This window comes from Carassius gibelio, chromosome A8 (genome assembly GCF_023724105.1).
Source record: "Carassius gibelio isolate Cgi1373 ecotype wild population from Czech Republic chromosome A8, carGib1.2-hapl.c, whole genome shotgun sequence".
Taxonomy (NCBI): Eukaryota; Metazoa; Chordata; class Actinopteri; order Cypriniformes; family Cyprinidae; genus Carassius; species Carassius gibelio.
In genome coordinates this window covers 25,356,459-25,614,111 of record NC_068378.1, presented here as the reverse complement: position 1 = coordinate 25,614,111, position 257,653 = coordinate 25,356,459, and the positions used below count along the sequence as shown (strand labels likewise).

Here is a 257,653-nt window from a genome sequence, read left to right as displayed (position 1 = left end):
TGATTCTAAGGACAGAGACACACTAGCTGCGTGGCGTGAGCATGGCGTTTCTGCTGCGTGTCAGTTGAGTGACACCTACTTCACGTCTTCTGTGTCTTTACACACCAGAATCGTGCCTGACGCGGCGCTGGTGCGCTGCTGCTACTGTAGGTGACATAGAGGGAAGCCGCCGACAGACCAGGATCTTGTCTTCTCGACAACAATATCTATACTTAATGTTGAGCATAAACCGCGTACTAATAAAGGACACCGTCAACAGTATTGACGGCAAAATAGACAGGTGTTTGACAGGTGCAATATGCCAGTGTGTCACCGGCCTAAGGTTTTCAAAAGGTATCATGCGAGTGTGAACATTACTACAACTAGGAAAATAGCGATTGTAATTCAAACGCAGCTCCCGTCTGCATTTAAACAGACTGACTCAAATGTTTCCCGGACCCTCTACGAACTCCCAAATTGATTCAAATGATTCGCGATCCCTCTCCGAACTCCCGACATGATTCAAATGCTTCGCGATTCCCAAACTGACTCAAATGATTCGCGGACTCGCTTTGAACTCCCGAAATGACTCAAATGATTCGCGAACTCTCTACGAACTCCCGAACTGATTCAAATGATTCGAGATCCCCAAACTGACTCAAATGATTCGCGAACCCGCTTTGAACTCCCGAAATGACTCAAATGATTCGCGAACTCTCTACGAACTCCCGAACTGATTCAAATGATTCGAGATCCCCAAACTGACTCAAATGATTCGCGAACCCGCTTTGAACTCCCGAAATGACTCAAATGATTCGCGAACTCTCTACGAACTCCCAAATTGATTCAAATGATTCGCGATCCCGCTCCGAACTCCCGAACCGATTAAAATGATTTGCGATCCCCAAACTTACTCAAATGATTCGCGATCCCGCTTTGAACTCCCGATTTGACTCAAATGATTCGCGAACTCGCTACGAACTCCCAAATTGATTCAAATGATTTGCGATCCCACTCCGAAATCCCGAACTGACTCAAATGATTCGCGAACCCGCATATGTGCCAGTGTTTAAATATCTATACTTAATGTTGAGCATAAACCGTGTACTAATAAAGGACACCGTCAACAGTATTGACGGCAAAATAGACAGGTGTTTGACAGGTGCAATATGCCAGTGTGTCACCGGCCTAAGGTTTTCAAAAGGTATCACGCGAGTGTGAACATCACTACAACTAGGAAAATAGCGATTGTAATTCAAACGCAGCACCCGTCTGCATTTAAACAGACCTTTGCTCTTAATTTCGATCGGTCCAACGCAATAACGAATTCTGAGCAGGTCTAAAAACTGAAACTGTTCATGCTGCGCTTTACACTTTGGAAAAGTTACATATATTTTTAAAATATTAGCAGGCCTACAAGCTGGGATTGGTAATGCTGCAATGTAATCGTTATTTATTTATATTTTTCATTATATTTTATTATATGATATTGGTTTGAGACTGAGAGTATATTATTTAGTGGAGAACTTTGCCGCAGTATTTTATTTCTTATTCTTTCTTTATTTTATGTATATTTTATTAAAAAGTATTTTAAAAAAGTGTAAACAAATTGTTAAAGAAGTTTAAACAACCTGCAGTTTAATGTTTGCATTTCTTTCCCGTACTGTACCGAAAATGAACCGAACCGTGACTTTAAAGCCGAGGTACGTACCTAACCGTGATTTTTGTGTACTGTTACACCCCTAATATGTATATATATATATATATATATATATGTGTGTGTATACACAAACTGTAAATCATCAAGGAATCACTGTATATTTAATGATCCCTGATTCTGGATCTTGTTTTTTTTTCAATAGTACACTCTTAGAAAAAAGGGTTCATTGGGGTTCTATATAGAACCATAGGGTTCTTTACTCAACTCCAAAGAACCTTTTTTGCTAAAAAGGTTCTATAATGACAAGAAAGAACCCAGATTTTTGGAGAAAAACTGAAATAGCACTCTTCGTGTGATATTGATTAACTACATAAAATGATATAAATATATAAATTTTCTTACCCCCATATCTTGAATTTTGTGATCATTCACATGCATTCATAAATACATTTGAATACACCGAATAATTCAGTGAAAGAACGCACTCAAAATGCACACGCGCAGTAGTATCACTTCATCATGTAACTTCACATTAGCCTAGATGTGTGCACTTTTTAGGCACGATTTGTTTAGTTTTTGAATACACTTGATACTGTTAAAAGGCACATCATTAAAACCAAAAATACGAGTTCACATATCACACCTAAACACGCTTGGAAAATGTAATTAGAGCAAGCTACTAAATTAGTTAAAAATGCCTATCCATATACAGCTATGATTCGTGAACCCCAAACTGACTCAAATGTTTCCCGGACCCTCTATGAACTCCCAAATTGATTCAAATGATTCGCGATCCCTCTCCGAACTCCCGAAATGATTCAAATGCTTCGCGATTCCCAAACTGACTCAAATGATTCGCGGACTTGCTTTGAACTCCCGAAATGACTCAAATGATTCGCGATCCCGCTCCGAACTCCCGAACCGATTAAAATGATTCGCGATCCCCAAACTGACTCAAATGATTCGCGATCCCACTTTGAACTCCCGATTTGACTCAAATGATTCGCGAACTCGCTACGAACTCCCAAATTGATTCAAATGATTTGCGATCCCACTCCGAAATCCCGAACTGACTCAAATGATTCGCGAACCCGCATATGTGCCAGTGTTTAAATATCTATACTTAATGTTGAGCATAAACCGCGTACTAATAAAGGACACCGTCAACATTATTGACGGCAAAATAAACAGGTGTTTGACAGGTGCAATATGCCAGTGTGTCACCGGCCTAAGGTTTTCAAAAGGTATCACGCGAGTGTGAACATTACTACAACTAGGAAAATAGCGATTGTAATTCAAACGCAGCTCCCGTCTGCATTTAAACAGATCTTAATTTCGATCGGTCCAACGCAATAACAAATTCTGAGCAGGTCTAAAAACTGAAATTGATTCAAATGATTTGCGATCCCACTCCGAACTCCCGAACTGACTCAAATGTTTAAATGTCTGAAGAGAAACAGAACTCTACTGTAATATCAAAGTAGATGTTTTAATTACTTTTCTCACTCGTTTTAAACAACAGCGTTTAGTTTCATCCAACTTCAGTTTATTTCCAAGTTTAAATTATGGCTGAATCTCTTTTAAGAAATCTTTGACCAGACGGCTATTGCTTCATTTTGACTTCCCACCTTTAAAAGATTTGGTTATTTTTCATTCATAAATGCTGGCCTTCGCTTGTGGACTCAATTTTAATAAAACCAGCAGAGATAATATGACTGTAGACTAGATTTGTTCCTGTAGGATTATATAGATTTACATTTAAGATTTAAAATACAGCCACAATTTGTAATAATACATGTGAAGTGATTCAGGGATGTTACAGTTTTTATCAAATGCTTACACATTAAATCTTTACTTACAGATTACAGATTCTGAAAGCTGTCACTCAAACAGAATTAAAAATTTGGACAGGTGCAATATGCCAGTGTGTCACTGGCCTAAGGTTTTCAAAAGGTATCACGCAAGTGTGAACATCACTACAACTAGGAAAATAGCGATTGTAATTCAAACGCAGCTCCCGTCTGCCTCAAATGATTCGCGAACCCGCTTTGAACTCCCGATTTGACTCAAATGATTCGCGAACTTGCTACGAATTCCCAAATTGATTCAAATGATTTGCGATCCCACTCCGAACTCCCGAACTGACTCAAATGATTCGCGAACCCGCATATGTGCCAGTGTTTAAATGTCTGTAGAGAAACTCTACTGTAATATCAAAGTAGATGTTTTAATTACTTTTCTCACTCGTTTTAAACAACAGCGTTTAGTTTCATCCAACTTCAGTTTATTTCCAAGTTTAAATTATGGCTGAATCTCTTTTAAGAAATCTTTGACCAGACTGCTATTGCTTCATTTTGACTTCCCACCTTTAAAAGATTTGATAATTTTTCATTCATAAACGCTGGCCTTCGCTTGTGGACTCAATTTTAATAAAACCAGCAGAGATAATATGACTGTAGACTAGATTTGTTCCTGTAGGATTATATAGATTTACATTTAAGATTTAAAATACAGCCACAATTTGTAATAATACATGTGAAGTGATTCAGGGATGTTACAGTTTTTATCAAATGCTTACACATTAAATCTTTACTTACAGATTACAGATTCTGAAAGCTGTCACTCAAACAGAATTACACACCAAATCTGCAAAACCATGGACTTATTTATCAGCCTTCGACTCAGTTTTCATAATTTCATAAAACACTTTTTTTTTTGCAAAACACTACACAATTGTCAATGCAATGCACACAAATGTAACAGTAATTAACATTATGGCAAAGCTATTTTCAAATGCTTTCTTTTGAGACGTGTTTGTTATATTTTGAATGTGGTGCTTCATTTTGCCAGGGATGTGAGGCATTTTGCATTTTGTGTATGCAATTCTTGGATTTGTGTGAAAAGTTTTGAAGTAAAAGAGGCAAAGTTTTAATAAAAATGTCAATAAAATTGCATTTAAAATCTGAATTAAATGATGTTCATGCATTGTGTGTGTATATATTAGGGGTGTAACAGTACGTGTATTAGTACTTGACCATTTCGGTAAAGGGCTTTCGGTACGGTGCATGTGTGTGAAGTCTCCGCGATCAGCGAAAATCCCACCGTGCAGCTGATTCTAAGGACGGAGACACACTAGCTGCGTGGCGTGAGCATGGCGTTTCTGCTGCGTGTCAGTTGAGTGACACCTGCTTCGCGTCTTCTGTGTCTTTACACACCAGAATCGTGCCTGACGCGGCGCTGGTGCGCTGCTGCTACTGTAGGTGACATAGAAGGAGGCCGCCGACAGACCAGGATCTTGTCTTCTCAACAACAATATCTATACTTAATGTTGAGCATAAACCGCGTACTAATAAAGGACACCGTCAACATTATTGACGGCAAAATAAACAGGTGTTTGACAGGTGCAATATGCCAGTGTGTCACCGGCCTAAGGTTTTCAAAAGGTATCACGCGAGTGTGAACATCACTACAACTAGGAAAATAGCGATTGTAATTCAAACGCAGCTCCCGTCTGCATTTAAACAGACTGACTCAAAGGTTTCCCGGACCCTCTACGAACGAGTAACCCCAGAGTGCAGTCTGAACGATGGGGCGGGGCGACACTTTGAGACACGTGTCGCCCCGCCCATATTTGTTTTCCCCGCCTTTGACATTTTCCTCCGAGCCAGCAGGGGGCAGTTTGCGTTGAAACAAACAGAACGGTGGCAACTACAGCAGCAGAGTAATAACGCTATTCCGTTGATTGCTTGAGGTGAGTAAAAGTTGTTGTGTAAATATCTTATAATATGAAATGCGATGTTCGATCATTTATTTATCCATGGTACGTTCAATTTGAATAATTATTGTTAATAATTGTTATAAATTGCTAATTTTATTGTTCTTTGTGGATTGTAACAGTAGTACACTCTGTACATGGCTTTAGTTCATAGGTTCGATTTTACAGAGGTATGGCATCACATTTGTCAAGTTATTTGAACAGACATGCATGATTTTTGTGTGTATATTATTATTATTATTATTATTATTATTATTATTCAGGATGACATGATCAGGAGGTGGTGGTGTTCTGTTCTCCTGGACAGTTTCACTCCGCAAATGTATGTAGGTGTTTGAATGTTGCTACATGAAACATTACTCTGTACGATCTCTAGCAATATACCTACCTCTTGACATTTGTTCTTTTAGAGCTCAACCACTGAGGAGAACTTCACCATTCACCATGTCTTCAGGCAGAGTCCAGCAAAGCAGGTTATTTGTGCACATACATTCATTAAGAACTAATAATTACATGTGTGTACATGCAGAGGTATTTTAGTTATTACAGCTACATAGTTGTTCAGATGTGAAATTGGTATTATGTACAAGTACTATATTGGTCAGCACTGTGGATTATTTAATATATAGCTATCAGTTAACATCAGCATCAAAGACATTTAAAAACATTTCAGCTTAATTCATTTTCAGACAGCAGCGAGTGTTTTAAATAACTTCTGTTTGCGATCTAATGTGGATTTTGTTCACCATATAGGACAGAAATATTCACATTCAATGTAAAAGATCTTCATGTGGATCATGCATACAAATATATACAAATATATCACTGGATTATTACAATTAATGGCAAAATGAATGTGTGGAAATGTAAACCAATATATCCTACTGACACACAACAGCAAAAGATATAAATAATTGGCTTAAAACTGTTTTTTTTTTTCAATGTGAAAATACTAACATGCCTAATACTTCTGCACAGTACTGTATATATTAACATTTTATTAGTGTTATTATAAAAGAATGAGTATGCAGTTGTGACAACAATCTATAGTTTTTAATGAGAGTTTTAAAGCACGTTGTCTGTAGTCAGTGTTTATATAATGTTTAATAACTTTTATATACATGTATAAATAAACCTATGTATGTTTTTGATTCAACAGCTTCCCCTGGAAATCCTCAGGGAAGTTATTTTGTCGGCGAGTGACTCTGCATATTTGACACTTTCTCTGGTTTGCAGATGGTTTAGGGATGTGCTCCGAAGTTTTTCGGAAAGTGGCACAGTTTGCCTGGCTAGACAGTAAGATTTCCCCGTTTAATGCTCATTCTCCAATTGAATTTTGTAGTAGAAGGCTGTTAAACTTTTTTTGTATTATTATTATTATCTTTCATGTATTTTGTCTTAACACTATAAGTTGTGGCCAACTGGAAGAATTGTCCTCCTGTCTCCTGACAGGAACGAGTTCAGATGGATGTACAGCATCAGGGAATGCTTGCAGTGCAGAGCCCTTTTCAAGTTTAACCCCCCAGGGTACAGGGAAGAGACCGGCGTGGTGATCTTCTGATACAGATGGATCTCTCAAATCAGAAGGTTACAATGACCACAATAGCCAAGCGGGAAGTTATAGGTTAGTTCTCAAGGAGATTGTCTGTTCCTTTTACTGAATATTTTCGGGTCGAAGCATGATTTAAACAGTTACAGCACATTCACACGCAATCGCTTTCCCAATAATGCATTCAAACAAATGTAATCTTACAGTGTTACTTCATCTGTATCTGACTTTGAATGAGCAGAAATCTGTAAGAAATGCATTGATCTGTAGATTAAATAAAAATGTACTGTTATTTTCATCACAAACTAAATTTGCACAGCAGAATACAGTAATTATACCTTTTCAATTTCAATTTCAATTATACCAATTGAATTTTGTAGTAGAAGGCTGTTAAACTTTTTTTGTATTATTATTATTTTTCATGTATTTTGTCTTTACACTATAAGTTGTGGCCAACTGGAAGAATTGTCCTCCTGTCTCCTGACAGGAACGAGTTCAGATGGATGTACAGCATCAGGGAATGCTTGCAGTGCAGAGCCCTTTTCAAGTTTAACCCCCCAGGGTACAGGGAAGAGACTGGCGTGGTGATCTTCTGGGCTTTTGTTTACACAGGATTTTGTTCCAAGGACTGTTTTTTTTTTTTTTTTTCGGCATGAAACACATTTGTGTGTTAAGTTCATTGAAGGGAAATAGAGAATGGACTGAGATCAACTGGTTTTGATGTATTAATTGATTTCATTTAAAGTTAAACTTTGCAGTGTATAATGTTTTAATAAAAAAGCTATGGAAAACACGTGCATGACAACAGGTTTCAGTCATTTACATCAGTCTATCATTCTTTAAGGTTTCTCATATTTGATGATAACATCATTTGCTATGCATTGCTCATAATGGATTCTTAATTTAGTTGTGACAGGATTGTGAGGATTAATGAGGTTTTCAGTAGTGCAGTTCAGAAAACAAATAACAGAAAGTAACAAGTGTTTTTGGGCAAGTTCTTTAGAACCTGTATAGTTCCTTCCTTGCAAAAAGTAACCATGGATATATTGTAGTAAAAATATTTTTTGGCATATTAATTACTGTGAGCTGTAATTATAAAAACACCATAGTTTTACTATAGTTACTGTAGCAGAACCATGGTAAATTTTCGTAGGGGCCAAGGGAATGTTCAGAATATTATTGGTGACGTTCAGAGACTGGTGACAATTTGTTACACACACACACACACACACATACATACATACATATACATATATATATATATATATATATATACATATACATATATATATATATATATATATATATATATGTATATATAATTTGAATATATAAATCAAGGTACTCCATGACTATCTACATAACCATACTTCGCATAATATTGCCGTGTCATTTTCAAACCAGCGAGTAATGCCGAGGTAGCGTCTACAGCCGTTGAGGGAGTAGACCATTTATTTCTATTCTGTTCGTCGTAATCCAAAATTCTTTGTATTTATACGGGATGTTGTGGAAATGCAACAATAAATGCAAAAACACAACATTTATATTCACTTTTTAATTTATATTAAAAGTTAATTCATCTGAGTGTCTACTTCCGCATTCCAATCCTGCTAATAGCATCATAATTCTCTATACCAATAAACTGTAAAATCGTCACTCATCTGTACACCAATAAACTCATCTTAATCATAAACCAATAACCGCTGAGGTGGGCGGGGCGACACGTGTCGCCCCGCCCCATCGTCCAGACTGCACTCTGGGATACTTGCTACGAACTCCCAAATTGATTCAAATGATTCGCGATCCCGCTCCGAACTCCCGAAATGATTCAAATGCTTCGCGATTCCCAAACTGACTCAAAAGATTCGCGGACTCGCTTTGAACTCCCGAAATGACTCAAATGATTCGCGAACTCTCTACGAACTCCCGAACTGATTCAAATGATTCGCGATCCCCAAACTGACTCAAATTATTCGCGAACCCGCTTTGAACTCCCGAAATGACTCAAATGATTCGCGAACTCTATACGAACTCCCAAATTGATTCAAATGATTCGCGATCCCGCTCCGAACTCCCGAACTGATTCAAATGATTCGCGATCCCCAAACTGACTCAAATGATTCGCGAACCCGCTTTGAACTCCCGATTTGACTCAAATGATTCGCGAACTCGCTACGAACTCCCAAATTGATTCAAATGATTTGCGATCCCGCTCCGAACTCCCGAAATGATTCAAATGCTTCGCGATTCCCAAACTGACTCAAAAGATTCGCGGACTCGCTTTGAACTCCCGAAATGACTCAAATGATTCGCGAACTCTCTACGAACTCCCGAACTGATTCAAATGATTCGCGATCCCCAAACTGACTCAAATGATTCGCGAACCCGCTTTGAACTCCCGATTTGACTCAAATGATTCGCGAACTCGCTACGAACTCCCAAATTGATTCAAATGATTTGCGATCCCACTCCGAACTCCCGAACTGACTCAAATGTTTAAATGTCTGAAGAGAAACTCTACTGTAATATCAAAGTAGATGTTTTAGTTACTTTTCTCACTCATTTTAAACAACAGCGTTTAGTTTCATCCAACTTCAGTTTATTTCCAAGTTTAAATTATGGCTGAATCTCTTTTAAGAAATCTTTGACCAGACTGCTATTGCTTCATTTTGACTTCCCACCTTTAAAAGATTTGGTTATTTTTCATATATATACGCTGGCCTTCGCTTGTGGACTCAATTTTAATAAAACCAGCAGAGATAATATGACTGTAGACTAGATTTGTTCCTGTAGGATTATATAGATTTACATTTAAGATTTAAAATACAGCTACAATTTGTAATAATACATGTGAAGTGATTCAGGGATGTTACAGTTTTTATCAAATGCTTACACATTAAATCTTTACTTACAGATTACAGATTCTGAAAGCTGTCACTCAAACAGAATTACACACCAAATCTGCAAAACCATGGACTTATTTATCAGCCTTCGACTCAGTTTTCATAATTTCATAAAACACTTTTTTTTGCAAAACACTACACAATTGTCAATGCAATGCACACAAATGTAACAGTAATTAACATTATGGCAAAGCTATTTTCAAATGTTTTCTTTTGAGACGTGTTTGTTATATTTTGAATGTGGTGCTTCATTTTGCCAGGGATGTGAGGCATTTTGCTTTTTGTGTGTGCAATTCTTGGATTTGTGTGAAAAGTTTTGAAAAAAAAAAGGCAAAGTTTTAATAAAAATGTCAATAAAATTGCATTTAAAATCTGAATTAAATGATGTTCATGCATTGTGTGTGTATATATTAGGGGTGTAACAGTATGTGTATTAGTACTTGACCGTTTCGGTAAAGGGCTTTCGGTACGGTGCATGTGTGTGAAGTCTCCGCATTCAGCGCAAATCCCGCCGTGCAGCTGATTCTAAGGACGGTGACACACTAGCTGAATGGCGTGAGCATGGCGTTTCTGCTGCGTGTCAGTTGAGTGACACCTGCTTCGCGTTTTCTGTGTCTTTACACACCAGAATCGTGCCTGACGCGGCCCTGGTGCGCTGCTGCTACTGTAGGTGACATAGAGGGAAGCCGCCGACAGACCAGGATCTTGTCTTCTCGACAACAATATCTATACTTAATGTTGAGCATAAACCGCGTACTAATAAAGGACACCGTCAACAGTATTGACGGCAAAATAGACAGGTGTTTGACAGGTGCAATATGCCAGTGTGTCACCGGCCTAAGGTTTTCAAAAGGTATCACGCGAGAGTGAACATCCCTACAACTAGGAAAATAGAGATTGTAATTCAAACGCAGCTCCCGTCTGCATTTAAACAGACCTTTGCTCTTAATTTCGATCGGTCCAACGCAATAACGAATTCTGAGCAGGTCTAAAAACTGAAACTGTTCATGCTGCGCTTTACAATTTGGAAAAGTTACATATATTTTTAAAATATTAGCACGCCTACAAGCTGGAATTGGTAATGCTGCAATGTAATCGTTATTTATTTATATTTTTCATTATATTTTATTATATGATATTGGTTTGAGACTGAGAGTATATTATTTAGTGGAGAACTTTGCTGCAGTATTTTATTTCTTATTCTTTCTTTATTTTATGTATATTTTATTAAAAAGTATTTTAAAAAAGTGTAAACAAATTGTTAAAGAAAGTTTAAACAACCTGCAGTTTAATGTTTGCATTTCTTTCCCGTACTGTACCGAAAATGAACCGAACCGTGACTTTAAAACCAAGGTACGTACCTAACCATGATTTTTGTGTACGTATATATATATGTACACACAACATAATGATCCCTGATTCTGGATCTTGTATTTTTTCAATAGTACACTCTTAGAAAAAAGGGTTCATTGGGGTTCTATATAGAACCATAGGGATCTTTACTCAACTCCAAAGAACCTTTTTTGCTAAAAAGGTTCTATAATGACAAGAAAGAACCCAGATTTTTTGGAGAAAAACTGAAATAGCACTCTTCGTGTGATATTGATTAACTACATAAAATGATATAAATATATACATTTTCTTACCCCCATATCTTGAATTTTGTGATCATTCACATGCATTCATAAATACATTTGCATACACCTAATAATGCAGTGAAAGAACACACTCAAAATGCACACGCGCACTAGTATGACTTCATCATGTAGCTTCACATTAGCCTAGATGTGTGCACTTTTTAGGCACGATTTGTTTAGTTTTTGAATATACTTGATACTGTTAAAAGGCACATCATTAAAACCAAAAATACGAGTTCACATATCACACCTAAACACGCTTGGAAAACGTAATTAGAGCAAGCTACTAAATTAGTTAAAAATGCCTATCCATATACAGCTATTCGTGAACCCCAAACTGACTCAAATGTTTCCCGGACCCTCTACGAACTCCCAAATTGATTAAAATGATTGGCGATCCCGCTCCGAACTCCTGAAATGATTCAAATGCTTCGCGATTCCCAAACTGACTCAAATGATTCGCCGACTCGCTTTGAACTCCCGAACTGACTCAAATGATTCGCGAACCCGCTTTGAACTCCCTATTTGACTCAAATGATTCGCGAACTCGCTACGAACTCCCAAATTGATTCAAATGATTTGCGATCCCACTACGAACTCCCGAACTGACTCAAATGATTCGCGAACCCGCATATGTGCCAGTGTTTAAATGTCTGTAGAGAAACAGAACTCTACTGTAATATCAAAGTAGATGTTTTAATTACTTTTCTTACTCGTTTTAAACAACAGCGTTTAGTTTCATCCAACTTCAGTTTATTTCCAAGTTTAAATTATGGCTGAATCTCTTTTAAGAAATCTTTGACCAGACTGCTATTGCTTCATTTTGACTTCCCACCTTTAAAAGATTTGGTTATTTTTCATTCATAAACGCTGGCCTTCGCTTGTGGACTCAATTTTAATAAAACCAGCAGAGATAATATGACTGTAGACTAGATTTGTTCCTGTAGGATTATATAGATTTACATTTAAGATTTAAAATACAGCTACAATTTGTAATAATACATGTGAAGTGATTCAGGGATGTTACAGTTTTTATCAAATGCTTACACATTAAATCTTTACTTACAGATTACAGATTCTGAAAGCTGTCACTCAAACAGAATTACACACCAAATCTGCAAAACCATGGACTTATTTATCAGCCTTCGACTCAGTTTTCATAATTTCATAAAACACTTTTTTTGCAAAACACTACACAATTGTTAATGCAATGCACACAAATGTAACAGTAATTAACATTATGGCAAAGCTATTTTCAAATGTTTTCTTTTTAGACGTGTTTGTTATATTTTGAATGTGGTGCTTCATTTTGCCAGGGAAGTGAGGCATTTTGCACTTTGTGTATGCAATTCTTGGATTTGTGTGAAAAGTTTTGAAGTAAAAGAGGCAACGTTTTAATATTTAAAATCTGAATTAAATGATGTTCATGCATTGTGTGTGTATATATTAGGGGTGTAACAGTACGTGTATTAGTACTTGACCGTTTCGGTAAAGGGCTTTCGGTACGGTGCATGTGTGTGAAGTCTCCGCGTTCAGCGCAAATCCCGCCGTGCAGCTGATTCTAAGGACAGAGACACACTAGCTGCGTGGCGTGAGCATGGCGTTTCTGCTGCGTGTCAGTTGAGTGACACCTGCTTCGCGTTTTCTGTGTCTTTACACACCAGAATCGTGCCTGACGCGGCCCTGGTGCGCTGCTGCTACTGTAGGTGACATAGAAGGAGGCCGCCGACAGACCAGGATCTTGTCTTCTCGACAACAATATCTATACTTAATGTTGAGCATAAACCGCGTACTAATAAAGGACACCGTCAACAGTATTGACGGCAAAATAGACAGGTGTTTGACAGGTGCAATATGCCAGTGTGTCACCGGCCTAAGGTTTTCAAAAGGTATCACGCGAGTGTGAACATCACTACAACTAGGAAAATAGCGATTGTAATTCAAACGCAGCTCCCGTCTGCATTTAAACAGACCTTTGCTCTTAATTTCGATCGGTCCAACGCAATAACGAATTCTGAGCAGGTCTAAAAACTGAAACTGTTCATGCTGCGCTTTACACTTTGGAAAAGTTACATATATTTTTAAAATATTAGCAGGCCTACAAGCTGGGATTGGTAATGCGGCAATGTAATCGTTATTTATTTATATTTTTCATTATATTTTATTATATGATATTGGTTTGAGACTGAGAGTATATTATTTAGTGGAGAACTTTGCCGCAGTATTTTATTTCTTATTCTTTCTTTATTTTATGTATATTTTATTAAAAAGTATTTTAAAAAAGTGTAAACAAATTGTTAAAGAAAGTTTAAACAACCTGCAGTTTAATGTTTGCATTTCTTTCCCGTACTGTACCGAAAATGAACTGAACCGTGACTTTAAAACCGAGGTACGTACCTAACCGTGATTTTTGTGTACTGTTACACCCCTAATATGTATATGTATATATATATATGTATATATATATATATATATATATATATATATATATATATATATATATATATATATATATGTACACACAAACTGCAAATCATCAAGGAATCACTGTATTTTTAATGATCCCTGATTCTGGATCTTGTATTTTTTCAATAGTACACTCTTAGAAAAAAGGGTTCATTGGGGTTCTATATAGAACCATAGGGTTCTTTACTCAACTCCAAAAGAACCTTTTTTGCTAAAAAGGTTCTATAATGACAAGAAAGAACCCAGATTTTTGGAGAAAAACTGAAATAGCACTCTTCGTGTGATATTGATTAACTACATAAAATGATATAAACATATACATTTTCTTACCCCCATATCTTGAATTTTGTGATCATTCACATGCATTCATAAATACATTTGAATACACCGAATAATGCAGTGAAAGAATGCACTCAAAATGCACACGCGCACTAGTATGACTTCATCATGTAACTTCACATTAGCCTAGATGTGTGCACTTTTTAGGCACGATTTGTTTAGTTTTTGAATATACTTAATACTGTTAAAAGGCACATCATTAAAACCAAAAATACGAGTTCACATATCACACCAAACACGCTTGGAAAACGTAATTAGAGCAAGCTACTAAATTAGTTGAAAATGCCTATCCATATACAGCTATGATTCGTGAACCCCAAACTGACTCAAATGTTTCCCGGACCCTCTTCGAACTCCCAAATTGATTAAAATGATTCGCGATCCCGCTCCGAACTCCCGAAATGATTCAAATGCTTCGCGATTCCCAAACTGACTCAAATGATTCGCCGACTCGCTTTGAACTCCCGAAATGACTCAAATGATTCGCGAACTCTCTACGAACTCCCGAACTGATTCAAATGATTCGCGATCCCCAAACTGACTCAAATGATTCCCGAACCCGCTTTGAACTCCCGATTTGACTCTAATGATTCGCGAACTCCTTACGAACTCCCAAATTGATTCAAATGATTCGCGATCCCGCTCCGAACTCCCGAACTGATTAAAATGATTCGCGATCCCCAAACTGACTCAAATGCAGAGGTGGGTAGAGTACCCAAAAACTTTACTCAAGTAAAAGTAAAAGTAATTCTAGAAATATTTACTCAAGTAAAAGTAAAAGTACTAGTCTTGAATAGTTACTTGAGTAAGAGTAAAAGAGTATCGGATAAAAAATCTACTCAAGTAGTTAGTTACTAGTTACTTTGGGTCATATATACGGAGCCTATTTTTATTTAGATATATAGATTAAATGTATGTAATGTATGTGTGCGTGTATAAATTTATATATTTCATCAGCCTTTACTCCAATTTATCATAAAACCCTGTCTGTTTACTTAAGTAACAGATATAGGTTTCATGCCATAACATGTTTTTAATACGACTTACTTTATATTAAATGTGAATTTAATATTGAAAGGTAATGTGATATAAATTTTGCTACTAATCTTTCATTGTTCAGAAAGAGAGCAAATAACATTTACATTATTAAAGATCATTTTCACACAGTCAGTCTAGATTTCAATCACTCTCAGAAACTCCCATTAAAATCACTGAAACTGTTAACACTGTGAAATCAATATCTTAATTATTGATTCTTACACACATCTGCACTTTGTTGTTTCTGACGAGAGCATTCGCCAGAAAGAGGTATTCAGTCAGTGAGCGAGTGAAGGAAGCACCGGCATTTTAGCGATGACTCATCTGAGCGCCTCTGATTGGCCATTGCATTCAAAAGAATCGTGTGTGATTGGTTATAATGCGCAACTCTGTAAAAACGCATCTATCTCTGGCTCAGCGCCAGCTATCGATCACAGATCTGAATTTAACAGCTGATGATATGACTTGCTGAACGTACTCGCACCGGTGTGATTGTATTAAAATTAATAAAATCTTAATCGGCTATTTTTTTTTGTCTTTTGGAAGCTGCATTCAACTGACTCCCCTCTGTTATAAGCCACACACGTACAACAAACTACCATCACAGTGGTATCATGTACTGTAATCGAATATACTGTAGCCCAAGTTATTACCTGTTAAACAGTATACAGCACACACGGTGTTCATCTAATAAGGATCTCCATCACAAGCAAATACTAGCCTGCAGATTTGCTTTCAATTCAGTGCAGATCCACATCCATGTTTTCAACGCTGCTGATATTCTTAAACGTTACAACTGTGAACCGCTTCAGACGCTCAGCGCGTGGTGCAGGGAACTGAACGACTCATTCAAACTGATTCATGAACCAATTCACTCGTTTGCCAATTGGTTTGATCAAGCCTTTGAACAGAATTGACTCAAAAGAATGAATCATTAGCGGGCATCGCTCATTGACCAGAGAAAAGTAGATGGCGCGTTTGGAATAAACTGAAGCATTTATAACATTTATTGCATTAAGATAAAGTAAGGAGAGGGGCGTCGCCTACAGTAACGAAGTAAAGTACAGATTTTTCCCAAGAAATTTACTCAAGTAAGAGTATAAAGTACCCATCTTTAAATATACTCCGAAAAGTATTAGTTACCCCTAAAAATTACTCAAGTAAATGTAACGAAGTAAATGTAACTCGTTACTACCCACCTCTGCTCAAATGATTCGCGAACCCGCTTTGAACTCCCGATTTGACACAAATGATTCGCGAACTCGCTACGAACTCCCAAATTGATTCAAATGATTTGCGATCCCACTCCGAACTCCCGAACTGACTCAAATGATTCGCGAACCCGCATATGTGCCAGTGTTTAAATGTCTGTAGAGAAACAGAACTCTACTGTAATATCAAAGTAGATGTTTTAATTACTTTTCTCACTCGTTTAAACAACAGCGTTTAGTTTCATCCAACTTCAGTTTATTTCCAAGTTTAAATTATGGCTGAATCTCTTTTAAGAAATCTTTGACCAGACTGCTATTGCTTCATTTTGACTTCCCACCTTTAAAAGATTTGGTTATTTTTCATTCATAAACGCTGGCCTTCGCTTGTGGACTCAATTTTAATAAAACCAGCAGAGATAATATGACTGTAGACTAGATTTGTTCCTGTAGGATCAATGGCGCGGGAAGGGGGGTGCTGCTGGGGCTGCAGCCCCCCCCGCCCCGTGCATTACATCAGCCCCCCTGGTGGGGGGCTGTGGACTAACCTAATATTGTACTTAAAAACGTGAAAAAAAAATAAAAAATAAACAGACATAACAATGTGTTTAATGTGGGATTAAGATATAGTGTATAAGATATAAACTAATGATTAATTATTTTTAATATTTCGTTGATAAAAGACTAACCTAGCCTCCTCACGAATGCTTCCGTCATTTCACACTTGTTTGGTCATGGCTAGCAATAAGCAGCAGAAACGTATTTCGGACTTTTTTTTCGGGTAACACAGTTAAGAAAAGTAAAAATAGTGATGGGAATTCTTCTCAAACAAAGGATGTCATGACCATCCCCGTTCTCAGTGGCGTTTTCTCCCTGAAGCCAAAGCGAAGCCATCTCTTCCGACAATCACTATTATTGTAAATAAAAAAAAATATTTGACTTGTGACTTGGCCTCTCATTTCTATGGAGAAATAAAATATTGATCAAAATTAAGATACAATTTATACAAAACGAAAATCTTTTAAACAGAGTCTTTCTACAAAACAAAACTCAATAAAGTGGTCAAAATCATGTCTTACCCACTCCACATCTCATAGGCTACTGCGCATGATGTATCATATCTTTCTCATGCTGCATGCTCACTTTCATAATAAACATTGATTAAATAAATAAGAAAACTACATTAGCCTATAATATTTAAACATATGAAACCAAATGTGTTTTCTTTAATGGCTACAACACATAGCCTAAACAGTACAGAGATTTTTTTTTTTTTTTTTTTTTTTTTTTTTTTTTATTAAACATCAAATTACAAGTACAATTTTTGTGTATAAAACAGTAACAATCACGCCAGGGGTGAAGACTAGTAGAGAAATGTCATGTCGTCAGTCACAACATAATGACGTCACATATTTTCCAACCCAGCCCTCAGCCCCCCCCGGCATGAAACAGCTTCCAGCGCGCCTGGGCGTGAGCATGGCGTTTCTGCTGCGTGTCAGTTGAGTGACACCTGCTTCGCGTTTTCTGTGTCTTTACACACCAGAATCGTGCCTGACGCGGCGCTGGTGCGCTGCTGCTACTGTAGGTGACATAGAGGGAGGCCGCCGACAGACCAGGATCTTGTCTTCTCGACAACAATATCTATACTTAATGTTGAGCATAAACCGCGTACTAATAAAGGACACCGTCAACAGTATTGACGGCAAAATAGACAGGTGTTTGACAGGTGCAATATGCCAGTGTGTCACCGGCCTAAGGTTTTCAAAAGGTATCACGCGAGTGTGAACATCACTACAACTAGGAAAATAGCGATTGTAATTCAAACGCAGCTCCCGTCTGCATTTAAACAGACCTTTGCTCTTAATTTCGATCGGTCCAACGCAATAACGAATTCTGAGCAGGTCTAAAAACTGAAACTGTTCATGCTGCGCTTTACACTTTGGAAAAGTTACATATATTTTTAAAATATTAGCAGGCCTACAAGCTGGGATTGGTAATGCGGCAATGTAATCGTTATTTATTTATATTTTTCATTATATTTTATTATATGATATTGGTTTGAGACTGAGAGTATATTATTTAGTGGAGAACTTTGCCGCAGTATTTTATTTCTTATTCTTTCTTTATTTTATGTATATTTTATTAAAAAGTATTTTAAAAAAGTGTAAACAAATTGTTAAAGAAAGTTTAAACAACCTGCAGTTTAATGTTTGCATTTCTTTCCTGTACTGTACCGAAAATGAACCGAACCGTGACTTTAAAACCGAGGTACGTACCTAACCTTGATTTTTGTGTACTGTTACACCCCTAATATGTATATATATATATATATATATGTACACACAAACTGTAAATCATCAAGGAATCACTGTATATTTAATGATCCCTGATTCTGGATCTTGTATTTTTTCAATAGTACACTCTTAGAAAAAAGGGTTCATTGGGGTTCTATATAGAACCATAGGGTTCTTTACTCAACTCCAAAGAACCTTTTTTGCTAAAAAGGTTCTATAATGACAAGAAAGAACCCAGATTTTTGGAGAAAAACTGAAATAGCACTCTTCGTGTGATATTGATTAACTACATAAAATGATATAAATATATAAATTTTCTTACACCCATATCTTGAATTTTGTGATCATTCACATGCATTCATAAATACATTTGAATACACCGAATAATGCAGTGAAAGAACACACTCAAAATGCACACGCGCACTAGTATGACTTCATCATGTAACTTCACATTAGCCTAGATGTGTGCACTTTTTAGGCACGATTTGTTTAGTTTTTGAATACACTTGATACTGTTAAAAGGCACATCATTAAAACCAAAAATACGAGTTCACATATCACACCTAAACACGCTTGGAAAACGTAATTAGAGCAAGCTACTAAATTAGTTAAAAATGCCTATCCATATACAGCTATGATTCGTGAACCCCAAACTGACTCAAATGTTTCCCGGACCATCTACGAACTCCCAAATTGATTCAAATGATTCGCGATCCCTCTCCGAACTCCCGAAATGATTCAAATGCTTCGCGATTCCCAAACTGACTCAAATGATTCGCGGACTCGCTTTGAACTCCCGAAATGACTCAAATGATTCGCGAACTCTCTACGAACTCCCGAACTGATTCAAATGATTCGCGATCCCCAAACTGACTCAAATGATTCGCGAACCCGCTTTGAACTCCCGAAATGACTCAAATGATTCGCGAACTCTCTACGAACTCCTAAATTGATTCAAATGATTCGCGATCCCGCTCCGAACTCCCGAACCGATTAAAATGATTCGCGATCCCCAAACTGACTCAAATGATTCGCGATCCCGCTTTGAACTCCCGATTTGACTCAAATGATTCGCGAACTCGCTACGAACTCCCAAATTGATTCAAATGATTTGCGATCCCACTCCGAAATCCCGAACTGACTCAAATGATTCGCGAACCCGCATATGTGCCAGTGTTTAAATATCTATACTTAATGTTGAGCATAAACCAAGATGCTCAACATTAAGCTATTCAGACCAAGATGGCGGCGCGAACACATCGCGAGGCTCAGCGTCTCTCCAGTTTTTGCAATTTTGCAGTTTTATTCCTGCTCATCTCGGGCCTGTTCGTACTGAACAGCTTTGCTTTAACATCATACACCCGACAGGAGCTTTTGGATATCGGTGAGGACTTTACCAGCAGTTTTATCACCAATCTTCGACTCATCCCTGAGATCACTAGAACACCCGAGGCTTCGCACTCTACCCGGCCGGGCGGAAGTGCTCGCAGGCGGCGTCGAGATCGTAAACAAAGGCGGGGGAAGCGCGGAGGTCTAAGAGCTAAGCTAAAGCTAACACCGCTCCGGCTCTCTTTACCCAGCATTTTTCTCGCTAATGTACGGTCACTGGTGAACAAAATGGATGAGTTACGACTCCGCATCACCCACAGTAAGAAACTTCTGGACTGCAATGTCATGGTTTTCACAGAAACATGGCTACACAGCGACGTACCCAACAATGCCATTGAGCTAGCAGGACGCTACACGCTCCGGGCAGATAGAACGGCAGATGACTCAGGCAAGACAAGAGGTGGTGGATTGTGCATTTATGTCAACAAAGCTTGGTGTACGAACACTGTCATTGTTGGGAGACACTGCTCAGCTAACCTAGAGTTTCTCATGGTTAAATGTAGACCTTTTTATCTGCCACGGGAGTTCACTTCCACCATAATAACCGCAGTCTATATTCCACCGGATGCTAATGCCAAGCTTGCTTTGAACGAACTTCATGCAGCCATTAGTAAACAACAGACTGCTCACCCGGAGGCTGCTTTTATTGTCGCGGGTGATTTTAATCACTGCAAATTAAAAACAGTACTCCCCAAATTTCACCAGCATGTTTCCTGCCACACCAGAGGAGACAAAACTTTGGATCATGTTTATACAAACATTAATGGAGCTTACATCGCGAGCCCCCTCCCCCACCTCGGACAGTCTGATCACCTTTCTTTGTTTCTCACCCCTAAGTATTCACCCCTCATCAACCGTGTGAAGCCATCAGTGAGGACCATCAAAGTGTGGCCAACTGGAGCTGACTCTTTACTTCAAGACAGGTTTCAACACACTGACTGGAGTATGTTTGCTTCACAGGCTGCCTGTGGCTCTCACACGGACATTGACATCTACACCTCCTCTGTACTGGATCACATCAACTCCACCATTGACAGTGTAACAACAGAAAAACAGATAACAACATACCCTAATCAGAAGCCATGGATGAACAAGGAGGTGCGACTTCTGCTGAAAGCCCGCAACACCGCTTTCAGGTCAGACGACGCTCAGGCCTACAGTAAATCCAGGGCTAACCTGAAAAGGGGCGAAGTACTGCTACAAGTTGAAGGTAGAGGAACACTTTTCCAACTCTGACCCCCGACGCATGTGGCAGGGCATCCAGATTATCAGTGACTACAAGTCAAGCAACTCCACACCAACAGTCACGGACGTCTCCTTCCTTAACGAGCTAAATGACTTTTATGCTCGCTTCAACAGCGACAGCAAGGAGACGGCCACCAAAATCTCAGCCTCTTCAGACCACCAACCTCTCAAACTCACCTCCACAGATGTCCACACTGCACTGAGCCGGATCAACGCACGCAAGGCTGCTGGCCCGGATGGCATTCCTGGACGTGTGCTTAGGGCATGTGCAGAGCAGCTTGCAGGGGTCTTCACAGACATTTTCAACATGTCCCTCATCCAAGCAACTGTGCCTACATGTTTTAAGTCCACATCCATTGTGCCAGTACCAAAACACTCCTCCCCAACGTGCCTCAATGACTATCGCCCAGTAGCACTCACACCCATCATTATGAAGTGCTTCGAGTGACTGGTCCTAGCACACCTCAAAGACTGCCTCCCACCCACACTGGACCCACACCAATTTGCCTACAGCAGAAATAGGAGCACAGAGGATGTAGTATGCACAGTGCTGCACTCTGCACTCACACACCTGGACCATAACAACACGTATGTTAGGATGTTGTTTGTTGACTTCAGTTCAGCATTTAACACCGTCATTCCCTCCAAGCTGACCACAAAACTTGGAGACCTGGACATTAACAGCTCCCTCTGCAACTGGATTATGGACTTTCTGACCAACAGGCCTCAGCATGTTCGGTCAGGCCACAACCACTCCACCACCATCACACTTAACACTGGCGTACCACAGGGCTGTGTGCTGAGCCCATTCCTCTACTCCCTTTACACCCACGACTGCAAGCCTGTACATGGATCCAACTCCATCATTAAGTTTGCAGATGACACCACGGTGATTGGCCTCATCAGTGACAACGATGAGACTGCCTACAGGGAAGAGATACAGCACCTGGCCACATGGTGCGCTGACAATAACCTGCTCCTTAACACCAATAAGACCAAGGAGCTCATTGTGGACTTCAGGAAGAAGAAAGGAAGCACGCATGACCCCATCCACATTAACGGGATGGTTGTTGAACGTGTCTCCAGCTTCAAGTTCCTGGGAACCACCATCTCGGAGGACCTGTCCTGGACTACAAACACCTCCAGCCTCGTCAAAAAGGCTCACCAGCGCCTTTTCTTCCTCAGGACACTGAAGAAGAACCAGTTGTCTTCAACCATCCTGGTGAACTTTTACCGGTGTGCGATCGAGAGCATCCTGACCAGTTGAATCACAGTCTGGTATGGGAACTGCTCAGTGGCTGACCGCAAGGCACTGCAGAGGGTGGTGAAAACTGGCCAGCGCATCACAGGGACACCACTTCCTGCTCTTGAGGACATCCAGAGAAAACGCTGTCTACGTCGAGCTCGCAGCATTCTCAAGGACTCCTCTCACCCTGACCACGAACTGTTTAACCTCCTCCCCTCCGGAAGGCGTTTCAGGAGCCTCCGGACAAGGACCACAAGATTCAGGAACAGCTTTTTCCCTAAAGCTGTCTCCTTGCTGAACTCTGCCCTCTGACACCCCTCAACACCCCCCACACCACACATAGACTCCTCCCCCTCTTCAACACTCTGATTTATTTATTTACTCACAACAAGCAAAAAGTAACTTGTTATTACTTGCACTACTGCCTGTTCATCCAGGAACAATGTATAATCCATTTGCACATTGAAATATTTTTTTCTATGCACTTTACTGTCCATTGCAATACTGTAAATTATGTTCATAGTTCTGCCTATAGTGTACATACACTTTTACATAGCCCATCTGTATAGTATGTTCATAGTACACCTATCTGTATATCGTGCTTATAGTATTTAATATCTGTAAATTATGTCCATAATACTTACCTGTAAAGTTATTGTACATATTATAGACCTTTATTCTGTACTTACTGCTTATTGCACTTCTGGTTAGATGCTAACTGCATTTCGTTGCCTTGTACCTACATGTGCAGTGACAATAAAGTTGAATCTAATCTAATCTAATCTAAACCGCGTACTAATAAAGTACACCGTCAACAGTATTGACGGCAAAATAGACAGGTGTTTGACAGGTGCAATATGCCAGTGTGTCACCGGCCTAAGGTTTTCAAAAGGTATCATGCGAGTGTGAACATTACTACAACTAGGAAAATAGCGATTGTAATTCAAACGCAGCTCCCGTCTGCATTTAAACAGACTGACTCAAAGGTTTCCCGGACCCTCTACGAACTCCCAAATTGATTCAAATGATTCGCGATCCCGCTCCGAACTCCCGAAATGATTCAAATGCTTCGCGATTCCCAAACTGACTCAAATGATTCGCGGACTCACTTTGAACTCACGAAATGACTCAAATGATTCGCGAACTCTCTACGAACTCCCGAACTGATTCAAATGATTCGCGATCCCCAAACTGACTCAAATGATTCGCGAACCCGCTTTGAACTCCCGATTTGACTCAAATGATTCGCGAACTCGCTACGAACTCCCAAATTGATTCAAATGATTCGCGATCCCGCTCCGAAATCCCCGAACTGATTAAAATGATTCGCGATCCCCAAACTGACTCAAATGATTCGCGAACCCGCTTTGAACTCCCAAATTGATTCAAATGATTTGCGATCCCACTCCGAACTCCCGAACTGACTCAAATGAGTGGCGAACCCGCATATGTGCCAGTGTTTAAATGTCTGTAGAGAAACAAAACTCTACTGTAATATCAAAGTAGATGTTTTAATTACTTTTCTCACTCGTTTTAAACAACAGCGTTTAGTTTCATCCAACTTCAGTTTATTTCCAAGTTTAAATTATGGCTGAATCTCTTTTAAGAAATCTTTGACCAGACTGCTATTGCTTAATTTTGACTTCCCACCTTTAAAAGATTTGATAATTTTTCATTCATAAACGCTGGCCTTCGCTTGTGGACTCAATTTTAATAAAACCAGCAGAGATAATATGACTGTAGACTAGATTTGTTCCTGTAGGATTATATAGATTTACATTTAAGATTTAAAATACAGCTACAATTTGTAATAATACATGTGAAGTGATTCAGGGATGTTACAGTTTTTATCAAATGCTTACACATTAAATCTTTACTTACAGATTACAGATTCTGAAAGCTGTCACTCAAACAGAATTACACACCAAACCTGGAAAACCATGGACTTATTTATCAGCCTTCGACTCAGTTTTCATAATTTCATAAAACACTTTTTTTTTGCAAAACACTACACAATTGTCAATGCAATGCACACAAATGTAACAGTAATTAACATTATGGCAAAGCTATTTTCAAATGCTTTCTTTTGAGACGTGTTTGTTATATTTTGAATGTGGTGCTTCATTTTGCCAGGGATGTGAGGCATTTTGCATTTTGTGTATGCAATTCTTGGATTTGTGTGAAAAGTTTTGAAGTAAAAGAGGCAAAGTTTTAATAAAAATGTCAATAAAATTGCATTTAAAATCTGAATTAAATGATGTTCATGCATTGTGTGTGTATATATTAAGGGTGTAACAGTACGTGTATTAGTACTTGACCATTTCGGTAAAGGGCTTTCGGTACGGTGCATGTGTGTGAAGTCTCCGCGTTCAGCGCAAATCCCGCCGTGCAGCTGATTCTAAGGATGGTGACACGCTGCGCGGCGTGAGCATGGCGTTTCTGCTGCGTGTCAGTTGAGTGACACCTGCTTCGCGTTTTCTGTGTCTTTACACACCAGAATCGTGCCTGACGCGGCGCTGGTGCGCTGCTGCTACTGTAGGTGACATAGAGGGAGGCCGCCGACAGACAAGGATCTTGTCTTCTCAACAACAATATCTATACTTAATGTTGAGCATAAACCGCGTACTAATAAAGGACACCGTCAACAGTATTGACGGCAAAATAGACAGGTGTTTGACAGGTGCAATATGCCAGTGTGTCACCGGCCTAAGGTTTTCAAAAGGTATCACGCGAGTGTGAACATCACTACAACTAGGAAAATAGCGATTGTAATTCAAACGCAGCTCCCGTCTGCATTTAAACAGACCTTTGCTCTTAATTTCGATCGGTCCAACGCAATAACGAATTCTGAGCAGGTCTAAAAACTGAAACTGTTCATGCTGCGCTTTACACTTTGGAAAAGTTACATATATTTTAAAAATATTAGCAGGCCTACAAGCTCGGATTGGTAATGCTGCAATGTAATCGTTATTTATTTATATTTTTCATTATATTTTATTATATGATATTGGTTTGAGACTGAGAGTATATTATTTAGTGGAGAACTTTGCCGCAGTATTTTATTTCTTATTCTTTCTTTGTTTTATGTATATTTTATTAAAAAGTATTTTAAAAAAGTGTAAACAAATTGTTAAAGAAAGTTTAAACAACCTGCAGTTTAATGTTTGCATTTCTTTCCCGTACTGTACTACCGAAAATGAACCGAACCGTGACTTTAAAACCGAGGTCCGTACCTAACCGTGATTTTTGTGTACTGTTACACCCCTAATATGTATATATATGTATATATATATATATATATATATATATATATATATATATATATATATATATATATATATATATATATATATATATATATATTAGAGGTGCTCCGATCACGATCGGCCGATCGTTATGCGTATCTCCTCAGTAAAGCCGGTTTTCTAATCAGCGGTTAATTCCATCAGGTGCGTGATTTCACATAGAGCAGCTGTTACTACACAGAGCCGTTGTTAATAAAGAAGATGCGCAAATCACGTTAATTTTCAGCGTTTATTGGCCCATCTTCTCAGTTAACAACGGCTCTGTGTAGTAACAGCTGCTCTATGTGAAATCACGCACCTGATGGAATTAACCGCTGATTAGAAAACTGGCTTTACTGATGAGATGTGCATTAACGATCGGCCGATCGTGATCGGAGCACCCCTAATATATATATATATATATATATATATATATATATATATATATATATATGTACACACAAACTGTAAATCATCAAGGAATCACTGTATATTTAATGATCCCTGATTCTGGATCTTGTATTTTTTCAATAGTACACTCTTAGAAAAAAGGGTTCATTGGGGTTCTATATAGAACCATAGGGTTCTTTACTCAACTCCAAAGAACCTTTTTTGCTAAAAAGGTTCTATAATGACAAGAAAGAACCCAGATTTTTGGAGAAAAACTGAAATAGCACTCTTCGTGTGATATTGATTAACTACATAAAATGATATAAATATATACATTTTCTTACCCCCATATCTTGAATTTTGTGATCATTCACATGCATTCATAAATACATTTGAATACACCGAATAATGCAGTGAAAGAACGCACTCAAAATGCACACGCGCACTAGTATGACTTCATCATGTAACTTCACATTAGCCTAGATGTGTGCACTTTTTAGGCACGATTTGTTTAGTTTTTGAATATACTTGATACTGTTAAAAGGTACATAATTAAAACCAAAAATACTAGTTCACATATCACACCTAAACAGGCTTGGAAAACGTAATTAGAGCAAGCTACTAAATTAGTTAAAAATGCCTATCCATATACAGCTATGATTCGTGAACCCCAAACTGACTCAAATGTTTCCCGGACCCTCTACGAACTCCCAAATTGATTCAAATGATTCGCGATCCCGCTCCGAACTCCCGAAATGATTCAAATGCTTCGCGATTCCCAAACTGACTCAAATGATTGGCGGACTCGCTTTGAACTCCCGAAATGACTCAAATGATTCGCGAACTCTCTACGAACTCCCGAACTGATTCAAATGATTCGCGATCCCCAAACTGACTCAAATTATTCGCGAACCCGCTTTGAACTCCCGAAATGACTCAAATGATTCGCGAACTCTATACGAACTCCCAAATTGATTCAAATGATTTGCGATCCCACTCCGAACTCCCGAACTGACTCAAATGTTTAAATGTCTGAAGAGAAACAGAACTCTACTGTAATATCAAAGTAGATGTTTTAGTTACTTTTCTCACTCGTTTTAAACAACAGCGTAGTTTCATCCAACTTCAGTTTATTTCCAAGTTTAAATTATGGCTGAATCTCTTTTAAGAAATCTTTGACCAGACTGCTATTGCTTCATTTTGACTTCCCACCTTTAAAAGATTTGGTTATTTGTCATTCATAAACGCTGGCCTTCGCTTGTGGACTCAATTTTAATAAAACCAGCACAGATAATATGACTGTAGACTAGATTTGTTCCTGTAGGATTATATAGATTTACATTTAAGATTTAAAATACAGCTACAATTTGTAATAATACATGTGAAGTGATTCAGGGATGTTACAGTTTTTATCAAATGCTTACACATTAAATCTTTACTTACAGATTACAGATTCTGAAAGCTGTCACTCAAACAGAATTACACACCAAATCTGCAAAACCATGGACTTATTTATCAGCCTTCGACTCAGTTTTCATAATTTCATAAAACACTTTTTTTTTTGCAAAACACTACACAATTGTCAATGCAATGCAGACAAATGTAACAGTAATTAACATTATGGCAAAGCTATTTTCAAATGTTTTCTTTTGAGACGTGTTTGTTATATTTTGAATGTGGTGCTTCATTTTGCCAGGGATGTGAGGCATTTTGCATTTTGTGTAGGCAATTCTTGGATTTGTGTGAAAAGTTTTGAAGTAAAAGAGGCAAAGTTTTAATAAAAATGTCAATAAAATTGCATTTAAAATCTGAATTAAATGATGGTCATGCATTGTGTGTGTATATATAAGGGGTGTGTAACAGTACGTGTATTAGTACTTGACCGTTTCGGTAAAGGGCTTTCGGTACGGTGCATGTGTGTGAAGTCTCCACGTTCAGCGCAAATCCCGCCGTGCAGCTGATTCTAAGGATGGTGACACACTAGCTGCGCGGCGTGAGCATGGCGTTTCTGCTGCGTGTCAGTTGAGTGACACCTGCTTCGCGTTTTCTGTGTCTTTACACACCAGAATCGTGCCTGACGCGGCGCTGATGCGCTGCTGCTACTGTAGGTGACATAGAGGGAGGCCGCCGACAGACCAGGATCTTGTCTTCTTGACAACAATATCTATACTTAATGTTGAGCATAAACCGCATACTAATAAAGGACACCGTCAACAGTATTGACGGCAAAATAGACAGGTGTTTGACAGGTGCAATATGCCAGTGTGTCACTGGCCTAAGGTTTTCAAAAGGTATCACGCAAGTGTGAACATCACTACAACTAGGAAAATAGCGATTGTAATTCAAACGCAGCTCCCGTCTGCATTTAAACAGACTGACTCAAAGGTTTCCCGGACCCTCTACGAACTCCCAAATTGATTCAAATGATTCGCGATCCCGCTCCGAACTCCCGAAATGATTCAAATGCTTCGCGATTCCCAAACCGACTCAAATGATTCGCGGACTCGCTTTGAACTCCCGAAATGACTCAAATGATTCGCGAACTCTCTACGAACTCCCGAACTGATTCAAATGATTCGCGATCCCCAAACTGACTCAAATGATTCGCGAACCCGCTTTGAACTCCCGATTTGACTCAAATGATTCGCGAACTCGCTACGAACTCCCAAATTGATTCAAATGATTCGCGATTCCGCTCCGAACTCCCCGAACTGATTAAAATGATTCGCGATCCCCAAACTGACTCAAATGATTTGCGAACCCGCTTTGAACTCCCGATTTGACTCAAATGATTCGCGAACTTGCTACGAACTCCCAAATTGATTCAAATGATTTGCGATCCCACTACGAACTCCCGAACTGACTCAAATGATTCGCGAACCCGCATATGTGGCAGTGTTTAAATGTCTGTAGAGAAACAGAACTCTACTGTAATATCAAAGTAGATGTTTTAATTACTTTTCTCACTCGTTTTAAACAACAGCGTTTAGTTTCATCCAACTTCAGTTTATTTCCAAGTTCAAATTATGGCTGAATCTCTTTTAAGAAATCTTTGACCAGACTGCTATTGCTTAATTTTAACTTCCCACCTTTAAAAGATTTGATAATTTTTCATTCATAAACGCTGGCCTTCGCTTGTGGACTCAATTTTAATAAAACCAGCAGAGATAATATGACTGTAGACTAGATTTGTTCCTGTAGGATTATATAGATTTACATTTAAGATTTAAAATACAGCTACAATTTGTAATAATACATGTGAAGTGATTCAGGGATGTTACAGTTTTTATCAAATGCTTACACATTAAATCTTTACTTACAGATTCTGAAAGCTGTCACTCAAACAGAATTACACACCAAATCTGCAAAACCATGGACTTATTTATCAGCCTTCGACTCAGTTTTCATAATTTCATAAAACACTTTTTTTTTGCAAAACACAACCCAATTGTCAATGCAATGCACACAAATGTAACAGTAATTAACATTATGGCAAAGCTATTTTCAAATGTTTTCTTTTGAGACGTGTTTGTTATATTTTGAATGTGGTGCTTCATTTTGCCAGGGATGTGAGGCATTTTGCTTTTTGTGTGTGCAATTCTTGGATTTGTGTGAAAAGTTTTGAAAAAAAAAGGCAAAGTTTTAATAAAAATGTCAATAAAATTGCATTTAAAATCTGAATTAAATGATGTTCATGCATTGTGTGTGTATATATTAGGGGTGTAACAGTACGTGTATTAGTACTTGACCGTTTCGGTAAAGGGCTTTCGGTACGGTGCATGTGTGTGAAGTCTCCGCGTTCAGCGCAAATCCCGCCGTGCAGCTGATTCTAAGGACGGTGACACACTAGCTGAATGGCGTGAGCATGGCGTTTCTGCTGCGTGTCAGTTGAGTGACACCTGCTTCGCGTTTTCTGTGTCTTTACACACCAGAATCGTGCCTGACGCGGCCCTGGTGCGCTGCTGCTACTGTAGGTGACATAGAGGGAGGCCGCCGACAGACCAGGATCTTGTCTTCTCGACAACAATATCTATACTTAATGTTGAGCATAAACCGCGTACTAATAAAGGACACCGTCAACAGTATTGACGGCAAAATAGACAGGTGTTTGACAGGTGCAATATGCCAGTGTGTCACCGGCCTAAGGTTTTCAAAAGGTATCACGCGAGTGTGAACATCACTACAACTAGGAAAATAGCGATTGTAATTCAAACGCAGCTCCCGTCTGCATTTAAACAGACCTTTGCTCTTAATTTCGATCGGTCCAACGCAATAACGAATTCTGAGCAGGTCTAAAAACTGAAACTGTTCATGCTGCGCTTTACACTTTGGAAAAGTTACATATATTTTTAAAATATTAGCAGGCCTACAAGCTGGGATTGGTAATGCGGCAATGTAATCGTTATTTATTTATATTTTTCATTATATTTTATTATATGATATTGGTTTGAGACTGAGAGTGTATTATTTAGTGGAGAACTTTGCCGCAGTATTTTATTTCTTATTCTTTCTTTATTTTATGTATATTTTATTAAAAAGTATTTTAAAAAAGTGTAAACAAATTGTTAAAGAAAGTTTAAACAACCTGCAGTTTAATGTTTGCATTTCTTTCCCGTACTGTACCGAAAATGAACCGAACCGTGACTTTAAAACCGAGGTACGTACCTAACTGTGATTTTTGCGTACTGTTACACCCCTAATATGTATATATATATGTACACACAAACTGCAAATCATCAAGGAATCACTGTATTTTTAATGATCCCTGATTCTGGATCTTGTATTTTTTCAATAGTACACTCTTAGAAAAAAGGGTTCATTGGGGTTCTATATAGAACCATAGGGTTCTTTACTCAACTCCAAAATAACCTTTTTTGCTAAAAAGGTTCTATAATGACAAGAAAGAACCCAGATTTTTGGAGAAAAACTGAAATAACACTCTTCGTGTGATATTGATTAACTACATAAAATGATATAAATATATACATTTTCTTACCCCCATATCTTGAATTTTGTGATCATTCACATGCATTCATAAATACATTTGAATACACCGAATAATGCAGTGAAAGAACGCACTCAAAATGCACACGCGCACTAGTATGACTTCATCATGTAACTTCACATTAGCCTAGATGTGTGCACTTTTTAGGCACGATTTGTTTAGTTTTTGAATATACTTGATACTGTTAAAAGGCACATCATTAAAACCAAAAATACGAGTTCACATATCACACCTAAACACTCTTGGAAAACGTAATTAGAGCTACTAAATAAGCTACTAAATTAGTTAAAAATGCCTATCCATATACAGCTATGATTCGTGAACCCCAAACTGACTCAAATGTTTCCCGGACCCTCTACGAACTCCCAAATTGATTAAAATGATTCGCGATCCCGCTCCGAACTTCCGAAATGATTCAAATGCTTCGCGATTCCCAAACTGACTCAAATGATTCGCCGACTCGCTTTGAACTCCCGAAATGACTCAAATGATTCGCGAACTCTCTACGAACTCCCGAACTGATTCAAATGATTCGCGATCCCCAAACTGACTCAAATCATTCGCGAACCCGCTTTGAACTCCCGAATTGACTCTAATGATTTGCGAACTCGTTACGAACTCCCAAATTGATTCAAATGATTCGCGATCCCGCTCCGAACTCCCGAACTGATTAAAATGATTCGCGATCCCCAAACTGACTCAAATGATTCGCGAACCCGCTTTGAACTCCCGATTTGACTCTAATGATTCTCGAACTCGCTACGAACTCCCAAATTGATTCAAATGATTCGCGATCCCGCTCCGAACTCCCGAACTGATTAAAATGATTCGCGATCCCACTCCGAACTCCCGAACTGACTCAAATGATTCGTGAACCCGCATATGTGTCAGTGTTTAAATGTCTGTAGAGAAACAGAACTCTACTGTAATATCAAAGTAGATGTTTTAATTACTTTTCTCACTCGTTTTAAACAACAGCGTTTAGTTTCATCCAACTTCAGTTTATTTCCAAGTTTAAATTATGGCTGAATCTCTTTTAAGAAATCTTTGACCATTTTGACTTCCCACCTTTAAAAGATTTGATAATTTTTCATTCATAAACGCTGGCCTTCGCTTGTGGACTCAATTTTAATAAAACCAGCAGAGATAATATGACTGTAGACTAGATTTGTTCCTGTAGGATTATATTGATTTACATTTAAGATTTAAAATACAGCTACAATTTGTAATAATACATGTGAAGTGATTCAGGGATGTTACAGTTTTTATCAAATGCTTACACATTAAATCTTTACTTACAGATTACAGATTCTGAAAGCTGTCACTCAAACAGAATTACACACCAAATCTGCAAAACCATGGACTTATTTATCAGCCTTCGACTCAGTTTTCATAATTTCATAAAACACTTTTTTTTTTTGCAAAACACAACACAATTGTCAATGCAAAGTACACAAATGTAACAGTAATTAACATTATGGCAAAGCTATTTTCAAATGTTTTCTTTTGAGACGTGTTTGTTATATTTTGAATGTGGTGCTTCATTTTGCCAGGGATGTGAGGCATTTTGCATTTTGTGTATGCAATTCTTGGATTTGTGTGAAAAGTTTTGAAAAAAAAGAGGCAAAGTTTTAATAAAAATGTCAATAAAATTGCATTTAAAATCTTAATTAAATGATGTTCATGCATTGTGTAGTTCATGCACTGATATATATATATATGTACACACAAACTGTAAATCATCAAGGAATCACTGTGTATTTAATGATCCCTGATTCTGGATCGTGTATTTTTTCAATTGTATACTATTGAAATAGTTATTGTCATAACGTTCACCTTTGAGATTGAAAATATTTATTTTTTGAGATCCCAGGAGCCCAAATTCAGACCCAGATCAATAAAACCCACAGAAGAGGTGGGAGTTCAAATGAGGAATATTTATATTACCAAACTGCAGGGAGAGGAAGAGTAAATATAAGTCATGATCTACAAGATTAACCACAATGTGATGTGATCCGACCACCTCAGAGAAAACCAGTGTTGAGCTGTTGCAAGAGCTTTTGAAGCACAGCATCTGTGGTCAAAGAGTTCTCGTGTGTTCTGATTGGTGGATGATGATGATGAGTGGATAAAGACTAGAGCAATCAAATTGTGAGAGAGTGATCTGCTCACCTGTTTATCTTCGTGGATGTTTCAACGTGGAAAGCAGTTCGGAATGGAAATATTCATATTTTATTTGTTAACAACATACTTTTCGTACCTTAAAATCAGTAAATGTTATGAAATTAGAGAACTAAGCCAATAGTCACGGCCACATTAACGCGGATTGACCACTAGCCATCTGATTGCCAAAACCTTACCACGCCCCCCACAAATTAGCCCTGTTATTTACTGGCGCGTTGCCGCATATTCCATGCATTATCATGTAATCATTATCATTACTATTAAAGTGACTGTTCGCAAATACCCGCCTCGTTTAGTTACTTTGTGCAAAGCCAGGCCACTCTCACGAGTCACGCAAATCATGTTCTCACGCAGTGAAAAATACATTGTGGGGCAAAGACTATGTTATACTGAGTGATTACGCGCCGACATACAAGAGAGAGTTCAGAGCAGCCTACTGGGATGCCAACCGTTCCGTATAGAGCATCACAGTCCTTCCCACAGGCCGAGAGAGCTTTGGTGCCAGAAGTAAATTTCCCATTCATTTCTCCCATTGACTTTCGGAAAAATCTGTATCTAAAGAGTTTTAGAGCATGTCTAAGGATAACCAGCAACGGCTTAACTCATGAGCATATAACATATCATTTTGAGTGAAAAAATTAAGAGAAAATCCAAAAAAAGTCAAAGGTATAAGACTGTGTACATGAGCGAAGGAACTACTCATCCCATAAACCACCGCGCCTCACTGAAGTCGACTGAAGCCACAACCGTAAACCAGCCTTTTGAGCTTCTTCCTAATCTGACGATGACCATGCAAACATTTTCATCCAGTGAATTTTATTTTATATAGTGAATGTGCAGTAATCGCATTTCTTTCAGTATTTATCGTGTAAATAAATAGTGTTTTATTTTGAGTTTTATATTTATTGTGTATTGATTTTTATATTTATCATTGTGTATTTTATATATTGTGTGCATGTGTGAAGCGGTTAACGATAACGTCAGCAACATGGTGCAGTGCTTTCTACTCGACTGCAATCACCGCTCAGTCGTCAGTCGTTGCCATTACACAAATGTTCAGTAAATGCACAAAAAGCTATGACTAGACTAAATATCGTTTTGACAGTGGCATTATAAAATGCTTGATATGACTCATACCATATGAAGGCTACAGTAGCTTAGCTAAAGTGGACGATAATGCTAACTAACGTTACCAACCTCCCTGCAAAACTCACCAAAACTTTGTAGGTCTTGTCCCTCATGCTGGCCCTTACAAAACCCACAAGCTGACCCTCGGACACGCTACACTCAACTAATGCTATATGACCTGATCTGAAGTGGTTTTCACCCCTTTGAACACTTTTGTTTTCCTCCTTGAAAAAAGCCATCATGGCAGCCAAGGAGATCATGATTGCACTGATACGTCTACCCTGCAAAAACAACACAGCTTTTAATTTTATAAAAATTTTTTGTTAATGATCTTCGGTCTTCACGGACCTTTGCGGGTTTAACCAGACGGTTACACAAGTTCCACTAATCAGATGCATCACTGTGGGATTGTGGGATTGTTCAGGATTATGGGTAATGAAGTACTTATCCAAGACATCGCAAATGAAAGGCATTTATCTCAAAACAAGGTCAGTGCCCCATGAACCTTTGGCGTTTATATGAGCATATACTATCGCTTAGTACAGCCATAGCTGGTTTTAAGTCTATCATTTATGGTTAAGTTTTTATGGCTTATACCCCAACTTTCAATGCAGAAATTGTATTGAATTTTTACTTCCGGCACCGGCTGTGGGCAGGACTGTGATGCTCTATAATACGGAATCGTCCTGTATTTCACACATAAAAGTCTTGTTCCATATTGAACTAATACTGAGCGCACTTTGTTCAGTATTTTTGAGAATCAGTTCAGCGCGAATCATTTGAGTCAGTTTGGGAGTTCGGAACGGGATAGCGAATCATTTCAATCAGTTTGGCAGTTTGGAGCGGGTTCGCGAATCATTTGAGTCAGTTCGGGAGTTCAAAGCAGGTTCGCGAATCATTTGAGTCAGTTTGAGGATCACGAATCATTTGAATCAGTTCGGGATTTCGTAGCGGGTTGGCGAATCATTTGAATCAGTTTGGGGTTTTGCTAATCATAACTGTATATGGATAGGCATTTTTAACTGATTTTGTAGCTAGTTCTAATTACGTTTTCCAGCGTGTTTAGGTGTTATATGTGAACTAGTATTTTTTGTTTTTAATGATTTGCCTTTTAACAGTATCAAGTATATTAAAAAACTAAACAAATCGTGCCTAATAAGTGCATGTAAAGTTAAATGATGAAGTCATACTAGTGCCCGTGTGCATTTTGATTGCTTCTTTCACTGCATTATTCAGTGTATTTAAATGCATTTATGAATGCATGTGAATGATCACAAAATTCAAGATATGAATTAATTAATAATAGCCAGAGGTGGGTAGTAATGAGTTACATTTACTTTGTTACATTTACTTGAGTAAATTCTTTGGTAACTTATACTTTTTGGAGTAGATGGATACTTTTACTCTTACTTGAGTACTTTTTTTGGGGAAAATCCGTACTTTTACTTCATTACTGTGGGCCACGCTCTCTCGTTACTTTATCTTAATGCAATAAATGTTATAAATGCTTCAGTTTGATCCAAACGCGCCGTCTACTTTTCTCTGAGAAATGAGTGATGCCCATTCGCGAATGATTCATTCTTTTGAGTCAATTCTGTTCAAAGAATTGTTCAAACCATTTGGCTAACCAGTGAATTGGTTCATGAATCAGTTTGAATGATTCGTTCAGTATTCTGCCGCGTGCGCTGAGCGTTTGAAACTCAGTTGTAACGTTTAAGAACAGAAAGAGCGTTGAAGACATGGCTGGATCTGCACTGAATTGAAAGCAAATCTGCAAAGGCTATTATTTGCTTGCTGTATTGGATGAACTCCAAGTGCGCTGTCTACGGTTCAACAGGTATAACTTGGGCTACATTCGATTACAGTACACAATACCACTATGACATTAGTTTGCTGTACCTACGTGTAACTTAACAGAGGGGAACCAAGTTGAATGCAGCTTCCAAAAGACAAAAAATAGCCGATTAATATTTTCTATATTTGGTACAATCACAATGGCGTGAGAACTCAGCAAGTCATATCATTAGCTAAATTCAGATCGGGGGAAGTCGTGGCCTAATGGTTAGAGGGTTGGACTCCCAATTGAAGGGTTGTGGGTTCTAGTCTCGGGCCGGACGGAATTGTGGGTGGGGGTAGTGCATGTACAGTTCTCTCTCCACCTTCAATACCACGACTTAGGTGCCCTTGAGCATGGCATCGAACCCCCAACTGCTCCTCGGGCGCCGCAGCATAAATGGCTGCCCACTGCTCCGGGTGTGTGCTCACAGTGTGTGTGTGTGTGTGTGTGTGTGTGTGTTCACTGCTCTGTGTGTGTGCATTTCGGATGGGTTAAATGCAGAGCACAAATTCTGAGTATGGGTCACCATACTTGGCTGAATGTCACTTCACTTCACTTCACTTCACTTCATCTGCGCTCGCTCGCTGGCGGTGAGCCAGAGACAGACGCGTTTTTAGAGCAGTGCGCATTATAACCAATCACACAAGATTCTGTTGAGCTTATTAAAGCATTGGCCAATCAGAGGTGTTCCGATGAGTCATCGCTGAAATGCTCACTGACGGAATACCTCTTTCTGGCGAATTCTCTCTTCAGAAACAACAAAGTGCAGATGAGTCTGTACGAATCTATAATTAAGATATTGATTTCACAGTGTTAACAGGTTCAGTGATTTTAATGGGAGTTTCTGAGAGTGATTGATAGACTGTCAGTGAAAATGATCTTTTATAATGTAAATGTTATTTGCTCTCTTTCTGAACAATGAAAGATTAGTAGTTTTTATATCACATTAACTTTCAATGTTAAATTCACATTTAATATAAAATAAGTTGTATTAAAAATATGTTATGGCATGACAACTATAGTACTTAAGTAAACAGACAGGTTTTTATAATAAATCCACTTATTAATCCACAACAGTTCACGGCCCTTTGATAGGTTTGCTAGGTTATAGGTCAACAAGTTTCTATACAGCAAGTACACAGTAGAATGACCTTGATTTCTGGTGTTTCTTTCCTAAATGTATATCAAAACACTGGCACAGAAACAAGCTTTACATTACTGAGTCATACGAAATAATATTAGACTGCTTTTGCATTAGGAAGCAACTAAATTTGCATGACCAGTGAAAATACCAGTGCTTGCAAGTGCAAGATAATGTGAAGGTTTTGGCAAATAGCTGATATATTCAGTCACTATAAATGTATATTTTGATTTACTATTTTTGGTGAACAAAGTACAGTATTTAAAAACTATACAAGACATTTAAGATCAATGCAAAAACACATTCAGGTAACATTTTTAACTGATCAGTTATAGAAACGCGAGCTAAACTGCGAGGCTTCCGAGTCATTAGTCGCTATTAAATAACTAGAAGAATAAAGTACAATAAACAGTAAAACTATTTGCGCTACAAATAGTTTCTATGATTGTGGTAAAAATTTAAAATAAAATTATAAAGAGAATACCAGGTTGCTATTCAAGATAAGTTAATAATATTCGAATGAAGCTAATGAAACCTGTTTGTCTAAACTGTACTTCGCAAGAATGACCATTAGATGGCGACAAAGTCTTACACAATTCATAACGGGTTTCATAACACAATAACTGCATTTGAAATTGATAGAGTATTACAAACTACCAAACTTAATAGAGTTCAGGTTTCCTACAACATTTCCAACAGAACCAGATTATCACTCAGTACAGCTTTAATTCCTTCAAGAATTAAATGCAAGTGAATAATTAAAAAATCAACACATCAAAGCCAGTACTGATCTAGTTTATGCATTTATACAGTCTGTGGTTCAGCCAAGTTCAACTAACACATGCTGAGAACTTCAAACACTGGCCTTTAACCAGAGGTTTGTAAGTCCATGTTCTTGGCCTGTGTCCCGATGTGACTGAAACCACAAACAGTTTCAGTGTAAAGCTCTGGCCACATGCATTACACCTCCAAACTGACCATAACTCTTCAAATGTCCAATCCTGAATCACAAATATATATATATATATATATATATATATATATATATATATATATATATATATATATATATATATGATGGTTTATAACCAGAATCTGAATATTTCAAATTGAATATCTTTGTATTTTACCAAGGAAGGAGCTGCGATGTCAAGACAAGCACCTCAACAAACAGAACTAGACGTGGGCCAAACTATTTTTATCAAAAATACACCCACTTATTAATATTCAAGAGACAAAATATTTCATATCATATCTTTAACTCTTATGTACACTGACATGTGCAGGTCCAAGGATAGGTGAGTATTTTTACTCAGTGGTTAAATCCTTTCATTTTAATTAGTAAATCAAAATTGTATGCAAAAGTTTTCTCATTTAATTTATTAAAGTGTTACCAGGTTCAATATGTACATCTTATTTTATAAATTAACTCAACGGCCTGTGTCTGTCAACAAGTCTCTTTCATTGGTCTCCATGAACCCCTTTTTTGTGTGTGTGCATATACTCCATTAAAGTTTTTTTTATTAACATTATTATTTGTTAATTTAACATACATAAAGGTAAATACACACGTTCACAGCACAAAACAGATTACAACAATAAGCCCCCCCCCCAAAAAAAAAACATTAAGCCAGGGGTAATATATATATATTTTTTAAATAAATTAAGCTCAATAAGAAATAAAGTATAATATACTTTATAAAAAATATACTTGCACAACATATAGGATTTTACGAATTGCTGGAAGAAGATATATCCAAATAACATTTGAAGGAATTACCAAAATAATAAAAAGAGTTTAACAGACAAACATTTGCATTTATGTAAAACATTTAAAAAAAAAATAATAATAATTTAAAGCTAGAAGGCTAGCTCTTTAAAGGAGATCCATCTCAAGAAAGTGTTTTTATTTTTTATTAATAAGATTGACGGTAAAATCGGTGTTAGCAACTTGGAAGATATCTTGTTAATCTTATAAATGTTTAGATATTTCTTAGGTAAGGACCACACTTTTCTATGAGGGAATATATTTAAAAGAATGAATCCAATAAGATATTACAAGAGATACAGTAATTATATCTTTCTGAAAGAGTTGCCAGTTTTTTCTATTCTTGAGAGAGGGACTGGACAAAAAGTTCCTATCGTTTCACAGGGTTGTGTCCTTCTCCATTAAAGGTACACGGGTTGCGTAACGACGTGTGACGTCAAAGCAGTCACAAGACTTCAGTCGCGTCGCGGCCTTCGGCAGCAGTTCACGGACAGACACGAGCGCGCGCAGCGATGGGACTCAGCGCGAGAAGAAAGAGTTCTGCAAAACCCGGATCGACTTGGCTGTTCTGAATCCCATCGGATCGATCGCTATGGAGATCTGAATGTGACCGATCCTTAACAACAGCGAGAATTTGTAGGTTGGTGCTGGTGTAACGTCGTTGTTTGACCTCGTGGATGCGGTGCCTGTGACATCTCCAGACTTCATCTCGAGCCGTGGATCTGCTGCTAGTCCTCTAACTAACCCACCCACCCCTGCAGAGTCCGGGGGTGATGCTGTCCGTTCTCTCGTACGGTAGACTGGTGGCCCGAGCGGTCATCGGCGGACTCTCTCAAACCGACAGCCGCGATTACAGCCTGGTGTCCGCCAGCTTCGGCTTCGGGAAGGATTTTCGGAAGGGTATCTTGAAGAAAGGGATGTGTTATGGAGACGACGCGTGCTTTATAGCCCGACACAGGTCTGCTGATGTGTTAGGTATGTAATCATTCAATCGATTAAATGCCCTTTGTTTTACATGCAAAGACATTTGTTTGGGAGAGCTGGTTTAGTCAAGTAACCTATCTTCGTGGTTGAATCGCTTCTGACGTCACAAACTGGAGCATATCGGTGGTCTGTGAGCCAACAAAAGCCTTTACAGCCATCATTCTGTATATATTAGTAATTGGCAAAACCCTGTTTAATCTTACCTGGACGTTAATTTAGAATGCATTTAATTAAAACACCAAAAATACATACATTTACATAAAACATTACATAATAACAAAAGCTTCGGTTTTATAACTGCTATATATTTATCATATTCTATAAATAATGAAGCACATGAATATAAAAATCACTCTTGTAACATTTTGTTACACTGACATCAAACGGGCCGTTATGAACGTTCTGTGTGGAATTTTAATCCGACGTTGCTCGCAACAAAGTAACATTTCGTATTGTGACGTCAGTAGCGTTCCAGTAGAACGATGCGTCCCATAAGCCTACTGAAGGAAAGAAAAAGAATTATTATTATATTATATATATATATATATAATAATAATTATTATTATTAAAATGACCTCTTTTTTATTTTTTGTAATATTTATTGCTTGTTGTCTTGAAAGTGATTGTACATATACTCCTGCAAATGCAACACAAATGATTCCAGAATCGCTACTGCTGTCAACAAACACTAACAGAGTATAAGATGAGTGGGAGTCTGTCTAATGTTTAGTACTCCACGTGACTGGAGGGTATGAACTGTTTTAGTTACTAATTAAAAAGAGCACAAGTGCTTTCCGAACTGTCTGTGTTATGAGCACAAAGTGAGATGAGATATTTTAAAATTATCATGTGTTAGGCTTCACAAACTCATTTTGACAGCTTAAAGTGGCTTGTATTTTAAATTCAAATGTAAACATGGATAATAGTGGAAGTAGTTCCTTTGACAATGCTGCAAGAATTTACAGTGATACATTTATACTATTCCATACCTTAAATCAATCAAACTTTTATTACAGACTCAAGATCCAAATTTAGAAGAAAAAAAATTGTCCAAACTTATAGACCTGTTAACATTTAAAAAAAAAAATTAATAACCTGAGAATTTGAACTTTTTTTGGGTTATGGAGAGTGCACATGAGTTTTTATGTAACACAAAACCCACTATTTAGTTGCAAGGAAGTCCATCTGAAAGATTTGTGGGTGCAAAACAAAAGATGTACACTGAAGACCACAGACCAGGGTTTGAGTCTTCTTTTGTCTTGAGTAATTACAGTGCCTTACAATGCAGATCTTCAAAGAAAGCAGATCGTTAAGTTCATGCTTCATTTGAGAATGGTTAGTTATATTTTTAGAAATCTTTTTTTAGTAGTCTTCAAAGTTGAATAGTCCTTGTACCTATTTTGTCATTTAACCCACTCATAACAAGTATGCCTACAAATTCAAATGGAAACATGTTAGCAGGTCTCTTAACAGGTCTGCCAAGGCACAAAGCCCTTTTCACACTGTGATTCTGGAAAATAGACGGGTAATGTGTCCTGGCAATTGTTCCAGGAAAAGGGAACAATTTTGTAAAGTCATACGTAAAAAAAGACAAATTAACCCAGGATATAAACCCTCTTCTACAGCTCAAACACACGAGCAAGGGTCTGTCATGGTCTCTTGTCTTTAAGATGACAGTAAGAAACAAGAACAGAGCTGTAATCTAGCTGTGGAAATGCCATTATTGTTTTTAGAGGTGAGATGACGAGAGGATGCAGGGCGATGTGAGGGGACTTGCCTTGTATGGTCACAAACACGGGTTCCTGCTCATTGTCTGTCAGAAGGGAAGCTGGGAGCGCTTTGTAGGGAAAATTCCCAGTTTGGTAGAACGATTTGGATATGCACATGACGTCTGTGGGGGGTGTAGGCTGTAAATGTTTGCTTTCTCAATATTACAGACCATCGTCAAACAATCAGTACTTTAGTGGTTGATTATTGTGAATCTTTCAATAGCTGAATGCGTGTATTATGCCTATAAAAACACAATCGCATGATGGCAAATGAGCACAAAATTGCTATTTCAATTACACTGGAATTAAATTAAGTTTTAAGAACATTGCAACTCAAAATGTACTCCGTAAATGACATTTGATTACTTTAATGAATCTTTCCTGAATACATTAATTTCTCTTTCTATGAACAGACTTAGACTAAACTCTTAGCTTTCTAATCGTGTTTTTCGGTCACCTGTAGGAGTTGCTGATGGAGTAGGTGGCTGGCGTGACTACGGGGTCGATCCCTCTCAGTTCTCTGGGACGCTCATGAGGACGTGTGAACGGCTGGTCAAAGAAGGACGATTTGTGCCAAGCAGCCCAGTGGGAATCCTCACCACCAGCTATTATGAGCTACTTCAGAACAAAGTACCACTCTTAGGTGAGCACATTCGATTATGGATTATGTAGTGAATTCATTTCAAAGCTAGAATATGTAAGTCTGCAGTGTGTGTTTATTTTCAAATTTAAATGCAGCACAGAAAAAAAGCATTAGCGTTTTAGATTTCTCTCTCAAATGTATTTTCTGTTTTCTAATGAAAACTGTTGTGAGATTAGATCGTAATGTGTTTGAGGCTGCTGGGATTGCAGCATTATCCTCTGGCTTCAATTAAGGTGCGGTCGCACAATTTGGTGTTCCTTAAACTTCTATTAAAATGCTTGCGTAAACAGGAGGGTATGCGTCATGCTTTCACTTCGAAACAAAGTTCTATTGTTTATCAATACAAGTTCAACCAATTCTGCATGCTTAAAATCCCTCTCTCTTTAATAATTACATTTGCAGCACGTCCAGTCCAAGTATTCACAGACTGTGATACAATAACTTTAGCATCTGACATCAAACATTCCCACTTAAGGTGTCCGCGTGCAATCTCTGTGACCGTACACATGTAAACATATACACCATAAAACTGAGGAATGGGTGTTATGTTTTGGGAAAGTCAAGAGTAAAGTTTTATTTTTCCTGTCATAGGAGGGAAATGTTTTGAGGGAAGGGCCTTGGCTCATTTTTTTATTTTCAGGATGAGATCAAAGTCGTAAGTAAAATATAATGGACAGAAATGAGTCATTGTACAGTGTGCTGCTCTCAGAAACACGCTGTGGGCTGCATGAGTCACAGACAGAGTGTACTGGTCACAAGATTGGATTTTGGCAAATCTGCACACATTCAAAGCTAAAAGGCAGTTTTTGTGGTATGGTCTGTTTAAAGTAATATTCCAGGTTTGATACAAAACTTTGGATCTAAAACTAAAGGTTCTTGATTGGCATCAGAGGTTCAATGCAGAACCTTAAACATCCATAGAACCTTTACATTCCATTTATAGTGGAAAAAGTTTTTTTAGATTATTAAAAAGAAAAATGGTTACTAAAAGGTTATTTGGGGAACCCAAAATGGCATTGCTGTGGAAACCCCATCTGGAACCTTTAAGAGTAAACTTAGAGCTGAAATGTAGTATTTGTCTGTGTTTAAGCCTTACGTTGTGTTACAGTCGTTTAGAGAAGACATTCTTTTTCCTGAAAAATGTTAATGTTATCACATTGAACTACAGTTTCATAATTTTGTTCATACTGTGTATAACATCTTAGTGAATTTATATTTATTTTTTCCAACTTTTTACACTTCTGCTGTTCTTGCTAAAAAATGGAGAGCTTTTCAAAAAGTGCTTGTAAATCTCTCATTATGCTATATTATCACCAAATCTTGGATTGAATCTTTTTGTGAGCTTGTTTTCTTCCAGTTTGCACAGATTAGGTATTTCTTTTTGGAACTATTTGTCATAATCCACACTGATCAAACTAATTGCACTGCCAGAGTTATCTGCCAGAGTTATCTACAAATAACGCTTTTTTTGCACTTAAAAAAAGAGTTGCATAAGCTCAGATCTACGGAGCCCCGCACATGACATGCAGGAAAAAAAATAGTAGGCTAAATCGTGCGCACGATTTAGCAAATCGGGGGAACGCATTAGTAAACCGAGGAAACGTAATAGTAATCATGTGCACATTTTCGAACACTGAGGGAATGAATTAGTAAATCGTGCACACAATTAATTTTTTTCTGCTCTGTACAGATCAGTGAGGACTATGACGTACAAGTTCCACAAAGCCTGTTCTAACCAAATTAGGAAAATGATTTTCAGCACAGCACAATAAAATACTTGCAAAGACAACTGAAAGCAAGCAATTCGTGGGTTAATTTCCCTTTAAAAAAAGTGAACACTGTGGCTCTACAGGGTATTTTAGAAAGAAATGAGCATTATATTTTATAGTACCCATGATGTGACAGTCTTTCTTGTCTTCAGGAAGCAGTACAGCGTGTATCGTGGTATTAGACCGGCAGAGTCACCAGCTACACACGGCAAACCTGGGCGACTCTGGCTTTCTGGTGGTTCGAGGTGGAGAGGTGGTCCACAGGTCTGATGAACAGCAGCACTACTTCAACACCCCTTTCCAGCTCTCTATCGCCCCTCCTGAGGCAGAGGGCTCCATCCTCAGTGACAGGTGAGACTGTTTGCTTTTATATGAATTTCTCCCCTCACTTTCTCATTATGTGACAGCATCGTGTCCCCAAGCTAGACGCGAGCGAGACGTAATCCGCTGGCTGTCAGTACGAGAGCATGATTAGTTTCTCACTCTGGTTGTTAACTCGATTGGATTATCAGTCCATTAGTCTCTCGTGTGTTACGATCAGGATATGTAATGATCTCTCTGCTCTTATTTCAGATCAGAATGGCTTAAACTGTCAGAAGAAAAAAATTATAATTCTGCACTAAATTAATCCACCCGAAAAATTGATAGAATCTTAAGTTGCAACTAATTGGCTTAATCACATTTAGCCAATAACTACCTCAATATTATTTAAAACGTTAATTTTCTAGTGTTCTTTTATTTAATTGATCATTAATAGTATTTTAAAATCACAATTTAGGGGTTGTATCACGCTTTTGATTTGATTGCAATTGTTGACTGATTGCAATTTCCACGATTGCAAAGATTTTGTGACTAAATCCAGCCTGTGGTTAACACATTTTCTTCATCTTAACATCAACTGATCCTGTAATTTGTAATTTGTAATCCAAGCATCCCGTCTGATCAGTGTCTGGTAAACAGAACCCTAAATAAGGAAAATACAGTGACTTTATCACACTTAAGTGGACTTGTTAGGCTCTTTCTGCTCTGAGCTACATCCGGTCATGTTTAATCTTGCCAATGGAGCTAATGGAGACAACCTTAGCGAGACCTCTGTAAATCCTGACGTTAGCGGATTTCTCTTTGACAGACACATGAGCTAGTTGGAAGAAGTACTCTGAGGCCCGGTATTCTTCAGTTTGTGGGTCAATCTTAAACCGTTCCAATTTAGAACTGTTTCCACTTCTTAATTTCTCCGAGTTTGTATTCAAAGTAAGTATCAAGTTTAAACCGCGTGACCTGGGACTAGCCGGCCGGTCTGGCACAGACGGAGGGAAAGTCAGCCAGTGTATTCGTAGAGTCAGTGTACATAGCGTCTGCCACAGACTTCCTGGAACAGGAACATGACACTTCACAGCTGATCTGTACGTTTCCGCGTGCTTTATACTGTAATGAGGATCAAGCTATAAGCTTCTTAGACTGAAACTGCTTTTATTGCTCCCAACTTGTGCTCCTAAATATGGTCATCAAACAATACTACCTGATAACTTTTAAGAGCTCTAAACACATTTCAACTTTAAAATGTGCAGTTATGTAGCTGGTTCGATGGATCGTTGTGTACCTGAGATCGAGAGAGTCAGATGTTTTGTTTTCAAATACGTTAAACTGAAATATAACTTTACATAACTAAACTATCGAAAGTTGACTTGCATTTAGGTAACAACTTTGTTCTCTCGTTTCCCACAGCCCTGAGGCTGCCGATAGCTCTTCCTTCGATGTCCAGTTGGGTGACATCATACTCACAGCTACAGACGGGCTCTTTGACAACATGCCAGACTACATGATTTTACAAGAACTCAAAAAGCTCAAGGTAGCAGGACATCTGTTTGTAACCAGGCTTCCTTCTGTCCACTTTTGTGTCCTCCAGCGTCACTGATACGAATTGTGTCCTCTGCTTTCAGAATACCAACTATGAAAGCATCCAGCAAACAGCCAAGAGTATTGCAGAACAGGCCCATGTTCTAGCATACGACCCCAATTACATGTCTCCATTTGCACAGTTTGCCTGCGATAATGGCTTGAATGTCAGAGGTGAGAGATAAACTTTTGAACAAACATCAACTACTGCTTTACTTTTTCTTTACAGTTTTCTGGGAGATAATGGTCTTGCTTATAGTCATCTTTGGCACTAAAAGTGTACGCATTTGCATTGACAGCAGAATGATTGCAATTCTTTGCTAAATCATGCAGTGCATTTACATTTGACATGCATTTATATTGCATTGAAAGTATGCAATTTTGTTTTAATCAATGCACTTGAAAATTTGATCACAATTCTGTTTCGGTTTTAAATCAGGGTTAACTATGAAACTAAAACCATTAAAATATTGTTAATTTAAATAAAATAACCATTAACTGAGATCAAATAAATAAATAAATAAATAAAACATTTAAATCATAATTTTGCTAGTTGCCAAAGCAACAGCTCTCATTTTCAAAAATAAATAAAACTAATTCAAAATATATTAAGAAAAACTATAACAGTGTCTCTATGATACTGAAACGACACTGGTTCAGTACATTTTTTTTTGGTGTGATTCATAATTATTTTCAAAATTATAATTAAGACAAATGTTTTAAAAAAGACAATTGTCTAGAAAGACAATTTCTAGAAAATGCAAAAAAAAAAAAAAAAAGAAATGCATACTTTAAATGCACTGTAAGTGTCTTTGGTTTTTCCACTGGAAATAGGTCACAGATTATATTTTGCATGAGGATGGATGCATAGTTAATTGTGTAGCAATAGTCAAATAATTTTAATCCATAATCGGTGCATTCAGTTCATTATCTGACTGATGCATTTTTACACTCCTAACTGTCATGTATTCAATGGCATGGGATTGTAGATGTTGAGCATATCTGTAGTCTTGACAACATTCCCTCTTTTTTTTCTCCCCAAAGGAGGAAAACCAGATGACATCACTGTTCTGCTGTCAATTGTAGCTGAGTACACAGACTAACGCTCGCAAGGGCAGCAGAATGCTTCTCTTGTTGTCTTCCTCTCAGCGACTGGACTGGCGGCTGTTTCCTGCTGGCAGGATTGAGGGCTGTTTCAGCTTTCTGTTTCTGGCAGGGACATCTGTTCCTTGGGTTCTTCGGCCTTACTACTCCGTATTTCACATGATGTCATCTGCAGGCTCAAGACAAAGATCACCTTGAAACGGACTGCTAACTTCGAGTGGTGTTTGACAAGGGCTACAACAGGTGTTGAACACTTCTCCAGTACGTCTGTAAGAATCGCCAGTGTTCCTGTCGTCCAGTGATGAATGAGTAGTTAGTAGTGATGTGGCTTTGAGGCCAAAAATGGAGAAAGAATGAGCGAGTGAGGAATAACAATCTGATTAGGTCCCAAAAAAGAAAGTTTCCATATCAAGAAAAACATGGAGATGGAAGCGTCATCCAGTGGGAATGCCAGCTGAGATGAGATGTTATCAGGCACGAGTGACTACAACAGACTCTTCACTAGCTGATGAAGAGTTTGTATTTTGGGAAGTAAGCTGAGGTGTAACTTTACAGTACTAGACCGATTATGAAGCGTAACAACGTCAAAAAACTGTCAAAGTTAATGATCAACCATAGAAATGCCTTTCCTTTGAGATATTAATTCATGAATACGCTTTTGCAGAACAAGTGAAATCAGAGTCAGACGGGTGTTTTGTTTCAAGCGATTCAAAGTACAGGACAAATGAGTTTGCTTGGGGAGACAGTAACCTTTTCCTTTCATATTTATTAATTTAAAACTGTATTACTCTGGATTTTTTTGACGTAATTACAGCAGTACAACAGACTGCAAGAGATTGTGGGATGTGTTGAGAGGACAAGCAGTCCCACTCAAACCACTTTTAAGAAGTGCACATGCATGTGGTGTGTGTGTGTGTGTATGTGAGATAAGAACGTTTACGATGTGTAGATATTTGGAAAACTGGCTGTATATTTATCGATGACATGTATGCATTTGGAAAGTGTAGGCTATTACACATCAGATGTATATGAGAGTATATTTGATAATTGTGTGGATACTGTTGAAGTATTTTTCTTTTTTTTTATGTAAAACTTAATTTTAAAATATCCCTCGAGGTGTTTATGCACAAAGCTAATGTTAGCATCTGTGAATGCTTTGAGTGGGTATGTCATGGATCACATGATCTAATAAAGTTATATTTTTATAACTTCTGTAGCTCACTGTTTTTCTTAGTAAATTAGTGTGTCTCTGTTTTAGAGTAAATATTAAAGTGTCTAAATTATGCTCTGATAATGTAACAGATGCTGTCAATAGTTGTATTAAAGTGAAATATTAAGCAATATTTAATCATCTTAAACATATCAATAGTCCCTATATTAAATATTGTGGTTTCTCTCCAATTTTACAAATACTTTGTCCTTTAAAAATAGCTTTTGCAGTTTACTTAAAGGTTCTGCTGTTTGACAAATTACTTTTTAAAAGCACAAATGCTACATGTAATCTCTCGACTAATATGAATCATAAAAAAGGGGCATGCACAATAATTACACAAAGAATAGTCCTAGATGAAGTATAGCATGTCACACTACAGGAGACGAGTGATGTCTTCCAACACAAACACCTTTGCTTGTTTCAGCTACCTAGCTATTCTAATCACACAATCCATGTGGATCCCGATTAATTAACTGGATTACAGCATCGGATGAATCTTCATGGCCACCTGCAAAAGCAGCCATTGCTCTAGTACTATAGTGAATCCAGGCCATCCAAGATGTAGATGAGTTTCTTCATGGGAACATGGGATTGCATCACTTGTTCATCAATGGATCCTCTGCAGTGAATGGGTGCCAAACAGCCAATAAAAACATCACAGTAATCCACAGAACTCCAGTCCATCAGTTAATGTCTTGTGATGTGAAAAGCATCATGAAATAATAAGAAAAAAAATCCATCATTTAGATGTATTTAACTTCAAACTGTCACGTCCTGCTAAAATGCAAGTCCTCTATCCATAATATTGCTTTTTCCAATGAAAAAGTCTTCTAGTATAACTCAAGAGAGAAATCCGCACCGATCAAGCAGCGTTTACATGTCTGTGGATTTTAATGTGAGAAAACAAATGGAAATGTTTGTGTTTTTCACTCATGGATGCATTATGAATGGCAACAAGTAACAGTTTAAAGTTAAAATGCCTTAAAGATGGATTTGTTTCTTATAAACATGCAGCTATTTGTGTCACAAGACTTTTTTTTTACAGAGGGACTGGAGTGCTGTGGATTATTATGATGTTTTTATCAGATGTTTGGACTCTCATTCTGACGGCACCCATTCACTGCAGAGGATACATTGGTGAGCAGGTGATGTAATGCTAAAGTCTCCAAATCTGTTCTGATAAAGAGACAAACTCATCTACATCTTGGATGGCCTGAGGGTGAGAACATTTTCAACAAATCATTTTTTGATGAACTATTCCTCTATGAAACTATTAAAGCAGACGTGTCTTAGTCATCTTTATAAGAACCATTGGTAGACTGATCTCCTGAAGAGAAATAAGTGACAAAATGACACACTTGAGATTTAAGGCATCCATTTCTTTGGATTTTTATATACATCATGTCTGTATACATTGTATAGTGTAACTGCAACAGTTTGTGGTTTTCCTACATTTTTATACTCAACTAAGGTGTAAGTTGTTACAAATGCCACGAGAGTCTGAAATACTGAGCACATTACCATCAAGTGTAAGTGGCTGGAGACTAAATTTGTCTGTCAGCAGTGAGCAGTCAACAAAACCAGTATATCATGTGACCTCGATATCGTGAGCATCAACTAATACAATAGCAACTGACTGAAGATTTTTTGAAGACATTAAGAGCTCAAATGATAAAAAGGCCTTTAAAAAGGGAGTGAAATTAAGTTATTCTGTTTTGCACAGCTGTCCAGCTCAACTCTGACACAATCTGAATCGTCAAGCTTCTAACTACATATGTTTTCAATCCAACAGTCATGCAACACACAAGGCTTTCTCTGGATAATGCAGCAAGGTAGCAGTCGTTTCTCAGGCAGTGATTCAAAGCTTCCTCGGTGGACACACAGAAAACCGAGTCCTTCAATCCTCAAGAATATCTGTTTTGAAGTTTTGATTTATCTTCTCCACCGTGACCGAACTCATCTGAACTGTGTGTTTAGGTTGAAATTCCTCAGCTCTGCAACAAAACGTGATTGTGCGCCACTTTACTATTGTCCTCGAGTTTTCCTTTTATCTCTCCAGAATTACTATTTAGTCCAAAAAAAAAAAAAAAACTAAATCATCAACATGATTAAAAATTTGCTGACAAACCTGTTGTTCACAATCTACCACATTTCTGACTGATAGTAAACATAAGAATTACTTTTATACTTTTAATAATATTTCAAGATTATATATATTCTTTTTTTTCCCAGACTTATTGTTTCATGTCAGGCTTTCAGGGTTAAAGGTCAGTTGAGTTGGAGTGGCTTGTGAAGGAACTTTTTTTGGTCATTACTTTTATACTTCCGTTTATGTAACTTCACAGTTTTGAAGATTTTGCCATAATTTTCTTCTGCATTAGAATTTGGGCTACTGACCTGATATGCAGTTTATGGTTTGTCTGATGGAAGACACTAACCTTAAAAGTGTCTGGAGTTACCGGTGTAGTAAAGTTTGATGTTTCAGGCAGGTTCTCTCCAGGTGCATGAAGCTGAATCATCTTCCTCATATGAAGGGCTGGATTAAAAACCTCACTGCTATGATTGGAAGCCACCTGTTCCCCATCAGCGACACAAACCATTGGCCCTTCACACATGGAGCTTTCTGCAGTGGAGGTCTTGGGGATGTTGACATGGCAGTCATCCCTAAAAAACACAAAATGTTAATTGTTGAAGCTATGATTGAATAATTTAATAATGCCCAGAGAATTCATAGTTTTGGGATCTTTATTATTTATTATTATTATTATTATTATTATGCAAGGACTTATTGAAATATAGAATGTTAACAAACATAATTGGGCTGGTACTGTTTAACATTGAAAATATTTCTTAGCCAAACAACAGACAAGCACCATAAAACAAGACAAAGAAAATAAGGAATAGGAAATAAACTTTGCTGGGTGGAATAAAAAAGGTTTTTCTGCAAGTTAAAATTACATAAATTCAAGGCATTCTTCTTCATTGATTTCAATGATAAGAAATAATGACATAATTCCTTGTGATTATGTAGACATTTGGTAAAGTTTTCAGCAATCTATTCTTACCTCACATAAGAATTTTTTCAAGGATACTAATCATTATATTATATAGTACTTTATCAAATAGTATTATTGTTTATACATAGTATTATTTGTCATTTTTTGAATTATATAATTCAAAACATGACAATTAGAATACTTTTTTTTTTTATAATTAGTTAATTGCAAATCCTCCTAAAGCATGAATTTTACTGGGGTTTTAGGTAAATTTAACTAAAGTTTGTTCATTTTTATTACCTTTAAAAAATTATTTGTATACTAAATCACTGATATGACTGAAGTCTTCATATTATGTGAGTGTACAACATCTAAAACATGCTGTTTATTTTTAATAGGTCCAAAACCTTTTTACTTTACAGTATGTGTGCCTGTAAGCAGAGAGTTCATTGCTATGGGTAGGGAAATGCATGCAGGCGTGTGAGGGACAGTAAAGGCAACAGAAAGACGTGACGGATGAATCACAGGGCGACAGTGGGGGAGGGTGTGTGAAGGGAAGATGAATGCATGCGTCTGAATATGTGAATTGCACCCCAGGAGGACGGGGCTATACTATGTTCAGATTTGGCCTTGTAACAAATCCATGGGACAAATGCTCCTCTGCACGCAACAGCAAAGAACAAAAACAACTGTTTCGACTTACCCAGGGTCTGTTTATCTACTCTCGATCTCATTTACTCAAAATGAACATTCTGTCTTCATTTACTCACCCTCATGTTGTTCCAAAATTGCATGAATGTCGTTCTCTTTGTCTGCATCCGTTCAAATATTTATGCTATTTTTTAGGTCATTGGTTCCTCTTTTTATGTTAATCTATCTATCTATCTATCTATCTATCTATCTATCTATCTATCTATATATAAATTGTATTGTTTTTATAATTATAACTTTACAATTTTACTCATTATAATAATTATAATAACAATCTACAATATTTTACACATTTTATGTATTTATCATTTAAAATAAAAAATATTATATAATTATTATTTAAAAAAGAAAAAAAATCAATTAATTAATCATCATTTTCAGCCAAACAGCAATCAACATAAGAGGCCTTGTTGCTGGATGATAGACTTTGTCTTTTCACTAAACTGGTGTGCTGACATCTATGCAAATAAACCCTTTGCCCTTTTAAAAAGATAGATGAAAACAAAATCAAGACCTGTTATTTATTTTAGCTTGCGCTAGCATGAATTATTGCATGTAGGCTGTTTAAACAGTCAGCGGTGACGTAAGTTGCACGCAACAGGTGACCCAAATGTTTGTTTCTGCTGTAGAATAACACACAGAAACACTGATACAAGGGCAAACAGCAAGAGGAGGGGGGCTAACTTCAGTGACATCACTGCCTGGACTGGCTAGCATGTCATAGTTCTGTGTTACCCATGAAAGACTGAAAAACTCAACGCCCTCTTGAGGCCTATGAAAGTGGCTTTATATCACAGTGGTTTTGCATTGCACCTATAATTTGACATTATAGTTAAGAGACTATATGAAACAATGTAACAGGATGGAATATTGTATATTAGCTCAAACATTAAAAGGGATAAGCTTCCACTTTTCAAAAACATTTCCCCCCAAAAAACGGAAATTAACCTCATTCATCTTTCTTCTGTGAAATACAACAGCTATCACATAAAGCTATCACATAACTTCAAAATATAATACATACATGTTTTTATGGAAAAAAGCAGCTAGGCTTTTATTAAAAACAAATTAACAAACTGTTTCACAGATGAAAGGAAGGCATGTGTACAACAACACAAAACATTAGTATATTATAACAAAATTTTCATTTATGGGTCAACTGTTCCTCTAAAAATGTCTGTCTATTGTGAAAATATACACATGATTTGTTTATTTTATATCATTAGGTTGATGAGCAAAGCGGCTGGATTTAAAAGATCATGAAGATAGCCCTGCACTATAATGAAGAATTAAGACCTGTCAAAACAGATTTATACCGTGTTTTATACACAGGGGACACACTGATCCGTACAGATGTATTTGACCCCGTTTAAGACTGCAGAAGAAGGTCAGTCATGTGTGACCAGACCACAGTGTGCTGTCCAGTGCTGTAACTCATTGTGACAGGCCGTCTGGTTCAAACCCAAGCATCTGTCCCACTGCATCAATGACTGACACGAATACACTGTGGCCTGCCAAGAAGTTACGACACTGACACACAACCAAAGCCTGGGGTCGGTACTATCGGTGTGATAATCCAGTGCCACAAGATCACCCTGGAAATCAGGGTCAAAGGCTGAGCAAGAGGATACAAAAATTAATTTGTGTTTATGTTTATGGTTTATCTTGGATGCATTACAGTTTAAAAATCTAAGTTTTTTTTTTTTGCATGTTTTGCATAATCCAATTGTTTCAACTGATGATTTTTTATTAATGCAATATTGCTGATTAATGCAAAATAAACTTATGTTTATGGTTTATCTTGGATGCATTACAGTTTAAAAATCTAAGTTTTTTTTTTCATGTTTTGCATAATCCAATTGTTCAACTAATGCATTTTTTTAAATTAATGCAATATTGCTGATTTATGCAGAATACAACCAAATGAATAAAATACCACACATGGGTGTGAATTAAAATAAACATTGCAGTCTGTTCAGTTCACATGCATAACACACTTTCTCTGGACTCACTTGGGTGAATATGATAGGCACGACTAGTGAACATCCCAAGACGGAAATAAAAATGGATATGGCACACATCAAATAAAGCATACTTGCATGGGGACACAAACAACTTCCCCACTTATGCTGTGTATTTAAAGCATGCGGTGCTGGACACTCACTCTCAGTTCTTTGAGGCAGAAGGTCACGGCTGAATTCTCTCCAACCTGAAAATAGTCAAACTCATCTGAGTGCAGCATCAGCTCAGTGTTCATGTCTTTGATGAAGTCTGATAACAAACAAACAAGTTCTAATTCATTAATTCAAGACCATAATGTTCAGTATACAGGAGCTCTGGTATACAGTAAGTCTGAAAATGTAGGTCACATGTAGAAAGTAAAAAATAAAAAAAAAAACATTATTATTATTATTATTATTATTACTACTATTTTAAAAATAATAAATTAGCATAATAGCAATATGCATTATTTAATGAAAAAAATAAATAGATAGATAGATAGATAGATAGACACAGACAGACAGACAGACAGATCTTAAAGGTTACTTTAAAAGAGGAAATGGGTGACCTCATCTTGTGAAACCGGGAAATGCACCACAATGTCACCAAGAAACAAAAACCGCTTTACGTTAGTAAAATGTAATATATATTTATTTTTTTGAGAGAATTTCACGACACTAATTAATATTTATGCAATAATTATGAAGAAAAACATTATCTTTGAAAATTATAATAAAAAAATCCCTAATATTTTATATAACTTTTCAATTATGCAGTATTTCATAATAAAATAGAGAAGATGCATTTAAAATGCATTTTTTTTTATGCATATTAGTGCAATCTGGTGGGAGTAAAAAAAAAAAAAAAACATCTGCAATTCCATGATTTAGCGACTAGATTAGAGTTCTATACAAAAGGCTTGTAAAACACATTTTTATATATATATATATTTTTTTTTTTTTTTTTTTTTTTTTTTTTTTTTTGCAATGTTGATTTGAAATCTCAGTTTTAGCATTCATTTTGTACCATTCCAATTAAATGGCGATTTTTAAAATTTCAAAACATAATTTTTTTTCTGGTATAAAATCACTGAACAACACCTGAGGGTTAAGAATGTTTAAATATGTGTGTTGGAAAGCAAGATAAAAACACTGAGGAACATTTATAGTGTCCAATCCTTCAAAACTGTGTGGTTATAAATGTTTAGTACCTTTATACCTTCATGTTTAGTTTGCATTTTACCGCTTCACAGCCTTTCTGAATGTCTGGATCAGGAACATATACTGCTGGAAGAACAGAGGAGTGAAGCTGAAACATGCATAAGCTCACAGTCCTTACAGCCAACTACAGAGGAAGAGAGCATTAGAAATGACTGATAAATAAGATATACATGCATATACAGCACTGTGCAAAAGTCTCAGGCCAATAGTATTTTCCACCAACAAAAAAAATGTTTTAAGCCAGTTACGCAGCCTGTCTGTGATTACATGAACAAACAGACTAAATCCATAAGAACTGTGGCAACGTCTCCAAAACACCTGTGAATATTTTTAGGCAAATGCAGTAAAGTGAGGATGCTTTCAAACTAAATCAAATCAACACTTAGTGCGACCACCTTTTGTGTTTAAAAGCTTTTGTGATTGTTAAACCTGCGCACAGGTAGTTTTGCAGGTAAGATTCTTCAGGTGTTTTGGATTTGGTCTGTCTCAGTTTCTTCATGTAATCACAGACGGGCTGAATGATGGTGAGATCAGATCTTTGTGTGGAGCACTGGCTGCTCTCAGACTCCAAGGTCACTTTACTTCTTGTATATCTGCCGAAACCAGCTTGCACTTTTGTTACTGCTTCTAGAGACACTTCTGGTATATGCATTTCATTTGTGTGATTTCTATGATTTGTCCATTAAACAGAGATATTCTTCTTTTCCTCAGATTGCAGTGGGTGGTTGTTGTGTGTATGATCCTGTTTTCTGTGTCAGAGTGTGACATCCTCAAGGAGCTCCGCTTCACTGCGTTGGCTGAAAATGAGGTGCACACATCGCTCATCTACCGACATAAAAAGACACGTTTTTCTGTCAAGTTTTCAAGCTTTATGTTCCTCACAGGAGGGAAAACGAGTGGTTTGTCAACCCACCCTGTTTTAACTGATGCATTGTGGGATGCTCTGTAAAACAACCTGCAGTGGAGAAACTGGACGCTTCAGACGTTGCCAAAAATGATTATAATTGGCAACAGTTTTCATGGCATTCAACAGCAGTGGGAGTCTGGTGTTATAAAACACATTATTGATTAAAAAAATAAACATGTAAAAACAATTACACTTTTTATTTCAGCTAGTTAATGAAATTTTTTTTTTTTGAAAAGTTTAATTGTTTTCCTAGGATGCTTCAGAGAGAGTTTGATAGAGACTACAGCTTCCTTTCAAATGTATCCTTGAGTTTAATCTAACATTACACCTTTATAATTCATGTTTGTTTATAAAGAATTAAAAAACATATTTCATATAATCCTCAATTTATGCGTTAATAGTTATAAACTAGCAATGGCAAGGGGGAAAAAACAGAATTGTGACATTAAAAAGGCGCAATTACCATTTTTATTTTTAATTATGTGGCAGAAAGCAAAAAATAAAACAAAAATTTAGACGTAAACTCAGAATTCGAAGAAAAACTTAAACTCAGAATTGGGTAAAAAAAAAAAAAAGTCAGTTTATATCTAATGATTTTATATATAGATTTTATTTTAATGGAAAACTGCCAAAAAAAAAAAAGGTACAAAAGTATGAGGGTTGCATAACCAAGATTCACTCACAGAAATAACACTATTTTATTCAAACATTTGAATGACTTCAAAACTATGTCTTCAAGAGATTGTCATTTGGCTTCATCTTCTCTCTCGTGCTGTTAGTGAAGGCACTGATTTGATATGGTCGTACAGTCATGTGTCAAACACTGGATCTGTCTCACTCCGTCTCAACCTGTTTCTCAGATTCATCCTTCACAACACACTCTTTTCCATTCACCACTGCTGATTCTGACTCTGCTTCATTTACTGACATCAGAACATTACTTGATTTTGATTGGCTCTCAGTGGAGACACCATTAGTGCTGTTTGATGGTTGCTCCTCCTCCTCACTTTCGTTTTTTGTGGCACAGTTTCCGTTATGCAGATGGGACTCGATCTGACCATTCATGTTTGAGTGGTCTGATTTCTCACAAGCATTGGTTTTCGATGACTGACTTTCTGCATTTGTGTCCTCCTCAGTAACCTGACTGGTGGATTCAGAGTTCCCCAGTTTAGCCTTTTCAGCCTCTTCTGCAGCTTTCCTCTCTTTCAGCTTCTCTTTGAACTCCATCATTCTTGTGCTTAAGCAAAAACAAGTGATTTATTCATCTGTTTCCATAAATTGAAAATGCACAATATACAGAATCAGAACCTACAATTTTGCAAAAACTGAATGCAAATCATTCACAAAATTCACGGCTCCCCAGATGTTTTTTTTGTTGTTGTTTATTTTTGTTTAGCCTTATGAACGCTTTCAAAATGTAATAATAAATAATAATAGTAATAACACCCACTAACAGACAACAATTTTATTTGAATAAATGATTGAAAATGTTATATAAAAAATAATAATTACATTCCAAATTGTGATTACCATAATGCAGAAATAATATTTTTTAATATATTTATTATGTAAAAAATATGTGTATATATAAAAAATAAAAATGAAATGATAAATGTGTGTGTGTGTGTGTGTGTGTGTGTGTGTTATATATATTGCAATTGCATTTTTCAAACATTATGATATTTTTATAAATACTTGAGTTTATTTTTATATATATATATATATATATATATATATATATATATATATATATATATATATATATATATATATAATAAACAAACAATACATTGTTTCATATATATATATATAGGTAAAATACTTTTATTCAGAATATTTTTTATTATTATTTTGTGATGATGTTTGTGTGATGTTTCTCTCTTGATTGATTTTTTTTCTTCAGAATTTCAAAGAAGTACAATCCTGAAAGTCTCTTACCTGTATGAAGTCTTCAGTATGCCATTGAGCAGAGCGAGCTGCTCCAGCGTGGTGTCCTGAGAGGGAACCAAACCCTAAAACACATTCCATGTTCAACACAAACCTTCAAGTCTTCTCATCTGGGCTCTATTAAACAGCGGTTTCAAGCTGTGCTTACCTCAGGCAGTGCCTCACAAAGCTCCGCGCCTCCCTGACGAATGGATCGTTCCACACGCACGGCCTGCTGGGTAATGTTCCTCAGGAAATCAGAGCTGCATTTGGTTTGAGGATGATCTTCTCCGTACTGTTGCACCACAAAAACACCCTCAGAACACGATCATTTATTCAAGGCACAACTTCAACAGAAGAACACTAAATCTGACCTTGCTCTGGAAGATGCTGTGAGCTTCCTTTTCATGATTCATGCCTCCTCTGAAGTCTCCAGCCACACACAGTCTCTGAGCCAGCAGATGGTGCCTGCCGAACATCAGAAATTACCTCTAGCAACGTTAACAGACAGCTAACATAATTATATGTTTAAATGAGTTTGAATACTTTGGCTCTGATCCAAACCTTAATGAGCTGCCTCAGTGTCAAAATACTCCGTCACCTTTAAAGTCACCAAAACTGAACCTTAGAAGTGACTAAACTAATACCTTCTTCATGAATGGCGACTTGGACTGGTCTAGTAATTGATAAAATGTTTTTATCTTAAAATTAGAGAATATAATGTATAGTTTATGCAGTTATACTGTAATGTTGAAAGACTATAATTAATAGGTTAAACTGCGGTTTAAAGCACCAACGGGAAGATTTTAAAACATTGTAAATATGTTAAGTTATTGTAGAAGTAGTAATAACAGCATGTTTTTGCAAAAAGAGTTTCATGACCAGTAAAAAAAATTTGGGTGGTAAATTTGATCATGTCACCGAACTTTTTATTAATTTTCCATTGTTAGTAGTAGTATTTTTTTATTGTGTGCAATTGGTTGGTGTAATCATATTATGTCATGAAAAAAATTACACAATACACACACACACAAAAAAAAGACTACACAGTGCATGAATATTGCTTTAAAAAAGCAACTGTCAATTTCACAGTTGTTTTCTTCATTTAAGATGAGTGTTATTTTTTTACGGTGCTCATTGCAGTGCATTATGAGATTTTCTTATGCATGAAGTATATATGTGATCCTGCATTTTTTTGAGCAAAATATGCTATTTTAGAAGGTTGTATCATTTTGAAAGTGGATGTTGAGTGTGCTTCTATGACGATGAAAAGTCATAGTCATATAAGCAGCCTACTAGGGTTTGGAGCAGAGCCTTAGCGCTCGTGGCATCTGAGTAGGTTATTATATGACGACTATACAGCTCCCTCTATTTTCTTTCTATGATGAAAGCATCTTGGCTTACATCAGAGCTGTGGTCAGGTCTGAGTCTCCTCTGAAGGAGCTGTTGAGTTTCAGTGCGCTCTGTAGATACTGTAATGACTGCTCTCCCTGAAGAACCAAGCCCAGAGAAGCCTGAGGGAGAAAAAGAGATTCAAACTGATATTTCTATTTGTTATCAGTGATAACTTGATCATGTTTGATGATGTTTACATCAATGACTGCAGTGTAAGGATGATCTGCTCCGTGAACCGTCAGCAGGAGAACTTTGGCACGATACAGGCAGCGCTGAGCCAGAGCGGTTTCGCCTCCAGCCAACAGATACACTGCCAACAACACCTGGAACAAAAGAAGTAATTGCATCAGATAATGGAGATCGCTGTGCATTTTAAAAAGTAGGTCTGTTTGGTTTTGTGAGGGCGTGACTCACGTATTGCTGAATGGTGTTGGGGTGATCGAAACCTAGAACCCTTTCGCTGATGATCACGACCCTCAGCTGCACGCTACGAGCCTACAGCACACAAGAGAGACACTGAGCACATGACAAACTAACAGGGAACAGTCTTAGAACTTTAGCTAACATTCTGGAATGTTGAACAAATGTTCTTTCTAGTATCAGAACTCTTGGACCCTGGAGCACAAAAGCAGTCTTAAGTCTCTGGGGGATATTTGTAGCAATAGCCCAAAAGACATTGTATGGGTCAAAATTATAGATTTTTCTTTTATGCCAAAAATCATTAGGATATTATGTAAAGATCATGTTCCTATAAAGATATTTTGTAAATTTCCAACTGTAAATATATTAAAACTGGTAACACTTTAGAATAATGGTCCATTAGTTCATGTTAGTTAACATGATCTAAGAACAATCCTTCTACAGCATTTATTAATCTTAGTTGATGTTAATTTCAACATTTACTTATGCATTATTCAAATCAAAAGTTGTGCTTGTTAACATTAATTAATGCATTGTGAATTAGCATGAACTAACAATTAAACTTTATTTTCATTAACTAACATTAACAAAGATGAATAAATACAGTAATACATGCATTGTTCAATGTTTGTTCATGTTAATTAATGATTTAACTAACATTAACTAATGGACCATTATTCTTAAGTGTTACCTAAAAACTTAATATCCGATTAGGAATATGCATTGCTAAGAATTCAAACTTTAAAGGTGATTTTCTCAGTATTTAGATTTTTTCTCATACAGTTGCATCTTGGTAAATATTGTCAGATTCTAATAAACCATACATCAATGGAAAGCTTATTTACTCAGCTTTCAGATGCTGTATAAATCTCAATTTCGTTCAAAGAAAACATTTGTTCAAAGTCATTTTGATCTTTAATGACATCAAAAATGTTGACAATGACCTAAAAGGTCCTATTATACAAAAAGCTTTCTATTAATTCACACACAAACACACCTCAGCAGGATGGCCCTGTACATAGGCCACTCTGGCCAGCAGACTGAGACAACGGCAGGCTTCAGGGTGAAGGTCATCACACACGCGGCCGAAGATGTACGCCGCTTCCTTCAGCTGCTCGTACGCCTGCTCCAGTAACCCTACGGTGAAAACACGGTCAGGCGAGGCTGTCCACACGTGACTCAGTTACTGCACACTGGCTCGTCGTGAATACCTTTCTGAAGACTGTTCTGAGCTGCGCTGAACATCCGTGTGGCGTCGCTGGTTGTCATGCTTATGTGCTTGATGATGGGGAGGATGTTGAGCACGTCGTCAGGATTGATAGCCGCTTTGCTACGATTGTCAAGAATGTATTCTCTGAGGCGGAGCTGTGGGACATTCACAAACACACTGATGAGAAAGTTTCTCTACGACTATTACACAGCACCCTCAAACACCCTACAAGATATTAACAAAGATCCTCACAAACGCTGTCAAGGAAAGACTACCCTTCTTGCTCACCAAGGCTGAATTTATTTGATCAAAAATAGAGTAAATATTGCTAAATATTATTGGTATTTAAAATAACTATTCCATTTGAATACATTTTAAAATTGGTTTATTTCTATAATCAAAGCTGAATTTTCAGCATCCTTATGCTGTGTTCACACCAAACGCGAATAGAGCGTCTGGCGCGAATGATTTCAATGTTAAGTCAATGCAAAGGCGCGTTTACGCGCGTCTGGAGGTCTCGCGGCGCGAATGGGGCGTTAAGCGCGGCGCGGAAGACGCGAATTCGCCTCATTCGCGCGTCTAGTTCGCGCGAATGACGCGAATTGACGCGCGAATAGAGCGCGTTAAGCGCGAATGGTGCTTTTTGTGCATTTAGCGTTTGACGCGAATTCGCGTCTGCCGCCCGAGTTGAAAAATTTGAACTTTGGCGTCAATTCGCGCCGCGTTAACCAATCAGAAGCCTGCTAGGAGTCACTCATTCAACAGTATGTTCCTGCAGCCTCGGGTTGTGCAGGAATACCCTTCTCCACTCATTCAACAAGGAGGAACGACAGATGTTGTCAGTGAGGAGTCAACCGGAGCTATATGACAAAAGTTCATATTTCTATAGAGACCGGAATAAAAAGGACCTATGTATATATATAAAACATATTGATAGATAAATTGAATAAAGGCCAAAGATAAGAAACGTTTAATTTTACCCCAAACGAATTATATTTTATCTTGAACCACTAAAGACACTAGAGACATCAGAGCCAGCGGCAAATGTCAGAAGATCTAGCCGAGGAAAGGCTACTCTCGGCGGATACATGATGACGGAGCTCCCGCTGGTCGCATGGAGCTCATCTCCGAGATCGGCGAAACACATTTTTTAAATAGACGCTGTCATTATAAATAAACCGCATATTTGAGTTTAAAACAACTACATTCTCTCCTGAAATACTTTTAAAACTACATTTCATGACACAATAACAGTAATATTTTGAAAATTATCCGAATAAAAATGGCGGTTGAAAATGCTCCGTGGACTCAGCTGGCAGAAGCCCCCCCATGACGCGAATTCGCGTCTGTTGTGAAGTTAATTTCACGCGCGAATCAAGCGAATTACTCGCGCGAATGAAGCGAATGATCTCAAAATGGTCAAGCGGCAAACTAGGCGCGGTAGACGCGAATTTGACGCTCTATTCGCGTTTGGTGTGAACACAGCATTACTCCAGTCTTCAGTGTTACATTATCTTCAGAAATCACAATAATATACTGATTTTCCAATCAAGAAACATTTCTGATTATTTTCAGTGCTGAAAACAGTGCTTTTTTTTTGGAAACTATGATGCATTTAATTTTTTAGGATTCTTAGAGAAACAGAAAATTCTAAATTATTTATTAATGTCTCAACTGTCACTTTTGATCAATTTAATGAATCTTTGTTAAATAAAAGTATTCATTTATTAAAAATAAATCTGACTGACTCTGATCAAACATGCTTTTTCAATATATTTTGTGAAAGAATTCAATATATTTAGCAGATGTCATATTTTATTTAAATTATCGTTATTACTTATTTAATCTTTTTTTGTTTTAATTGGTGCCTTTTATTCCTAGTTATATGTAGGCCTACTAAAATAAGCCTGTACATTTGTTCTTTGTTGATAAATATTTTTTTTTCATGATGCCTTGGTAATAAAAAATAAATAAATGTAAATACCAAAACAAAACAGTCGTTAGTCAAAAGCTTTTTTACATATAAACCTAAGAGATTAACCTGCTAAAATAGCCTACCTTATATAAAGTTCCTTCAAGACAAACCAGATTGCAGAAATAGTAATATTCTAGTATGGTCTTTAAAGTTTGGCCATTGTTCGGTTCAACACAATACCTGAATGCCAGTCTTCAAGCACATCTCTCTCAACAGGGATATCTTCTGGAGTCCGTACTGCTCTACTAAATGATCCACGTTTGACCTGTAAAACATATCCCTTTATGAAGCCACAGGGTGTACTGGACACAAGTAAGGGTTAAAGTATTTGAAACGGATGATCTTGGCTCACCCTAGTCCTTCTTTAAGTCTGTATGTTTCTTCAGCATCCTGACAGATCAGACTCCACAGTTCATTCCCGCTGAGTGCGGTCCATGCGGTGCTGTCGGGAGCCCCGCCCCCTCCACGGCCACGCCTCCTGGAGCGCTTCTTAGACTCCTCCCCATTTGATGCAGAACTGAAGTTAGGAACTAATAAGCAGCAGAGGAAATGACTCGCTGCTGCTGACAGGTTAGATGTTTCCACTCCCTAAACGACACAGAAGACAATTTCATTTTTTTGAACGAATAATTCCTTCATAAATAACATTTTAACAGATTAACTACATGAAAAGAAATACCTGAATGTAGCCACTGAAGAACCGCTGTGCACAGCGCACTACAATCTCCGCAAACGCCAACCTCTGAAACAGTGAGATACTATTCGAATGCTTCTCAAACCTAAAATCTCCTCTGATTTAATGCATTTTAAAATCATGTTCCCACCGTGATGTGTCGCAGCTGGTGTTTGCGATCTGATTGGTTGATGGACGAGATCAGGTGACCTAGATAACGCAGGTTTATGCCTTTCTGATGGAGGGCTTGTCGTAAAGAAGCACAGTCCATTGGTATGTCAGCACCATGAATGCAGTCGTTCATCTGAAAGCACACATTTGTTTAATCAAAATAGTAAAAACATTAGCAATGTGAAATATTATTTCAAATAAGCATTTCCTATTTTGATGTTTTAAAATGTAATTTATTGCTGTGATCGAAGTCTTCAGTGTCACATGATCTTTCTGATATGCTGATTTGCTGCTCAAGAAACATTTCTTATTATTATTATTAATGCTGAAAACAGATTATTTGATGAATAGATATATTCTTAATTTAACAGTCACTTTTGATCAATTTAATGCATCCTTTCAAGTTTATGAAAAGTTTATGTTCTCCAGTAGACCAAACTTTTGAGCAGTAGTGGATAAAAACACAAAATACACTCACAAATTCTGGCATCCGGTCGTTTATGATAAAAGATGCAGCTTCCTTCAATAATTTCTTCTGCAACTCCACAGCGTCACTTTCTGAGCTGGGAAACTCCACACCTGCCCCAAGACACCCAAAACAATAAAAATAAACTCTCATGTATAGCTGTAAAGAAGCCAAACGTAATGTGTTCTGTTCAAGATGGATGTGATGATATTAGCTCTGCTTCAAAATCTAGTGATGGCTTGTGATGCATCAACCAGGAATATAACTTTGCCTTTTTAGCCTAATGCTAAATCTTAAATCAATATATGCTACACAGAAAAGTCAATCCCAGTATGCATTATGACAGATAGGTACAGGTATTTTCCTGACCTGGGGAGAAGACATTAGGGTTGAAACGCATCTCAAAGATGATGTCACTGAGGGATCCGACATCTTTGCAAGCTTTTCTTACTGCGTCTATGTTCCGAGAATCAGCTGACAACACACAAATAAACACATATGATTATTCCTGTTAAACAAATTCATCTCAGCATCCCAAGACAGAAAATGAACACTTCTCACCAGAGTTCATGCACTCTTCCAGCCCTCCGTTCTCCTCCATGTGAGCCTTCACTCGCTGTGAGAACTCGGCATGTCTGAAACATCAAGACACATCATGTTCATGTACAGGTAAGCAAACATAACATCTAAAATTAAAGTGTCTAAGTAAATTAAGTACCTTCTTGTATCCCAGTTTAATATGCAGAATTATACATATACATAATGAGACTGTGTGGGGAAAAAAGAAAAGACTTTCTGTGTGCTTGATTCATGCATTAATAATTGTTGCTTGCTCATGACATGCAACTCAATGCATTTTGCACTGCTGCAATTTACATTTTACTTTTTTTTGTAATACTATTTTGCTATAATATTTAGTTTGAACACCTAAACAAGGCAACAGTGGCTCTACCAATGGTGTGATTTTGGGGCGGGGCTATCAGTTTAATCGACCAATGGAAAGATTTGGGAAACCTGTCAAAACTCACCTGTGCTGAATGTGCAAGCAAATAATATACAAATAATTTTCCTAAGTATTGAATATTAGCAACATGAAAACTTATTCATTGTCAAAACAGAAAGCAGTGTTATTTTAGTATTATTTATATATTAGTATAGCTTTTATTTTTATTAGTGCTGTCAAATAATTAATCGCGATTAATCACATCCAAAATTAAAGTTCTTGTTTATATTATATATAATTTTTTTATATTATTGTTTATAATATATGTGTGTGTGTTCTGTGTATATTTATGATGTATACATAAATACACACATACAGTATATAATTAGAAAATATTTGCAGTTACATTTATATATTTATATTATATATATTATATTATATATAAATATATTTAATATGTGAACTTTTTTTCTGAAATATAAACATGCATGTGTTTATATTTAAAAATATACATAATAAATATACACAGTATAAACACAAATTATGTAAAAAAAAATATTTTATTTTGGATGCAATTATTCGTTTGACAGCACAATTTTTTTTTCAGTTAGTTTTTTTTTGTATTAAATTTTGTCTATTTTAAATATTATTATTCAGGTTTAGTTTCTTTTTATTTCAGTTTTAGTTCACTTTTTGTTGATTTTCTTGTAGCATTCCTACAAACAAACACCGTCTCAACCAATTATGTAAATTAGGGGGCGGGGCTATCTGTTTGAACAACCAATGAAAGTACTTGGAAAACCTGTCAATACTCACTTGTGTTGAATAAACGCCTTCACTAGCTCCGGCCGTAATCGACACAAAGCGTGAGGGTACCGTCTGGGAAAACTTCCTTCCGTTTCTGCTCCTTCTTCTCCATCCTCTACCAGGAAGTTAGTATCAGCAGGCATAGTACGATACACATCCAGCAGGTAATACCGACCATCAGCCCCCAGAATACCCTGGGCATCTATAGAGGTGAAGAGGGGCAACTGATGCCCAGTCGGCCCCACAACCGCATGTCTTTGCAGAGAAAGAGCCTTTGCGGAAAGAGCCAGCAGCTGTAGGAGTTTCCGTCTCGATGGATTTTCCGATGGCCCTGCGCTGTAGCCGTATAAAAGACCACTGGGAACCTCGGCCTGTTCAGAGCCCTGGATACCCGGAGCCAGGCCCTGCGCGGACAGCCGAACGCCGCGGTAGTCGGCCAGCGCGGTGGGGATGGTGTGCAGGTTTTGGAGGTCTCCATCCAGATCGCTGTAAGCCTGAACACATTGCAGCTCGAGGCGTTGAGCGGCTCTGTAACTCCGTTCTCCTCCCAGCAACTGGTCTCCGTTTGCCGCTTTACTCATGAACACACCGCCACACAAGAACACCGGGTCCCCGTTAGAACCGCTGATCGAGTCGACAAAGCCATCCATCACCTTCTCTGCTGCCTGAGCAGCAGCCCACACAAAAGCACTGTTCACCTACAGAAGGGTAAGGGTTTAGTTCAGTCTGTAGTTGTAATAATGAGCTTCATATGGAAACAGCAGAAGTGTGTGGATATCTCAGCCTCAGACCTGGAGTAACGCTCGGTCCCGCTGAAGTCTCTCCTCCAGACTCCTCTGAGGAAGATCTCTGGCTGTTTGAAGCTCCTTATTCCAGTCAGGAGCCTAAAACACAAAACAGAACATGTAGATGACACACACACACACACACACACACACACAGGTGGACAAAAGCACATGCAGAGGAGAACAGACAGGTCCAAAGACACAATCTGAGAGAAACTGAGAAACATCTTCACCGCTACAAATACCAAGACAAAAAATATTATTATTTTTTTTAGAAAACCATTTCACCGTTATCAAATACTTCTCTATCAAAAATAGAACAATTACAAATTGTTGCATTTCAAGTTATGTGATTATTAGTATATCAAATATCTTGCTGGTGTTAATATAACTTATTTAATTTTTGCAAATGTTAATATTAATTTATAATATTTAATATTAAGTTATTTATCAGTTACTATGTTATTTTACAGTAAGTTACTATCATTTTCATTAATTACATCTCATGAAAACAATCCAATACTTCTCTCCTCCTCAAACCTTAAGATTTGTTTTCTTTGCATTGTGACATTATGCATATTTTCCCACAAAAATCCTCATTACCGTAGTGCATTCATAGGTTTTACTCTTGAGGGTTTTTTTCTTAATAGTGATTTTGACTGTAATACAGTAAAATTGTTGATGTTAATATAATTTACTTATTTTATGTATTTTTTTTTAAATATTAACATTGATATAAATATATAGATATGAGTGAATCTCATAAAAACACACCAATAATCAAATTTGTTAATACAATTTGAAACCTATTTTAGCACAATTAAGTTTTTGTTTCTTTAGTTATGACATTTGGTTATGGCTGAATGTAATATAATTTACAAAAAATTTACATTTTTAATTATTTTTATAATATACTTAATTATTTAACTTATTTAAAAATATATATTATTGATATATATTTTTTTTAATGAATACTTACATTAAACAGTCAATCATTTATTTTAGATTATTTTTATTACTACAGTTTTTTTATACTGCTGATATTAATGCATTTATATGCTTCATTGCAATAATATATGTCACCCAGTCATGTCAACAAAGATCTTTGAGTTAGAGCACTGAAACAGGTGTGTGTGGGACAGGTGTGTGTACCTGCGCATTGAGGTCCTGGTCCAGACCCAGCCGGCTGCTGAAGCTGGGCTTGTGTGAGTGGAGTGAGGAGATGCCCAGCCAGCTGACTGTGCGGTACGGAGTGGACAGTGTCTCCTCAGCCGGCAGAGATGGCCTGAGTGGACAGAGACACACTCAATCAACTATCCTGAGAGAGAGTGTGTGTGTGTGTGTGTGTGTGTGTGTGTGTGTGTGTGTGTGAGGGTCACCTGTGCCGCAGTGTGCTCAGGTTGTGTTTGAACTGTGGGCTGATGTGAGACAGCAAGTCGGTCAGACAGTGGCACACTGGAGTCGACTGAGCAGGACGAGGGTCAAACATTTCGAGAGTCGACCTGAAACACAAAAATACATCTATCATTCTGTGAATCTAACACTGCAAAAACAGTCCGTTAGTCAAAAAAATAAATAAATAAATAAAATACAAATTATCGGGTGAATCTCATGACAACAACCCAATATGTGAAAAAAATGAAAAGAAAAATTACATATACAATTATTTTGCACAAATAATATGCAACAAAAAAAATTCATTACTTTAATGTATCCAGATGTTTTTCTTTTTTTCTTTTCTTTTTTCATTCTCACAACTGCAATACAGTACATTAAAAAACAAACTAACAAAAAAACTGCAATACAGTTTTTGAAATATATTTAAATATATTTTTTAATTAATCACCACAAACGAAATACATCATTTGAATATATTATTAGATTTTTGCATAAAGAAAATTAAATCTAATTTAAACACACACACACATGTATATTATTTATATATATACATATACATATATATACACATATATATACATACACACACACACACACACAGATATATATATATATATATATATAAATAAATAATATACATGTGTGTGTGTGTTTAAATTAGATTTAATTTTCTTTATGCAAAAATCTAGTATATATTGTGTAATGCCTAGTATATTTAAGAAATAATATGTGAAACTGTATGCAAAATGAAATTTTCAACATCTTAGAAATTAGTTAGCTACATTTTTGTCGCATGACCTTAATTGATCTTAAAAATGAATAGTTATTTACTTTTTTATTCCAGTGTTGTGTACATTGTTAGTTTTGGTGCAATTAAATAGTGAGTCAAGTTAAATAGGGAGTAAGTGCTTCTGAATTCAGTAATACAGAGAGTCTTACCTGTTCAGGTAAAATCCACGTGGGCAGGAAGTGATGTCATAATGCTTGCCCTCCAGAGTGTGGAGACTGATGTACATGAAGTCACCTTGCAGCTTCCGGAAACCAGGGGGAGGGTTCCAACAGCTGAGTGACAGGTCGAGCAGGTAACTGGGAGCCTATAGGAGCAGCAGTTTGAGAATGAAAAACAAAGGTAACTGTCAGATGGTTTATTTGTGTGTATTTGACATACTTCACTGTGTGTGATGGTGGGCAGCAGGGTCGTCAACGGAGGAAGTTCAGAAGCTCCAGGCAGAATGTAGGCAGGAGGGGGCGGGGCTTCACCAGACTGCTCTGTCTTACTATTGGCTCGTTTGTTTTTTGATGTGTGCAGAGTGGGAGGGGCTTCTAGTACACACATAAACAGAATTAGAGAGTCTCATTGCCATGAGCTTAAAAAAAGAATTAATGCAATACTGAGTAAAAGCACTTTTATGTATTTAACGACAACATTTGTACACAAAGACAGAAAATTATCAAGATACTGGAACAGTGATGTTACCAATAACTAACCTAACCTAAACTATTATAAATATTTTTCTGTAATTTAAATAAAGCTGAAATAATATACAATATTAGATGAAAAACTTAAAAAGCCTAAATGAAAATGAGAAGTGTTGCCTTTGCTAAGTGACAAAACTACAATTACTAAAACTAACAATTACATTAAAGTTAAATAGAAATATGCCAGATGACAAAAGCACATAAAGTTATTAAAACTAAATAAAATTAAAATGAAAACTGAAAATATAAAAAATAAAGTTGTTAAAATATTCAGAGTTTTTACTGTTAACAGAGTAAAACTACTATTTTTTCTGTAATTAAAATTAAAAATAAATATTTGAAAATATTAAAAGAAAAACTTAAATAGAAATGTTGCATTGGCCTCTAAATTTAGTACTAAAATTACTAAAATTGAAAGTTAAAATAGAAATATGACAAATGACAAAAGCAAGTCACAATAGGATTATTAAAACAAACTAAAATAAAGATGAAAACTGAAAATGTAAAAAAATTAAAAATATGTAAAAAAAAATAAAAAATAAAAAGAATAATAATTAATAAATATTTATAATATTCCTATGCAAAGCATGCTGGGAACTAGAAATGGACTGGTCAGGTTTCAAAGTTATCAAGACAATTTCATTAAGTTACTACTATAAAAAAAATAAAAATAATAATAAATATTGAAATTTGAGGTACACAATATTAAGTTGACATAATGATCAACAGAATTATATCAACAGAGCTATCAACTAAATGTACTGGAGTGTATTTCTTACCTGATGTTTGTGTGAGTGTGTTCAGTACAGCGGGGGATCGGCCCTCCAGCAAGGCGTCTTGGGGCCCGACAGCTTTCAGCATCTCCTGCACACGTGCCAGATGAGCCTGTGCCAATCGAGGCGAGTACGGCTCTAGAACACACACACGAACACTTGATCTGCTGAACTTTAAGGCGTCTCATCTTGTAAAACTATGATTTATCTAGTGAGCAATAACATCTTCTATTCTATCATTTATTTTCCCACACTGCTTATAATGAGTGCCATGTGACTCACTTAACAGAGAGACAAGATTCATCCACTGGCTTGCAATGAAATCAAAAAGTTGCAAAACCAGTAGAGCGAAAACCCCCCACTGATCCCTGTGGAAATGATCACTAATGTTGCTGCATTTCGGAGCATGATGGTTGGTTTCTAGCTGATGCGAGTTGGTTGACCTGCCCAACCTGGCTAGGTTGGTAAACCACCTTGGACTCGAAACAAACCAGATACCAGTGGGTCATTCTCGCTTAAGGTGGTCAGACTGGTTTTGGATCAGAGGAACTGGTGAAGATGGACTGTCAGCCGAATGGTCAGGATGATCAGCCTGGACCAGCAAAAACCACAAGGTTCCCACACTTTCTAAGCAAGTGAATTTCCATGAATTTTCCAGTGGTTTATGATCATTGAATAAAGGTACTGAAGTATTGGATCAGAGTTGTTATGGTTATTCAGTGCCGACCCTAGACTTCTGGAGGCTCTACACAAAACGGGGCATATGAGGGTATAAGTGATTATGAACGAATTAATGAAACGCATTTGTCCATATTTCGCTCCGTCTCGAATCGCGCTCGCAGAAAGTGCGCAAGAAACAGTATCTCTTTACGCTTTTTACACATTTTTTAGTCTCGTGCAAGAACATTAACATTACATGATTTGACAGATTTTTACGTAGAAATTGCACGTCTTGCGTATAGAGAAGATCAGCTCCATAAAAGTAAAGCTATTAAAAAAAAACGTTTTCATTTAATTTCATAAAATAAAATAAAAAGAACTTCAACTTAAATCCTTAAACAAAAGTTAGACACGTTGACTTAGGCGGTTAACGGAAACACATTACTAAACAAGTAACGAAAATTGAAAAAAAATAAATAAATAAATAAAGCGAAAAAAATAAAAATAAAATAAAATGACAAAAGTACACACTAAAACATTTTAAAATCTTAAAAAAAAAAAATCCTAAAGATTAAAGGGGGGAAAATTTAAAATATATGAAAGTTAAAAAAAGCTAATTTAAAATATGACTTAAATACTATGTATATAGTATATTATAGTATAATTATAGTATTACATTTTTTTTTTTGAATAAATAACATTGTGGTATAAAATACCACTGTTATTGGATACATAAAAATGCAGACAGATTCAAGAATGAGTCTGTGACTCCATTCAACTGATTCATTAAATCTCAAATAGATTCACACACAAAACAGACATTTTATAGAATATATGACTTGTGAACAAGTTGATCTGTAAGTCTGCGCAATATCTAGCCAATAAATTGTTTTAGAATATATATTTACCATAGAAACTTTGATGATTCAAACTATTTTATTCATTTTAATGACTTCTTCAGACTAATAAAAAAAAAACACACACACAATTTCCATTTCCAGTTTTTACTGTGGCTGTCCAAACCATAAAACGGTCTCTAATTGGTCAAGCTGGATTCTAGAACATGGTAGATGGTCCATGATAGTTTTCCAACTTAGCCAGGTTGGAAAACCAGCTAAAAACCAACAGCCACAGTCCAAACACATATAGTTTTATCTGGACTTCCCACCAAATATCCTCATACTCATGTATAAAACAGGTTTAATATGATGCAGTCTTTTAGAAATGCAGTTGTCTGCAGTGTACCTTCCACTAGACGGAGAGTGACTCCAGCTTTGAAGCCCTTGATGTCCTGGAGCTCCATCATGGGGTCAAGGGTCACCCCTGAAAGGGCCAGAGCGATAGACGTGCGTGGTGCCACCTCCTCTCGGCCCAAAACAGTCATGATGGCATCCTGGACCAGCCAGAATCCATGAACCTGCAGAGAATACATTATCAGCAAAGACAACAGTGTTAAAATTAAAGGATGACACGTGCTTTGCATGTTTTGATGTTCTGTTGACAGATATATTTGAAAACATTTGCATTGCTGATCAAGACAAACCGGACTAGTATAAGTGAGGTTAGACCATGCCAAGACTGTGATGGAAGCTCACCTGCAGCTCAAAGGGTTCGACACCAGCACCCTGAATCTTCACTGGAAATGACCCATCATCATCTTTTTTGCTTCCAGACGTTTCTTTCCCATTCGCTGAACATGAGACATCTGCAGAGTGAAAGGGAGTAAAATATGAGTGGATTCTTCAGTTTGAGCTCAAATATGTGCTTCAAGCCAAACCAGGAGTTACATAAGAGAGTTGAGAAATCGGTCAAAATGTCACGAAAGCAATTGAAAAAGAGGATTTTGCATATAAGAACTACTACACAACAGCACCATGGTATTACCATTTTTTTAGGCATGCTGCCAAAGCATTACAATGTACCTTAAAATGACATGATTATGGTGATCATGTACTACCATTGTAATCAGTGTCAGTCAATTCTAGGTATAAATACTCTTTTTTTTTTTTTTTTAGTTATTATTTGTATAAAATAACTTTCGTCACAGTGAGAGAAAAAATTTAAATAAAAACTTCTGAAGAATTTGTTTTATCTTACATTATAAATATCTTAACTTCTTTAAAACAAGACAATTGCTTGGGAAACAAAATTGTTAATTAAAACAAAATAATGTTTGATTATTAAAAAAAGAGGTCAGAGATTTGTTTGTTTGTTTATCTTGTTTTTTTATGTTTTCTTTTTGATTTAAGTACTGTAAAAGAATTCCAGTAAGGTAAGAAAAATGTAAAACTTTAGTTTTAAACTAAACTAGTTTTTGTGACAGTGGGAAATAAAAAACACATTTTGAAGAATTTGTTTCATCTTCCTGTATAAATATCTTAACATCCATAAAACAAGACACAATTACTTGGGAAACAAAATTGTTAATTAAAACTAAATAAAATAAAATAAATGATTATAGAAAAAGAGGCCAGAGATCTTTTTATCTTGTGTTTTTATCTTTTCTTTTTGATTTAAGTATTGTAAACAATTTTGGGTGGAAATGCCAGTAAGTTAAAAATAAAATAAAATAAAAAGTTTTGTAAAGATATTCAAACATCACAATTTATATTACTCTATAAAATTAATTTTAAGCATTTGGCATTAGATTTGATGGGATCATGAGAACCTAAGACATTCACGTGTCCAAACGTTTGACTGAGTACCACAGTATTACCATCTGATATAGTGAGTCAGATGAATGGGAGTGAAATTATATAAAACTTCACACACATTTTCATCCAAAAGCTTTGAGTCTCTCTCGTTGGATTTGTAGGCAAGTCTTAGATCTCTAATAACAGCAAGACTCGGCTTGATACGGCATGAGCTTGTCCAGACAACTTCCAAACTTCCCCCGGGCTAATGAGAGCGGATAACAGGCGCTGGATGAGAGGCTGTCACAAGCACTAATACACCACACTCCCTCACTCTTTCTGTTTCTGAGACCTGTACGGACTTCAGGAGGAAAAAACAACAACTCAAGATCTCAAACAATCTCAAACAGCTCTTGATTGTGACGCGGCGGCTTTCAGGATGAGATGCATCATCGTACTTCAGTCTATTGTTCTAGCTATGAGTCAGACGTACTTTATATAGGTCACAGTAAATATAAAGCTGAACCTTTTGAAAACCAACATTTCATCCGCGGTCAAATTTGATTATAGTATTAACAGACCCATATGCATTTATCAAAAAAAAAAAAAAATGGTATTGTTGGGGCATGTGCAGAATTTTATAAATCACGGGCATCTCGATTCTGTAAAAATCTGATCTTTCTGTGAACACAAAGTCTGTGTGGACCTGTCACTCGATTTCAAGATAACTGGCTTCTAGTAACTAGTCAGATGTTGGATAATACTCTTGGAACAGCATCTTGATCGAGCTTATGAAAGATCTGCAGATTTCCAGGGAACTTGCAAAATAAAGTTAGATTTAAAAAAATCTGATGGTGCCTGAAAGAACACAGAAGTGAATCAGCAGACAGGCAGGAGTGGGAGGACAAATATCTCAGGAGGTCAAAGGTGAAGTTTGGTATTTGTTTTGCAGAGAGAGAGTGAAAGTTCCGTTCTGAAGTCAATCAGCTTCAGAAGCCGAGCGTGTTTTAATGCACGTAACAAGTTCAGCTTCTCACTGTAGGCATGAAACTTTTCACACAAACACCAAAAGAGAGCTTGATCCAAAGCAATGAGAAAGCATTAGGAAGAAGCGGAGAGAGGGAGCAGACTGGAATGAATCAGAGCAGTACAACTCTTACCCATAGTTCTCTTCTCTCCATTTCCTTTCTTGGCTGTGTCCTTCATTTCTCCTCTGGTTTTCTCTCTCTGTAGCTGCTGGATTTCGGGACACTCTTCTCGCTTTGTGCAGTGTGTCAGGTGTGACTGACCCAGCACGCCTTTTTAGTTTGTGATTCCCTCGTCCGGCCACTCCCTCCAGCGCTGGCAGGGCTTCCTCTCCTCCCACTTGCTCTCTCTTTCTCTCTCGCTCAGCCCACAGAAGGCATGTTTGTTTGGGCGTGACGCTTCACTCCATTTTGTGAGAGATCAGGGAGCGTTACCCTCCCCCTCTGACTTCCTTCAGGGCAGGGAGGGATCCGGCACACACACACACACACACACACACACGAGTGAAACTCAACAACTATATCAAATGCATACAGCACTCAATGAACATATACATGCATTAAATAACATCATATACAAAATACAAAGAAAAAATAAGCCAGAATGAGTTATTGTGGTGTAAAGTTATTTTCATTGCAATTTAGTGCATTTTACCTCCAAATGTTCATTCAAAGGATATAAATCAGGGTTATTCATGGACCACAAATTATTTTAAACATTTTTGATTCCTGAAATAAAGCTGAAATATAATAAAATATAAATAATACATGAAAAGTAAATAAATAAAAACAATTACATTTTTGCATGAAGCTAGTTGAAATAAGTTTATGTTAAAGCACTAAAATTATTAATTGGAAATAAAAAATAAAATGGACCTAAAAATAAATAAATAAATAAATAATAAAATGGTTAAACCACTCAAATTACCTGAAAAAAAAACTATAATGGACCTAGAAATAGGCATAAAAATGACTTTCAAAAAAATGAAAACTTGTAAAAATGAAAATTAAATAGAATTAAAATTTAGAAACATTTTACTGGAACTAAATTATAAACAAAATGGACCAAATATAAACCTAAAATACACACACACACACATATTCTTTTTTTTATGTGGAATCCAATTATAGATTCATTAAGAACCATTTTATATATATATATATATATATATATATATATATATATATATATATATATATATATATATATATAATGCTTCTTAATGATCCAAAAATTGGATTCCATATAAAAAAAGGAAAGCAAAAACATAATTTGGAGGGGTTTGTGCAATATGATTCACTTCTTCTCAAAATTACCAGGTAGTAAAAAAATCAATTAAGTACTTAAAGAGAAGTGCATGTACTTGTGTGGGTGTGTGTGTGTGTGTGTGAGAGAGAGAGAGAGAGAGAGAGAGAGAGAGAAACTGATGTACTGATTTCTCAATCCTTTACACACCTATCCAGCTCTTTTACTTGATTTCAGGGTCTTTCAGTATTCAGTCCTGCAGTAACGCTCATTGCTGGACTTTTCTGTGCTGAAATGTGACAGAATCAGAGTAAGCCCAGCAGTGATTCAGCGCTGGCCGGTTTGATGCACACCTCAGTTATATAACACATCCCAGCAGCTGCTGCCGTTTCACTGGTTTCTTGATCCTCCAGCAGCTTGAACAGTGTTGTGAAAGAAGTCACAGCTTGGAAGATCAAAGCTGAGTGGACAGCTTTAACAAGGCCTCACATAACAAAGCTGTGAAGTGACTGAAACAATCCTCTCTTTCTGTGTGGAAATCTGTTTGCGGGAGGAGCCCGTGTTACAAACTCACTTGACAAGTCGGGAAATATTTAAGAGATCTCGTCTTACTCCTTAAATTGATCTCTTAAGTAACACATTTAAACCACAAATGCAGACAAACTACGTGCGTTTCCTGAAGATTTGTGGAAATGTCTGCAGATAGTAAAACAGAATTAAATAAAGCCCAGAAAAGCCTTGATTGCCATTCATAAATCTACATTTACATTCACGCATTTGACAGATGCTTTAATCAAACATAGAAATAATTTGCTTCTATCATTTTGGTGATAAGGATTTTTCCCTTTACATAAAGCCTATTTTAGAATTACTTATATATTTTATGACAATTATATGTATAATTTGTCATTTAAAAAAAATCCTCATCACCAAAATGAAAGAAATTTTTTAAATATTTAAATATTTTAAAGGCCAATTATCAATATGATTGCAGATATTATCAAATGTATTCATTTAATTATTAATGTGTGCATGTGCAGTAAACCAGAGTAGGAAAATCTGACGGGTAGGATAAATTGTCTATGGCTCTGCTTTTTCCTTTTAAGTAATAGTTTAACCAAAAATAAATATTATGTTCTCATTTAATCACCTTGCAATTGTATGAGTTTGAACACAAAAGAAGATATTTTGAAGAATGTTGGTAACCAGTTGACGGTAGCCATTGACTTCCATAATACTTTTTCCATACTCTTGTCCAACTACTGTGTTATGGTCAAGAAGGTAAAAATAGTACATCTGATTACTTAGTAAAGTACCAGCACACCTCAACAAGACAAAGAATCATTAATATCTGGAGTAAATCACTGCATTAATGCGGTTTGATTACATCACTAACACTATTCAGAATAACAATAGTGATGCTCACTGCTGTTAGCAAACGTTCTGTAGTGTGTTAAAGACCAGAACAGACAGTATGTAGTCAGAGGAATTTATTTGTTTTTGTGCTCTGATCTGAAGATTTTTACAAAAAGCAGTCTGCGTGAGATCTTGACATCATTTTACACTTGAAGTCTTCATCTGTCCACAGGCTTTCAGAGGAATCCATCCGTGTGATGTCAGAGAATGAGGCACAAGCAGGAAGATCCTGTTCGTTATAAATGTCTTACGGCACGCTTGTACTGCGTTTGATTAAAAAGCCCAGTGCTGGTCCGTGAGTCAGATCGGTGGCCAGCTTTTACTGACCTCTGCATGAAGAGACTCAGGGAGCCACTGACAAAACGCTGACAGCAGATCTATAGTGGGAAAATAAAGACATTTTTGTCTCTTTCAACTCATTATAGATTATATTAAATTACATTCAATACATACACTGGCTTTCAAAAGTTAGGGGTTGGTATTTTATTTTTTAAGAAACTCAAATGGCTGCATTTATTTGATGAAAAACACCGCAAAAACAATAATATTGTGAAATATAATAATAATAAAAATGATTTCCTATGTAATTGTGACTTTTTATCTCACAATTTCTACATCTTTTCTTGCAATTCTGGGTTTATGTCTCAAAATTCAGACTTCGTTTTCTGCAATTCTGAGAACAGAAGTCAGAATTGTGAGATTTAGATTCAAATGACCTTTCTTTTTTTTTTCTGTGGTGTGAACAAAACTAATAGAATTCTTTGAAGTCAAAAAAAAAAAAAAATTCAGACACAAAATGTCAAAATTCTGAGAAAAAAAACTAAGTATTTGTATCTTGCAATTGTGAGTTTACATTTTGCAATTCTGAAAAAAAATGCAGAATTGCGAAAAACAATTACCTTTTTTTTTTAAACAGGAAACAAAAATCTTGTGTTATAGTATAAATGTAAATTTTTGATCAATACAATGTGATACTGATTCTAAACTTTTGAATAGTAGTTTATAGGGATGGGTATCGTTAAGGTTTTAACGGTATTACTACTCTTACCGATACTGCTTAACGGTCCGGTACTTTAACGGTATTCTTTAAGAACAAGTTGAGAACAGAATTAACATTTCCTTTTTTTATGTAAAATTAATAAAACAATTATTTGTAGCGCAAGAAACAGCCATGTTTGAACAAATAGCTATTATACAAAAAAACGAATGAATGTAAAACATATGAAATAAACTATATTTTTATAAACAGAACTTCTACTTAAGGTTAGGGAGATTTTACATTTATTTTAAATGACGTGAACAATGTTGATTCAACATGATTTTAGCATACATAACGTACCTGGCGTAGATGGGGCAACAACCAGAGACGATCTAGGCAGTCGAAAACTTTGCATTTCTCTGTCTGCACATAATGCACTTTTGAAAGATGCTTTGACATATTGCTTGTGTTTCCGCCCTTACATGCAAAAATGTTGTTGCACTTACGACAACGAGCATTGTCTGCATCAACTCTAGTGAAGTATAACCACACTTTGGAACGTTTTGCTCTCTCCGCCATCGTCACTCTTTGTATTAAGCGGGAGTTTTCGTACTGTTATGCGTGTACCGCGCTCGTTCTTGTGTGTGTGTGTGTGTGTGTGTGTGTGACTGACAGCATCCACAGCGCGCATGAGAGATCTCGCAGATCTCTCAGACAAACGTCTCAATATGATCGCAAATTAGAAATATTTGGGGAGATAAAATGTGCACGATAACATTAAGCAAAGATACAGTACCGTACCTCCAGTACCGAAAGATACCGTCAGATCTTACTGATACTACGGTCTTTCATAATTTAGTCTCGCTGCCAGTTTAATACTGGGTCTCAGTACCCATCCCTAGTAGTTTATCATGATATGTATGCACTGCATGGTCTGGAATCCAGTAAAATCAATGTCCACTAAATGACCACAAGAAAGCAACACATTTTCATATGCATAGCAACTTACATCTTTCATCTTTCTTCCACGCAGCTTCTAAAGACGTTCTGTTGTTGACGTTCTCTGACACCAGCGCAGTCAGAAGAGCTTCAGTCCGCGGCTGCAGCCTGAGATCAACAGCAGGAGATTATTCCACAACAACTCTATTTACACTTCATACAAACCTTTAAGTGTGCATCAGATCTTACTTGGCCCATGTCTTCAGCATGGTGGAGGGTGACGACAGTAAACACCTGCTGAACTGCTCAATCTTGGGACAAACCTGCAGAAATCCAGGCAGGAGTAAGTTCACACATCACTTTCTACAGAAACACCGTGGTTTATGAATATGCTACCATGAATCACCAATATGGTAGATTTCAATTTATGTATTTACAATGCTGTTTAAAGTTTTGGTCAGTAAGATTTGTATTTTATTTTTAGGAATGAATACTTTTATTCAGCAAGGATGCATTATATTGATCAAATGTGACAGTAAAGATATTTATAATGTTACAAAAGATTTCTATTTCAAATAAATGTTGTTCTTTTGAACTTTATATTAAAAAAAAAAAAAAAAAAAAAAATCAGTTTCCACAAAAAATACGAAGCAGCACAATTGTTAATAATAAAAAAAAAATACAATTTGAGCAGCAAATCAGCATATTAGAATGATTTCTGAAGATCATGTGACACTGAAGACTGGAGGAATGATGCTGAAAATACAGCTGCGCATTACAGAAATAAATTACATTGTATAATATATTAACATAGAAAAGGGTTATTTAAAATTACAATAATATTTCATAATATTTTTGTTTTTACCATATTTTTGATCAAATAACTGCAACCTTGGTGAGCAGAAGAGACTTATCAAACAACAATGTATTTAATATTTAATATCTTAAAGGGTGGGTGAAATGCTATTTCATGCATACTGAGTTTTTTACACTGTTAAAGAGTTGGATTCCCATGCTAAACATGGACAAAGTTTCAAAAATTAAGTTGTACGTTTGAAGGAGTATTTTTGTTCCAAAAATACCTCTTCCGGTTTGTCACAAGTTTCGGAAAGTTTTTTTCGAGTATGGCTCTGTGTGACGTTAGATGGAGCGGAATTTCCTTATATGGGTCCTGAGGCACTTCTCCCGGAAGAGCGCGCGCTCCTGTACAGCAGAGCACTGAGAGCACAACAGACTTCACTGATCAGAGCGAGAGCGTCACGAAAAGTCACAAAAGAAGTGTGTTTTTGGTTGCCAGGGCAAGACAACCCTGCATAGATTACCAAAAGAGAAACAGCATTAAGGGACCAGTGGATGGAGTTTATTTTTACAGAGCATCAACGGAGTTGTGAAAGTGTTTGTGTTTGTTCCCTGCATTTCGAAGATGCTTGTTTTACAAACAAGGCCCAGTTTGACGACGGATTTGCGTATCGTTTATTTCTTAAGGATGATGCAATCCCAACGAAAAACGGTCACAATCGTGTGTTGGAACCGCAGGCGGTGAGTAAAACTGCTTAAAATATCTCTGCCTCCTTGTTAGTGCGTCCCCTCCCATGCCGGAGACCCGGGTTCGAGCCCCGCTCGGAGCGAGTCGTTGCTGCTGCTGCTCTCGTTCAGTTTCAGCCTCGGGATCTGATTCTGGATCATAAATATACGCTGAATCTGACTGTAAGCCATGGTTTGTTTTGGTTGGTTTTGTCCTCACGGTGTCACAGCTTCCAAACGCTCTCAACGCAAAAGCCTACTCGCGCTCGTGATTCTTTAGCTCCGCCCACACGTCACACCTCCAGCCGGTCGTGTTTTTCCGGGAAAAATCGGTACAGACTATCTTTCTCTTATGAATATAATAAAACTAAAGACTTTTTGGAGTTATGAAGGATGCAGTACTACTCTATAGATACTCAAGATTAACAGGAGATTGAGTGAAAAAGAGCATTTCACCCCCCCCTTTAATTACCAACATGCCGCGGTTTTAAACTGGTTTACTATTTATCTGTAGTTTATTGCAGAATGATTAACTGTCAATTCCATGTTATTTTGGTTTGACACCCACATTTACAGACACACACACACTCATAAATTTCACCTGGCCCTCCAGGAAAAACTTTGCAAACAGTTTGTAATGTTCAAGGCCCTCTGGGTAATCCATCTCAATGGCAGGAAGCTTCCAACTGACTCTGTCTGTGGAGAGAGACACACCCATGTTCATACAAACACCCACATCATGTGACACACACACACACACACAGACACACACACACACACTGAACTCTGGCTGAGGACAGGGGCACAGACAGCAGCTCTTACAGAAGGTGCTCTGCTGATGACACTTCACTCGGCCGCTCAGTGGGCAGAGCCAGGGGGCGGGGCTTTCCTCCGGAGCACTGAAGTGACAGTATTGTGGGAGGAGCTTCGGAATCCATTCGGCCTGAATGGCACAAACACCTGCAAGAAACAAAACGGATATTTTATATAATAAAATATTATATTAAATATTCCTACAAGTGTGATTGCATATAATAATTGCTGTTAAATGTTCATCATCTGGTTGACTACGTCTTGTAAAAATTTTCTGAAAATGTCTGTCATATGCACATAAACAGAGTCACCACTGATAAGCTACTACTTAAGATTGTAAAAAACTAAATGTTCGTTAAAGTTGCTTTGCAATGATTTGTATCATAAAAAGTGCTATACAAATAAACTTGAACTGAGTCAGAGACACAAAACATTATTTATAAAAAATATAAAGAAATGCATTGAAAGGGCAATGCATTACACAGTCTATAAACACACACACACACCTCTCATGTACATTTTGGTGGTCTCCATGATTTCCTGATAAACAACAAACTCTGGAAGCGTCTTATGAAGGGCAGATGATGGGTGAATGAACACTGGATCATCCAACAGAGGAGTCTGAAACACACAAACACATATACATTTTCTTATTCATTTCATAACTGTAAAATTCAACAGCAAAATCAGAAGCAATCTTTCAGGCACCTTGTAGCCGTTCCTCCATTTGGGGTCGAGCAGCTCCTCGGCCTGCACTCGTCTGGCGATGTGATCTCCTAAACCTGCCAGTACGATCTGTCGTAAACACAGCACCTGAGACTCTGTCGGAGGAGCCATCTTATTATCCACGAATACACCAGCGTCAGAGCACACGGCGTTCACTGAGACAGAGACACGGATCAATGCACAGACACAAATAATAATCACACGTGTGTGTGTGTGTGTGTGTGCGTGTGTGTGTACCAGCATTGGTCAGCTGTCCTCGTAGTCTTCGGATTTCTAGCATGGCTTTGTACCGAAGGCCGTTTTCCTCACAGAACTGACGAGTACAGCCCGCAAATTCACAAGCACCAACCGCCCCTAAATAACCATCAACATCACACCCGCTAGAATTAATGACAGACACATGCATGCATATATATATAGCAGTTTGTCTCTATTTGGCTATTAACAGTCAGAAGCACTTTTATTTTGCCTTCTCCCATTTATCATCTGTCTATGTTCAAATGACTTGAAATTTTTGAACATTCAACCTCCAAATCCAAATCGAACTCATACCCAGCAGAACCATCAGATCTCCGAGCTGAACCGACGGTCCTTGCCCAGCCCATAACCTCCTCATCTGGACACATCTGGCTTTCTTCCCTGCCATCTGAGTGCTCTCCTCCTCGCTGGCCGCAGGCCTGAGAAACCCAGAGAGAGACGGGTCTGAGCTCTGGCGTTTCCTAATGTTGCATCTGAACTATATCAACAGAAGTAAAGGTGTATGTGTGATGAGAAGCACCTGTCGTAGTCCTCAAAGATCTCTCTGACGGTCATGGCTGCCACTATAGTGATGATATACGGCATACAGCCCTGCTGACGGCCCAGCGCTAGCATCTTAGCGTACCGCGGTGCTACGGGAAACGCTGCCATCGCTCGACCCAGAGGGGTTATGGGACACGACAGACGCGCTCTCTCCATCTCACTCAAACTACAACAGAGAGAGAGAGGAACGGGTTAAGAATGAACGAAGAAATGAAAGAGAAAAGTCTAAAGGGCACAACTGATGGTCTGGAGGATTTAACAACTTCGTGAAATAATTTACAACTATCACAATTTTTAATACGTACAAAGCTTTAAATTTAATCAATATTACAGGTGACTGTCAGGGTTTTGTGGAAAATCATTTTATCGAACCTTTCATTTACATGCATGTGGTTATGAAGTATTTTGAACACATTACAATAAATACAGTATCTGTTTAAATTATACAGTATTTAGTTAAATAGACATGATATTAATGATATGTAATAATATGAAAATATGTGCAATATTTATCCTACATATTTTACATTTTATATCTTGTATTTACAGCTACACTTAAATGCAACAAATTTAAATTTCAGGACTTTTATTGTCTAAATAGTAGCTCAAACTACAAATAAAACTTAACCACTAAAAAAAAAAAGATATATATATATATATATATATATATATATATACTTAAAATAAATATTAACTGAAATTAGAAATCAACTTAAGTAAACATTAAACTTATTTTTCACCTAGCTGCCAAAGCTACATTTATCGTTATTGTTTAGTTTAATTAAAATAACTAAAATTGACAATTTATATTGTAATAATTATTGTAATATATTTATAATTTATATGAACTACAAAGACAAATTTAAGCTAAATAACTAATACCTAAAATTTTAACTAAAAATGTAAAAATAAAAATTAATTCCAAGTATTAATAAAAACTATAGCAGTATACTCAAATTCTAAAAACAACAACAACAAAAAAAACTGGTCTAACTAACTACAACATTTTTTTATAGGACCTGTAGTTCATATTCAAGTGTTTATTAACCATTTTCTTACATGAACATTACAATACATATATAAATATTTGATACATTAAATAAATTAATAACCATAAGAGTGATCAAGTAATAGATTATATTACTTATTTTGTAATACTTAGTAAGGCATAATCTTAATATTTTACACTTCATACCGTTACACAGAAAGGCTGTGAAATTTCTGAGTTTATCCCTCATATGCAAATCTATACAATTTGATTACATTTTAATTGGGTGTTTTTCATAAGCCAGTGTATATCTGTAATAAAAGCAAACATCTAAGTCTAACTGCTTGCTGATATTCCTTTCTGCACATGAAATGGATCAGTGAGAGGAAATAATGAAGGATGAGTAAAAGAGAGGAGAACTGGTCGGTACCGTCCGTGTCGAGGCGGTTCCTCCAGCGCTCCCAGAGAGATCAGGAGCTGTTCGGCAGAGATCAGCGCCTCGGGAGAGGGAGGAGTCGGGAACGGGAAATTCACAACCTAAAAACATGCAACATATATCAATAACAGCAAACCCATAACCAGTCATGTTTGCAGGTAATGAAAGGAAACCTTTTCAATGTTGAGGTCTTTCATCTGAAGGACGAGGTCATCGACGGGACGCCGTGTGATTTCAGCCTCCGAAAACAAAGTGAAATCTCCAAACACAGCGGATGAGTAGAGCCTACACACACATACACAAATATTAAGTCACTTTAATATCACTCGCTTCCTCTCCTTCAGATGCCTCTTTAATACAACACTGTCAGATTCTGACCTATAGCAGTGGCCCGGCTCCGTTCTGCCCGCCCTTCCTGCCCTCTGATTGGCTGAAGCCTGTGAGATCCAGGTGACCTTAAAGGAGGAGACGCCTGTGACTCTGTCATAAAACCTCTTCTTCACTCGACCGCAGTCCACGACATACTTGATGCCGGGGATCGTCAGAGACGTCTCGGCTACATTAGTCGCGACGACACACAGACGCGCTCCGGCCGGAGGAGGACGGAAAACCTGAACACACACACACACACACACAACACATCTGAATACTACAATAACTGTAACTAATGTTTTCATTTTTATTTCATTTGAGGGTTATGGTACACTTAAGGCAGCATTTTACCATTATTCATCAATGGACATTTATATCATCATCATCCATATTGATTATTTTTATTAATCTTTATAAATGTTGAACTTGGTTCTGTGCAGCATTCAGCCACTGTTGCATATCTGTGCTTTATAAAGAAATTATTTCATTTATTTTAAAGCTAAATAATCAAAAATACTTTACAATTTTTGTTTACAAAATGACATTTTACACGTTCAGAATTTGTAATTTTGCAAAATGTCAGAAAACAGAAAGTAGTTCAAAAGTTCCTGTTGATTATTTGTAGAAACATAATCAGACTAAATCCTTGGATAAAATGTAAAAAGTAATTTAAAAATAAAATACATTTATATTATATTAAATATATTAAATATAATATATGAATATATATTTAATGCATTTAGTTCTAATATAAATTATCTAAAAATATAATTATAGACATGTAAATATGTTCTTAAATATATACTGTGCGTGTGTGTATTTATGTATACATAATAAATATACACATAACACACACATATTATGCAAACAAAAATTTTGGAATGCAATTAATTCTTTGACAGCACTAATTATATTATATTATATTATATTATATTATATTATATTATATTATATTATATTATATTATATTATATTATACAAGCTTTTCTGTTATTATGGCCTAAAAAAATCTTATAAAAAAAAAAAAAGTTAAAATTCGTCATTGTACTCCAGAAGTTTCTCCAAACCTGATTTATATTATTACAAAAAAATTCATTTATGTTATAGTATTATGTAATTTATATTGCTTAAAGTTAAAGTAAATCAATATATATTTATTAAATAGTCAATGTACTCCATTTTCTCTTGAAACACTGACATTAAAAGCTTTAAAATATTACAAATTATGTTATTAATTACAGGAAATTATATTTATTTATACTATAATATTAAATCAATAAATGTATAAATAAAAAAATTATGTTCAGTGGTGAAATGTGGTAAAACACTATTTTATTGGACAATAATGTCACTCCAGTGTTATTCCAGGACACTGAAGTAAGGCACATACCTTTGCCTGCTGCTCAGGAGCCAACAGAGAGTAGAGAGGAAGCACATACAGCGGGATGGACGGATCGGCCTTCTCCTCTGAACACAGCAAAAACACACATTAACACAAATAAAGTCAAGCACAGAGGAAACACACCTGCATATGTAAGAGTAGGGCTGTGCGATTAATTGAAATCGCGATTTGAGACGTTGCGATTTGCTAATAATAATAATGTGGACGCATTAGTATGTTCCAGACATATGCATGCCTTGAGTGACAGACTTATTAACCTTATTAACCTAGAGTGAGCGTTCTCCCCAATCAGCACTGCTCTAGCCAACTGTGCAAACGCCCACCATTAAAAAAAAAAAAATAAATAAAAAAAAAAGAAAAAAATACGGAAAGCAGAAGAGACAGACAGAGTGGTATTATGGCGTCTACATGGTCAGATCTATAGAGCATCACAGTCCCGCCCACAGCCGGTGCCGGAAGTAAGAATTCAATACAATTTCTGCATTAACAGTTGGGGTATAAGCCATAAAAATGTAACCACACATGGTAGACTTAAAACCAGCTACGGCTGTACTAGGCGACAGTATATGCTCATATAAACGGCAAAAGTTCATGGGGCACTAAACCTTGTTTTGAGATAAATGCCTTTCATTTGCGATGTCTTGGATAAGTACTTCATTACCCACAATCCTGAAAAATCCCACAGTGATGCATCTGATTGGTGGAACTCGTGTAACCATCTGGTTAAAACCCGCAGAGGTCCATGAAGACCGAAGATCATTAATAAAAAAATAAAATAAAATAAAAACCTGTGTTGCGTTTTTGTACAGTAGACTTATCAGTGCAATCATGATCTCCTTGGCTGCCATGATGGCTTTTTTCAAGGAGGAACACAAAAGTGTTCAAAGGGGTGAAAACCACTTTAAATCAGGTCATGTAACATTAGTTGAGTGTAGCGTGTCCGAGGGTCAGCTTATGGGTTTTGTAAGGGCCAGACAAGACCTTCAAACTTTTGGCGAGTTTTGCAGGGATGTTGGTAACGTTAGTTAGCATTATCGTCCACTTTAGCTAAGCTACTGTAGCCTTCATATGGTATGAGTCATATCAAGCATTTTATGATGCCACTGTCAAAACAATATTTAGACTAAGCATAACTCTTCCTGCATTTACTGAACATTTGTGTAATAATTCATGTCAACGACATGTGTTGACTGAGCCGTACAAAGCTCTGCACCATGTTGCAGACGTTATCGTTAACCACTTTCACACACGCACACAATATAAAATACACGATGATAAATATAAAATTCAATACACAATACCTATATAAAACACTATTTATTTACACGATTAATACTTAAAGAACAGCTATTACTGCAAATTCACTATATAAAATAAAATTCACTGGATGAAAAAGTTTGCATGGTCGTCATCAGATTTGGAAGTAGCTCAAAAGGCTGGTTTACGGTTGTGGCTTCAGTCGACTTCAGTGAGGCGCGGTGGTTTATGGGATGAGTAGTTCCTTCGCTCATGTACACAGTCTTATACCTTTGATTTTCTCTTAATTTTTTCACTCAAAATGATATGTTATATGCTCATGAGTTAAGCCGTTGCTGGTTATCCTTAGACATGCTCTAAAACTCTTTAGATACAGATTTTTCTGAAAGTCAATGGGAGAAATGAATGGGAAATTTACTTCTGGCACCAAAGCTCTCTCGGCCTGTGGGAAGGACTGTGATGCTCTATACAGAACGGTTGGCATCCCAGTAGGCTGCTCTGAACTCTCTCTTGTATGTCGGCGCGTAATCACTCAGTGTAACGTAGTCTTTGCCCCACGATGTATTTTTCACTGCGTGAGAACATGATTTGCGTGACTCGTGAGAGTGGCCTGGCTTGTCACAAAGTAACTAAATGAGACGGGTATTTGCGAACAGTCACTTTAATATTAATAATAATTATTCCATGATAATGCATGGAATATACGGCAAAGCACCAGTAAATAACAGGGCTAATTTGTGGGGGGTGTGGTAAGGCTTTGGCAATCAGATGGCTAGTGGTCAATCTGCTCCACAGCCAATCATGGGCCCCCTCCTTGCTCGGGCCTCGGGCTTAAGTCCCGCCTAGCCCTATTGTTAATGTGGCCGTGACTATTGGCTTAGTTCTCTAATTTCATAACATTTACTGATTTTAAGGTACGAAAAGTATGTTGTTTGAACTCCCACCTCTTCTGTGGGTTTGTTTGTTCTGGGTCTGAATTTGGGCTACTGGGATCTCAAAAAAAAAAAACATTTTCAATCTCCAAGGTGAACGTTGACAACACTCTTAGAAAAAAGGGTTCATTGGGGCTCTATATAGAACCATAGGGTTCTTTACTCAACTCCAAAGAACCTTTTATGCTAAAATGTTCTATAATGACAAGAAAGAACCCTTTTGGCACAAAGGTTCTTTAGTCTATTATTCATTCATATATTACATTATTCTGCAACATTTTGTATTTGTAATTAAATTATTGTTTGTAGTAACTTAATATCACATTTTAATCATGCTGATTTTTGAAGAAAAACTGAAATGGCACTCTTCATGTGTGATATTGATTAACTACATAAAATTATGTAAATATATACATTTTCTAACCCCCATATCTTGAATTTTGTGATCATTCACATGCATTCATAAATGCATTTGATTACACCAAATATTACAGTGAAAGAACGCACTCAAAATGCACATGCGTACTAGTATGACTTCATCATGAAACTTTACATTAGCCTAGATGTGTGCACTTTTTAGGCACGATTTGTTTAGTTTTTGAATATACTTGATACTGTTAAAAGGCACATCATTAAAACCAAAAATACGAGTTCACATATCACACCTAAACACGCTTGGAAAACGTAATTAGAGCTAGCTACTAAATTCGTTAAAAATGCCTATCCATATACAGCTATTCGCGAACCCCAAACTGACTCAAATGATTCGTGGACCCGCTTTGAACTCCCGAAATGACTCAAATGATTCGCGAACCCGCTATGAACTCCCGAACTGATTCAAATGATTCGCGATCCCCAAACTGACTCAAATGATTCGCGAACCCGCTACGAATTCCCGAACTGATCCAACTGATTCGCGATCCCGAAACTGACTCAAATGATTCGTGAAACCTCTTTGAACTCCCGAAATGACTCAAATGATTCGCGAACCCGCTACGAACTCACGAACTGATCCAAATGATTCGCGATCCCGAAACTGACTCAAATGATTCGCGAAACCTCTTTGAACTCCCGAACTGACTTAAATGATTCGCGATCCCGCTACGAACTCCCCAACTTATCCAAATGATTCGCGATCCCCAAACTGTCTCAAATGATTCACGATCCCGCTACGAACTCACGAACTGACTCAAATGATTTGCGATCCAGCTAGGAACTCCCTAACTGATTCAAATGATCTAGAAAAATATTGACAGGGTGGCAAGAAGGGGGCAGGAATTTTTGAGGGGTGGAAACATATGACAGACGTATTGAATTTAGTCACAGTTATCACAGTTTCATGATAAATAGTGTATATATATATATATATATATATATATATATATATATATATATATATATATATATATATATATATATATACACACACACGCTATATTAACTTTTTTAGCCTACTTTACACAGAAAAAACGTCAGAGCTAACTAACTAACATTAAAGGCTATACAGTGGTGTAGTCTTTTTTTTGTAGTGTGGATACTGTGACCCCACCTTATTCTCACCTGCCTGACCATTACCCCATAAGCACCTCCACACTCACAAATGCATACAGTATGCATCGACATGTAATTGAGAGCATTATAAAAGATTAAGTGTTATCAACATGTCAATTTATTATAAGAAACATAACACAACTTGACAGCCAATGACATTTCCAGCTGGGGAGACTCAACTGATTTTCTACTGTTTAGTGTTAATCATCATCTAACTCAACCAGTCAAGAGCTACATTTAGCCTTAGATAATATGGTCCCTGAAGCAGAGGTTTTATTAGCTGACAATAATAATAAATTAATAAACATTATAGGCACAAATACAAATGTACTTTTAGAAATTGTTTTTGAAAAATATGGTGTTATTGTTTTGGCAAGTTTACAGGTCCTTCTCAAAAAATTAGCATATTGTGAAAAAGTTCATTATTCTCCATAATGTAATGATAAAAATTAAACGTTCATATATTTTAGATTCATTGCACACCAACTGAAATATTTCAGGTCTTTTATTGTTTTAATACTGATGATTTTGGAATACAGCTCATGAAAACCCAAAATTCCTATCTCAAAAAATTTGCATATTTCATCCGACCAATAAAAGAAAAGTGTTTTTAATACAAAAAAAGTCAACCTTCAAATAATTATGTTCAGTTATGCACTCAATACTTGGTCGGGAATCCTTTTGCAGAAATGACTGCTTCAATGCGGCGTGGCATGGAGGCAATCAGCCTGTGGCACTGCTGAGGTGTTATGGAGGCCCAGGATGCGTCGATAGCGGCCTTAAGCTGTGTGGGGTGTTGGGTCTTGCATCTCTCAACTTTCTCTTCACAATATCCCACAGATTCTCTATGGGGTTCAGGTCAGGAGAGTTTTTTGGGGGGTATATGTCACAGTTCGCTTTATTTTGCTATTTATGTATTATTTTACTCACTTACCTAAATTAATTATAGTGTCCTGCACATACATATATATATATATATATATATATATATATATATATATGGTGTCTAAATAATTTTTTGACTGTGCACTCATTCTTGTTAAAACTATGGAGTAATTCAGTTAAGAGCAGTGAGTGATTTTCTTAATTTAATTTAAAACATTACAGCAGCCAGTAGCTAAATTAGGCGCGGTTACTTTAAGACACTTTAACGCATCCAATATAATACACATTCCATTTTTTTCTCAACGGTTTACTTTCACTTAAGACATAACCAACTGTTTTTCGAGCAAAAAAGACAGGTATTTTGTCATATTTTGTATGTATTTGTCGGCACAAGAGCAAAAAGAGGCAAATTCTGTGTTCAAGTGTTTTGAGATGCCTTTCTCAGCTTGAGCCCTAAACGCCAGAACACCGCGGTGCTGAATTGGGCTTTTTCACATCCTTTTCTGTTTGTTTAAACTGCGATTTGTATTTGTTCGTTCAGGTGCAGGAGGAAGTTCGAGGAGAACTTCGCAAAGGAGAGCCTCAGCCAGACGGTTGAGATTGCCGGGGGCCCCCACTCATCCCCCTATAATCGTCACCACCTTTCACCCCACTTGCGACGGCCCCGTGTATAACAACACCTTTAATATTCACAGACACTAGTCCATATCGAGATCTGATTAAATGTACAGCCCTACTTTTGATTTGTTCATTTAAAAATGGCAGAATTCCGTGACGTTCTGCTTTATGAAGCACGTTCTATTTGTGACTGAATTCCGCGATTATAGCCTATCCTTGTCGCTTTTCAAACACAGACGGGTGAATTTATGAATGAAAGTGTGAAAGTTCAGACACAAAACGAAGTTGTTACGTATCCTCACTGTAACGTTAGTTAGCGAAATAACGTTCTTCAATTTGATATTTATCATCTCAAAGTCAACATTACAACTATGTTAGCACTATGCTTTCATTATAGCTTCATTTCTTTATAGATAGATAGATAACCCATTTTTACCTCTTTCCTACTGTATTCCCTCGCTTCGCACACTCAGAAACTTTTCCAAACTAATCAGTCTTGTGCCGCTCTGTAGTCCTCTCGTGCTGCTGCATTCACTGCAGTCGGACGTTGGAGATTCGCGCTCGTAAATCTTCTAATTGGCCATAACTTTTAACTCGTTGGTGCCAACTGGGATTCATCTTCTTTTAGGGTGACATTTGCCACCCCGGTAGATCCGCCCCTGATGATCCCCAAACTGACTCAAATGATTCGCGAACCTGCTTTGTACTCCCGAACTGACTCAAATGATTTGCGAACCCGCTCCGAACTCCCGAACTGACTCAAATGATTTGCGATCCTGCTACGAACTCCCGAACTGATTCAAATGAATCGCGATCCCGCTCCGAACTCCCAAACTGACTCAAATGATTCGCGATCCTGCTACGAACTCCCAAACTGACTCAAATGATTTGCGATCCGGCTACGAACTCCCTAACTGATACAAATGATTCGCGATCCCCAAACTGACTCAAATCATTCGCGATCCCGCTCCGAACTCCCAAACTGATTCAAATGATTCGCGATCCCGCTCCAAACTCCCAAACTGACTCAAATGATTCGCGATCCCGCTCCGAACTCCCGAACTGACTCAAATGATTCGCGATCCCGCTCCGAACTCCCAAACTGATTCAAATGATTCGCGATCCCGCTCCGAACTCCCAAACTGATTCAAATGATTCGCGATCCCGCTCCGAACTCCCAAACTGACTCAAATGATTTGCGATCCGGCTACGAACTCCCTAACTGATTCAAATGATTCGCGATCCCCAAACTGACTCAAATCATTCGCGATCCCGCTCTGAAACTCTCAAACTGTTAGGCAAACTAAAACTAGAGAAAAACGTTATGTAACTTAAGCTTTGAAGACAGACATTGAACAAAAGATAATTTACAAGTGCTGCGTCACAATGCATACCAAGATTATCTCTTATTGCATGTTCGCTATTCCCAATACAGAAGACCGCACACACATCCAGTCTCTGAATGTCTCTCATATTCGCCCCTCTCTTCCCAAATACAGTGTAACATGTAATAATTTAATAATTGACTAAAGAAATACAGTTCTTCATTTATATAAAAAATATATATATTTTCAGTGAAATTCAGTAAGTTAATTCTATAAAATTAGTTACACCATTAGAATCTTGTCTGCTGAAAAAAAAAATAATAATAATAATAAGCAGGGCAATAACACTCATACTGTGCTGCACATTATTGACAGTATTGAGCTGAAGCTTGACTTTGCAAATTTAAATTCGCAAATCAAATCGCAATATCTGTCCCAAAAAAACAAAAACAAAAAAAAAAACGAAATTACATATTTTCCCCATATCGCACAGCCCTATGTAAGAGTAAGACTCTCACCGTTATCGCTGTCTGGATGATCTCCCAGCTCCAGCTCCAGGTCTGAACCCTCATTATCATCATCATCAATGCCTGCCTGACGATCCTCATCACCCTCATCCACCGGCAGAGTCGAGTAACTGTCCAGACTGATCCTCGGGAGGGACTGAGACAGAGATTGTGACTGTGTTCAGAATACAGCACACTTCATGCAATAAATATACTGGATGCTGCATAGCAGCCTTAATAAAAAATAGCATGCAACAACAACTGGAAGTATGCTATTGTTGACTAAATCACATTTACATTCAAATTCATCAAGTTTGGTTCTAAATACAAATGAGCTAAATAACGGCATTTATTAATTTTTGTTAATATCACATGATATAAATGCCATTGTTAACTCTTTATGTTAGTTCAAAGTGCATTATCTAATATTAACAGATACTATTCAAAATCCAGTTGTCTGTAAGTTTTGCAATTGCATTTGCAGAATGATCTTCTTTATGTGGCAGGTTTCCGTGGACCTGCTCTGCTCTGATTGGTCAGTTGGCAGATTTATTAGAGACATTAACTTTATTTACCATGCACTGTCGGCTTTGCAACATACACAGACAGCTGCATTACACACTGCATGAAAGGTAATATTGGAAAATGCATGCATTTTTTTTGTTTTTACAAAGATGTCATCATACCATATTCTTTTTCTTTGCTCTTTTCGACTTCTTCAGATCTTCTTCTGTTTCCATCGGATCTGAAAGAACATTGGTTTTGTATTGTTGGGACGGCTATCTAACTATCTAAGGGATTTCAATTAAACATTTACATACAAAACAAGACATTGTAAAGTGTATTCAGTTTTTAAAAGCTCCTTTTGGCATAATAGGTTCTCAGTGAGTGTGAGAAGTGTCTGTGCACCTGTGTGCCCTCGCTGGGGTTTGTAAGGGAAAGCCTTCCTCAGTCTGCGACACACAGAATGAACCTCTGCTTGACCCGTCAGAAACACCAGAATACCTCCTACATCAACACACGGGTTTAGATCCATGCATTCATAATGCTGCGCTGCATGTGCATGTATATGTGCATATCATTTATCTGAATGAGATTTCCATCTATGTGTGTTTAACTGACCTGGCGGCAGCATACGGTGAATCTTGCAGATCTTACGGAAAGCTTCTCCAGTGTAGTTATCCACTGGTGTGCGTTTATTAAAATGAACTGTGACCGCAAACTGGCGGGCCTCCACCTGTATACAGTGTTAAAACAGTCATATATTAGACAACAGTCTGTTTCTTGATCATAACAGAAGTCATTTGCATATAGAAGTGTCTTAAACACACGTTGGTTCCTCAACGTATTTGGTTATTTGTTGGGAATTCAATAATAACATTTAAGGAATGTTTTTTAAGTGCTTCTTTACAACCATGAAATAACATTCCCAGAACACTTCATAGAGTTTTGTGACAACCTAATGATAACATATACAGAACATTCTGACATCACGGACACTACGTCCATGTTTTTATACAGTATAAGGTTTTAATTATACATTTGTATTAAATCATTAATACAGAAAAATTCAAAAAGATAGAATATCTGAAAAATAATACATTTCATAGGGTCTTATTTTTATAACAAATTTAAAAAATGACTTACTATTAGGTTTTATGAATTTAATTGCTAATACATTATTATTGATTAAATGTAATTCAATTTAATTAAACTATTAAAATGTATCAAATTTTTTTTAACGGAATACAGAATTTGGTAACAAAAACAAAAACAGATTTCATAGGATGTTAAAATTTTATTTTTGTTTATTTTTGTTAAACTTAAATAAATTGACACATTTGATTACTAAAATTAAACTTAACCATTAAAATTGAATCCAGAAAAAAAAAAAAAAAAAAAAGAATCCATAATTTATTGATATTATATGGATAACATGGAATTTGGAAAAGATAAAATAGAATTTGGGAAAAAAATAAAACTGATTTCATTGGGCCCTAAACATTTTTTGTTGTTGTTAAACATTGAATAATTTGTTGACTGTGTGCAAGTTTCATGATTTCAACTAACTAGGCATGTTTTTGATTGCTAAACAGAAAATCTGAAACACTGAAATTAAAAAAAAAATTTTTGGGAGGGAATAAAACCCCTATAGCCCCATATATTCATATAAAATAAAAGTAATATAGATGAATGGGACACCTTGATGACCGGTGGAGGAGTTCGGAAGAGTCTCTTGTTTTCAGTGAAGTCCTCCACACGAAGCGTTGCCGACATGATGATCAGCTTCATGGGTAAGCCTTTCTGTGAACCACAGAGTGCATTATAGACATGCCAACCACACTGATTCAACCTCATGTTCACGCGTGTTACCTTGTTACGGAGTGGGACGATGCGTGACAGGAGGCCGATGAGGATATCTGTGTAGACGCTGCGCTCATGAGCTTCATCTATGATGACCACACTGTATTTCTGTAGCAGGAAATCCTGCAGAAACATGCATCACGACATTGATGTTTAGAGAAAGAGGATGCATCAATTTCAAACAAACAGCAATACATTAATGGCTTTATGATGCCCTTTATATGGAGGTTATTGCTTTATTACTTGATCAACAAATCATAGAGGTTTTACACAAATAGGGATGGCAGTGTTTGACCTCTAACCCCTGGTGCAATCGAAACACTGAACACATCAGGTTTATAATAATGCCAGCATCTTTGGGGAAAATCCAGTCACATCCTTTTTTATTTTATTTGAGAGTTCATCTATAAACTTTATTACAGTATACTTAAGTAGTTTAAGTATAATATAGAATAGCCTTATATAAAACAAAGCATAGCATGCATTATATAACGCAATATGTGGTGCATGTTTGTGCATGTGCATTACCCTCTGAATTTCCTTCAGCAGGACACCGTCTGTCATAAACTTGATCTTTGTGTTTTCTGTCACATTCCCCTCGTACCTGATCTGATAAGACACCACCCTGAACACACACACACACTTATTTCAGTTTGGCATTAAAGCTGCACAGAATTCATTGCAGGATGTTTGTAAAAGCTCTAAAATAACTGCTGCTGTCATGCACACAAACACTGTAGGACAGTAGAATTAACAGAGGAGGTTAAAGTCAACACGAAATTCATGTTAAGCCTAAAAATGCTTGCACAGCTTTTTGGATGAATCAAAGAATCCACCCAAAAATTATATCACGGTTTCCCAATTTTTTTTTAACTGTGTTCAGCATAGATAATAATCGGAAATGTTTCTTGAGCAGTAAATCAGAATATTATAGTGATTTCTGAAGATCATGTGACACTGAAGACTGGAGTTATGATGCTGAAAATACAGCTGTGCATCACAAGAATAGATTATATTTTACTAAATACTCACTTAGAAAACAGCTTTTTTAAATTGCAATAATATTTCACAGTATTACTGATTTAACTGTACTGATCTAATAAATATAAACATGGTGAGTGACTTCTTTCAAAAACATTTAAAAATTGTACTGACACCAAACTTCTGAACGCCATTTTTTTTAGTTCTGACTGAAATCGTGTCTCAGACAGTGATCTGTCCAGTGGCAGACACGTTTGCCTCAACTATCCTCAGATAACAAAAGCATAAAAAAAACTGACAAATTGCACCTTATAATGCAACAATACATATTTAAAAACAGGTATATGAAAAAGGCTGCATTTTGATTTCATGTAGAATATTGTAAAATGCATTTGACTGGATAAGCTTATGCATAAACACTCATGTGTTGAATTAAAGAAATGTGCCAAACCGGAATAGTTGAAATCAAACCTTAATGAAGAATTGCGATATTGATGACGATGATTATTTTTAATAGCTATAATAACAATCTGTCTATATTTAATCGGATAATATATTTAATACTATAATCTGTTGTGGGGAATATGAGCTGTATTTCTTCACTGCACAGATGCCATACCCGCCGGGGAAATTCATCTCTGTGGACACACGGTGAGACATGCTGATCGCCGCCACTCTCCTGGGCTCCGTCACACCAATGATACCCCCAGAGCTGAGGAACAGAGACACAAACACTGAGAGACAGACAGCACAGAGCACGTACAGGCAACGGCTCACCGCTTCTGACGTTACCTGGCGTATCCCGCCTCGTACAGGAACTGAGGCACCTGTGTGGTTTTCCCGCTGCCCGTCTCTCCACACAACACCACACACTCGTTCTCTCTCACCGCCTCCATGATCACCTGCTCCTCCGCCAGGATCGGCAACCTCAGACGAGCCTCCTGCAGTTCACACCAACAGTTACACCCACAGTCCAACACCAAGAGCCAACTGATCACTTTATTAGGACCAGCGAGATCACATAGTTTAAGAGTGAACCAGGCTGAATCAACTCAAAATGATTAAAATCCAAGCGAGAAATTCAGCAACAAAGCTTTTTTATGCATAATAGGTATTCATAACGCATAAGTGCATTAAATATTTTCATAAACTAGATTCAATTAATTATCACAGTGTGCTGTAATACATTATACTTGCTGTCAAAATAAATTATTATAATGCATCCAAACTGCAGTTACAATTATTCTTGAGAACACGTAATGCATAGACATGATTAATGCATTAAATACTTCGATAATGCATTATACACATAAGCTTTGAGTAAAATGTTCATTTTTTTTCTTTCATCTGTTTATCAATAAATAAATCCACCGTCCAACTTCATCATCATCATCATCATTTATGAGCTGTTTCCTTGCCACCAATTTTCACAGAGAGGAACTTAGAATAGAATAGAAACACACTAAAATAATAATAATAAAAATAATAATGGAAAAACTAGTTTGCAGTCACTTGATGTCTATGTGGGCAGTTTTATGGCACTGCAGCGTGGATCAGAATTGAATTGAATTGAATAATGTATTAAATGTGTTTGAAGAACACTAAACTTTAGCAGTTTTTCATCAGAATAAGCTGCAAAGCAGACCAGACTTTATGCTGATATAATAGGTATTAATTGCATTTGAAATACACACTAAAACTTCTCACACTCCTCACACTTGTACCTGAATCTCTGGCAGCCGATCCACAGGAATAAACACGGCAGGTTTACAGTCTTCCTTCTTCTGCGTTTCCTCTTTCACCTCTTTGTCTTTCTTCTCTTCCTTAACGTCAGTCTCTTTCTCTCTCAGCTCTTCTGTGGGCTTCTCCTCAGGTGTTTTTTCCTCCTCTTCCTCAGATGAGTCTGACCCCTCAGCATCATCCTCCTCTGAGGTCTCTGACTTCTCAGATCTCTCTTCTTCATCATCATCATCATCATCATCATCATCCAGCGCTCTTCTTCTCTTTCTGTTTGCTCTGCCCACACTGCTGATCCTGACCGGAGTTGAATCATCTTTCTGATCTTCATCCACAGATCTGTAAGAACACACAGTGAGGTGTTTTCATATATTCTCAATATAAGCTGGTCAGAGTCCTGCAGGGTTTGATCTCTTACTCTCTGGTCTGGTAGAGTTTGTCTCCAGTGCCGAGTTTAGAGGTCGTGTAAAGCAGTTTGAGCTCCGAGTCGGGCAGCTGGACCTCAGCTAGTTTAGATAATATATCTGCTCTCTGCGGAGAAAGAGAAACATATAAATGATTTCAATATAACATACAGCATCAGCTGAACCATGCAGATGCATCAGTCTCCCAGACTCTCTCGCTCTCCTTACATGAGATTTTTTCTCTTTCTGCTCCAGAACTTTCTCCAGGTTCTTCTTCTGTTTCTTTGTCAGGGCTTTTCTCTTGGCTACAGGATGCTCTACTTTTTGTTTCTTCGTTTTGGTGGCGGACAGAACAAGAGCGTTGCAGTCGTCTACTCCTTTAAGCATGACTCCATCTGCACACAATCACATTACACAATAATACACACACTTAAACTGCTGATAACAACACACACGTGTGAAAGAGTGCGGACATCCTTACACAAAACAAGCTCTCCAGCGGTTATGTGATACTTCTACAGTATCGTACCATAAAAAACCTTCATCTAGATGATTCAGTGGACATTAGAATAATTAATGATGCATCTAATAGAAAAATCGAAGCCTTAGAATTCAACTGAAATTAGTTTGCAATTAGTTTACATTACACTCTTGAGCAGAAAAAAAGGAGCAAGCCAAAAAAAAAGGCCTAAACTCTAAGCTTTTAATGGTCTTAACCATTAAATTATTGGTAAGGAAATAACTAAGAATTAACAAATGCACTCCTGTTTTAGAAAATCTGCACAATTAAAAGCTAATATTTAGCCATTTGTTGGCTTGGCCCCCTTTTTTTTTAATTTGCCTACAAGTGTATATATTAATATTATAGTATTTTTTATTAAATATCACATTTGTTCTTGCATCTATATTTCTGTTAATATATAATAATAATAATAATAATAATAACAATAATAGAATTATGCTTTGTTTTGTGGCCATTTGAAATTAATTAAACATATATGTTTTTAACGAATCGTAAGAAATAAAAAGAAACTGCCATATAAATGAATAACAAAAAACAAACATACACGTTCACCTGGGAATATATGCTCAAAATAAATTAATGTCATTCATTGTGAGCAGTGGACTAAGACTTTACAAAACAGGGTAATTTTACAGGGACAAGTACAAAATAATTTTACTGATCCTCAGGGTAATTTACAGTAAATACAACATTTGCCTTAATTAACTGTGTTGCATTTAAGTCATTTCACATACACAATATTTTTTCCCAATGTTTTTTATTGACTTTCTAAATTAATGGTTTCTGCTTCTTAATGCATCCCTAATGACAACGACTTGTATTGCAGAGGTTATAATGATCTTGCATCTTACCTTGTATCTCCACCTGCACATCTGTCTTTCTGTCTGCAGCAGCTGTCTGTTCAGATGTGCTCTGCTGTCTGCCTTTCCAGTTGTGTTTCTTTCTCAATCTGCCCATGGCAGGAGTTTACAGCTCCAAACACAAACCCTCAGAGATGTGAAGCCCTGCTGAGAACGTGATGAGAATCTGTCAAGAGCACGACAAGAAAATCCAAGTGCAAAAATATTAAATATGCTCTATTCGTGCGAATATTTCACCCGTTTTTAATATTGGGTTGAAATGTGACATTTATATATGGCTGTACACATTTTGGTGATTTTCTCCCCAGCTAGTGCTGACCAACATATCTTTTACCACTCGTTTTGGCAAATTGGAGTATGTTCAATGTTATAATGTGAGATCTACACATCATCTTATAATTCAACCACTAAATCACTGACGCTGGAAAGCTTCTATGCATCAAACATTGACTATAAAAAATAAATAGCAACCGATTCATCTAAACGTCGCATAAAGTAAGATATTCGAAAAGACTCACGTGTTGATCCTGTGCGGTGATGTTATGCAACCTCTAAATGAGACCGATGCGCTTCAGCAGCGATAAAAGGTTCCGGGCTTGATGTTTCCACCCGGTCAAAACATTTTACAATCCCACCGCATATGTTTTATTGAAAGTATAATACATTAAATGCAATTAAAATAATCAAATACCATTAAATGTGAAGTGTTTGTATAATATGTTTTCAGTGATTATTCATTTGCAGGGCTTATTTGTTTTAAGGAGAGCTTGTCTAAACCGGAATAAATGTCTCTTAAAAATGTCTAAAAAATGTATCAAACTGATCCGAGATCAGGTAAAAACCACAAACACAATATCGTGAATTATAAATTTCAAATGTATTAATATTAATATTAATAAATGCATTTTATATATTATATTATATTATATTATATTATATTATATTATATTATATTATATTATTTAAAAAACATTTGTAAAGTATAACAAAAACAATCATAATCATACTAATAATAGGCATAATAATGATGATGGTGATGATGAAATATGTGCTTTGTTTTTGCAACCCTAAAAAAAAAAAAAAAAAAAAAAAAAAAAGGTTATTGAAGCTACAGTATAAAAAAAAAGGATATAATAGTGAATAACAAACTTTTACAAAGAAAACATTTCAAATGTATTATTAATATTAATATATGCCTTTTATATTATATTATGCTGTTTTATGTTTTATATTATCTGAAACAAACATAATTTGCAAAGCATAACAACGATAATAATAATGAAATATTGCATTTTGTTTTTGCAACCTTAAATTATTTCATTGAAAAAAAGGATATAATAGTGAATAACACGTACACAGCATATACACACCTGTAAATATATTTATGCACCGAAATTGCCTAATTTTATTGTGACCAATGGATCAAGTTTACAAAAGAAAGTACAAAAGAAATGTCACTGTCAATTTTATTTATATAGCACTTATAAAACAACACGTTGACCAATTTGCTTTACACAATCTCAGTATAAAACCAGAATAAGAAATAATTTAAAAAACATCACCTATGATTTTTATTATCAACAAGAAGAATACACAATGACAAACAAGTGTGTCTTAATCTGTATTTTAAGAACATGGAGTCATGTAATGGTATAAGCTATTCCAACATTTTTGGTGCAACTTGGATCTTGGAATTTTAAGTAAATTTTGAGTTGTTGATCTCAATTTTCTTCCAATCTGCTTCTCAATTAGCAGATCTGATAATAAGCCATGCAAAGATTTATACACTATAAAATGATCTTAAAATCAGTCATATACTGTACAGGAAGCCAGTGTAGAGAGACCAAGGACCAGTGCAACACAGTACTTTTTAATGTACAAGAGAATATCTGAGTTACTTTTTCAAAAAAATAACGCCAGTTACTACCTGTTTATTGACTAAGTCTCCTGTCCCCATATTAGGAGAAATCAATGTATATGGTGAAAGTGAAAGTGAAGTGACATTCAGCCAAGTATGAACACACACACACACACACACTGTGAGCACACACCCGGAGCAGTGGGCAGCCATTTATGCTGCGGTGCCCGGGGAGCAGTTGGGGGTTCGATGCCTTGCTCAAGGGCACCTAAGTCATGGTATTGAAGGTGGAGAGAGAGCTGTTCATGCACTACCCCCACCCACAATTCCGTCCGGCCCGGGACTAGAACCCACAACCCTTCGATTGGGAGTCCAACTCTCTAACCATTAGGCCACGACTTCCCCTGTGTAGTTCTAGACTAAATGTGAATGTGCATGAATTCATCCCTTGCAAAAAAAAAAAAAAAAAAAAAAAAAAAAAAAAAAAAAAAAAAAAAAAAAAAAAAGGTTTGCAAAAAAAAAAAGTTTTTAGTATTTATCAAAATGAATTAAAACTCAGAATATGATGCAAACCTGCAACAATTAAATATGTTAAATAACACAAATGTATCTAATCCCATTTTGCAAACTAATGTCTTTGCTACTGACATTTGTAATCCAGATCAACCAAACTAATAAGCAAAAATAATTTTAGATGAACTAACAATTTTTTGTAATTTTTTTGCTGAAGAGTTAAACGTTCTTCTCCAGCTTTTTTACTGTACAGACGTGAATTTACTTTTCCTTCAGCCTGAGGTTTATTCATTACACGTTTTGGTGTGAAAGGGCTTTTTACATTTGCAATCAACAGAGCTTCTTATATTAAAAAATCTATATCTTTATATTTTTATATAAAAAATATCAAGCCCTGCTCATATTTAGAAAGTAATGCAAAAGTAACGTAACGCATTACTTTACATAAAAAGTAACTAAGTAACAACTTTTTTTAAGGAGTAACGCAATATTGTATTACATTACTTTTAAAAGTAGCCTAACTTTCCCCAACACTGCCAAGGACAGAGTGACGTGATCACGTTTTTATATATATATATATATATATATATATATATATATATATATATTTTTTTTTTTTTTTTTTCATTTATTTATTAATTGTTTTTACAGTAAATAGCTATTTGTTTGTATAAACTAAATTCAGCGGGGTTTTTTTTTTTTTTTTGCCTGATTGTATGCAAATAAAATATTTTTTTTTAAAGCAACACAAAGAAATTCTAATATGACAAATAAAAATTAACTGTGCAAAATTATTACAATGAAATGAACACAGTCGTTCCTTCTGGTCTGGTTTAAGACCGTCTCGTCCTACAATCTCCTGTCTTTTAATATCGCGTATTCATCGCTGCGCGTCGCGTCATCCTCCGCCGTGAAGCTCTCCGCGGCCGTGCGTCGCGCCTCCTGCGTGAGCAGCTCAAACCTCCGGAGGAAGAGGATGACAGAGGCCAGCAGGAGCACCTGCACCGCGATGAAGATGAAGAGGCTGATCTGAGAGGCCAGAGCCAGGTTACACAGCCAGTAACGACAGGACTCCAGCAGCTCGTGCTCGGACAGATAGGCGAGCACGCGCCCCCGCAGGTGAGCAGGAGAACTGCAGCTGACGTTCCTGAAAAACAAGTGTCAATTCTGTTTATGATGTTTCTCCTGAAGCTCTGAGCTCAGAATGAACATATGAGAAGCAGGAGACTTTGATTTTATTGCTGTCTAGAAATTGAGATATTAAGGCAGGTGAAACAAATACCTATTGTACCTTCTGACGTCATGACTGAGCAATTATATCGATATTGTGAACATACTCCAATTTACAACTGTGAAAAATAATTAATAACTAACAGATATCACCACATTTCACCAGTTAATTAGTCAAAGTACATTGAGACATTCAAATTTTTTTTTTATTACGATTTTTCTGAAATATTATGTTTGAAGATGCAAATGATGTATTTACACACGTTTGCATATTTCCAGAACAGAAATCTGAACATTGAAAGCAGGGTCACAATTTTTCATTTAATTTCAATATTTTTTTATTTTTAATTTTTTTTCTGATTCCATTTTAGTTTAAGTTTTGGTCATTCCAGTTTAGGTTTATTTTATTTAAAGTAACATTTTTTTAATGGTTTAAATTTTAGTTTTAATTAATTAATAACCCAGGCCGACAAATGAGAGTTAAATGTTAAATTAAATAACAAAGGGGATTTTGTATATCTATTTTTTATCAATCCATAAGTCAGAAATACAATTTATTTTATTTTATTTTATTTAAATAAAAGACATTTATATATATATTTTAACATTTGACAACTGGTAGAAACCAGCTTATAAACGTTGTCTTGTTTTATTTTAACCAACAGGGGGGAAAAATGAATTATTTTATAAATATTAAACAATTAAGAATATAGATGGGAATAAAGCTGGAAAGATTGGAATATCAAGAAGAGATTTCTGGGTCATGCAGGAAAAAAAGTAATCTAATTTTGAGAAAACGTCCTTTAAAATAGGATGTGTGTTCTATTTACAATCTAAAGATGCAAATAGATAAAGTATAATAAAATAAATAACTTTTAATTGTTGATTTCTTTCCTCTAATGTGAAAAAAGACCTGTTATCGAAGCAAAATAACCCAAAATCTCAAAACCGCCTGGTGCATGAATGAATAACAATAATAATAATAAGAAAAATCAATGTTTAGTATTTCATCTAGACACTCACCGTATGGAGTTGTTGTCTCTCTGTTTGAGCAGCCAGCCTCTCAGATAAAGGATGCCGCAGTCACATGACCACGGGTTCCCGTGGAGGGCGGCCAGGCGCAGGGCAGGCAGTGAGTCCAGCAGGCCGTTGGGCAGAGCTGTCAGATGGTTGTCGTTCAGGTGGAGTTCGGTGGTGTATGGAGGGAAGGAGGAGGGCAGGCTGGCCGTGGTGAGGCCGCGTTTACTGCAGTCCACCACACCGGCCGCACAGGAGCACACCTCAGGACACGAGAGCTGAGCCACGGTCATCTCACTGCCCAGCAATGACAGCACCACCTTCAACACGAGCGCAAAACACCACATGCCAGCACACACACACTGCACAGAGACACAGAACCACCGTCACAATCCTGATACATGTTCCTGCTCTTACCGTGTGATCGATTCATCAGTGTGTGCAAAATAAATTGCAGTGACATCCAGATATTTTTAGTGTTCAAATATTGGTTGGTTTCCATGTATGGAGTGCTAAACTGAATAGACAACGATGTTTAAGCTTATCTGGAAATTTAGGAGGAAGCAAAGGAAGCAGGGAAGACAAAGATAAAGGACCAGGATGATACAAACATTTCATGGTCTCAATGTAGAGGACAAATCCAATGCACATTTTTAGCTTGAAATTGAATTAGAAAATTACAGCAACATTTGAATCAATAAAAATATGAATTTATTATTAAATATAATTAAATAATGCTGACAAACAAGTACTAAAATGTTACTGGATATTGCAAAACCAATGCAATATCATGTTTTTGGCATCTACAGTGGTGATGTCATGGTGTTTTTAAACATTATATATTATATAAATGCAATTGTACATAAAAAATATAAATGCTATAAATATAATGTCACAGTCAAAGTGTCAGAGCATTCTATTTATTTTCTTATATTTCTATTTATAAATCTTATATTTCATTATTTTATTTTGCTGTTTATTCACACAAAAGTACACATCACATCTCATCGGCACACTGCATTATTAGCATTCTGTTTTATTTATTTATTATAGTAGTAGTTTATTGACTCTTAACCTATGGTGAATTTATACAATTGTATATTTTTTTTATTTTATTATTATGCTTCTTCTTGTTGTATTTGAATATGTAGACTGGTAGCTATATTTACAAAGGAAAATTCCTTGTGTGTGTAAGCAGACTTTGCATTAAAGCTTTATTTTATTTTATATATAGCTCTATTTTTCATATACTTTATGTTATTTTATTAAACATAAAAAAAGTTATAAATTACTCAACATTTGACACTTGGTACAAAACAGCTTATGAACCTTGTCTTCTGTTCTTATTTTATTTAAATATCTAATTTTAACCAAAAACATATTATTCATTAAATACAAGTGTGTGTTTACCAGCCCTTCAGTTCACTGAGGTTACCAATGGGTGGTGAGCAGAACAAATTAACAATATTGTTGAATAATATTACATTTCCAGCTAAATAAATCAAGAATAAGTCATATTTAAGCTACAGAACTAATGCATATATTGAGTAAATTATTTTAAAGTGAAGTTCTTACCAGCGTCACCAGCGTGTCTGTGTGTCAGTATCAGTCTGAAGAAGTGTGAAGACTGCACCATCAAACCCAGCTGGGTCACACTGATAAAAACTCCTTAAAGCCGCCCCCTCAGAGGAATATGTGACAGGAAGTGGGCCGCACTTTCACTCTCTGATGCTGCAGGGACACCATAACCGCTTTTCCTTTGAGCTCAGTTAAATTCCCAGTATTGGCCAGTGAATAAAGAGCGCAGGAATCATCCAACATCTAAAAACAGACTGGACAGCTACAACACAGTTCACATTCAGTCAAAAAAGCCTAATATTACTGTCACAGCCAGGACTGTTTGTTGTGTTTTCATTCCTCATGTGCGCTGTGTGACCCAGTTTTCAATCTATGTATGATTGTCATTTGGCAGGTGTTTTTTGTTAATTATCCTTGTGTTCAGTTGTGTTCCCTTGTGCTGTCTACTACATCCCTCATGTGTGCTCACCTGTTCTATCCTGGATTTACCCTTGTGTGGATTTATTAAAGACTTTGCATTTATCTTCTTCGTGGGTTTATCTCCCCGTAGAATGACGATAACCTAATTTGATAATGACAAAACCTTACAAATGTCAAAACGGGATATTCAAAATGCATAATTTAACTTACAATCAGGAAAGGAGTGGGGGAAAAAATGGCAATTAGGATTAGGCATAAAATAATGCTTTAGAATCATTCATACATGTGCAAATCGGCTGAGAACTGAACAAACACTTGCACCCATATTGAACTGAATTGAATTGAACGCCTTCATTGTCATGGTATTTTCTTCATACAACGAAATTAGGAGCACTGCATGCTCCTGACTGGGGTTAGAAAAACAAACATAAAACCACAGACAATAAATAAGACTATAAGACTGTACAGTACAATTTTTACAAGTCCTGATATTCACACTGAGCAATCTGAGTAAAGTGACCATTTATAGTAATGCATGTTAGGCTCCACATTGATATTCCCATATGTTTATACAAAAGTACAATTTAAATGGAATGAGTAGCTGTGTTGATTAAGTGACTAGAGATGGTATTGCACATTGACATATAGTGTATATTATTGCACATATATTATTGCACCTTTGCTGCAGATATAGTGTTCATATTTCGTAACCAGATATAGTATTTAACCGTGACATATTATTTAGTGACATATGTCCAATATCAAGAGTGATTCTTCCTTAAAGATATATGTTAGGCAATACATTTTTTTCACAAACATACATTTTCTGGGTAGATTAAGATATAAGTTCATAACATAAATAAAATCCCCATAGTAAAATTTGTGAATGTACATAAAATATCTACATGATCATTTTTTTAGATGTTATTATATGTAGCGATCATGTGTGTCAACAATAAATATTTTATATAAATGCAAGTTTATGTGTTTTCTAGTTTAAATATGTCTATCTTTTATATTTTCTTAATATCAACACGTACTGACGGGTTTCATGATGGACATATATATTCATCATATAAATTCATACACATACATAAACGTTCATATTTAGGTAGATATATGTAAATATATGTGCACATATATGAAACTGTTCTGATATTAAATGGGTTTTATGTATGTTTTTACTTCATATGACAATATTTCATATATGGATATTTAATATCTGTACATGTATTTGAATATGGCTAATCAGAAGGAGATGCGAATCATATCTTAGTGGCAGATTTTTCAGCTGATTAAAGCATACAACGTAACTTCTTCACCTTACAAACATTTGTCGAAAGCAAAAATATATTTCATGAGAAGGTGGGACATACTCGAGCAGAACAGCCACTATTTTTGGAATCAGCACCTCAAAACTAGTAAGAAACAAGTGTTCGATTTCATTCAGCAAATATGATGCAAGGTGGTGTTACATTTAAAATATTTTTATAAATTATATATATTCTGACATTAGTCATATGGATATGAAACTAGTAAACACACCACAGCAAATGTTAAACTATTCAAATTTATTAGCAAGCTTTACTTCAAGATTTACATAAACAATTGACATTATAATATAAATTATTAAATTATCGAAGGCCATTAACATTCATAATAACACAAGGATTTATTCTGATTATTATTGTTATAAAACAAGCAAAATCCAGCCATCTGCATTAAGTTTGTTTTTTGGTAACAGTTATTGGAGTCGTACTCTATGTTCACATTCACTGAGTTCAAGCACTATAAAAAAATCAAACCCAACAAATTCATAGCAAAGGGACGTCACTGTCTCTCTGAACACACACACACACACACACACACACACACACACATGCATGCATGAACCCCTGCATGCATGCATGTTTCAGAAAACAACTCACACACAAAAAGTCAATATAAATGAGATACCTTCAGAAGTGAATTGAAGTCAGACTGGTTTATGTCCGTTCATGACATGACACACTGTATTTGATGCAAGCAGACAGAAGCACCGAGCAGATGGACAGAGTGGATCTGAGGGTCATGCTTGTAGATATGACATTTGTACAGTATCATTTAAATGCATTCACATCTGAGGGCTGCTGTGAGGGCTGTAGTGTGTGTGTGTGTGTGTGTGTGTGTCAGCATCACTGGTCTTTCTCATGCATCTGTTGTTGCATCTTTTCCAGCATCTCCTGCATTCTCTTCAGCTGCACAGACAAAACAACACACAGTCAGGAACATGTCATTGGAACTTTCCTGTAGTTTACATTGGTGAAAAAACTGAAATGAACAATAACAATATCATCATGCTTTTTTATTATCCCAATATCTCATTTTCTCTTGCTAAAATAAATCATTTTTCTATTCAAGTTGTCTGTCTTTTCTACTGTACGTTATAGTTTTATAGCAAGATTTTACATAAAATATACTACTGTTCAAAAGTTTGGGGTCAAATATTATATATACTGTATACTGTATATATTCTTTTTTTATTTTAAAGAAATGAATAGTTTTAGTCAACAAGAATTTTTATAAACTGATCAAATGTGATAGTAAAGCCATTTAAAATGTTCCAAAAGATTCCATTACAAAAAATATTCTATTTTTTTTAAAACTTTCTATTCATCAAAGAATCCTGAAAAATAAAATGTGTCATAGTTTCCACAAAAATACTGTATAAAGCAGGACAACTGTTTTCAACATTGATAATAACCAGAAATGTTTCTTGAGCAGCAAATTAGTATATTATAATAATTTCTGAAAGATCATGTGACACTGAAGACTGGAGGAATGATGCTGAAAAAACAGCTGCGCATCACAGAAATAAATTACATTTTAACACTGACAGAAAATAAAGTAAATTGCAATAATATTTCACAATGTTCACAGTATTGTTTTTATATTTTTCTAACCACACATGTTTTAACAGTTTAGTAATTTCATCTAAATTTGACGTAGCAGCATGTCTTCTTTCCAATAAAATGCTTGTGTATATGAAGCAAAAATTATATATATATATATATATATATATATATATATATATATATATATATATATATAAATGACAAGAACAAACAACCACTAAAAGTTGAACAAATTTAAATAGAAAACAGAAAATATCAAAATAAACACTAATTCAAACTATGAAGAAAAGCTATAATAGTATCTCAATAACACCAGTGTCGTAATAACTGCAGCACATTTCTCAGTGCTGGTTTAATATCAGTGATGATTGTTCTGTACCTCTTCATCCTTCATCTTGATGAGTTTCTCTGTCTCCACGTCTGGTGTTGGCAGAGGCAGGATGGGACTGTCTGTACGGTTATCCTGCGCAAGTTTACTGAAACACACAAACACAAACATGCATTATATGAAACACATCTATGCAGGACAGTTCAATAAACAAGCGTTAATCACTCTGTGCGTGTCCCACACCTGGTCATCTCCTGGATGCAGTTGGCTCTGTAGTTCTCGTAGTGCACGTCACACGTCACGTCTTTCAGGTCGTGCATGTGAGAGCGAATCAGCATGTTCCTCAGTTTCACAAAGTCACAGTGAGACTGATTCTCCACTGAACAACACACACATAGAAATGCAATAGAGTTCACTGTCACTAACACACAAACAGCTTTTCCTCTACATTTACACGGTGGTATATGAAGTACACAAATCTTGAGTAAAAGTACAAAAGTATATACTTAAGAATTAAAAGTACAAATATGATCGTTAAACCATGTTAATTATTTATTGTAGCCAGCACTCGACAGACTAGTCATAGTCAGCACTAACATAAAAGATTAGTGCACACATTTAATATGCATTGATTTGCAAATAAGCAACTTATGAATTTTTTTTCTACACTATCAACATTTTAAGTTTATTCCAATATTAATATTCCAGTTTACGATGTTGATTATTCAAGTCTACAAAAATGGGAAATAGTATAGCATTTAAAAAAATAGCAAATACGTAGATAACAAATTGTATAAAAACAAAATGTACAGATAACATGTTAACATTTTAATAGGAATGGTATGCAAATATACTAGTTTTCAAATTACAGCTCGCAGATTTAGTTGACAAATTCCTGTCAGTCATGGCTAAATAATGATTTTCATTTCCAATAATCAATGAGTTTGTAGTGGTCTTACGCTAATAAAGTCTAGTGTGTTAGTATAGGGACAAACAACATCATAAGACTGAAACAGTGTACCAGTGAAAAGCTTGTGAAATGAACTATCAGAGTGAAAATGTCCATGCATGATATTGTTTATCACCCAGTCTTATCATCATTACACTTTTGACCTTCTGTAGTAATTTCAACATACTATAAGTATGCACAATCCATTAGCCAAGTGTTAATGTCTGTTTAGAGCGCTTCTGGCTTGAGGATACTGACCTTCCACGATGCCCCAGGGGTAGAGACGACCTCTGACCCTCTGACCCCTGGCCTCCACCACTGTATTACTGCCAATGACCGCGAACGGAGTGCACTCCTACAGTACACACACACATAAGACACATAAATCATTCAGTATTCAATATACACACTGCCCCCTCATCATATTTATGAACAGTAACACATCTGCACCATAACAACAGTTTATCAGCTTCACTCATCCAGCTCCTCAAAAAGTTATATTCATTCAAATTCATTGGGATATTTAGAAGAGTTCAACCTTCAGCTCTTTGTCCATCTGTTTGAACTCCTCCTCTTCATCAGAGTCACACTCAGGGAACTGATAAACTTTAATCCCGAAGTGTTCGATTTCATCTCGCACCTGCAGGAAAACAGACCCAAGCTTTAACAAGACAATCATGCTGCACAGCCTGCAAAAGAGCAGCAAACCACCGGCTTTTGGCATTGGTATACAATAAAGAGCACCACTTTTATAAAAGAATCAGATTTACTGTTGACATGCGATCAGAAATTGTCCACTCACCCTTCCCTTGAGCTTTTTGACCTCACTAGGAGTGAGACAGTCTGCTTTAGAGATCAGAGGAATGATGTTCACTTTCTCATGCAGCGCTTTCATGAACTCCACATCTACCGGTCGCAATCTGCACAGCAGAAATTTCAGTCTGAACATCTGATGCTTATGATATTCATATGAAGATCATGGACCTTTCACCACCAACCATCTCTACATCCCATTTCTATTCACTTCTTTTGTATTTAAGAAAACTGTATAATTTTTATTAGGAAGACAAAGAATTCGTCCAGGATGAGAAAGTCAAATATATTTACTTTTAACACATTCATACTAGAGAATTATATGAAGTCATGAATTCACAGCTGAGAGTCAGTGTCTGGTTTTCTAAAGGAATAAATCTGCTGAAAATGTACACATCCTCAGGTCATCCAAGATGTAGATGAGTTTCTTCATCAGATTTGGAGAAATGTAGCATTACATCACCTTGCTCAGTCACCAATGAGTGCTCTGCAGTGAATGGGTGCCGTCAGATTGAGAGTCCAAACAGTTGATAAAAACATCACAATAATCCACAGCCCTCCAGTCCATCAGTTAACATCTGGAGAAGTGAAATTCTGCGTGTTTTTATTAACAAATCCGTCATTAAGACTTTTTTTTACTTCAAACCCTTGCTTCTTGCCATTTATGACATGAACCCATAATCAATAATAACACTTCCTCCAGTGAAAAAGTCAATCCTCTGCTGTTCTCTCACATCAAAATCCACTTACATATGAGTTTTCTGGCTTCTAAACTGTGCTTGATCTGTGCAGATTTCACTCCTGAATCAGACAAGACCAACTTTTAACTTGATAGACCAATATTATGGATCATGGATTCGGAAACAACCGGCAGCAACAGTTTGAAGTTAAAAACATGGATTTGATTCTTACCAACATGCAGCTTTTCTTCACAAGATGTTAATTGATGGACTGGAGTGCTGTGGATTACATGTGGATTATTGTGACTTTTGTTCTGACGGCACCCATTCACCGCAGAGCATCCATTGGTGACTGAGTAAGTGATGTAATGCTAAATTTCTCCAAATCTGATGAAGAAACAAACTCATCTACATTTGGATGGCCTGAGGCCGATTATGAAAATATGAAGATGATGCATATGAACCTGACCCATGCAAGATAGACCTGTTAACCCTTCGTACCCGTGTCCAAACGGTGGAATGAAGTACAGACAGCAGTGCACTCTGTTGTCTAATATGTTCTTTCTGTTCAGTCCACTCTCGTCTCTGAAGTACTGCTCAAACTGCTGGTCAATGTAGTCTGTGATGGGCTTCCAACTGCAAACACACACAAACACACACTCTTCAGAGTAACAGAATCGTGCATAATAACACACTAAGGCTTTTTTTGTCAGCTAATCTACTTTGTCTTAAAAATAATTACTTATAGTCAACCTGAGAACTTAACACATTTGCTTGTGCACAACTGTCTTATTGATTAATAATGGTCACATGTCATTCAGGCAATTTTTTTTTTTTTTTATGATTTATTTATTTATTCGATTTGCATCAACTCATGAAACCCCAGTCTGGGAAACCACTCTACTTTATTGCGAATACAGATATGACTAAAGGGCTTTCTGCTTTCATAAAATGCTGTATTGAGCATTCAGCATCTACGACCGTAAGCATCCGTTTCGTAATTGTGCTCATGGGATGCTAGGAGCAGCTGAGTTCTCACCATTCATTGTTATTGACCGCGTCTCCAAACCCCGGTGTGTCCACAATGGTGAGTTTGAGTTTGACTCCTTTCTCCTCGATGTCGACCGTGTGTTTGGTGATCTCAACCGTCTGATTAATACGCTCTGTTACAGAAAAACGCACAATATAGCATTCAAACTAACAAACCTGTTGAAGAGATGTAAACTAATGTGTATGCTACACTGGTAGAAAGCTTTGGGTTGGTAAGACATTTGAATGTTTTGTTGTTGTTGTTTTGTCTCTTCTACTCATCAAGGCCACATCTACATTATTTAATCAGATATACAGTATGAACAGTGAAATATTATGACAATTTATAATAACTGTTTTCTATTTGAATATATCTTAAAATGTAATTTATTCTGTGATCAAAACTGTATTTTCAGCATCTTTACTCCGGTCTTCAGTGTCACATGATCTTAACAAATCATCTAATATGATGATTTGTTGCTCAATATACATTTATGATTATTATTAATGTTGAATACAGTTGTGCCACTTCATATTTTTGTAGACGCAATGATACATTTTAGTTTTTAATGATTCTTTGATGAATAGAATTTATTTGATATAGAAATATTTTCTAACGTTAGAAATGGTTTTACTCTAACCTTTGATCAATTTAATGAATTCTTGCTGAATAAAATAATTATTTTCTTTAAGAAAAAAAAAACAAGTAGCAGTATATCCTATATTCATATAAAATAAAAATAAAATTTTTGGTGTACTGTTCCTTTAAGACAATTCTTACCTTCTGCATTTAGCAATTTTCTGTCTTTATAGAGATCTGTGAGGAAGAGGCTGTTAACTATAGTAGACTTTCCCAATCCAGATTCACCTAAAACACATACAGTGAAATTGTTATTGACAAAGATGAACATGAAGTCAGCGTCACATGTTATTGATTGGGATCTCATCCGTACCTGCCACCATCAGAGTGAAGTCGAAGCCCTTCTTCACTGACTTCCTGTGGACCTGATTAGGAAGTGTAGCAAAGCCAACATACTGTTTGTCCTGAAAGACACAAATCAAACCATTTACATTCTGTATCATTTATTATTTTGCATTATATGAAAGAAAGACAGTAAGTTATATATGTTTTGAAGGATTATTGGGTGCACTGTCCCTTTAAGACCAAACTTCTGTGAATGGTCAGACTGGCGCAAAAATAGCACAGAATAAAAAGCTCAGTAGTGTTGAGCCTCCTGCAGATCTACCAACTGTGCCGGAAACCGCTCAGCAGTCATAACCGCTCAAACTGACACAGAGAACACAGAAATTACTGACGGGAAGCAACATCACCATTAAACCAGACAGCAGAACCAGCTCAGTGTGCAGGCAAAGCTGACTGACCACAGACACACAGACAGAACAGAAGCCATATTTACATGAGCTGAAAAGGCCTTTTTATCACACTCAAACTTGGGCCAAACTCAACTCATCTGACTGCCAGAGCATCTCACAACCCGTCATGTGTGTTTCCCCTGTCCATCATCCTAGAAAAGAGAAACCCTGCCTTATCTCAACCCACAAGTACAGTCTGTGTGAGAGAGGAGGAATACAGATGCATGTGTGCTCAACTGGATTTGTAACACTTGTAACCTTTATGAGCAATGCATTATAAAGGTATTAACAGTATAGTGCCAATGTAATGCATTATATGGTTTCAATCAAATGTAAAAATATTACAGTGCATTTTAGTTTTAAAGTAAGAATGCATTAGAATATTTTCAGATTCCTTGTTTCAATTGCTTTATCATGCAGAAGAAAAAAAATAAAAATCTGATTACACCCCCCCCCCCCCTTTTTTCCTCGCAATTTACATTAGAGTATACATCACACAATTCACACAAGTTTATATCTTGCAATTCTGTTTTTTTTTTATTTTGCAATCTCATGATTTCCTTACAATTCTGTGTTTATATCTCACAATTTTGAGGTCATATCTCGCAATTAAAAAAAATGGTCCAAATAGTAAGAAAAAAACATGGTGATATAAAAAGTTAATTACCTTTATTTATTTATTTTTTATTTTGTGGTGGAAACAGCCTTCCACGCACCATGCATAATATTCTAAAGGTGTAAAAATATTATTATTATACATAATCATGGTTACAATTACAATGAGATCATGCAATGCATTAAATGGTGCAGTGCAAGACATCAATAATGCATTAAAAATACTTTCATAATATATATTATTTAAAGGCTTCATGTGGTTGCTAATGTATACTGAATGATTTAATCATGTTGCTATGAGGCTGCTAGGGTGTTGCTAAGCAGTTGCTATATATATATATATATTACAAGACATAAACAGCGAACCTTCTGTCGTGTGGTTCTGGTTCGGGGACACAGAAGTTTCTCCACCAGTTTCTCCTGTAGCATCATGGTGTCCATCCTAAACCAGACGTCTCAGAAATGTGTGCCGTCCCTCTTTATACCTTCGTTACCCTCAGTCTATCACTCTCTGTCTCTATAAACTCTCTCTGGTTTCCTTCTCCCTGTTTTCTGTCTGTCTCTGGCCCACAGCACATCCCAGCGCACAGAGGAATCCCCACATGACTGAATGAAAGACTGACAAAAGAAGGTAATGGCTGAGAGAGAGAGAGAGAGAGAGAGAGAGAGAAACATAAAGACGTAAAGAAAAAAAAAAAAGAAGCATGGAAGCAATTTTAGACAGGGAGGGGGTGGGGCAACTGAAAACAGGAATAAAAACTGTCAGAAATAAAAACACTCATTCATTTAGTCATTCATTCCTCCCCCACTTTTTTCCACAGATGGCTCTGAGGTGCAGGGATTTCTGTGTGTGTGTATTTTTAGGGAGCAACATTCAGTAAGACGGCAGCCACACCCTTCCCAACAGACCTTGTCAGACTGGCCCAGCTTTTCTACAGACTTCAGCACAGCAGCCTGACCTTTACAAGAGCATTATCTGCAAATGCTGTGATGATGCATGGGGTCAGTAAGATTTTTTAAAATGAAATGAATAATTTTATTTAGCATGGATGGAATAAATTCATCAGAAAAAGTGAAGTAGCAGAACTGTTTTCAACTTTAATACTATTTAGAAATATTTTTTAGCAGAAAATCAGCATATTAAAATGATATCTGAAGAATCATGTGCTTAAAAAAAAAAAGAAGAAAAAAATATTTCAGACTCTGAACATACATATATTGAAACATTCCACCAGGGGGCGCTAGTTTAATGAAAGACAAACACTCGAGGATTTTCTCTCCATGCACAGCATCAGTAAAATCATTCACATATACACATAGATTCATAATGTAATTGTTTCATCCTGACTCCTGATATCACAACTAATGACACAATTCAGTGACTCACTTATATAGCATAAAAAAGGAATCAACTGATATTTAGAGATAATCAGACTGTAACGAACCACAAAAATTAATGGATGTAAGCTTAAATGCATTAAAAGCCTAATTACTTAATGTTTCATAAAATTCCCGCCTATTGTGTAATTGTTGTATTGCGCAAATGCCACCCTATAAGAAAGCCTTGAAACCCTGCTGCCACCCCAGTTGGCAGCAACGAATTAAAGGTTATGGCCAATTTGAAAATTTACAAGCGCCAATCTTTCATGATTCGTGACCCCGCTCCGAACTCCCGAACTGACTCAAATGATTCGCGATCCCCAAACTTACTCAAATGATTCGCGATCCCGATACGAACACCCGAACTGATTCAAATGATTCGCGATCCCCAAAATGACTCAAATGATTCTCGATCCCCATAACTGACTCAAATGATTCGCGATTCCGCTACGAACTCCCGAACTGATTCAAATGATTCGCGATCCCCAAACTCGCGATCCCGCTCCGAACTCCCTAACTGACTCAAATTATTCGCGAACCCGCTCCGAACTCTGACATATATTCAGATATAAATGTAATTTAAAAAATAAATTAATAATTTTCGATTTTCAAGTATTACACCTGTCAAACATAGTCTATTTTGCTGTCAATACTGTTGACGATGTCCTTCAGTAGGCTTTATATTTATGCTCAAAATGAAGTATAGATTTTGTTGTCATGAAGACAAGACCCTGGTCTGTCGGCGGCCTCTTTCTATTTCACCTACTACAGCAGCAGCAGCGCACGATTCTGGTGTGTAAAGACCATAGACTGTATAAAAACACAGCAGCAGAACCGCCACGCTCACGACACGCAGCCAGTGTGTCAACGGCCTGAGACTCAGGAGGAAAAGTTGGGTAAAAATCGATTATCTATCAATAAATGAAGCTTTAATGAAAGCACAGACTTTAAGATGATAAATAACTAACGTTACAGTGGTGTAGTCTACTACGTGATACGTTACCCACTTTTAAAAAGCGTTTTAAAAGAGCATTTAATCAAATCTCGATATGGACTAGTGTCTGCAATATTAAAGGTGTTCAGCAGGGGTGGTTCTACAGTGAGTGTAGATCCGGGGCTTAGCCCAGAAAAATCCATGTATGTGACTTTTTATTTTAATAAATCAGAAAGATTTACCTTGTTTAAAATATACAAAAACAATAAAAACAAAAACAAATTTAAAACATTTTATTTAAAATATTGAGGAAAATACATTTGCTTTTTGCAAACAAAAATTAAGAATTGCAAAACAAATGAAACAGCGCGAAAGCAATGATTTTGCAATACATATTTTCCATGGTCATATCTATTAATTTATTTGCAACGCTGCTTTTACTTTGCGTGTCAGTCTAGTTTGAGCTTGCGATACCATTTTTCCTTTGCGCTTTATTTTCTGCACGTCTCTCTTTGTGGCACTGTTTTGGCGTGGGGGCGGAGTCAATGGACGGGGGCGTGTACAACATGCCTCCATGGAAGTGACGTCATCGGCCCGAGACGCAGCTCACTGATCCAGGTCCTGTCATGATGAGCAGAGACTTTTTAGTGGATAATTTATTTTTATTCAGTAGCATTAAAACATTCATTTTTTGTTTTATTTACTTTATTAACAAATGTATGTGTATTAGTAGCGTTTGATCAAGCTAAAGAAGTTGTTAACATGAACATCTGCTGTTTATTTCTCTCGATGTGCACACTTTTATAGCATTATTTGTATTCGCAAATTATTTGAGTCAGTTCGGGAGTTCGTAGCGGGATCGCGGATCATTTGAGTCAATTTGGGGATCGTGAATCATTTGAATAAGTTCGGGAGTTCGTAGCGGGATCGCGAATCATTTGAGTCATCTGACTACAGTTTGGGAGTTGGAGCGGGATCGCGAATCATTTGAGTCAGTTCGGGAGTTCGTAGCGGGATCGCGGATCATTTGAGTCAGTTCGGGAGTTCGTAGCGGGATCGCGGATCATTTGAGTCAATTTGGGGATCGTGAATCATTTGAATAAGTTCGGGAGTTCGTAGTGGGACCGCGAATCATTTGAGTCAATTTGGGGATCGCAAATCATTTGAAGCAGTTCGGGAGTTCGTAGCGGGATCGTGAATCATTTGAGTCATCTGACTACAGTTTGGGAGTTGGAGCGGGATCGCGAATCATTTGAGTCATCTGACTACAGTTTGGGAGTTGGAGCGGGATCGCGAATCATTTGAGTCAGTTCGGGAGTTCGTAGCGGGATCGTGAATCATTTGAGTCAGTTCGGGAGTTCGTAGCGGGATCGCGAATCATTTGAGGACCGCGAATCATTTGAATCAGTTTGGGGTTCCCAATGTAACGTTAAATCAGACACAATTTAAAACCGAAAAAGAAATATAATACTATGAATAAAAGTTACATATACCTGAAGCTGTTGTATCTTGGCGTTCAAGTGTTTTGGCTGGGAGGGGGGTTTACTTCCTTTTTTTTTTTTTTTTTTTTTTAAGAAGAAGAAGAAGAAGAAGAATTTTGAAATATCCATTTTAATTTTCAAATAAAATGATCTAGTAAAATACTACATGCCAACAAACCGCCTGCCTCCAAAAGATCTCATTTCATTGGCTGGATCTTACAGACGCTCATCGAGGTTGGCCAGTTTACATGTCAGTCAGAAGCACTAGACTCAGACCTATACTTGGGTAAATTTACAGACACTGTGGACGTAAGAGTCGAAAGATATTTATTTATTTAAATTCTAATATAAATTACTTTATTGGGCATGAAAACCCATTGATGGCATGGTGGTAATAAAAACATTTGGGGCTTTACTGAAAACATTCGGGGCCAGTCCCCTTAGCCCACCCCTAACGCCGCCCCTGGTGTTCAGTACAGTCGCTGCCTAAACGCAGAGTACGCAGTCTGCGTAGAGCACCAACTCCCAGAGGGCACACCATCTACTGTCTATGGGCACCATCCCAGTTGCTCCAAAAAAAAAAAAAAAAAAAAACTTCCTCCCTTCTCCTATCCGCGATCGCGACCGCTCGCACCTCATGTTTGCGGCTGAATCTTCAGAACTGATGGATGAACATCTATGCCCGGGTAGAGTACATCAGCAAACCAACGATGAGAAAAAAAAAAAAGTTAGTAAAGTTGGCTTTACGTTGGATGTTGGACGAGTCTCAAATTTAGGGACTGTAAATGTAAAGTTACATGCGATATTGGTATACACTTTTTCTAACGGGACTCAAAAATTCCTGCACCCTTCTCGCCACCCCATGAATATTTTTCTAGATCCGCCCCTGCATGCATCTGCTCATACTGATGACATTCAAAGCCTGCCGGACAAGATTCTGTGAATATATGTGACTGAACGTCTTCAAACCAGATTTTCACATTTTCTGAATGAATTGCTTGCCTATGCAATTCTGTTAGGGTTAGAGTTTAAGTTTCAGGGGTTAATTTAGATCACTAACCCTTACATGAGCAATAGAAATAGTGATGTCTGAGCAAACAGCACTAATAAAAATCTTAGTATGAAGCATGATTCGACCCATTATGGGGGTCTGGACATGCATTTAGATGACGAGTGAGTGCTGGTTGGGGGGGGGGGGGGGTCTAGAGGGGGTCTGTTGAATGGAGAAGAACAGATGTCCTTCAGTGTTACAATAGTCCTGATCCCCAGCTAACAGAAGATAAAAAAAAAAACTCTCAAGGTCCAGCTGCCATCCATGATTGCTCACCAGACACAGACCAATTTCTGAATTGTGTTTAATCAGGACTGTTTGAGGAACTCTAATACGATCAGTGTATTAAAGAAACACATCTTTGAACGTGTCAAAAGAAATAGAAGAAACAGCTTTTATGTAACTCAGTTTGATCACAAACTCAAAACACTTCTGCAACTGCAAAACAACACTCTGACAACCACCCAGATCACCCAAGCAATCATAAAGCAAAGCAAAGAAAGTCATTCAGAATATCTTAGCCACTGCATAAGCAGAACCCTTGTTGTGTACGAGAACATTTTTCTTTGTATTCTCAGAAATGTACCTATCCATTATTTAACCAGAAAGGTACACTGAAATAAAACAATCTCTCCGTCCAGCAAATCTTGGTCAGATAATCTCAGACAGTGGTCTTCTTTCAGTGAGGTGGGACCAATGATGTCATCCATTAATGCCCCATGTGTGTCTCACATTACACCGAGAGAGTGACCATGGGCGGGGACACCCTGATGATGTCATGATGATGGACGGGTGGATAGACGTCTGACGATGAGTAGTGAATGAATGTGCCCACTAAACATCCTCAGGCCTCTATGGCAGTACAAACAGTGCAGGCATGTGTTTGAATGGTTCGCTGTACCTGTACTGAGTACAGAGTAAGTTGCAATACACTTATTACAGGGCCAGTTTTCTCTGGAGTTACATGAGGTTAAGTGCTCAGGGACCATCTCTGGTGGGGTTTAAACTGACAACCTGTCACAGCACTTCACAATCCAGGAATAATATCTAAAGAAAACTGTATTGTATATATGCTACAAGTCTCTTCTGCTCATCAAGGCTGTGTTTATTTGACCAAAAATACTTTTAAAAAATACAGTTGTGAAATGTTGTTACAATTTAAAATAGCTGTTGTGAATGTATTTTAATATGTAATTTATTCCTGCGATGCAAAGCTGAAAGTCCAGCATCGTTACTCCAGTCTTCAGTGTCACATGATCCTTCAGCAATCAATCTCATTTGAAACATTTTTATGTTGAAAACCATTGTGGCGCTTCATATTTTCGTGGAAACTGTGATGCACGATGAATAGAAAGAACAGCATTTATTCGAAATAGAAATATGTTGTAGTGTAAATGTTTTACTGACACTTTTGATCAATTTTATGTGTGCTTGCCGAATAAAAATAAAAATTTCTTTCCAAAAGAAAAAAATCAATCATACTGACCCAAGCAAAACAGGCTCACATGTAAAGGGAAAGTTCGACCAAATATAACATTTCTGTCTAGAGCAATTACAGCACACTCTCTCAGACTGTAGATACTGAGATGGATGTTTATTGCTGTGGCATTTGAGCAACTGCACAGGCTATTTGACTTCACGATCAAAAGTCATGCTGTATGCAGCTGCGCACTAAGCTGACAGCACACTGCAGACAGATGAACACACACACACAAACACACACACAGTCTTATTTCAATGCATCGACCTTTTCAGAGATAAATAAGACATGTCTGAAATGGCAGCCAGAATTCCACACCATTGAGTTATTAAGCCTCACTGCAGAGAGACAGAAAGAGAACAGAAAATGACAAAGGGAGAAGGAAGGAACACGACAATGAGTGTGTGTGTATGTATGAGAGAGAAAGAGCTTGTAACACTGCCAGTGTGTTTGTGTCTGTGTGTGGGTGTGAACTGTTGCATTTCTGCTTTTGCGTAGGATGATGAGCTTTCTAGTTACTACATGTCTGTGTGTGTGTGTGTGTGGGTCAAGTGCTGGACGATGTGTAAAAACCTTCTGAACAGCTTCAGTCTGTATGTTCATGTCGCATTAAAGCATTGCTGTATCATTTAGCAGATGCTTTTATGGTGTTAAAAAAAGATTTTTTAAAAAGTTGTAAATAAAGATTTTTGTAGTATGTTTTATAACAAAATACAGTTTTTCTATTACAAAGTTTCAAAGTTTTGTTTAATTCAATGTGTTACTTGCCATTTCTTTGTAATTGTTTGTAAAACTGAATTAGCAATTTATATTTGCATGCATGCATTTATACTTCTGAATGATGAAAAACCTTTAGCAGATAAACATTGTTGTTCAAAAGTTTGAGGTCTGTAAGTTTTCAATGCATGTTTTTAAAGAAGTCTTCTGCTCACTAAGGCTGCATTTATTTGATCAAAAAATACAGTAAAAACAGTAAATTGTGAAATATTATTTATTATTGTTTTCTATTTTTTATATATTTTAAACTGTAATTTATTTCTGTGATGCACAGCTGTATTCTCAGCATCATCGGTGTCACATGATCTTCAGAAATCATTCTAATAGGCTGATTTGCTGCTCAAGAAACATTTATTATTATCAATGTTAAAAACATTTGAGCTGCCATATATTTTTTTTTGTGGAAACAGATTCTTTGAACAGCATTTATTTGAAATATAAATCTTTTGCAACATTATAAATGGGTTCACTGTCTGTTTTTAATTAATTTAATGCATTCTTGCATAATAATAATAACAATTATACATTTAAAGCAATAATCTAAGCAGTAAAATCTTTTACATTTTTGAAATATAAAATGATTAAAAAATATTGATGTTAAAATGTGTATATGACAATACCACATATACTGGATTGTAAAATAAACTAAGGTCTTCTAGCTAGAAAAATGCATCAAAACACACATAAATAAAAATGATTGTCAGACTATTTTACGAGTGATACTAGAATGTGTGAAACAACATTTAGGTGCAAACCACCAACAGATCTGATTGCTTGAAGAGTTAACACTCAAATATTCACCAGATACTATAGACATGTATTTGCACACACACACACACACACAGCTCAGGGTTCACACTTCAGGCATCTGCGCTGGTCTCTTGCCTCTCACACACTCCTGTAACCATGACAACACCTCCAGAGAGAAACAGCACTATCATCATCTGCCAGAGCTCAGAACGACATCAGATTTCCTCAAGGCTAGACTGAGTGACAGCGCACATTATAACCATGACGGCTGAGATGATGAGAAATAACAATCTGCCGAAACGATTTCAAACCTCGTAAACACCGAGCACGAACGCACAAAAATGATTTGCAATCACAAAATGCTTAAAACGCCCTGTCAGACTTAAAACAGAGGGTCGTGAAATTTTATGTCGCGCGGTTTATCTGTGTGGAAATGGTGGTTTGTCAACCGAATTCGAGGAAGCTCTATAACTGAAGTTTAACTGCGAAATGTGGAGAAGTTTGTCGTTCCTCACCTCACTGTCCTCTGAATGCGGGCATCGACAGCAGCATCAGCAGCGGAGGGTCGGATGCGGGAAGCAGGTGCGGGATGCGGGAGGAAGAGAGAAATCATCAGCATTTCATCCAGTCAAACAGATTAAACAGTTACAGCGTTTGTGTCATTACCGGATTTCATCGTTCTGCTCTTATATCGGATGTTGGTTGTCATGTTTCAGGCCGTCTCTGCTCTTCTCGGGTTCCGTCTGTCTCACGCTCAGCCCCGCTGGGAACCCCAGGCGTAGAGGGGCGGGGCCATCGCAGACGAAACCACGCCCAACGATACGTCATTCATTGAAACCGCAACACTGCTGCTTAATGTTATTTTAGTAAATAAAAACGTGTTAATTGTGAATAGATAAAATAGATTCGAATAGATACAATAATCATTACAAACAAATATACATAAGTGTAATGTAAACAAATATGCATAAATGGCTGCCCACTGCTCCGGGTGTGTGTGTCTGTGTGTGTGTGCACTTTGGATGGGTTAAATGCAGAGCATGAATTCTGAGTATGGGTCACACATATATATATATATATATACATACATACATACATACATACATACATATATATATATATATATATATATATATATATATATATATATATATATATATATATATATATATATATATATAGAAAAAGAAGAAGAAAGAAATAACAAATAAAAATAACATGAATCTCACGTCACTTTTCTTTCTTCTTCTTTTTCTATATATATATATATATATATATATATCCAGCTGTATTTACTCAATGCAACTTATAACATCCAAGTGAAAGATGAAAGCAATATATCTGAAAAACAAAAAAACAAAACAAAACAGAATCAGTGAGTTGGAAAAAGGCTCTCCCTTGTGTCTGTATTTACATTAAACTCCCTTTTACTTTAATTCCAGCCTTTAGTCTGTCGGGATTTGTCTCCACTAACTTTGTACATCTAGACTTTGCAATAATTATCTACTCTTCTGTGCAGAGCTGCTCAAGTTCAGCTTTCTGGCAGAGGGCAGCAGATTTTCCTCAAGAATTTGATGATATTTTGCCCCATCCATTTTTCCTTCTATCCTGACAAATGCTCCATTCGCTGCTGCAGATAATAACAGGACATCTCCACCTCCATGCTTTACTGCAGGAACACTGTTATTTGGATGCTGAGCTGTAGTGGATTTATGCCAGACATGTTTGGTGTCGAGGCCAAATAATTCATCTGTCTCAGAATCTACACTGTGAATTTGTTCAAAGTGCAGTCAGTCTGACTGCATGTGGCCTTTCTAGTGGAGTGGCTTTTTTCTTGCAACCACATTTGTTGATACTTGTGATATTATGATCACATGCACACAATGACCACTCTTCGTCATGCATTCCTGCAGCTGCTTTAGAGTTGCTGTCAGCCTCTCGGTCGCCTCTCTGACCAGTTTCCTCCACACTTTCATCCAGTTTGGAGCCACATCCTGATCCAAGGATGGTCCCTTTCTTTTCTACACACACTGTATTAAATCTATTGTGTTATAGTACTTATAGTACTTGAATTATATTAAAGGCTTTTATTAAAGAATTTAAAGAAGTATCATATTTATCTAAAATGTTTTTAATTTCTAAATCTAAAATTACATAAAAAAATAAAACACATCTAATAATAAAAAAAAGCTGTTATTTGGTGTTCATTACGCATTATTTAATAAAAAATGTAGTAAAAAAAAAAAAAATTTTATTTATTTAATGGCAATTAATTTGAGTCTTTAATAAAACACACATTTTAAATTCACCTAATTTTAAAATGTTCTAAAAATGCAGCCTTATTAACAAAAGTTTACATTAAGTAAAGACAACTGGAAAAAAGCTACATTTGATGTCAATCAGTTTTACAGTCTTTGATTCCAGGATCAATTAAACAAGTCAAAAGTGATTTATCAAAAAAGCATAATAAAATTTCACCGTTGAGCAAAATATTATTTATGGTGTACAAACAGAAATGGATGATATTTACACAAATCCACAAACTATTTCAGAGACTTAATGCTTGCAGGAAACTAAAGCGTACAAAACAAGTGATTCAGAAAGTTATTTATTTCTCAACATGAGCAAATACAAAAAGGACCATGTGAAACAGGGAAGTAAGCATTAATACTGTACCGCACAACGACTTAAAAAAAGGCCTAAACAGGAGATAACCGAGACAAAATAACTGGGCTGTACCACAAATACAACAAAACAAAATCAGTGTGTTTACAGCAGACATTAAAAATGAGCAAATAACTCATTATAATGCTGTAAAAGGTCTCGGACATTGATGTGCAGGCAGTGATGGTGCGTTTCAGTCCGTTTCTTAGACCTTGTACCGTTTAGATGAACTTTTAAAACATACAGTTATAAAGACTCCAGCTATTATAAAGATCACTGCGGTAGAAGTTAATGGTTAAGTAGTAAATAAAGTGAAATTAATGCAATAAAAATTACAGAAAAAAAACATAATAAGTTTAAAAGAAGAAAATGTGTGCATTGTCTCTTAAAGGCATTTTTAAGGCATTTCTGTGAATCAAAAAAATGAACTTACATACATTTGCTGAGTCGCTCTATTAACCGAATCCTTTTTCAAAAAGATATTGTATTATTGACAAAATGCAAACATGATGTCACTAGATTGTCCAATTGTGGTCTTAGTTTTTTCATGATGCAGGCAAATTGTCACTTTATGTGCCTTCTATTGTACTTCAGGTTGTTTTTCTGTAGTCCACCAGAGGGAAGTGCTGCCCAGTGCAGCTCAAATCAACACTATGCATTTCAAACGCATTTCAAAGAAATATGATCAGAGCATCTGTTTTGATTTGTATGGGCTAAACACAATGCTTTTTCAAACACACTTTCATAAACCAGTCCATCAAACTGATATTAATCCACGTCTGTGAATGCATGACGATTATGAACCCGTGCATTTGATAAAACTGTAAACTTGACCGGGTTCATTTACCAGTGCATCGTCCTCTTATTTTAACCCATGTATCTAAGGTCAAAGGAATATATATACTGTATATGCTTAATAAAGTACTGACAAGGAGATCTGGTAAACATATGCCAGCCTGATGCATGACTGGTTCAATCCCAGCAGCTTAAAAAGTGTTTGGCACAGAAAAACATCTAGTCTCCGGTGGACCACAAACCCTAATCAATCTACAGATGAACATATGCTGAACATTGTCAATGAAACCATGACTGACTACAGGTTATATAAATTATTAACAGTGTTTAACCCAATTGATTAAATGTCATGATAATGGACTGTTTGTTTCAGTGTTGCAGTTGTTCGTATGGGCGGAGCTGTGATCATGAGTGATTGGTTACATCAATTAGACGACATTAACATTACGTTCCATTAATCTGATAAACATGAGGGATTCAACAAGCAAATAGTGTTTAGAAATGGGTAGGATAAAGTAACCTCCAGTCAGATGGCACTTCCTGTTCCCACAACACACACACACACACACACACACACACACACTTAGTCGTCTCCTGGTTTCATCTTCATCTGAGCTTGCATCTGAGCGATCATCTGCTGCATGCGTCTCAGCTGCGAGAGAGGAAAAACAGATCGACTGTGTCTCTATGTTTCAAGACATTTATAATGTTACAAAATATTTCTATTACAGATAAATGCTGTTCTTTTGAACTCTCTATTCATCAAAGAATCCTAAAAAAGTAACATGGTTTCCACAAAAAATATGAAGCAGCAACACTGAGAACAATTATTGATTGTTTGAACACCATTAACCATTTATAACATTTATAACTTAGCATCAAATCAGCATATTAGAATGATTTCTGAAGATCATGTGAGACTGTATATTGGAGGAATGATGCTGGAAATACAGCTGTGCTTCACAGGAATAAATTAATACATTGCAACCATATTTCACAATATCACCGTTCTTTTTGTATTTTTACAACAATGATGATAATTAGAGTACATATTGTATACAATTTCTCCTCTGAATACATCACTGATGATGATGACAATGTTGCTAAAAACTCACTTATGTTTGTTAGTGTATATTTGTGACCCTGGAGCACAAAACCAGTCTTAAGTCACTGGAGTATATTTGTAGCAATAGCCAAAAAAACATTGCATGGGTCAAAATGATCGATTATTCTTTTATGGCAAAAATAATTAGGATATTAAGTTCATGTTCCATGAAGATATTTTGTAAATTTCCTACAATAAATATATCAAAAATTTATTTTTGATTAATATATATTGCTAAGAATTCTTTTGGACAAACTCAAAGGTGATTTTCTCAATATCTTGTTTTTTTTTGCACCCTCAGATTCCAAACAGTTGTATCTCGGCCAAATATTGTCAGAAAATTGAAACTTAAGACTGGTTTTGTGGTCCAGGGTCACATTTTTGGTATTATGATATTGTATATCCCCTAAATACCCTTAAACCTTAACCCCTCCCCTTTTGCACTTTTAAATATTAAGAGATTGTTCATTGTTTATATTAACACCCTGTATGTTGTGTGTCATTTCCTGTGCAGACATGGATGTTTACAAACTGCTCTGATTGCGTCCACACCTGACTGCGATATACGTTCCCATAGGACAGAATACCACACTAATTAAACACAATATATTCATAAAGATAGGTAGAACAGAAGGAAACTTCTAGTCGACTGTCAAAAACACAAATTCAACTGCATATATGTAAGTGACCAACCTCAGCTTCCTTCTCCAGGAGGATCTGGTCTTTGTCCATCACATCTTCTTCAGCCGCCCTGTGGGAACACAGAGTTTCAGTACAGATACACAGCCAACAGATATACAGTTCATGCACAGGCTGATGATCTGAGGCTGTGCTCGTTGATTTGTCTTACCTGCCAGTTCGCTTTAGTCTCTCTGAACGGAAGTTCTCATAGTGGAGATCTTGAGTGACTTCCTGCAGGTCCTGCATGTGAGTTCTACACACACACACACACACACACACACACACACACGTCAGCAGAGGACACTAAGGGACAAACGAACACTTAAGATCGATATATAGTTAATATATGACCATCAAGGTCATTTCAAGCCAAAATAATTTTTTTTTAGATTTTTGCATAAAGAAATTAAAGCATATTTTACCACAGTTACAGTTTTTTCTTCGATACATTATATTCATGATAAATTAAGCACATTTCCTTTACTTGATCTGTAAAGTAGTCCCAAAAAACCCTACACTAATTCATATTATTTCAAATATGAAAATTTTACATTTATATAAAATAAAATATTAAAGCCTATTTACCACCAATAGAGTTTTATTTTAATTGAAACAATATATTCATTAAAATGTAAAATGAATGTTAAAAGTACATTTTATTAAATATATCATTAAAGTAGCACAAAAACATTTATTTAAATATATAAATAAATATAAAATAAGAAATCATATTTTTGAATAAAGAAATTAAAGCCTATTTTACATTATACATAAAACATTATATTCATTATAAATCAAGCACATTTTACTCAAATTTCTCAATGTTGTGCAAAACAAAAAAACTTACAATAATTCATTATTTAAATGCATGCTAAATAAGAAATTATATTTTTGAATAAATAAATTAAAAAGCTATTTTACCACCAATAGAGTTTTTTCTTTGAGACATCACATTCATGATAATTAAGAACATTTACTTAAATTTCTCAATGTCGTGCAAAAAAACCTAAACTAATTCATTGGGCTTTCAAATAAACATTACATGATTTAAAACATTATTATGAAAGTATTTACACACCATGGTGGTCTGTTGTAAAATATTTAACATTTTTATGCTGATTTAAATGTATTTCACTTTTCACTGAAATACACCACAGAGACTCTCGACTTATGAGAAACACCAAATAAATCATAGATTTTCATTAAATTAATAAGAATTTGGGGTGAAAATGTGCATCAAAAATGCATAAGTTTCAATGGTCATATTATTATTTTGGAACTGAATATTTTTGTACAATTTTTTGCAAACCGACAATTGTTAGGTCAGCCTTGCTACTCGTTTCACATATCAGGTTATTTCTATCTAATAGTCTTGAATGTACAGCAGCCAAATCATCGTGTTGACCTCTAAGGGTCAGAGAGGGGAAAAGGTCATTTAAAGAGTTTAACTTTTTCTGCCTTTGCTCTCACATCTCTCATATTCAGGAGGTAAAGACACCTCAACATGTGTGGTGTGTGTACTCACACTAGCATAGTGCGCAGTTTGAGGAAGTCGTTGTGCTCGGGGTTTTCCACCTCCACTACACCCCAGGGGTACAGCCGTCCACGAATCTTCTTCCCCTTCACCTCTATCAGCTGGTTGGAGCCGATCACGGCGAACGGGATGCTGGCCTGCACACAAACACACTCCAACTTCAGTCAAAGCCTTCAGGAGGTCAGGCAGTGCTACAGGACCGATAATGAACAAACACTTTGACCTCTGACCTTTAGGACACGCGTCTGTTCCTTGAATTCTTCATCCTCGTCCGAATCAGCGTCTGGAAGCTGGTAGATCCGGATCCCGTGTTCACTGATCTCATCCAAAATCTGACGAAAGAAAAACCTTTTTTAAAAACCATAAACCTTAACATATAGAGTTGTGTGGTCCTGGTGTGACTGAATTAGAATTAGAATTACGAACACAAAAATATATGAATTAAACTAAAATTTAAATTCATATAATTATACATAATATTAACATTATATTACTTACACTTAAAAATTAAAATATTAATGAATATATATATATATATATATATATATATATATATATATATATATATATATATATATATATATATATATATATATTATTAATATTAAATCATGATGAATACATTTATGGCTTGGCTTATTCATATAAATGTGTGTATTAATAAAAAAAAAAGTATATAATAGGTTAATGAAGTTAATTATACAAAACAATTTTTTTTATTATTATTGAAATACAACATTAAAAACTTTAAATTACTATTAATTCAAATAAATGAATTGAACAAATATTCTAACAATATGTGTGTGTGTGTTTGGTGTATGTTTACACACACACACACACACACACACACACACTGCTCTAATAAAAAAACAAGGCAATTGTAGAATATTTTATGATGCCAGTACCATTTCACAGTTTTGAAATTGCACTAAATGTTCTTCCAAAACATTCCTGTTCAAACAGTTTATGTTTTGAACTTCCGAAGCTCTCTCAGCACGCTGTCATTTGGAACATTCTCAGAGAGCTCTGAGGAAACTCTTTGATGCTAACAGGAATCGGATGAATCACGCAATGTAAACCATCTACTGGATCCACACATGGTTTGTTTGGTGTCAGTCAGCGGCAGATAACAGATTCGATCAGGCCTGAGACAGATCTTGAGCAGAGAGCTGAAAAACTCACCCCACTTACCCCACGTGATTTCCAGCAAACACCGAACTCAACCTCAACCTGTGCAGACCGTGATGCAAAGCGGTGTGGGAGATATTTCCAGTTCAGTGTGTCAAAACAAACTGATTAAGTGAATATGAGGATGAAAAGTAGCATTGTTTCTGTCAAACTAGATAAGAAAAACACATTTCCCAAGCACCTGTGGCGGATCAGACATTAGGATTTATTTTTCTAACTTCAAAGCTGTTTTTTTAAGAAGCACCTTCACAATGCCATTACATAGTGACGCCCAGAACGCCACCAGCAACCTCTTCCTGACATTCTCAGCGCTTTCATGTAATCTCAGCGGGGAAGCGTTGCTTTACAGAAACCCCCTCCTGTTATGACTAGCCCTGTTTTCATAGCAAGACTGGGCCGCACAGGACAGTGTGTGTGTTATTGTTTGTGTGGGTGTCATTGTTGGGTGTTCTGAGTACAAATAAACATGTACAGTTGGTGCATGATCGTAAACGTGCATCACCTGATCAAACCTAACTGAAGAAATGAAGAAGGGAATAAAAGTGCAAGATTTATGAGGGTCCATCTTTCCCATTCATGCCAGATATGGATGCAGAAATTTCTGAAATTTTGTATGACTTGATGTCCAAATGGGAAAATAAACACATTGCTTCACAATAAACCAAGAAAAATGGCACAATAGAGACTTGGAATGGGAAAGGGAGTTAAGATGTAACTGTACATGAAAATCGAAACAAGAAAAGCAGATTAGGAATATGCAAAATGTGGATTCGCAACACAGACACAACACAAAAGCCGAATTGCATGCGAACATCAGGGTTGTTAACGTAAACTAAAACTATTACAAAAAACACTTCTGTTAACTTTAAAAAAAAAAAAAAGCTGCAATACAACTTAAATATAAATATTACCTGAAATAATTAATATTAAATAAAAATGCCTTGGCAGCCAACTGAAATATGTTTAAATTGTAAAAATTATTTATAGTATTTGAAGTACTAAAATTAAAATAAAATAAAATAATAAAAATAAAACTGAAATAAAGTATAACTATCAAACACATCAAATAAGTAGATTGGTAATGAAAATATTAAAGTAAAAGCTAATTCAATAAATTGATAAACAGATAAAAACGATCATCATAATGCAAAAAGCAATAGTCAGTAAATTGTTGAAACACAGCATTCAAAATGTAAATATAAATATTAAATAAAAAATACTGTTATTACTCAATTGAAAAACAAAAATTAAAACAAGAAAGAATAAATTAATAAAATTATTACAAAGGGAACATAAAATTACTAAATATGAAACTAAAATTATATAAAATCTAAAAATAATTCTAATATATATATATATATATATATATATATATATATATATATATATATATATATATATATATATATATATATATATATATTATAGTGTAAATTGACCAACATTGCAAAAGCAATGAAAATTGATGAATTTATAGATTCAACTCTGCTGACCGTTAATATTAGCATGTAAAAGCACAGCATCAAGAACCTTTCACACAGTTGCACGCTGATAATAGTGTACAGAAACAAGGAATTTCCACAGTTTTATTGCCAGCACTGAGAATCTTGATGTGACTTATCAGTGCAGGCCTCAACACAGTCATTACTCTGCCTGTCTTTCTCTGAGGCTCAGTGTGTTTGGATTGGCAGCATGTTCACGTGGTCAGCAGAGGCACCTGGAGTCTGAAACAATGGTACAGGGGTTTCTCCATGGCTCTGAACTTAAAAGGGAAGTGGGTTTCACCTATTAAGCTTGTAATTTGTTTGTCATAGGATGCATTATGAGTCGTGACCATGTGTTTGAAGAGCAAGACTATTTGAGGTACGAGTAGGGCTGGATGTTGGAGTCTTTTCATCCAAGTCCTCTATCTATCAAGCTGCACTTGCACTCTTGACCAAATCTGGTGGAATGCATGTAAAAAGAAAGATTTATTGTCTACATTTTTTCGGAAAAATTAATACTTTTATTCAGCATGGAAGCATTAATTAAATCAAAAGTGAGAGTAAAGACATTTATAATGTTACAAAAGGTTTCTATTTCAAATAAACGATGTTCTTTTGAACTCTTTTGAACTTCCACAAAAATATGAAGCAGCACAACTGCATATAGACACAGTTCCTAAACACCCTGGGAATCCTTTGGAGAGCCAGACTATGCTTTAAATATAAAGGAAAATAGTTCACTAGGTCAGAAACAAAATGAACCCGATTACAGTTTTAAGTAAAAATTCTAAAATTACTAAATACTGTAACATTGCACGACTAAAGAGGCTTGTAAACATTTGGTCACATGCATAAAAATAGGAGCCACAAACTTGACAGGCACTATATTTAAGTACATAACACATCAAAATAAATTAAATATAGTTTTCCTATCTATAGACCAATAATTATGAGCTTATACTTCAGGGAGCAAAACAGTAGTTTCACACGGTCAGGTTTCAGCATGAATACGCAACTTTTTACCCAACCACTCCCTACAGACTTTACACCGAGTATTTCAACACAATAACATTTTGTTTTTAGTGAAGATGTTGTTTGAGGCTTATGGAACCAGCATTATTACAGCTCAGCGCAGCATGTACAATTATTAAATAGTGAAAAAGTTCCCATTCAGCAGTAAAGTGTGTCGAACCACAAAGTAGTGAAGTTCTTAACTGTGATCCCTTGTCTCTGGATAAAACCACTGGCTACCTGCGGCTCGAGAAGCCCTTTCATTCACACAAAAACACACACAGGGGTGTTATAGATTTCTAAAAGAAACTCAACAGGACTGACCAATTACTCGGACCTGTGTGTGTGTGTGTGTGTGTGTGTGTGTGTCGGTACCAGGGCTAATGTTAATCCGGCATCTCTGAAACAGCGGGACGTGAGGAGTCGCTCATTTCAGCAAATTCCTGTCAGGGATGAGTGTGTGTGTGTGTGTGTGTGTGTGTTGAGGCCTTCAGCAATGCTACAATATAAGTATGAACAATTCTATTAGAACAGTCAGAATTTAATTGTAGCTGATATTCTGGCTGAAAGCATCGAGGAAATGTTCTTTAAAGAGACAGTTCACCTAAAAATTTACATGCATGTTATGAACGGTCATTATTTAATTATCTTCATGTCTTTCCCAAAGCTGTATGTCAATAAAGAAGGAAAAAAAAAAAGAGTTCAATTTCTGATGCGATTTCATGTTTTCATGCTAGTGTTAAAAGCTATTTCTGCATACAGAAGATACGTAAAGTTGCAAAGATTAAAGTCTCAAATTCAAAGAGATATTCTTTATAAAAGTGAAAATTCATTCAAATCGACTCGTTTCAGAAAGGCGGGGCATAGAGGAGTAACAATAATGTACATTTTGTGGAAAATAATGTGCTTTTTTTTTTACCTTAAACTGCGTAAACACATTGCATTACACCAATGTACATTCTGATCACACTCAAAAGGCTAAAAAAAACCAATTTAATTTAAAGATTCACATTAAGAAGCATTCCCATTTACATAAGATTCACATTTTAAGCACAAACGTACCTAATTTTGTTTAATTTCTCAGAAAACAGGACTTCGACATTTTGCATTTCAATTAAATGTAACTTGATTTAAGGTTATTTAGACATTTGTATTGGTAAACCAGGCAAAGTTACTGTGAGAGATATTCATGCCATGACTTTATGAATTTAAAACTTTTTGCTCCTATTTAAGACCTTAATTTGTGGAAGACCCAAAGAAACTGGTCATTGAGGCTTTGAGATTTAGGAGGACACATAACAGTACGTTCAAATGATTTTTGAAGTCGTATGATAGCTTTGTGCGAGCAACAGATGGAAATTAGCAATTTTATTCATGGTTTACATTATTCAGTTATTCATTGTTTAATCATTATTCGACTCTAGACCACTTTCACTGTGCTTTTTTGTCCTTTGTGAGGCCTGAAATACTTCACAAGTGCAACATTCATTGTGTATTCTATAAAAGCAATTCACTATGAAACAAATAAGGAACAACATGGAATAAAATATTTTTGTGTGAATTTTAAATTAAAAACCTTAAATATGCTTCTATGAGAGCAGGTTTATTCAACAGGAACTGGATTTGATTGTGCCATTCTTAGTGAAGGTTGTACTAAAAGTTTGTCCCTGTTTTATGGCCACTCTATTCTTAAAAAGAAAACATACTGTACCAACTGGAGTGTTAAACAAAGGTCAAGCCATGGTAACTGAACACTTATGTGACCAGTACTGGACAGTGTGAGCTGCAACTCCAGGATGCAATCATTCTGCCTGAGAACACAAATAAATAACCCCACCCTCATTTAGGGGAGGAATGTGCTCATAGTCATACCCACACCATGAGATATCCACCCTTTTAAGTTCTGCAGTTGAGGGTGACATGATAACAATATCAGATGAATGTCAAATGAAGAGCTGGCCTTGAAAACAAAGTGACCTCACTGCTCTGTGGAGAAGAGTTTCATACACTGTACAGTAAACAGCATGTTTAACACCAAAGCCCTGTGTTTAGACAATGACTGTATGACCACAAAATCATAAACGGAGACCGTGAGGTCAGGAACTCTGAGACAACATTGAAAACTTGTTTCCATAAATATATATAATGCTTAAATAGTAAAAAACTAAAATTACAAAATATTCAGTTATGATTAATTTGTATATGTAATTCCATAAATATAAATTATATCATATATAGTCACACACACAGAAAATGTGAGAATGTAAAAAAATGTAAAGCAAAGCTAAAAAAAATTATTTAAATAATAATGAAAAAATATTCTGATATGTATTTATATAATGTAAATTATATTAGTGGTGGGCTGTTATCGGCGTTAACGTGCTGCGTTAACGTGAGACTTTTATCGGGTGATAAAAAAAAAAATATCGCCGTTAATCTCTTCTCAAAGTTGGTTGGGAGTTGGGTCTATACTAAGCAAGCTATGATGACTTTCACCTTGATATTTTATATAACTGACTCGCTGAGGACAGCCTAAAAAGATGCCCAGGACAGTTGACGGGTAACTGCTGCGCATCGTCACAAAAGCTTATCTTTTTCACATGTTTTTAAGCCTTATCGCTTGTCAATTTAAACATTAAAGCATCCAAACACAAGACGCAGAAAAGATGAACAGAGTAACTGGTTACTCGCGCGCTGTGTTCGGTGCGGAGAGAGAGATCGAGAGCCAAGTATCACGGACAGCGACACTGAACCGAGCTCTCTTCTGCGAAGTTCTCCTCAAAGTCCCTCCTGCACCTGAACGAACAAATACAAATCGCAGTTTGAACAAACAAAAAAATGTGAAAGAGCCCAATTGAGTACTTGCGGTGTTCTGGTGTTCAGGGCTCACGCAGAGAAAGGCGTATCAAAACACTTGAACATCGAATTTGCTTATTTTTGCTCTTGTGCCGACAAATACATTAAAAATATGTCAAAATATCCACCTTGGAAATTATGCTCGAAAATCTGTCAGTTATTTCTTAAGTGAAAGTAAACAGTTGAGGAAAAAAATGGGATGTGTATTATATTGGATGCGTTCATCGTCTCTTAAACCGCGCCTAATTTAGCGACTGGCTGCTGTGATGTTAATCCAAGAAAATGAAAATGAAAATCACTCACTGCTCTTGACTGAATTACTTTGTAGTTTTAACAGTCAAACCAAAAATTATTCAGACACCAGATATATTTTTTTATATATATAGCAAAACTGTAATAATGTGAGAAATGTTGAAGGTGTCTGAATAAATGTAGGTTTGCTTGTATATTTCATTTTTACATTAAAGACTATCCAGTGCTATTTTACATTTAATTATTTGGTTTCTGTACCTTGACACCTACAAACTTGAAAAAAAAAACGTAAACGTTGTGTAAATAGCACAAAAAAATAAAAATAATCAAACATACAAATTAAACAATTTCAAACAGGTCCCACTGGTACAACCTCCACCAGGTCCCCGCGGACCCCAACTACGGCTCACGCCTGTTTCACACATACTCCGTCTGCAGTGCGTATGCAGTCCGTGTGCGTTACATATGTGGTGCAGCACGGACTCGATGTGCTTTCACACAGGACGCGTTTGCAGTTCACTACTCGGTACGTAAACAATCGCTGCACTGCTGCAGACGCAACGCTCCTGGAACGCAACTGGAATCCATTAACATGGGTGCGTAAAAAAAATATGCAATGCATACGCACTGCAGATGGAGAAAGTGTGAAACAGGTGTACGGTTGTTTGCACCTTGTGCACTGTGTGATTAGTTTACAGCTTTTTCAAGCACATTGTGATGCATTTTGGAAACAGGAGATGAGCCCATTTTCTAATGCACCATCTAGCTTGATAAACCCCTTCTCAAAGACTTACTGTTTGTCAATTTTATTTGGGTAACATATTCTGAATGCCTTCTGCAGAATTGGAATGAGCCATTTTTTACACACCCACACCCACACACACACACACACACATATATATAGTAGCTAATTTTTTATTTAAATTATATTTATTTATATTAGTAACTGAATGTCATTGATCATATTTTCTTGCTTCTATTGAATGATCAGAAATATCAGGGCTGAAGATGTTATTAATTTAAGCAAAAGTGCAAACAGATTCTCAAATACATCTTTTTTCACACAAAGTGCTATGCTGACGGTATAATTTGTAATAAAATCATCTCTGTTAATAAAAAAAAATAAAAAATTAGATGCATTTTCACAAGCGCTCTCAGACTTTTCGTCCCCACTGTGTTTTTATAAACAACAAGGCTGGTAACGGTTGGCAAAGGAAAGGTTTCTCACACTCATACAGCGCGAGCTGGTGCTTTGGTACATTTCTCCCATTAAGCCAACCGAAGGGACAAAGAGAGGAAAGCTTTGATAGTTTGGAGACTGAGATATGAGCGTGATGGGGATTGCAGCATAGCAAACATCAACAATAACATTCAAATTCACACAAACACAACAATGCACCTACAATCTGGCTTGTAGGAATCACATTGAACTCTACTAGAGAATACGCGCCCCAGATGTGCGTCAGTTCGGCTTTCCTTCTCATATTGACCAGATCTGCTGCTCTTCGGTATACATTACTCCTACGACAGGAAGTGAGAGCCTCCTAAACGTCCCTCGAGTACATTTTACATATTTCATGGTTTTATGACCTCACTCTGGTCTCAGATAAGCAGAAAACACTCCTGCACACCGCTGACCCGCTTTCCCTGCCAATCTGTCTGACACATTACAGGAAGGCCATATTGTTCTACACAAGCTGCTTCCCCTTTCATGATGGTGCGAGAAAGAGCGCAGATCTCTCCTGTGAGAGAATGAGAGCAAAGCAATCACGGTGAGAAAGTGAGGGTGAAAATCGAACATAAATATCAGTCAGACCGCGAGGAAACAATGGGTTATTTGTCATTCTTATGGCAGGATTATGGGAAATAGAGTGGGAAATACTAAACCTCTGACTTGCATTTCCACATAAGTCAGAGTCGATGATTGGAAGTTGTGTCCAAGAGTTTACCTCAGGCTTCTTTGGAAAAGATAAGGTAGAGAAAAATTTGAAGGGTGTGTTCCTCCTTTTCTGACAACAACAAAAAAAAAGGATTCAAGCATTTGTGGAGGTACCAATGAAAAGAACAAGCGTTTAAACTTCCTCCAATTCATTCACACTGACATTCAGGTTTGATGGAGCAATTTCCTACATTCAGGTTCTAAACAATCAACGTTTCAAGTAGTTGTGTGATTCTCAGCAATAGGAACATGTAGTTTGTTCACAAAAAGCTTAAGGGAAAAGTTCGGCCATAAACATGCATGTTCTGTTATTAACTAGTGAGAATGAGATTTGACAGCCAAAGATTAATAACAAACTACTTTTGCAGCTGTTTCACAAAGAACGATAATTTACAGTTCTGTAAGAGTCAGTAGGAATTTTTATATTTTCAAAAGATGTCTCTCTTGCTCATCAAGGCTGTATTTTTTTAAAATAAAAAATACAGTAAAATTTGTCTGGACACAGCACTTTTCACATGCACGAGTATGAGTACATGAGTACAGGAGCGCATGATCGTTATTGGTGCACCCATAATTATGTCTTTACTGTTACTTTTGATCAATTTAATGTGTATTTGCGGAGTTAAACTATTCATTTCTTTCAAAAAATGGTAGTGTATGTATGACCTTAAAAGACTTGTGATGCATAAGCTGTATGGACTAATTTTATAGTATTTCAGTTCCTTTTTTGAGCTTAATAGCATCTGTATAATTTCATCATATGAGCAATAAACAGCATGAAAATGTGTTTTGAAATTACCTGCAGGAATAGAAAACTGTCATCTAAGGAGTAGGCGAATAAAGGGAACTACTAAAAACACAAGCATTCAGTATCCAAAGCCCTGTTTAAAAATGGACCAAGCAATGAAGCCTTGTGACTTTCTGTGTGTTATGAGCCATCGAGGAAGTGCATTGGATCAAGAGTGACAGAAACCCCACGTTTGTACAGCAAAGAACACACACACTGACTTAGGTCATGTGTTAGGGTCATTTAGCTCGAAACGGCTGACGGTGGAGACGGTTTAACTGGTATTTCCTTGAGAATTAGATGCACGTTCATGCAATGATTGCAGGATGTGGACTAGATTCCATCAGTCTTATCTAAAACAGACCGTTTTCAGTAATGAGGCGATGGTTACATGCACGGACACACACGTATAAGATGCTGACAGAGGTCAATTGGGACGTCTAATCAGAATGGCCTAACCTCAAGACATAAATGAGAAGAGTTGGGTAACTACTTGGCTTTTATCTGGTGTAAGTCACTGATCAGCAGGTGTCTCAGGGTTTAGCAGGGGTTTAGGTTAGTGAATGTGGGGGACGGAGGACAAATTGCTACACTATTGTCTCGTTAAGGCTCTTTTGTCATGTAAAATCTAATGACTTGCAACACGCTGAGCTACAGGAAAAGGCAGAAGACTTCACATTATATAAACAACACCATGACACAATGAAAGCAAATTTTTCTTCTGTAAAAAGACACAAACCTAAGATGAAAACAGCTAGTGTTAAGGCAACTACTATAGTTGACCAAGTTGCTCACTTAAATTACAGCCATGTTATTTATAAGTTTAAAGTATAAAGTTTGGGGTCAGTAAGACTTTTTGTGTTGTGCTTTTTTTAAATAAACTAATAGTTTTAATCAGCGAGGGCAGATTTAGTTCAAAAGTAATAGTAAAGACATTCATAATGTTACAGTTTCGTATCTAATTACAAACAGAACTGAAATTCAAATTATAGATAAGAATCCTGAAAATTAAAATGTATCTTTTTTTTTTCTTTTTTTAACATTGATAATAAGAAGAAGTGTTTCTTGAGCAGCTAATCAGCATATTAAAATGATTTCTGAAGGATCGTATTATACTGAAGACTGGAGGAATGATGCTGAAAATTCAGCTTTGATCTCAAGAATAAAATACATTTTACAATATATTCACATAGAAAACAGTTATTTTAAATTGTATTAATGATTCATAGAATTACTGATTTTACTGTATGTTTGATTGAATAAATGCAGCCTCGAGAGCAGAACAGGTGTCTTTCAAAAACCTTAAAAAAATCTTACCAACCCCAAACTGTGTGTATATAATTTATGCACCTAAATGTTGCTTCTATGCAACACATTTGTGTTTTTAAACTCTCTAAAAGTCTTTTTTTACAAACGGAGGGATGAGTATTAAAGCAATAATGAAACCAAAACCAAAACTCAAACAGGGGCGGTGTATGATTTTAAACAAAATGGCAAAATAACCATCCACCATTTGCAGTCATTAACATAATTGTGCTAAAAGCAGAAGCAGAAACACTGAAAAAACTCCAGCGCTCGTGTTGATCTGTGCATGCTTCCTGTGGGATAACAGATAACGTCCAAAAGAAGTGGAGCCAGAAAAATGCCACATAATCAGTGTCCAACTTACCCTGCAGAGCATGCAGGTTGACACACATCTGACCCTGCTTCAGACACAGTCCATAGTGTGTGTGAATGCATGTACACACCCCACGCTACAGTTACACACTGTCTGTTCACCAAACACTCAATGCACTAGTCAAAAGTGTGTTTCTAATGGTCTTAAAAAGCTCAATGTTGGAATCAATACCAAAGAAGATCAAATATATAACATCTGTTGTTAGTTTTGTGGCTTGTTGTCAACTAGTCATGCGGTCAGATGATCAGTTGTGCTTGTTGTAGACCGAGAGAGTCAGATCCTCACCCTTCTCTTGAGACGGTCTCTCTCTCTCAGCGTGAGCGTATCAGCTTTGGCGATCACAGGGACGATGTTGACTTTGCTGTGGATTGCCTTCATAAATTCAACATCCAGAGGCTTCAAGCTGGGAAAACAAGCACAAATGGAAGCACAAATCAAAAAGTGGGTCAGTAAGATCTGAATGAATCTGAATGAAACAAGATGTATACTGTAACACAGTATTAAGAACCAAGGGTTCCCAAACTTTTGAGTGGGGTTATTTTAATAATTTCAGCATTTTTGTCTTGTGGACTTAATGTTAATATCTTTACAATATCGTACTCAGGACAGTACTAAATAAAATATAACATGCATTTAGTATGATCTCTCTTATTTTTTGAAAATGACTCGCATTTTCACAGATTCTGCAAGGGGTGCCCAAACTTTCGAGCCCTATTGTATATGTCCACCAAATTTGACCCTGGAATCATGTGACTGTTTGGTTGCATTTTTTTGCTGCCAATTCAAGGCCAATGAACATTTTAATCATCACGCTCAGTGTGAACAGTTAACGTGATTTTTTCGGCTTTTCATTTCTCAGAGGCTTGTAAAAAAATTGGCTGTAATTTTTGATGGAAGATTAATGTCACTTTGTGTATAACATATCTTTATTGAATTTTAAAGTATTTTTGAAGTATTTAAAAAAAATTGTAAAAAAATATGATCAAATAAATGCCACACATTCCCCAAAACATACAGGTAAAAAACACTTCTTACTTTCCATAACTTCTTCATGTCACTTTTGAACTTTAAAGTGCAAATTTTTTATGAAATTTTCGCCTGTGGTTTTTGTTGGTGATTGATGTTGCTTTAATGCATACCTTCACTGTAAACTGGCCTTAATTGAAGGCTAAAGCCACTTTTTGCAAGAACAAAATGTTTTATTGACTGATGATGATGAAAGGTAGAAAATGTGCATTTTACCCGTGTCCAAATGGAGAGATGAAGTAAAAGCAGCAGTGCACTCTGTTGTCAACGATGTGTCTGCGGTTCAGTCCGCTCTCATCATGCAGGTATCGCTCAAACTGATTATCAATATAGTGGATGATCGTCTTAAAGCTGTGGAACAGAAAAAAAATATCAGAGAACAAGCTGAAAGGAAATACTAAGACATAAAAGCTTGTGATTGTATTAAACAAGCATAGGATGCGAATATGAAAAAAACTATCTAATCATGAGATATCTGAACACACTTAGAAATGATGACAAAAAACACTGTCCAAATAAAGCTTATATAACCGCTCCACAACATCATGTTTACAGGCTCCTGTCCAGCATAGACTGACCACATGCACCAGTGTTAACTTATTTTTTTAAATGTAATTGTTAATAATTTAGTTGTTTTCAGAATTGTTTTTAGTTTTAACATATTTAATCAGTTTTTAATAATTTTTATTTCTATTTTTATTTAGTTTTTTAGTACACAAGGTTAAATAACCAAAACATTTATTTATTATTATTTAATTTTTTTAACTTTTAGTTTTTAAAACATCAAGTTAAAACTAAAATGAGAAATGCTGGCTTGCCTGGAATAATTTTTTACAAATGTTTTTCCATTTTAATTTGTTTCAGCTGACGTTTATTTTAATTCACCAACAACAACAAAAAAGACTATTTAGCCTCACTATAACTGTAGAATGCATCAACTCTTAGTTATTTAAAGCCTCGCCACCAGCTTCCCTTTTGCTCTACAGTCTCCAGACTTATCTAAACAACATATTGCAAACTGAACTAAACCCCTAAACAGAACTAAGTGACTTGTGTGTCTTTTGATAGACGTCATGCATGAATTGCAGCTATTTTAAATTGTATTAATATTTCAGAAAATGACTGATTGTACTGTATCTTTGATTGAATAAATGCAGCCTCGGTGATCAGAACAGGTGTCTTTCAAATTTAAAAAAAAAATCCCAAATGTTTGAATGGTAGTGCATATATAATTTATGCTCCTAAATGTTGGAGGGATGAGTAATACAGCAATAATGAAACTAAAACCAAAACTAAAAAAGAGGCGTTGAATGATTAAAAAAAAGGCAAAATAAACATCCACTTTTTGCAGTCATTAACATAATTGTGCTCGAAGCAGCAGCAGAAACCCTGAAAAAACTCCAGTGCTCGTGTTGATCTGTGCGTGCTTCCTGTGGGATAACAGATAACGTCCAAAAGAAAAATTTACACACTGTCTGATCACACTCAATACAAAACACTCAATGCACTAGTCAAAAGTGTGTTTCTCATGGTCTTAAAAAACACAATGCGGGAATCAACACCAAAGGAGATGACATCTGATGTTAGTTTTGTTGCTTGTTGTCAACTTGTCATGTGGTCAGATGATCAGTTGTGCTTGCTGTAGACAGAAAGAGTCAGATCAGATTTTACCGTAAGTTATTTTTAACTATAATTAGCCTCACTATAACTGTTGAATACATCAACTCTTAGTTATTTAAAGTCTCGCCACCAGCTTCCCTTTTGCTCTACAGTCACCAGACTTATCTAAACAAAATACTGCAAATGCAACTAAACCCCTAACCAGAACTAAGCCTCTTCTGCGTCTTCTGATAGACCTCATGCATGAATAGGCACTGAGACCGCAGCCTTATCAAGAGGCTGAAGGAGAAGAAGACATGGCATGAGGAAATGACATGACAGTAGGTAGGTAACGTGGATGGCACATTTTCATCATCAGCTTGAGAAGTCTGTGGGTAAGAGATGGGGAGGATATTGCTCTTTCAAACAGGACTTTCTAAGCATTCCTCCGCAGGGTTCAATGACCAATAGACCAACAAGAGACAACAGCTGCCTCCAGTCTACAGTCAAGTGCAATTGTGTAAATAATCTCTGTTATGCAGATACACAAACGCAAAACATTGGGTATTAAATGAATAACCAGTCCAGTCTACCATTCAAGAGGTCATAATTAAATGCAAGGTCTAATTTAATGGTAGATATCTGTGATAATAAACGGCTTGTTCATCTATCTCAGAGACACGACATCAGCACTGATGCAAGTGCATTCAATAGTAAACACACATTATGTTTAGGGGAAATGAAAAGTTGGAATGGGCCAAGATGGCATCTGGTCGAGATCTACTGCTTTATTTTAAGCAACAGATCTTTAATTTGCATGCTGTGATTTTGCTGTTAGACAGTTTGCATGGTAGAAATCTTAACATCTCCAAATGTTTCAGCTTTAAAGAAACATCCAAACATATCAAGATGCATTCATACATTCAAATTATTATCCTTTTTTTTTGGAGAACTTTTTTTTGGAGAATGGCCTGATGAAAACCTTGGGCCAACGTGGGCCAGCTGGGGTTAGTGGAGTGATTATGAACAAAGGTGGAGTTTCTCTGCATCTGAAGAGCGTCTGCACCGCGGATCATTTCAGAAAGATAACAGCTTTAACAACAGCATTAAAAACTTTTTCAAATAAGTTGAGCTCAAAACTCAATTCTGTCAGCAGTGGGTGTTTGAAATAACTTGATCTGATGTGGATTATTATCACCATAGAAGGCAGAAATATTCATAAGCGATGCAAAAGACTATGCACGCTAGGCATTAACGTTAACATAGTAAATATGGTAAATGCAACCACTTCGAAATCAGACGTCAGCTTCTTAATTTCTATAATGATCGTTTATTTATTTAGTAGCATATTTTATCTGTCACAAACCTTGTCTCGAGAGTTAAGCTCCTCGTAACCTATGTCAGAAAAACATAATGATGTTTTTTGTTCTGGAGCTTTTGTAAAAATAAAGAAATTATAATTCTTTCTAAATGTGATGTATATAGGCTACTGTAAATACAAATCAACAGAAACAGACTCGACTGAATAAGCAGGCTATGTTCATAATGCTTTATTTCTGTGAGATTAATTTTCAATCCTGATAAATTAATTAATTATGATCAATGTATCACTTATTATAGTAAAACATGAATGCTTTTGGATTTAAATATTTAACAAATCATGCAAACAAACAGCCGCTTTTATCGTTATGGCTTATTGCTGTTATTTATTTCTTATTCGTTTTCTGATAACTTCTCTTATATATTCTACTGAGATTGTCAGTCAGTTATTGATCTCCACAGACCACAGGAATGGTGTCCTGATGTTACTCAGGTCAGTCCATACTGATGCCGGGTCATTGGATGAAAACTGTTTTTATAGCTTTTCAGAGTAGTTTTCTTAGCCACTCTGATATCTTTTGTTAGTCTGTTTCTGGCCTGGTTATACAATATTTTATCCCTACTTCTGTAAGGATCCTCCTTGGCACGACGAAGCTGTTTTGAGTTTCCCAGTAAACCACGCTTTATCATTATTGAATGATAGGAATGTCCTGGTGTTGATGCACATATCCTCACTAGCTGATATATGAAGTTACAGTCTCTGTGAGCTCATCCTGATCTGTGGCTCTGCTTCATTAGTCCATCATTTAACAGTCTTTATTACAGGTTTAGCTGATTTCAGCTTCTGCCTGTAGGTTGTATAAGACGAACTAGACAGTGATCAGAGACCCTCCCCGTGGGACAGAGTGATATGCATCTTTGATTGTGGTGTAACTGATCCAATATATTACTGTCTCTGATGTGATTTGTGATGTGCTATTTGTATTTTGGGAGATCGCGGGAAAGATTTGCTTTGCTAAAATCTCCAAGAACAATTAAAACTGTATATATGTTATTAAAATACATATATTTTAAGTATGAATCATTCTTCTAATTGAAGACGTCTCCAGATGTCTCCAAAGGGAGGTTTGATCTGATTTAGCTCACTCCTCAGGACAAGTTTAGCTAATGCCACTTTTCCTCTGCATGGTACGGCACGGCACTACTACAGAGAATCACCATACGGAGAGAATCACTACTACATGCGTTATTGAACTTGTAACACGAGACCCTAGACTCTCTAGAGGACCGAACGTGACTTTTTTTCATTGAAAACACAACAGTTTTGAATAGGGGTGCTCCGATCATGCACCTGATGGAATTAACCGCTGATTAGATAACTGGCTTTACTGACGAGATACGCATAATGATCGGCCGATCGTGATCGGAGCACCCCTAGTTTCGAACGAGCGCACATTTTTAAACAACAAAAAAAAGCGGCTTTACTGGTCTGTAGAGGAAGTACAGATGTTCCTCTCGTTGATAGCCAAGGAGTGGATCCAGCGAGAGCTTGATGGGACGACACGGAATGAAAAGTTTTTCAGGAGATCGAGGCAGTAGAGGTGGCACAACTATAACAACGTCTATGATCCCGCGGTACTAAACTGCAGTGCAAACACGAACTGACCCGATCCGAGCCGTACCATTCAGTGCAAAACCACCACAAGTAAACACATACTGACCAGTCCTGGCTGTTTATGGCGTCTCCGTATCCAGGCGTGTCCACCACAGTAAGGCGGAGCTTCACTCCCCTCTCCTCGATTTCCACCGTGGACGCTTCAATCTGGACCGTGCGCTCAATCTTCTCTGCAAATACAAAAAAAAACCCATCAGAACAAAACACTCAGGCTCAGAGAAACACTTGAGGAGGCACATCAAGACAAATCAAATAAAAAATTTGCACCATGAAACAGATAAATGAGCATGTTCTGAGATCCTCTGGGAGGAAGCCCTGGGCTTAAGATGGGATTGCTTTCTTGATAACAACCTTTTACTCTAGAGAGCTTTAATAGACAAAACGCTCAACAGATAGATTTAAAAGGTATTGAATAGACATTGAGCATTTAAATCAGAAATGTTCTGCATTCCACCGGGAGTAGCATCTTGCTGAAGAAAATATTACTTTACACGAAAAAGCATTTGGACACACATAAAAAAAAAGTTCTTAATTCATTGCATTAGGCGAAATATGCAATAAATAGAATAGAACAGAATGTCGTTTAAATTATAATTTAAAACAAAACACCTCTATTTGTGAAATGTTTTATTGAAAGATGCTTGTCTGTTTTACAATTAAAGGGTATCTGTAGATTTTATGATGGTAAATTTAAGACTTAAAGTAAAGGAAATTTAAGGTATAAATGGAAGGGAACATATAAGTCAATATGATCTCTAAATGTAATGTCTATTGTCTAGGGAGCATAAAATACATTTTAATTAGAAAACTTAGTTTGAAAACACCGCCTGTTACTTTTCATTCAATTTTACATGAAATATAAAATAAATATATAAATGCGGGGACAGGAACACTTTTTGTAAGCAAAGAAAAAATCCTATTTCATCCTTGTGGCACGACTGACACAGAAGAGCATATGCAGCATACAGTGATATGGAGTGACACAGAGGAAGCCGTTGACAAAGGAATTATTTAATAAAGTTGTTATTTTTGTTTTCTTCGCTTACAAAAAGTGTTTCTGTCGCTTCATATAACCCAGATTGCACGTCTGACGCCAGATGGAGTATTCTGATGATGACTCCTCATACCTGGACCTTGACTTTGTTATTTACATGACAGTCTATGGGACAGTCTCAAGCTCCAGGTTTTCATCCTTAAATTTTTATACAAAGATGAACAGAGCTTTTACGGGTTTGGAACGACATGGGGGTAACCGATTAATGACAACATTTTAATTTCAAATGAGTATCCCTTTAAGGTTTTCATTTGTGGAAAGGTGAATTACAACTTTCAAGACCCACAGAAATACTGCAATTTAAATATTCGAAGATATTTCATTATCTAAGAAATATATTTACGTGCGTTTTGAGTGTTCACATACTTTTCAGGTGAAAAAAAGTTAATCTACAGAGGCTTTTCTCATGACCGCAAGGGATCATTTCAGTCTTGGACACAATGAAGACCTCAGTAGAGCCGTGTGTGTGTGTGTGTGTGTGTGTGTGTGTGTGTGTGTGTGTGTGTTTTACCTGCTGCTCCAGGTATATAGCGCTCTGGGTAGAGGTCAGTCAGGAAGAGGCTGTTGATCAGGGTTGATTTGCCAAGACCAGACTCTCCTGAAATGACAAATAACAGACAATTAAAAGCACAGTGTGTGTCTGTCTGGATCCATGTGTGTGTTTATATGTTCCTCACCGACTACCATCAGTGTAAACTCGAAGCCTTTCTTCACAGACTTCCTGTGCACCTGATTGGGCAGGTTGGCAAATCCCACATATCCTGCAGCATCAGGCAACTAGAAACACATCAGAACGATTACACTGAGACAAATAAAGTTTAATATGTACGTGTTTAAGAGTTAAATGTGAAGTATGTTACTCCAAATGCAAAAGCATAATAACTAGATAAAAGCATTATCTCCCAAACGCTTCCTTCAACTTCTATTGGTTGAGCAAACTGATAGTCCCACCCACAAACTCACTCCATTGGTTTAATCAGACTTTGACATAACATGTCATGCTAAAATACATATTAATGACATATTTACAAAGACTATGAACATTAAACATTTTAATATCCAAAACAATTACACACTTCACCTTTAAAATGAATCTTACCTTTCCTTTTTCTCCATGTGACATGATGCTCCCACTTGATGATACAACTAAATGAAGAAAAATAGATAGATAGATAGATAGATATAATTTAATAAATACATTTAAGACTTTTAGAATAGGTTTAACTTTAATATATTTTAATAATATCTATTGAATACTTAGTTTATAGCCATTCCTCCTCAGTGTCACATGATCCTTAAGAAATAATTCTAATATGCTGATTAAATGCACAAGAAACATTTCTGATTATTAACAAGTATAAAATATATTGTGCTCAGTGCTGCTTCATATTTTTCTGTAAACCTTAATAGGCCAACGTTTTCTAGCAATAGAGAATTCACAAAAACAGAATTTATTTGAAAAAAATTTGTAATATTAATAATGTCACTTTTGTTCTATTTAATGCATCCTTGCTGAATGTAAGTATTAATTTTTGGGGTCATTAAGAATTTAAAGAAAGACTTAATGACCCCAAACTTTTGAATAGTAGTGTATGTTGTTTAAACACATAATGACAGAATATTTCATTTACACAATCAAAATAAATTCATTCTAAAAACTAAAACTAAAAATACTGATGAGGAACAAACTGTTGTGTGTGAGTGTGTTAGACATCAAGAGGAGAGCGAGGGTCTCGACAGGGAGGGAACAATGCTGTTTATCTTTCATTTTCCTGGAAATGCTTTCCTCCATTTTCACCATTCCTAATAAATGAGAGATCTCACACACACACACACAACCACCCAGAAACACTCTGAAAGTGAAAGTGTGTTTGATTCAGAGACAGCGGGCTGAAAGTCGTCACAGTGAAAGCATGTTGTCAGATGTAATACTGACAGATTTTTATGATCACGAGTGTTTCTACTCCCAAGACAAGAAAATTCTGCTTCACCATCATAAGAATCAATTACATTTTAAGATATATTACAGCAGAAAACACTCAAATATTGCATAATATTACAGTTTTTACAGTAATATTTAAATAGTAATATTTACAAATAAATGGTGAGCAGAAGACACTAAAAAAAAAAAAATGTTGACTCCTAACATTTAAACTGTATTATATGCGTGCTATTCTAAAATGTAAAATGAATATTCTATATGTATAATCATTCAATGTAGTGATTATTTGAATATTTTGCATGCTGTTTGTTAGGTTTTGTTTCCATTTTGTTAATGTATAACATTTTAAAATATATTCAACAATGGACCAGTTATTTTAAATTATAATATCTCACAATATTACTTATTTAACTATTTTTAAACTAATAAATGCAGCCTTGGGGGGCAGAAGAGAAGAGACTTCATTAATGTACATGTACAAATTCTACAAAAAGTCATCATGCTGTGAAAACATGCATGCAAGTTCTTAATTTTTATGATCATACATGTTTCTATTCCAGAGGCAGGAAAAATGTGCTTTGCATCACAGGAATAAATTAAATTTTTAAATAAATTACATTTAAATTATAATAATATTTCACAACTTTGCTGTTTTAACTGTATTTTTAATCAAATAAATGCAGCCCTGGTGAGCAGAAGAGTGCATGTGCATGTGTTCAGTTTAATCCAGCAATTTTGTTCCATGCTAAAAAGTCATAATGCATTGAAATTTTGTGAATATATGAAGATTTTACACAATGTTTAATCCGATTTAGGTTGCGTTTCTATTTGACTCTAACTTTACTTAAACAAAATAAGTACAAAACAACAAAGAAGGTTGAATTTGAGCTATTCATTTTTATGAGCATTAGTGATTCTGCTCCCAAGACAGAAAAAAATCAAATCAGGGAAGCACGGAAACTAATTCATGATGTACGTCAGATTGTGGGCATCGCAGTGTTGCTTTTATAATACAGGACAATCATGCAATCCGTATTTTATCATACACACACACATACACACTCTGGGAGGTCTTGTTATTGCTGGCTGGCAATTATTGCAAAGATAATCTAGCTGCAGATTAATCAAGTGGCCTCATTATCGGCACAGCAGTCACACATTTTTGCATGAACACACATTAAACTTCAAAACCAAGAGAAGTTTGAACAAAAACACCAGCTTTCAACTTTTCATCACCTTTTTGTAGGTTGTAACCTGACTTATGAGATTTACTGGTTTTATGATAAAGGGGAAAAATGGATTTGAGATTCTTAACAGAATCCCTGATGGAGCTTAGTGGATTGTAAGCTCATGAGACATGTGACTGGAAAGCCACATATACAGTCAGTCGGATCCGAAAGCTTGGTTTACTGATGGCCGGCGCTGATTTTTCACAACCGAACTACCGTTCAAAGCAGCACTAGAGTTTATGAGTGAAACGTGTGCCTCATGACCTCGGGCCAGATTCGCTTCACCTTTGAAGAGCGGCTCAGCTGTGGCATATTGATGAATGAATCTCAAGACAAAGGGCGGAAATAACACATCTTTGTTATGTAAGAGCGGGATGAGATGTGAGAAAGAAGAGAGGTGAGAGGTTAAAGGTGTGAATAAAGAGGAAAGACAGAAAGAAAGACTTTGATAGAGCCAAGATGGCGGAGACAATCTTCAGTTTCCAGTGTGTATCGGAGTTAGACACGTAAGTTTAAACTAGGGAGATTTGTCAGCCACAGCCTAGTCATTGCGTTTTCAGCTTTCAAAGGGTAAATTATTGAGCAAAAAGCACAAAAGTGAGAGTAAAGACATTTATAATGCTACAAAGATTTCTATAACGAATAATTGCTGTACTTTCTATTCATCAATGAATCCTGACAAATAAAATGCATCGCCGTTTCCACAAAAATATGAAGCAGCCCAACTGTTTTCAATATTGATAATAATCAGAAATGTTTTTTGAGCAGCAAATCATCATATCAGAATGATTTCCGGAGATCATGTGACACTGAAGACTGGAGGAATGATGCAGAAAATTCAGCTTTGATCACAGGAATAAATTACATCTTAAAATATATTTCAAAAGTCAAATAGTTATTTTAAATTGTAATAATTTTTCACATTATTACCTTTTACATTGTTTTTCTGAATAAATAAATGCAGCCTAGGTGAACATAAAAGACTTATTTTAAAAACATTTTAAAAATAAATAAATAAATCATTAGCACCAAACTTATGAATGGCAGCATTTCTGTTTACTTAATTTTGTGCTACTCTGAAGACATCATGAAATATTATGTTATATTTGAACATATCACATATTTAATCAGATTTAAGTTTTGTTTCAACTTCAAACAGTTTCTATTAACACAAAATAATCACAAAAAAATAAATAAACACTGTTTTCGAATCATTCTTCCTCTGCTCTGAATACTAAAATGTGATATAAAACCCCCAAAATGTCATGCTACAAAGCAAACCTTTCCAGGACTGCTAAAGGAAGCAAAAGACTCTTATTTACAAAGCACATTTGCGATAAACGGTTAACAGTCCTTGGTTAACTCTTCTGGACCACTTCTATTGAGGTTCAGGGTTATTTAAACATAACACGAGTCAAAAGATATAATTTTGATGAATACAATACTTTTTCAGCTTGAAATAAAAAGAAATAAATATTGCATTATAAATACCCAGCCAACAGTAAAACAATCTGAGAACTCTGGCTAACACAGAAAAAAAACTAAGTAACATTCACATGATGTTTGCAAACTGATAAAAATGGAATGTTGCTTATTTTCTTTATCTTTGACATAACCAATCTTTTTTTTTTTTAAACAAAGGTTGTTTCGAACATTCAATGATCATTCAGAAATAACCTTATCATAAAGGGGAAACATTCTTATAACATATTTTACCCCCTGAGACCCAGCAGAAAGTGTTTTGGGCTAGTTTTTAATTTTGCATTTATTTTTAGGGCATCATCACTATAGGCCTAGTTCTAAATGCATGGTAAATATTCCTTTGTTATGCTGTATTTTGCTCATTTAATCACCACGTTAAATTATTTGACTGTTATTGTATAGTACTACTACAAAGCATTTGGAAAATAAATTTAATTATATAATAGTAATATTCATATGTAAGCAATAATCACATCTATATCACTATTATATTTTCAGCACCAACTACTGTCTTTCACATTCTAACTTAAACACAGAGAAAGGTCCATGATATCTTACATATGACAGTGCTTTATAAACAGGTATGATTTTCTCATGAATGACAAAAGACTGAATCATACACTGAGCTGCTGGCTGCATGTTAAAGTGTGGAGGCTGCTTCCAGGCAGAGATCGGCAACCCCTTTCTGAGGAAAACGTCTTAATTCACATAATGCCAAATTCCAATGTAATTTATAAATGAAACAACAGATAACCTTGGGTACATTTTTATAGCACCTCGTTTTAAGTGGAAACACCTCCTTCTCGTCCACACCCGGACTGATAAAATGTTTTTATTTCAGTGCACACAACACATCTAAAAACTGACACTAACAGAAAACACGAGTTATCTTACAGTTTCAAACAGGGAAACCAAGTATCGAGTGATACAACTATGTTATTTAATGCAACTTCTTTCCAGATTAACTTTGTATCAACTTTGACATGTAGCAGTTACTCGAGCCACACAGGGATTTGATACAAAGTGATTCATCACTTCTGGATACAAGCGCGAAGAAACTTTGACTAACTTTTCAGCCGCCAGAAGCCCTTACCTGTTATAAATGCGTGATAAAACTCAAAAAACAGGAGTTTTTTTTACCCTCCTCCCAAGTTTTCTTTCTTCTTAGCAGCCCAATCCAGGGAATCCGGAAACCGCTACAATTCCGCCCTTATCCCATAATGCCTGCGAGAATATGGTGCAACTGAAGCCATTATGGCTCACGTTCCCAATGCGGAGGACGGGCGATAGAATGGAGATTTAGAGCCGAGATGGCGGAGACGGGTCACAGTTTCTTGGAGTTGTCTTAACATGTCTAAACACGCGTCGGAATTTGTGACAATTTTTTATTTATTATTATTTTTTATTATTTCTTTTTAACTTATTGTTTGCATTTTCTTATTATATTTACATATTTGTATTTAAGTGCTGACATAATGTACTATACATCTAAAGAAGGGAATTTTATTTGTATAATATTTTACAGATTTTATTATTATTATTTTAAGTAAAACTTGTATTTATTGATAGACCTCCTCAAACTCAAACGCACAGCTTTTCTGCATCCCCATTGGCGAGCAACAGATGCTCCGTCCTGCGATTGGATAAAAGTCTCACTTCAGTCTTGAACACACACACACACACACACACACACACACAAACCCCTCCTCTTGGCGAAACGCATTTTATTCCACTCCACTTATTCCCAGTCCAGGAAAAGTCCGTTAGTCAAAGCACAGAAGAGACGTAGAGAAGAGATGCTTTTCCACCTGATCATAGCGCTTCAGTGTTTTTCATCAATTTGAGAAAAACTTTTGAATCTGGAGACCCAAAGTTAGAAGAGAAGATATTGGAAAGCAAAAAACGTTTTATATATAGGCCTATATATATTAATATAAAAACAATAGGCGAAAACTTTGTTTAGACGAAAGGAAAACCAAAGGCTGAAGTCAGTGGAGAGGAACGCAGCCTTTCCAAACATCCCTCAACAGGTGCACGGATCTATCTAAGGAAGAAGAGAGATGGCTTCCGCGGCTCTGGAGCTCCTGGGTCTGATGCTGTGCGTCTTCGGCACGCTCTTGGAGATGACCGCCTGCGGGCTGCCCACCTGGAAGGTGACCGCCTTCATCGAAGCCAACATCGTGGTGGCGCAGAACATCTGGGAAGGTCTGTGGATGTCGTGCGCCGTGCAGAGCACCGGTCAGATGCAGTGCAAGATTCACGACTCCATGCTCGCGCTCAACCACGACCTCCAAGCCGCGCGCGCTCTCATGGTCATCTCGTCCGTCTTGTGCGTCATCGGGCTGATGGTGGTGATCGCCGGCGCGCAGTGCACCAACTGCATCAAGACGGAGAGCGTGAAGGCGCGCGTGGTGAACGTCGGAGGCGTCATCTACATCATCAGTGCCATATTCGTGCTCGTGCCCCTGTGCTGGATGGCCAACAACATCATCTCCGACTTCTACAACCCTCAGATTCTGGCGTCCCAGAAGCGGGAGATCGGCTCGGCGCTCTACATCGGCTGGGCGGCCACCGCGATGCTTCTGCTCGGGGGAAGCATGCTCTGCTGCTCGTGTCCGTCCTCTGGAAGCACAGGCTACTCGGTCAAATACGCACCCACCAACAGAGCAACATCTAACGGGGAGTATGACAAGAGGAATTACGTTTAGACGCTGTTTGGACTGGTTTCACTTACATGCTCTTTGGTTTTGTGTGTTGCACCTGCAGACGTTTCTGTTCTCAGTTGGCTGATTTTCCCTTTTAAGCATCTTGGACAAATGATTGGAAGTTTTTCTTTCTTTCTTTTTTTAATGTAACACGAAACTTTTGAGGATAAGCGTTTCTGAAAGGTGTAAGTTTTATAATAACTTTCAACAATATTAACAAACATTCAATGCTTAACAGATCGTTTCAACACTTTGAACTGAGAAGACATTCAATCATACTATATTCATATTTTAATGTGCATTAACTACTGATCTGATCATTTTTTTATAATACCTGATTGTTTTTTATTTTGTAAAGCACTTTAGACTGGTTGGCTGAAATGTATTTAATAATTCCTTTAATAATAACTTTAAGTCGATGATATGCTGTAACAATGATTTTTCTTAGTAAATAAAACATTATTGAGTATTAAAAAGAAAATACTATTTCAGTCTGTCTTCACTTTTCACTTCACTTTTAAATCAATGTTAATTGCTTTGTAATTAATTGCAATATTTACTATCAGTTTCTGAGTGAAAATTGCTTTTACTCCATATAACGTCATGTAGAAATGTGCACAAACTACTGATCTGTTAAGCATCTTTGATGTCTGTTTTCATAATGAAAGTTACTATAAAGTGTTTCCTCTATGCTTTTCCAAAACTGTCAAGGACATTCATGGGTGAAAGAGAAGCTCTAATCTGACAACAGATCTCTTTTAGGTACCTGGAGAAGTTTGTAAGCTTGTAAAAGTTTGTCAAAGTCTAAAATTATTACGTTAGTAGCTATAGCTGTTGTGATGTTTACCTTTGAGTGTGTGTGTGTGTGTGTGTACGTCTAGAGGAATCTGCTTCGGCACATTTGCAGAGACTCTTAAACACTTGGATTGTCAGCCAAGAGAACTGAAGCCATTCCAGACTGATCGGTCTCTCATAACTCACCCGTCCACACTGAAGCTCATCAGAGCTGAACAAGGAACAGGAGGTCTAATTTTGGGAATATTCTGCCAGTCAGTGCTTTACGGATGGACATCTTCATGTTTCTTGAACTCAAGACCTTTACGTCCAGTTTATTCAGCTCATCTGAAATGTTTATTTTTTGTAACTTTTTTTAATTGTCTTTGAATTCTTGAATGAATGTTGTTTGGAATAAACATTTACAGTTTTGACACAAATACGAATGCTTGGGTTTTTTAATACCTCTGTACGTTCAAGAATAAATTACGGTTATAGTCTTTCATATAAACTGTGGTTTCAAGCTTTTTTAACACGTTTTGATGCTAAACAAAGTCATGATGGCTTAGATTTAGAAAGTCACCACAAAGGTTCTGACTAATTCATTAAAGTGAGCTGGAAGTATCCGGTTCTGGGTGGTTATTAAATGAAAAGCGAGTACAGTCAGATATGAAGTGTAACTGTTGTTGCCTGGGTTTCCAAACCCGTGTTTCTTAAGGCTTAGCCGGTCATATGGCCACTCGCCACAGCAAAAACATGTCAGTCACACTGGAGAACAGCATGACCTGATTTTACTGGTCAGCTCCAGTAGAAGTGAACAGGTCACACACTGGAATGTAAAACCAAGTTTTACTTATTATATTCTAAATACAAGATACAACTCTGGATTCAACAATAAGTTATTTTTCCCTTGGCAGAGACAAGCCAGTGGACTTTTATATGCAAAAAAAATTCAGATGCATATTTAGAAAATTGTACATAAAATCCACAAGGTTTCCTACCACACAATAAATAGTAAAAAAAAAAAGATCATTCATTTATAAATAATTTATCAGATTTTTTTAGTTCGCAATAATGTTCTAAATTCCCCAAAAATAGATAAAATAACATAAATGCATATAAAAAAATCCATGTTTTCTTTACAAAAATGTGTATAATAAACAATTATTATTAATATTATATTAGGTCTTTACTTTGAAAAAAAAATTATAATTATATTATATATAAAAAACTGACAAGAATCAATATAAAAAAGTTCTTTTTACAAAATAAATAAAAAGTCAATGGCAAATGTATATATATATATATATATATATATATATATATATATATATATATATATATATATATATATATATATATATATATATATATCATCTATAATAATAAATCAGTTTTGGCCAGATTTTTTGTTTTCAGTTATTGTTAAATTTACATGATACAACTATGTTATAAAGTTAGTTCTTAGGCTTTTACTGAAAAACAATATCATACATTGCAAAATATGACTGATCAGTTTGCACATTTTCTTGCACATTTACACAAAACATTTGATCTATTTAAGCCAAATTTATAACTTTACGTTAGTAGTCATTCACAATTTGCAAAGCAGTGATGTTCAACAAATCACGCCAAGCAGATGTTCAAGTTTACATAAAAACACAGGATCAATAGATGGAATCTACCATATCAGTCTAAATTATAAATGCATTTATTTAAAAAGTATATGCACATTAAAATTATATTTTTTCTACTAATCTGACTATGAAATTTTATTTAATTTATTTCACATGGAAAAAACTTAAATCTAATTAATTGAATCTAATTGTTGCCAACTTAAGTAATTTTTTGAGGTTATTTGACTGAACTTTTTCTAGCACAAACTCTTGTGGTCCTGTGTGTCTGTAGTTTATGGGTTTGTTAACAGCGCTGCTTCCCCCGACCCTCCTCTCTCAGTCTCCAACACAATAGAGTCTGTATGAATATCCACACCAGCTCTTTCAGCGACCATTGTGGGATTGTTAGTTCCAGTCACCCTTTGGAAGCTAAGAAGGTTACGAGTCCGAGTAACAAGTGTGTGTGTGTGTGTGTGACTGTGTGTGTGTTTTGGGTGGGTACTCGGGGGAGGTGCCAGACTTTTTAAAAAGCCCTACCATCCATAATGAAGAGAGGCACATGGGGGCAGCGATGACGTCATTGTAGAATCTTCGTCATGGCAACCGCTAAAGAACCTGCAGTTGCCTGGAGACAGGACCCCATAATGTGGCCATATGGATGAGGACAATGGAAGATCCGTCAGCAGACATTCCAAGACACGGATGAGAGACAGAGAGAGAGAGAGAGAGAGAGAGAGAGAGATTAGTAACAATAATCTGAAGAAAGAGCAATCTCAACACATACTGAAATAAACAAACAACTCTCACATACAGAAATCATGTTATCTTTAACAAATACACAGTGATTTGAACATTAGTTTACACCACAGTGTTATTTATGATTGAAATACACTTAGTTTTTATATATATTTATAATTTACAAATAGTTCTCTTTTTAGTTAAAGTTTTAGTAATTTTGTTGTGTTTTTGTAATTTTTAGTAGTTTTTTATACGTCTATATAGTTTTTATCATTTGCATTTCAGTATTTTTAGTAAAACTCATTATTTACACACACACACACACATATATTTATATTTCAAGTAATGAAAAAATATGAAGAAAAAAAAAATATATATATTATATATATATATATTACAATAATATATAATAAACAATAACCTGAAGTTTCCTAATAATACAAAGTCAAATAATGAATACTTATAGTTTTCTAAAAAAAAAAAAAGCTACAAAAAAGGATGGTGTTGTGTTAGAAAATTAGCATTTATGTGAAATTTAACATTAAGCTTTTAAAGCTTCATTTCATCATTTAACTTCTACGTATAGAATGAGAATCATGTCAAAATCTCACACACACAAAACGTGTTTTACTCACACCCAACGATTCACAAACAAACTCAGTGTGGTTTGCAAATCTACGTCTCACTAAACGCAGTCAATTGCAGAGGTCGATGTTTTCAAACAATTTTAATATTCCATTGGTTGGGCAATAGAAAGTCCCACCCCCGAATTTAAAAACATTGGTTGAGCCAACATTGCCTTGTCAGAAGCAGATTTTTTATATTCTTAATTTCACTTTTTATTTCCAAGAATGTTGGTAAACAGACATACAGTTGTTAGCCCCCATTGACTTCCATCTAATTTTTTCCATACTATGGAAGTCATTGGGGTCTAGCAACTGTTTCTATCAAAATATCAGAAGATAGAATCACATACAGGTTTGGAACAACATTAGAGTAAGTTTATGATGCCAGAATAAACATTTCGGGGTGAACTATCCCTTTAAGATATGTGTTACCTGGAATATTCCTTTAATGCATCTGCCACATGATGGTTTAAACACACACACTCATCTTCACGTGTTTCTTTCTGTCACACACACAAACACACACAGAGGCACGACAGGTTCTCATGACGCCTGCACTGACCTCTGCTCTCCAAAGGTCAAGTGTCATTTACAGCTTCCCATAACTGAGCGGTTGTGATGACATCAGCCTCACCATCATCACAGTGACGGTCCGTCGTGAACAACCTCTCACCCTGATTCACACTCTCTAAAACAGATTAGTCACCGTCCACACTCCTGCTGTCAGTCAAATGATCTGCTGACCATCTATGCTGAGTTGGAAAGATTTTTGAATGTTTTTAAAAGAAGTCTCTTCTTCTCAGCAAGGCTGCTATATGATCAAAAATATTGTAAGAAGAGTCATTTTGTGAAATGTTGTTTTATGTTATCATTGTCTGTAATTATGTGCATTGTGCCCTTATCTTAATATCTTTCTCACTGAGCACAAACTGATCTTTAATGTGGTAAAAAATGACATTGTGCGTCTTTTAAAGCTTGTGATTCTACCAAAAACTGCACAAGAACATGCTCAAGAGTGTTTGTGTGGTCCATGATGATGCCAAGCTACAGACCAACATAATCATCAGACTTCCTGTTCAAGGGTCAGCTGGACAGGAAACAGGAAGGAAGTTAATGAGGAGGAGCATGATGATGTGTGTTTGAGTGCTTAATTATGCGTTAAACACAGCAGTGTCATTATAATCAAGAAAAATTGATGCACGGAAATGTGCAAAGTCATTAGGTCCTCTGCAAGAATCTTTTATTTTCACAAAGGTTGTTAAGTTTTGGCTTACGTAATTATTAATGGTGTCTCAGATCCTGTTTACTTCTGCTATTATTAATAACATGCACCTCAGTTTATGCCTATGTCATTGTATGTTGATATAGTGCAAAGAAGTACAATTCGACATTTCAATTTCTTAATATATATACATATATATAAACACAGATGATTCAATATGTCAGTGGTGTTATTGTTAACTAAAACTATTAATTGTTTTCAGTAATTTAAATAAAGCTGATATAAAACAAACTATAAATATTAATTTCAAATTTAACATTAAAAATTAAGTAACTTTTAAGTTAACTTAATCTCATATTTTTTCTTCATAATTCTGGAAAAAGTCAAGATATAAATTTGCAGTTCTGTGAAAAATGTCAGAAATGCGAAATGTAAACTTGATGCAAATTTATATTAAATTTGTGAGAAAAAAAACGTAATTGTGTGGTAGTTCGCAAAAACATAAAAAAATTATAAAATAATATAAAATATCCCATGGCGGAAACAATCTTATAGAAATAAGTTTAAATACTAAAACTGAAAAGCAAAAAAAAAAAAAAAAAAAAAAAGAGAGAGAGATCTATATAGATAATAATAAAAAATTATAATAAAAATTACAAAACCACAACAAAATGACTAAAACTTAATTTCAAATTCCACAGCACAGTTTGAGACACTGCTGGGATCTCCTCTGATACTCCAGAGGACACATATGGGATAGTGTTGCAGTCTTTTTCTAAGGAGAAATGTCTTTTAATAGCAATATTAATAGCAACAGCAGAGATATTTAATCTCATTTGTGCTTTAAGTCTCCTGTGGGAACACTGAGGGGCATCGGTGACTGAACCCTGCAGGTTCTGGAATGTCTGGGAATGATTCTGGAATGTTCTTAATGAAATATGGAATGTGTACAGGTTTAAAGTAAATTGGACTGGACAAGGGTTTGATCTCCTGCTGCGACACCAGCTTACGGACACAGTCTCAGTTATGAGAGACGGCTTTATTCTGCTTTAGATGTCTGATTCTCTTCTTTAACAGAGATTTTTGATTTCCAGCTTTTCATTACAACAAAAGGAACAACATTCCCCTAATGTAAGAGAGCATGGACACACACACACACACACACACACACACTCTGACTCACCCAGAGGAAATGGTTTTCTCAGTTGGGCATCATTTTAATTGGCTGCTGTGGGATTCTTCATGGATGTTCGACAGTCTTTTCTCATATTCTTAAGATCATGTTCAATCATACACACCTGCAAGAAAAAGACATCTTGAAGACAGCTGTAAAATTAAAATGAGGGCAAATGGAAGATTTAGCTGATTTCTCATGCATCTTACTCTCAAAAATAAAAAGGTTCCAAAGGGGGGTTATCATGCCATAGAAGAACGATTTAAGGTTTTCAGTGAACAGATCTTAAAATAATTATTTTTCTTAACATTATAAAAAGTTCCATGGATTTTAAAGGTTGTTTATTAAACCATATCCAAAATCCAAAGTCAGAGATCTCAACATGAACTCAAACATGTCTCATCAAATGAACTGAACTGCTCTCCACATTCATTTTATAGCTCTACAGTATATACTATGCGTTTGACAAGTATTCATTTATTTGTGTCTGTCTGAAACAATAGACAAAACTGATGCTTAAAGAACACAACTTTGAAGTCCATAAACTACGACACTGCGCTGTAAGATTAGTATTTAAAATGTGTATTTGCAAGGGTGCATTTATTTGTTCAAAAATAAAAAATAACAGCTACAGAAACAGTAATATTTTAAAATATTATTACAATTTCAAATAACTGTTTTCTATGTGACTATATTGTCAAATGTAATTGATTCCTGTGATCAAAGCTGTATTTTCAGCATCATTCCTCCAGTCTTCAGTGTCACATGATCTTCAGAAATCACTCACTGTTGAAAACAGTTCTTCCATTGTCATATTTTTTGTGGAAACTGTGATGCATTTTTTTCTTTAATGAACATAGTTCAATTTAAGAGCATTTAGTTAAAATATAAATCTTTTGTAACATCATAAACATCTTCACTGTCTCTTTGGATTTAATTTCTTTTATAAAAGCAAACATCTTTTGAATAGAAACATATGAAAGTCTGAACGGATGAAGCCCACCCAAAAGTGATGGAGAATCTATCTCTCTCTCTCTCTCTCTCACACACACACGACTCCTATTGTTCATGGTTATCCAGAGCAGCTAATCCTCATGGGATCAAACCTTTCAAGAACACAGTGAGAGAGAAGAAAACAACTGCACAGCTACATGCCAAAAAAAACTATTGTTAATAATAACAGAAATGTTCAGCATAAATCAATTCTTGCAAATGTCATCTTTAAAAAAGAAAAGAGCATGTGCATCTAACCAGTGCATTACACTCCAACAGAGCAGTTTAGTAAGAAGAACAAAAAAACTAAACAAAACAAAACAGTGACTTTGAAGCCAGCATTACTATTTTTACTGCTCATAACTATGGATATAAACTTGTGCAGATGTACAGAAGGAATCGAGTAAATGTAGTACTACAGGAATGTGAGTGAGAAAAAAGAAAATAGGCAAAGATAAACGGTGAATCATACTTTGATAATAACCCATGACATAAACACATCCACCCATTCATTAGAGGATTTTCCACAGCTCACTGATGGAGGCTACTGCTGTCCTTAGCGCCAGGAAGGAAAACTTCAAGTGATAGTTCAGCCAAAAATCAGCCAGTCATCATTTACTCACCCTCATGTCTGTCCAAAGCTTACTTTATTACTTGGATTTGATTTCTAGCAGAATGTGTTTAAAACAGCAGCACTGGACACTTATTTATACTCTCAAGCTCAGAGAGTGACATAAAAGTAACTTTTCATTAGTTTTAATCAATATTAATTGGCCAAAGGGAATCTAAGTTTTGATTTTCTTTCTGCAATAGTTTGCAAATCCAAATTGTGCATAAATTGTGGCCTGTTTGTTGCACAAACTGTGTAACTAGTCAAAGTCATTAAAGGAATAATTCACCAAAAATGAAAATCAGCTTAAAATGTTCTCTGAGCGATGTGGAGTTTGTGTCTTCATGGGAACAGATTTGGAGAAGTGTAGCATTGCATCAGTGTCTCGTCAATGGATGCTCTGCAGTGAATGGGTGCCGTCAGTGCAGTCTTCAAGCGAAAAGCTGTGTTTGTAAGAAACAAATCCAATAAAAAGTAATCAATTTAATAAGCTCAATTTTTTTTTTTTTTGATTCATTATACACCACTGGGCCTTTTAATTTTTTAAAACATTTTCAAGACATGATTCTTCAATTAACTATGTACAAAAATTAAATGTTTCACACACAATCATCACATATGGAAGTAAAATGTGGCAAACTTTCTGAATAATAATAAAAGTGACAACTGATCATCTTACAGTTGTTAAAATGTACAAATAAAAACTAATAAGAAACCATAATTGAATTGCAAGTCAAGCTGAATACTAGATGTTCAAAAGATGATAGAAATCATTTATTTAAATCCACATATAACACACACAAGTACATACTAAGTGACACGACACAAAACACAGTTAAATCAGGCCTGTACAATGTTTGGAAGCACATGACCAAAACACCAGCTGATCGCTGAGGTTAAGCTGAAGTCTTCAGACGATAGAAAGGTCAAGGTGAAGGTCAGTGAACCACACTGACTGAGAACACCGTTAACCTCATGTTTACTCGAGGGCTGTGAAATTTCACTTGTGGAGTAACAGTGACGTGTGGAAGGGAGTCTCTTTGCAGACTCAAAACACACACATATACATGTCCAGAGTTTCTGTGGGTAGTTTGATAGTCATTCCCAGCATGCAGTAGGCCTTTATGACAACAGGGTGATGAGGGCATCCAGAAACTTCCCTCTGTCCTCCATCTTTAGCTCAATAACTGCAGAGAGTGTGAGAGAGAAAGAGAGAGAGATCTTCACATCACCTGTTGCGGCATGTTGATAAATGCACATGAGTGCATCTGGAGACGATGGAAAAATCTACGAGACTCTGGCAGAACGAGTGAATGTGCATGTTAAATAACTTAAGTGGTAGTATTGCACAATTATTGCAAATTGTTCGGTTACAATACCTCAGCTTAACAAGTAGAATTGCTTAAATTTGGCTTTGAAATTAAGTGTGGCACTGGTGTCCAGTAGTGTGACACGCTGTAATAAATCACATCCGGTGAGCATTAAACCCATACAACTATCAAATGTGAATTTTATAAATAGTTTTTAGTGCTGCCAGTGGATATAAAAACAAAGAAAAAAAAAACATTCCTGAAATTAATCGTGATTAATCACACCTAACAATTAAGTTTTTAAATATACCTTTATATTGCAATAATTTCACATTCAATCTTCAAATTAATTTAGAAACAACAAAGAACACTATATTTTTAATATTTAATAGCATCTTTTTTATGACTGAAGGCGCGTATCACTAATAACAATACTAATGTTGTCTCTATGAAACTGTCATTCAACATACAGGACAATAACTTACAATTTCAGTGAACTTAAGACAATCTGCACATAAACCCATTATAATAAATGTCATACTTAGCTACCTGTGCCCTTCAGCAAGTAGGAAATATACAGAAATTAAATAAAGTTATCATATACTAAATTCTAAATTAAATATAGATGGATCCTTTAAAGCTACAGTTACTCATTTGCTCTTTTCTTTTGTTCTTTGATGAAAATACATTACAGCAGTTGTTATTAGTTTATTTTGGCTGCTTTAAGAGCTGGTGCTGCTGCTAAACTTTTTTTGTCAGCACTAATAGTTCTTTTATATGGCTATCCATAACCCGAGGGTCAAGTTGAAATCATTATAGTTTGAGCGGAAGTTAATGTAATTGTAATTGCTTCCTACTTATTCCTTTTCTTAATCTCTTCAGAAATATTTACTACTCACTGCAAATTGATATCCAAACTCTAGACACACACACACACACACACAGCAGTGGTCAGAGCAGACAGATGTTACAGAAGCTCTGATCCGCTCTGTCCTCTAGTGGTTGATTTGTGCTGTGCTCGATCACAGCCCATGATGCTGCGCTGCAGTGACGTACCTGAAGTGTCGAAATGATCGTGCAGAGTTCTGGAGCTGGTGCTCTCAGCTGCCTTTTCAAAAGCCCGGCCAAAGAAACTTAAAGGAAATGAAAAATCGTCGTTTTAACATGATCCAACTGGCGAATGTAACATCTCTGCATGAAACAAACTCACTTTTTCTTGTCTGAGGTTTCCGATTCTGGTGGAATTCCCAGGACGATCACAGTTCCCTTCTCCACATCCAGAGGAGCCGCCATGATCAATGGAAGAATCTTACAGCGCTTGTTCCTCGTCTAACAAAAACATACACAGGAGAACTGCCATGTGCTTACCGTTCTTAATGTGACTGCTGACAAACTCCACAGACACATCACAACAAATGACTGCTTTCATTCAGGGTTGTACTTACGGAGCAGACGAATGCTTTGAGCAGATATTTGCAGAGAAGGGTCAGAGCCAGAGGTTTAGAAAACAGCTTCACATCTGGTGTTCCCTACAAACAGGACAAAAATAAATCAATTGGATACACAATAACACAACAAAAGGAATTACAGACAACTGTCATTATTTATTCACCCTCATACCATTACAAAATTTAATTTTGTTTTGTGTAACACGAGAAGTGGGCTGAGTTAAAGATTAAATAGTAATAATTTTCTATAATTATAAATAATTAACTAATTCATATATTTTAGTATAATTAATTTTGTGTGTGTGTAATGCATCTTTAAGATCTATTATTAATAGGGCTGTGCAAAAAATCGAATGCGATTTTCATGCACATCTCATCAGTAAAGACGCTGCTGTCAAGCACGTGCGTTCAGATCAGGGTTGCCAGGTTTTCACAACAAATCCTTCCCAGTTGCTTCTTAAAACTAGTCCAAAACTAACCCAATCACGTTTCCAGGAGGTAACCCTGATCCGAACGCACGTGCTGGGGATATACTTCTAATTACAGGAGTGCTTTACTGATGAGATGTGCATGAAAATTGCATTCGATTTTTTGCACAGCCCTAATTATTATTAATAACAATTTTGTTGATATTTTACTAAATTACAAAAATAAATAAACATTACTACAGTAATAAGATTATACTATAAAAGACTGTTTAACGATAATAATAGTTTTTACTTTATTATATAATAAAAAAACAATTGTTATAATACTAATGCATTACAATAAGAGTTTTGAAGAGTAAGAAAAAAAATCTTATTTTACAGAACAACAGAAAACATATAATGTTATCATTTGCATGTTACAAGTGACCCAAACTCACAGTGCTTGCAGAGAACATGGATGCAAACTCATAATGTTTGAAAAATGTGACAAGAGACCCCCTTAACCCTGTGAGAGCAGGTCATCTATGATGCACATTTTCTAAACACTTAGACTATTTTAAAGCCTTTATCATTTTTTAACTCTACAGTCGTGCAGTGAAAGATTCACTTTTCCATCATGAAGATGCAAAACAAAAAAAATTGTCTCCCGATGGAAAACAAAAACTTTTAAGATGGAAATGGCATGATTATTATAACCGGAAAGAGGAAGCAGAGGATCACTCGTTAACGAAATAATTAATTTGCTCCACTCCATGAATGTCAACTTGAAGAGATCTGATTTTATCCATACCTCCAGCAAATGACAATAGAGGAAAGGCCCCTGTGAGAGAATGAGGTTGGTGCAGATGCAGCTCGCCACGGTCTGCTGAATGGCCTTCAGTTTCTTCTTGGCCAGATCAATGCCCAAATGCAACCTCTCTAGATTGCTCCTGCAGAGTCACCCATGAGAAAAGAGAGTAAAAACTGCCATTAAGAAACCATACTGACACTTTACAACATCTATAAAAATAACTAGAACTATAAAACCCTGCTTCATACCTGGACAGACAGTCCAGAGCTTTGATGAAGTTGTCCGCTGACGTTTCATCCTTCTCCACGTTCTCCAGCAGAGCAGCCGCAGCGTGAACTACATCACTGGCCAGGAACCGGTTCTTAAAGCCAAAGTTTACGGCGAACGTCTGCACACGGATGTCTTTCATGCTGAGGTGGAAGAAGCCAAGTAAAAGTTTAAACATGACAGATCCTGACTACTGCAAGTGCAATCTTACTTCTGACTCTCTCTCACCTGAATTTATTGGCTGATTCCTCGATTACTTCACGCAGGTTCTCTTTAATCGTCATATCCATACAGTTAAACTTCTGCCGCACCTGCTTGAGTGGGAGTCTGGGGGAAAAATTATTATTAAAATTATATTTCTAACCCTAAAATGTGATTGGATGCACCAAACTGTAAAACAGCCAGAATCAAATTTTGAGCATTAAAGAAATAGTTCAACCAAAATGACATCTTCCTGAACACATCCTCACCCTAGGGATGTAGAGGAGTTTGTTTCTTCATCAGAACAGATTTGGAGAAATGTAGCGTCACTTATTCACCAATGGATGCTCTGCAGTGAATGGGTGCCGTCGGAATGAGAGGGCCAAACGGCTGATAAAAACATCACAATAATCCACACCACTCCAGTTCATCAATTATGGTCTTGTGAGTGCTTGTGAGAAACAAATTCATCAAGGCGTTTTAACATTAAAAATCACAGCTTCTGGATAAAATGGGAGTCCCTCATAATCCATAATAACACTTCCTCCAGTGAAGAAGTTCTCTCCCGTTGTCTCGCTCACTTCAAAATCCACCAACATTTTGTTTAGACTGTTTTTGCTTGTAAACAGTACTTGATCTGTTCATATTTTTCTCCTGATTCAGATAAGATTACTTTTTGGAGAAAGCAATATTATGGCTAGGATGAATTATTTTAGCCCCCCAAAATTTATTTGTTTCTTTAAAAAAAAATACAGCTTTTTGATTCACAAGATGTTAATTGATGGACTGATGTGTTGTGGATTACTTAAGGATTATTGTGATGTTTTCATCAGCTCTCATTCTGACGGCACCCATTCACTGCAGAGCATCAATGGTTAGCAAGTGATGCAATGCACATTTATCCAAATCTGTTCTGATGAAGAAACAAATTCATCTACATCATGGACGAACTTAGGGTGAGTAAAACTTGAGTTACAAAACTTATTAACTTTTGAAAAACATCAAATTTCAATCATATTTCATGCTGCTATTACATAAAAACAGTACGTTTTTGGAGGCCATGCAAGATTTTATCATGATAAACAAGGAAACAATATACCATAAATGTGATAAAATTACCGTAATGCATGGATTTTTGCTTTAGCAGAAACACTGAAATGGTTTACACCATTAAACCCAAGTATTTCTGTGAGCATCAAGTCATAAAATCAGTCCACTCACCCCATGTCTGCCAGGAACTCTTGGAGTTTTTTCTGTCCGTTGATGGACCAGAGTTTAAAGCTGCAGGATGTGTAGGAGGAGTTACAGATGCTCTCATACAGAGACCAGTGCTGATACAACACCAACCTCAGACTGACACACGAGGTCAAGGGTCAAACACACTCATTACACAGAGCTCTTCATCATGCATGTGCATGTATATTGTTCACCTTAGGTCTATGCATGAACACCCTCGTGTGTTAGAGCACAGACCACGTCATTATATAAAAGAGGAGGCATTTTTACACAAAATTAAGTGCAAAAGTACAAGACAATCACTGAAATTAAGCATGCATTGCATGAAACAATATAGCAAGCTGTTTTCAAGCAGTACACTACCATTCTGTTCAAACACTCAATCGACAAATCAAACATCATGTGGAGAAGGATACTCATATTCAAAGGTGATCCTCATGCAGTCGATGGACAGTGAGTTCTCCTCATCCTCGTTTCTATGGTTGTGTCGGGACACGTGGCGCTGAAGGGTGGCGATGTCTGTCACATATTTCATGCTGTTTAAGAAAGATGCATAGGTTACTTAAAACATCTGCTTGAGAAGTCAGATGTTTCAAAGATGTTAATCTTGGCGAACCAAGATAAGAGCAAAATTCTTACTGTGGGATTTTATCATGAACCCACTGATCTGTCACTCCAATGACACTCCACCTGCCAATCAAAGAGTGAGTTTCAGTTCAGAGAACAAATAAACACTGTAGAAATAGTGTTTCAAAGTTATAAACAGATTATTGCAACACATTTTATAAGGAAATACTATTTTAATATTTCTAGGTAATTGCATTTTGCATTTAATTGCGTTAACTGTCATTTGTATGTGATTTTTTTTTTTTTTTTTACGTGAATCCTACATCAAATTGTATCATTTTTTTCTACTGTGACTTAAGAGGTAATAAAAAGTAAGAAGCTCACCACAGCATGTCTTTGGTGTCTTTAGACATGACCCAGGCCAGCTCAAACATCACCAGTGCTGCCTGAAAATAAAATAAATTTTAGAAAAATATTGCTTTCACATTTAGTTCGTTCAACACCGATACATTGACTATTTATGTAAAACAAAAAAATTTATAAATATTTAGAAGTACTCTTTTGACGATACAAAATTATACAATAAACTCATTTTTGATTTTTAAGACATAAGTGGTAATTGAATCGATTGTAAAATCGATTTTCCATGTCTAAAAAAAAAAGATGTTTCCTTTTTCAACGTCAAATAACGGACGAACGTAAAGATAGCACTGGAAACGCACAAACCAGCAGTATTTCTTATTTATTGGCATGAAGTTTCGTGCAGAATAACAAACACTAGGAACTAGGAAGGCATAATGAAATGCGCAAAAAGGCTAGGGCCATTACAAATTTATTGAACAGGAAAACAAGAGACCCGTCTTTACATTGACTTAACATTGAAATAATTTGCGCCAGATGCTCTATTTGCATTTGGTGTGAACGTAGCACAAGACGCAGCTTTCGTCGTCACTGGGTCTTATAGGCGTGTAATTTGCTGGTATTTTCTGTCTAGCTTTCGCAAGGCATACTGCACTTTCGGAATTCTTTATTTTCTTTTTTATGTTTGTTTGTGAGTTTTGTAACATCTATATTTTTTAATTGTTTAATTCGTTTAAAATTAATAGTGTACGTATTTGGTTAAAATCGATACCCTATTTTCATTTTCGAAACTTTTTTTGGTTGGTCCGATCGATTGTGCAATCGATTTTTGAAAGAAAAGTGACAGCCCTAATCAAGACATGCTTTTACTACCAGATTCTCGTTTAAAAAGATAAACAATGCACTATTACAACATATTATAGTGTAAACATAAAAAGCAAACACTGTTATAACTCATTAACATTTGATCATAAGTAGGGGTGCTCCGATCACGATCTGCCGATCGTTATGCGCATCTCGTCAGTAAAGCCGGTTCTCAAATCAGCGGTTAATTCCATCAGGTGCGTGATTTCACATAGAGGAGCTGTTACTACACAGAGTCATTGTTAATAGAGAAGATGCGCAAATCCAGTTCATTTTCAGCGTTTATTGGCGCATCTTCTCAGTTAACAACGGCTCTGTATAGTAACAGCTGCTCTATGTGAAATCACGCAACTGATGGAATTAACCGCTGATTAGAGAACCGGCTTTACTGACAAGATGCGCATTAACGATCGGCCGATCGTGATCGGAGCACCCCTAATCATAAGCAACTGCTTGGCATAAATGTTTGGTATTCATTGACCGCGAACTTCTCAGAAACCAAGAGCCTGTACAATGCTTACATTTAATTAAATCATACCCTTTTAAAGTTAGATATCACGATTTTAATTTTTCCATACCCACATTTAAGACCTCTTAAAATGATAATTAAGATTTTATTTAAATTTGATTAAAATGAAGACGTTTTAAGTTTTCAAAAATTGAACAGTTTTTTTTTTTTATTCATAAGTCCTAAATAGCATTATTTGATTAAAGTTTTAATAAAAACATATGCATGTGAATAAGACTGTTAATCACTATGTATTGTTATATTTATCCATGTTTCAAAGCAAAATACACAAGTGCAAAAATTATATTTTATATAGTCAAATGATCACAGTTACTCACTGATGTCCCATGAAACTCATACTGCTCGTAATCAAACAGAATCTCTCTCCTGCAAACACAAACACACTTCAGAATGCAGTTAACACACAAATGTCTCAGGACTGGCAAGTGTAATTTGGAGTGATAATAAATGACCTTCGAGCTTCCCATTCCCGTCTGGCCCGTTGACGTTCTATTCTCCTTTCCAATGCATCCTGAAGTGATTAATACATACATCAGAAGATCTGAATATAAAAATAATCCACATACTCATATGTGTGGCTGAATATGAATGTACAAACATGCCTCATCATAACGCCTTCGTTTCCCAGAAGGCTCTGCGCTTCCATCACTTTCATTTCCAGAATCATTGCCATCTCCTTCTTCGTCCTCCTCATCATCACGGAAGATGTCATCGTAGGACGGTACACCAAGGTCGTCATCTTGCTTTATCAGGAGCTTAATCTATTGCAGATCAAGTCAAGAAATCAAGCATACTTGCAACAAGACACATCAGAACTCAGGTGCTGAACAGTTGTACCTGTGTGTCATTATAGACATTAACCACATCAACAGGTCGGTGTGTGTCACAGATGAAGAAAACTGAGTCTTCCTCAGGCTGAAGGGTCTCCAGCAGGTCCACATTTGCTCCACAGTTTATCAAAACAAAGTACTGGTACTTGAAGAAGAAACACACGGATACAAACAACAATTGCTTTTAGATTAGACTCAAAAGCTGAGGACTCCTAACCAAGTAACAGTCTAAAACAGTCTGGGTTTTAAAAACAGAAAATTGGACAGCATTTATGGCAGAGCATTGAGTGGTACCTGTTCTTTATGCTCCATAAAGGCAGTCCCCAAATCCTGCCATCCTGCCACAGGAACCAGAGTATACTGGACTTGATCACAGTGAAATAAAGACTGGATGGAATAGACACAGACAAATACTTTGACTAAAAATGCTGAACACTTGAGTAAATATTGTGTGAAATAGTTAATTTCAAAACAGCAGGGGTTTTTCAACCTCCAAAAAGTAATGGGGGTCCATAGAAAAAAAATAAAAAATAAAAAAAATTAAACCTAAAACACACTTAATGAGATTTGATTAAAATAAACTCATTTGACTTAAAATAATAACCAAATAAACAAAAAACAGCTTTAAATGATTAAAATTGTATTAAATTTTTTTTAAATACATCAAACAAGTAGAAAAATAATACAAATATTTTAGAATATTATTTATAATTTTCACAGTATTATTTAGGTCTTTATATATTTAAATATATAGAATCCTTTCGAATTTTCAGATGGGGTCTACCACACATTGACGATCCAAAACATCTAAAAGATTGAAAACCCCTGCTCTAAACAGACTAACCAACCATGTGTGATCTCTAACATGTTCTCACAACCAGCTGAATATCTACACCACTTTATCATACTTCCTTCTATGCACCATTACATCATAATGATCCTTTTGGATATCTTTGTACATGTGTAGGTTGTAACATTATAACATTCATTCTTAATGTTACTGTAGCACACGAGTTTATGGCATCACTAACCTGCAGAACTTTACAGGCACACAAAGCATCAATATCAGGAGACACGAACAGGGCCACTCTCTAATGATATAAAAACAAGAAAGATGAAAAAACACACCCATGAGAAAGTCAAAATAGTGTCTGAATAGGCCTATGCATTTTAACTGCAAGTAAAGAGTTCGTACTATGAACTTCACGTGTTACACACAAGCAGTAACATATCAAATACAGTATTAACATATTACAAATTAATACGTACTTTATAATATTTAATTGGAGTATCAATAGTACTTTAAAAAAACGAGTAACGTTAGCTATTTAGTAAATATTAACAGTAACGGTTTTTGTGACTTGAACGAACACAAGCACGCACCTGATTAACGACAACATCATAAAATTCCTTTCGAATATCGGTCACAAACATGTTTCAAATTAAGCTTAAAAAATGTAAAAATATAAAAACAAGACTATAACTTCTGAGTTTGTTCGCGGTTTGTAACAAACTCCTTGTTGTTTTCCACTCAGGGTTTCCGTGTTTCGTCTGTGGCGCCAAATTTGCTTCTTGCACATTTAGTCCCGCCTTTGCAGAAATAACCAATCGAATAACGACTTGAGAGTGACAGATGGACACAATAGCCAATGGCGTGCGAGAGCAGGAGGCTCTTCTGTCCAATCAGATACCTATACACAGAACTAGTCAAATAAACAAAATAAGGTAATAAAAAAACTAAAATCTCTTTAAAAAAGAAAAACATTTTGCAAATGTATTGAGAAGTTATCATAATTATTTTATTACATGTTAATTTAACCATTTTCATGTATAGGGCGTGCACCGACGCTTGAAAGAGAGATGTGATTTGCTACAGTTTGGTTTGACGCGTTGTTGTTTTGTTGCGTCACGTCCTACTGCTCGCACTTCGCACTGAAAGCAGAGCTGCTGCGTTTGTGTGGAGCTGTCTTCAGTATTCTCTCATCATTGCTGATATTCTGCTGTCAGGCAGATCAAGCGCTAAAATGGTGTGTAATCGATTTTAAGATACCTTTAAATCTGCCTTTTAGCCTGACGCCTTTTATCGTGATGCCTATAAGTATTCGCTAGCTAATGCTAAGCTAAAAGCAATAGAAAGCTGCACTGTCACTGTAGCAGAAATCACGAGATTGGATATTTGTTGAAATTAGATTTACATTTATTCATGAAACAGAAGTTTTTTTTTGATACATAAACATTTTAGCATAAGGAGAGAATATCATAGAAGTCTAGCAGTAAAAGTTGCAGCATTATTGCATTTGTTATTATTTGATCTTAAACTCTTGGTCTAATTATAAATGTATAATATATACAAGTGTGTGTGTGTGTGTGTGTATATATATATATATATGTATATGTATATATACACACACTCAAAGTTTGTGTTTAGTCTATTTTAACCCTCTCTCCCTCTACCATCAGTTTTCCTTCAACATGTTTGAGCCCCATGTGGGCCGGGTTTTCCAGAACCGTTTCTCCACTCAGTACCGGTGTTATTCTGTATCCATGCTGGCGGGACCCAATGACCGTTCAGATGTGGAGAAAGGAGGAAAGAGTATGTCACGGTCTATAATACTGTAAAGCTGTTTCAACACCGCAAGCAAAACTAATAGAAATACAATTTATTTAGTCGATTCTGGGTTGCATTTCACCAAACTAATGCCGATATCATTTTGTACTTTCAGTAATTATGCCCCCGTCTGCTTTGGACCAGCTAAGTAAGTTACATGCATTTAATTAAAAATGAAATTTTTTATTTCTTATCATGTCTGGTGATTATCTTATGTGGTTTGCATTTCAGGCAGACTTAACATCACATACCCCATGCTGTTCAAACTCACTAACAAGAATTCAGACAGAATGACACACTGCGGTGTTCTGGAGTTTGTGGCAGATGAAGGCATCTGTTACCTTCCTCACTGGGTAGAACACATACAGCCGATCGACTCGTACTGGATCTCGCAGGCTCTTTGCTTTTGACACATTACTGGTTTGATTTTGTCCTCAGATGATGCAGAACTTGTTGTTGGAGGAGGGTGGTTTGGTCCAGGTGGAGAGTGTGAATCTCATGGTGGCCACATACTCCAAATTCCAGCCGCAGAGTCCAGATTTCCTGGATATCACAAATCCTAAAGCTGTGTATGTTAACATACCGTGCACTTTTTACACAAAACTATTTATATATTTAACTTTGTAACAACTAATATCTAAATCTGAATGTTCTGGTTTATTAAAAATGTTCTTTCTTTTTTTTCAGACTAGAGAACGCTTTGAGGAATTTCGCCTGTTTGACCACAGGAGACGTGATCGCTATCAATTATAATGAAAAGGTGATTATATCTGTTACTCAGTGTAATGATATATGTGGTAAAAACCCTACTGCACTAAACCAGAAATTTCTGTCTTCCAGATTTATGAGTTACGTGTCATGGAAACCAAACCAGACAAGGCAGTGTCCATCATTGAGTGTGACATGAATGTAGGGATGCTTGTTTTTACACGGTTCACATAATATACGAGCACACAATAATACCTGATATGCTATATACCTGATATAAACTACTGATCAAAATGTTTGGGTCAGTAGGACTTGAAAAAAATAAGTTAATAGTTTTATTTAACAAGGATGCATTAAATTAACTAAAATTGTTATGTTAAGACATGTATTTCTATTTCATAGATTTCTATTTCAAATAAAGCTGTTCTTTTGAACTTTCCATTCATTAAAGAAAATGGATCACAGTTCCACAAAAATATGAAGTAGCTCAACTGTTTTTGATAATAAAAAGTGTTTCTCGAGCAGCAAATCAACATATTAGAATGATTTCTGAAGATCACGTGACACAGAAGACTGGAGGAATGATGCTGAAAATTCTGCTTTGACTTCACAGAAATAAATTGCATTTTAAAATATATTTAGAAAACAGTTATTTCCAAATTTAATAATATTTCAGCTTACTGAATTTACTGTGTTTTTTATCAAATGAATGCAGCCCTGGTGAGCAGATGACTTAAATAAACAAACCAACAAAACAATCTTACTGACCCAAGCTTTTGAATGGTGCTCTACACTTACTGAATACATCAGTGTATCTCTAATTCCACAATGTTTGTCTTTCAGGTGGACTTTGATGCTCCTCTTGGATACAAAGAACCAGAGAGATACATGCAGCGTCCTGAAGAACCAACAGTATGTTCTGACAAACAGAAATCCTTTACATCACACTACAGCACAATATTATGATTCTAATTCACATGCATGTTATTTTTAATGCTCGCGTTTACCATTCTGCGTTAGGAAGAGGATACGGATCCAAGTAACTATGAGATGGACATGGGTTTCAGAGTAAGTCAAACAATGATTTTAATTACTCCAGTCTCATGCATGTTCATATATGTTATGAAATAAAATGTTACCTTGATAGAATTAAGACTTGTTCACTTTGAATAATATCTTGGTGTTTTCCTCCACAGGCCTTTACCGGTTCTGGGAATCGTCTAGATGGGAAGAAGAAAGGCATTGAGCCGAGTCCAGCACCCCTCGATCCCAGTGACATCAAACGGTACCCACCCGCCATCTCTCATTCTCATCATCTAAGCTGAACTTTCATTTAATTGCTATTTTTCTTTTCATATATATTTTATACAGAGGAATTCCTAACTATGATTTTAAAATCGGGAGGATCACCTTCATCCGTAACTCCAGACAACAGCCCCGAAAAACTGAACCAGTAAGTGGATCAAATAATATTTAGTATTTAAACAAATCAACATTTCTACATTCACAAATTAAGTAAATTGTCACTGCTATACAAGGAGTAGAGGTTTTGCAAATCTCTTCTGATTTTAATCATGTTTTCTTGTCTCCAGGATGATGCAGCCAGTAACTTCATTGCTTTTTCTGGGGAAGGACAGTCCCTTCGCAAGAAAGACCGAAAACCCTGATTACACACATACTATCGGCCTGGACACAGAAACTCAACTACTATTTGATTATCTGTGCTCTTTTTGAAATACCATACTCTCAACATAGACAGTTATTTGATGACACACATCTGGATTTCCATTAGGACCTGACTGATGTTTCTCTGCACATAACAAATGATGTTTTACAAATTGTTTGGTGTACTGAATCCCCTCTTTTTTCATATATTAGAAAACACAAAACAGTGACCAAACACTTGTTCAGTAACATTTAAATGCATAATACTTTGAATTATTTAAATAAATAGATCTCCCTGCAATTCATAAGACTTGTTCTTTATTTACTCCAGGATGAGTTTTTATCATGCACCTTCTGCTTCATACTTCGAGCAATGTATTTTTGTAAGAGTTTTATGAAACGTGACATCATTAGTTCATATGACTTAATAGAATAGTTCACCCAAAAATGAAAATTTGCTCAATTTACAACCTCAAGCCATCCCAGATGTAGTTTGTTTCTTCATTCACGGGAACAGATTTGGAGAAATGTAGTATTCCATCACTTGCTCACCAGTGGATGGGTGCCGTTAGAACGAGAAACATCACTAATCCTCACCACTCGAGTCTATCAGTTAATACCTGTGAAAAGAAGCATTTTAAATGGGAAAGACATTGTCATATAGATTAGTAGTGGATTATTGTGATGTTTTTATCAGCTGTTTGGACTCTTATTCTGATGGCACCCATTCACTGCAGAGGATACATTGGTGAGCAAGTCATGCTACATTTCTCTAAATCTGATCTGGTGAAGAAACAAACTCATTTACATCTTGGATGGCCTAAGAATGAGTCGATTCATATTGGGTGAACTAATCCGTTTGCAATCAACACCGTTTAAGTGAAAGCATAACCACAAGACATTTTTAAACGCCAGCTCGTGATACAATTGCTAAAATATACAATATTTTGTCAGTAACTCAGAAGTAGAAATTACACTGCGAAAAGGATATTTTACAGCTCAAACTAATTTTTGGAAAGAAAAGCACTTAAAAACTGGCATATTTACATTTGAAGCTTCACAAATTCCCCATAAACATCTATTATGATTTTATCATGGTGTGTTTTAACTTGTTTACATCTTAGTCGGGTTAGACACCATATTTCATTGAAAATCATTGAAAATGAGGCTGTGAAAGACAGACTTAGTCTTTACAATGTCACGCAATACATGACGGTCCTAGAGCTTTTGCTTACTGAAAATATTTTTTTTCCAAAATCAGCATGTTGTTAAAGAACAGTTCAATCCACTGAAAACACTGTACTTCAGTTTAACCCCTCACAGCCTCACTTTCTTTCCCCTAAAAATAAATAAAATAAACATTAACCCTGACTAAGATCTATTAAAAGTGGAACATCACTTTAACACAACTATTAAAGATGAATGTAAGAATTTAATACAATCTAAACTGATGGTTCTGGGACATGATAAAAAGAAAAATTTGGATGTTTTATCTTGAGCATAAAGAAGCTTTATTTAATTAAAGCACTGAAGGTAATTTAAGCCACAGATAATGCTAAAATAAATCCATACTGTTAAAAGAAATTCTGATAAATTACAACTGACCCATCAAAAACACTAGCAGAGAATGAGACGAGTTAAAAAGTGTATTGTCTTTCGATCCATTCCTACCAACAGACTCAGAATAAGAACAGCTACTGTTCCCCATTATGAGCCAGGAGACAACTTCAGCGCTCTTGTTTGATCGAGTGTCATTCTCCAGCTCAGGAATCAGAGCTGTACTTCCAGATGGCAAACTCTCCGTTGTCACTGCAGGTGGCCAGAAGCCCCGCCTCCTTCGGGTTCCAGGACACGCAGTTGACGTCCTGACTGTGGGCTTTGGGCACATGGGCTGACATGAAGAAGACGGGCTGCTCTGGGTCAGCGGTGGGGTCTTCTTTGAATACTCGGACTCCGTCATCGCCACATGCTGTGGCCAAAGCACCGGTCAGACGACACCTAACATGAGAGAACGTCAAAATGAAGAAAAATGAGTGTAGTGCCATTTTGGCAAATCTGAGCTGTGACTTTGGCTGTACACAGATGACAGACGCTCTTCTGTGTCAGCCGTGCTGCGCCGATGCTTTCAAAACCAAAGCATAAATGCACGTAAAAAACCTATCCCTGTGGTGTGGCTGATACAGAAGAGCGTACGCCATAGGCTCATTTTCCACAGTAAGCATCTCGCTTAATAATGACCAAAGGGTTAAATAGCTAAAAATGCTACTCCCAGACCTGAAGATCGGCTGAATGGATTTAAAAACGGTAAAACTCAACACTTTAACTCTAGGAGAGTTGGAAAATTAGCCTATTTTCAAAAATAGTAGAGTGTTTCTTTAAAGTTAACACAGTGCATCTTACCATGCAACATCATATATTGTTCTTCCATGGAATCCAGACAAGGTACAGAGACACTTCCAGGACTCAACCGATGAACCTGCGACAAAATCCCCATCACAGCTGAGCCAAGAATTACACACTTAAATAGCAATATGGAGTAAAATCCTAACACTCTCTCTTACCATCTCCAGCCGTCGACTGCTTCCAGATCTTCACGGTACGATCATCGCTACAAGACGCCAATCTCTGTCCCTCAGGGTCAAAGGCCAGACTCCAAACCGTGGATTCGTGACCCTCTAAGGTGGCTCTACATTCCCAGTCATCATCCTCCTCTTTATAAATACACACTTTGTTGTCATAACTGGCTGAAGCGAGAAGCTGCAAAACAACATCAGTTTCACCTTTAGAAAAACGGCTGGTCTTTATGTGTGTGAAAATGTTAAGAATGAGAGTTTCGGATAAGACGTTTGTGGATTTTATACCTCCTGCGTTGGGTGCCAAACGACATGTTTCACGTCCTGCGTGTGTGAATTCACAACACTTACACACTCATAATCATCCTCCTCGTCCACTAGAAGGAAAATAAAGAGTTTAACACAAATGATTGTAATCTTAATAATAACTATAAGTCAAGACACTACAGGAAGCTTTTGTCATTCTAAATGATAAAAAGGTTTGTATTTTTGCTATAGAGACACTATTCATTCCTGACACACCTTCCCAGATCCAAACACTTTTGTCTCTGCTGCAGGTGGCTAGTAAGCTTCCAGACGGAGCCCAGGCCACACACTTGACCTCATTCTCATGACCTTCTAACACTGTCAGGGACTGTAAACACACACATGACGGGCATGTCAGTCAGACAAGATGTTAATGATGTCACATCCTAGATTTTTAAAAGGGTCTGAAACTATGATGTTACCTCAAAATCATCATTCGTCTTCTTCCAGATGCATGTTGTGGCATCAAAGCTGGCTGATGCCAGATATTTCCCGCAGGGAGACCAGGCCACCTTTCTGACCGTACGCTGGTGTCCATCGGCCAGGACACACTTACACTCCCAACTGTCCCCTGAGAATAAACATCAGACACGTAAGACACAAACAAGAAAAATTAAATAAGAGTTTGGAATAATTAAAAAAAATTTTTTGTTTTTGTTTTGAAAGAAGAAAGATGTTCACCAAGACTATATTTATTCAATACAGTAAAAACAGGAACACTGTAAAATATTGTCATAATTTAAAACAACCGTTTTCTATATGAATATATTTTAAAATTACATTTTGTTCATGTGATGTCAAAGTTAAATTTTCAGCATCATTTCTCCAGTCTACGTGTCTGGAAAATTCAGCTTTGTTGTCATGTTAATAAATTAAATAAAAAAAGTATATATATATATATATATATATATATATATATATATATATATATATATATATATATATATATATATATATATATGAGAGAGAGAGAGAGAGAGAGAGCAATTATTTTATACTGTAATAATATTTAAGAATATTTTGGTGTGACTTTTGATCATATAAATACGCTTTAGGTGAGACATCGATCATATAACAATTATATATATATATAGAACTTATTTTATACTGTAATAATATTTAAGAATATTTTGGTGTAACTTTTGATCATATAAATACGCTTTTGGTGTGACATCAATCAAAAACATTAAGAAAAATCTAAAAATTGTAAAATAGTATAAGCAGTGCGTAGGGTGTTGTTGCGTAGCCTGTATTATTTGCTTTTTGTCCATCACTGTACATATTAACTTAATATTGATAGACGTTCTATTCTTTACCTTCTTTACCCCAAATTCTGATCGCGCGGTCCCCGCCGCAGGACGCGAGCAGACTACCCGACGGGCTCCACGCAACGCACCAGCAACGCGCGTCTGGGTGCGCGCTCACCCTCTGCAGCAGCTCCAGCGCGCCCTTCATTTCAGACACCTTTTCTTCTTCTTCTTTGGTGTTTATTGGCGTTTGGCAACCTATTTCAGACACCTGTATGATATTTGTGATTATATGATATGTCAATCCTCCACCGTCAGCTACACAGTTCTCTTTCAAATGTCAGCCCTTTAAGACCGTAGACAGTAAAAGACTTGTGTGTTTATCAGCAGCTTTTCACTTCCTGCTTTCTGTGTCAGCGTTTTCCTGTTGACACAAAAGCGCGGCAACAGCGCCACCATCAGGAGGAATGCAGCGAAAGTGTTAAAATTGAAACTGAAAAAGCTAATAATAATAAACTCGTTTTAAAATATTGTCAATCAAAATAAAAAAGGATAATTAATATTTCTATTTGTTTAGCTGCATTTCACGTGACCATTAACCGACGTCACAGACCTGTGAACATGCAAATGTGATCCTTAATTAGCGGTAGGCTATTTTAAAAAGGACCATTTCAAAAATGAAAAAGAGGAATTGAGGAGAATCATGAGTAGAATTATGAATTATGAGTAATCTTTTGCTATTATGTGAATAATATGTAATCAATAAAAAAGTACTGTAGTCTGATTACGATTATTTTAAAATGTAATTTAATCTAATTACAAGTACTTAATTTTTGTAATTTGATTACGTAATACAGATTACATGTAATCAGTTACTAGTTTCGATTCTTCACATTAAACGTCATGCATGTGCCCGAGAACTGACGTCAGCTGAAGCACACGTCTGATTGGTTCAAACGCAAGACGAAGAGGAAACGGAAGTCCGAGGAGAGGCTCTCTCCGTCTGATGGAGGAAGTGGACGGACTATTGTTTACGTTTTTTACCCGAAACCAACAATAAAACACCCGAAAATGACACCGATATAGCGGAGCCCAGAGGGAATCTGACACTGAACACAGTATATGTTTGTTTTACTAAGTTGTTTTATATCTCGGTGGGATCTGAGAAGGTTTTAAAGGGTTTTCTGTGTGTTGTGAAGGCCAATGATCAAATTTGATTAAAAACTGACTGAGGAGCTTCAGTTTCAGCAAACAGGTAAATATACCGTTTAAATAAAACATATATAATACTATTAATCTTTTGTTATACAACTGTAAGATTGAATTTTTTTATTATTCTGTTTATTCTGACCAGTAATTAATCATTTATAATTAGTTTACAACATAATAATGATTAAAAGTTATCATACTTGCTACTAATACATACTACAAATGTCTTCTTTCTGTTCTAGTCAGTTTTTAGTTATTTCCATGAATTAACCTGTTAACTGTCACTCACATTTTTGAACATAGACTTGAAAGTGCATAAACCAAACCTAAATGTTTATAATTCATGACTGAAAACATTTTGTAACATGATTTTGATGCACCTTTTTCATGGTAATGCAATGTTTGATTTTAAAATGGGTTTCAAAGGTTGAATTTTGAGAGTTTATGTTTTCAAGTGATATATCATTTCTGATGATTTCTAAAGTGTGATAGAGAAAAAGGCAACAAAGAAGACTTTTTTTGACAAAGGTCAGAACTCCTGTTATGATGTTGGTTTTTGAGGTGCACTCTTGCCATAAATTAATCTATTACTTTTCCTACATAATTTTTAACAAAAAAGGATTGGTAAAATATCTATTTAGGAGTCTTAGACCTTTCCAACGATATATAGTTTGTTATGATTAGATTAGGATTTAATTGTAATATAGTGAAGTAAACGTAGGCATCCTGTATTCGGGACGGGGTGACAGTTAACAGGTTTTAAAACACTCTTAGTCTCAAGTTTGGCTCCAGATTACTGTAACATGATTTTTGTTTTGATTTTCTTTTTTGTCTGTAGTGCCCGGCGGAGGTCAAGAAACCCGAGATCTGTCCACACTCACTCCAGTATATTTGAGTTTTATTTTTTTAATCCAGGCTTTTCAAAGGGTTTATGAGCATGTACGCACCCCCGGGAACAGCTGCGCCAGGAAACCGGAGGAGGAGAGCTGGAACAGCTCTACCTAAACATCCAGAGCGGAGTTTAGCCTCGGCGCTGCCCGGGGCGCTTTCAATCACTGCACTCTGTACGGCCCTGGCAGAACCAGCCTGGCTCCGTGTCCATGGTGGAAACTGTCCCAGACAAGAGCTCGGTGTCGCAGATGTCCTGGGATATGTAGATGACAAACTCATCAAGGGTTGGTATCAGAAAAAAACTTAGATACACTACCTTACATTTTCGAAAAAGTCTCTTCTGCTCACCAAGGCGTCATTTATTTGATCAAAAATAATTGTGAAATATTACTACAGTGTAAACCACTGTATGGATTTAAATTGTAGTTTCTTGCTGTGATCATTAAAACAGTCTTCAGTGTCACATGATCCTTCAGAAATCATTCTGAAATTCAGATTTTCTGCTCAAGAAACTTATTATCATTATCAGTAATGCTGGAAACAGCAATTTTTGCGTATTTTTGTGGAAACCGCAATCCAACTTTTGAAGGGAAGTGTGCACTGATTACATTTTGAAGGCAAAAATTGAGTTCTTGTACTTGCAATTTTAATGATCAACTGTTTTGTTCATTCTCTCTCAGATTACTGTATCAACTCTCAGTCCATCCTGCTCATGCGGGTCATTGCTGCTTTCTGTTTCTTGGGCATTTTGTGCAGCCTCACGGCCTTTCTGTTGGATGTCTTTGGACCCAAACATCCAGCCCTCAAGATCACACGCAGATACGCTTTCGCTCACATCCTCACAGGTACGAATTCATGACGGATTTAGGTCTTAGTATGAATATAGTTATTTTTTGTAGTATTACATGTATAGTTTATTCAAAAATGAAAATGCTGTCATCATTTACTCACCCTTAATGTAGTTCCAAAACTGTTAGACTATTGTTAATAAATCCTGAGGGGTTTCTGTTCCTCCATTGAAAGTCCCTGACACCAAAAAAGGAATCATAAATGCATCCATAATGTATTGAGTGGTTTAATACAAGTCTTGTGGAGAGATACAGTTACTTTATGTGATAAACGGATTCAATTTTGGAATTAATAATTGGACTGAAACTTGCTGACTTTGCTCACACAGGGTATAACAACTTTATAATTTATTAGGATTCCCCCCAATCTTGTGACACTTGTGGTGTTCCCGATCATCAAAATTGAAGAGCCTACAAAAAATGGCATATAAATCTCTCATAATGCTATATAATAACTAAATCTCTTTTTGTCAGCTTGTTTTCTTTGAATTACTTTAAATGATTAATATGTTTTATATTTCTTTTTGAAACTGTTTAATCATAGGCCTCATTGTTCTGAGCACATGGACCTCAGTTTTTGAGTGAACATTACAAAAGTTATGCATGAATAATGCTTTTTCACTCAAATTCTGAGCTGTATGCTCAGTTCAGTGAGACCTACTGTACAACCAATCAGTTCTCATAAGAGATTTAAAAAGAATTCTAATTCAGAATCAGAAAGAGCTTTATTGCCAAGTATGCTTGCGCGTACAAGGAATTTGTTTTAGTGTCATAAGCTTCCAGTGCACGGAAAAAATAACACACAGACAAAAAAAAAAAAAAGGCTTATAAATAATTTGTATAAATTGTTGTGCTATAGATGATAATGGAATAGAATAGAGTGAGATGCAGGGATGTACTAGGATGGAGGGATAACAAATAAATATAAGGATATTACACATTTTTAATAAAATAAATATAAGGATATTGCACGTTTTTATTGCCTAAGTGGGGAACATTTAACTGTTCATGAGGTTAATTGAAAGAAGACAAGCTGATATAAAGATTGAATCCAAGATCTAATGAAAACATAGCATAATGAGAGACACACAAGCAATTTTTAATGGGAACACCAAATTAGGTAAAGGATTTTCAAGGGTTAAATTACCTTTTCATTTAACTGGAGAACTGTCCCTTTATGTTGTCATGAATCTCTGTATTGCAGTGCTCCAGTGTGCTACAGTCATCGGCTTCTGCTACTGGGCTTCTGAACTGATTCTGTCCCTGCAGCAGCAGCACAAGAAATACCACGGCTCACTCATCTACGTCACTTTTGCCATCAGCTTCTACCTGGTGGCCGGTGCAGGCGGAGCCTCCATTTTAGCCACGGCGGCCAACCTGCTCCGTCATTACCCCACCGAGGAGGAGGAGCAGGCCCTGGAGCTCCTCTCAGAGATGGAGGAGAGCAGTGAAACGTACCCAGCTGACTATGACATTGCCAACCAATTCCAGCCTCCGCCGGCATATACACCCTGATATCCAGCCACTGTCGCCCCACGCATCCCCTAAGCCATCCTTTGGCCTTCATGTAGAGAAATGATGTTCAGATTTTAGGTGTGCCATCAAAAACTACTATATATTCAGTATTCCAGATCATGCCCAATGCCCAAATCCATGCACACATTTAAATGAGCGTCTTACTTTGGCAGATAGAGCTTGCGTGCATGGAATAAAACAAAGAGAATAATTATGCCATTGCTTGTAGGATTCCATTCGAATACATCTTGCAGTTGTTTGCATGTATCTGGCGATAAAACCCCACAGATTTTTGCTTTTTCGCCATGCTTTATTATTAAATAAAGACTTGAAATATGTACAGCATCTCAGCATAATGCTTGTTGAAGATGCATTTCCCAGGAGCCTCTTTGGCACACTAAACTGTGGGGAGTTCATTTTATTTTTTTCTAAAGATTTGTCTTTTTTAATTTTTTTTTGCTTCATCACAGGTTTATCACGTTTTCCATTTTAAATGTTGAGCTGCACTTTTGACTTTTTAAAATCATGCTAGGTATCAAAGTATCCTTTAATTTATTTTAATTCATCAATAGTCCGTATATGCACACTTCTGGATGTATCCCATTGCATAAAAAAAAAATGTAATCAGTTTTTGTAATGTTACTTTAACTCACAGATGGATGGAAAAATGATTTATTATCTGGAAGAAGTAGACTCTCAAAGAAACTAGAAAGCAAAAATTTTAATTACCTGTGATTTGGAGGCATTCAGGTTTGCCGACCTCACATTGTGAGTGTTTTCTATATTCATTAGATTTATTTTATTTTATTGAAATTGTGTTTGCTGTGTTTTGATAGTAATGTTGTGAGCGATCAACGAGTCTTAACATATTTGTCATGATTGTATCCACGATTCGCTCATCTAGCTTTTGCTCTGGTCTGTTTATTTTTGATAAAGTCACTGCATGACATGTGTTGCATAAATGGACTGTAATTGTTGAGATTTCACACATGCTGTTCTCTTTTACATATAGTTTTGGTTGTTTATCTAGTAATCTGGTGTTTTTTTTAATATATAGATTATTTTACATTTCCTTTCTGTGTTTCATTTGAAATACGTTTACTGACATGGAAAATAAATGAAAAAAATATATAAATAAAATAATGGAGTCCAAATATTGTGTGCGTGCGTGTTTCCTCAATGCGCGTGCACGTCGTAATCAATGCGCGCGGTAGCCATAGCAACGTTTGATTCACCCAGGAAGCGACACCGGCATTCCATCTAAAAGAAAAAAGACGATAAATGACATTCTTTTGAAGAAATGTCCGTTTAAATGTTCTCAGATTGATTAATTATTCATATAAATAGGCTTCGTTTGATCGAATGTTCAGTAAATATTGTCTGGGAAGTAATGGATGACGAAATCAGCTCGAGCATCGATTATGCAAATGAGGTATGTTGTATGTAAATAAAGCCAGAGCCGTATTATACAGCTACATTTTAGAAAATATATAGCATATGTTTTGATAAAATGAACAGTTTTCAGCGTTAAAATGTGCTTATGGATTGATCTTTGTCTCATGTAAGGTCCACATTGCGTTTATAAACAGAAAGATCCATAAAGTATTAATCTAATAATAGCCTATTCATCATCTCAGTAGCACCATGTCCTCCAGTAATCTGCCACCCCTGCGAAATCTGCCCAGCTGGACCAGGGTTCGAGATCTGGACCGTGTCAGATACCCCAGACTGCTGTCCAGTGACTGTATGGTCAGATCTCCAGCTGTGGGCTTCAAGAGCCAGAAGTCAGCTGCTGAGCCCAGGACAGATGCACCCAGCACGAGCATCACCTCCCTGGAGAAGGATGTTCTGTTCCTCCAACAACAGCATAAAGACACGCTGGAGAGACTGCACGCAGAGATTGAAGATCTGAAGCGTGTTAATAAAGGTGTGCCTCTGCTGCTGCACTGCAGTCCATCTTAAGAAACACTGGCATTTTAACAGAGAAGGTAGCTAAACTGCTTGAAATATTGAGGCCAGACGCAATGAAATACTGATAAAGGCTGTAAAACAAACTTACTTCTGTTTGATGCATGAGATCATAAGGCTGCTGATGATGTCAGTTCCTCAAACATGATGTAAGGAAGAGCGGAAACCTGATTGAGGAACAAAAAAGTTATATTAAATGTAATATCGACATGATATTTTTATTTCAATTTCAAATGCCAAATCTATTTTTTTTTTTTTTATATTTTAAAAAACAAATATATCAATTAATGAAGATGCAAATTGGCTGGCATTCTAAAGCGAACACTTAAAAGTGTTTTAAGATGCACATTTGCATATTCACTTTTTCTTTTACAGAATTACAGTATAAGCTGATTATGGAACATGAAAATTCTCCAAAAGGTAAGCTTTGGTTTAATCAAGCCTATTCTTTCAGAAATATATTCATAATATACTCATGCAATGAGGCATGAGTAATGAAGCAATGAAGTTTGCTTTAGAAAGACCCTTAAAGACCTAACTTGTTCAGAGGAAAGATCTTATTTCTTCTTGTTTTTTCTAGTTTTGTTGTTTACTGTAAACTGACACTCAGTGTAATTTTAGTACTTTTGTACTTGTTAACACTTTTAATTAGTTTTATTTTTAAATTTTTTTTATTTGAATTAAAATGTTTTAGTTATTTTGGTGTTTTGCCATTTTTATTAGTTAGGTTCTTTAATAAGATTCTTTTCAGCAGTTTTTATTAATATTTTAGTTTTTTCATTTTCATATTTAAAAATAAAAATTAAAAATCTTCATCATTTTGTTGTGTGTTTCTGCCATTTTTATTAGTTTTGAAACATACTGATATAATTTTAATTTATTTTTGTTTCAGTTTGATGTTGACTTGGCAACTAGCTGAAATTAAATATATTTAAAACATAATAAAAGAAAATCATATACATTTTATTTTGTGAAATCTGTAAATTTAATATATTTATATAAAACTATATATTTATTTCAGATAATGTTTATTTTATTTCTGCTAACAGATTGTTCTTTATAGTTCTGACTGTAGTTCTAGTAGACTCTAATGTGTGCCCCACACAGAGTGCATATGGTCCAACAGTAATTCCTCCAAATCCAGCAGTGATGGTTCAGTGGAGAAGAATTCCCAGTGTGGATTCATCAGGTGCTGAATCTCTTTAACCCTTGAGTAAGCATCTCTGATTAACTGACCTCACTTTGTCATCTAAATCACTGGTCCTTCTGCTGTGACCCGCTCCAGCTCGGAGGAGGCATGTGAGGCGGCAGGAGGAGGCGCAGTCACGTCTCTGCTGCCTCTCAGGATCACCTGCAGCCCGTCCCAGCAGCCCCGCACCCCGACGCTGAAAGAGTGTGAGCTCCTCATCCGCCAGCTCCATCACACCAACACCGCGCAGAATCAGGAGGTCAGCAGCGCGTCATCACGTCTGTCGTGATTCGTATATCCATGCTTCACACTCTTGTTCCTCACTCAGCTGCTGCGGATCAAGACGGTCCTCAGAGAAATCACCTCCAAGAACAGATCAGCTGCTGAAGCTTTCTCTCTCACAAGAGCCTCGCTCTGTGACAACAGCAGGTGCAGTTATACAGAGTGAATCTCACGAAAACGGTCATATTTTACACCACAATCTATAGAAATATATTATTAAATATAATTAAAATCCCAATAGAAATAAATTTCTTTATTTTTTATTAATATAAAATTATTTATATATATATATATATATATATATATATATATATATATATATATATATAGTAAATACTTTTATATTACTATATTATATTTATGTACATTTATCTTTAATTATATTATTTATATATGCGCATCATTTTTAATAGAATTGTAATATATTTTTTATAGTAATTAGAAGTATTTATGGGAGTATACATAATGCAGACTATGTTTTTTAATAATATTAATTACAATTATATTACAATTATCATTATCATTTTTATCATTTAAAAAATAAAGAAATAAACTTATATTTTACATTAAATGTAAACACAATATTTTTTAAACTAAAATTGTAAAGCACAAATGGAACTACATTGCATACTATAATAATAATTATTATAATAACAACACTTGAACAGAGTACAACAAAATGTAATGCTCTTAAAACAGGCTTTATTGAGTTGATACAATATAATTTCTTTTTTCTTTAGATTTTTGGGTGAAATGTGACCTGGACGTATTTTTTTTTGTGAGGTTCACCTACTTTCCCTGTTATTTAATTATAGCATAATATAATTCTATATGCCTCATCTGTAAAATGATTGGCACATTAGTTGCACATTTAAACACATGATTCTTTTTTAGGGGTGAGGTCTTCGAGCATCTTCCAAAACTACCTCTCAAACCACTCCCAAAGAAACAGTAGGCTGGCTTTTCTATCATCATCATCATCATCATCATCATCATCATCATCATCATCACAGAATACCACAGACAGTCCCTAGCTCTGATTTTTTCCCCCAGGATTCTGGATCGGTCGGGTAAAGGAGAACCTGTGCTTCTCCCAGCCATCAAGCACAGTCTCAGCAGCAGCATGTCCGAGCGGCAGAGGAGAGCGCAGGACGTGCACAGACTGCGTCTCAGGAGAGCGCTGAACTCTTAACCCTCCTCTGCAGTGCTTCTGTCATTGGGTCTTCCTGTTTGCTGATTAGAAGGTCTTACGCTTCTGTCTTTTATTCACCCTATAAAAAGCCTTAAACTTTTCATTCGGTCTGTCTATGAGCTGAAGGAAGATCAAAAATATGTATTTTTTTCTTCACCACAGAGACGCGAGGAATGAGTGAATGGCTGTTGATCACGTTTGATTCCCTAATGAACTAAATAAGACTCTTTCCAGAGAAGCAGCCAAATGTCAAAGACGAGACGAGAGCTAAGCTGGCCGTCCTTCAACAGGAAGATCTCTAGAGACAGACACAATATATATACATTCAAATCTCTTATAAAACCTGGTTTTGATGAGATACACTAAAATGTGCGTTCCCCTTGAGGTTTCAGAAAGCAATGCGGTCTAAATTCTAATTTAACTCTCTTTAAATAAATGCAACAGCAACATTTTATTATGTGTTATTATTTCTGTAGAGTTCTTGTTTCTGTTGTTAGTCCTGGACTCATGCAGGGACCTGTAAGTGTTCATTTCTTCACTAAGGCCGAGTATGTTTCCTCTGTAGTGCGCTAGTGTAATATGGCCATTGAGAAGGTCTTATAGTCTCCTGTAGGATCTCTAACTGATGAGTTCCAGCAACTGGATCCATGCCCAGGCCTTCAGCAGACACCACATAGTATTACTGTGTTTAAGAGCCTTATTAAGTAATGGGTTTTAGAGGGCACTATCTCATTCAGTTCAATTCAATCAGATGCTCAAGATGCCTCAAACAACACGTTTCTCTAATTCACTTTACACAAGAAAACATTTCAGTAACACTTTGCTTGTAAAGTTTGAAAAGATTGAAATAATTATTGTTATTGTAACTTATTGCCAAGGCACCAGTTCTTATTTTAATAAAAACTTTAAAAAGTTTGTCAGTGTGGACCCTAAATAATAATTTATATATATATTATATTATATATAATAAATTGTGAAGTTGCCTAAAATCTTATGCATTTAAATAAATAAATAATAATATTGTATATATTACTTATAAATGCATATTTTATTATTATTATAACTGTTCAAGAGTTTAGGCAACTACACAATTTATCAACATTAAATCAAGCAACTAAACAACTGTGGAACTGCAAGTGAGGCCAAAGGTCAGACGGGTCAAAGGTCAGACGGGTCAGACAAACAGACTGTTTAAAGAGGTAAATGCAGGTAAAAATGCCCGCTGCCCCAGCAAAGCATCAACGGATGGCTGTTGACCAAATGACTTAAGGTAATAAGATAATTGAGGAAGGTATTATTAGATAAGCAATGAAGAAAGGAAAAGGGTGTTCAGACAAAGTATCTTATCTTCTCAGAAGCATAGCTTACAGAGTGACGTCTCACATTCAACATTAGTATAAAAGAGCTGAGCTTCATCTGCTGCAGGATTGGGCACACTGAGTTCAGTCTGCACAGCTCTCTAGCGGTTGATCTCTGTGTTGTAAACTCAGCAGTGTGATCATGTTGGCTTCACGGGCACACCTCGCCAAGCAGGCCGCAGCCATGCTGGTGCGCCAACCCGCCTGCCTGATGCATCATGGGGGAGACTGGGGCAACTGGGGCAACACCAACGTCGCTGTGGTAAGAACATCAGATGCTCCAAACAAATAAACTGGTGCATTAAAATGAAGATGCATTCAAAAATGGAAGCATTCAGGCTTGATTTAATTGTTCGCTGAAAGATATAGTCTCTGTTTGGTTCTGAATTTGTAACTGGATTTGCTTTTGAAGGTTTTCTCAGGCTGTGGTTGGTGGGACGGAACTGACATCCATGAGGCTGCATAGTAAGTATTCACCAGTGTGCACTTCAAAAGATCATTATTTTTAGCAATTATCAATAAAATAGAAGAATCCTTAAAACAAGCTCCATTTACAATAAGGTCTTAACATAAACTAACAATGAGCAATCAATTTTACAACATTTAATAATATTAGTTACAAATATTCGTGTTAGTCCAGTGCATTAAGTTACTGTAATAATGCAGTAGTAAATGATGAGATTAACATTAACTAAGAATAATAAGTGCAATAAAAGTATGGTTAATTCTTAGTTCATGTTAACTAATGTTTACAAATGAAACCTTATTGTAGTGTTGCCACATTTACTTTCCAAGCCAGCTGTGTCAGATAAGACTGAGATTACATTTAGTTTTGGTTCCCCTTGAGAAATATATTTGTGTTAAACCAAAAAAACAAACAAAAACAAAAAACAGAATAAAAAACCCAGAATGAATCAGTCATTTTGTCATATTTCTGACTAAATCAAGAAAATACAATTTGCAAATGAGGTAAAAATAGATCTGAGATATTTTTCTTGAGAAACATCTTATGCATTGGAGAAGTAATAACTTTTGTAATCTTTTTATTTTTATTTTTTTTTGGCTGTGCAGCAGAAGGGCTCTTGCAGTAGCACCATTTAAAGCATGTCTGTCTGCTCTTATATTTTTATAATTTACAGACCTGTGTGGACAATGTATTAGATAATATACAGTCACTCTGTCATAATCACTAATAATTGACTATTTGCCAAATAATAACCTTATAAAAATAATTTTTGCCTGAAATTAATTATCTTGGTTACCTGGTTTATTTCAATGCCTGAGTTTACAAATATTTTGACGGTTAAATGCTGTAATTGACTAATCCGAAGCAAGTATCCTTGAAAATATCATTAATAAATAACGCCCTATCTCTTTGAAGCACCATGTACCATTTGAGCCGTAATGGAGCCCGTTTTCAGATCTTTGCCCCAAACCAGCAGCAAATGCACGTCATGGACCACATGAAGATGCAGCCCTCATCAAGTGACAACAGGTAGACATCATTAAAATGAAATATAACATTAAATATACGATTTACACAACCTTTCATATTCCCATTCTGCGCACTTCACTCATCTTGTGTAACTATAACAAATAAAAGTACCAAGGAAACATCATGTCATTGCTTTTTGCATGTGCTGCATGGGATTTTTTGCAAGAGCATTACATGATTGTAGTGATCGTTCCTATTAAAGTATGTTTTAAAGTACCATCTGATACCAAACAGTTCTCTCTCCACAGGAACATGATGATGGAGTCTGCAAGATTCAGCCATGGTCAGGGCACGATGCAGATGAACGATCTGTCCAAACTGGACGTCAGCAGCTTTGACGCCGTCATCTTCCCTGGAGGCCACGGGATAGTCAAGAACCTGTGAGAGAGACAGTCTTTTAGCTGATGAATGCTAATGCAAATATAAGTGTTATTGAAAAGAAAACCATGCCAACAGAAGTGCATTATCCTGACAGGCGAGATATTAATATAGACCATCAAGAGTCACTATGGAGTCCATCTAAACATACTTAAAGTTTGATGACCCTCAGATTATGTGCGGATTGGCCTTTTGACTATCAGTCACCCCAGATCTATCTCTATTCCTGGAGTGAAAATCCTCTTATCATGTTTCACTATTAGCAAACAATTGGTTAAGGCTAAGTGGGAATAAAGGATGAGACTAATCCGCGTCTGAGCCCAATCCGGTTTCAGAGAGAATAATTACACTTCAGCACCTTTAGAAGATGAAGATCTGAAGTGAGAAAGTACCAAGGTTTCAAGAAGTGTAGGGTTGATTCGGGAGAAAAAAAAATATTTTTCATTCTTCATTTCTCTTCCTCACGTCATGTTTAAATATACAATAATTATACACATTTTTTGCTTACTTTTTATTTCATGAACAGGTCCACCTTCAGCAAAGATGGGAAAGACTGCAAGCTGAATAATGACGTGGAAAGAATCATGAAGGACTTCCACCGCGCTCGCAAACCCATTGGGTATATGACTCTAAAATATTAAAACTTTGAATATAAGATCTGAATTTAATCCTGTTTTATATTACATACAATTGGGGCGATGACAACTATGTAAGACTGCACCATTTCTAGGTCACTAATCAAATTAGTGACACTGATCACTGTTGGGTATAGAGGGACAAATGTTCTTGCTTCACCTAAATTTTTATAAATCCTATAATATATATATTCTAGTAATGACAAATGCACCAAATGTCTTTTCTTGGACTAAGTTTGCGGGTATACAAAAAAAACCTATCGCTTTACCTATCATCTTCTGTAATTACAACCTTGAATTCCACTCACTTAATTGTAGGGGGCTCCAAAGTAAAAAAATATACAAGCTACACACAGTTGCTTTAAATCAGGAAAATGGAAAATAGAAGCATTTTCACTTGTAGGATTCAGTTCAATTGTTTAAATGTTTTTCAACTGACCTGAATCCTGCTGTGTCTTTGGCTCAGTCTGTCCAGCATGGCTCCTCTCTTGGCGTGCCGAGTGCTGCCCAATCTGGAAGTAACGATGGGTTACGAACGTGACGAGAGCAGCCGCTGGGGCCGCTGGCCCAACACCACCATGGTGCAGGCGGTCAAGAGCATGGGGGCCCGTCACAACACCCGTGAACCTTACATATCCTTTCACTTTCATTTTTTACAATTTTTTTTTACGTATTATTCATTTTTTAAGGTGTAAAACATGATTTTTCCCTTAACCGCCCATTTCACGAGGCCTATGTGGATGAGAAGAACAAGGTGATCAGCACTCCAACCTTCATGTGGGAGACTGACTATCACTACCATTACATCTTTGATGGCATCGGGAACATGGTCAAGCACGTCATGCGCATGACTGCCAAGTGATCTCCGTGAGGTGCAAGAAAGACACCAGAAAGCTTTCACACTTAACTTTAGGTTGACCCGAATCCGCTATTATGTGGACATACAGAGAGCAAATAAATAAAAGCATATAATGCAACTCCTGTGTTGTACTATGTATAATTTAGCATAGACTTTTTCTCCCACTCTACATGAATAGATGATAGTAAATAACTGAAAAGCTAACTTACGACATTTTAGTGGGACATTTTATTTCACAAACATACAAAAATGAGTGAAAACATTTATTAAAATATATGTATATATACATGAGAATATATAAAACACTATTTTTTAAACAAAACTTTAAAATCATTTTCAAAAATGTCAAGAAACCTTTAAATGCATTACAAAAATATACAGCAGTATCTTAAATATAAGACAGGTTCATGTTGTCGAAACATCCATTAACAGTTGTACAAAATGAAAAACGAAAAGATAAACTATTTACAACTCTAAGCACAGACTGACAAAGAGTCAGATATGGATTTTTTTGATTCAGCCATTTTAAATATCCATTTCAATGTCATTCAGAGTTCTTTGTATTCAAGTGAAACAGCTATAGAAGAATTATAGAAGAAAACTGGCTGCAAATATTTTTCTTTTTTGGAAAGTTAGTAAAAAAAGTAAAGAGTAAAAATAAATTGTGAGGACAGTCTGAGTATAAAAGAGCCTAAGCTTCTTTACTCAAAATTGGCACTGAATTTTCTATTTAAATTATAACAGAATTTGGGACTTGACCAAAATGAAAACGACAAAGGGTTGTAGCTCAGTGGAGCAAACAAATATGCAACAGCAACATTATATTCAGATATACATGCACTCATGTATATGTAAAATATAACATTATATATTTCAGTTGCTTAAAATAGGTTTCCTTAGCTGCAGTATCTGATTGTCAAAGCAGACCTCATACTATTTTTTTTTTGGTTCTGCTGATTGGAGAATGTAATAAAACCCTTTGGAAGTACAGTTCTTTTCCAGCATGTGCATTATCCACAATGGATATTTATTTCAGATACAAAATCTGTATCAAAACTCTTCTAATTAGTTTTGAAAACTGTACTTCTGTATCCTTATCTTTTACTCCATACAGATTTAGAAAAAACATTAGAAACTGAATGCACCTTTACAGCATAATGGCAATGCTTTTTATTTTACTACAGGATGTATATGTCAAAGCTACTCAAGGATATTCAAGTCTGAATCCTTTGCTTTCTCATGATTTGTTTGGTTTGCAACCAATTTGTCTTCTTTCTTGGGATGCGCTGGAAATATAAGCACAGGGATTGTAGTTAGTTACCTACCAGAGATACAACAAATAAACATTGGGTTTGCATTGAATTTACCATGGGAATAAGCAAGCCATTTTATACATGTCTGCTAACACAATGTGAATATATCCCTTTCAGAATCTTATATGTTATATATATGTGTGTATGTGTGTGTGTGTGTGTGTGTGTGTATGTGTGTGTGTGTGTGGTTAATGAGGACACAAATTTGTATAATGACATGGGTATGACACAGGTATTACAATGAGGAGGTGGTTTATGAGGACATTTTTAGTGTCCCCGTAATTCAAAACGCTTATAAATCATACAGAATTAGTTATTTTGAAAATCCAAAAATGCACAAAGTTTCCTGTGAGGGTTAGGTGTAGGGTTGGGGTAGGGCAATAGAAAATACAGTTTGTACAGAATAAAACCCATTACACCTATGGAGAGTCCCCATAAACCACATATACCAACATGTGTGTGTGAGACTATGGACCACAAAACCAGTCATAAGGGTCAATTTCTCAAAATTGAGATTTACACATCATCTGAAAGATAAATAAATGAGCTTTCCATTGATGTATGGTTTGTTAGGATAGGACAATATTTGGTCGAGATACAACTATTTGAATATCTGGAATCCGAGGGTGCAAAAAAAATCTAAATACTGAGAAAATTGCCTTTAAAGTTGTTCAAATGAAGTTCTAAGCGATGCTATTACAAATCAAAAATTACGTTTTTATAGTGCCTACAAAGTGAAGTATTATGCAGATAGCCTAAGTTAAAACAAGTTAAAGATCAATATGGATATTATAGATCAAAGAAATTAAAGGGAGGTAACGGACCAAGGTAAGGTTCTCAAAGAAGTGCGGAGCTGGAGTCAGAGTCTGGGTCAGGGGGGATGCAGGAGTCTTGGGAGCAGAATTGCTGGGCTCTGCGGTACTCCTGGAACTCCTGTCTCAGGGCATTGAAGCGGGCCTCACTAAGGGAATGACTGTACCGGTGCCGAGGAGGCTGGGATACTAAGGGAGGGCTTACGGAGTACAGGCCTGAGAGTAGAGGAAAGGAGCAGGAGGAGGATAAGGAAGATAAATTGAGCAGGATGGGTAAAGTTAAACTGGTTCAGTTCAAGGGAAACTTCATTTGGCATTACATTTGGTGTGGGGAATGACCAAACATGCTCAAAGAGGTGAAGGATGAAGTTCTTACGTTTACTCTGGAAGTCCTGGAGGCCAGTAGTGGAGCGGGGGTGATCTTGCCTGAACTCTCTGCCTCGACCAAAACCTGCATGGGGCCGCTCCATCTTCATGGCCTCCAGTGTGTCGGGATCCACAGAGCATTCGACAGCATCCCACTCGTAACTCTCATCTACTGAGGTATTTCTTCTAGACACACACATATGCAACAATACACAGTGAGACGTACAAGAGGACAGTGATGTTAAATTGTACAAAACAAAACAAGAAATAGGTAACAGCCTCATGCATTTGTGTGTCAGCTTCACCTTTTGGACCTCTGTTCTCTCACATCTTTGTCGGCCCTGTGCATCTCACTCTCCTCGGTAGTCTCTGGCGAGCTGAGTAAGGTTGGGGTGATAGAGAGAGACTGGCGTAGGTGTCCATACGGTCCCACACTACCCCTTCCACTGCTCTGGCTAGCGTAACTGGCTCTGCCCCCATCACCTCTTATATCTCGGCCTTCTGTCTCTGTGAAACCCCTAGTTGCACCCATCCCTTTGTCCACCTGTTTCGGAAAGTCTTGCTCTCGTCGGGGGAACGATGTAAGATATGGTGAGGGCCAGCTGTAACCTCTGGGTAGGAAAGGCCTTGGGGGACCCATTCTTGGTTCTGCAGGATACAGGTAGTCCACCCTGGCCACTGGCCTGGTAGGGCCAAAATGTCTTGAGGGGTCTTGTGGGACATACTTATGCTGAACTGACCTGAGTGTTTCCTGACAAGACAGAGGCCAACTAGAGGAATCTGGAAAAACTGTTCCCTGTCGACGTGGATCTGATTTCCTCCTGGAAGGAAGGGATGATTCCATGTGTTGTGGTGGATCTGGGGCTGAGGGACCAGGTATGTGGTAGAGGGGCTGCATGTCAGCTCTATCAAAATGCTGACGTCTCTCTAGACTGTAGTTGGTAAGAGGCTGAAAGTGCACTGTCCCTCGCCATGATGAACCAGACATGGGATAGTAATGTGCAGGAGTACGACCCAGACTGTATGATTTGAGCCTTATGTCTGGATGGGGAAATTCGTCTTTGTAGCAGGTCTCAGAGACATAAGTTCTAGGATTCTCTAAATGTCCCCCTCTAGAACCTAAACTAATGGACTTTTTTAGGAAAGGATGTGGTTGCCCAACTCCAGAAAGGGTCCTACCTGGACCAATGCTGACTGATTTCTTCATGAAAGGCACAGGAGCCTGATAGATCCTTGAGGATATCATGTTTGTTTGGTCACCCTGATTCTGAGCCCTTTGATATTGTTCAGATGTAGAGTCTGGACATTTGGAAACTATTGCTGCAATGCTTTTAGCTGTGTTAAATAAAGTCTGTGCTGTGGCACGTTGATAAAATTCTTGTTTTTGAGACCCTGAACTCTGAGAAAGCAAAGGATGAGAACTCTTTTCCTGTTGTTTAGATGGTGAGAAACCTTTATTGCTTGTGTCTGAGGTACCTGATTTATCACAGGTATCTCTTGCCTCTAATTGTGAACATGGTTCAGAAACTGGAATACTTCCAGGTTTATCATGTTCTACAGGAATGTTGAGGGTGCAAGGCTCATGAACAGCCCCATTGTGCTGACTAATATTGGTCTCAGAGTGGTCCTGACCATGTTTTTCCCAACTTTTGGGCACAACGTCAGGCTTATCTCTTAACAGTATCCCAGTTTCTGCCTCGACAGTTGGTTCAGCAGATTCCAAAGACTCAGTTACTTCTACAGGATCATCTACACTCATTTCAATGAAACCCGGAAGACTTAGGTATTCCAGGATAGTGCTTGTCTGCAGTGGGGACATCCGGGCTGGTTGAGGAGCAAGCTTATATTTAATTGATTCTGAGAAATTTGACTGATCACTTTCTGCCTCATTTTCCAACAAGGTCAGGGGTGATATCCGACTAGGGCTTTCACTGAAGACACATTTGTCACTCTTTCTGGATCGAGCCCTGATAATCTCTTTCTCTTGTTCGCTGTTAGGCAATATGGAACTGAAATCATCATTTACTATGACTTTTCCCTTTGCTCCTACTTTCTGATGATCATAGGGCAATGTAGAACAGCCTGATGGATTACGACTCAGTCTGTCTTTTTGAACAGCCCTTACTTCCTCCATGTCTGTAACACTTTGACTACTGGGATCAAAGTAATGTTGGTCAGGACCAGTCTCTATATCTTCTCCTGCCACCACTTGGTGCAGCTCAGATGGTTGAGGACTGAAGTGAGCAGAGGATACTGATCTAAATGCTGGAGCCTCTTTTTCAAATTTTCTTTCTTGCAACCATCCTTCCTCAACTAAAGTACTGTTGGGCAGCTCCTGCTCCTCTTCCAGGTGACTCTCCAGGTGTCTAGAGTGTGGCCCACTGAGGTCTGTTCTACTGTGAGAGGGTATGTCCCTGGTAGGAGAGAAAATTGAGAGAGAGGTATATTGTGTTGCTGGTGAATGAGAAACATCTGCTGCCACTGAATCTTCTACATTGGCACTGCCTTGTTGAAGTGTATTAGGGTAGAGTGAGCGAGGTGTGTTCCCTTCAGACAGGCTCTGCACGGGAACCTGGCTGGTGGGGGACGTCACAGGACTTATGTCCCACTGGATGTATGTGGAAGATAAAGAGGGAAGTCTGTCCATGGGACTGCTGGTGTTGCCGAAATAACAGCCCCTTCTATAGTCCGATACACGCTGGGCCAGGCTGCTGGGTCGAGTTTTTTGCCTTAAATGGATGTCTTGGGGCTTCCAAATAGGGTCTTCAGACTCAACACCTGTCGATTTTCGTAAAGGACTTGCAGAGTTTGCCCGCCTCTGTTCTCGCTCATGTGCCTGTGCCCTTCTGCTGGACGTGTAGTGTTCTAACTGCCTCTCCATTTGCTCCCGTTCCTTCACTAACTTTAAACATTTGCCTAAGTTGTCCCTTTCTCTTTCACCATCCAGTTGAGTAATCATATTGCTGGGCTCTGTCAGCTGGCTGTCTCCATTGATGGGGTGGTTATGTTCCTGATGGAGCAGCCTCTCTCTCTCCAAAGCTTGATCTCTCCTGCTTGGAAGGATGTCCTCCCTATGACTGGCACTCCGGTATTTTTTTAGTGAGTCACTTGTCCTTTTTTCACTACAGTCAGAATAAAAGCTGGCCCTTTCCAACAATGCATCAGAGCAACCCTGCTCATCATCAGAGTAGAAACAGCCATGACGGGAGAAGTTCCTGGCCATTGCCTTCACTCTGCCTGGGGAGTGAGGAGGTCTTTCTGGACCTGGAGAGTCCACTGTCAATGCTGAAGGGAACTTTCCCCGTCTATCCCTCTCTGATCTAACAGGTTTTGACTGGTTGGACTCTTTAAACGATCCATTGTTCTCCTTTTTGAGTTTTTTTTTTACGTGGGTTGGTGTGGGGATTTCTAGGACTGGTTGGATAACAAAGCGTCCATCAGGACTTCTCGAAATGGACTCAATAGCAGATGTGGTTGATGGAGATCCCCCAAAGTGGCTCTCAAACTGGGTGTAGTGTGGAGGTGGAGAGGATGAGGACAGAAGCTGTTTTCTCTGATCCTGGTACTCACTGCGGCTGCCTTTATCAAACGAGGAACCGTCTGTACGATCATAAGAGGATGAATTGGGGAAGAAGTTTAAGGGAGGGCATAGCTTTAACTTCAGCACACTGTTGGGACTGTCAGAAGGCGAGTGAACTCTTAGGAGAAAAAAAATACAAGAGAACATTTAAGGAAGGAAGACAGGAAGACTTCATCCCTTCAGGTTGCCATTTCAAAAGCCAATTGCTGTACAGTGACAAAGATGAAGAAGCTTAGGATTGATACATGCGTTGAAAAGATGGACACTTACTGTGGAGATGAACTCTTCTGGATGGCAGAGGGGATATCTGAAATGGTGGGGAGGGTGTAAAGTTCATATCATGCCACAAATAATGAGTCATAAGATGAAGTGACAAAAACACAAACACCCTCAACAGAAACAGATGCAATGGATAACTACACCACTGACGTCTGAGAACAAATACATGAATTAAAATATGTCATGTATCAGTCTCTGATGCACTGAATGTCACAGCAATTGATATGGAATGGCGTCAAATCATTGCTAACTGTACATAAACATTTGTTTAATTACATAACCCATGTATCTGAATGCTGCAGCTCAAAATAACTTTGAGCATGCAAAAAGCTTCAAAATGTGTTTGTAGTGCTGTAATTTCAGTTGAACAAAATAATCATTTTCAATACCATAACAATGACCCTGTAAATTTTATCACTGCTTTTACCATCTCTCTTTTTCCTTCTCCGTTGTCTCCTTCTACTGTTCATAACACAAGCTGTCACCAAAGAGAGGATGATGGCAACAAACAGGAAACACATGCCTCCAATCATACCAGCCAACAGGGGCTCAGGAACAAAGGCCAGGATACTAGGCGCTGATGGATACATATCCATACCTTAAGGTCACACATGAAATGTTATCTATTAATAATATATTAAATCAATAAACATATTATACTACTGATTTCTTGAACTCTTAATTTCTCACTAAAACATATTAAAAAGTCCACATTATTCATTAAATCTGTAGTTTTCACCAGCTTCATGGTGCCTGAGAAAATGTTAATATTATATCAAAATAAAGATTTCTGAGTTCACCTCACCTTCAGTAGAGATGACAACTGAGTCACTTGGCACACTGACTTGTTTGTCTCTACAAGACAAAAGGCGCAGCTCATAGTTTGAGTCCTGTGGAAACACACAAAGAGTAAATCACCCATCAAGTGAATACAAATGGCAAAGAATAGGTTCATTCAACATCAAGCTGTTTATATTATATTATATTTGCAATATTTCACACATTTTACCTTCGCAAGTCCCTGTACAATCAGTTCAGTCACATTGACAGCAATCTCTCTGTCTATAGTGATCCACTCTCCCTTTCCCCGTTTTGCTTGAAGTACAAATGAAGTTAATGGAGGAGACTCTTCTAGAGGTGGCAACCATTGCAACAACACACCCAGTGATGTACGATTGGCTGATAGCAAGGTAGGAGGGGACAACACAGTAATGGTGGTTACCACCGTGGGAGCTTCTGTTGGAGGTGCTGCATTGTAAAAAACACAAGGTTTTACCTCAGCATGCTAAATCATACATCTTGGCCCAAAGGTTTAGAATAACGTTAAAGCCAACCAGGGAATGTTTTTAATCAAAAAAGAATAAAGATCTGGAAAAGAACTACATATAGCAGGGATCCTCAAATCTGGACCTCGAGATCCACTTTCCTGCAGAGTTTAGCTCTAACCCTAATCAAGCACACCTGAGCATGCTAATCAATGCCAGTCAATGTCTTTAGGATCATTCGAAAATCGCAGGGTTGGAGCTAAACTCTGCAGTGCATTGGACTTCCAGGGCAAGATTTGAGGAAGGGGGACATATAGGCTAATCTTTCCCATGTATAACAGAGATCCTCAAATGCTGGCCAGGAGGGTCATTGTCATGCAGATTTTAGTGCCAACTCTAATTGAAAATTACTATAAAAAATAAATAAATGTAGGTGAGTTTGATCTGGGTTTGTGCTAAAGACGGCGGTGGGGGGTGGATCTGAGGAACCTGAGGAATAAGACACATGTCTGCGTGTGTAGAATTTATGGATGACCTCATAAAGTGCATAGTTTGTAAATGATGTACAAAGAATACTGACCCAGTGTCCTGATGGTGACAATCTCACTGAAGGGGCCAGAGCCCAACTTGTTTTGAGCAAGAACGCTGAACTGGTAACTAGTCGCAGCTTGCAGACCCGTCACCAGCAAGGAGGTTTTGGATGTTGGCACAGGAACTGAAGCCCATGCATGCTTGCCTCTTACAGTGGGCTTTACCCTGATATGGAGAGAGATCAAATATTGAACTGAGTCAGTCCCATTCACTGAAGGGGCACTGTTACTCATGACATCTTTAGTACAATGTACAAAACAATTTATCTAATGCTGCAGATGCATTCAATTTTAAGTGGCTAACCAAACAGTAAATTTCTGTGTGTATCCTCCATCAAAGCCCGGCTCCCAGGACACATTGGCCTGAGTAAACCCTGGATCCACAGACAAGGAGGTAACAGCATGGGGACTTGTGCCTGAAGAAGACAAAGCAGATACTACATTTAATGTCGGTCTCACTTGATTTTCTATAGGTACATGAGGGTTCTTTTTTATTGACGGGCATCTATTCACTGTTCCTCTCACCTAGCACTAAAATTGTTGTTGAAGCACTGACAGTGGCCACATGGTTGGAGGCAAGACACTCCCATGTCCCCTGGTGGTCCTTACTAAGCGGACGCAGGGCCAAAGAGCCATTGGATAAGACTGTAAATGGAGAGCGAGGGGATGGACCAACCTAGAGTAGATGATAAAGAATCAAAAAGAGACTGAACCAGCATCCGAGGCGTTTAGTCAATGCCTGTAAATACATACAGTATATGCTTTTTTCTTATTTAACAGATATACACACATTTCATACATCACCGAGCTGAAACACACTGAAAGCTATTGGATTTTTAAATATTTTTTTTAAATATATTTAAATATTAACCTTACCTTATTCCATGTGATGTTAGGGGTGGGATCTCCCTGAGACTGACAGGGTATCACCAGCTCCCTGCCTACTTCTTGTAGGTACTCGGCACGAGGCAAGACACGGAAAGAAGGGGGGTCCTGTGCACATCACCAGATTGCAAACAAGAGAAATGGTGTCAGCATTCAGTGTCAGGTCATTCATTAATAATGCATTTCAATATGTGGTGACATTTATGAGTAAATGGCAACCTATATAAACATGTGCCAAAGTATTTTCCATTTTTGATATATGGTGCTCACCTTCAGGATAACTTTGGTAGGTTCTGATTGGCCCATGGTCCCGTAACTGTTATAGGCTGTACAGGTGTACATGCCCACTGCATCATCATTGGCTGCGGTTATGAACACTGAGCCTTCAGAGTTGACCATCCATCCTGGATACTAAGCAATCAAGAAGTATATAAAATGTTCTTATATGGGTCACAGTGAGATGTTTGATGTTGTAAACATTCAATAATGTACCTGCTCCAGATCCAAGGACGCTCCATCTTTGGTCCAATTAACATACAGCACAGGGGGCTCGGCTTGAACTGGGCATGTGATCTTTCCACCCTTTCCCGAGGGCAGATAAGTCTCACGGGGCATTCGTACCACTCGTGCTGGATCTTTAGCAGAGTCAGGTTTTTAATCTTTCATTTGGTATTTGGTATAATTTGAACCTTTAAACTTATCTAGCCTTTTTACATAGTTTAAATGATTTGATTATTAAAAAAATATAAAGAATCTAGAACCAGCAAATTGCAAAGCACTCACGTTTAACTTTGAGGTAGGCGGACGCAGAGGGCGGAGTCATTAGACCATTGGTGGGTCTGCAGGTATAATTCCCAGAGTCCTCAGGGATTAGACCCGAAATGAGGAGGGTCCCATCCACAAGTATTTTCACCCGTGATTTCAGAATTCTGTGAACAAAAATATGTATTCAACTGAGGGGCAAACAAAAATTGCAAAAATACCTGACACTGCGGTTGACCAATCAGAATCAAGTATTCAAGTGAGCCACATGATATTGTTATACATTTCAAGTTAGTATTCCGGTCACTTACTCAATGTGATACACATTTTGTCCTTGTTTCCACCACTCATACGTGAGGTTAGAAGGATACGCTTCTGCTTGGCATTGCAGAATTGCATCCTGGGACATGTTCATGGTGGCGTCCTCAGGGGGAATGATGATAATTGGTGGACCTGGGTGAATGTAAGAGACCATGCATGTGAGATGGAAGTGTAAAAGCATGCATGCAAGCCAGCTTTGACAGTCATTCAGATCCAAGGAGGATCTTAATTCATGAATGAGATTTAGGCTTAAAGGGATACTCCACCATGTTTTCATATTCAATATAGGCCAAGCAGAGAAGCTACCAAACACCTCCACGTTTTCCCTATTTAAATACAGTTACTCGCGTAGTGTAACTCGACCTAGGACGGTAACACAAAACAAAACGTTGCGTTTTTCTAAGCGTGTAAAATGGATAACTATATTGTATGACGGAATACCATGGCAAATGCCTGTAAGCACTTCGTCTTGGCGCAGTAATATCTTCACTCGTGAAAAATCCTCTCACTGGCTCCCGCTCCCTCTAGTGAAGATATTACTGCGCCAAGATGAAGTGCTTACAAGCACTTGCCATGGTATTCCGCCACACAATATAGTTATCCATTTTTGACGCTTAGAAAAGCGCAACGTTTTGTTTTGTGTTACCGTCCTAGGTCGATTTACACTATGCGAGTAACTATATTTAAATAGGGAAAACGTGGAGGTGTTTCGTAGCTTCTCTGCTTGGCCCATATTGAATGAATGGGCTAAGCTAAGTGCTTTCAAAGTTTCACCGCGCGCCAAAGCGATTGAGTGCGAGCACTGAGACGAGAGAGGTATGCATCAACTTGTCTTAGGTAAGGGAAAAAAATAGTTTAATTTGAAAACACGGTGGAGTATCCCTTTAAGTGTCAATTTGCATTGTGCTAAAGCTCTACCACCAAAAGAGGGCAGTGTTTGCTTGTAGACAGTTTGCCAGAATAGTTAGTTACTCTACTTAATGCTGTGTATACCACATTCTGTTGCTCAATGTTCAGAAGATGACAGATGAAAAAAAAAATGGCAATGCATCCACTTTGAAGCAAACATTGTTCTTCATTTTATTTTCTTAAAGTGCACATCTTTCTCAGTGAATAACATATACACATTAACAGTTCTCATACCCAACACTGCTTAAACGTTAATACCCTGCAAGCCTATTTTGATTTAATGCTGCTGAGTTTCCTCACCCACGTGGAGAAAGACGTGGTGTTTAACTGACCTTTGACCTGCAGCTGTGTGGTGTGGGTAAGGTTCCCTTCTGAGTTGGATACGTGACACTTATATAGTCCTGTCGTTTCCCTGGTAACCGTGCTTAAAGACAAGGTTTCATTGAGTACCTGGTGGGGGAAATTAATGTTTAGGTGGTAAACGAGACGAGGAATAAGGAAAATGTGAACAGCCCAAAGTGAACTCTACACACAAGTCAGCATGAAACAAGATTAACAAGTGATTGTGCTTCCGTAACACAATGTATTTCGGACTAAAACAGGATAATCAATGCGGAAAAGAATCTAGATTGGATTTTATAAAAAACTGAACAATGCAAAGCTTGTTATATATCAAAATGCACATAGCTAGTTGCAGGGGGAGGGATTTATGCATCATTCACAATAAGACTTAAAACATGTATTAAGAAAGCAAACAGGGTCGTTTTGGACTTCATGCTGACTTTCAATGATCTTTATTAATGACCTATCAACTAACAAGCTCTGTGTACCTGAATTGCTTCTTGTTTTTCAGCATCACTATCATCTTTTCTCCAGATGATGGTGGGTTTGGGGTTTCCATGAGCAACACAGTGGAGGGTGAGAGATTCACCCAACATGACCTCCAGAAAGGCAGGAGGAGTCTTTATGAACATCGGAGGAGCTACAACAGATATAAAAACCATCAAAAAACATCCATGTTCATCAAAATATTAAAATAAAACTAAAAACAATACAGAAATAAATATATACAGAAATAAACACTTAAAATAAGTGATAATTTGCAAGTGCTGAAAAATCTCTAAACACAACAACAACAAAAAAAAAAAAGATATGTCCCCATAACACTGTCAACACATGCACACTCATAAACAAAGACAGCTTTCAAAACCACTGTAAGCTGACACTGTGCATATAATGGGCGAAAGGAGAGTTTTCTGCGAGTGTGAGTTTCTGTCCATTCTACAGAAACACCATCAGATGCTAAAAGCCAGTCTGGAGAGAGGCTGATTCTTAAAGCCTATTGCATGAGTTCTGCTGATATCAGAACAAACATCATCTGCATCAGACATTGACATGTGTGTCATGAAAAACGAGACAGGATTATGCAATTCTCACTTATTCACTGCAACAAAGCTTTCACATGAGCTCCAGATGCTGCTTTAGTCAAAAGTTAAATCCTTTTTGTAGGAGTAACACAATGCATTATGATGCCAGTAACATGAACATGAAACATAAAAGCACCATCATAAAATATACATTCTCTTAAAAAAATGCATGCTCCCAATTTCTATGGAACTTAATTGACACAAGATTCATTTTAAAGATTAAGTAACACAGCTGGAATATAACATATGGTTGGTTTTGGGTGCATTTATATCAGTGATATCAGCATTTACATCCAGACATCAGTGTTATAATTATAGATTTTAGTATTTTGAATTAGATTGTAATAGCATTTTTTCTACTTTAATGTTAATTTTAGTTAGTTTAAGTATTTGTGTTATGTATTTTGTCATTTTTATTGTATTTTGCTTAAGGTTTAATTAATTTTTACTTCAGTTTTAGTTATTTTAGTACATCAAGTTAAACAAAATGAAAATGAGAAATATTGCCATGCAAACTAGCAGAAATAAAATAAGTTAAAGTTTTTCTATACATGTAATTTCAGTTTAATTTCAGTCATTTCAAGTAACATTTTTATGGTTTTACGGTTCTAGTTTTATCTAACTATAATTGACCTGTATGCTGTGTAACAGTACAATTAATGTTGCAGGAAATTTAACAAAAAATGGTTAAATATTGGAGTAAAAATTATATTTGGAACTTGATGGACATACACATACACTGAAAATCTAATTGACATTTAGTGTAAAAGCATGTAAAATGACTGAAATTTGTAAAATGTTATGAAACTTTAAGGTTTTGACATGCAAAGCCATTAAACACACCCCTTAAACAACTGGATAAAAAGAAATAATTGTCTTATCCCACCTGAGATGGACAGGAAGTTCCAGGTGCCGTTCTGAAACTCATCTGTGGTTCTATCCAGCAGGAGAATCCGACACTCAAACCAGCCCTCATCCTCCAGAGTCAACTCATCCACCAGAAGAGACGCGCCACGGCTCAGGGACACACGACCTGCCCCGGAAATCAGAGAGACAAGAGTTATTCAGAAGTATTTTGAGAAATGAGATAAAGAAAAAGAAAGCACACAAAACGGCAGCTCAAACATTAGAGCAAATGCTAGCACCTCATGGGTTTTGATTCCCAGGAAATATATGAACTTAATAAAAATGTGTACCTTAAATGCAATGTATGTTTTTTGGGGGGAATAAAAGCATCTGCCCAATGCATAAAACATAAATTTAAAACTGCTGCCCTTTGTATTCCAAAAACCACATGCATACCTGAAACCACCAATGCAAATCCAAATGAGATTATTCCAGCCCTGTTACTTCACAAGCCAATGAAGTATTTCATGTATTATCCCCGAAATTAATACAGATGAGTGTCTGGAATTCTAAGTTATTCAGAACCCAGTGTTTAAAACAGAACATCGTTATGGCCTAAAAAAACCCCAAAAAAACAAATTGACCAATTCTTTTGACCACCAAGTAAAATTTGTATGCTTGATTACTATTTTACATAACGTACCAGATATATTCATGCAATATAATTAATTAATGCAATGCACAATTCAGTAGATCATAGAGACAAAGAAAATATCAGCTCCACACAAATCTGAACATCTCATGGTCAGCTGTTTTCCTCATAGCAAAAACAATCCCACAAACCTGCAATGGTTATTGAAATATGATATGAAAGGAGCACACAGACACAATAATCAGTTTCAAAGCCCTAGAAGCAGTTTAATCTAATACTAGCAACTCTTTGAAACATGATATGTGTGTTGTCTGGTTACGGGAGTCTGGTTTTTCAACCTCGATCTCTCCCTCTACTTTTATTCAGCTTTTTTAAATTTTCTCTGAATTCCAGGGTTGTAAACGATGACACACTGATAACGCAGTGGAAGGCGGCTGTGAGTGTTTCCTCTTTGCTGGAAGCAGTGGTTGAAGTTTGAAAGGAAGCCAAGCTCCCCATGTAGAGTATGAAAACCATACCAGGACAATTTACTGAAGAACTGATGGCGTGTCCTGACATATCCTATCCTTTATCTTTTATCAAATGTTTGCTTGGCATCACATCTAGAGTGCCTTTAGGAGAGAAACCCCACAAATGAGATCTATTTTGATATCTCAGTTGTTTTCAGACAATACTGGGATTCAACAGCCAAAGTCTGCAATCAAAAGTCAGAGATCTTCTCATTCTGAACTCAAACAATTCTTATCAAATGATCTGAGCTGTTATCCACGTTCACTTTTATAGCGGTTACTGAAGGATAACTATGTACCTAAAACAAAACAAGTAATCAAATAGACACAAATTAAATAAAAACACACAAATAGAATTAATTTTAGGAGAAACATCTGAGATAAAGAAGTCTCTTCTGCTCACCAAAGCTGCATTTACTAAATCAATACTACAAATTAAGCAGTGAAATATATTACTGTTTTCTATTTAAATATATTTTAAAATGTAATTTATTTTTGTGATGCAAAGATGAATAGACAACAGCAATTAATGTGCTGATTTTAATATTATAATTTGCTGTAAAAAATAAATAAAATCTTATAAACAAAGTTGAAAACAGTGCTGCTATATAATTCTGGGTAAACTTTTATTTTTTATTATTATTATTATTTATAAGTTTCGCATTCTTACTAAGGCTGCATTTATTTGATTAAAAATCCAATAAAAATAGTAACAGTGAAATATGATCTGTGATGCGCAGCTGTATTTTCAGCATCATTCCTCCAGTCTTCAGTGTCACATGATCATTCAGAAATCATTCTAATATTTCTGATTATTATTAATGCTGTTGTCAAAACAGCTGTGCTGTTTTATATTTTGTTTGTTCCCGATTTTTCGGTTTCTTGATCAACAGACCGTTCAAAAGAACAGAATTAATTTGAAACCGAAATCTTTTGTAGTGCTATAAATGATACATAATACATCTTTGCTGAATAAAAGTGTATATTTATTTTGAACAGTAGTGTAACTGTAACCATAAATCCAAAAATAGCAACCTCTTAGCAACACCAAAATAGCAATCCTGACTGCTTCACATAGACTCATTTCCCCAGCAGGTGACTGCTGCATTGAACAGGAACCGAATAACAATCAATCGAGCAAAATTCACAACCTTAGGGCTTATTTTTCAAACCCGCGCCATCCAATATAAAATGACTAACTACGAGTAACAACTAAGCCCGGTCTAATCTCAGAGCTGAAGCTGTGGAAGTGATTTTGCATATATAGTAATTGTCTGACCTCATCCTTCAGAAGCATTCTTTTTTTTATAGAGCGGCAGCCGGTGTGTGTTTACTGTCATTAAAAGGTTCCTCTGATCCGAGTCAGAGAGCGAGGGTGCTTATTAAAGCAGGAGAGAGGCTAAAACAGGCCAGGTGTGGTGGATATTCCACAAATTTATGCTGCTGTCTCTCTCCTTTCTATTCCTGCAATGTCCAGTTGCTTTGCCTGATGCTTTAGGGCATAGAAAAGCACTAAATGGACTTGCATACAGTCAATTAAACATTAAACAAATGTATATGCACACACACACACATATGCGGGAAAGCACACACAGTGACTGTGCGGTTGTCAACCAACACTCATGGTTATTGGACACTGAATTCTTTCCCGCCACGGAATGTTTGCCCATCAATGAGAACAGAATGGAACACCCCCTCCACCCTTTTAATTCTCTCAGGTTTCCATAGCGATGGAACCTTGGGGTGGGAGTTTGGATTTGAATTCAGTTGCTGTAGAAACCCAATGGGGCAAAAACACAGTGAGGGAGGGAGGGAGGGAGGGGCGGGTCACGGGGAAACGTTTGTGCTGGTGATTTTAAAAGATTACACGTGGGGAAAAAAGAAAAGCGTGTTTTGATTTAAGTGGATGAAAGGGTCGAGAAACGCGTGAGAGTGAATTACAGAGACGTGACGGAAACAGTAAGTGCACAACATCTAATGCAATTAAACTCACTGTCATGATATAATCTCTTGATTATTTTGACAAATATTAGACATCTCTACAGGAATGGGCTCTTAATGCTCCCACAGGGCAAGTTATTGATGAACAAAAATTGAATTACTGTCACAAGTGCATAACGTGAATTCCAAAGAAGGTCGTTCTGGATCAATGATGAACCCTCAACAGCAGTCGGTGACCCTTGACCTCCTCAAACCTCCAAAGATTTACCTCCAGACATGTCCACGATTGCACAAGGGTCAATACTTAGATGATGGTCGGCCAGAAGGACCCCAGCGACTAATCAGAGTCTGCGGATTCCAAAAGTTTTTTTTTTTTTTTTTTAAATAATCTGACTGGATAAGCCAATATGCACACACTTTTGTGTGTCTGTGTGTTTTATTACACTGCTGTAGAGATCACAATAATGCATGGCCTTGATTGGCGTACTGCTTTGTTCAAATGTTTTCCCACTGCTCTGTAATCACACGTTACTGAGTCTAGCTGATGTTCACTGGAGGGTAATACGCAGCTCATATGAGCAGCGGTCAGGTTCTCTGCTTGTGGGTGGTACATGAGCCAGCCAAAAGATCTTCTCCACGTGGTTCTGGGATTCTGACATGGGCTTTTCAAAAGCCCCTGGCCCTGAACTCCCTCGGCATACAGCACTGAAACTCTCCTCCTCACTTCACCCCAGGGTACTGTGGGACATGTTTCGTCTCCTTTGAAAACTGTTGGACGAGTCATTTTTCAACGACAAGAGAGAATGTGCTGCTATGAACATAAAGCAGCTCCAAGGGAAAATCATGGGCCACCCCACTGAACTAAACCAACCAAGATTTTTTGTTTAAATTAGAATAATAATTCAGTGTCCACACATACTATCAGAACACTTTACTATAAAATTTCAAAGAGTGACAAGTATGTGTTTGTTTAGATTTATCTCTCAAACCCTATCAATTAAAAAAATTGATCATATCATTAAAAATGTTTTAATGGTATATATTGTGAGCCGTATTTGCAGGAAAATAACAAAGATAACACTGGTTGGCTGATTTAAACTACAAGAACAAACATGGTTGCAAATAATTTGCTAGTAACGGACAATAATAATAATACAAAAAAAAATACAAAAAAATAAAAACAAATAAATATATATAATCATTATGTAATTGGTGTAACTTTAGTTTCACTAAGATGCAACTATAGTTTTTATTAAAATTGTAAATATCTTTTTCTGTTTTTAATTTTAATTGAAGTTTTAGCAATTGTGTTGCACTTTTGTAATTTTTTTTTTTTTTCGTAAATGTCCATATACCGGTAGTTTTCATTATTTTTTTTATTTCAATTTTAGTTATTAACTAAACTAAATGAAACTGAAAAATATGACCAACTAGCTTAAATAAGATTTTTCTTTTCAAGTTAAGGTTGATTTTATTTTAAGTAACAAAAAATGTTTTACCGTTTTAGAACTATAATAACTCTGATTTAAAAAAAATTTAATCATGAATATTTATTATGATTTTTTATATTATTAATAATTACTGATGTCATTATTAAATTACATAAATATTAACATTTGAAATATTAACAACATTTTTAAATGATAAACAAATAACATTAATACATTTAAATGAACAATTTAATATTTAAAATAAAATATAAATAGTGTCAAATTAACATTTTAAATATTACATCATATTTAAATAAAACATATTATTATATAGATTATCTATATATCATAATATTAGATAAAAACTATGAAATATATAAAAAAATAAATAGAAAATTAAATAGATAATAATAAAATAAAATAATGAAATAAAATGTATAACTGGCGAATCATTTTCTAAAACGTGTTTACTTTTGAATGTCTGTAAATAGAGGAAATAGCTGTTTGCTTTCACAGTGTATTTATAACATCTATCACCAGCCAAACTGTGAACCTTTTGGTGGCATCCTGAGATTATCACTGTCCCCATCTGGCCATCATAAAAAAGTGCTCACTGCGGGTGGCCTCTTCCGCTGTCCGGCTGTGGAAAGCAAACACGGAGCGTTCAGTTTAGTTTAGCCTACTCTATCTGTCCCGTGTTGTCTTGTTCATGCTGATCTTTTCCATCCCTCTCTGCTAAACTGAAGGGATAACCTCTCTATTGTCTGTGGTCAACGGAAAGCCCTGCGACTCTCGCCGTCACGTTCAGTCTGAATGTGTCACAAAAAAACACATGGCTCCTATGGAGAACCACAGATTGTGTTGAGAAAGGCCTTGAACTTGTTTTTTTTGTGTGAGTTGGTGGATGACAGGGCCCTGCTGCATTATGGGATGTGTTTAGATTTGAATACAATCACACGTCTAGATTTAGGGGGTGAACGGATCCCCTGCCCTATCAGCTTCTAACCCCCTTTTGCTGCCCCCCCCCTCCACCCCTTCAGCCACTATAATCTCTCGAAGCCTCTATGAATAGCTCTTTGTCGTGGGATAGATTACAGTTAACGCTGTCCTTGTTGGTCTCCGTCTGGCAGGCTTTAGCCCTCATCCCACAGATCCGACTGAGGTACAGACACAGGGGCTAAAGCTTGTGCCCCGAAGGCACAGATCGATAGAGCAAAGATTGTACTGCCACCTGTTTCAACCAGCCATTGCTAAACGACCAGCACGGATTATTGGGAAACCCTTTAAATGGCTCTAGATGTCAGTTATTAACATATAACGCTGATCCAGAGCTTTGGAATGTCTTAATGTGCATGTGCTAGTAAATGATTGGCTAGAGAAACATCCATGTAAAAGTTCAAACAAAAGTGTCTCAGGTGCAAACATATGTTGGGTATTTAACTCTGTTTTTCAATATTTTTTAAGACTCTTTTTCTCACTAAGGTTTATTTGCATTTATTTGATTAGCAATATAGTAAATTATAAAAAATATTGTGAATAATATTGTGAATTATTATTATAATTTTTTTAATGTAATTTATTTTAAAATGCTTATTATTCCAGTGAGTCAAAGCTGAGTTTTCAGCATCATTCCTCCAGTCTTCAGTGTCACATGAACTTCAGAAATCATGAAAATATACTGCTCACATTTCATTTCTGACTGACAAAAGTGGCGCTGGAAACCATGATGTATTTGTTTCAGGATTCTTTGATAAACAGAAAGCATTTGAAATATAAATCTTTTGTAACATCATAAATGTCTTTCATGTCGTTTTTTGATCAATTCAACACATCCTTTCTGAATTTGGACACCAGCAGCCAAAATTACTGACCCCAAACTTTTGAATAGTAGTGTACATTGTATATGATATTATGATTAGTAAAAAAAAACTTAATATGTAATTCAAAAGAATCAAAAGATATTACAAACAGGCTTTGGCCTAGCAATGCATAGCAATTTATGACTCCAGCCAATACATTTTTCTATGATTAGCTTTAGTTAATAGTTTTATTCTGTACTTTTAATGCATGATGTCCACCTCCGGTTACCCGTTTGTAGTTTCAGGAGTTAAAAGCATGTATAAAATCTCCCAGTGGAGGAGAAGCCAAGCATGGTGATCCCAATACCACAGACCCGCGGCGTAAAATTGGTCTGATCTGGTTTCTTGATGCCCCAGATTAAACCCATGTCTTTGTTTGATGCAGTTCTTCTTCTTCTTGGACTCTGGGAACATGATATCCCTAGTTTCTTTGCTCTTTTTTTTGCAGGAAGACTACACCTGTTCAGTCGGAGCAGAAAGACAGGTTTCAGGGTAAACTCAAAGTCTTCAGTCTACATTTTTTTTACCATTGTTTCATCCTGCTGATTAAACACTTGAAGTTACCTAGACTTAAGTTGAGGAATGTAAGAAATGCGAAACCAAAACCAGTGTAAACCAAAGGTCAAGCAAAGGTAACGCGGCTTTGCCTTTGAATAGATCTGGCGATGAAAGAGTTAATCGGTGAATAGCTGATGAGTTGGGGCAGGAGATGTGCTGAATAAGGAGACTGCATGTCGTGTTTAGATACGGGGAATGAAACTGCTTTTGATTTGAAGATTTATATGAGATTTAGAGTCAGGGATAATTTAATGCAAAATCAAAACATTGTTGAAACATTATGACAACATTATTGCATGATTAAATTCCCTGTCATGGAAACATTGACTGATTCTTCTCACGTGCCTCGACTAAATCAGACGGGGATGGGAAAAGAGCTAAAATAAAACCAGGATGGTCTTCCTTCACTCCATGAGGCTTTTGTGGGCAGTGTGCCACAGCTGTCAGCATGTGGCCTTCCCAGCCCATCTGAGCCAAACCCAGACCTGATCAAAGTGGTCTAACCACCCAAGAATGCAATTAGCTCCCACGCTAATCTGAAATTCAGTGTATATCGTTTGGAAACTTCAACATGGCCCTTCTTGGCTTGGATTTGGTGTCAGCGGCAATGGATGCGATGTACAAAGACACTGACTAAGGCCCCGTCCACACGAAGACGCGTTTCTGTGAATACGCACAAATTTTTTATCGGATAGGCGTTTCGTCCACACGGATCCGACGTTTTCGAAAGGTGAAACCGCTATTTTTTGAAACCGGGTCCCAGAGTGGATAAATTTGAAAACGCCGTCTTTGCGTTTTCGTCTGGACGGCTAATCTGTGTTCTGAAACGATGACGTCATCAGCCCACGACTCCCCCCTAGTCAGACACCTCTGCGTCACGTAACAGCAACAAAAACACGAACAAACACTGAACGATTGTCTTTTTATTAACTAACATTAACACTGATTAATAAATGTATTGTTCCATGTTCGTTTGTGTACCACGCGCAAGGTTTATGAGCATAGTCCAAGTCTTCTTCTCTGTTTTTAGTGTATCTCTGTGGCAGAATTACAACGCCACATACTGGTCTGGCATGTATACTACATCATTTTGCGGTTTCGTGTGGACGTGGATATTTCTTGAGACGAGGAAAAAAAAGATCGGATTGGGGTAAGCTCCGTCTCTGTGTGGACGGGGCCTAAAGTACAAATAAAATGTCTGACTTGAAGGCGCGGTCACACTAGACTTTAAACGTGCGAAAATATTTCGGACGCCGCTGCGAATATGGGTTGGGAGCAAGATACCCTAAGCAATAAAAAATTATAAAACGTCCTCATTAAAATGTATCATCTGTTCCTGTTTCCTGTTGACATACAGCTTCTTTTATATATATATATATATATATATTTTATATAAAATAGGACGCTGCTCTACAGCTAAAGTTATATAGCGCTTCCTTCATTTTTGAATTTCTGTACAGAGAGGTCATGCAGTGACGTATCGATCTTCTACTGGTTCCACATCTTCACGTGATGCGAATTCGCAGGTCAGAGTTCACCAAACTTGAACTTTGGAATGCAGCGAAATGCGAAATTTTTCGCATAAGCTTGCGTTTCCGGTCTGATGCATTCGCATGCGTATGAATGGAAGTCAATGGAGAGAAAAGTGCAGTGTGACCGCCCCATGACACGAAAGAGAAGAAATTATTGAATATTGAATAAAAAAAATTTGTTTTCTTATGTGCAACAATAGTATTCAATTATGTATGGTCAGAAAGCTCTCAGATTTCATCAAATATATCTTAATTTGTGTTCTGAAGATGAACGGAGGTCTTACAGGTTTGGAACAACATAAGGGTTAGTAATTAATGACAGAATCTTTTCATTTTTGGGTGGATTATCCCTTTAAGGGACTTTAAATATTTTAAAAACCCTAAAGTGGCATTATGATGTAAGTTAATGATAATAAATAATAATAAAAACTTTCTGAGCAAAAATTGTTTCTACAATATTTTTTCAGTGTAGTTCTGATAATAAAAGCATGATCTATATGATTCATTTTGTAGCTCTATTTGAAAATGTGAGCAGGTCAGGTTTTATCTTGTCGTTCCTGTCGTGGTGTGAGGTTTAGCGGTGCGGTCTGGGAACGTTACTTCCTTCAGTCTTTAATTTGAGAGGGGAAGTACATCAGATTCAAAACCGTAAGAGGCTTCATCTGTTGCCAGACATAGGAGTAAAATGAAACACAGATGCAGCTTAGAGAGAGAGAGAGAGAGAGAGAAATGAAGATGCGATTTCTTCCTTTCACTGACCTTATTCCTTATTCATGATTTGTCAATGTTTGTTTTATCAGGAAGTCTGCTTTTTTCCACAATTTCTTCTTTTGCCCAGATCTTTCTGTAACCCGTGACTCACCACAGAACAAATCTTAAGTGATTTTGCATTGGTTTCCTCCAGGGTGCTGACAGACACCACAGTATCAGGTCAAGACACAGAGGGGCTCATCTGAGAAACACATGCACAGCACAGCCCATTGGGAAAACATGGACATTTCCATTTGGTCTCCAATCAAAACCTGTTCAAGTGAAACAAACGTGGACCACACCAGAGCTGATGTCAATGAGACCTGAGGGCTGCTCTTACAAAAAGACCGTAGTTGTACTTTGGTGAAAGCATGGTACAAAGATGCTATCAGATAAATAAGCCTCAATATTTATCCGAACACTTGGAGAACATGGTATTTTAAAGAAGAGACTTGATCATGTTTATTGTGACCCATAATAACAATAAACAATAAGCAGATAATAACTAACAATAATAACTAATCATTATACTACATCAAGAAAATATAGCACATTAAGAAACTTAAGATAATAATAAAATGTTTTAGTTAAAAATAGAAATTTAATTGTTTTTATATATTTAAACAATTTAAAGAATGATAAAATATTTAGATATAGTTATAATAATCTATATAAAATTATGAAAATGATTAATTATAAAGTATATATATATATATATATATGTGTGTGTGTGTGTGTGTGTGTGTGTGTGTGCGTGTGTATGTGTGTGTGTGTGTGTGTGTGTGTGTGTGTGTGTATATATATATATATATATAAGAAATTCTAATATTACAATTAAAGGACCAATAATAGAATTGTATTTTATAAAATAATATTAATCATAATAAAAATAATAAGATTTTTATTATGTTATTATATAAAATATAATAATGAGAATTATATTTATATATATATATATATATATAGACACACACACACTCACACACACACATATATAAAAAATTATAGAATTTGTTTATATAATTATAAATTAATTTAATATGATTTAATTATAAATATAACAGATTTCATATCATAATTTGAATAAGATCCATGCACACACAAGTAAAGAGGAATAATCAATAATAAAATAGATATAAAAGTGTGGAAAATATTGATCAAACCCATTATCTGTCCATCTCTACATCAAAAGATAAAATTGTGTATGTCCAAAAAAAAAAAAAAAAGACAAATATGGATTTTTTTTTTATTATTACAAGAGACTGGGAGTGAAGTCACTTAATGTATTTTGCATGCTGACACAATGATGGGATAGTAACCTTTATAAATCATTATAAATTACATATTATTCCCACACCTTCTGTTCGTTCTTTAAGCAGTCCTGCTGAAAAACTATTTTCTCTCTTACTGGGTCAAACCCACTGGATCCCTGCAGAGACACGCGGCCCGCTGCAGTTTAACCCCAGTGCTCTTAATCCAGGGTCCCACTCAATACCCACGACCCCCATGGGCCATAACGTCTGCGCACCCCTCCTCCCCATCCGCCCCCTCTCTATCTGCATTCATTACTGCCTGCGCCCCTTCTCTCTTCTCCCTTCAGCATCTCTACTAAACACAAACGCTACATGATTACAGGGCACTTGTTTGGGTGGGTCATTTGGGGATATTTGTTTAACAACACAATGCCCCTCCCCCTTCAATAAATTCCAGAGCATGACCCCTCCCTCATCTGCACCGGGGCAAACGGCTGTATTTACACCACAAGCACCTCTCCGGAAACAAGTAAGCACTCAAACAGCATTGAAAGTTGTTTTAAGGAAACTCTTGGTGAATTGCCCGGGAAATCAGCCTTTTGCAGGCCGTGTGTCGGCATCTTTTGGAGAAACAACAACAGGAACTATCGGGGGCTACTGAGTGGATGAAGTATATTGCCTCTTTGGGTCTAAACAAGTGATTGTAAAACTCAGGACTGCATTTAAAGCACCCTACGGTCTCTCTTAACAATAGCAATAAACCTTTAGACAGCTTTCAGCAACCCAAGCGTTAAAAATCCAGCTGCATCTGAGAAGATTTTTCAGCAAGTGCCTCATATATAAAACTATACAATTCAAATAAATCAGAAATTTTGTCATCAACCTTATTGTCTACTGTCATTCTAAACCATATCATTTTAGTTTTTTTTTTTTGGTAATTCTTAAATCTCCAAAGATACACACACACACACACACACACACATATATATTTTTTAGAAATACTATTTCTTGTTTTTGTATATTTATTTAGTCTTAATAATAAACATCAAAAATAAAATTGTACTATTAACAGCAAGATTATTTTCAATAATAATAATTAGTATGATAATAACAATTACTATTATTATTATTATTATTGAGTTGATGAAGTCTAAAGAAGTCTAACCAAGACATATTATTACTATTGTATTACTATTAATAATAGTAGTAGTAGTAGCACTACTATTTGATTAAATTCATTATTACTATTACATATTCATATTGTCATAGTCATACAAAATAAAAATTAATTTTCCAATATTGAAGCTTTTTTTATAACATTATAATTCATATATTTTATTTGTGAGATAAAGTGCTATTTGACATTAGTGTAATGTAATTATAAACATTAAAAAAAAAAAATTAAATGTATGCATTTAGCAGATGCTTTTATCCAAAGCGACTTACAATGTATTCAGGCTATACATTTTTACCTATCATGTGTTCCCGGGGAATCGAACCCACAACCTTGCGCTTGACAGTGCAATGCTCTACCAATTGAGCTACAGGAACACTACGATACATTACATTACATTAGCACATACAATTCAAAGCACATACAAGTCTAAAGGCTACATAAGTTCCTCTGTGTCTCCTGCAGGACTAATGGGAAACTGATTTCTGTCCGCGGTGACGCTCACCTCTGTAGTTAGGATGCACTCGTGGGGTGTAGTTGCCAAATTTGATGAGGATGGGGACGTTGTACCCCAGCCGGACCCACTCCACCACATGCAAGGGAAACAGATTGGGTGTGGTGTCCCCTTCTGATGGAGGTGTCAGACTGCAGCCCAGCTCAGCAAAACCCCCGACTCTTCCCCGGACCACCGTCTCAGCGCTCAGAGAAAGTCCTGACGAACACAAGCATCCACATGTCATCTGGAAAAACTGATTAGACTCTTCCTTGCTGGAAAGACCATCATAAACCAGCATGCATTTCCATGCTTCTTTAGATTAAGATGGTTAAGGCAGGTCTATGCTTATTTATGTAGTTTTGTGCTGGTCTAGACTGATTTATTCTGGTTTCAGATGTATTTATGCATGATAGCCTTGGTTGTGCTGTTCCAGACTAATCTATGTCGGTTTAGAGTCAGTTCAGATGGATATATGTGCTTAGTCCTGGTCTAGACTGTTTTATGATTGTTAGTAGTGTTTTTGAGCTGCTTCAGAGTAATATATATTGGTTTGCAGTGGTTTTTAGCTTTTCCAGACTGATTTATTCTGGTTTAGAGCTGGTCCAGATACATTTCTGGCTAGTTTTGGTCTAGACTGATTTATGCTGGTTGTTTTAAAAGATTATATTACTGTAGTTTAGAGCTAGTCCAGATGGATGTATGCAGGTTAGTGCTGGTCTAGACTGTTTTACGCTTGTCAGTGATGGTTTAGATATGTCCAAGCAAATGTATCCTGGTTTATAATTGGTCCAGATGGATTTCTGCTGGTTATTGCTGGTCTAGTTGAGTTGATCAAGATGTATTTATTTTGATTTAGTTTTGTATAAGATGGATTTCTGCTGGTTATTGCTGACCTAGACTTTTTTCAGCATGGAGAGATGTGCTAGTCATGTGACAAGGCACTTATTTTGACAAAGTAATGCAATTTATAAGGTTAATTCATTTAGTTCTCAAAATAGTCATCAGAAGAACAATACATCACGAGGAACAGATAACAAACACCCTGCATGAGTTCTGTTCGCACTCACAGTGTGTAGATCAAATTCACAGGGTGTAAAAGACCAATATTTGTCAATGGAGGCAAGTACTTCCTTTACACTGTGTACTTAATGATACAACCAGCAGTTCTGATGTCCTGGAGAAAGTAAAAGAGGAATGATAGGATACATACAGGAACGAGAGCCAGAGGAGAATGTGAGATGGAAAATGAGAGTGTGACTGAGAAAAACAAGACACAAAAGAGAAATAGGAGGGTGGTGTCACAAAAACACACACTAAATGGGGGCGCATGCAAATCCTGATTAAGAGGGGTAGGGTGCCAAAGAGATGACATGCATGTGAAAGTGACGTGACATTCAGCCAAGTATGGTGACCCATACTCAGAATTTGTGCTCTGCATTTAACCCATCCGAAGTGCACACACACAGAGCAGTGAACACACACACACACACACTGTGAGCACACACCCGGAGCAGTGGGCAGCCATTTATGCTGCGGCACCCAGGGAGCAGTTGGGGGTTCAATGCCTTGCTCAAGGGCACCTAAGTCGTGGTATTGAAGGTGGAGAGAGAACTGTACATGCACTCACCCCACCCACAATTCCTGCCGGCCTGGGACTAGAACCCACAACCTTTCGTTTGGGAGTCCGACTCTCTAACCATTAGGCAACGGCTTCCAAACAGCACAGACAAAAGAAGCATCGTAAGGGTCAATCAATAAAATATATATATAAAAAATGTTATGGGTAAATTAAACATTTTTATGGGTAAATTATTTTAAAATATTATTTATATATATATATATATATATATATATATATATTTATATATATATATATATATATATATATATATATATATATATATATATATATATTATACAATATATATTTATATAATATATAATACTATATATATATATATATATATATATATATATATATATATATATATATATATATATATATATATATATATAGTATAATAAAATAATTTACCCTTAAAATATAAATAAAATGATATAATTGTATAATATATTATATAAATAATATTTTAAAATACTTTTTCAGAAGAAAATAAACAACAAAATCTAATTTGCATTACCTTAATTTAGTAATAAATGATCTTGTTCATTAAACTTAAGTACAACTATTATTTATATTTTTCAATTTACAGAAAAGAGAATGAGTTTAATATTTGTGAGATTACAGACTAAGCGGAGTCAGTCTGTAGACTCTCAAACTCACAAGTTTCAAACCCATCGGGGCAGTTTTGCACCTCTTGTGCCATAGCGGCCCCATGCACCTCATCTAGTCTGCGATTAAAGGGTAATCTCTCAAAAGTGATGCCCGCTGACAGAACCACAACCCCCCCCCCCCGCCCTGTCCCAAGACCCCCTGAGGTGCACACATGGCCAGCCTCCCCCAAGACTCACACCCCGTGCCTCGAGAGAAGGGAAATCTAAATCCCAGACCGATCTAAATCTGGATTTGCTGATTTCATTTTTTTACAGGAAGGATTTGATCCCTTTTCCCCCAAATGTTTGGGGTCTTTGCTCCTTAATACCATCTTAAATATCACAAATGCTCTCGCTTGTATAGATTGTGTAGCATAAGCCACAGAAATACTTACGCAGTAAAGAGAGGGTGGCCGCGACGGTGACATTCAGAAGCCAGAGTTTCTTCTGTACCATGGTAAACACTCAAATACCATCACACACACCCCACCTGAAACACAGAGACACACACATAAGTCAGTTCTGAGGACTCTCGGTCTAAGATAAGACAACATGAGGAATATTTCCCGGCTCAGAGTGTTATGTTCTTTACAGACGTAATCCATTACACCCATCTCACGTTATCATTTAATACTTGCACATTTCCTTATTAGAAAAATATTGAGACTTTAAACAATATGTCTAGGTCATATTTCACCACAATCACGCAAAAGAACGATTTATTCACAAATCAGATAACTCTGGCCTGCATCATGTTTGCTGAATGAAATCAAATTAGTGTTGCAAATTTTGGGGTGCTGATTGCAATAATAATGCCTCCAAAAGCATTCTGACAAAATATGGTGCATTTCGTAACACTTTTGATTTTGACAAACATATTTAAGGTGAAGAAGTCTTGTATCATCTCTTAATTAGAGAAAAACTACAAAGGCCTGCTTCGTGTCTTCATTTGAGTCAGGTTACCAACTTGACTTCAGCTGAAATACACATGAATAATATTATTTTATGCCTAATTTTAATTATTTAATTTTAATTAATTTCTCCTCTGCAGAAACATTTGACTGCTTTTGTTGTTTTGGTAAGTGTAATGAAACATATACATATACATATATATATATATATATATATATATATATATATATATATATAGTTTTTATTTATCATAAATAAATAAAAATATATTTTTTTATTTTCTGTAATTTTTATTAGCGTATAAAGTCAAGTTTTAGTTATTAGTCAAGTTAAACAAGTGAAAATGAGAAATGCTGCAAACAGCTAAAGATAAAATGCATTTTAAATATACTTTTTATTATATTATATATAAATCACATGTATAAATGCATTTTTTCATTCATGTTTATTTTATTTAAAGAAATGCATTTTTTTAAATGTTTTTATTTTAGTTTTAGTTAACTATAATGACCTTGATCTTAACTTCCCATGATTGGTTGACCTGCTCCTTCTCTATTGAAAATGTGAGTGCTGTTTGTCCATGCAAAACAATTATCCACATTAATGCAATACTTCATGGTGCATGAGCAATAGAAGATAATAAATAAATAAATACAAAGAAAACAAGAAAATCATGATTTTTTTATTTAAAAAAAAAAAAATTGTGCATGAGAAATAGTAATTGTGTTTTTTTTTGTTTTTTTTTTTCAGCTAAAAACATTTTACCTACTAAAATACAGTGGTTCAACCATCAGGAAACCTCCCTGTTATCTCAAACATCACCCGACAGTGACCCAGAAAGTGAACACACCCCGCAGTTTACAATAACTCTCCGCTCTGTTTAATATTTCTCTCCAGTATTGTGGAGGAGTTTCCCAACAAAGTGCCTGGAAATGAAAGCAGAAGTTGTTTAATACAGCGCTGGCAAGCATCCACTCGTATGATTGAGCACCTGAGAGCAGCAAAATCCCCCCAGCAACCCATCTCCCACCATTCAAAGCCACTAATACCAGCTTATTACTTTAAGTTAATTAAGTTAATTAAAGCCCGAGTTGGAGGGGGAGGATATTTTTAGAAGCCATGCGCAAAGCATCCGAACGCATTTTGCTTGGTTTGTCTTTCTGCACAAATCTATGAAAGAGAACGCAACAAAAATCAGAAGTACATAATGGTAAAGGTACCAGATATCGTGGTTACATTCGCTCTGGCACATCAAACAAGTCAAATTTCGCCAGGGGACTATAAATCTCATTTTCATTCTTTCCAGCCCAAATCACAAGACAGAGTTCCACAACACAGTGGAAAGAAATTGGCTGAACAACCACAGGTATGAAATAAACCATACACTTCTGCTGTTTCCACATCAACATCCTCCACTTGGAAAATGCCTTTGGTGTCAAGAAAAAATATCCTTTTCAAAAAAGTAAGTGTATATTGTGTTACACCAAAATATTCTTTCCTATCATACGGTAACAACAGCACTTATTAACATAATTGGTGTAGGAAATACTTAGAGATGTTCCGATACCCTTTTTCTCTTCCCGATACCGATTCCGATACCTGGGCTCAGGGTATCGGCCGATACCGAGTACTGATCCGATACCTGGGTGTATATCTGTATATACAGCTGTATATACTACTAGCCCTGTGTAAATTGCTAGAATTTTTTTATGGTGTGCTTCAGACAGATCCCTCAATAAAACATGAACAAATACATGGTGAACTACTGTATTTATTACAGTATTTTTATTATCTAACATGAATTTGACAGTATTATTTATTTTCTTATGCAAAAAAGAACTTCAAATGCAGCCAAAAATCTAACACCGCAAACTAAAAAAGGTATTTAAGTTTTACAATATAACTGTATAAAAAAACTGCAACAAATAAGTCTAGGAATATAAAAAAAGATCTATTAATCAGATAATCTCTAACAAGTAAAAAACAAGTAAAAAACAAGCAACCATCTAGGCATAATTATTATTATTATAGAGATGTATTATTATTACTGTAGGCTACAACAGTAGCTTTATATATTGTCAATTTACTCATGTAAACCAAACATTTATTTTAATGGGCTGCCATGAAGATCTTTGAGTGTCTGTGTTTATGATATGACAGTATTCTCAAATGAAACGGTAAATTCTCATGAAGTGACGGTTTATGCGTTCGTGTCCTCATGACACACAGCAGAGACTACAAAACAGCGAGCTCTCGCGCATCTGTGCCAGTCACCCACAGAGATGTAGATTTTGCGGGAGTAATATTTAAATAGTATTTTGCAGTTTAATATTCACAGACACTAGTATATATTCGGCTACTGTCTGGAGCCCTGCGTTTTGACTTACACGGAAGCGACTGAACGCAGTTGCCGGTACTGAATATACTCGAGAGTCTGTAACTACCGGTACTACAGAGACATACTGCTAACCACTGATCTATAATATAGAAGCGGCTTCACTGTCTTTTGGCAGTTTAGAATGTGATAAGTGATCCAGTCATATATAGATAAGGGCTGCTAACGCGTTTTCATTTCTTCTTCGCTGCTCTAAACAGGGGTTGCTTGTGGCAACACAGCACAACTTCCTGTGTTTTCAATGCATTTTGAGCAGCGAAGAAGAACCGTGCAGCGGTTAGGCAAAGCTTGCGGTCATAACTAGGTCTTTTTTAAGAAAATGGTATCGGATCGGTATATGGGTTCATGTACTCGCCGATGCCGATGCCAGAATTTGTTGTGGTATCGGAGATATTTCCGATACTAGTATCGGAATCGGAACAACTCTAGAAATACTGCATAAGTGAAGTCATACTGTAAATAAACGGTTTGAAAATGACTAGCAAAAATTGTTTAGTTTATACAAGGCACAGCTTTGCTAAAGTCGTATGAACACACTTAAATCTTCTTCACACTGAACTGTTACTGAAAGTTTTTCTGGGGAACCAAAAATGGTTCTTCTATGACATTAGATGCAAAAAAACCTCTTTGTATCCTTCATTTTTAAGAGATCCAAAAGTCACAATCCCATGGGTAGAGTCATATCAGCTGAGGTTATAATGCCTCTGTTCTGGAGTCAGTGCTTTATTTGAAGACGCCTTTAGAGGTGCCAGATGAGGGCTGGGCATTGTGTGCCTCTGCGTGGAGTCTCTTACCAGTCAAGCTGTTCAACAAGGCCTCCTTGTGAAAGTGTCTTTCAGAGAGAGGAGTGCAAGCAGTGAAAGACAGACGGAGAGCAAAGCTTTCTGCCCTACGAGACTCCAGGTGTGTCTGACTCCAGCCAAAAGTACTAAACTACGCAACAAAAGTCAAGAATCTGTGCTCTGTGGTGAGACTGGGGGTATTTATTTAACAATAAATAATTTAAACACCCATTATAGTTGACCACCACGACATTAATAATAATAATCAGAAATGTTTCTTGAGCAGCAATGATTTCTGAAGGATCATGTGACTCTGAAGACTGGAGTAATGATGCTGAAAATTCTGCTTTAATCGCAGAAATACATTTTATTAAAAAATATGTTCATATATAAAACAGTTATTTCAAACTGTAACAACATTTGACTGATTTTACTGTATTTTAGATCAAATGAATGCAAGTTCTTTCAAAACCGCCCCAAACTTTAGAATATCCATCAGCCATCTTTTGTAACATAGATGTCATTACTGAACACTTTACTGCATCCTCACTGAATAAAAGCATTAATATCTTTAAAAATAAATAAATCTTACAGACCCCAAAAGTTTGAACAGTAGAGAATATTTGGAGGTTATCACATAACTCAACAACACGATACACTCTGATCTGAGTGACATGCACACACCCCATGAACTCAACCTTATGACATCTTCAAGAGGTGAAGCCCCCAAAACAGATGTTTAAGATAGTGAAGATATGCTCTAGACTGTCCCAAGGCATGATGGGACATGCTCTGCAAACCGTCTGATCTTTGATCCTGGCCTTGACTGTGGACGCTTAATAAAATGTCTTCAACACACCATCCAAAGCCAAAACAACTACATTGCCACTTGAAGTTTCGTTGAGACATGCTAAGACATGCACCATCTGTTATTGACCTAAGTGTGTCCACTGGGATGGCTTTAGCTGATAACAGACAATCTAGTTGGCACACGTTTCAGGCTGATCTGCTTTGATAGTTCACAGACTTAATTGACTAAATGAATCAAGTAATATGCAAGTGACACAGTTACAAGCCATTAATATATCTCCATGCAATATACCACTGATGTTTCATTTCACATGCTGGTAAGAGCTCTATGATCTACTTCTTTGACGTGATCAATTTGCCATGACTTCAGTTTAATTAACACTGGAGATGTAAGTACTCCAGTTCAAGCTGTTTGCTGGGCAACTTGCCACTTCCATCGCATTAGGAGCAATGTGTTCAAGTTATTCTCACCACAAGGTACTCTGACGAAGGTGTTTGTGTCGGGTGTATATTTCTGCAGGTGATGCAGGTTAAGAGTATTAAAGGGTCAACATGTCATCAGAAAGCAGAAGTTTGAATCTACTTCTCAGGAATCAAATGTCAAATGAGGTGGTTTACTCATCCGATGAGGATAACACCTGTTCAGTACACAGGTGCATTAAGAAGCACACATGCACCTCCAGCTAAAGCTTATAATGTTGAAATATTAAAATGTTTCCTTTACAACAACCTGAAATAGGTGGAAGTTTGAAGCACTACAATTAGTAACAGAAATAAAACTTAAATTGAAATAAAAATAAATCAATCCTATTTAGAAAAAAATAACAAAAGCATACAAATCAGATTATTACAAATGAAAATGATAATAATAAAATGATAATAAAAATATATTAATGTTATGCAAATAATTCTAACAGATTAAAACTTGAAAAAATATGCATTTCCGACTATCAAAAGCAGTGCATATTAAAAAAAAAACCTCTGAGATGAAGTAACAGAATATAGTGTAATCCTTTAATTGCACTTTAATATTGTGTTGTTTCATTTATTTATTTACTTTTTTTTTCTAAACTGTCTTTCTAATAATTTTAAAATTAGATGTTTATTAATTGTTATTTACTTTTTCTCCTTTTTCTCATACGCAAGTGCCACATAAACAAACTGTTTTCAATTTTGTTTATTAAAAAAAAGAGGTTCTTTCTGAAAGCTTCAGCGTAGGAATCATGCAAACGTCACTGAGGCCCATGTGAAAGCAGCTCCCGTGAGCTCTGGAGTACAGGCAGATGAAAGGTACATCAGTGGACACCTGCTCTTTGCTGCAGTGAACAGCGTGGACAGTCCGCCACAGACACAGCCTGATTAGCAGCTGTATTATGCTGAAGCTAATCCAGGATGATCCACAGGGCTCCAGCACAGGCCAAGCTGAATGACCCGGGTCAGAGGAAGAGCAGTAAGCCAGCAGTCATCCTGTGGCATTATGATGGCTCTTCTAGGGGTGGGTGACTGTTGATGGTGGAAATATCCTGTGCCATGGGATTTAACACGTTTCATTTCATTTAAATCAACAATAAATGAAACTAGTGATTGATTGATGTGATTTTTCAATAGATGAAGCAAAAGAGAAATATGGCCAATACTGCATGTCTCTAATCTAAGGAGACACATATGAAAAGCCGACCATAAATCAACAAATATAAGACCCAAAATAAATCCCATACAGACTTAGCCTACATTGAAAGAGGGACTACTTTTAATGTAGACCATGCAAAATACCCTAGCAACACTTTAGCAAGCCCCAAACAAATCTCATGCAGGCAACTTTTCAATGGGTAACAATGCTATTTTATTACTATTTATTATTAATAATAATGCAGGTGCTCATTTATTACAATTTGGAATATTACAATTTTTGTAGTAATTTTGTTATGTGGTTTTGTACTTTTTATTGGTTTTATTTAGTTATATTAGTTCTGTTTACTTTTCATTTATTTTTATTTCAGTTTGAGCAGTTTTAGTACTTCAACTCTTGCAACACTTCGATTTTCTTAATATTTTCATTCAATTTCATGTAATAGCTATATATTTTCTTCATTTCAGTGAATAAAAAATATTTTTAGTAGTACAATGTTCATTTTCAAGTTTTTTTATTTACATTTTTTTTTTAATTTCAGCTTTATTTCAATGAAGAATTTGTATAGCTTTAGTTTTAGCTCACAATAAAACATGTAAACCAAATATATTTTCTTCAGAACACAACATTTACTCAGAAATCACTATAAAATGTATTAAAAAGTAGACTTTGCAATGCCACTGATAATTTCAAAATGGCATACATTGGAGTTTCTATCGAATTATATGACTTCCTTTAGGCCACAATATCAGGCTCCATTGAGATTCCTGCTTTCATAAACACCACTTTCTCATCAGTTAATAAGGGCTCATTAGATCATTTTCCCATTTGTACAACATTTCTCACATTAGCAGTCCTTAGGGAAGGTTCATCCTGAACTGTTCTGCCAATGAGATACTCATATACCACTTATTATTATCACAGAAACCAGACCGAACAGCAATGATGATGTCCACATGTGCAGACCAGCCAATGGCAGTGAAGCACAACATCTGGGATCACAGGAAATCTTAAGTAGAGTCTTAGCAAAAACCTGGCTCAAAATAAGTCAGGAAATATCACTTGATGACATGATGTGTCTATAAACACCCATGGGAGTCCTGCTGCCAAATACTGCTCAAGTGGCTTTGATTTCTCTCCAGTGCAGATCACTGATGCTAAAATGCAATGAAACTACCACCACCCAGCTAGATCTGTGAGGTAAAACCTTTAAACTTGGTCTTGTGACTTTGCCATGCATGAACAAAACATGATTTGTATTACCCTGAGCCCATATACAATAACTCCATTTATAGATTGCATAAGCACTAACAAACATAATCTCCTTCAAATTCATGATTTAGCTTTTAGCTCCAAATGCATGGTCTGATAAAGTATAGACTAAAAGTAAACTAATTAAAGTTCAATTATTATGAAGACATCATGATGTAAAGAATGCATCATGTGAGTTTAGAAAACATACTGCTGATGAAAATATTAAAGAAATATGGAAGCTTGTTTCCAAGACTGAATAAAAAACAAATAGGTAACTGTGACTTTTTAATCAGTTTTTTCTTGCAAATGCGAGTTTACATATTTTTTTCTCAGATTTGTGAGATATAAACTTTCAATTGTAAGAAAATGTCAAAACTGATTTTTTTTTTCTTCAGAACTGGATTTTATTACTCTCAATTGCAAGTTTATATCTCACATTTCTGAGAAAAGTCAGGATTGTGAGATAAAGAGTCACAAATGTTAGAAAGAAAACTCAGTTACACTTTTTTTTATTTTACTTTTCTTTTTATCCCATGGCAGAAATGGGCTTCTATAAAGAATTAACACTGCAAGATTAACACTGAAAAAAATTAATTCAGAAAGAAAAGACAAAGAAAGAGTGAAAGTAACAAACATTGATAAGCAGACTAAATTTAAAGGACATATTCATTGTAAAATTCGAAAACTATGAGCTAGAAAATCTAAAAGGAATACATTATGTAATGCAATCATATAGTAGTGTTTGGCCGTTAATCTTGGTTTCGATGCACTTGTTAAAATTGATCGAATGTTACTTTGTGGTTGCAAGGTTGTTGCCCAAGTCCCTAAGTATGAGCCACAGTAATAGAAGATCTTTAATAAAAATCCCATTCATTTTCTCCATAAGGGAATTGATTTTAAATGTTATAAACCTTCAAGGACAGAATCACTATAAGATATGAAATTACTACTCGCTTTTGTCGAAGCCATAAACCCGCACTTTTTTGAGTACTGGTAATTCTTTTCAATAATTGTGTTTAACAGCAGGACTCCTGGTGAAAAACTACATTACCCATGATTCTGCTGAGAAATATCAACCAATCAGTGAATATGACAAGAAATTTGTGCCACCCACATCCATAATACACACTGAACTGAGGTAATGAAATTATGCAATCTCCCAAAAATCCTCAATAAGGCTTTTTTTTAATATGCTAAGTCCTCTATTCATAATGTTGCTTTTTACCATATTTTTATCCATCTTGTCTGAATCAGGAGATCAGAAATATGCACAGATAAAACACTGTTTACAGATAAAAAGTACATGTAACATTAACAGTCCCAGATCTAAACAGATAGGTTGAGATATATAACAAATATAACACATGTGACTTTTTCTACTGGATAAAGCATTATTTGGATTTAAACCAGGAAACGATGGTTTGAAGTAAAAACGTCTTAATCTTAGATTTGTTTCTTACAACCAAGCAACCTTTCACTTCTAAACACATTAACTGATGGACTGGAGTGCTGTGGATTACTTGTGTATTATTGTGATGTTTTTATCAGCTGTTTGGACTCTCATTCTGACGGCACCCATTCACTGCAGAGCATCCATTGATGAGCAAGTGATGGAATGCTACATTTCACCAAATATTTTTTAATGAAGAAACAAACTCATCTAAATCTTGGATGCCCTTTTTGGGGGGTTGGGGGGGGGGGGGTGTTCCCTATAGGAAAAATACTTCCATAAGAAAGCTGATGAAAAAGTAGCAGGACAATGTTGCACTCCACAGTGATAATTGTTATTATCTCGAGAAGCAGGTGGTTTGCTGCACTAGCACTGATTAATGGGAGCAAGTCAGACAGAAAGAGAACAATAAAATGCTTAAAGGTATCAAGATAACCATGATGACATTTGTTATCACTGTGACCTTTGCTCTTCCAGCAGCTGTGTGTATCATCACAACACTCTGTCTAATGTGGGTAAATAATATCTGCTTAAACAGTGTATGAAAGCATGAGATCCCGAGCAGAAGGTGAGTCGGTTCAGCTCATGACGTGTGACCCTCACCGCTCACTCTAGTTCAGGTTAAGATGTGCATTTGGTCATTGTTAGGCAAGACCCAGTGACCAAAGTATACCACAAACTAATCCAAGCGCAACTGGTTAAACAGCTTTAGTTAGCTTCTGCTAGTATATTTGGCAAACAGTAACTTTAACAATATTTATATTCACACAGCTCAGGTTCGTTTCTCTCTCTGAAATACAGCTCTCTTATCTTTTGACACACATATGGCCAATCAAGTGTAGAAACCGTGACAAAACATGATAAGATTGCAATCAAGGCCATTAAAGCATGTCCAATGCATCAATATTAGACTAGAAGGCCACACAGCTCAAATACGTACAGGTGTTAAATAATACAGTATATAGGTTATATGAGGTAATGGTGTATAAATGCTAAATGCTGAACAAAATATCACCCAACATCACAATATGCTTCAAATAATAATAGGGTTAAAATAAAAACAAAGCATGAAATAAAGTGTAACTTTAATTCAAATACTAAAAACATTTAACTTTAACTTTTACACACACAGTATATGCACACATACATATTCATATTATATATACACACTCTAACATATATATATGTGTAACATATATATATATTAGTATGCATCTCTGTATGTTTATACTAAATATTTATTTTACTAATTCAGAGATTTGTATTTTTCAGGTAAAACCAGAAGTTTGCTTAATAAATGAATAAATAAAAATAACTAGACACATATTTTTAAATATACAATATATAATACATGTACATTTGTATTAAATAAAATGTTTGAATATATTGTATTTGTTTTAGATGTTGACAACCACATAAAACCAAGAGTTCAATAAATAGATAAGATAACTTAAATAAAAACAAACAATATTGTTGATATTACATATATAATACATTGATATTAAATATATATATAATACAGATTATAGTTTTGATGTTTTAGATGTTGACAACCAGTGAAACCAAGAGCCTAATAAATAAATAAATAAGACACGTTTTTAGATATTACAACTACCTTTCACCCTAATAATTTATCTTTACTTCTATAAATATTTACACAGTATTCTATATTTATTCTGTATAAGCCACTTAAAAAGCCAAAGTACCCTTTTAAATGTTGTAGTATGACTACTAATAGCATACAATAAAATACCAAAAAAGTATTTGTCTAATGCAGTAGATGTAAAGTACTCTGAATGTGTCAGTAGTGGACAGGGCTGATATCCAGCATGTCCAGCTCTGGTCAGAGACTGTGTGCTGGTCATTGTTCTCATGAGAAGCACTGGACCTCACGTGCACCCCAGAAAACACACTTTTAAACAGAAATAAAGCCATGTAGAACAAAACACGCAACTGAACAGCATCTTCAGATGTTGCATGCAAAACGCGCAACAGACATCATGATTCAAAGAGAAGACTTGAACATATGAATGTGTCTCTTACCTGTTAGAGGCTTGACTCGTGATAACATGAAGGTGTGTCACTTCATCGATGGCTTTAAGGTTTTTCATCCACTTAAAAAAAGATACAAGATATATCCCCCTCAAAAACACTTAAACTATTCTTAAAAGTACTTTAGAAATCGCTTGAAAGGTTTAATAACAAACCCGGAGCCCGATTAGTCAATGCTACTGTGCGTCCAGCGTCTCTTTAAAACTTCCCGTACTCTGACGGTCAGAACAGCAGGTTTGATCCCAGCGCGGAAACCGTGCGTCCCGTGGGTTTGTTCGCACGTGAAACCTGTCGACTGCGTTAAACTGTGCCATTCAGACAAGTCTGTTTGACGTCCATTCAGATCCTGCTCCAGACTGAGGGGAAGGTACAGATTCCCGCGTCTCTTCACTCGCTCAGACTCAGTCCAGAGGAGACTGTGAGGTTACACACACGACTGCCTCGCGTTACAAACACCGACAGTGTGAAACACGACGAACACACACACACACACACACACTCTCTCTCTCTCTCACTCTCTCTCTCTCTCTCTCTCTCTCTCTCTCTCTCTCTCTCTCCTAATCGTAAGAGGAAAAAAGTTTTGCCATTGTTTTTGGAACACAATAAAAATATATTGTTTTAGGAAAACATCAACAACAACAATAATAATAATAATAACAATAACTATTATTATTATTATTATTAACATGCTTTCTATGTTAAAAAATGAATAATATATCCCTTTTGTAAATTAAATTTGATGTGAAAACCAAAATGCAACGTTGCAGTAATCAAAATGATTATTGTGGCAACAATTTGTTTTTGTTTATTGGAATATTGGAATAACAGCATTTTTACGAACCGATTTCAATTATTGTGTTTTTTTTTTTGTGATTTGGACATAACATAATAATTATACTGGTATGCTGGGGATTTGCAGTTTTACATTTTTATTTGCGGTCTACTCATATGTCTGAATTTCACATTTATTTGTGCCGAGTTTTTGCTTCAGTTTATATTCACATAAAAAGTAAGTATATGAGCGTGTGTGAATATATATATATATATATAGAGAGAGAGAGAGAGAGAGAGAGAGAGAGAGAGAGAGAGAGAGAGAGAGAGAGAGAGAGAATTGCTGTGAATTTTGAGAGCAAGTTCGTTCCACACGGGGGCGCAAGTTGAGCATCAAAAACAACTAGTTTTATGATCAGGGTTCCCCTTCTTTCCTAATTTACTTAAGATTACAACTACCTTAGAGCCTTTCTGAGTGGAATCATGATAACCGTCAGTCTTCATTTTGAAAACAAGTTCTTTATTTATAAAGCATTCTCTCTAATGGCAAAAAAATCACATCAATGAAAATAATCAGTTGCATGACATCAAAGATCAAAACTTTGCAATGGTGCTTCATTCAAATCATACACAAATGCATTTCAGTTTAAAATGACACACTTTGGTTTTTAATTTCAAAAACGGATTTAAACTAATATTATGTGTTCCACAAAAAAAATAAGAGAAATCACATAATTCATGATAGATTTAAATTAAACCCTAGTGCAATCCATCAAATGAGCTGTAAAATAAAAAACAGCATGTGGCATGTTTTGAGTAGTGTTTCTTGCCTCAGGCTTTGCTTGCTGCAACACCTTGTAAGTCAGTACAGCATACTAACATAACTGAACTGAGATCTGTTTGCATTACAAATAATGGCATTAAATTCATGATAAATGTATTTTCCTTACATGAAACCTAAGTAATCATACTAGTTCATGAATTCAAATATCTTGAATTCTTTGCCTATGAAAATGTAAAAAAAAATGATTCTTTCAAGTCATTTTGACGTGGCAGACATCAGCGATGGTGCATTTCTGTTAAACCAGGTTCAAAGTGCTGTCAGATCATCCCATCCCCGCCGCTCAGTCATCAAAATCAGGGATGTCATCATAGGAATAACCGCGGTAACCCTTGAAGGCGTAACAGGCGATGCGCAGGTGGTAAAACCCCGGAAGAAAGACTAGGATTCCAATAATCAGGACTGGGATGCTGCGATCATGGTGCTGTGAGGGACAGAAACACAGAGATGTTGACTGCAAGAGCTCGCCGGGTCAAACGTGTGCGCTGGTCATTAATAACTGTCAGAAATATGTTTTCCGAGGACCTCAAAGTCTGTCATCTACTGATCAATCTATAAAGCGTTTTGTATTTTCATTTTCTGCACAAATACAAATTTTCTGTGACCTATTTCAGACCATTTCTTAATGCATCAATTGGTTAATTTTAATGTTTTTTTTTTTTATGCACAATTATGACTATTGTTGAGTAAAAAAAAAATCACATGAATTCCAACCTGACTATTCAAACCGTTCAAAAACGTAACTAAATAAATAGGCTAAATAAATAAATAAATTTGTGTTCATGTGGCCCTTTGAATATGAGAAATTTCTGAGTATTTTTGCATTAATTCTTTGTAATTTTAATAAATTCTTTATTGTGCGCAAATATGAAATATGTCAAGTTGAAAAACAAAAATCACAAATTCCCAAAAAAATAAAATAAAAATAATCGCTGATATCAGTGACATTTAAAAAAAAATTTGTGTGTGTGTGTATTATATATATATATATATATATATATATATATATATATATATATATATATATATATATATATATATATATATATATATATATATATATTCATGTATTTGTATTTAAGCATTAACAGCATGTCAATAAGAACAAATTCTCCTGCTGTGTAAACGTAGTAGGGAAATAATAAATACTGCAAGACTGAACGAAAATGTTTGCCTGGTTCGTTCGGCTGTTTTTGTTTTTAGCAGGAAGCTCTGTTCTGTATTTCTGTGATCTAGCGCACTGATCAAGCGTCACGAGCTGGACTAGGTGAAGAAACAGGGCAGGCCGCAGGTGGAGGGGTTTCATAAGTGCTCTGTTTCTAAATCTGAACATCTTGCTGGAGGATTAACCTTCACATCAGGTGCTGCACAGCAGAGATGTAGAGTAATCTCATCATATCCTCCACACGTTCAATGCAGGATGCTAAACTGACTGACTGAATATGATGGTAATGCATTCAGACTAGAGGAACTGTCCTTCTCACATTTTGACCAAAGAAATCAAATTAATGCACACTATACAAATGCATGAGGAACGTGTCTAGAAATCTGAATGAGAAGCTAATAATGGAATAATCTGGAAGGCAGTGCATGAAAGCAAAGCATGGAGCTGTAATATAATAATTGCACTCACATCATTAACTTCAAAGTATCCTGCTAACAGGAGGGATCCGACGATGATCAGAACGGAGCCGATGAGGAAGAGAACTGTTGCCAGGGCGATCGCTTTATAAGGGACTTTGGGAGGACTTTTCTTAAACTGAGAAGAGAAAGAACATCATGCATTCATGCAGAATTTCTGTCTAAAGAACTAAATGGGTTTTGATTACTGCAAAACATTAGCAAATGCACGGAAAGTTGAATTTTTGTGTTAATCTCTGTGCCGCATTTTGGTTTGCACATCAAATTCTATTTACAAAAGGGATATATATATATATAATAATCTATATAATATGTCATCTAATGATTCTTGTTGTAAATATGCCTGACAAGATTTTTTTGTTACATTAACTATTGTTACACAAAAAGACATTTTAGTGAGTGTCTTCTGAAAGTCGTAGGAAAAATATATCATGAGGTATTCTTTTTTGTTCAGATAAAAATACAATTAAACGGCACACATTTTGAGGTAAAGGTTGAAAAATAAATCTTTTTAAAACCCCTTCTCACCCATAACTTCAAAGTTAAAGTGAGCAACACTGATTCATGCTTTTAAGAGCGTTAAAAGCCTTTTAATTCTCACCTGGAGATCAATATATCCATCATCATCCCTGGCTAGTTTGGAGTATCTGACCTCACTGTTTAAAGTGTTTCTAGCTGGCATCTTCTCTTCAGGTTCTTCAGTCTGATTCAAAAGCACAATCATTGAAAACTTCATCATAAACACACGAATGAAACAATATTGAATCATGGTGATGTTATCTTTTAATGAACTACTATATCAGTTCGAACATTCAGTAATAGCAATGCAGTATTGCATGTGGAACACATATTAAAATGTTTAATTGTCAATATAAATATCATGAACTTGTTTAAATTGCTTACCTTGAACTTGAAACTGCAGCCTCAGAATAGTCTGACGACGATTTTCCTGAAGGACAAGTCACAATAAGAACAGGTTTTTAACGCAGTTAAGTAATTTTAAGCTGGTATTTATTAAAAACGTCATTATGGGTCAGCTTGTGACAGTCGCACATTAGATTCTGTTTATAAACCTGGTGCTTCCGGGAGTGAAAGCACGCATGCGCATGAACACGGTGACGACAGAAAACCGCACGAGGGAGCTGCACCATTGAAAACATTTCTCGATTACTGCCTGTCTATGGTGAGTGAGGTTTAAATATATTAATTCAAACTCAAAATATATGTATTTAAACGAAGAGTTTGTATGCTGGGACTAAGAACAGAAAATCTGAAATTACGTATGAGACGTAAAAATAAATATATTGAGATAAAATATCTCCTGAGAACCAGAAAAAAAGGTAATGTGATTTTTTTATTTTTATGTCATTAGTTGGAGCACACGAAAAAAATGAAGAAAAAAGCATTTTAGAAAAAAAAAGTATTCATATTTTATTATTTTTTTCTTTGTAGTGGACGGCAGGAATAAGGAGGCTATATATATATGAAAAGGCAATGACAATGTTTTATTCCCCAATCATTATTTTGTTTTCAAACTTTGTACAAAGCTGATTCTCAATGTTATGAAAGATATAACAGAATAATTCAATATACTCTTTTCCTTTACAAAATGTATGTTACATGTCCATAAATTGATATTCCATCTTATTTTATTATTAATGTGTTGTTGGGACAAACCATAAAATAAAATTAAAAATATTTGTGTCTCCCCATAATGCCTGATGATTATCATGTTTGTCCTGGTGCCCTCTTCAGAAGACACGTATGACAATTATGCCCTGCCTGTTTCATAACAATAAGTCATATTCCATTTTGAAACCCCATAATATTTTTCTGATATCTTTATTTACATCAAGCAATTAAAACATTAGCCAGATTTAAACTATCAACATTACTATATTTCCCTAAGAGTGCTAAATTTGGTCATTTTGTCAATATCAGACCAAGACCAGAGGGAGAGTTTATGTTCAAACCTCCAAACATTTGATATCTCTAAAAACGTCTCAGATAAATTCACTAAAACATAATGTCCTCTACAGAGGACACACGTCTACTGTCTGGGTCTCATGCAGGAGGATAGCGTCTAGATGTACAGTAAGTGATACAATCTACATCAATCCAATGAAAAATAAGAAATCATTACAACCAACGCATCAAACTATATCTATATATAATAGTACACTGTAAAAAAATCTAACGTAAACTCAACAGTAACTTACTGGCAACAAACAGCCAGCAAGCTTTAGTATTTTATTCCACGGTAATATTACTGTAAATCTGATTACGGTAGTTCACAACACACTGTATAATAACACAGTATATTTATACTGTAAAATTAATTACAGTTCATGTTTTTGCACTGTATTTTAAAATACTGTAAAGTTACTATGCAGTATAATTGATTACTGTAGTTTTTATATTCACATATACACATATATACACAATATATAACTAACTACAACCTGTTACATGATTAAAAAATAATGAAATATAAAGGCTTGTATGCAAAAAAAATCCACAGTTATATTACTGATTATTAGATGTCACGTGAATTATGACAACACTCAGAATGCAGTAAAAACATTTTTATTTACTAAAATTATTAAGAATTTGTGCTTTTTATAGTTCAAATTAATTCAAAATAAATGTTTAAACTTACATGAAATAATATTGAATAATATGTAATATCGATTTAAATTATATTTATTAAAATTATTTCTTTTTCATAATATTGCTAAATTCTTTTAATCTAAATTTGTAAAACGTTAAACAGTTTTTCTGCACCAAGCTATGGGCCTAGATGTGATATTTTCCTAGAAACTTTCTAATAAATGTAATTTAACTCTTGAAACTGGTATGCAAGGTCAAAATCTATTTATTTATTTGAATATGCCTTTGATTATCGGTCTCTTTTTCTGAATGCTGCCAAATCACTATAGAAACACTCATCGACGCATTTCATCACTGAAAGATGATGGATGTGTCTACTGTCTTTCTCCTGGATGTTTGCTCATCTGCGCTGAAGGTTATAAAGTGACATTGAGCAGAAAGCAGAGAAATGAGTCATGCTGAGGTCAATTTGAACACCCAACACCCAACATAATCTCATGATGTACAGCCCACAGCAGTAAACAATTAACAAAAAGTGACCACCCTCCATCTAACGAGCTCAGCTAATTAGTCATTATGAAGTAAGCAGATTCCTAATGAACATAAAGAACCAGTGGCTTTGCTTGTTTATTGCTGGGAGATTATTTTGAGAAAACAATGATCACTGTTCCATCTGATTTGTTTCTTTGTCTATTTATCTTCTTTTGACTTTTGTCTTCTAGAACAGCAGTTTTCAAACTGGAGGCTACAGGACAGTTTAGAGACAAATAGTGCAAAAAGAAATAATAATAAAATGAAGATTAAACTAAATAAATGCAAATGAGTGGGAAAAAAGTAATTAAATAGATAAAAATACAAAAATACACTGCAGTACTACAGTGAGTAGAAAAAAATATTAACATTTTATTACAAATATAATGATAAATGCACATAATATGTAATAATCTCTGTAATCATGGATGATGGCAAAAATAAATGTTTAGAGAAATGTGTAAAAATGCACATAATAATAATAATAATAATAATAATAACTAAATAAATAATACAATAAAAATGAATTAGTGATGAAATATTGATTTAAATAAATAAATAAATACATAATAAGAAAAGGAAAAAAATAGTGCAATGAATATTTAAGAGGGAAAAGTATTATATAACAGTGATTACTGACTTGTGAGTCATTATGGTCATTATTTTATCAAAAATAATGATAAATGCACATAATAGTCTGCAACCACAGATTCTATGACCATGCATAGTCATGATTGCAAAAAGAAAAGTTTAATTTTTTTAAAAAAAATGTAATAATAAATTATAATAAATGTATTATAAGATGACTATTAAAAAATGTGACTGGTGGGTTGCAAGTCTGTTCATTATTTTATTTTATTTTTTAATTATAAGTGCACTTAACAGAGTGAAAAAGACTCTATAATCATGCACAATTATAAGGGCAAAATGTACTTGAGAGGTATAGAGAAAATAAATCTCATACTGTATGTTTTGTTGCTAAAGTCAAAGAAAACTTGGCAGTAATTTCTAGGTAGAATCTAGTCAAATAATGAAAAGGTGCATGCAGACAGCACTGATTTAAATTCAGCTCCACTTGTAACCAGCAGAATCTTGATCTGTGTCAAACGCAGTGTGTTCTGTGTTGTGATTTATTGGCATGAAACCTTCCAGACAGAATTTTAACATTGTATTACCCTATTGATATACAGTACTGATGACCAAAAACCGGGTCCTGAGTTGAGAAGCAGCTGTGAGGGATAAAGGTTGATCCGACATGTTTACAGCCTCCATTCTCTTGTTTTGCTCTCTTTCAGATGGATTAAGCGGATTGGTTCCAGGACAGAGATGTACAGCTGCTCTTAGACAGAGCATTTCATAACACACAACATCAGCGATGGGTTTGGTAATGACCCCACTCAGCATTAATTACGCCGCTGGCTTCACCCCACCATCACCCTGAAACGCTCCACTGCACCATAAACAGCAGAAGGGTAAAAAAAGGTTCATTTTCACTACAGGAGTCAATATATGGATTGCAATGGGGATGGTGGTCTTATTTAAAGTCTGGGAGACGGGGATTGATTCAGACGCTGGACCACTGATCCTGAACATCTTTGGATGTGGGCGCTGTCTGTGGTTTGGGCTTTGCTGTCAAGTTTATTGTCTTGACTGTGTTTAACGGACCACTGAGTATTTGGTTAACGTTTGGAGTCAGGGTTGTGTTGAATTAACATTGATCAGCCCAAGCCTGCAAGCTAGGAATGGAATCTAAAGCATTAGAGTAATTAAACCTTATAATGAGACAGCTATTTTGGTCCTGGATTCCACTCGAGCTAAAATACACTAAACAGTGAAAGATCGTTTTATGTCATGTCAGGAACTATATCTTCTAGTGTAAAGGTATTGCTTTTTTTGTACCACGTCAAACATCTGGTGTAGAAACAGATTTCACTCAGAAATTTCTAGTAAATTTCACAATTAATTACAAAACATTTGCAAGTAACACATTGAATCATATGTTACATTTTCGAGTAGAAAGACTGAAGTTAATATTTTCCTTGTCAAACGTACGCCAGTAATTTAAGGATGCTTAAAAAATCCCTTAAAAACTTTCTATCTTATATTAAATTTATATCTCTCAACTTTGTCCTTTTTTCTAGCAATTCTGACTTTTTTTCAGAAGTCAAAAAATATATATAAGGTCAGAATTGCAAGATATGAACTATATTGCATGAAAAAAAAATGCAGAATTGTGAGATAAAAAACTTACTTTTAATTAAGTGGAGCAACAAAAAAAATTAAAATAAATAAATAAATAATAATTCTGACATGTAAACTCTGAGAAATAAGCCATAGTTGCAAAGAAAAAAGTTGATCTCACAATTTTCTCTGAAATAAACAATAATTATTTTAAAACAAGAAAAAAGTAAGATACAATAAAAACCTCTGATATAAGGTTACTATTTCCTACATTTTTTATCCCATGGTTGAAATTGACTTCCATAATGATCTTTGCTTTATTTACATATTTTAAAATTGTGTGTGTGTGTGTATATATATATATATATATATATATATATATATATATATATATATATATATATATATATATATATACACTCTAAAAAACGCTGGGTTGTTTTTTCAACCCAACTGCTGGGTTGAGGCCGTTGGATAGGACTTTGGGATGTTTTAACCCAAGTTTGGGTTGAAAATAAGGTTTTAAAAAAAAAAAAGTTTAACCCAGCGGGTCTGGGTTGAGGACGCGGACGTGAAGGAGAGCACGCACGTCACGTCAAGATCGTACGTCTCCAGTGCGAGCAGCCGCCATTTTCTCAGCGTGATAGAAGCGAGAAGCGAGTGAAAGACTATGGTAAGTAAATATTCAAAATGTAAAGTTATCTTTTATTGTTTACCCGGTTGTATGAAAGGCGGACGGTTTTATGAAAGGCGGAAACAAAGGAGCTTAACGTTATATATATATATATTTAAAAAAAAACGGACGCGGTTTTCGCCTCAGACACGGAGGTCTTAACTGCCTCATGTAACGGTACTGAACGGAGGATGTACTTTTAATATAACGTCTGTGAATGTATTTTGTCATATTTACATAAGATTTTACATTATCTGTTCTCTTTGAGGCGTTAACAGACGGTTATGGTCACGGTTACGCTCATGTGAATTTGTCTTTTTTTTCGCGGTTAAACTGAATGTATGTCTGTCTCCTAAAGGAAACGGCATTGTGTAGTAAAGACTAGCATAATTATTTTGAGGCTGTTGAAGTGGTAACTGTTAAAAGTATGTTTTACATGTAATATTTCTTGTCGAGCTCCTGTCTTCATTGTCCTCGCGCCGAGAGTTAAAGACACAGAAGCTGTTTGTGTGAGGAGTCACAGACCTGTGTGAGGATGAGGAGGAGGTGTTCTTCTGAAGAGAGGGACAGACGGTTTAAGGAGAGTAAACTTCAGAATAACATCAAGTTATCTTTATTTTTACTAAGACTAAAATAATGTGTGTGTTTTTTTTAGATGTTGCAATCCAGAGACAAGATAACTTCATTCTTTTGAGACTGATGTAAGTTAAGTTATTATTACTTTTTTTTTTTAGAAAATTAATGTTTATGTTGTGTCCTGCCTGTTAACTTCACATTTTGATGCAAAAACAGTGTGATTTTATTTATATATATATATATATATATATATATATATATATATATATATATATATATATATATATATATATATATATATATATATATATGTCTGTATGTGTGTATGTATATGTATGTATATATATATGTATGTATATGTTAATATTTTATTGAAACCATTGATGTCCCTCTTTGCAGAACTCAAACTAACTGGAGTTAAGGACACACAAGTCTTGTGTGAGGAGGTGGTTTTCTCAGCTTCTTCTGAAGAGAGGGAAAGATCGTTTAAGGCAAGTAAACTTCATAATTTCATGTTATCAGTTGTCGTTGTGTTTTACTAAGAGTAAAATAATGTTTGTTTTTTGTTTTTGTAGATGTTAAAAGCAAGAGACATGGGAGAGCATCATTCCTTTGAGATTTTATGTAAGTTATTTTTAGAAAAGAAATTTTTCTGTTGTCTCCTGCCGGTTTACTTCACATTTTGATGCAACAACAGTGTGATTACGTGCTCATTTCATTAAGACCATTGATGTCTGTGTTTTTTATTGCAGAAATCAAACCAAGTTTGGAGTTGTCTTGTCTGATTTGGAGAGTCATCATTCTTGGTCTTCGCTCTTAGAGGTAAAGTTCACACAAAAAATAATTTACTTGCCCTCAAGTCATTCCAAACCTATAAGACTTTTGTCTGTCTTTACAACATAAATTAATATATTTTTAGTTTTCTCATAATATTTGTTAATCCATTTATAGTTTAGATAATCAGTATTTTCAAGCTTCATAAATATAGAGTTATTGTAGAAGTAAATTCTGATATTTATATATGAATACATCTTAAATTATATGATAGCAAACATGTATGTTCAAAATAAAATACTGGTCTCCCAGACCAGCAATGGAGGACACAAAAAGAGAATATTAAATATATTCATACGTTTTCCAAAAAATGAGCAGAGTTTGTATGAGTCTGGAAAAACATGGGGAGAGTAAATTATGAACATTTTAATTATTTGTTGAACTAACGGTTTGAAGAGCAGCCCTCCATGTACATGAATATTGTGAGGTATGTGAATGTCATATCTGTTTTAATGTTTCAGTAAAGAAGCTTTCTGAAAGCAATATTTATTCAAACAATATCGCATGTCCTCACACTAGTGCTGCCATTATAGACTTCATGAGAGCTGTGATAGACATTAAACAACCACACAAAGTGTTGAAACTTTAAAACCGATTATTTACCTATCCTTACGGATGTGAATACACCTCTACCTGAAAATGGATAGTTTAATTAAATGTTTAATTTTTTCAAATGTGTTTCTCTTAGGCCACTGATGAAGAGCAGGCGGTGACTGGGATGAATCCTGGTCAGAGAGGAGAATCTTCTTTCCCCTAAACTGATGCAGCGGTGGTTTTAAAGGAGGACGCTGCCCTGGATGATGTAGAAGATGTCACATGCTGTGCTGATGGGGTTTCTTCATGACTACATCAGTTATGCTAAAGAGATCATGAAAATTGACCCGGATGCATGATCTGTATTAATGGACTATGAAACAAACTGTAAGTGTATAATTTGTTAAAAAAAAAAAAGTTAAATGCTTTTTCTGTGTTGTTTAGTAGAAAAGTTTACACTCTGTCATTCATACACCTGCTCACATTCTTTCACACACACACACACGTCTGTTAAATGTTATAATATCAAAGTTAATGTTGTGATTTATTTGTGTACTGTCATGCCAGAATAGTTGGAAAAAAAACCTAACTAATTGTAAATTTATTGTATGTGTTTTCGTATATTTTTATACAATATATACAATTGAACAAAGCCCAATTTGATCTTAAGTTATATTCATCAAATGTTCAATGCTTTGTTTATGAACTCTGTAGCTGTTAATGCCATCCTTTTCTGCATTTCTTCTAACATGTTACTTTTTGACTTTTCTCTTGTTTTTAATAAATATTTTCCTTTTGGTAATTATTATTTGTGTGTAAAAGTGATATTTAAAATGAACAACATTTGTAGGTTTAATGCCTAGCTCAATTTGGGTTAATTTTAACGTAGAAATGCATTGTTTCCCCACATGGCTGCACTGCGAGTTTATTTTCTGCCAGCAGGAGGCGCTAAGAGCGGGAGAGGTAGGTTTCTCCGGTAACGGCTGCAGAGCGGTGCTGAGCTCACAAACGCTGCCTTATCAAGCACATGCGAAATGATATCGATCATTTTCTAAATACAGTAGTTTTCCTTCTGAAATACAGTGATAAAAAACACCCGCTCTGGTTTTTGAAACCCTGCAATATAGTCATTTTAAACCATAAAAAATGGCAACCCAGCAGGCTGGGTTAAATATGATAACCCAACTGGTTGGGTTAAAATAACCCAGCGCTGGGTTCGTCCCTTTTTGACCCAGCGCTGGGTTGTCAAAATAACCCAAATTGGGTTGTTTTCAACCCAGCAGTTTTTAGAGTGTATATATATATATTACAGTGTAGTAATCACTTTTTAAAATAAAAAAGGCACTAATATCATGCATGCCTAATAACACTTTTTAGTGATTATAACATTATGAATACAGCCGTCATCATACCTTATTGCTTAAATATGCAATTTTCATGCATAAAATCATGCCAGTTCACAGAGGTCAGAGAAAAGCTGTGATTTTACTGCGGGCTCCTGTTCTAAGCCCTTATGATTACAGCTCCTGTGATAAGCATCGCTTAATTGTCCAAGCGGTCGATTGAAAGCATGGGACTGACAAAATGATTCCTCTCTGCTGCTCACATCAGCTATGATGAACACCACTGCGGTCACGTTCACATTCACATGGTCCAAAACACTGAAATCTCCTGCTGGATGACTGCTGGGAAAGTTGAAGTTTAGTATTACTTTAGTTTTTATTTATTTTAAATCCAGTTTCCTCAGTTTTCATATAATATTTATACTTAAAAGTTTTAATAGTTTTAATTTTCTTTGTTTTAAATGTGAATCTCACAGAAATGTGCTTAAAAAGAAGTATATATAAATAAGTAATTATTTGACACTTTTTCATTAATTATTTCAGATTTTTACATAAAACTTTCTTTGCATCATTGCATTATTTTCATGGCAATTAAGCACATTCACCGTACATATTCTCATTACTGTAATGTGACATTTTATTTTTGAGTTTTATTCTCATTCTCAGTGATTCTCATTAGTTTTGTTACTTTAAAAAAATAATCAGCATGAATTAAAGTCAGTGTAAAAATATGAAAAAACATATTTAAATAATACAGAATGATTTTTCTTTCATTATGGGATGTTTTTGTGTGTGATAATATGAATAAAGGTCAGAAAACATTCTTTTTATTTTAATAAATTTTATATTTACTATATTTTTTTGAATTTCTATTGTCATTAAAATAATCTCAATACAAGACATGACTTGCATTGTAGAGTGAGTTAAAATTAGTTTTTGCTTGTGTGTTTGTGTTTTATCTAGCTAAAATAATAGTATTATTTTTATTGATATATATATATATATATATATATATATATATATATATATATATATATATATATATATATATATATATATATATATATATATCCATTTAATTTGCACCACGAATGGCAATGAGAATAGCATTCAGAGTAAGTAATGAGTATTTGGCTGCATGCTGTAAAGTGTAGATCATATTGAAACATAGAACACATAGAAATTGCATTAAGAGTGTCATTGCATTAAATAACAAAATTCTAAAGCAAGTGTCATTTATTGTAAAGAAACATAGGAAAAGTGTGTGTGTGTGTGTGTGTGTGTGTGTGTGTGTGTGTGTGTGTGTGTAAAAGAGTGTTTGTGTATTTGTGGGAGTGAATAAATGTGTATATATCTATGTACTCTGTAACCTGAAAGTGTCCTGAGCTTTCGTTAGGTTGGTAAAAAGCAAGAAAAATAAAAGAAAAGTTACTCTTAAGGTCCACAACTTCCTGTTGTTGAATAATTGATGCAATGGAACTCCATTAAACATCATTGACTGAATCATTATAGAAATACTTACAAAAATATAAAATATAGAATAACTTAAACTCCTAACAACTTCAGAAACTGTAAAAATATATATGTTTTTGAAAGTGTATCCTATAACCAAGGCTGCATTTATTTGATCAAAAATACAGTAAAAAATGTGAGATATTAATACAATTTAAAATAACTGTTTTCCAGTTGAATATGTTGCATTATGCAATTTATTCCTGTGATCAAAGCTGAATTTTCTAGCATCATTACAGCTGTCTTCAGTGTTACATGATCCTTCAGAAATCATTCTAATATACTGATTTTCTACTGTTGCGCTGCTTTAATATTCTTTTAGAAAACCCTTATGCATTTTTATCTAGGACACTTTGATGACTAGAACGTTCAAAAGAACATTTATTTCACACACACATATATATATATTCTTGTAACAATATAAAAGTATTTATTTCATTTTTACTTTTAGTGTATATAGTATATATAAAAATATTTTAAATGTATATATATTTGTATATACATGTGCATATGTATTTTGAATAATTCGATCTGTAAGGATGTCATAATTTACATTTACATTACATTTAGATAATTTAGATAAGTTGGCATATTGATTACTTTTTGACAGGACTACTTTTCCAGGTGGAAACCCTTAAGTGATCAGACTTTCCATTCCCTCCTTCTGGAAAATAAAAAAAAATAAAAAAAAAATCCCACAAATGCACACTGAAGGAGGGATTCGAGCCACATCCACAGACCAGATGATCACCAAGACATGAGGCATGCACTAGATAACCACTTCATAAAAATGCCTTAGAGAGCACCCACAACACTTTAACATCACAGCAACAGCTTGACCGCATGAACACCACTTCACATTTTCATGGGAAATTGTAAAAATGAAGTGTTCTGCAGTACTTGATGTCAAGGTTTTGAGTGCTGGTGATATTTTAATCTGTAATCTAAGCGCATACGGCCCACATCAGCAGGGATCCCACACCAATTTAATGAATTTAATTGGTAGGTAAGGCAAATGCAAACAGTTTGAGAGCGATTCCTCTCAAGGTTGTAAAAGACGCAGTATAAGATGGTTTTGAAAACTGGTTTCCTTCTTCAGCTTTGGATGACAGACTCACATAAGCGTATACCTCGATCAAACGAGGAAGGGTGGTGGTTTGCTGTCTTGTTTCCAAGATGCCGTCTTGCTGATAAAAGTGATTCAGAAACAAACACAGGTACAGGAGGGCAGATGGTTGTTTTTGTAAAGTATTTCATAATTGATGGGCTGCTTGGATTTGATTTGTAACCTGATGGATTTATCTGAAGTAATTGCGGTCATTAGGGAGAGCGCGGTTTAAAAGTGACTGGCGGAGTACTTTGATATTTTATGTAAGGGAAATAAATGAATATAAACACTAACACACACACACACACATTCCCACAGGGGGCTTAACTGTAAGCTGTGGGGCTGTGAGAGCCGTCCAGGGTTCAGTAATTAAGTCTGAGTTCATTAGACTGGACAGGGGTCAGCTGTTAGATGTGGATCCTCTTCTGATAGAGTCGTGACACTCAAAAGTACTTCATAAATGACTCCAATGGGAATATAAAAAGAATATGCAAATTTCTCCAAGACATTTGCTGAAATCTTTCAAACATGGAACTTTCGACAACGTTTTTTAAACGTTATATGAATGTCAGGACAAAAGTTTCGAAAGTAATTTTTAGGGAATGTTCTGGTAAATGTATTATTATTTTATATATAAAGTCATGATACTCTAGATGGCACAGGCCAATAGTGTCCATCTCAATCTGATATAGTGACATCATTATCATTTGGAGCAGCTGATTGGTTCATTTTGTATCAGCAGCCAATGAGCTTGCTGCTCAAATATTCAAATCATTGACTAGTGCACGATGTAGCAGTACATTTCAGAAAGTATCTACATTTCTAAACAGGCAACCATAAACAAGTTCAAACTGAGTGTCATGTTTAACAGTCTTGTATTCATGCATGAGAGAAATACTGAGTATACTCTACAGTAGCATACAGTACAATAGCTGCAGCAGCAAGCAGTCTGTAATAGTTCTGAGGACATGCCGACAACTTAAAGACATGAGAACAGGCTTAACTAACATGCATTTCAACTGGGGTTCGCTTATTATCTGCTTACCCTCAATGTTTATGTTGGCTTATTTCTTAGGTCGATGTTTTCCGTAGCTGTGCTGAGAGTGCGGCTGATTCATGCTCTCTTTATAATCCTAATGGCTTTAATACACAATAACACTGCAAAAGTTAAATCAATCACAGTTATCAAATTACTTGATTTATATATTTTCCTCAGGTGGATGCTGGGTTCTTCTCTCATCAGCTTGCAACGTGTATCTATTTGTAAACTACACAGTGCGCATTCTAACTAGTGTTAAGGCATTCAGCAAGGCAGCCAAAGTAAAAATAGCCAAAGGCCAATAGTGTTAAGATGGTCAGCACGATAACCCAGGCACGCATAGATTGTAAATCAATACATGTCTTGGTGATAGATCTGTTTGTTTGGGGGGTAAAATAAAAAGTTCATAAAACATCATATTTGGGATGAAAAAGTTACAGTAGTAGGATGTTGTGAGGAACGTTTTAGTAACCTGTAAATAACATTATAATTACAAAAAGAAATGGAATTTTAACGTTCTTAGAATATTAAACGTAACATTCAACTAATGTTATATTTTGGGTGAAAATAAAGTTGAATGCTGTAAAAACATTATAATCAAAATTTTCAAAAAAAAATTTAAGCTACATAGTAGATGTTTCTTTTAAGAAATAGGTCTTAATTTTCAATTTCAAGTTGATCTCACATTCATTTCAAATTCTTTTCAACTATGTATCAAATTGTTCTTTGAATTGCCAAGATAATAGTCTGCAATAGTCAAAGATCTCAATATGAACTCAAACATTGCTTGTCAAATTCAGATTTGATTTGATCTGTTCTATCAACTTTCAATGTATAGATTTGTTCTTTTATATGTAAACTCTACATCTCTATAGTTTTAATTACTGCCACTTATAGAAACTGATAACTTTAGTTAGAATTCATGTTGGTATTTCTATTTATACAGTAGGTGCATTAATGACACCAAATCACCTGTCAGAGTGTTATGTACAGGATTCAATGTGTGCATTTGTGTGTTTGCTAAGCTGTAGTTAGAGAAGAATTTGGGAGAGACATCCTCAAATGGAAAAATAACTAAATTATCTATCTATCTATCTATCTATCTATCTATCTATCTATCTATCTATCTATCTATCTATCTATCTATCTATCTATCTATCTATCTATCTATCTATCTATCTATCTATCTTTATATACAGTATCTGTATGTGTATTCAGAGCCAGTGAGGAACATAATTTCATAATTATAAAAAAAACTGCATTAACGCAGATAAAATAATTGTCGATAATAAAGCATTAACTTGCCCAGCCCTACGAAATATATTTAAATTTTTTTATTTTAAATATATTTATATTTCAATGAAACCATTGTATTGTAGGTTTAAAAAAAAATTTGTATGATATATGGTACTGTATATAACTGTTGTATTTCCTCATTTGGATAACTGCAGCAGTGTGTGTGTGTGTGTGTGTGTGTGTGATATATAAGTTTACACAGCTGTGACTTTGAACTTCAATTCGTCTGTCTCTTCAAAGCGCTGCCCTGCGGGTCACATGTATTTCTCAGTGCACATCACACTGACTCATGTTCCTGTTGTTCTCATTTACTGGGTTCACTGGTATCATTCTGAACTATATTCAAATCTTCGCTCAGGATTTTCTGCATTAAAATCCTTACTTTTATATCAGTTTAACAAGTAGAAAAAAAGCAGTCGGTACTTTGACCTTGTGAAAAGTGAAGCACTGTTACTCTGCAATGCTTTTAAAACATTGATCTGTTTGTTTGAGCCTGACATGCTGACTTCTGACACAAATAAAGGTAAAGTACGGGGTGGGAGTGTGTGTTTGCTTGTCCATTGGTGGACAGGGACAGAGTGGAAGGGAAACATTAGGGAGATAATCATTACAATGTGTGCAAGTCATCAGATTATGCAACATCTCATGCATTGTGCACTCATACTACTGTATAACGAAAGCGTACTTAATTGGTACTACAGCAAAAAGAGCAGCTCGCAGTTTAAAAAGTCCCAGAGCCTCTCGAACAACTTAAAGTTTCTGTTTTAATCTATGAGAGATCATTTGAGGAATACAGCTCTATTTTATAGTGACATCGGTCAAAGGTGTTTGGTGTGTGTTTGTGTGTTGTCCTGCTGATGAGGGGTTCAAATGTATCTCTGAGGTACAGACACAATTTCTGGACATTTAAACATGCTGTAATTTACTCAACTAGGACTCCATCAGACACCATAAAGCGTAATCAGATCTGCTGCCCTCTGAGGAGATATCAAAAAAATGTGAATCACTTCATCAGTAACAGTTAGGAAATTGGAGTCTGTGGCGAATTGTCACATGGGCCATCATATCATGATCATATATATATATATATATAAATATATTTTAAATTTATGCATTTAGCAGACGCTTTTATCCAAAACGACTTACAGTGCATACAGGCTATCAATTTTTACATATCATGTGTTCCCGGGGAATCGAACCCCCAACCTTGCGCTTGCTTGCTTGCTAGCGCAGTGCTCTACCACTTGAGCTACAGGAACACACACACACATATATATAATAAACTAATCCTTTAAACAGAAATATGTTTTACTTTTGATAGTACTTCATATTTCAAAACTTGAACAATTATACAATGTTATACAATTATAAAATGTTGTGTACTTCATAACTGTTTTGACTAAGAATTTAATGGCTGATAGGCTATATAGTCTAAAATACATTTTAAAAATAATTATTCATCCCAAAATAAGAAAACTGTAATGGTTTACATCATTTTTATTTTTTTGGGGTGAACTAAGCCTAAATGTAAATATATTTATGTTGAGCCTTGTTAACTCTATTTGGTATTTCATATTTCAAACAGCAGGCTTCTGTGACAACTTACCGTATTGTGTGGTGACATTATCAGATCAACAATTACTCTGTGAACTCTTTTTTCACCCTTAGCCAGGATTGGTGGAAATGTTCTTTGTTTTGTAATGGAGACTTCATGGTTTGTTTTTACTAGTATAAACCGTGACAACTAGCCCCAGCCTCCACTATTATCATGTATTCTGATTCGCATTTAATGTAAGATGGTAGTTCTGATGCAAAACAGCATTTCCAGGATGTCATTGACTTTGCATGCTTTTCCATTCATTCACTTTTAACAGTCATATGACCCTGACATTGATTTTCATTTCTCTTGGAAAACCGTTGAAGTTTCTGCCTCTCCTGGTTCTTTTGAGAACACACCTTAACCTCAGATAATCTGACAAGTACCTCAGGAGTGGATATTCCCGGAGACAAGGTGAGTGTGAATTCATGCACATGCACACTCAACATCTCCTGCCTGTTGCCTTTCTGCCTGTGTTCTCCACCAAGTAGATGAACTCTAAAATATCTAGGAGGCACTAGCTGTTTGTCTCAGCCGTCTAACAACACTTATCAATATCAAAATGGTTGAGATTGCCAAAAAAATTATACTAGGCGGGGTTTACAGTTCACAGTGCAAATTTAATGACAAAGTGCCAGTTCAACATTAGAGAACGAGGTAAGATTGAAGTAGCAGATTTTTTCAATTTAAAATGTGGTATGTGACAAGACAAGAAATGTTTTGTATTGTAATGGGCATACAAAAACGAGTGAATCTGGGCATATTTTAACATTTTATTTGCAAATAGTTCAAAATGATTACTTCCAAACTAGAATTAGATCTAGAATCACCTTCACTGTTCTATTTCATTATACTTTATAAAACAATGTCAAAATGATTGGATGGCCAAATTAAAATTGGCACGGTTTTTGGTTGTCATGAACTGCATGGGGACGCAAAGACTGAGGAACCAAACACAATGTTTAATAAAGGGGTAATTGACAATCCTAGTCAAAAAACAGGCAAAGAATTGTTAAACAACTGCTTTACTTTTTCCTCAAATTTCTCATATTTGAACTGAAAATTTGGTATCATTTCCAGGAATCATAATTTCTAATTGAATGTGGTGAGACAAGAAATATTACGCTTTTTTGACATAGTAGGTATACAAATATGTGCATATGTGCATATTTAAAAATATTTTTTGGAAATGGGTCAAAAGGATTACTTCCCATTAGAATTAGAGCTAGAATTCCCTTCACTGTTCTGTTTCTTTATACTTTGTAAAATAATTGGGTCTCCCCCAAGTCCAAGACTTGACTATGGCCTCGATTTTGCTGTTACATAAAAAGTCAATTTTAAGTTTTATGTATATGTGTAATAGCTGCTAAGCCATTAAATAGACTATAATGCATTTTGAAGGATCAATCGAGACACCTCAATCTCAGATAATTGCTCATCTGACAAGCATCTCAGGAGTGGATATTCCTGGAGACAGATGAATGTGTATTCATGCACATACACACTCAACATCTCCTGCCTGTTGCCTTTCATTCTCCAGCAGTTATATTAATTATAAAATATCTAGGAAACACAAGCTGCTGGGGATGTGTCTTGCTGATTTTTCTCACTTGGCAAGACGCAGGTATTCTGTAGGGCTTCGTAAACTAAACAATACTGAGGCTTACATACCCCCAAAGAACAGCCCTCAATCTACAGAGGTCACAGTCAAGACTCAGTTTCATTACAACACTGTAGGAAAAGTAAAGGTCCCATAACGGCTCATCCCAGTGATCCATGCTATTTCACCATGTTTTGGAGAAAATGCCACCAGTTTTTATAGTATGTCAGTGCATAATTTACCTCAAAAATTAAAACCAGCCATGCTATCCCAAACTAATGTGACTTTCTTTCCTATGTCAATAATGCAAAATTACAATTAAAGACAGTTCATTATTGAATTCAGTGATGTCATCTCTGTTCAGTTTAAATAGTATCTGTGTCAATCATTTGCAATCAAGTCAATGATATCGCTGTAGATGAAGTGACCCCAACTAAGCAAGCCAGAGGTGACAGCGGCAAGGAACCAAAACTTTTGATATTCTAGGTATTATCAAACTGAGTTTTGAGAACACAGCAGATGTGGAGGACTATAATGTAACAAGAGCTTGTTCAAATACTGAGGTGCTAAACCATTAAGAGCTTTATAAGTAGTAAGCAAGATTTTTAAATCTATACGATATTTGATAGGGAGCCAGTGCAGTGCTGACAGAACCAGGCTAATATGGTCATACTTCCTGGTTCTAGTAAGAAATCTAGCTGCTTAATTTTGGACTAGCTGGAGTTTGTTTATTAAGCGTGCAGAACAACCACCCAATAAAGCTGTGATGCAGAGTCAGAGACGTTTGGATCCATTTGCAGTATATTTATTATAGAATAGTCAGACAGGCAGTAATCAAACAACAGTGTCAAAAATGTCAAAGGATATCCAGAAAAAGAAACAATACCAAGCAGAGGTCAGGGCAGGCGGTAGATGAAGAATCGAGAATCAGTACACAGTCCGGGGTCAAATGACAGGGAATCAATCAATCAATGTAGAATAAACACTCAGAAATGTTAGATGGGGCAGAAAAACACTTCGCTTGTGCAAGAGTTCAAAGGCAGTATATATAGAGGGGAGAAGTGGCTGCACCTGTGCAGGTGATTAGACCTACTGTAGGTATGGGGCTGACTCTATGTTTCACCAGGCTGCGAAGAAATATAGAGCTGAGTAGGCTATCATCAGCATAACAGTGAAAGCTAACACCATGTTTCCTGATAATATCTCCCGAGGGTAACATGTAAAGCGTGAAGAGTAAATGGCCTTAGAACTGAGCCTTGAGGTACTCCATACTGCACTTGTGATATGATACCTTTTCATTCATCATATAAGTACGATTTAAAACATGATAATGCAATTCCATTAATGCCAATGTGACAGTATTAAATGTAGAGTAGGACTTCTAGAGTATGTCCTGAGATGTGTTGTCTAATCCCAATAGAGTTCAGAATGTCTATAAATACCCTGTAAAAAAGATTACTGCAGCATGTTTTACAAGAAAATAATATTTTGGTCTTTCTGTTACAGAATTTCACATCTAATTTAATGTGTTACTTGCTGTTTATGTGATTATTTGTGAAATTTGTTGGCAGTTTCTGAGTGGAAATTGTCTATACACAAATTTTCTTTTGCAAGTAGAGCCAGTTCATTTATTAGAGCAATATATATATATATATATATATATATATATATATATATATATATATATATATATATATATATATATATATATATATATTTTTTTTTTTTATGTTTACATTTATTATGTTTCATAAAATGTAAATGCATTTCATATTCATAATTCTCATAAGCTGGTAAATAGCCTTTAATACATTTTAAATAATAAAACCTCATGTCATAATTTACTGATGTCATTCCAATCCTGCATTACTTTCTTCGACAAAATTTTATTTTTGATTGAACAAACTTAAATACAAATATTCATTTCAAACAGCAGGCACCTATTGTGACAGTGAACCCCCTATGGTTCAATAAATTCCTTCACAGTTACTTACTATGAACTAAATATTACAACTTAAACTGGATCTCTAGTCATTCAGATGTGCCAAGGTGGACCTTTTTCTGTAGTTTTCCAAAGACTTGGGATATAATGTAACACAATATTTTTTTATTTCTATTTGTTTGGACAACCTGAGAGAGAGAGTGAATTATTAGATTTTTGTTGCTTTACCTAAAATATTTCTTTAATGTTCTCTCCAAACCCCATTTGAAACCTTATTTCCATGCCTGC

At 36.2% G+C, this 257,653-nt stretch overlaps 15 protein-coding genes and 3 long non-coding RNA genes across 29 annotated transcripts in view; 8 read left to right on the top strand and 10 right to left on the bottom strand.

The window, feature by feature from the left end:
• Positions 1–7,756, top strand: part of LOC128019020 (uncharacterized) — a 12,846-nt gene extending 5,090 nt beyond the window's left edge. For 2 of the 6 annotated variants that reach the window (XR_008185038.1, XR_008185036.1), the window contains 3 exons: positions 6,574–6,710; positions 6,867–7,038; positions 7,451–7,756. This is a non-coding gene — a long non-coding RNA (uncharacterized LOC128019020). Of the gene's footprint in view, positions 1–5,584; positions 5,737–5,824; positions 5,888–6,573; positions 6,711–6,825; positions 7,039–7,409 lie in introns of all 6 variants that reach the window. The other 4 variants (XR_008185033.1, XR_008185034.1, XR_008185037.1 and 1 more) reach the window with 4 other exon arrangements.
• Positions 7,757–39,900: 32,144 nt separating this feature from the next.
• Positions 39,901–48,842, top strand: LOC128019019 (protein phosphatase PTC7 homolog). Its single transcript, XM_052604958.1, has 6 exons — positions 39,901–40,440; positions 42,682–42,861; positions 44,783–44,981; positions 46,356–46,479; positions 46,571–46,700; positions 47,571–48,842. Exons 1-6 carry the CDS (start codon positions 40,239–40,241, stop codon positions 47,627–47,629), a joined length of 894 nt encoding a protein of 297 aa, XP_052460918.1. The 5' UTR covers positions 39,901–40,238; the 3' UTR covers positions 47,630–48,842.
• Positions 48,843–50,201: 1,359 nt separating this feature from the next.
• Positions 50,202–55,248, bottom strand: LOC128018076 (uncharacterized). Its single transcript, XR_008184720.1, has 4 exons — positions 55,098–55,248; positions 54,715–54,821; positions 51,282–51,507; positions 50,202–50,907 (listed from the first exon to the last, which is right to left on the bottom strand). It is a non-coding gene; the product is annotated as an uncharacterized LOC128018076 (long non-coding RNA).
• A 2,021-nt stretch (positions 55,249–57,269) lies between these two features.
• On the bottom strand, positions 57,270–75,800 carry LOC128019018 (clustered mitochondria protein homolog). Of its 2 annotated transcripts, none has more exons than XM_052604957.1 (26): positions 75,553–75,800; positions 73,355–73,464; positions 73,005–73,176; positions 71,106–71,237; positions 70,016–70,167; positions 69,787–69,941; positions 68,829–68,951; positions 68,602–68,734; positions 67,456–67,548; positions 66,674–67,362; positions 65,476–65,549; positions 65,284–65,388; positions 64,927–65,027; positions 64,429–64,581; positions 64,284–64,346; positions 63,957–64,192; positions 63,785–63,869; positions 61,631–61,784; positions 61,417–61,556; positions 60,414–60,494; positions 60,197–60,322; positions 60,009–60,118; positions 58,979–59,072; positions 58,774–58,899; positions 58,617–58,690; positions 57,270–57,915 (listed from the first exon to the last, which is right to left on the bottom strand). In XM_052604957.1, exons 1-26 carry the CDS (start codon positions 75,596–75,598, stop codon positions 57,513–57,515), a joined length of 3,930 nt encoding a protein of 1,309 aa, XP_052460917.1. In that variant the 5' UTR covers positions 75,599–75,800; the 3' UTR covers positions 57,270–57,512. The 2 variants fall into 2 exon arrangements, with proteins under 2 accessions (XP_052460917.1, XP_052460916.1); XM_052604956.1 differs by having other exon boundaries at positions 70,016–70,170; positions 75,553–75,798.
• Positions 75,801–78,138: 2,338 nt separating this feature from the next.
• Positions 78,139–101,604, bottom strand: dhx37 (DEAH (Asp-Glu-Ala-His) box polypeptide 37). Of its 3 annotated transcripts, none has more exons than XM_052604954.1 (28): positions 101,521–101,604; positions 100,994–101,149; positions 99,848–100,014; positions 99,634–99,746; positions 99,203–99,554; positions 98,271–98,419; positions 98,098–98,190; positions 97,026–97,122; positions 96,507–96,620; positions 96,336–96,437; positions 95,256–95,370; positions 95,043–95,141; positions 94,820–94,878; positions 94,146–94,290; positions 87,048–87,124; positions 85,664–85,896; positions 85,459–85,570; positions 85,280–85,386; positions 83,839–84,027; positions 83,613–83,737; positions 83,298–83,414; positions 83,043–83,215; positions 82,841–82,955; positions 82,344–82,481; positions 82,123–82,217; positions 80,247–80,320; positions 80,068–80,165; positions 78,139–78,456 (listed from the first exon to the last, which is right to left on the bottom strand). In XM_052604954.1, exons 2-28 carry the CDS (start codon positions 101,097–101,099, stop codon positions 78,380–78,382), a joined length of 3,441 nt encoding a protein of 1,146 aa, XP_052460914.1. In that variant the 5' UTR covers positions 101,100–101,149; positions 101,521–101,604; the 3' UTR covers positions 78,139–78,379. The 3 variants fall into 3 exon arrangements, with proteins under 3 accessions (XP_052460914.1, XP_052460913.1, XP_052460915.1); XM_052604953.1 differs by having other exon boundaries at positions 100,994–101,168; positions 101,521–101,603; XM_052604955.1 differs by having other exon boundaries at positions 100,994–101,146; positions 101,521–101,540.
• An 850-nt stretch (positions 101,605–102,454) lies between these two features.
• Positions 102,455–107,316, bottom strand: gp1bb (glycoprotein Ib platelet subunit beta). The gene is made up of 3 exons (XM_052604952.1): positions 107,196–107,316; positions 105,627–105,982; positions 102,455–104,520 (listed from the first exon to the last, which is right to left on the bottom strand). The coding sequence occupies exons 2-3, from the start codon at positions 105,965–105,967 to the stop codon at positions 104,223–104,225; spliced, it is 639 nt and encodes a 212-aa protein (XP_052460912.1). The 5' UTR covers positions 105,968–105,982; positions 107,196–107,316; the 3' UTR covers positions 102,455–104,222.
• A 1,858-nt stretch (positions 107,317–109,174) lies between these two features.
• LOC128019013 (septin-5) lies at positions 109,175–124,942 on the bottom strand. 2 transcript variants are annotated; one of them, XM_052604948.1, is made up of 11 exons: positions 124,669–124,942; positions 115,265–115,355; positions 115,093–115,179; positions 114,322–114,445; positions 113,784–113,918; positions 112,592–112,709; positions 112,328–112,429; positions 112,048–112,144; positions 111,084–111,219; positions 110,892–110,988; positions 109,175–109,855 (listed from the first exon to the last, which is right to left on the bottom strand). In XM_052604948.1, exons 2-11 carry the CDS (start codon positions 115,272–115,274, stop codon positions 109,793–109,795), a joined length of 969 nt encoding a protein of 322 aa, XP_052460908.1. In that variant the 5' UTR covers positions 115,275–115,355; positions 124,669–124,942; the 3' UTR covers positions 109,175–109,792. The 2 variants fall into 2 exon arrangements, with proteins under 2 accessions (XP_052460908.1, XP_052460907.1); XM_052604947.1 differs by lacking the exon at positions 124,669–124,942 and adding an exon at positions 116,667–116,920.
• A 1,803-nt stretch (positions 124,943–126,745) lies between these two features.
• On the bottom strand, positions 126,746–154,681 carry LOC128019014 (septin-2). The gene is made up of 12 exons (XM_052604949.1): positions 154,548–154,681; positions 149,901–149,947; positions 149,479–149,578; positions 149,313–149,399; positions 147,794–147,917; positions 143,370–143,504; positions 142,413–142,530; positions 131,163–131,264; positions 130,924–131,069; positions 129,568–129,651; positions 129,411–129,468; positions 126,746–128,264 (listed from the first exon to the last, which is right to left on the bottom strand). Exons 2-12 carry the CDS (start codon positions 149,922–149,924, stop codon positions 128,196–128,198), a joined length of 1,047 nt encoding a protein of 348 aa, XP_052460909.1. The 5' UTR covers positions 149,925–149,947; positions 154,548–154,681; the 3' UTR covers positions 126,746–128,195.
• A 529-nt stretch (positions 154,682–155,210) lies between these two features.
• On the top strand, positions 155,211–157,373 carry cldn5a (claudin 5a). The gene has a single exon (XM_052604951.1). It carries the CDS (start codon positions 155,515–155,517, stop codon positions 156,160–156,162), a length of 648 nt encoding a protein of 215 aa, XP_052460911.1. The 5' UTR covers positions 155,211–155,514; the 3' UTR covers positions 156,163–157,373.
• A 7,291-nt stretch (positions 157,374–164,664) lies between these two features.
• Positions 164,665–174,326, bottom strand: cdc45 (CDC45 cell division cycle 45 homolog (S. cerevisiae)). The gene is made up of 18 exons (XM_052604922.1): positions 174,126–174,326; positions 173,774–173,833; positions 173,037–173,129; positions 172,750–172,887; positions 172,515–172,673; positions 172,365–172,423; positions 172,230–172,278; positions 170,544–170,605; positions 170,232–170,282; positions 170,009–170,128; positions 169,578–169,709; positions 168,384–168,482; positions 168,137–168,298; positions 167,889–168,027; positions 166,668–166,751; positions 166,433–166,551; positions 166,279–166,355; positions 164,665–165,099 (listed from the first exon to the last, which is right to left on the bottom strand). Exons 1-18 carry the CDS (start codon positions 174,174–174,176, stop codon positions 165,035–165,037), a joined length of 1,719 nt encoding a protein of 572 aa, XP_052460882.1. The 5' UTR covers positions 174,177–174,326; the 3' UTR covers positions 164,665–165,034.
• Positions 174,327–174,603: 277 nt separating this feature from the next.
• Positions 174,604–178,024, top strand: ufd1l (ubiquitin recognition factor in ER associated degradation 1). Its single transcript, XM_052604939.1, has 12 exons — positions 174,604–174,769; positions 175,203–175,335; positions 175,466–175,498; positions 175,582–175,703; positions 175,789–175,919; positions 176,038–176,110; positions 176,191–176,259; positions 176,902–176,970; positions 177,079–177,126; positions 177,255–177,343; positions 177,430–177,511; positions 177,651–178,024. The coding sequence occupies exons 1-12, from the start codon at positions 174,767–174,769 to the stop codon at positions 177,723–177,725; spliced, it is 927 nt and encodes a 308-aa protein (XP_052460899.1). The 5' UTR covers positions 174,604–174,766; the 3' UTR covers positions 177,726–178,024.
• On the bottom strand, positions 178,025–182,256 carry LOC128019000 (probable cytosolic iron-sulfur protein assembly protein ciao1). The gene is made up of 7 exons (XM_052604938.1): positions 181,919–182,256; positions 181,025–181,173; positions 180,819–180,930; positions 180,585–180,673; positions 180,285–180,480; positions 180,124–180,199; positions 178,025–179,721 (listed from the first exon to the last, which is right to left on the bottom strand). Exons 1-7 carry the CDS (start codon positions 182,055–182,057, stop codon positions 179,487–179,489), a joined length of 996 nt encoding a protein of 331 aa, XP_052460898.1. The 5' UTR covers positions 182,058–182,256; the 3' UTR covers positions 178,025–179,486.
• A 566-nt stretch (positions 182,257–182,822) lies between these two features.
• Positions 182,823–187,466, top strand: tmem127 (transmembrane protein 127). The gene is made up of 4 exons (XM_052604943.1): positions 182,823–183,104; positions 183,897–184,233; positions 184,630–184,794; positions 186,002–187,466. Exons 2-4 carry the CDS (start codon positions 183,990–183,992, stop codon positions 186,310–186,312), a joined length of 720 nt encoding a protein of 239 aa, XP_052460903.1. The 5' UTR covers positions 182,823–183,104; positions 183,897–183,989; the 3' UTR covers positions 186,313–187,466.
• Positions 187,467–187,528: 62 nt separating this feature from the next.
• LOC128019002 (coiled-coil domain-containing protein 74A) lies at positions 187,529–191,775 on the top strand. Of its 2 annotated transcripts, XR_008185026.1 has the most exons (9): positions 187,529–187,744; positions 187,950–188,239; positions 188,656–188,700; positions 189,388–189,469; positions 189,566–189,728; positions 189,798–189,898; positions 190,646–190,702; positions 190,805–190,995; positions 191,106–191,775. XR_008185026.1 is itself a non-coding variant. In XM_052604940.1 (8 exons), exons 1-8 carry the CDS (start codon positions 187,707–187,709, stop codon positions 190,941–190,943), a joined length of 915 nt encoding a protein of 304 aa, XP_052460900.1. In that variant the 5' UTR covers positions 187,555–187,706; the 3' UTR covers positions 190,944–191,051. The 2 variants fall into 2 exon arrangements, 1 of the variants encoding a protein (XP_052460900.1); XM_052604940.1 differs by lacking the exon at positions 191,106–191,775 and having other exon boundaries at positions 187,555–187,744; positions 190,805–191,051.
• A 582-nt stretch (positions 191,776–192,357) lies between these two features.
• gatd3l (glutamine amidotransferase class 1 domain containing 3, like) lies at positions 192,358–195,786 on the top strand. Its single transcript, XM_052604941.1, has 7 exons — positions 192,358–192,563; positions 192,714–192,766; positions 193,683–193,796; positions 194,045–194,176; positions 194,701–194,793; positions 195,276–195,441; positions 195,537–195,786. Exons 1-7 carry the CDS (start codon positions 192,444–192,446, stop codon positions 195,669–195,671), a joined length of 813 nt encoding a protein of 270 aa, XP_052460901.1. The 5' UTR covers positions 192,358–192,443; the 3' UTR covers positions 195,672–195,786.
• Positions 195,787–196,810: 1,024 nt separating this feature from the next.
• Positions 196,811–235,196, bottom strand: igsf9b (immunoglobulin superfamily, member 9b). 2 transcript variants are annotated; one of them, XM_052604910.1, is made up of 23 exons: positions 234,892–235,196; positions 234,728–234,798; positions 223,847–223,941; positions 221,187–221,393; positions 209,064–209,210; positions 207,581–207,732; positions 207,083–207,200; positions 205,832–205,973; positions 205,542–205,687; positions 205,251–205,393; positions 205,029–205,169; positions 204,750–204,866; positions 204,399–204,549; positions 204,178–204,289; positions 203,864–204,039; positions 203,028–203,266; positions 202,824–202,908; positions 202,446–202,616; positions 202,010–202,046; positions 198,465–201,857; positions 198,170–198,345; positions 197,806–198,009; positions 196,811–196,954 (listed from the first exon to the last, which is right to left on the bottom strand). In XM_052604910.1, exons 3-22 carry the CDS (start codon positions 223,905–223,907, stop codon positions 197,819–197,821), a joined length of 6,105 nt encoding a protein of 2,034 aa, XP_052460870.1. In that variant the 5' UTR covers positions 223,908–223,941; positions 234,728–234,798; positions 234,892–235,196; the 3' UTR covers positions 196,811–196,954; positions 197,806–197,818. The 2 variants fall into 2 exon arrangements, with proteins under 2 accessions (XP_052460870.1, XP_052460869.1); XM_052604909.1 differs by having other exon boundaries at positions 234,728–235,196.
• Positions 235,197–236,006: 810 nt separating this feature from the next.
• On the bottom strand, positions 236,007–239,089 carry tmem230b (transmembrane protein 230b). The gene is made up of 4 exons (XM_052604946.1): positions 238,893–239,089; positions 238,591–238,692; positions 237,982–238,107; positions 236,007–236,772 (listed from the first exon to the last, which is right to left on the bottom strand). Exons 2-4 carry the CDS (start codon positions 238,669–238,671, stop codon positions 236,632–236,634), a joined length of 348 nt encoding a protein of 115 aa, XP_052460906.1. The 5' UTR covers positions 238,672–238,692; positions 238,893–239,089; the 3' UTR covers positions 236,007–236,631.
• Positions 239,090–245,133: 6,044 nt separating this feature from the next.
• Positions 245,134–247,224, top strand: LOC128019007 (uncharacterized). The gene is made up of 3 exons (XR_008185027.1): positions 245,134–245,184; positions 245,313–245,382; positions 246,083–247,224. It is a non-coding gene; the product is annotated as an uncharacterized LOC128019007 (long non-coding RNA).
• Positions 247,225–257,653: the final 10,429 nt, after the last annotated feature.

Excerpts from the sequence above, each read along its gene's own strand:
- LOC128019019 (XM_052604958.1), top strand. The coding sequence starts at position 40,239 with ATGCTGTCCGTTCTCTCGTACGGTAGACTGGTGGCCCGAGCGGTCATC. Across the intron at positions 40,441-42,681 it reads CAGGTCTGCTGATGTGTTAG|GAGTTGCTGATGGAGTAGGT; the intron begins GTATGTAATCAT and ends GGTCACCTGTAG. Across the intron at positions 42,862-44,782 it reads GAACAAAGTACCACTCTTAG|GAAGCAGTACAGCGTGTATC; the intron begins GTGAGCACATTC and ends TCTTGTCTTCAG.
- LOC128019018 (XM_052604956.1), bottom strand. The coding sequence starts at position 75,598 with ATGAAGGACACAGCCAAGAAAGGAAATGGAGAGAAGAGAACTATGG. Across the intron at positions 60,119-60,196 it reads CTTACACTGCAGTCATTGAT|GCTTCTCTGGGCTTGGTTCT; the intron begins GTAAACATCATC and ends TTTCTCCCTCAG. Across the intron at positions 59,073-60,008 it reads GACCTGACCACAGCTCTGAT|GCACCATCTGCTGGCTCAGA; the intron begins GTAAGCCAAGAT and ends GATGTTCGGCAG.
- dhx37 (XM_052604954.1), bottom strand. The coding sequence starts at position 101,099 with ATGGGCAGATTGAGAAAGAAACACAACTGGAAAGGCAGACAGCAGAGC. Across the intron at positions 99,747-99,847 it reads AGAAAGAGAAAAAATCTCAT|AGAGCAGATATATTATCTAA; the intron begins GTAAGGAGAGCG and ends CTTTCTCCGCAG. Across the intron at positions 95,371-96,335 it reads CTCCTCCACCGGTCATCAAG|GTGGAGGCCCGCCAGTTTGC; the intron begins GTGTCCCATTCA and ends CACTGTATACAG.
- gp1bb (XM_052604952.1), bottom strand. The coding sequence starts at position 105,967 with ATGTGGTGTTTTGCGCTCGTGTTGAAGGTGGTGCTGTCATTGCTGGGC. Across the intron at positions 104,521-105,626 it reads AGAGACAACAACTCCATACG|GAACGTCAGCTGCAGTTCTC; the intron begins GTGAGTGTCTAG and ends CTTGTTTTTCAG.
- LOC128019013 (XM_052604947.1), bottom strand. The coding sequence starts at position 116,741 with ATGGACACCATGATGCTACAGGAGAAACTGGTGGAGAAACTTCTGTGT. Across the intron at positions 114,446-115,092 it reads AAAATTGCTAAATGCAGAAG|AGCGTATTAATCAGACGGTT; the intron begins GTAAGAATTGTC and ends TTTCTGTAACAG. Across the intron at positions 110,989-111,083 it reads TGCATCCAGGAGATGACCAG|TAAACTTGCGCAGGATAACC; the intron begins GTGTGGGACACG and ends TGTGTGTTTCAG.
- LOC128019014 (XM_052604949.1), bottom strand. The coding sequence starts at position 149,924 with ATGTCACATGGAGAAAAAGGAAAG. Across the intron at positions 147,918-149,312 it reads CTATATACCTGGAGCAGCAG|AGAAGATTGAGCGCACGGTC; the intron begins GTAAAACACACA and ends TTGTATTTGCAG. Across the intron at positions 129,469-129,567 it reads AGACTAAAGCGAACTGGCAG|GGCGGCTGAAGAAGATGTGA; the intron begins GTAAGACAAATC and ends GTGTTCCCACAG.
- cldn5a (XM_052604951.1), top strand. The coding sequence starts at position 155,515 with ATGGCTTCCGCGGCTCTGGAGCTCCTGGGTCTGATGCTGTGCGTCTTC.
- cdc45 (XM_052604922.1), bottom strand. The coding sequence starts at position 174,176 with ATGTTTGTGACCGATATTCGAAAGGAATTTTATGATGTTGTCGTTAAT. Across the intron at positions 172,279-172,364 it reads CGGGAATGGGAAGCTCGAAG|GAGAGAGATTCTGTTTGATT; the intron begins GTCATTTATTAT and ends TTGTGTTTGCAG. Across the intron at positions 170,129-170,231 it reads GTTCATGATAAAATCCCACA|CATGAAATATGTGACAGACA; the intron begins GTAAGAATTTTG and ends TTTCTTAAACAG.
- ufd1l (XM_052604939.1), top strand. Across the intron at positions 175,499-175,581 it reads GTCTGCTTTGGACCAGCTAA|GCAGACTTAACATCACATAC; the intron begins GTAAGTTACATG and ends TTTGCATTTCAG. Across the intron at positions 176,971-177,078 it reads AGCGTCCTGAAGAACCAACA|GAAGAGGATACGGATCCAAG; the intron begins GTATGTTCTGAC and ends ATTCTGCGTTAG.
- LOC128019000 (XM_052604938.1), bottom strand. The coding sequence starts at position 182,057 with ATGAAGGGCGCGCTGGAGCTGCTGCAGAGGGTGAGCGCGCACCCAGAC. Across the intron at positions 180,200-180,284 it reads GCAGTCGACGGCTGGAGATG|GTTCATCGGTTGAGTCCTGG; the intron begins GTAAGAGAGAGT and ends ATTTTGTCGCAG. Across the intron at positions 179,722-180,123 it reads ACAATATATGATGTTGCATG|GTGTCGTCTGACCGGTGCTT; the intron begins GTAAGATGCACT and ends CTCTCATGTTAG.
- tmem127 (XM_052604943.1), top strand. The coding sequence starts at position 183,990 with ATGAGCATGTACGCACCCCCGGGAACAGCTGCGCCAGGAAACCGGAGG. Across the intron at positions 184,234-184,629 it reads AGATGACAAACTCATCAAGG|ATTACTGTATCAACTCTCAG; the intron begins GTTGGTATCAGA and ends ATTCTCTCTCAG. Across the intron at positions 184,795-186,001 it reads TTTCGCTCACATCCTCACAG|TGCTCCAGTGTGCTACAGTC; the intron begins GTACGAATTCAT and ends TCTGTATTGCAG.
- LOC128019002 (XM_052604940.1), top strand. The coding sequence starts at position 187,707 with ATGACGAAATCAGCTCGAGCATCGATTATGCAAATGAG. Across the intron at positions 189,899-190,645 it reads TCGCTCTGTGACAACAGCAG|GGGTGAGGTCTTCGAGCATC; the intron begins GTGCAGTTATAC and ends ATTCTTTTTTAG. Across the intron at positions 190,703-190,804 it reads AAACCACTCCCAAAGAAACA|GATTCTGGATCGGTCGGGTA; the intron begins GTAGGCTGGCTT and ends TTTTTCCCCCAG.
- gatd3l (XM_052604941.1), top strand. The coding sequence starts at position 192,444 with ATGTTGGCTTCACGGGCACACCTCGCCAAGCAGGCCGCAGCCATGCTG. Across the intron at positions 194,177-194,700 it reads CACGGGATAGTCAAGAACCT|GTCCACCTTCAGCAAAGATG; the intron begins GTGAGAGAGACA and ends TTTCATGAACAG. Across the intron at positions 194,794-195,275 it reads CGCGCTCGCAAACCCATTGG|TCTGTCCAGCATGGCTCCTC; the intron begins GTATATGACTCT and ends TCTTTGGCTCAG.
- igsf9b (XM_052604909.1), bottom strand. The coding sequence starts at position 223,907 with ATGGTACAGAAGAAACTCTGGCTTCTGAATGTCACCGTCGCGGCCACC. Across the intron at positions 198,346-198,464 it reads AGAGAACAGAGGTCCAAAAG|AAGAAATACCTCAGTAGATG; the intron begins GTGAAGCTGACA and ends GTGTGTGTCTAG. Across the intron at positions 198,010-198,169 it reads CCAGGACTTCCAGAGTAAAC|GCCTGTACTCCGTAAGCCCT; the intron begins GTAAGAACTTCA and ends CTCTACTCTCAG.
- tmem230b (XM_052604946.1), bottom strand. The coding sequence starts at position 238,671 with ATGCCAGCTAGAAACACTTTAAACAGTGAGGTCAGATACTCCAAACTA. Across the intron at positions 238,108-238,590 it reads ATGGATATATTGATCTCCAG|TTTAAGAAAAGTCCTCCCAA; the intron begins GTGAGAATTAAA and ends TTCTCTTCTCAG. Across the intron at positions 236,773-237,981 it reads GATACTTTGAAGTTAATGAT|CACCATGATCGCAGCATCCC; the intron begins GTGAGTGCAATT and ends TGTCCCTCACAG.